The sequence below is a fragment of the Canis aureus genome, chromosome 15, assembly GCF_053574225.1.
Source record: "Canis aureus isolate CA01 chromosome 15, VMU_Caureus_v.1.0, whole genome shotgun sequence".
Taxonomy (NCBI): domain Eukaryota; kingdom Metazoa; phylum Chordata; class Mammalia; order Carnivora; family Canidae; genus Canis; species Canis aureus.
The window spans coordinates 35,361,497-35,625,655 of record NC_135625.1 but is presented as its reverse complement, the minus strand read 5'-3'; the positions used below and the strand labels follow the sequence as shown (position 1 = coordinate 35,625,655).

At 40.5% G+C, this 264,159-nt stretch overlaps 3 protein-coding genes, 2 long non-coding RNA genes, 1 other non-coding gene and 1 pseudogene across 9 annotated transcripts; 3 read left to right on the top strand and 4 right to left on the bottom strand.

The window, feature by feature from the left end:
- Window positions 1–14,558: 14,558 nt before the first annotated feature.
- Window positions 14,559–14,661, bottom strand: LOC144285189 (small nucleolar RNA U13). Its single transcript, XR_013353572.1, has one exon. It is a non-coding gene; the product is annotated as a small nucleolar RNA U13 (small nucleolar RNA).
- A 262-nt stretch (window positions 14,662–14,923) lies between these two features.
- Window positions 14,924–24,380, top strand: TTI2 (TELO2 interacting protein 2). Of its 3 annotated transcripts, XM_077849101.1 has the most exons (9): window positions 14,927–15,137; window positions 15,304–16,069; window positions 17,380–17,566; window positions 18,058–18,150; window positions 19,621–19,808; window positions 19,889–20,032; window positions 20,614–20,776; window positions 21,646–21,809; window positions 23,416–24,380. In XM_077849101.1, the coding sequence occupies exons 2-8, from the start codon at window positions 15,423–15,425 to the stop codon at window positions 21,748–21,750; spliced, it is 1,527 nt and encodes a 508-aa protein (XP_077705227.1). In that variant the 5' UTR covers window positions 14,927–15,137; window positions 15,304–15,422; the 3' UTR covers window positions 21,751–21,809; window positions 23,416–24,380. The 3 variants fall into 3 exon arrangements, with proteins under 3 accessions (XP_077705229.1, XP_077705227.1, XP_077705226.1); XM_077849103.1 differs by having other exon boundaries at window positions 14,924–16,069; window positions 21,646–23,101; window positions 23,139–24,380; XM_077849100.1 differs by having other exon boundaries at window positions 14,927–16,069.
- Window positions 21,099–33,908, bottom strand: MAK16 (MAK16 homolog). Its single transcript, XM_077849106.1, has 10 exons — window positions 33,780–33,908; window positions 31,484–31,533; window positions 31,282–31,391; window positions 31,112–31,176; window positions 30,587–30,738; window positions 29,759–29,813; window positions 24,395–24,469; window positions 23,390–23,497; window positions 22,597–22,662; window positions 21,099–22,439 (listed from the first exon to the last, which is right to left on the bottom strand). The coding sequence occupies exons 1-10, from the start codon at window positions 33,792–33,794 to the stop codon at window positions 22,245–22,247; spliced, it is 891 nt and encodes a 296-aa protein (XP_077705232.1). The 5' UTR covers window positions 33,795–33,908; the 3' UTR covers window positions 21,099–22,244.
- A 5,837-nt stretch (window positions 33,909–39,745) lies between these two features.
- Window positions 39,746–118,540, top strand: POFUT3 (protein O-fucosyltransferase 3). 2 transcript variants are annotated; one of them, XM_077849104.1, is made up of 5 exons: window positions 39,746–40,304; window positions 48,434–48,661; window positions 54,911–55,205; window positions 107,237–108,072; window positions 117,816–118,540. In XM_077849104.1, the coding sequence occupies exons 2-5, from the start codon at window positions 48,515–48,517 to the stop codon at window positions 118,038–118,040; spliced, it is 1,503 nt and encodes a 500-aa protein (XP_077705230.1). In that variant the 5' UTR covers window positions 39,746–40,304; window positions 48,434–48,514; the 3' UTR covers window positions 118,041–118,540. The 2 variants fall into 2 exon arrangements, with proteins under 2 accessions (XP_077705230.1, XP_077705231.1); XM_077849105.1 differs by lacking the exon at window positions 39,746–40,304 and having other exon boundaries at window positions 48,518–48,785.
- Window positions 83,773–84,642, bottom strand: LOC144283999 (chloride intracellular channel protein 1 pseudogene; annotated as a pseudogene).
- On the bottom strand, window positions 106,800–161,081 carry LOC144284506 (uncharacterized). The gene is made up of 2 exons (XR_013352935.1): window positions 160,947–161,081; window positions 106,800–108,334 (listed from the first exon to the last, which is right to left on the bottom strand). It is a non-coding gene; the product is annotated as an uncharacterized LOC144284506 (long non-coding RNA).
- Window positions 161,082–211,256: 50,175 nt separating this feature from the next.
- LOC144283998 (uncharacterized) lies at window positions 211,257–218,442 on the top strand. The gene is made up of 3 exons (XR_013352480.1): window positions 211,257–211,374; window positions 213,077–213,205; window positions 217,498–218,442. It is a non-coding gene; the product is annotated as an uncharacterized LOC144283998 (long non-coding RNA).
- Window positions 218,443–264,159: the final 45,717 nt, after the last annotated feature.

Sequence of the window (264,159 nt, the reverse complement as noted above, 5' to 3'; positions counted from 1 at the left end):
ACTCAAAGTCACCCCGCTGGGGCCCTTACCATTCTCACTAGGGCTTTTTATGCCTGCCTGATTTTGCCATGCCCACCCATCCCCGACCAACAGCCTGTGGCTTCCAGTCTACCACCCTCTGCTTCCTGGGTGTCAGAATAACATGGATGCCCTTGACCGTATCACTCAGTACAGGTGAATCTTTTTCTGTCAAAGCCATAGGCACAGATTCAGAGCAACGGATGGGATCAAACTGGAGACAAGAAGGTCAAATGATTAGTCATCTGGGCTGATACCTAACCAATGCCATTCATGGGAAGAAAATCAGGCTGCTTACCATGCCCCAGACCATAGACCATCAACAGCACTGGATTCCTATTGGTTCTACTTTTTAAAAAATCACGCCTATTCAATTCTTCCTTTAATAAATTACATACTCTGTAAACGGAGGTATGGGAGGGAATATGGCCAGTGTCACCTTTATGCTTTGAAGTGGCTTTATGCTTTATTCATGAGAGACACCCACAGAGAGAGAAAGAGAGGCAGGCTCCACGCAGAGAGCCCATTGTGGGACTCGATTCCAGGACTGTAGGATCACGTGAAGTGGCTTCTGCTTCTGTCCCTATATGACAGTCTTAACAACAAACCAGGGAATGCTCTGCAGAAGGGGAAACTTCTAGCACCAGGAGTACAAGAAAGACATCTTTGGTGTCTCCTACTGCTCTTCAGTCTTCATCGCTCTCCACTGCTGCTATACCTCAGCATATTTTTCTTATCTTCTCTCCTCTTTTGTTCCTTTTTTTCTCCCTCTTTTTTCTTCATCTTAGCCTATTCTCAGATACTACTGAGAGCACCAAAGCCACTGCAGAACCCTCCTGGATGGGCCATGATTGTCACGAGTGGTTCAAAAGATACACCAATCACTAAGAGTTTTTACCCAGATGATGGTGTGAGCTCCCCTGGGGGCCAGCTCTGGATTTCTAAATATTTTAATATTTGTAGCTGCTCATTAGGTCTCAAGAAGGTGGCTGAAATCCTCCAAGACAGGAAGGGAATCCATGATGGCTTTAAAGGCATGATGCAATATGAAAGGGGCCAATAAATCTAAACCCAGCAGAAAGGAAAACCAGGTTTGCTTCAGTTGAGAAAAGCTGATTTGGAAGCAATTGGATGTCAAGTTGGGCATAAGTCAAGAAAAATCCAGACAAATTCAGGGTGCAATAGTGTGACTATACCCAGCCAGGGATTCATCCTCTCTGCCTCCTTCAGTATTCTTCAGTATTGTCCAAATCTCTGCGGCATAATTTTATTCAGATTTTTTACATCTGCAGGAAAAGCTCTGAAAAGCCCTGTGATGAAGGAACTGGAGTATTATAAGTCTGGATGGATAAAGACAAAGGGGCAAGCAATTTAGTGGTGGTTCTCAATATTACTTTGTAAGCATGAACCTTCGTCACAAACTCAGTCACTCCAGAAATAGTTTTCTTGCCTTTGACCCTGAGCCACCAACTTTCTCATCTTCTGTGCACACTGTCTGCCTTATTCTCCAAATTATTCATGAGACTTCGAGTCTTCCACAGATGACTCCTTTCCCTCCATCCTCTGTACACACTATGAAACAACTGATCTATTCTCTGGACCCCAGAGACCCCACATTCATCATCCCTGGTGCCCAGTCTGCAGTATGGGAAGCTTGCTGAGGTCTTAAGTGTCCAGCTCATCCAAGATCCCACACAGCTTCTTCCACAGACACCCTGTTGGGCCGCTATCTGGGAGCTAAGGTGACCATCTGCATTAACCTTGGGATCCACTACCACTTTCCTTTTCAGGTTGAAGAATTAGGTATTCCATAATGAACATCTTGTTGTATTTGTAATGTATTTTTCAAAGCATTTAAAAGCAAACTTCAGATTCTAGCACACTTCTTATATTAAATTTTACAGTTAGCTTCTCTGTTTGCAAGTGAACTGAGAATGACCAGAAATCTGCCTTGAATGTGAAGACATGTACTTGCTGATAGATTTTGAAGGGAAGCTCTGACATCAGGGTGGTTTTAGAAATTACTCAGATATGAAATCATTTAATATTTAAAATGAGGTGAGTAAAGCATTTTTTTTTTTTTATTGCTTCTGGTAACTTAACCTTGCTCAATTTTATGCTGGTGTCAAGGAAAAAAGGAGGGGGAAAGAGAAATGCATGGAGAGTGTAGGACATCCTCTTTACTGCACATATTAACATTTCTTGCACAATTACCCATGGAATATTCTCATTTTGGACTTTTTCCACACCCTAAATTTAGCAAGCTAGAATTATCTTTTAAATACCACTTTAAGCAACCTTTTTGAAAAGAAGAATGCCAAAGGGGGAAATCTGCATTTCTTTGTGGTTAGAACGAAATGGCCTCAGTTTAATTATTCTGCAAAGCAGTAGATTACTCCTTTATTATATGCTGAAGATACAGTAAAGACAGTAATGTAGCAAATTCATTACAGGTCTGAAGATTAGAAATTTATCCATTCAGATTGAGAAACAGGCAATACATTTACAGACATCTCTGCTTTGCATTTTCTGGTAACAGCACATTGAATTGAATAATTACTTTAAATATGTCAGGCAGGTTTCATGATTTAAGGGAATTCTATGTTTGAGTCCTTTTAGGTCTAAAAAGTCTTTAAAATGAGGTCTAAGGACTTTTTCATTTCTTAATTTCTGCACTTTGAAAAACTAAAATCTTCATATAAAATCGTTTTTTCGGGCAGCCCCGGTGGTGTAGCGGTTTGGCGCCGCCTGCGGCCTGGGGTGTGATCCTGGAGACCTGGGATCGAGTCCAGCATCGGGCTCCTGCATGGAGCCTGCTTCTCCCTCTGCCTCACTCTTTCTCTCTCTGTCTCTATGAATAAATAAATAAAATCTTAAAAAAAATAATAAAATAAAATAAAATCGGTTTTTCTTAAAGTGAGACATACCTTTAGAACACAACAGAATTTCCCTAAGCCTGGTTTACAAAGAAATGCATGAAGCTAGCACAAATGTAGAGAGAGAAGTTTTGAATGAAAAAAGTTTCAAATGAATGGTTTTTGTTCATAATTATTAGTTTTACACTGTAGAGAGGGCTCAGTATTTGAGAAGAGGTTTACCGTGAGGAACTGTGGCTTTTTAGATCAGGGGTCCCTTCCTTGCTGCTCCTTCTTTTGAGGCTAATTTGTGCAATGGAATAAACTAAAAATGTGTTTTAAACCCAGCTGTCTCCACTTAGCTGGGAGACCTGGCCATATTCCTTAAGCTAGGTCTCCCCTTTCTCCTCTATAAAATGGAGCTAATGGTAACTGCCTCCAGAGTGTGGTTAAGAAAAGGACATAAGGGGCACCTGGATGGCTATGGCTCAGTGGTGGAGCATCTGCCTTTGGCTCAGGGTGTGATCCCCGGGTCCTGGGATCCGGTCCCCCCACCCCCACCCGCATCGGGCTCCCCAAAGGGAGCCTGCTTCTCCCTCTGCCTATGTGTCTGCCTCTCTCTGTGTCTCTCATGAATAAATAACTTTAAAAAGCTTGAAAGAGAGGGACAAAGATCAAGAGTCAAATGTTCCTTAACAATCAAATAAGAGATGTATCAAAGTGGCTGCTGATTCTGGCAATGAGGGAGCTAAGTGTGGCCCGAAAGGAGTTTTGCTGGAGTGGGGGGAGGGGTTGCCTCTGTTGAAAAGTGAATGAGGGGCAGCCCCGGTGGCTCAGCGGTTTAGCGCCGCCTTCAGCCCAGGGCGTGATTCTGGGGACCCCGGATCGAGTCCCACGTCAGGTTCCCTGTATGGAGCCTGCTTCTCCCTCTGCCTGTGTCTCTGCATCTATCTGTGTGTGTCTCTCATGAATAAATAAATAAAATATTAAAGAAAAAAAAAGTGAATGAGAAGAAAGAAGCCATTTCTAAAAAAACTGAAAACAGACAAAAAATGAATCTAGCAGATCAATTGGTCATAGAGCCATAAACAAAAGAAGTAAACCTTTCAGGTGGCTTGACACATAGCATTTGATTATAACTATTCACCAGTATAGCCTAAAGATGAAAAAGAACGGCAAAGAAAACTACAATCATGTTCAATAATCTTTAGTGATAACACTTCTACTTTGATACCTTTATGTGTACAATTGGGACAAAGTAAAAAAGTAATTGTTAATATTGTGAGAAAAGATTTTTCAGGGAAAGAAGTGTCTCATACTTTAAAAGTATAAGCCTGATAACTTCACTTGGAAATATCAATATAAATTCATGATTTATTTTCTTTTTCTAAAGAACACATATTTCCTAGATGTGACTGCTGAGCCTGGAAACCTAAAAAACAAAAACAAAAAACAAAAAACCTCAGGAGGAATGGCATCCCACTGTTCGGATTATAGCCTTTAAATAGCATTTCCCCTTAGAAGGAGCCAGGCTCCTGAATGGTTGATTCAATCTTGCCATTCTAGAAAGCAAGGAAGAAATCCAAGACTACTGGTCATGTCAGAAAGACACAGGAGCCAAAATGAAAAGACTCTCATTGGACTTGAAAATGTGTGTGGGGAGGTGGGAGGGGGCAGGGAGGGACAAGGAGTATATAGGAAATCTGTGTCTTTCAATATTTAGTGTGAACCTAAAACTGCTCTAAAAATTAGACTGCATTTAAAAAAATTTTTTTGAAGACTCCTTTTGGCAAGAAGCACCTAGGCGGCTCAGTCGGTTGTGTCCAACTCTTGATTTCAGCTCAGGTCATGATTTCAGGATAATGAGATGGAGACTTCAGAGGAGCCCCAAGTCCTGCTTCCTGCTCAGCAGGGAGACTGCTTGCCTCTCTCCCCCTCTCCCTCTGCCCCTCCACTCACTCATGCAAGTGTGCAAGCGTATGCTCTCTCTCTCTCTCTCTCTCTAAAATAAGGAAATCTTGTTTTTTAAGCTTCCCTTTAGTAAGAGGACAAACTGAGTATGAAAAGAATGACAATGGACTAAAATTCAGCAGATCTATAAAATTCCTTGATCAGAGGAAACTAACAAAACAGCAAAATAGCTTTTCACTGAAGGCTACTAAACTTCTAAAACTTGGTAAATAAAGGGAAGAATTAAGCATTTACCCTGCTTTTCCTGTACAGACTGTATTGAAGTGTCAGGGGAAAAACTGTGAGGAACTTTGTATCAGACAGATCTCTCATCAATAAAAGAGAAATCACATGTCTCAAGTGATATAATCCCAAGCGCAGGGCCCTGCCCCCCTCGGCTGATCCTGCATTTAAACCTGCCTCTAGATCTGACGCTCTTTATAGGAAATAGGGAAGATAGAGGGGAAAATTCAGTGACAACAAGAAGCAGCAATCTGCCAAATCCAGAGCTTCAGTCCTTTTATAAGACAAATGGCCTTGTTTCTTCAATGGCATTTTCAAAAAACAGGGGAGTTATGATAGTTTTCAAAAGAGAGAGAACCAGGAGCAATCTTCCCATAATAAAATTCTAAGCAAATGATATAGGTGGGGAGTGAGAGACAACATGGGGAGGGGGTTATTTTGTTTTCGGTTTTAAGACATTTTGCTGGATCACCTCAGTGGTTGAGCATCTGCCTTTGGCTCAAGTCGTGATCCTGGGGTCCCGGGATTGAGTCCCGCATAGGGCTCCTGGCGGGGAGCCTGCTTCTCTCTATGCCTATATCTCTGTTTCTCTGTGTCTCATGAATAAGTAAAATCTTAAAAAAAAAAAAAAAAAAAAAAGACATTTTGCTGAGCAGAGAAACAGGGTCCTCACCGCAGCAAGGAGAACATGTGGAACAGAGTGAGCCGTTTGGGAATGATTAGGAAGGGAATGCTGCTGGAATGAGGTCCTCAAAGAAACACAGTGAGCAGGATCCCAGTCCCTGTGGAAAGAACAGCCCTTGGGTAAGCTGTTCTTAGATCATACACCGTCTTAATAAAAAACACATGTAGTAATATTAAGCTGATGGCTCGGATCTGAAAAAGCAGCTAAGCGAACCTAGACGTCTTAGGAGGGAGAAAGGTATATTGGAGATGCGGTGGATTTATGTGGCCCAGTGAAAGCTGACTTGTTGAATCCAGTTTCCGACATGGCTCAGACTTTCATTATTCTGGTGGATAGTCCATGTTTGCAAGAGCCTTTTGTTTACAGCTCTCTACGCTGTTTCAAAGACTTCTGGTTCATTAAAAGCCATTTGGTGCTGACCCTACAGATCTTCTGAACATGTGAGCCTTCCAAATAATTAGCATACTCTTCCCCCCACACCAGCCTCCATTATGGTCAAATTTTTTTTTTTTTAGCCTCCCAGGCAAAAGGATATAGTGGTCACCTCCTTCTCCACAGGCATTCAGGGGTTGTAAATATTGTACTCTCATTTTTCCATTTGGCCCGTAATCAGAACAGTGGCTCTGCTGCAAGCAGTAATTACCTTCCAGTGTGTTCCCAATCCTATTATTAACCACGCCAAGACCACGTGAACCCTGAAAGACCAAGCTACAAAGCTGTCATGCCCAGAACACATCAGATTTTACTCCTCGGAGAATGAAAGGGAGCAAACATTTGTTTTTTGTTTTTTACTTTCTCTCCTTTTCATTTCTCCTGAGGAAGAAGTCTTCACCTCACATCATCTATCATATGGTCCTGGAAAAACTGAGAGGTACGGCTAAATGGTCAGCCACCAAATCTCTGGAATTTATTGCATTCTTCCATTTCTCCTTAAAGGAAAGTTATAAATTGCATGTCTTTGTACATGAGCACATCTATACATCATTTTACGCAGGTACGCAGGTCACACATGTGCTTTGTAAAAAGGTGCTTAGCAAAGCAAAAGCTCCAACAGCTTCCTGTCTTGCTCCTTTTCCCCACAGGATGGCCCAAGGCCATCTACAGGGAGAGGCTGGGATGCATCCTCCGGTGTTTTCTCCTTTCTCGGTGTTCTTTGAAGCACACATAGGCAGGTATCTACTTCTAAAGGCATGCATTTTTTCAAGCACTGTCTTATAAATGCGCAGTCATGGCATCTCTTTGCATTGTGTGTGTTCACCATCGCACAACACCTTGTGGACACTCCCTCCCAGTCCCCTGCCTTAGATCCACTTCATTCTTTCAGTAAACGTCGGGAGAATTCCTCAGCCTGGAGATGCCATGGATGAGCCTTCACTTTGCGCTCGGGTTTTCACCCAAAGGACCTACCTGTGTATCCTGTGGTCTTGAAGAACCCAGAGCCCTCCCCTCCACAGGGCCGTGTGTATTCGATAGACTCTCAGGGGCACAGCTGCCAGGGAATTCATTTATTCTCTTAAGAGGTGTTGCCAGATTGCTTTTCAAAAACTGGAGGGAAAGAGTCAAGGAGAGGACAGCAAATGTGGATAAAATGCTTACTCTGAAATTAAATTGTGTGGATTGGCTGGGGGGCCAGGTGCTGTGTAATGACCAGTCCAGTGATATTATTATTAGTTGTTCTAAAGACTATAGCCTCCCCAGGTGATGGTCTGGGCCTCCGTGGAGGGGGCCATTCACGAGGTGTGTGGTAAAAGGGACCCTCCACAATTGTGCACCTGGGGTTTCAGAAAGGAAGATGAAGCAGTGAAGAGCACAGGCTTTGGGGGTCAAGTGGACCTTGCTTCAAATCCCCACGTTACCCCTTTCCATTGTGGCACCTTGGGCAGGTTACCCAACTTCTCAGCTTCAATACCCTCATCTGCAGAATGAGAGAATGGTGCCAGCCTCAGAGGCTGGCTGTGAGGGGGAAAGTCTGGAAGGCCCTACCTGAGCAGAGTACCTGACACCTGCCTGACTGCAGGAGACACTGTTTCTCAAACGCCTTCATTAGGGCTTCTTCCCACAACGCCCTCCCAGTGCCCCAGTGCCCCCAGCTGATGGAAGCCCACCAAAGCAGAGATTGTGTCTGATTCATCTTTGCATTTTTACATATTCAGGGAGTATTTTAAAGTGAATCCCAGATGTCCTGTCATGTCAACTGTTAATACTTGTGTGTACTTTTTCTTTCTTTCTTTTTTTTTTTTTAAAAGAGTTTATTTATTCATGAGAGACATAGAGAGGCAGAGACACAGGCAGAGGGAGAAGCAGGCTCCCTGTGGGGAACCTGATGTGGGACTAGATCCCAGGACCCCGGGATCACACCCTGAGCTGAAAGCACACACTCAACCACTGAGCCACCAGGTGTCCCTTGTGTGTACTTCTGATAGTTCTCAAAGTGTAATCTGGAGACCCCTGAAGGTTTTCCTCTCAGGGGGTCTCCCGGGTCAAGATTATCATAATATGAATAGAATGCTTGTTTTTTTCATTCTCATTCTCTCATGGATGTACAGTGGAGTTTTCGGGCACAGACTGAAAGCAGCAGCAGATCTGAGAATCCAGCTTTTTTTTTTTTAATTTATTTATTTATTCATGAGAGACACACAGGCAGAGACACAGGCAGAGGGAGAAGCAGGCTCCATGCAGGGAGCCCGATGTGGGACTCGATCCTGGGTCTTCAGGATTATGCCCAGGGCCAAAGGCAGGTGCTAAACCGCTGAGCCACCCAGGAATCCCAGAATCCAGCTATCTTAAACTAAACCAATATGACACATAGTTGCAAATTTTTACAAATCTTTTCACAAAAATTTAACACAATGCCACACTTTTATTTTTCTGTCTTGGATTATATACTTATTTTTCACAAAAATAACTTTGAAAATGTTTATTTAAACATGTATATTTATCTTGTTTTATTTTAATTTTAAAATATTTTATTGATTTATTTGACAGAGAAAGCACAAAGGGGGGGGGGCGGCAGGGGAGGGGGAGCAGGCTCCCTGCTCAGCAGGGACCCCAGGACTTGGGATCACAACCTGAGCTGAAGGCAGATGCTTAACCGACTGAACTACTCAGGAGCCCCTGTTGTTGCGGTCTTAAAAGAATCAAATGGATATTTAAAAAATTTATCAGTTTTAATTTCTACTATAAAAAAATCTTTTTCACATAAAGAAAATCTCTTGGGAGGGGTCCTCAATATTTTGGTAGTGTTTTGATTGAGATTTAATTCACAGACCACAGGATTCACCTCTTTAAAGTATATAATCCAGTAGGTTGTAGTAGATTTACAAGATTGGCCAACTGTCTCCACTAGCTAATTCCAGAACATTCTTATCACCCTAAAAAAGAAACTCCATATCCATCACCCATCATTTTCATTTTCCCCCCTCCCCCATCCCCTTTCTGACTCTGACTTATTTCTTCTGGACATTTGAAATACTTGGAACCTTTTGTGTCTGGCTTACTTAGCATAAAGTCTTTAAGACTCATCCACACTGTAGCATGTGCCAGAACTTCATTACTTTTTCTACCTGGTATTCCCCTGTATGTAAATGCCGCATTTCATTTATTCGTTCATCAGTTTATGGACTTTTGGATTTTCTCCTTTTTGGCTGTTGTGAATAATGATACTATGAACATTTGTGTCCAAGTTTTTGTATAAATACACATTTTTAGTGCTCTTGGCTCGATACCTAGGAACAGAATTCCTGAGTCTAACTCTGTGTTATTCTATGCTTAACTTTTTTGAGAAACTGTCAAACTGTTTTCCACAGCAGCTGCAGCATTTTACATTTCAGCCACCAATGTATAGGCGTTCCAGTTCTCCACAGCTTTTCCAAAATTTGTTATTTTCACCATTCTTGATGCTAGACATCTCCCAAGGATTGGGAGTATGGCTCGGTAATTTTTAGAAGTGTAAAGAGTTTTGAGACTAAAAGTTTTAAGAATTGCCTTTCTGATATACAGCTTAAAAAAATAAACAGCATTGTCAATGTAAAAATTAATAATTCCACACAGTTGTGCAACACCAGTTTGAGTTTACTGGGACAGACCCAATCTATACCACTGTACCCTTTAATTTTCAACATGCCCTGTTTAGATGACAAATTATATGGACACCCTAATAACGAGTCTAATGTTCAGATTTCTGTCAATTGCCTTCAATATGTCTTTTTCCAGTGTATTGAGAACAAGATCCCACACTGCATTTGGTTGAGGTGGCTTTAAAAACTTTTCATCTCGGGGATCTCTGGGTGGCTCAGCGGTTTAGCGCCGCCTCCAGCCCGGGGTATGATCCTGGAGTCCCCTGATCGAGTCCCACATCGGGCTCCCTGCATGGAGCCTGCTTCTCCGTCTGCCTTTGTCTCTGCCTCTCTTTGTGTGTCTCTCTTGAATAAATAAAATCTCTGAAAAAAATTGTCTTATAAAAAAAAAACTTTTCATCTCTATCAGAACTCCTCATACTCCATTTCTTTCATGCTCATTATTTATTGAAGAAACTGGGTGATTTGTGGAACTTCCTACATCCTTACTCAGCTGATTAAACCATCGTAGTCTCTTTTCATCTGTTTCTTTGTCCTCCCTGCTTCTTGCCATTTGGTAGTTAGATCCAGAAGTCTGATTAGGTGAGGTTTGTGCAAGAATATTTCATAGATGCTGTGTACTTCCTATTGCATTGTAACAGGAGGCATGTGGTATGGCTCACTCAGTGATGTGAAGATAAATCCGTGGGTTCAGGGGCAGCTGGGTGGTTCAGTGGTTGAGCGTCTGCCTTTGGCTCAGGTCGTGATCGGGGGGTCCTGAGATTGAGTCCCACATCGGGCTCCCTGTGGGGAGCCTGCTTCTCCCTCTGCCTATGTCTCTGCCTCTCTTTCTGTCTCTCATAAATTAATTTTAAAAAAATTCTCTGGGTTCAGGATTTTTAGCTTCATCCAACCATTATAAGTTTCCCATGAATGTACTTTTTAAGAATTTTTAAGTAATCTCTGTGCCCAACATGGAGTTTGAAGTCCCCACCCTGAGATCAGGAGTCTTATGTTGTACCCACTCACTGAGCCAGTCAGGTGCCCCCCCACCTCACACTTTTAATAACATGGTTATTGCTGCCATGTCCCAGGGCTTCTTTAGGAGTTGTGAAGACTGACTTTTTAATTCCAACTATTTTGTTGCATTTATTATCCTTACAAACTATTTGGGTAACCTGAAATTATAGCAGAATAAATGTTTGATTTTTTCCTCTTCTTTACCAATTTTCTAAACAAATAGTTCCTTAGATGATACACGAATAAACGATGAAGGATTTTAAAAAAGTATTACTATGCATTCATGGATTTGTATATATTTGATGTTTCAATCAGTCATTCTTTTTTTTTTAAGACTTTATTTATTCATGAGAGACACAGGCAAAGGGAGAAGCAATATAGGGAACCCGATGTGGGACTCAATCCCAGGACCCCAGCATCACACTCCAAGCCAAAGGCAGATGCTCAAATGCTGAGCCACCCAGACACCTCCAGAATCAGTCATTATTCTTTCTTATGCCCAAACTGTTCCATCTTTAGCCAAAGGATGCCCCTTTATCTTTGCTCTTGGCTCTTTTGACATAACTTCAGTAGTATTTGATAGCTACCTTACTTTTTGGCATAACAGAATGTCACAGGCTCATCTTACACAATCCCTCCCCAGTTCTGAAATCGGTCATTTCCTAAAAGGGTCCTGTTCCTTTTAGTGGGCAATGGCATTTCGATGATCAGTTTGGACACTAGGGTTGTTCATAGCCAATGGATTACCTTTGCTTCTTGTCTTTTTCAGTGGACACAGCTAACATATGCAAAGAAACAAAATTTAATCATGATTCATATTACCATTGCCAATTCAAATTTTCCATTATTTACACAACTTATCCCTGGCACCATTGGTTTGATAGTTGTATCTCTTCGTCTCTCACTGAAGACCTTGGTATCTAACGATACTAATTAAATTACTTATTTACTCTTTTATTTACACATATGTGTAAAATACACATGCATGATGGGATGCCCGGGTGGCTCAGTGGTTGGGCATCTGCCTTTGGCTCAGGCATGATCCCGCAGTCCTGGGATCGAGTCCTACATCAGGCTCCCTACATGGAGCCTGCTTCTCCGTCTGCCTTTGTCTCTGCCTCTCTTTCTCTGTGTCTTTCATGAATAAATAAATAAAGTCGTAAAAAAAAAAAAAAAACAACAAATGCATGCAACAGCATAAAAACCCCCCAACAATATCAGTATTATTACTAACATACTATTATTACATGCAGTTTGATTTCTTTGCCAATCTTTTTTCTTTTTTAATCCTGAAGATGTGTCACTAAGGATGTACAGTCAAAATAATGAGTTTTAAAGTCAGTTACTTATTTTTCCAGGTAGTTATGTCAGTAACTCCTGATACTTTAATTTTTTTTCTTTTGAGGGTGAAAATGTTTTATTTTTTTCTTTTTCTTTAAATTTTTATTTATTTATGATAGTCACAGAGAGAGAGAGAGAGAGGCAGAGGGAGAAGCAGGCTCCATGCACAGGGAGCCCGATGTGGGATTCGATCCCGGGTCTCCAGGATCGCGCCCTGGGCCAAAGGCAGGCGCTAAACCGCTGCGCCACCCAGGGATCCCTATTTTTTTCTTTTAAAAAAATAATCATGGAAACCGAAAGTTTACTTTGATTCCAAAGTCCAACTAAAAAAACGCAGTATATGAAGATAAGTCTAGCTTCCACTCCCATTTTTTCTCTCTGGTTTTTTCCTTATATGTAACATTTTTATTGGTTTGTGACTTATAATTCCACTGCCTCTTCTTGCAAATGTAAACAAACACACACATCTTTCTTAGGAGAAGGGCAACATATATGTGCCCCCAGCCTTGCTTTTCCCACTTAATGCATCCTGGAGGGACGCCTGAGTGGCTCAGTGGTTGAGCATCTGCCTTCGGGGTGGTGTCCTGGGATGAGTCCCGCATGGGGGCCCCCACAGGGAGCCTGCTTCTTCCTCTGCCTAAGTCTCTGCCTCTCCCTGTCTCTCACAAATAAATATTTTTAAAAACGCATCCTGGAGTTCTGTGACCTTCCACAGAGGTGGCCTTCATTCTTTTGTAAAGCTGCACAGAACTGCATTGTGCGATGTACCGTGGTTTATTCAGCCAGTCTTCTGTGGATAGCCTTGCGGGTGCCACAAACGTCTCTTGCACGGCTAAGGCTAAATCGTGCCAGGCACTGGGCGTAAAGACATGGTCTGGCCTCGGGGAACTCAGAGCGCAGCGGGGAGCCCTCTGCAGTACAAGCGCTTGCTCACAAGGGAGTGAGACCGCAGATCCACTGGGCACAAAGGCTGCGAGGAGCAGGGAAGACAGGCTCACACACAGGAGGGCACAATCACAGTCTGTGGGCTGGCATCTTGCTCCCCACACCCACTGTAGTGTGGGAGAAGCCCCTCCGGAGGAACTCCTGTGTTTTTAATCGAGGTTTGAAATTGCTTAGAAAATCATGAGTGCCACCAATTGGCCAGAGAAGGCAAGGCCAGATGGAGGAGGCCGAGAGGCAGGTGCCCTCAAAAGAGGAAATGGAAACTAATACCGCTCTAAGCTGCGGACGCATACTTAGCTCCTTTATTTTTCATAACAATCCTAAGAAGTAAAAAAAAAAAAAAAAAAAAACAATCCTAAGAAGTAGGGACTATCATTCCTCGCACGTCACCGTTAAAGACGTTAGGGCGCAGAGGGGCACCTGGGTGGCTCGGCGGCTGAGCGGCTGCCGCGGGCCCAGGGCGCGGGCGTGATCCCGGGGTCCTGGGATCGAGTCCCGCATCGGGCCCCCTGCGGGGAGCCTGCCCCTCTCCGTGCCTCTCAGGAGTCGATGAATAAAGTCTTTAAAAAAAGAGCATAGAAGCCACAGAGAGATTGGGAACTGCTCTCCAAGGGCGCCCTACACGGGGCACACAGCGAGCGAACAAGGGGGGGAGCAAGGGACGCGGAGGGAGGTGGCCCGCAAGCAGCGCCCTCTGCCACGGGGGACGGGGGTGCACGAAGTCTTCTCCGGCCACACAGTCACCCCCTGGGGAGGAGACCGCACCGTGGAGCCCCGCCCCCCAGCGCCCGGGGCGGGAAATCCCTGCAGAGCGCTCTCTGACCGGAGGGGGCGCAGCGTCCCCAGGCCCGCCCGCACATTGGACTGAGCACCAGCCGCAGCTGCGGGGCTCCCCCTACCCCCCGAGGGTCCCCCCTTCCCGGCCACCCCCAGCAGCCCAGCCGGCCCCACGCCCACCTCTTCGCGCTCCCGCCCTCGCTTTGGCACCGGTGAGGTCCGCGCGCGGACGGTGCAGGAGGTCACGGGCGAGGGCACCACCGCCCTCCGCTGGGGGGCCCTGGGCCACCGGACTGAACTCCACTCCCGGGGACCCGCGGCGCGGCGAGGCGAGGCGAGGCGAGGCGAGGCGAGGCGAGGCGACCGGCCGCGGCCACACACGCGCTCGGACAGGCTCCTCCCCCCGCCCGCTTGAACCCGCCGCGGCTCCCGGCTCGCTCGGACCCCGCCCCCGAGGGCGCTGCCCCTCCTCCGCCCCGGGCCAGCCCCCACGGGCCCTGCCCCCGCGCGACGCCGGCCTCCCGCAGCCCGCGGGCCTCCCGAGCGAGAGCTTCGCCCAGCGCCCAGACCCAGGCGGGGAAGGCCGCGCAGCCGCCCGCCCACACCGGAGGCCGACGACGGCCTGACGTTCTGAGGTACGGGAAGAGCGAAAAAGATCCTCCGAGTTCACGTCAGACGGGTAATGTGCCGCGTCGTAACAAGGTTGGAGGGAGGCACATGTCACACAACGGCGTGAACACCCAATCATCACGCTTATGAACTACAAAAGGATCGCGCGGCTGCGCGCGTTAAGGAAACCCGAGTATGTACCACACACTTTTTGAAGAGGGTGACAGACTTAGTCCTTACACGTTCAGTCTTAACAGTAAAATTCTGCATGCTTTTAAGGTATCTTCGATACGCGTCGTGTGTTTCTACCTTAATAAGTGAAGAAGATCTAGAACTAGCGAGAGGATGCGTCTATGCAAATTTTTCTCCCAGACTCCACCTTTCTTGGAGGGGAACCTGGATCTCCGTTGCTTTACGACAGCGGGTCGTGAAATGACGAAGTGTTGCCTGGGCACTGGCGGAAGCTAGCCTGGTGCCTTGCGGCAGCGAGGCGAGCTGGGTCCGGATTCTGATGCGTACGCGGTGCGGGCGGGTTGTGAGGCGCCCGTGGAGGTGTTTGCGTCTCGCCTTAGGGCTTTATTTCTTAGACCTTTAGGGTTGTTTTGTTTCGTTTTGTTTTTAATCTTCAGAAAGGCAAGGGTAAGTCATCTACCGTTGGGAGTCTGAGATCCTCTTACTCCCAGAGACGCTCCGTTCCCTTCCTTCCCTGCATCTTTTCCTTTGCACGGACTGGCCTCTTGTGCAGGTTAGCCTCGCGACCCCGCGCCCGCCCGCCGACGTCTTGCCGTCTTACTTGGTTTTCTAGGTGTTCCTCGGGAGAATTCCAGCCTCCGGGTGGGTGATCTTTGTTGTCGGGCGGGCCGCACCAGCCTCCCATCTCGGCTCCCCGGAGGAGGCCAGCTCGTCGCTGCCGCGGGCTGAGCCATGGAGCCCGAGAGCCCGCGGGAACCGCCCCCGCAGGAAGGCTCCTGCCCGCCGGGAGAGCGGCCTCCCTCCGCCCTCGGGCAGTCCTTGTCTCAGATCGTGCACCGTCTCACCAGCCAGGAGCCCCGACGCGGCAAGGCCAGGAGTGCGGCGCTTGAGGACCTGAGCGCCCTGATAGAAGCCACAGAGTGTGACGAGCTATTGGAGGGGGGCGGCACGTGGCGCCGCGGAATGCCCGAGGTGCTGGGGCAGGTGGCAAGAGCCCTGGAGAAGTATGCAGCCCCGCCCAGGGAGCAGGAGGGCAGACGTCGTGCGGACTGCGAGGTGGCCGAGAAAGCGGCCGCGGTTGGGCTACTATTCCTTAAACTACTGGGGAGAATGGAGGCGGCCAAGTCTTCGTTGGTTGGCCCTACGTGGACTGCAGGCCTGCGTCACTCGGCCGCACCCATCTATGTTTTCGCGCTCACACACAGTCTGGAGCACCCGTGGACCAGCCCGAGGTCCCGTGAGGTTGCTGGAGAGGTGCTCTCCGTACTCCTTCGGGTTACTCCGTGTGCGTCCGTGGCAGGGTTTCTGCACGGAGAACATGAAGACGAGAAAGGGAGATTTACGGCAGTAATGGAGCTTCTCAAACGCGATTTGAATAAGTGAGTATTCTTGCCAAAGGACCACGACCTCTGGGCTTCAGCCTAACATCTTAGAATGTTTAGGGCTCGGAGGACCTGAGTTCCTCCAACGATAAGGTAAAGGGTGGTGTGATATTAGCAGATCTCTTAACGCCCGGGAGGGTTATGATTTGCTATAAGTGGCATTATTAGATTTTGGCGAATTCGACATTAGAGCCCAGGCCTTCAGGCCCCCACTTCCTAGCGCTCTTTCTAGCCCTCCGGAGTTCTGTCCCATGTCTTTACACTCAAGTTTCTTAAGTTAGGTGAGGATGGGGATTTGGAGAGGATTTAAACGTAGGGTTTGATTTTAAACTTAGGGATCTTGAAACTCATCACTAGGTATTAGATACAGTCGATTAGATCTGGAAGCCAGTTTGGGATGAAAGAAAGCCCTTTAGGTTGCTCTCAGCTAAAGTGTTCTTTGTGAGTTCCACTTGATACTTTGTATATTTGTAACGGGAGATGAGGAGAGAAAAATGTACACAACTGTCACTTTACCAGGAACCTGGAGTTTTGAGGTGACCTGGCACTTCATTTTATTGCTTCTGAGTCGGACCATGTCAGAGAGCCTCTTTGAACCTGTTTTTCTCTTTTTTTTTTTGTAATGAAAAGATATTATCTCCTCTTATACAGTTATTCTGAAGGTTGAGTAAAGTGTAATGAAAAACCCTCTTAATAAGCTGTAAATTGCTTTTCTTCAGATATTGATTCACTTGCTCCCCCCCTTTTTAAAAAAAGATTTTATTTATCTATTCTTGAGAGACAGAGATGCAGGCAGAGGGAGAAGCAGGCTCCATGCAGGGAGCCCAACGTGGGACTCCATCCCAGGTCTCCAGGATCAGGCCCTGTGCTGAAGGCGGCACTAAACCGCCGGGCCACCGGGGCTGCCCCACTTGCTCCCTTGTTATAGTGACTAGTACTGAAGGCATTTCCTTTACTCCCCTCTCCCTTCTTAACAAATCTTCGCTGTAACCACCCACCCCATCACCGCAGATTCTTTACAAGCTCGGATTGTAAACAGCTCCTTCTCACTAGATAAGCTTTAGGCCCAGAGCCCTGGGTGATTGTTCAATGTACTTAGTGTCAGGTTACTTTTTGTTTGTTTGTTTTTGTTCTTTTGGTGCAAGTTCTGTAAGTTATTTTGATCTAAATCTTAAACTGTATAATATCAAGAATTTTGTGTGCTATATTCTTTACAAGGACAAGAAAATATTCTTTCACTTGAAGAGGTTGATTTGCTTTGCTAGTTAACATGTCACTACTTAATGTGGTTTCACGTTTCCATTTAGGGAATCCTGGAAGAATAACCCTGCCACCAAACATGTTTTTTCATGGAGTCTACAACAGGTCACCCGACCCTGGCTTAGCCAACATCTGGAAACGGTACTTCCCCCGTCACTGCTCATCTCAGATGACTATCAAACCGAGAACAAAATCCTGGGTGTACGCTGCCTCCATCACATTGTGCTTAATGTGGTAAGCAACCTCTCATCTGTGTTGATGGAACAGATTGAGTCACCAGCATAACACTATTTTAGTGTTGCCTTTTTATACCTCTTATTAGCTTCCTGTTACGCTGTTATGTGACAAAAATCACTTATGTATATTTTTTTCTTTATATTTTCCTTCTGCCAACCTAGTAGATTGTACCTCTTAAGTAACGTATGTAGGACACCTGGGCCATTATCCTGCATGTCAAACTGAATAATCAGACCTTGATTAACAGTTGATTTTCAAGGAGCAAAAAAAATCAGAAACTGAAAAGGATTATGCTCAGTGTGCAAGCTATTATATTACTCAAGGAAACTTTTTTTTTTAAACTGTGTATAATGGAGCTTTAAAAATACACATAGAAGTAGAGAGGGGCATAATGAATCTTATGGTATAATTGTGTATCCATAGTTTCAAAAATTATCAACAATTTGGCAACCTTGGGAAACTTAATTGGGTAATTTTTCTGCTTGCAGCCAGCTGCTGATTTGCTCCAGTATAACAGAGCCCAGGTCGTATATCATGCCCTTTTCAACCACCTGTACACACCAGAGTACAACCTCATTCAGGTAATTTTAAGTTTTGTTTATAACTGCGAATCTAAGTTCTCAAACTTGAGTAGAAGGTGGTATTATGTGAATAAGGATAGTTGAGACACATTTTCCTCTCTTGGAAAGTGAGGGTGATGACCAAGTCATTGCCAACTTGAAAATAAAGTAGCAAATGACTAGTGAAAATGTCTTAATACTAAGCGGGCATTCACATTTCTGAGTCTCCACAGTAAAGCTAGTGTTTGGTCTTCATCTAGGCCAGTTCTCTATCACTTGAGAAAAGCTTTGTCTGAAAAGTTCTATTTTTTTTTTAATTTTTTAAATTTATTTATTATAGTCACACAGAGAGAGAGAGAGAGGGGCAGAGACATAGGCAGAGGGAGAAGCAGGCTCCATGCACCGGGAGCCCGACGTGGGACTCGATCCCGGGTCTCCAGGATCGCGCCCTGGGCCAAAGGCAGGCGCCAAACCGCTGCGCCACCCAGGGATCCCTGAAAAGTTCTATTTTTATGAAATGTCCTTCTCTGTTGCTTTGTATCAACACACTCTTGAAACTCCTTTTATGTTGGATATTACAGTGCTTTCACCCGAGAGATACTGAATACCTACTGTCTGAGGAACCATGTGGGTTCCAAGAGTGAATGGATCAGACAGGGTTTCTGGCTTTAAGAAACCCTTTAGGAAGACATGTAAATAAATGAGTATTTGGGGCACCTGGGTGGCTCAGTTGGCTGACTGCCTTTGGCTCAAGTCATGATCCCGGGGTCCTGGAATCCAGGCCTGTGTCAGGCTCAGGCTCCCTGCTCGGTGGGTAGTCTGCTTCTCCCTCTCCCCCAGTCCCTCCCTCTCTCCTTGTGCTCTCTGGTGCGTGCTCTCTCAAATAAATAATTAAAAATAAATGGACTCAACTTAAAAAAAATAAATGAGTATTTCTACATGTCTACAGCACAGTGTGAAATATGTATTAAGAGGTTTGTGTAGAGTGCAGTGGGTGTCCAGCAAAAGGTGCTAACCAATTTGGTGGTGGTGGGATGGTTTTAGGAGAATTTGGGAAGGAGGTGATCTTGGAAGGATGAACAGTTCTTTAGTAACAGAAAGAACATTCTGAAGACAGAAGAAACAAGTTATATAAAATCAGAGGTAGAAATAACCTTTTTTATGCCTGTCTTCCCTTCTTCTCTCCCCCCTGCCACATTTCTTTTATCAATGTAGGTATTAAGCTGAGAATCCAGGTACTGACAGCCAAAAAGTTTAGGACTCTTTAGATGATGGCTTTAAAACAAAACTAAGAGAAAAAGCAAAGATCCCAGGAGAGCTAGAAGGGAGTGCCTAGACATTGAAACCTCACAGAAGGTGGTCAAACTGGACACAAAGACCATCTCAGACTCTATGGAGGAGTTTTATTGTGAGAACATGTATATAAAGTTGCTAGCCCAATCAGTGAGTGTGAATGCAAATGAACAGGTCTTTTTTATTACTACCTCCCAGGCTGTGCTCCTGTGTCTGCTGGATTTATTCCCCATCCTGGAGAAAGCCCTGCAATGGAAGGGAGGTGCAGCTCGGCCCACCACACACTGTGATGAGGTGCTGCAGTTGATTCTGACCCACATGGAGCCAGAGCACCGCCTTCTCCTACGCAGGACCTATGCCCGAAACCTCCCGGCGTTTGTGAAGAGGTGAGTACCTGGGCCACTGGTCTGGCCTGGCCTACTCTTCAGGTTCATCTCCTCGATGCACATTTCTCTTTGCTTTTTAGGTTGGGGATTCTAACTGTCCGGCACTTAAAGAGACTGGAGCGAATCATCATTGGTTATCTGGAGGTTTATGATGGACCCGAGGAAGAGGCTAGATTGAAGATACTGGAAACCCTAAAACTTCTCATGCAATATGCATGGCCCAGGTAAAACTGCCAAGCAGGCAGGTATGCCCAGAACAATTTTTATCAAGATAAAAACTTTCAGAAAGGCTAATAAGTTGAAGTTAATAGGCTGGGCTTAACTGATGGTAAGCTAGGATCTGGAACTAAATGACAGAAAATTCTAATTGACAGTGAGGTCCCAGAACCCAAGCTTATTTCTCTCTTTAACTTTTAGGCCTAAGACTGTAACAGTTAAGGGACTGTGGACCATTTCCTCTTCTCTGGCCCAAAGTAGAAGTCCCTGGTAAGGGGAGATTCTACTTCTCCCTTTCCAGGAGGGATTATTTCCTTACAATAGAACCACACTTCTGGAGGGGAGTAGGGTATTCCTAGGCAGGCCAGAGTGTTCACGGGTACACACTGTGCTGCAGAAAACAGGGTCTCGAAGTGACTAAATCTGGTGTCTGGTGTCTAGTTCTGCTTCTGGCTCCCTGGTTGTTGAGTCATTTCCCTCAGTTCCTTCATTTAGGAAGGGAGGGCTTTACAACTTTGATGGCCTTTTGAAATCTTTGTTAATATCCTGATTTAGATAGAGTATGAACATAACTTTTTCTTGATTCCAGAGTTCCCTGTAGACTTGTGGTCTTATTGAAGGCGCTCCTGAAACTGATATGTGATGTAGCAAGGGATCCAAACCTTACACCTGAGCCTGTAAAGAGCGCCTTACTAGAGGAGGCCACCGAGTGCCTGATTCTCCTGAACCACTGTTCTCAAGGACAGGTGAAGGTGAGTCTGCAACCTGGGTCTTGAGCAGTTCCTCTGACTACAGTTCACATGCCTCACCTACTCTGTGGGAAAAAACACAGGGTTCAGGGCTCCACTTTGGAGACCACTAGCCCCCAATAAAGGGTGATTAACATCTCATTCTTCTTTTAAAGCTACTCAGCACTATTTAGACCAAAAAGCAAGAGGATCAGGAGAGGTCTCTGGGGTGAGGGTAGAAAATGGGCAAAAGATTGAGTTTATTAAAAAAGTCTGTTTCAGTCTCTGAATTTTTTTTAAATGATGAAATAATGAACTACAAGCCACCAAAAAATAACAACACAGGTAGAGTGATTCAGATCCCAGAAGTGTTTCCAGTTTTTCTGGGCAACTATATTTTTACATACTCTTACTTATTCACATGGAGATTTTTCCTTTAGTTTCATATTCCACAAAGTTAACTTCTCAAAACCAGAGCATATCATAGCTATATGTGTGTATTTATAGACATTTAATAAACCACTGCCTCATTTCTCTTTAGAAATTTTCAATTTAAAGTTAAAAAACAGCATAAAAATATTTAGAAATAGTTTGGGTTTTTTTTATCAGTTTATTCAAATTACTTCGTGTTGGCTCTTTCATCTCAGGCAGTTTTCACGAGCTGGATCCAATCTGATTTGCATTGGCTGGTATTAACGGGCTTCTTACCAGCCATCTTCACCAGCCAGCAGGACATTTCCATGCACACCGACACAGTACACCTGTTCCACAGACTGCTCTCTAATCTCATTTTTTTTTTCTTTTGAGTGTGGTACCAAGAAAGAAATACCAAAGTAAAAGAAAAAGTATCAATTAAAAATAAAACCCAAAGTCTATTTGGTTTCATGTTTCAGGATCTCCTGGTTAAAATTCTCCAAAGCTGTGAAGACAGCAAGGTGGTGAACTGTATCCGAAAAGTGCAGCAGGTTTCTGAAGGCACATCCTACAATGGAACCTAAAACTGGAAGGCTTTTTCTTCTTGTTCCTACTGTGTAAATGGAATTATTTAAGAAAAAAGGTATTTTCACACTAAACATTGTAGCTTAGACCTTTTTGTTTTAGTCCCTTCCATAGAAGTAGGGAAAGGGGAACAAGGCAAAAAAATGAAGATATTTCTAAATAAAGTTGGGGGGGGGGGAGGATGCCAAGGAAACGGGTGGATAGCATTTAAAACTTAGAAATATTTACACCCACAAATTCATCTGTTAAGCTTCTTGGGCTCAAGCTGTTACTTCAAAGCATATGCCAACGCTATAAAAATACTGTGTTCACAACTCAAGGCCTCCTCCGCTCCCTCCCAGATTTCTTGCCCCACAGAAGTAGCATAAATATTAAAAACACAAATATTGTGTTGAATACCATATGAAAGAGCAAAAACTGGAGGTGTTTACATGTTCATGGTACAAGAAAGAGGATGATGAAAATGTTCAGTCCTGCTTATAAATGTCTCAAGTCACATAGTTTTGGCCTTGGCCACAGGCTCTGTCTCCTGCTCATACTCTATCTCTACATAGGCTCGTTTTCTCTGCAAGTGTCCTTTCAAGGGTGTTTTGCCTTTATGTTTTGCATTAAGGACCTTTTCTTCTTCCTCACTGGAGGATTTATCATCCTGATCTTCGTCACTGCTGGCATCCAATTTATCCATATCCTGATATGGGGATGGAAAAAAAAGAAAATTCTAGATTCATCCTCAAACTCCTCTCATTGTCTTCTCAATTTAGAACCAGAGAATTTATCTGGCTCTGTATTCAGAAACCTTCTTTTTCCTGAAGGCCAAGGACAATTTTTCTGCCCATTAATCTCACCTCAAAATCACTTATGTCACTTTCATCCACCTCATCGTCTTCCACAAATTCTCTTTTTCCCACATCCTAAAATAAAAATTGGTACGTTCAAAATACAGAATGAAAATTCAGCTTATGCTTCTTGATGAGTAAGTGTATAAATAACAGATTCACAGTCTACTTACTAGGCTCAACCAAAATCTACTTATTTCTAAGTTTTAATACTTCTAAATTAAAAACATTTTAGGGTTATCAATTTCTTTTAATGAGGTAAAACATCCTTATTTAAAAAAAAATCAGTATACAGATAGGGCTTTACAAACAATTCTGTACATTTAATTAAACCTATTAATTTCAAATATTGAAAAGGGTTACTACTAGGAAAAAGTACCATCTGTATGCCTATGTGAGCATACCATGTGATTAAGCAACTACCTGCTAAATCTGATCTTTTCCTAAAAACACTATAACTCAAGTACCTCCCCTGTATTAATAGTGAAATGAAATCCTGTATAAATTTCAGTAAGTTCCTTAAAAAAAAAAAAAAAAAAATTTTCAGTAAGTTCCTTTAGCTGATGAAGATTCTTCCATTTGTCTCCTTGCAAGAAAAATTTCAGAATCCCAGTAAATACGATTAAATTGTCAGTGTGTAAACAGCTTATTGGCTGAACAGAGCTAACCTCATGATAAAGAAAAACGACCAAAGAATTTTTGGTTAGGGGAATGAAATGATATTGTCTCCCAAGTTCATGTAAAGAGATCTAGTTTTACAAGACTACTGTTTGATGAAGCAAAACGAACAAACAAGGCTTACTTCTTCATCTTCATCTTTTTCCTCAGAATCTGAAGAGTCACTCTCTGCCTCCTGCTGTTCCAGGGCTTTATCAAAGGCATGAATGGGGAAGTTGTAGATGTCGCCATACTGAAGAACACAGATACACACCAGCTTTAATGACCTCTCAATCGTACATGTGAAATCCACTGTCCAATAAGCATATTATTTTTTCCCCAGTGATTAAATGAGAGTACTTGATTTGATAAGTAGTAGTATTTCTGTATTAATATCAAGCCTAGAGCTGACACTATCTTAAAAGCCCATTTTAAATAACCACTGGTTAAAATCAAGTAGCTTCCATGAAGAGTCACTTGAAACTTAGTTTATAAAACCCATGGCTTGGAACAAATGTAAATTCGCTGACAGAAAGAAGTAATAAGGAAAGTTTTATTCATTTTTGTCTTGTAAATGACATTAATTTCTATTTTTTTAAAAGATTTTATTTATTCATGAGACACAGAGGCAGAGACAGGCAGAGGGAGAAGCAGGCTCCATGTAGGGAACCCAACATGGGACTCGATCCTGGGTCTCCAGGATCATACCCTGGGCTGAAGGTGGCGCTAAACCGCTGAGCCACCCAGGCTGCCCAACATTAGTTTTTAAAGTGAATTAAAATCCCATTTTAAAAAGTCTTAGGAAAAAAAAAAAAAAAAGTCTTAGAAGATTAGGGTGCAGGAGGATCAAAACTGCATGCCTTTTATACAGAGATCTGGAACTGTTGTACTGGGGACACAAGTTGGCAATATGGTGCAAAGGGAAAGGTCTCTTACACTAAATGGAGCATCAAGGGTGACCAGAGCACTTTATAGGTTTGTGTCAATGAACTAAAGTGGGGAAGCCAGAGCCTGTATATGTTTTATTTCAGGAACAAAAAGTAAAGATCTTTCCAGCATTTTTGAAAATAAAACACATTTCCCACTAGTTCCTAGCATATTACTGATCTAAAAAATAAAGTTTACATCCCAAAGTTCTTAGCTTTCTTACCGTATCTTGTTTCAATCTCTCCAGCAATTCCTTTTCAATAGCATTATCCAGCTGCGCAGCTATTAATGCCTTTTCCTGTAACGAAAAATGAGTAAACCCATTTATTTCATATTGATACTCATTTTTCAGCCTAGAAGAAGAAACCGTGAGGTTTTTATTTTAAAAAACTACTTTCCCCCTACTCTTGCTATCACTAGAACTTGTGCCTCTCCAGCCAGATATATTTCTGCTTTCTGTCCCAAACCTTGAGAACCTTTTAATTTTTAAAAACTCCAATTGTTTTATAAATAGCATTCTAAATGAAGTTCTAACAAAGCCTTTCATAGATGCACAAAGCATGTAGCTCTACATACATTTAAGTGTCTTAGAAAATGAGCAATTCTGAACTAGATTTTAAAAGCTGAGAAAGGAAAATAGAGACCTTTACTCATACTTCTTCTAAAACCGTTTTAGATTCCATGTGACGGAAAAATAGATTAAAAATTTCTTCCTCCAGTGATCACATCCAAAATGATATATGGAATCAACCTGGACCACCCAAAACCAAAACATAAGAATCTAATCTAAATCTACTTTCTAGCCCAAGACTGCATTCATTTAATAGTGAAGATGATAAAAGATTCTAAAGTCTTACATACTGAAAGTTTGAATAACAGTGTACAAGATAAATCACAGGGAGACTGGGGACACATGATCAGTTAAAAGGCTATCATGCTGTTTTGCACTGTTCTCTAAATTAGGTGCTCGCACCTCAAGGGCAATCCACTGAGATGCAGGCAGAAAATAGTGAAAATTGTTATATATTTCTTCTTTAAAAATTAAATGTTATATTTGAAAAATACTACACAGAGTCTGTAAGTGTGGATCTCACTACTTTATTCAGATGATTACAGCATTTGGCAGTTAATGTTTGCTTAAGTGGATTTATAGAGGCTACTGAATAGTTTGCAATACCATAGGAATGGTTATAAAAGTATGCTATTTAGTGGTTTAGTACTTAAAAAGAGTTGTACGACTTAAAGAATCATGCATTTTTCACAAGAAAAATGTTCCAAATTTTCCAAGATGACAAAGGACTGTCAGTAGTATGTAACAACACAAGTTTAAAAAAATACTCCATTCTTTCAAGAGAAAAGTATTTTAAGAGTTTACAATGTTTTTTGAAAAAAAATTTATTCTGTGAATAGAATGTCTTAAAAAGAAAAGTGTGATTACACCTAAAAAGTAACATTGTGAAAACATGCGTCTCCCGTAAAAGCAGCAATCAGACACTCAAAATATTCTGGAACCACAATTTTCCAACCCATTTAAAGATCTTCCAAATCTACATTTTTCAGAAGGCTTCAAATTTATTTGCTAAAAGCAGAAAAACTTAATTTCCTCTGAAAGGCTTGTAAGACCACCTGTTTAGCTATCAGGGAAAAAGCATACTCACTACCTGTGTCTGAATAAAAACCTCTGCATAACTGCTGATGAAGGATGAAAAATGAAGAGCCACTACTTAATGCAAACAATCAACAATGTACTTCTTCATGTATCTCTGAGGAATCTATCAGTTATGAGAGCAGTCAAAAAGAATTCCTTCTCAGCAAAGACCTAGACCTTCGTTTCATCAATAATAGATATGTCAGTTATAATACACCTATTAGTGCAAGTACACATGAATAGTAAGTAACATAAAAAATATGCTGGGCAGTATATGTTCAAAAATTCCTTTGGTGAGTAAGGGATCACAACAGTTTGTGGAGACCAATGCTGTAATAGATTTGAAGTCTGGAACTCTATGTGATTAATAGGAACAAAGGCACTAAATTATTAAAGCTATTTCTTGATAGGACATGACAAATGATCAGGGAAATGTATGTTGGCAGAAGGGAAGTATGCACAACAGACACCTAGAATAAATGAAAATCCGAACTTGTAGGAAAGCTAATTCCAGGGTCTTGAAAAGCAAAAGAAAAGTCAACTTGAATGAGGTACCAGTGAGATGGACAGGCAGACAGCTCTATTGACAAAGGCTGGAGTTTTCCAACTAGATTTTCCATGGTATTCCCAACACTACCGATTAATCTGGTAACAAAGCTGCCCAGTTTACTTCAAAGAAACAACCCCAATCAATTCCTTATAAGCAATTTTAAAATCAAAAAAACTCAATTTACTGGCCTAATGTGACCTGAAATAACATAAGGCTACTTAAAAAGCTTTTGAAATTCCATGTAGTCTGAACCTTCTTATATTTCACTAGAGAGCTACTAGTGTATCTGATTAGAATGCTCAAACCCTGAGGACCCAAATAAAATTACTAATGAAAGAGGAGAAATAACAACCAACACCACAGAAATACAAACAATGTAACAGAATATTATGAAAATCTATATGCCAACATTTGGACAACTTAGTTCAAATGGATACATTTCTAGAAACATATAACCTACCAAAACTAAAGCAGGAGAAAACAAAATTTGAATAGACCAATAGCCAGCAATGAAATTGAATGAGTAATCAAAATGCTCCCCAAAAACAAAAGTCCAAGAACTTCCACGGCTTCCAAGGCTTCATAGGCTTGTTCTACCAAACATTTAAAGGTTAATACCCATTCTTCTCAAACTATTCCAAAAACACAAGAGGAAGGAAAATTTCCAAATTCATTCTATGAGGTCAGTATTACCTTAATACCAAAACCAGATATAGACACTACAAAAAAAGAGAACTAGAGGCCAATCTCATGAATATAGATGTAAAAATCCTCAACAAAGTATCAGCAAACTGAATCTAACTATATTAAAAAAAAATTACATACCATGATCAAGTGGGATTTATTCTGAGCATGCAAGGGTAGAGTAGTTCAATACTGACAAAACAACATGATACATCACATCATTCAGAGAAAGGATAAAGACCATATAATTATTTCAATACATACAGAATAAGAATTTGACAAAGCACAACATCCATTCTTGATAAGAAACCTTCTGCAAAGTAGGTCTAGAGGGAACATACCTCAACATATATGAAAAACCTACAGCAAACATCTTCCTCAATGGGGAAAACCTGAGGGTTTTCCCCCTAAGATCAGGAACAAGGCAAGGATGTCCACACCACTTTCATTCAACATAGTACTGGAAGTCCTAGTCACAGCAATTAGACAACACAAAGAAATAAAAGACATCCAATGGGTAAGGAAGAAGCAAAATTCTTACTCTATGCAGATGACATGATAATATATATAGAAAACCCTAAAGACTCCACCAGAAAACTGCTAGAATTGATAAATGGATTCAGAAAAGTTGCAAAATCAATGTGCAGAAACCTGCTTCATTCGTAAATAATTAAGCAGCAGAAAGTGAAATAAAACAATCCCATTTTCAACTGCATCAAAAACAAAATATCAAGGATAAACTTAACCAAAGAGGTGAAAGACCTGAATTCTGTAAACTACAAAACAGTGATGAAAGAAATTCAAGACGATTCAAAAAAGTGGAAAGACATTCCATGCTCATGGAAGAGCAAATACTGTTAAAATGCCCATAGTTCCCAAAGCAAGCTACACATTAAATGCAATCTCTATCAAAATACCAAGAGCATTTTTCATACAACTAGAACAAACAATCCTAAAATCTGTAGGGAACCACAAATGACCTCGAGTAGGTAAAACAATCTTGAAAAAGAAAAACAAAACTGGAGGTATCCTGATTTCAAGTTCTACTACTAAGCGGTAGTAATTAAAACAGTATAGTACTAGCATAAAAATAGGTATAAATCAATGGAATAGAACAGAAAACCTAGAAATAAATTCACAATTACATGGTCAATTAATCTTTGACAAGGGAGGAATGAATATACAATGGGAAAAAGCCCAATAAATAATGTTGAGAAAACTGGACAGCCACTGGCAAAAGAATGAAATTGGACTTTCTTTCACCAAACACAAAAATAAATGCAAAATGGATTAAAGACCTAAATATGAGACCCCAAACCATAAAAATCCTTGAGGAGAACACAGGCAGTAATCTGACACTGCCCATAGCAACATTTTTCTAGCTATGTCTCCTGAGGCAATGGAAATAAACTACTGAGACTATAACAAAAAAGAAAGTTTCTGTACAACAAAGGAAACAACTGACAAAACTAAAAGGCAACATACAAAATGGGAGAAAGTATTTGCAAATGATATATCTGATAAAGGATTATTATCTAAGAACTGATATAACTCAACTCCCAAAACACAAATAATCCAATGTAAAAATGGGGAGAAGGCATGAACAGACATTTCTTCAAAGAAGACATCTAGATGGCCACAAGACACATGAAAAGATGCTCAAAATCACTCATCATCAGGGAAATATAAATCAAAACTACAATGAGGTATCACTTCATACCTGTCAGAATGGCTAAAATCAGTAACAGACGAAAACAAACGTGGGTGAGAATGTGAAACAAATGAAACCCTCTTGCATTGTTGGTGACAATGCAAACTGGTGCAGCCACTTCAGAAAACAGTATGAAGATGCCTCAGAAAGTTAAAAATAGAACTACCCTAACTACCCTAAGAGCCAGGCATTGCACTATTGGCTATTTACCCAAAAAAATAACAAAACACTAATCAAAAGTATACACGCACCCCTCTGTTTATTGCAGCATTATTTACAATAGCCAAAATATGTCCACTGATTGATAAATGGATACAGAAGTGGTGTGTGTGTGTGTGTATATATATTTATATATATATAATTACTCATCATTAAAAAAAAAAAAACAAACGAAATCTTGCCATTTGCAAGGACATGGATAGAGCTAGAATGTAACCTGCTAAGTGAAGTAAGTCAGAGAAAGACAAATACCATAGGATTTCACTCATATGTGGAATTTAAGAAACAAAGAACAGAAAAAAAAAATACAAATCAGGAAACAAACTCTTAACTATAGAAAACTGTTACCAGAGTGGTGCTTAGTGGGGAGACGGGAAATAGAGGATGGGAATTAGAGTTTTTACCGTGGGGGTAAAAAAAAAAAAAAGGATGCTCAAACCCTCCTGAATGTAGTATGCAACGTATAAGATCGGCAACAAACCGAAGTTCTGACTTCTGAAACATTTAACATCAAGAATTTCAGACAAGGGATTTCTCTGTTCTCCATTATATACATGCCCAAGAACCCTTATTTTAATCTACTCTGAAAGTCATAATCTTAAAAAAGAGCATCTGATATCTTATACAACTAATACTACTATGCATTAGGGAACCATTACTCAAGGCCCCAACAGTTCATAGACAATGGTGACTGACTCTTTCTCATGATCCTTACCTACACAACCCCAACCTCAATGGAAATACAAAAGCTATGAGTCCCAGAATGGTAAGTTACCTCTCTTCTTTTCTCCCTCCGCTCCACCTTCTTACTCAAGGGAACAAGTTTCCTCCTACGGAAAATAAAAATTATCAGAAAACCCAAGTGCACATTCTGTGTGTTCCTTTTTTAAAAAAAAAAAAAATGAGAAGAAAGAAGGATTGGAGTTGATTTTGTAGGGCTTAGCTCAATATAGCCAAGACTATATACTTGACAATTTCCTAGGTATTTAATGCTACAAAAAGTCAGACATTTTTACACATATTTTAATGTGTATTTTATTTTTTGTTTTCTTAAGGCATTCTGAGACTTCTGAGGGCATTCACTATGCTAAGATTAATGCTTCAGATAACAAAGAAAAGGAATTTTCTGTAAAAGACTGCCATCTTTAGCTTTCTTTGCAGGTCCCAATGAAAAAGTATTAGGACCCATCACTCCTTAGGAAGGTATTCAATTAATTTTGTGGATATCATAACATTTTTAAAAATTAGTTTTCAGTGAACCCAGAGTAAAGTTCTTAAATTTTATTTATTCACATTTTTAAGGTCATTGTCAATACCCTAATTTTAGGATTCTGTCAGGGAGAAAATTTCCTGAAGCTGCTTTTTAGACAGGGAGGAGATCATCAAGTTCTACTCTACTGCTTTTTTAAGTCCTGGAACATCAAAGGGCACAATTTTAACCAGAGGTAAACTTTCTTCTTGTCAGCATCTCATAAAAGGTTACCCAAAATTGGATTTAATAAGAAGCATTACTAAAGGTTTCATAATCTCTCATCTTCCTAATGTGACCCAAGGAAAAAGACTTAAGAAAATAAATATAATAAATGAATGATCGCTTACTTACTGTCGCTTTAGTGTAAGTTTTCTAATTCGAATTAGGTACTGGGTGATCTTGGTGAATCTTTGCTTACACTTGTGTCGAATGAAACGGGGCCAGTAAATTAGATTTTCATCTATTTGTTCCAGTGCTCTCTCATAGTTTTTATGAAGCCGGACCTATCAAACAGAAAAAGAAAGCTTAAAGAGTAAGAGTAAATGACCGGGTCTCCACTCCTATGATACTCATATGCCCTAACGAGGTTGGCTTCAAAACTTTAATACAGGGGCACCTGTGTTGCTCAGTAGGTGAAGCATTTGACTCTTGATTTTGGCCCAAGTCATGATCTCAGGGTCCTGGGATCGAGCCCTGTGTCAGGCTCTGTGCTCAGTGAGGAGTCTGCTTCTCCCTCTGCCTCCCACCTTGTTCTCTCTCTCACAAACAAGTAAACCTTAATTAAAAGTTTACTCCAGCTATGGTCAAAGAAAAGAGAAAAATATGGGCATTTTGCTACTGATTAAGGTCATTGTGATTTTATGTCCTAAGTCTTACCCGTTCCCAGAGACGCCTAGGAAAAGCTGCTCGCTCTATAACCTTCATATACAAGTAGCACTGTCCTGCAAGATAAAGTAAATACCATTAATATTATTTACAGAGAGACTAAAGAACATCCTTTTAAAGCTGTTGACTAGTTCTCATGGAAGTTAAAACTAAGGAGTCACCTTTCTCCTCTTTGATAGTGGCATACTGACTGTTTGCCAGGGGACAAGACGACCGGTTACATAGTCCAGTCAGGCTGTATTCATTTCTGCAAAAACTTTGAGTCTTAGTTCTAGAACAGGAGGAAAAGAGCAAAAGTTGTAAGATGGGTTACCAGGAGGGCAACTGAAGGAATCTTTGCCCACCTTGCAAATCTAGACTCACCTTATTTTGAAAGAACAAAACTGCTTATTTCCTAATGTATCCCAGATAACCTGCAAGACAAAGTAAAATCCATTTCAATTGCTCTGACTCAACAGATGAGAGTATTAACTCAAGAAAACACCCTGGGCAATGCCCTGGTTACTGAAGAAGTCTCCTTGGGTCTTTGAAGAATGAGAAGAGGAAGAAATGCTTTGTAAAAGTCTCATTTTTCTTTTTATGCAGATTCTTGTAGAAAAAAATACAAATTGGCAATAATCATACCCCATTACCCACAGATTTAGAATTTTGTAAATGTTTTCAATTTTCTTCTATGAACGTACATTCCACCAATCACTATGCCTATATTTTTAACAAAAATGAAATGTTATATATATTTTGTAACTTTCATTTATTACTTAATATGTTCATTATCCACTGTAAAAGGCTGCAGAGTACTAGATTGGGGATATAGATAGTATAACTTGGTCTCATCTGGGCAAAAAAAATAATCTACTGCTATCTTCTACTAACTAATGTGTTCCTTACTCTTTCAGCATTGATTGTAGATTTATATTAATACACTAACTCCCTAAGTCATGAGCAGAAGAGGCACTCAAGTGTTAGTTGAATAAAGGAAGGGATAGTGCTTAAACAGTTTTATCTACTTAGAGAGAAGGAAATGTAAACAAAGCAGCAGTCTAAGTGCCACAAAAGAAGTTTTAAGAGCTTTTGAGTGGGCTGCCCTGAGGAACTGGGAAAGGCTTTAAATAAGTCAAAGCCTAAAACGTAAATAAAGGTAAACACATAAAATAACATTTTGGGAATTTTATAGTATGTGTGTTTGGTGGGGGATGACAAGAAGGTTAAGAAGAAATGAAACTCGGACAATAGCTCATTCTGGCTTGTGGCTGTAAGTAGGTGACTCCCACATTGACAACAGGTCAAACTTCTCTCCTGGGCAGACTTGTATTTACAACCAACTGCCGACCTGAAATCTCTACCAGGATGTCAGAAAGGTGTCTCCCACATTAACATATCCATAGGAAGGTCTCGGTTCCACACCTCTCAACATATCTCCACAAAGGAAACCACCACTGAACTATTCAAATCCAAAAACCCTTTGATTTTTCCCTTTCCCTCTTCATTGAGGGGATCATGTAGTCTTTTTGGTCACACAGAAAATACGGACCTCAGATCCACCCACTTCTTTTCTTCTCTGCCATCACTACGTTGGTGGAAACTACTTTCATCATACTCTAGTCTCCCCTGCTTTCATTCTTTCTCTCCTTCAAATAACTAGACAACTTTCCCCAAAATGTCAGAGGTCGTTTCCCATCAGCAGCCCTAGCAACACTCCTTAGAAGCCTCTACATGACCTTGTCCTGCAAGCAAACCCAACTTCATTACCTCTGTTCCCTCAATCCCTAAGGCTAACATCGGTATTCTTTAATATATTCCATCTCTCTTACGTCCAGATCTTTGCACTTCACTGTTCTTACTGCATGGATTTTCCCCCCCTTTTCTGCCCCAAAGCCCCTCAATGAGGGTTCATTCTCCTGTTTCAGATCTCAGCTCAAATATCTTCTATTCAGGGAAACCTTCAGCTGTGTCTGAAGTGGTCTCTAATCACTCTCTGCTTCACCAGCCTAGTTAGGTCCCTCTCTCACACAATCAGCACGCAGTACAACGGCTTTCGGTTCGGTCCCGTGTTTACCCACCGTCTGCCTTCTCCACTAGAGCGCTGCAGGAAAGCAGAGGTCTTCTGTCAGGCTTATTAAAAACTAATAAAAATCTCCAGTGATTACCACAGTACCTGGCACACCGTAAGCACTTTTGTATTTCTCATACACATAACTAAATAAATGAGGATCGAGGATGCTTCCGAAAATTATGACTTGGGCAGGCGGACAATGGAACAGATGTAAAGAAAGACCAAAAGCGGGAAAGGCAGATTTAAAGGCAACACACACGTGGAAGAAAGGGATCCTTACACCTGAGGTCTCAACGCGGCCGTACCCCCCCCCCCGCCCCCAGCCGCCCGTCCCACGTCCAGGGACCCGAGAGGCCAAGCGCTCCCTGGCTGGGCAGCACGGCCGGGCCCAGACGACCCCGAGGGCCGAAGCGCCCGTGCTGCGGGCCCCCACCCCGCTCGGGCCGCCGGCGGGAGAGCCGGGCACACACGTGAGAGCCCCACGTTCGGAAAGCGGCGTCCCGGGCCTCGGATCTGGAGCCACACGAGGCTAACGCGCCAGCTCAGCATGTGGCTCCCGAGTCCTAAAGCAGGAGAACGCGGGTGGCAGGCACGCGGGAGACTCACATCATCGGACTGCATGGCGCCGGCGGCTCAGCGTGCGAAGCCCGGCCAGGTCTCCGCGGCAGCCATGCTCCTTCCGGAAAACCCCCTCCGGAAGCCGAGTCTCGCCTATCGCGAGAGTGCGCACGGGTCGGGCGTGCACAGCGCCCCGCGGTGGCGTGACTCACGCCTGCACCGCCGCCGGCCCCGCGCAGGAGTCGGCCGAGCCGCGGCGCGCGGAGGCCGAGGGCCGTGGGCGCGCCCTGCTCCAGAGCGCGGTCTATGTGCGCCCCTGCGGGGTGCCCTGGCCGCCGACCCCCGCCCCGGCCGGAGCGCGCCGTGGGGGGGAGGGGGCAGCGCCGTCCCCGGCCGGAGCGCCGCCTAGCGGCAGGAGCTGCGCTGGGTCTACTCCGTGGCCCGCGCTCCGCAGCTGCTTCGCCAGAGAGACCCCCGCTCCCGCCCTCACTTCCCCTCGCTTAAACCCCGCCAACCGTTTGCTGTGGCATTGGGTCTTGACCTTTGAAATTCATGGATTTAGATAATAATAAAATACGAAAAAAATGGGAAGGCTAGCAGGTTTTCCCCAATTTTATTTTGAGGGGAAAAAGAAAACCTTTATTAGCTCACACTGTTTTTCTAAAGACCAGTTCGATGCCGAAAGAATAAAAAAAAGGCACACTCTCAGAATAACGGTGGGCACTTAATTTGCATATCACATTATAATAATTATATCATCAGTAATGTCATTTTGCTGCATGCAGGTGGAAACCACTCTGCTGGAGGTATGCCTGGGTGGCTCCCTCAGGCCTTGGCCTTGATTTGACTCAGGTTATTAGGGTCCCGGGATCCAGGCCCTACTTGGGCTCCTTGATCAGTGGGGAGTCTGCTTGAGGATTGCTCTTTTTCTCTCCCTCTGCCCCTCCCCTCTGCTGTCTCTCTCGAAAAAGAAGGAAGGAGAGAAAAGACAATACCCTGCTGGAAACCATTTATTTGGCAGTGGTTTTTGAAGCCAAATTCAGGTTATAAAAGCCAATTGCGGGGCACCTGGGTGGCTCAGTGGTTGAGCATCTACCTTTGGCTCAGGTTGTGATCTCTGGGTCCTGGGATCGAGTCTCTGCAGGGAGCCTGCTTTTCCCTCTACCTATGTCTCTGCCTCAATCTGTGTGTCTCTCATGAATAAATAAATAAAAATCTTTTTAAAACAACACTAAAAACCAATTGCTATTTACTAAGTATCCTTGAGCAAGTCACCCTTTAGCAAACTATCCCATTTGAAAAATGGAGGTAAATGAGGACCAGAGGTGTGTTAAATGCATAGTTTACATTGCTTCATAAAAATTTTTGATTGTTCTCACTCACCTACTTGGTTTCCCTGGTTTAAAGACCTAGAGGGCAGTCATATCACACACACACACATGCTCTTTTATGTTAATAAAATCAAGTTTAAAATAATGTGGGAGAGGAGTGCCTGGTTGGCTCAATAGTGTGGTCAGCCCTACCCTGGATGCAGAGATTACTTAAAAAAATAAATGGAGGAAGCTTCTTAAGAAATAATAATAATGTGGTAGAATCCAAAAGCTAGACAGTACTCACCAGGTATACCACACTGCACTCCCCAAACTGTTTTAAGAAGGGAAAGTGATACATTTTTCAGTTTGATTTAGAACACCACTTCCCTGCTCACCACCAACAGGTAAATCCAATGAATAACTTTTTATTTTTTTAAAAAGATTTTACTTATTTATTTGGGAGAAAGAGAGAGAGACAGATATATTGACAGAAAGCACAAGTGGGGATGAGAGGGAGAAGCAGGCTTCCCGTTGAGCAGGGAGCCTGAGGGGCTCAATCCCTGGACCTCGGGATCATGACCTGAGCCGAAGGCAGATGCCTAACCAGACCCAGGTGTCCCTGAATAATTTTTAAAACTGATTTATAATTGACATATATTAGTTTCAGTAGTACAAAATAATGATTTATATCTGTATATTGCAAGAGGATTACCACAGTAAGTCTAGTTATCCTCTGTCACTATAGAATTAACAATTTTTTTCTAACAAGAATGTTAAAGATCTACTTTCTTAGCAACTTTCAAATATGAAATACATACTTTTATTTTTAACTATAATCACCATGTGCACATTATATCCCTATGACTTTTTTAAAAGAGATTTTATTTATTTATTCATGAGAGATATAGAAAGGCAGAGACATAGGCAGAGGCAGAAGCAAGCTCCTTGCAGGGAGCCTAATGTGGGACTCTATCCCAGGACCCTGGGATCACTGCCTTGAGCCAAAGGCAGATGCTCAACCACTGAGCCACCCAGGCGTCCCTTTGACTTGTTTTTGTTTTTTTTAAGATTTTATTTATTTATTCATGAGAGACACAGAGAGAGAGAGAGAGAGGGAGAGAGAGAGAGAGGCAGGCAGAGACACAAGGCAGAGGGAGCAGCAGGCTCCATGCAGGGAGCCTGACAAGGGACTCCATCCCGGGACTCCAGGATCATGCCCTGGGCTGAAGGTGGCACTAAACCACTGAGTCACCTGGGTTGCCTGCTATGACTTGTTTTTTAAAAGTTTGTTTGTTTGTTTATTTATTTATTTATTTATTTATTTGAGAGAGAGAGAGAGAGGGTGCAAGTGGGGGCAGGGGAAGAGAGAGAGAGAATCTCAAGCAGATGCAGTGCTGAGCAAGAGCCAAGGGCTTAATCTCAGGACCCTGAGATCATGACCTGAGCTGAAATCAAGAGTTGGATGCTTAACAGACTGAGCCTCCTAGGCGCCCCCCCCCCCCATGATATTTTTGTAACTACAGGTTTGTACCTTTTGACTGCTTTCACTCATTTCTCCCCTCCCCCAAACATTCTGTTCTCTGCTTCTATGAGCTCTGTTGCCTTTCTGTTTTAGTTTTTTATTATTTTTAAGATTTATTTATTTGGGGGGGGGGGAGAGAATCTTCAAGCAGATTCCCCACTGAGCATGGAGCCCAATGCAGTGCTTAGTGTGGGCTTTCTATCTTATGACCTATGAGATCATGACTTGAGCAGAAACCAAGATTCAGACACGTAATTGATTAAACCACCCTGGGCCCTTGTTTTTGTTTTTAAGATTTCACATGTAAGTGAGATCATATGATATTTGTCCCTCTCGGCCTTATTTCATTTTGCATAATCCCCTGTAGGTCTATTCCCATTGTCACAAATGGCAAGATTTCATTTTTAAATAATGACTGAATAATATTCCATTTTCATTTCTTCATATATACTTCCTTTTACTAATATATATATATATATATTCTTATTCACTCATCAATTGATAGATATTTAGGTTCTTACCATATCCTTGGGTATTGTAAATAATGCTGCAATGAATGTGGGGATGCATACCATTAACCCTTCAACAACATGGGTTTGAATTGTGAGAATCCACTTATATATGCTTTTTCAATAAATATAGTACTATAAGTGTACTTTCCTCAGGATTTTTAACATTTTTTCTAGTTTAGTTTATAGTAAGAATACAATATATAATACATATACCACATATGTATTGAGGAGGGCTGGCATGCCCCTTGTTCAAGGGTCAACTATATATCTTTTTTGAGTTAGCATTTCATTTTCTTCAGATAAATACTAAGAAGTGGAATTACTGGATCACATGGCAGTTTTATTTTTTAAGTTTTTGAGGAAACTTCATACTGTTTTCAATAGTGGCTGCACCAGTTTGCATTCCCACCAGCAGTGCACAGTGGGTCTTTTTTCTCTACATCCTGACCAACACCTGTCATTTTGTGTCTTTTTGATACTGGCCTTTCTTACTGGTGTGAGGTGATTGTGAGGTGATTGTGGTTTCAGTTTTTATCTCCCTAGTGGTTAGTGACGTTGAACATTTTTTCATGTGTCCAATTTTTTTCATGTTGGCCACTTGGATATCTTAAAATATGTTCTTTTTTAAAAAAATTGTATTTATCTGTTCATGAGAGACACACAGAAAGGGAGAGAGAGAGAGAGAGAGAGAGAGAGGCAGAGGCACAGGCGGAGGGAGAAGCAGGCTCCATGCACGGAGCCTGACATGGGACTCAATCCCAAATCTCCAGGATCAGGCCCTGGGCTAAAGGCGGCGCTAAACCTCTGAGCCACCTGGGCTGCCGGGCCATTTGGATATCTTTTTTGCAAAACTGTCTATTCAGGTACTCTACCCACTTTTTATTTATTTATTATTTATTTTTTAAAAATATTTTTAAAATTTATATATGGTAGAGAGAGGCAGAGACACAGGCAGAGGGAGAAGCAGGCTCCCTGCAAGGAGCCCAACACAGGACTCAATCCCAGGACCCCGGGATCACGACCCAAGCCGAAGGCAGACACTCAACCACTGAGCCACCCAGGTGTCCCTCTCTGCCGACTTTTTAATTGGATTGTTATTTTGGTATTGAGTTGTGTCAGTTCTTTATATATTTTGTATATTAATCCCTTATTGGCATATCATTTGCAAATATCTTCTACATTCACTAGGTTGGCTTTTTGCTTCATTGATGGTTTCCTCTGCTATTAAAAGCTTTTTATTTTGACGTGGTCCCAATTGTTTATTTTCTGCTTTTGTTTCCCTTGCCTCAGGAGACATACCCATAAATATATGTTGCTAAGGGCAATGTCCAAGAGATTGCTGCTTATGTTTTCTTTCAGGAGTTTTATGGTTTTGGGTCTCATATTTAGGTCTTTAATCCATTTTGAGTTTATTTTTGTGTATAGTGTAAGAAAGTGGTCCAGTTTCATTGTTTTGTAGGTAGCTGTCCAGTTTTCCTAACACCATTTATTGTAACAACTTTCATTCATGGGCTCTCTATCCTGTTCCATTCACCTATGTGGCTATTTTTTTTAAATTTATTTATGATAGTCACACAGAGAGAGAGAGAGAGGCAGAGACACAGGCAGAGGGAGAAGCAGGCTCCATGCACCGGGAGCCCGACGTGGGATTCGATCCCAGGTCTTCCGGATGGTGCCCTGGGCCAAAGGCAGGTGCCAAACCGCTGCGCCACCCAGGGATCCCCTATGTGGCTATTTTTATGCTACTACCATACTGTTTTGATTACTCTAGCTTTTATATCTTGAAATCTGGGATTGTAATACCTCCAGTTTTGCTCTTCTCAAGATTACTTTGGCTATTCCAGATCTTTTGTGGTTCCATGCTAATTTTGGGATGGGCAGATGTGTAGTAGTATATAAGTGTTGTGTTAATCTGCATTTCTCTGATGACAAAAGTAGTTAAGCATTTTTTCACATACTTACTGGCTTCAGAGTCTTCCTTGATAAGTCTTGGTAGGTCTTTAGTTCCTTCCTCCCCAGAGGAGATTTTTTTTTAAAGATTTTATTTATTTATTTGAGATACAGAGAAAGAAAGTGAGAGAGAAAGAGGGAGCACAAGCAGGGTGAGGGGTAGAGGGAGAAGCAGACTCCACACTGAGTAGGGAGCCTGATGCAGGACTGGATCCCAGAACTCTAGGATCATCACCTGAGCCCAAAGGCAGATGCTTAACGACTGAGCCCCCCAGGGGAGATTTTTATTAGGTCACTGTTTTGATTCTTTCTTATTGAATTATAGGCATTCTTGGCTACATCCTGGATATAAATTCTTTCTTAGATAAGTCTACGGCAAATATCTTTTACTCTGGATTGTCTTCCTTTCTACCAATAGTGTCTATGATGAACAGAATTTGCCTTCTGTGATGATAACCAATTTATCAAGCTTTTCCTTTGTTTTCGGTGTTTCTTGAAATTGATAATATTATTAAGCAGTTTCTGTAGAGAAGTTAATTGAGGTGCTTGGCGCTGGAACTGAACTCTCAGGGCCAGGGGTACTGTGAGGCAGGCCTAGGGCCGCGATGACTCTAGGTTCCTGCAAGGGTGCCCCGCACTCAGCATGGCCCAGTCAGGTCTCCTACTTTGAGCCCCGGACGCCTCACTTGCCTCACCCTAGCCCTGGCTCGGCCAAGGTCTTGCGTTACCTCCCTACGTTTATCACCTCCCTGCAGGCTGGGTTCTAAATCTAATCCTAGCTGCGTTCTCCGAATTTGGAGTTGGGTTCTCCGATTTTGGAATTCAGTCGCCTGCTGGACATTTTCACGGGCAAATGGCCATCCTGCTCCGTCTACCTAGCGGGGGACCTGATTAAAGGCACCCGGGTCTCTGCTCGCTTACCGTGTTCTCGGCTTTCCTGCACAGGTGACTCGGGAGCGGCCTCGTGCTAGCCGAGTCCGAGAAGCGTCCCACGACCCACTCAGGAGACTGGCAGGAGCGTCCCGGGAGCTCGGCGCAGCCGGCCTGGCCCCAGCGAGGGGAGGCCCGCGGGCTCCCGGGAACCCCGGCCCCCGGCTCCCAGGCCGGCACCGGGGAAAACCCGGATGGAGGATCGCGGGCCCGGGCGGGCGGGCCGTCAGCCCCCCCTTCCCAAGCTCCTCTCCGAGTCTTCGGCCCAGCTCGGGCAGGGCGCGAACTGAAAGTGCAAGTCGGCGGGGCTGCGGGCCGCGGAGCCGGCCTCCTCCCCGAGGCCGAGGTGAGTGGGAGGCGCCGCGTCCCGTCGGGCGGCCCCGGGCCGGGCAGCCGGGCAGCCCCCGCGCGCTCCGCGTCCCCGCCGCTGTGCCCGAGCGAGCGTGTCGGAGGGAAAGACGGGCTTGTGCGCCGGGAAGGGAGCCGGGTCCGTTTCGGGAAGCCCCAGGCGGCGCTCTCGGGGCCGCTGCCCGCGAGGGAAACCTCCTCGGGGCTGAAAAGCGCAGGCGGGAGGCCGGGGCCGCGCAGGAGCCCGGGGAGGCGCGGGGGGGCGCGGGGGGGGGGCGCGGGCGACCCGGCAGGTCAGGCCGCTCCCCTCCGCCGCCCCCGCGCCGCCCGCCGGCCCCGGAGCCGAGCCCCGCCCCGGGGGCTGCGGGTTGCTCCCCCGCCCACGTTCACGGGGAATCACTTGTTGCTGGAGTTGTGTGCTCACGTGGGAGCGGTTCTGACCGCCCAGCCAGAGGAGCGTCGCGGATTGAAAGGAGAAAAATGCCCTGGGGTGTGTGTGTGTGTCCCTGGAGTGTGTGTGTTGGGGTGTACGTGGATGGGTGTGGAGAGCCCCCAGAAGGGCCGGCTTTGGTTATCCATCCGCAATCCATTTCTTCCCTATCCTTGTACCCCATTAGCGCCTCCAGAATAAAACGCATTTTGTAGAAGACGGAGAGATAACACAGATGTCATTTTCATTTCCCGGGCATCTTTTTTTTTTTTTTTTTTTTTTTTTTAAGATTTTATTTATTTATTCATGAGAGACCCAGAGAGAGAGAGAGGCAGAGACACAGGCAGAGGGAGCAGCAGGCTCCGTGCAGGGAGCTCGATGGGGCGGGAGTGGGGGGTGGAGGGACTGACTCATCCCAGGACCCTGGGATCACGCCCTGGGCTGAAGGCAGATGCTCAACCCCTGAGCCACCCAGATATCCCCTCCTGGGAATCTTTTAATGATTCTTTACTATGTAACAAGTGTCATGCAAAATGACTGTTTTCCTTAGCATCACAGCTCCAACAGACTGCCCCCTGGTCACGGCCTCAGCTCCCTCAGATGCGTTGCGGTGACTTGGCTGGTTGACTTCGTTTGCGGAGTGTGCGGGCTCTGGCCTCCTCCAGTGTTCTGTATGGCAAGTTGGTCTTCACGACCTCGTTGACCTCGTTTTCTTTGTACGCCCTTCCTTCCCTCACCTTGAGACAACCCAGGAGCTCATGACCAATCTTGGGCTTGCTAGTGATGTCACCCTACAACTAGGGCATTGTTTCTGTACACCCCGTGGTCCCTCAGAGGGAGGGCTCTCAGGTGGGTCATGGCTATCGCATTGAATAAGCATCCCCGGGTATTTGCACACTAAAGTGGCAGAGTCACCAATCTAGAAGCACTCAATTTCAGAACTTTCTCCTTCCGTCTGCAAGCCACAGGCAATGTCCTGGCGTCAGACGTTCCTTAAGGTCTGCTCCGTTTTTGAAACTGCCGTAGTAACTCTTCCTTTGCTGGCTTCCTGCTAGATGGCAGTGTGTAACAGTGAATTAAATACACAGCCTTAACTATTACTGTGATTATGGCTTATATTTTATTATTCATTTTAAAGAAGTGTATATCCTACAAACAGTATATTTTTAAAAATTCAAACTAGCGTTAAATTTAGAAAATAAAGAACAAGGACATAGTCTGGACAAATAATAATATTATTCATATATGTGAGTATTGCTCAAATGCGGACATTTCCAACCCATGTTTAAGTGCTTTCTAAATGTGGAATATAGAGTGTTGATTTCAGTGGAAATGCAGTACCTAATTCAATTACCAGCACTTCCCAATGAACATTATTAGTGTTACTGAACATGGGTTGTTAAACATTAAAAAAAAGTCTTTATCTACAATGTTTTTCAGATATTCTTTGAGAATAAAATTTGAGTTTTCAAAAGTTAATGCTGAATTACTATAACAGAGAATGAAGATGAAGTAATCCTAAGCTTGTTATATAGAAATATTTCTTTATATTTACAGAAATCTTAGTTTATCATGACTCAAATTGTCTTGGTCATGGTCTCTTTACTTGATCAGTCTTTCTTCTATGGAGAGTTTTTGCTCCTGGACACTATTTGTGGGATCAGAGAGCTTCATTTTGGGATGAGACCTCAGGAGATCACCTGGTTCAGCCCTTTGTCTTTGGACATGTGAAGTCTTAGCCTTACTGTGTTGATATTATTTAACCAGTGCCTCATTCATGATTAGGTAAATGATGAAAGGAAGATAAAGGATTTTTTTTTTCAGATGAAGGATTTTAATTCAAATCTTTTGCCAGGTAGGAAGGTTGTTACATTATAACCAATAAACCCTTCTTGGAGAAAGAACAGTTACTAAGAAGATCTTAAAGGAAAAAGATGAGAAGGTATTGCTCTTCAGGAGCTGGCTAAATTCTTAAATTCTTAGTGCAGGACAAGATCTTCAATATTGTGCCCTCACCTCCATTAAAAAAAATATTCTTTTTGAATGCTTTTATTTGGGGCTTCATATCAGTCTTTTCTGGGTGTTTTTTTTTTTTTTTTTTTTTGGTCTGGGTATGTTTTAATTTAGTTTCTATGTTAAGTAGACCCACTAAATGAGATTGTATTAATTAATACTGCATAATCTGAATGCTTCAGCATGGCCAGAATTTAAGAGTTTAAGAATGGCATCATCTTAAGTTCTATAAGGGAGATGTGAAGGTCTCAGGCTGCAAATTCTATTCCCCTCCCCACCGTTAATCACCAGCCTTGCCTCATGAGATGGCTAGTATTCCTTTATCTCCTTATTCTTTATCTGTCTCACCTGAAAGGTGTGCTTGGTGGAAGAGCATGACCTTCCCAGATAGAAATCTGCAATCTGCAAATCTAAGCACTCTAGTAAAAATAAATGCTTAGCAAGATATGAAGTCTATTTAAAAAGGAGGAAAACGAACACCAATAAATAAAGAAAGAAAATTGGAGGGGGCATATGGGTTGCTCAGTGGTTGAGCATCTGCCTTCAGCTCAGGTCGTGATCCTGGGGTCCTGGAATCCAGTCCCGAATCCGTCGCCTCGCAGGAAGTCTGCTTCTCCCTCTGCCTATGTCTCTGCCTCTCTCTCTGTGTCTCTCATGAATAAATAAATAAAAATTCTTAAAAAAATGAAAAAGAAAATTGTAGGAACATGGAAACTGGAACTACCATGCCATGTTCACCAGGTACCCAAGCAACAGGCACAGACACCAAGGAAGTCTGCAAGTTAACAGAGTACGTCAACTTTTTAACATTCAACAATTGTGTTATATGCATCCAATAAAATGACTTTAGAAAATTTCCTGAACTCTCCCAGCCTCCTGCATTCTTTCCACTGCTGTGATAGAAACAAGCACAATGATAGGGACCTACATCTCCCAACTTGGCATTGGAAGGGGTAAGGCTTGCCAGCACAGGTGGCCTGGACCGTCTAGGAGAATGGCTAGGATAGTGAAAGAGATGTGGTTATAGGTAGGGACTAGAGCACACAACAGGAAGCTACATTCCAGGAATAGTCAGAACAAAAGGTATGTTGTGGTGGAAGCTGGAGAAGTAGGGCAGAGTCCAGGGAGTCTTGTTTTCTAAGCTAATGCATTTGATCTTTATCTTGAAATCTGTGGGAAGCCACTGATGGATTTTAATCAGAGGAAAGAGATCCAGTTTACATTCCAGAAACAACTACAGTCAAATGGAGAGTGCCAGGGGTCAGACTGGTAGGAACACCAGTTGTCAGGGTTTTGAAGAAACCAAATAGGAATGAAAGAGGAGTGTTGGGGCGCCTGGGTGGCTCAGTCGGTTAAGCGGATAAGCGTCTGCTTTTGGCTCAGCTTATGATCCAGGGTCCTGGGATTGAGCCCCACGTCAGGGCTCCCGGCTCAGCTCTGCTGTTCCCCCTGTTTGTACACACTTTCTCTCTCAAATAAATAAATAAAATATATATTTTAAAATCTAAATTCAATTTGCCAACACATAATACCCAGTCAGTGCTCATCTCGTGTTAAATAAAATCTTAAAAAAAAAAAAAAAAAAAGAGGAGTATTGCAGAGGACAAGTAGTTGAAGGGACTGATTAAAAACACCTGGAGAGTTGTCCAAAGGCCCGTAGACCTTCCCACCAGCCTACCATGATCTGTCTTTCTCAGGACAGCCATGTTTGAGGGATAGTGTGAGGATTTATACATTATAAAATGAAAACATATTTTGAAAGAGTCAAACCTACTTGAGAAATTACACCTTAGTGGGTATAATCTAAGCCTGGTAATTAGATACATTCCTTTTAAAGACTCTCCCTGGTATAACCTTAAGCTCTATTTAGACAGTCGGTTGCTTTTTTAACTCAACTGACACACCAATTTCTAGAGGAGAGATGATCAAAGGAGCCTTCTAAGAGCTCCCAGCATCTGCTGCTCGCCTCTTTCCCCCTGCCACGGGGACAGGGAGGAAAGATAGAGACACACAATTTGTCTGGCTCAGAACACCTTGCACATCTCCTAGGGTTGGTTACCTTCTCACTTTATCCTCAAAGATGCAGGGTAGAAATCATCTCCTGAGTCCCATTTCTGAGACCCTTACCCTGTACTTTGGACTGGCACTGCAAGGCTGAAATTGGAAGCTGGCATCCTTAGACTGCTAATTTGCCTTAAGATCTCTCCTCTGTCTGTTTTAATTCAAAACAAAATGGAGAAATTTGAAATTCTTTTAGGGTGAAGGTACTGCCGGTTTTGATAGACTAGTGCTTGCAGGAGTGTGAGGTAGTCACGCTGAGCTTCAGACTCCACTCTGGGCAGCAGATGGCCAGCCCCAGGCAGTGCACACAAGCTGAAAACTGCATTTCAGGAGCTCAGCTCCAGGGTCAAGAAGGTTGGTTAGCGAGCGTCCGTTTCAGATGTTACCTACCATGGTTGTCTGAACAAACACACATTGCTTCACCAGGCAAGGAGGGTTCTGGGGCATCTTCCTGGTGGATTCTGAGATTCACCTTGCAGGAGGTGATGAAACAGGAGGGAGCTGCTTTCCTCCTGGAGTCCCATTGCATGGTGCTTACTGACTTTCACCACGCTCTCCAAGCCCATCTGTCCCACCAGTGCGGGGACTGGTTACTGGATGACAGGCTCCTGGGTAATTGATACCATATATTAGATTGATGTGCTTCAACGTCTGGCTGGTTGCTGCATGCTATAAATTGTAATACCATCTATACTAACTGGCTCTATTCTCTAGGATGGTGGTGGGTATTTAACCACAGCTGGGTCCCTGAGACCTCATTATACCCCTGGCTTTGGGAGTATAAGCTAAATCAAGATTCTTTGGATGAAAGGGAATTTGTAACCTTAAATTATTCTGTTGTAAGCCATGGAAAGACTTAAAAAGGCCCTACTTAGGACAGACTCTAGGAGAGCATTGTGGTAGCTGTAAAAATATCCCAAACTCTGTCTTCCCATTCTCTTCCTATCTTTTGTTTTCCTTTATTACTGACCCTAACAAGAGGTCACTGTTTCCCTCACCTCTTTCCTTTCCTGGGTGCCTGGAGACAGGTGACCTGATCTCTAGACCCACTTTAACCTTTCAAAATTACGATCTTGGGCCTATCACTTAAACTTACAGAGGCTCAGTTTCCTTATTTGTGGGAACCAAGAATAAAACCTACCTTGCTTACTTTACAAAGTGATTTTCCATAAGATTGAGTGGAATGATATATGTTAAAATCTTCTGAAGATGATAGAGTTTTATACCCACTTAAGGTGGTAATATTTCATTACCTAATGCAGAGTACATTAATTATGTCTATAATAAATTGCCTGTGCATATAAAACAGAAATTGGATTGCCTTCCTGTTATGCAAGGCAAAGAAATAATGACAGGTAACGTTTAGTTTTTACTGTGAAGAAACCGAAGCTTAGATTTAGTAACTTGTCCAAACTTGTATTATGTATAAATGGCAGAGCTAGGATTGAAACCCTACGTGCTATCTCCACATTTTAGGTAGTTAATAGCTACTAGCATCAACTGAGTAGACGGGAAGACACTTTTCAGGTTCTTAGAGATTTTTGTTACTTTTTTCTCTGGTATACTGGCTGATGGAGGGTGATTGTATACAGTTTTTTTTCCACTCTGATTAAGATGAATAATCTGTGTTAGTATTATTGGGTGGGAATTTCATAGTCTTAGTGTTAAAAAATATAAAAGGATGCATGAACCTTGGAGTGTGACTAGTTTCTGGTTGTAGTACTTATCGAAATTGTAGTGTTGGATAAGTGACATTATTCAAATTTGGTTTTCTCATCCCTAAAAATGAGGACAATTGCTCCTTCATAGAGTTGTGGGAGGGTCGAATGATCTCATGCATGCTGAGCACTTAGGAAGGGCCTTGCTTACAATAGGTCACTCAACAAATATTAGCGATCTACTTTTCTTTGGCAAAGTGGATGTTTCTCTTTCTGAAGTTCCGGTTTATTGGGCAGCAACATACTTTATATGAATTGAGCTTCAGTTTACACTTAAAAGTATAATTAAAAATTGTAATTAATAATTAAAAATAAGATAGCAAAAGGTTTATTGGACATCTATGCACCACACTCTGAAATAAGTCTTCTAGTATTCTTATCTCATATAAAGCTCAATAACTTCCTGATTAGGCACCCTTGTTGTCTACGTTTTGGAAATTGAGATATTGAGAGGCTAGGTTAAACCAGCTGGGGAGTTGAGATTTGCATCCTAGAGGGCTGACTCGAGAGCCTTTCCTCTTAGTCACTGTGGATTGCAGGAGTTCCGTGGGTAACAGAGGAAAAACACAGCATCAGTGATTTCTGAAAGCAAGAGTCATTTTGTTGCTTGAGGAACTTATCCTGGACTTAGGGAGTAAATCAAGGTAGATGCACTAGAGGGAAGTACACCTATAAGGCCAATGTTTTTAACCAGAATTCTATATCATTTATATACTTCTTTTTTTAAATTAATTAATTTGACAGAGAGCACAAGCAGGGGGAGCAGCAGGTAGAGGGGGAGGAAGAAGCAGGGTCCCCACCAAGCAGGGAGCCTGATGTGGGGGCTTGATCCCAGGACCCCGAGATCATGACCTGAACAGAAGGCAGATGTTTAACTGACTGAGCCATCCAGGTGCCCTCATTTTTATATTTCTAATTATATCTTTATATCTGGGAGATGTTCAATCAGATCTCAGAACCAGGTTTTGGAGTCCTGTAAAGCTGACTCAGGAATGTTGATCCTTGCTGTATTCTGAAACTCCACTGGGTCATTTGACCAAGACATTTGACTGCACAGAACCCTGGGAATAAAAGGCATTCTTAGGAACTCTTTAGTTCATCTTTAAACTTTTTGAAAAGATCATACATTCCAGACAGATGGAAATCTTATTTCAGAACTTACAGAGAATCATATTGCTCACACAACCCACTGCTTTGTTACACTTGCCATAAAAGACTGAACAAATACATCAATAATCAGAATTCCTTATGTTGTGGCTGAAGTTGTTTTCCTTAGGGAAAGTTTGGGTCAGTTGATCATGATCTATTTTCAAACCAAGCCTGAAACTTTTATTTAGTATCTTCCTAATTTTTACAGGAGTGGGTGGATAATCTTGGTAATTTTTTTCAGTTTTGAGAGAGAGAGAGAGAGAGCATGCATGGGGGAGGTAAAGGGAGAGAGAGAATCTTAAGCAGGCTCCCTGCTGAGCGCAGAGCCCAACCCAGAGCTTGGTCTCACAACCCTGAGATCATGACCTCAGCTGAAACCAAGCTAGACGCTTAACCAACTGAGCCACCCAGGAGCCCCAATTGTGGTAATTTCTATTCCACTTTTCTACTCCTTTGAAACCTAGGAAGTGATTCCATGTAAGTGATTTGTGGATGATGGCAGAGAAAATTAAGTGGAAACAGAAATTTAGATTCAGGACCTAATTGTGGACCTGTCATAGTCTTCTCATGTGCTGTGTGACCTTGACCAAGTCACTGTCCCTCTCTGGTTTTGGTTTCATTATCTAGGAGTAAAGTATGTAGGCTCTCAAAGGTTCCTTTTAGTTTTAAAATGTCGGCTGTCTGTGTGACAACCCTGAAAGACCACATTTATTAAATCTTCTGCATTATGGCTAAAAGATTATTCATTTGTTACAGAATTTTTTGACGCCTTCTGGTTTGAAGAATCTCCAGCTGCTCTGATGATAGCTTAAGACGACTGCATGCTGTTCCCTCTCGATGCCAAGCCAGACCCGCGCAGAACCTCGGATCTCAATCCTTCATGGAGACCAGGTCCCAGCAGGAATGACAGTGGAAGAAATTGGCACCCAGATGGTTCCTCTGCGTGAAGTTGTCTTGGGCTGTGGGCCGACTCGAGAACACCTGGTAACCAGGCCTGCCCTCTGTCAGTCACCCAGGGCCGGGCAGCATGGTGTGGATTCAGAGGAGGAGGCTTTTGGCTTCTTGCCTATGCATCACAGCCACAGTCTTTCTGCTTGTCACACTCCAGGTAGCAAGAATTTGGGTTGCTTAGTGTTGATTCCTGACCCATTCCACCCTTCCCACCCTCAACCCCGGCTCCCCTTCTCTTCAAGTACTTTACTTTTGGCTTAATCTCTCAGGATTGGGGATTTTCTGTCTACGGCAGGGGAAGTACTTTTTTTTTGTTAATAGATGAAACTGAGGTTTTAGTGAGTGGGTGTATTGGGTAGAAACAAAATCAATGAGATGGGGAGTCCACTTGTGACTCTTGTAGGGCCCTGGTTCTAAGAGCACAGAAAGTAGAGCTCTGTCCGTCTTGCTGGGTCAAATTTAGATGGCTTGCTCAAAGTCCCCTTTCACGATGACTTCTGAAAGATGGCATTCTTGAAGAAGCCCTGTGTATTTTCTAAGAATAAGATGGTCTGTTCTGCAGAAAACCAGCATCCGCGTTAATACATTTGTCATTCTTGACATATGCTACTTGACCACAGACTGAATGTGAATGTTGGAACTGCAGCATTTTTTAGTCTTCCCATTTATTTCATTTATTTTTAAATTTTTAAAAAAGATTTTGTTTATTTATTCATGAGAGACAAGAGAGGCAGAGACACAGGCAGAAGGAGAAGCAGGCTCCATGCAAGGAGCCCGACGCAGGACTAGATCCCGGGTCTCCAGGATCATGCCCTGGGCCGAAGGCAGTGCTAAACCACTGAGCCACCTGGGCTGCCCTATTTAAAAAAAAATTTTTTTAAGATTTTATTTATTTATTCATGAGAGACACACACAGAGAGACAGAGACATAGACAATGGGAGAAGCAGGCTCCCTATGGGGAGCCTGATGTAGGACTCGATCCCAGGACCCCGGGATCAGGACCTGAGCCAAAGGCAGATGCTCAACCATTGAGCCACCCAGGTGCCCCCACTCCCTGCCATCTATCTCATTTAGTTGGTGATTCTGAAGTTCATTGACTGATTTCAAATTAAAGTAAAAATGACACAGTGCTAGAAAAAGTATAGGTATGAATTCAGATATAGTTTGGATGCGTTCAAACACCAGCTGTCCATTCTGAATTCCAAAAGACTTTTAAAGATTATTTGTGGATATGGGCAGGTCACATGTGGGGCTGATGGAAACAGAGGTATCCTCTGGGCTTTTTCTTATTTTATTTCTTTAATTATTAATTTTATTTATTTTTAATTAAATTTAATTAGTTAACATATAGTTTATTATTAGTTTCAGAGGGGGGAGGGGGTCTGTGATTCATCTGTAATACTTCGTGCTCATTCCATCACATGTCCTCCTGAATACCCGTCACCCAGGTACCCCATCCCATCCCCTGGGCTTTTACTTCTTGATTAAGATTGAATGAGGTAATGCATATAAAAAGACTTTGGCAGACAGTCTGGTGCTGGACTTCTACCACCTTTTGTTACCAGATCAGGATTCTGGTCAGAGGTAATACTTGACTCCTTCCTTGTCTGTCTTGTGGGTGTCCACAACCTGCTTGTACAGGAGCAGCTGGAGTTCTCTACTTTCTGCAGGAAGCTTTGAGAGCTTTGATCTTACCAGACAATTACCTTGGCACTTCCTTGGGTTATGAGGAATGGCTGTGTCTGAGCTAAGAGTGTTTCTGTTGATGTCAGAAGACATTGCCAAGTTTTTGGTATGCATGTCATTTCTAAGCTCCCAGAGTATGAGGGGCAGTATGATCACTGAAGCTAAACTCTCATCTGGATCTTGATTCATTTTGCCACCAGTAGTATGGTTTGGGCTGTTTCCTTGTCCACATGGATGCATTAAATGCTTCAGTGATCAGAGTTTCAGCAGTGTTATATTTTTTTTTTAACACTGTACATGAGAAACTATAATGCCCATACATTTAGAACCATTCCTCTTTCTGGTGGTTTGTTGCCAAGTAGGTACGGTAAAAAAGGATCCAATAAAAAAAAAATCATGCTAGGGCTTCTATAATAGGAGCCACAGATTGAGTGGCTTAAGCAACAGAGGTATATTTTCTCACAGTTCTGGAGGCTAAAGTACAAGATCAAGGTGTCAGCAAGCAGAGTTGTCTCTTCTGAGGCCTCTCTCCTTGGACTTGTGGATGGATGGCTCTTTCCCTGTGTCCTCACCTGGTCTTCTCTCTGTACTTGTGTGTGTCCTAATGTCCTCTTTTGATAAGGGTATCAGTCCTATTGGATTTGGGTTTACTCTGATGACCCCATGTTAACTTAATGACCTCTTTAAAGACCCTATCACCTAGTGTAACTCAGTCTCATTCAGAGGTAGTGGGGGTTAGCACTACAACAAATGAATTTTGGAGGGAATACAGTTCAGCCCAAAGCAGATCTGATAGCATAATTCCTAAATAATCTAACCCTGAAAATGTTATGCTGACCTTCAGCTAAGCTGAAGCATTGTGGTTCCCTGGAGGAAACTGTTCATCTGAAACATTATTTTCCACTTGCGTTTGTATGTACTGTTTGCAAATATATATATATATATATCTTTAGTTTCTTAATTATTTTTTAAAATATATTTTCAATTTTTTTAAGATTTATTTATTTATTCATGATAGATGTAGAGAGAGAAAGAGAGAGGCACAGGCATAGGAGGAGAGAGAAGCAGGTTCCATGCTGGGAGCCCGACGTGGGACTCGATCCCAGGACTCCAGGATCACACCCTGGGCCAAAGGCAGGCGCCAAACTGCTGAGCCACCCAGGGATCTCCTAGTTTCTTAATTTTATTTACTTTTTAGTTGCATAATATTTCATGAATACAGTATGGAATATTTTAAAGCAAATCCAGGACTTTGTATTATTTACCTGGATTTACTTTAAAATGATGCTCTAACATATGGGATCTTTTGAAAGTTTAGTATATCCAAATCACTGTGATTGCACCCAACAAAATAAACAGTAATTAATCCATACCATCCATATACTAGGCCATGTTAAAATTTTCCCAGTTATCTCAAAGAGGTCTTTTGTTGGTTTGAAGCTGGAATACACAAATCCTGCACACTGCATTAAGCTGGTATGTCTCAAATTTTGTGTTTTTTTTTGTTCTTTCTAGTATAAAAGTTTCCTCTGTCCCACCACCTTTCATTCCACGTCCTGGGCTCGTTGAAAACACTGGGTCATTTGTCCTTTTGAATTCCCCAGATTTTGGATTGGCTGATTTTATCCTCATAGTTTTGTTGAATATGTTTCTCTCTCTCACCTATTTCCTATCACCTGGTGGTGATATCTGAGGCTAAATTTTTTTTTAAAGCTCTTTGGCAGAAAAATATCTCTACCTAAAGCAATCCCTATTAGTTGGAAATGAATTTATACTTCACATAGTAGACCTTGATTGGAAATGTGGAGCGAAATCTGCCTTCGAAGTTTTATCCGTGGTTTTCTCAAAGTCTCTTTTTAAAGTTGTTGGTGTGGGACCCAGGAAATTTAACAAAAATTCCCTACCCCTGGACAAGCAGAGCAGGACTGACTCCTTTTTGTGCTGCACCTGCCTTGTGCAGACCTGTTTAGGGCACTGCCCCACCCTAGTCAAGCCCAGGGCACGCCCTAATCGGAAATCGGCTCAGTGATAGGCCAGTTCAAATGGATACTTTAGGGTAAAATGTAATTCAATCGGCCACCTGCGTGTGGACCAACATGACTGTGCAACTCTCTGCGTATCCCATTGACCACTGGCCCCTATAAAGCTGCTACGCCTCTTAGTGTCGGGGTCCAAGTCCCTGCTCCGCTGTGTCCTGTACACTTGGACCCAAGCTCGAGCTTGTAAATAAACCCTCTTGTGTTTGCATCGGTGTGGGCTCCTCGGTGGTTTCTCAGATTCGCAATCTCGGGCACAACAGTTGGTTGTATATTTGCAGGAGGAGGTGGAGTGAAAAGATCCAGAGTTTTTGACTATAAGTCCACTCCATTCCATCAAGCCGTTGGGGAGTAGCCACATTCTGTTATCATGAACATGCTGACACGGTGCCTGAGAGGCTCAGTGGTTGAGCGTCTGCCTTTGGCTCAGGTGGTGATCCTGGGGTCCTGGGAACGAGTCCTACATCAGGCTCTCTGCAGGGAGCCTGCTTCTTCCTCTGCCTGTGTCTCTGCCTCTCTCTTTGTGTCTCTCAGGAATAAATAAATAAAATCTTTAAAAAAAAAAAAACATGCTGACAAAGCTGTTGGTAGGGGCTAGACTTAGATTTTAGTGATTGTTTTACTGTCAAAATGCTGACTTTCGTGTCATAGATGATTCATGGTTTTTTAAAAGCTAATATAATTTCTTGCTATTTTTGGAGTACTACTTGGCTGTCACCAGTGGTTTTTGATTTTTTTTTTTTTGGCCTTGGATCCCTCAGAGAATCTAGTGAACATTATGGACCTTTGCCAGGGAGTTGCAGGCTCTATCAGTGGGCAGTGGCCCTTTTTTTGACACTGGGGCAGCAGGCGCAGAAAGAAGGTATCACCGAGGCTACTGAGAATGGGGCCTGGGGCCACACAGATGTTCTCTGCTGGCTGGGGAAGGAGTTAATACGTTAAAATGTGCCTTCTTTTCACTGCTTTCTTTGGTGCATAGTCTGGCTACTTAACGTTTCAATTATGTATGGAATGGACCAGTTCCTACTTTTAGACTGCTTTCTCTAACATATTTTTATAATGCCATATCAATATCAAACCTTAACGTTTGATGACAAGGCAGCACTGTTGGAGAACAACTGCCCCTCTATTTCTACTCTGCCCCCCTGCCCTCTAGATGCCTGTTACTGATGGCCTGGCTATTCAGTAACCCAGACCATCCCGAATAAATAAACATGGTTTTATTTATTTATTTTTTTAATAAACATGGTTTTACATGGAAGGGAGCCCAGTACTCATGGTATACTTCACTTGATGCCATAGTGGAAATTATTAGAAACATAAGACCCGTGTTAAGACTCATTTAACTGTAATAAAAAGAAACCAATTGGTAATTTATCACTCATTCTCCTTAGAATGTAATCTTGAGTAATAGCCAGATAATGCCCTGACTCTCATGGGTTTCATTAAATGATCAAACTAAAGGCACCTGGATGGCTCAGGGCACCTGCCTCTGGCTCAGGTCATGATCCCGGGGTCCTGGGATCAAGTCCCAAATGGGGCTCTCTGCAGGGAGTCTGCTTCTCCCTCTGCCTATGTCTCTGCCTCTCTCTCCATGTCTCTCATGAATAAATAAATAAAATATTTTTAAAAAGACCAAACTATTTCCAGATACTATATACACCTGTGAGATGGAAAAATGTAGCTGGCATGTGTTTCGTAGAATTAGGCATCTTTCCTGGTAGATATTTTGTCCACACACACCCTAATCTCTGGAATTTGTGGATATGTAAATTTACATGGCAAAAGAAACCTTGCAGATGGGATTAAGATAATACACTCTGAGATGAAGAAATTATCCAGAATTATCAGTGTGGGGCCGATGTCATCACGTGAGTACTTAAAAGCTAAGAGTCTTCCCTGGCTGTGTTCAGACAGAGATTGGACAACAGAATAAGCATCAAAGAGAGACAACATTGCTGGCTTTGAGGATGCAGAAGGGGCAGGAGCCAAGAATGGTGGATGGCTCTAAGAGATAGAAAAGCAAGAAAATGGGTTCTCCAGAGCTTCCAGAGAAGAATTTAGCCCTGCTGACACCTTGCTTTTAGCCTAGTGAGACCGGGTTAGACTTCTTACCTCCAGAACCATGCAACAATAAATGTGTTCTTTCTTTCTTCTTCCTTCCTTTCTTTCTTTCTTTCTTTCTTTCTTTCTTTCTTTCTTTCTTTCTTTCTTTCTTTCTTTCTTTGATTTATTTATCCATTTCAGAGAGACAGCAGGGGGGTGGGGCAGAAGGAGAGAGACTCTCAGGCTGACTCCCCACTGAGCACAGACCCCAGTGCAGGGCCCCATCGCAAGACTCCAACATCACAACCTGAGTGGAAATCAGGAGTCAGATGCTCAACAGAGTGAGCCACACAGACACCTCTATAAATGTGGTATTTTCAATTGCTGATTTTGTGGAAATTTGTTATAAGAAGCAATAGAAAACTAATATGAGGCTCCAACCTCAAGATGAATGGGAGACATGCAAGAGGAAATGAAACGGTCCGACTCTGTAATCCTTGTCTTTTCTCTCAGGTCGTGGTTGAACTGGGAAAATTTGAAAGGAAGAAGTTTAAAAATTCTGATTTGCGAGCTGGACATGCAAAAATGGAAGAGGAGCCTGTACATCTCTATCCACTCCCTGGGAAAGAAACACTGATCTTGAAGCGGAAGAACCAACTGGAAACTGATAGCTATCCCATCATGCTCTGGTGGTCCCCCTTGACTGGGGAAACTGGAAGGTTAGGCCAGTGCGGAGCAGATGAGTGTTTCTTCACCATCAACCGGACCTACCTACATCATCCCATGACCAAAGCATTCCTCTTCTATGGTAAGTAGGGCTTTTGTTTTTATCCCTTTGCTTGCTGACATCATCTTCCAAAGCTAACTTATTTTTACCTCCCCAAGAAGAGATGGTGGTGTTCCCTTTGAAAACACTGTGACATGCCTGATTCTCTTTGCATTTGCTCTGTGTAAGGCCTGAGCATTTAGCAGATACAATAAATAAATAAGCTTGAACAACACAGAGGTGGTTGGCTGGCTGCTTGGTAATTGTGGAAGAGGAGAGATTTCCTCTTGCCTTTTCACAGTTGGATGCTGTGCTTTACTGGATTTAGTATTCAGAGAATTGGATATTGATTCTGTTGCTGATATCAATTCAGAATGTCACCTGTGATAATAGGAGATTTTGATGACCATGACAGATGAATGTTTAATAGGACATTAACTAAGCACAGTGTTCTTTATTTCATTAGTCAGATTCATCAGCCAATGTTTTGCATTGACTTTCAAGAGTAAGTTGGTATTCATCACTTCTGAGGCTGATTGTATGTCCTGCTGGGACCGAGGATGACCAAACCCAGCAAGGGGAAGTTAGCAAGATTTCACAGTGGCAGGAAATACAGAGCTCCTGGGTGCTGAGTGGTGGGGGCAAGGGGGTACAGATGAGCAGACTCGACCAAATATAGCCAAAGTTGATCAGTTAGGAAGTCAATGAAAGCAAATCTGCTTCAGAGTGGTGTGACTGTGTCTCTGTATTTGTGTGTACGTGTTTGTGTATGAGAGAGAGAGAGAAGGAGGGAGACTTGACACTCTTCCTTTAGAGATTGGGCTGGGATCTCTGCCTGCAAGAGAGTCTGGTTTCCGCTTGTTGGAGGTGAGAAGCAGCCATCACATCACTGCTGTACCTCCTTGCCAAGTGTAGCCATTGATTTTATTTTTTAATTTTTATTTTTTGTTTATTTATTTACTGAAGTTCAATTTGCCAGCATATAGTATAACACCCAGTGCTCATCCCGTCAAGTGCCCCCCTCAGTGCCCGTCACACAGTTATCCCATACCCCCGCCCACCTCCCATTCCACTACTCCTTGTTCTTTTCCCAGAGTTGGGAGTCTCTCATGTTCCATCACCCTCTCTGATATTTCCCACTCATTTTCTCTCCTTTCCCCTATAATCCTTTTCACTATTTTTTATATTCCTCAAATGAATGAAACCATATGATGTTTGTCCTTCTCCGATTGACTTACTTCACTCTGCATAATACCCTCCAGTTCTATCCACGTTGAAGCAAATGGTGGGTATTCATTGTTTCTAATGTAGCCATTGATTTTAATAGTGAGACATTTCTTAGACTATCTGATGCTACTCCAGGGCAAACAGGCTGTGGGGGACATGTCACCTTAGCATATGGCATGGCTCACTGTGATGACACAATGACGTAAACACTGAATACTAATCTATCCAACATGGTACAGCTTTTGGGGAAGGCTATGGGGGTCAGAAATTGAGTGGGGTGGGCAGGGATGTGGAAAGAGAGTTAAATATTCTTCTTCCACAGTAAGAATCCATATATACTGTCTAAAACTGAAAAGTCAAGAAGTAAAATCTAAGCGTATTATTTGGGAATGCTGGAGGTCTATGTGCATGTACAACATGTTAAAAGGTTTTGTTTAAAAGGCCGCTACTGTGATATGACCACTCTGGGTAATGACCTGGCAATATCCAGTAGATGTAAATTCATACCAAATCATCCCACACTGCTAGGAAAGAAGTCTCACACATGCACATGGATTGTTTATAGTAGCGTTGTTTGTCCTAAGTATGGTTTTTAAAATAACCTATATGTCCAACACAAGAAAATCAGTCAAATGAAGTGCAATATACATAAATTCAGTGTGACACTATGCAACAGTGAAAATGAGTATTCTGGAGCTATGAGCCTCCAACATTGATAGACTTCAGAAACCATATAAGAGGAAAAGCAAGTTAGAGGGATAAGACAGAAAGGTAACATATCATGTCTCCCGGAGATTCTTGACCTGCTCCATTCTAGAGTGGTTCCCTTTTTGCTGGGTACACAGGTGCTGTCCGGGCTCCCCATTGTTCTGTGGACTTCCTGTGCCTTACTCTTGTGTTGGCTTCCTTGTTTCTTTAAAAAAAAAAAAGATTTATTTATTAGAGAGATAGAGGACATGGGGTGGGGGGTAGAAAGAGAGAGAGAATCCCCAGCAGACTCCCCACTGAGTGGGGAGCTTGACATGGGGCTTGATTTCAGGACCCCAAGACCAGGGCCTAAGCGGAAATCAAGAGTCAGACTCTTAACTGACTGAGCCACCTAGAGGCTCCATCTGTTTCTTTTATGTCTCATTTTTCTCTCTCTTGGTTTATATTTTTGCTTCAGTGTGGTCTGAGAAAGGTCTATGGAAGATAAGTCTTCAGAGACTTTGTATGTATGATAATGTGTTCATCTTACCCTTAACCTTCACTCATGGTTTGGCTCAGCATAGAATTCTAGGTTGGAAACTCTTTTCTTTCTGAATTTGAAAGACGTTTCCCCACTGTCTCCTAGCTTCTAATGTTATTGTTGGGGACTCCAAAGCTATTTTTATTCCCCCTGCTTTGTATTCTGCTCCTGTATCCCTGCTCTGGAAAAATATAGAATATTCTTTTTCATCAGTTTGGAAATTTAGTGATAGGTGCTTTGGTGTCAGCCTATTTCCTTTTATTGAGGTGGGTACTGAAATATTAGGTTGTTAGGAAGCCTATGAAGCAGTTTTTAGCTTAGTGACGTTTCCAGAACTCACAGATCTTCAGGTTCATGTACTTAATTTTATCAGCACACTAAGACTCGATTCTTCTCTCAGGGATGGACTTACCTCTAACCAAATTCCCAGAAGACTGATGCGTTCAACTGGAATTCTTCTGGTTTGAATTTCATATCTCTGGGTTTGTTATTCTCCAGCTCCTGAAACCATCAGTGACTCTCATTAAGAGCTAAATATGTGCCATTTTTATTACCCTGGCATTTAGGACTCTCTGATCTGAACCCAACCTGTCTTCTAAACTTAACCACTGTGATTCTATCAACAAAATCTTAGGTTCAAAAATCAAACCGCAATAGTCCCCATTTTAGGCAGAAGCCACAAATGCACTAATTTAGTGCCACTGTTTATTCAGTTTCTGAGTCCTACATTGTCCTTTTTATATTTGTCCTGTCAAATAATCTACAGAATACCTACCATGTGTTTGGCAAAATGGATGAATAATGTGTCTAATATCAGACAGATTATTATCTTAAGACAAAGACATTACCTTACCGTAATGCAATTCTAAATGGCATCTATACCATGAGAAATGCCAGTAAATCTTGTGGGATTTCAAAGAAGGGAGAGAGAACATATGATTGGAGGAGTCAGGAAAGGCTTTGTAAGACCTCCTTCATAAAACAGGAGAAATCTGAAATGTTGAGAGATAATGGAATTGGATTGTGCTTAGATTGGAAGACATTTCAGGATGAGGGACAGCATGAATGTGGGCAAAGAAGTAGAAAGTTATGGGTGATATCTGAGGTATGGCAAAGCTATAGCATAGTTTTGGGTAAGAGAGAGATGGAGATTGAATGATATATTGGGACCAGAACATGGAGAACCTTGATTGTTGGCTTAAGATTTTGTATCGAGTTGGAGAATGGCATCAGGAAGCCCCCAAAGGTTGAATGGCCTTTTAAACATCAACTCAGATATAACAGCTGTGAGCCATTCTGGATTCCCTTCCATCAGATGCAGCCTCCACTGTGTGCCAGGCACAATGCCAGTCATGAGGAATAAAGAAGATAAATATGATAACTATGGCATTTTTTAAAAGATTTTGTTTATTTATTCATGAGAGACACAGAGAGAGGCAGAGACATAGGCAGTGGGAGAAGCAGACCCCAAGGAGCAGAGAAGCCTGATGCGAAGCTCGATCCCAGGACCCTGAGATTATGACCTGAGCTGAAGACAGATGCTTAACCGACTGAACTACCCAGATGCCCCTTGGTTTTGCTCTGTATTATCTTCTCTTCCTTCATGGAGTGTAAAGTTCTTGATGCTAGGGCAGCATCAGTCCATTTTTATACGTCCACCCCTTATATCTAGCACCTTCTATGTGACAGGTGCTCAGGAAGTATTCATAAAGACCTCAAGTTAGAAAGGATGTGGGAGTCTAACCTTCTCTTCATCAAGGTTGACAAGACTGAAACTCTGGAAAGTGAGAGACACAAAGGAAACAAGCAAACTCAAAAGAAGACAGCACCCCTTTCTGTCTGAGGACTCCAAGTTCTAATTAAGTAGGTCAGTTCCAACTAACTGCACATGGGATTCTGCTGTGGCAGGATTGGAAAAAAAAAAAAAGGCAGGGAAAATGATTCAGGTGTCGAAAGCTGACCTAATTCAGTGAAATGGAAACTCGGAGGATTATATAACCTTGAAGCTATTGTAAACCAGAGTATTTTTGAGTTTGCTTGTTTCCTTTGTAGCCTACTTTCTCGTTTTCTTCTTCCTAGATATGAGTCATTTGCTTAATACGAACACAGTGAAGACTGTGTCTGGTTTGAGCCATTTGAGAAATGCGAGGCTTCAGCTTCATTAACAGTTCTCTGAAACGAAAATATAGCAGGCACAAGCGAATAAAGTAGTTTTTTTTTTTAAGCCAAAAGTCCATGGGTCGGGACGCCTGGGTGGCTCCGTGATTGAGCATCTACCTTCAGCTCAGGGCATGATCCCGGGGTCCTGGGATCCTGGGGGTCCTGGTCTCTGCCCCTCTCTCTCTGTGTCTCTCATGAATAAATCAATAAAATCTTTTTTAAAAGTCCATGGGTCACAGAAGTTTTAGACACTGTCACTGTTGTGATTTCATACAAAACTCTGTGTTTTTAGACCGTTGTCCAGAAAGATGTCTCTCCTGGAGGAGGGGTTGGAGTCACCCTTGACGAAAATGGGCTTAGGCAAAGCAGGCAACTATTTATGTTTTAGGTGAGCTTCTAAATAGAAGTTTTAGTAAACATAGGCACACGTGGAGAGAAAGGAAACAAGGAGGCTCCTGAAATATTTCACCTCCTGAGGAATATGGGAATGAGCACACCTTGCTGAAGTCTGGAGGTTCTGAAGAGGAAGGACATCACGTTGGCCCTCCTCAGGATGCCTGCAGTCCACCCTCTGGGGTTGAGTGTGACTGTGTGCCGGGGGCTCTAGTACCTCCACCCTAGGTACAGGCCCCTGGCTCTCCCTACCGCTTTCTTGAGTGCGATCTCATTGCCTTCTCACAACAGCCTCGTAGGTGGGAATTCTATCTATTTTTGATGAAGAGGGAAGTAAAGCATGGAGTGAAGAGGCTTGTCTTCGGTTACCTGTGTGGGTGGTGAGGAATCAAAACTTTCTCCTAACAGAAAAGCATGAGATAATATAGTCCACGTTCTCTCTCCAACCTCGGAGAAGACTTAGAGTAAAGGAATCATCAGAAATGGGTTGCATCATTTCGGAAGACTTCTTTAAGATCCAGTGTTTCAAGGTAGGTCTTTAGCCGAGTTGTGGAGAGCCCCAGACAGGGAAGTATCATGAGCAAGGCAATGGAAATCAGCATTCTAGCTCACTCTGTGCCCAGCACATTAACGAACAAGGTGTTCTGGTATCGAAAAAGCCTCCTGGGGCCCCAGGTGGCTCAGTGGTTGAGTATCTGCCTTTGGCTCAGGACCCCCCTTGATCCCTGGGGTCCTGGGATCAAGTCCTGGGAGCCTGCTTCTCCCTCTGTCTATGTCTCTGCCTCTCTGTGTCTCTCATGAGTAAATAAATAAATTTTTTTAGAAAATAAAAAAAGAAAAAGTAAAGGCCTCCTGAGTGAGAAATGGAGATGGCTTCTATTATAAGCCATCTACAGCTTACTAGGTCTCAGAGTGTTGTAATGAAATACATTTAGGTTGAATGCTAGCAAACATAGTAGACGCTTTCTTTGTTTCAAAGGGCACTTTTGGATTTCTGGTATCTCAGTGTGATGACCCCTAATTAAAAAGAGAGGGATGTAGGAGTGGCAGCCCAGCTCGGCGGGTAGGGCCTTTGAATTGGTCCTCTGGTGCAATCCTTGTCCCTTGATGTCTACTCATTTTTTTTCAGTTCACCAAGTGTTAATCAGGCTATAATGAAGAGCGATCTAAAGAGGATACTCATGCTTATACCGAAAAGCCGGTTTATTACTGTATATCTTCACAGTCATAGGAGTCCTGCTGTTCATTTTTCAGGGTTTCTCCACCCAGTGATCAAGTTAGCCAGAAAATGATGATGCTTGGTGAGCTTAGAATTATAGGAAACATTTGAATGGTCTTGAGGGACAAGGGAGATAGCCTGATTGGCTTCCTCGGTCCCTAACAGAGTGTAGTAACGATTATTGCCATTTTCAGTGCCCACTCTGCCAGGCACCAGATACTCTCTGTGTGTTCTCTTATTTAAAATCACTACACTGTGCAGTAGCCTAGGCATTATTACCATTTTAGACACGAGGAAACAGGCTCAGAGAATGTGACATGCCTAAGATCACACAGATGGAAAGTACCTAGTCGTGTACCCAAACCTGAATATTTGATTGTGCAACTCCTACTCTGTTTATTAATCTTTTGCTACACCATCTACACCAGAAGCCGTGAGTGTGCGTGCCTGATCCAGCATCTTTCTCCTCTGGGAATGCTAGATCATCAGTGAACTCTGTTACCAGTCACCTCTTCATCTCCCAGGTTTCATGCAAAAGTTTACTCTTTTGTTTATTCATTCTCTGTGAGACATTTTGTCCATTCATTCATTCACGGCCTTCGTGATGACCAAGCATGAGCTCTGGAATGAGAGCAACACACCTGTGTTTCTCACTGTCCTTTAAAACCATACTTATGGGGTTAATTTTTTCTTTCTTTTTTAAAAAATATTTTATTTATTTATTAATGAAAGACACACACACACACACACACACACACACACACACAGAGAGAGAGAGAGGCAGAGGGAGAAGCAGGCTCCATGCAGGGAGCCCGACGCAGGAATTGATCCTGGAACTCTAGGATCACGCCCTGGGCCAAAGGCAGGCGCTAAACCGCTGAGCCACCCAGGGATCCCAATTTTTTCTTTCTTTTAAAAAACACTTTATTTAAATTCAGTTTGCCAACATACAGTATAGCATCCAGTGCTCACCCCATCAAGTGCCCTCCTCAGTGCCCGTCACCCAGTTACCTCATCCCTCACCCGCCTCCCCTTCTGCAACCCTCTGTTTGTTTCCCAGAGTTAGGAGTCTCTCATGGTTTGTCTCCCTCTCTAATTTTTCAGGGAGTTAATTTTCACCATCCCCTAACTGGGAACTCTGGCAGATTCTCCAGCCTTTGTGCTCCCTCATAGGACATGAACAGTTTTAGGTTGCAAGTGTAGTTTCAAACTTAGTCAGTGGCATGTTCAGTCCTGGGTAGACTATCTGAACTCTGAATTCACCTAGTGTGACATTTGTTGTGTTCTCTAGCTTGGAACTCTTTTCATGCCTTGAGCCCACTGCCCTGAGAAAGGCTCTTGTGTTCTTTCTGCTCTTTATTTGCTCCATCACTGGCTGCTTTTTGGAACCTGGTGGAGTTGCAGTGAGGAGAGGAGAGAATTAGGGAGATAGGACATTTCTTACTTGGCTGTGTGTGGCTTCATATCTTCTGAACCAGGCAGATGGTTAGAGCTGGTGTCCTTGAGTGAGTCGGGTGGGAGATAAAGAACACTTTTTCTATTCTGGGGCATTTTCATGGCATTTGGAGTGTGCCTGTTGGACTTTTACAGTTTCCCTTCTCAGGAAGCTGAGTCTCTACTCTGCGTAGTCAGCTTCCCAGATCCTGGCAGAACAACTCCAGCTTCTTTTTGCTGAGGCCTCTTTTGTTCCTTGTAGGGCTCCAGGAACCTGCCTACCTGCTTCCCATGTGTGTCAAGGAAAGTGCTTACCAGCCTCTTGACTTGACTAGCTTTGGGTTCATGGGCAGGTCACATCCCCTCATCCTCTAGATTTTCCTAGTGAGATGGGTTGGGGGAGCCCAATCATGGCCCACAGTCCTCCTGCACCTCCACAGGCATGAGGTCTTCTGTCTCTGTCTCTCAGGTACAAGATCATATTGCATATTTCAGAGTTCTCCAGATAGCGCTGGAGAAGCAGGGGGTTCAGAGCATGGCACAAGTGCTCACCATGGGGACGCTTCAATAATGTCCCCGCAGGCACTTCTCTCTCATCCCTTTCTGTATTCTTGACCTTGTCGTGAAATCCAAAAATCATAAAACGAGTTCTCCTTCATTCCAGGCATAAATTCAGCGAGTGAGGGCAAGTATGGGTTCTGTCTCATAATGACTTTGAATCTTGGTATGTGTCCTGTTGGTTCTATCCCAACAGTAAGCTGTACAGGGTTTCTGCAGAGTGGCACCATTTGCGAGGCCCCTTGCCATGTGCTGGAGAAGCATGGAAAACAAACAAGTTTGGTCTCACATGATTCTATCACAGTTGATGGGCTGACAGCCTCGATAGATTTCCTCACATGGCTATCCCCACTTCATGAGACACATCCATGAACCATGCTCCAGGGTAGAGAGTTCTGCTGATCTCATCCACCACCTGTTAGTTCTTACTAATTTTTGTCTCTGGTGGTTGATCTTCTCTTGGGCCTTGTGCATTGAATTAGTGGGTAATTGTTTTTGTTTTTATTTTTTTGGAAGATTTTATTTATTTATTCATTAGAGACACACAGAGGGAGAGAGGCAGAGACATAGGCAGAGGGAGAAGCAGATTCCATGCAGGGAGCCCGACTGGGACTCGATCCTGGGACTCCAGGATCACACCCTGAGCCAAAGGCAGATGCAGACGCTCAACCGCTGAGCCACCCAGGCATCCCAGTAATTGTTTTTAATAGCATCCCAGATTAAGACTTCTGTAGGAGATGGGAAAGAAATTGGACTTAGTTGGACTTAATTGTGTGGGCAGTAATGAGGTTGAACATGAAAAGAAGCTCATAATAACTAGGTGATTATATACAATATATGTACATATGTATATGTGTTTATATCTGTCTGCATATATATATCTTTGCTGTAATAAAACTTCTCATTTTTTTAAAGATTTTATTTATTTTGAGAAAGAGAGTGCACACATGAGCAGAGGGAGAGGCAGAAAGAGAGGGGGAGAGAGAATCTTAAGCAGACTCCCTGCTGATCATAGAGCTTGTCATAGGGCTCGATCTCATTACCCTGAGTTCATGACCTAAGCTGAAACCAAGAGTTGGGAGCTCACCCTACTGAACCCCCCCAGGCACCCCAAACCTCTTATTTTAAATAGACATTTCATTTTTAGTTACATAATTATTTGTGTGGTACTTTACAGAGGGCAGAGGCAGTGGCACGGCTCTGCTCAGACCCCCAGCAACATCTCATCCGGTTAGAGTTCCAGGTCCTTACTGTGGCCTCTGAGACTACAGGCTCTGCCCTACTCGTTTCTTCAGGCTCCCCATGCTCTCTCCTCTCTACCCCAAGCTGCTCGCAGCACCTCCCCACATGCAAGAAGCCTTGCCAGCCTCAGAACCTGTCACTTGTTCTCTCTCTCTCTGCGCTTCCCTGGCTTGTTCCTTCCCATGTCGGGTGTCTGTGAGTGATGCTTTTCCCCAAAGAGGCCTCTATCCTCACCTCCTCCTGAAGCAGCGCTCCCCTCCCACGCCAGTCTCCGGTGCTATAAGCCCTGGTCCAGCTTTATTTTCTCTTCACAGCACTGGTTACCCCCAAATTTTGCTTACTCATCTGGAGCCAGTTATCAGTTGTCTCCCCCCGCTAGAATCTAAATTCAGGAAGACCAGGACTTTTGCTTTGTTCCCTGCTGTCATCCCACAACCTAGAACAGTGCCTGGCCCCTAGCAGGCTTTAGGGAACATTGTTGAGCAAATAAGCAAGTGAAACTGGCCTGATCTCCTCATGTAGAGATGGGGAAGAAATGAGAATGCTAGTTTTTTGTTTTTTTGTTTTTTTTTTTTTTTTACATTTTTATTTATTTATGATAGTCACAGAGAGAGAGAGAGAGAGAGAGAGAGGCAGAGACACAGGCGGAGGGAGAAGCAGGCTCCATGTACCGGGAGCCTGACGTGGGATTCGATCCCGGATCTCCAGGATCGTGCCCTGGGCCAAAGGCAGGCGCCAAACCTCTGCACCACCCAGGGATCCCTGTTTTTGTTTTTTTAAGATTTATCCATTTATTTTAGAGAGAGAGAGAGAGAGAGAACGCGCGCGCGCACATGCACACACAGGAAGGAGGAAAGGGGCAGAGGGAGAGAATCCTCAAGCAGACTCCCCACCGAGGGCAGAACCAGACCTGAGCAGAATCCAAGAGTCCTGCTCAACCACTTGAGCTACTCAGGTGCCCCAGAGAACTTTGGGATTTTCATCTTCATTGGGTCTTGAGATGTTCTATAACTTATCCACGTGCCTGACATATTTTTTTTGAATATGGTCTTTAGACCCAACGATTAACAGGCTGTTTTATTTAAATAATATTTTATCAAAATTTGTTGTGTGCACAGTTGAATTAGATTTTCTGCTACAAGACGTATTTCGAAGAAAGCGTGAGGGGTTTTTTTAGAGTCTAGAAGCAATCACTTTCAGCTCTTTTTGCTATTTTTTTAAACAACATGTTACTTCCTAATTTTGTAATCAGGGGTGGGGAAGTGGGGAAGAACATTCACCCTGGCTCCCTGCAGACCTGGACACACAGCATGGATGCCACACGCCTGGCACTGTGCTGCAGAAAGCCAGCGTGGTCACTGGGGGGACAGTTGTGCTGTAGCTTTTATTGCATCAGTTGGGTATGATTGATTCTTACTTTAACTAGATAAGATCTGGCAGCCAGCGTTAATAACAGGGGAATAGCTGTCATGAGAACAGAGGCATCCAGTTTTAGTAATGCCCAGTGTTCAGGTGTTGAGGTCGTTGGTTGGAAAGTAAGAGACAAAATCTCAGCTAATACTTGGGCTCTTTCAGTGGGAGTTGTGGTAGGTTTGGGGTTTTTTGTTTTGTTTTGTTTTGTTTTTCCTGATAGTTCATGTAATATAATGTGTGGGTCATTCTTTCACCTCATGTCGGATTTGTTTGCATCTCTAGAAAGTTGTCTTCGTGTAGTGCTGGAATGGTGGAGAACCAAGCAAACCCAAATTCTCTGCCACTGAGATTTCTAAAACTTGAGAGTTTATGACCTTACTTATTTTGCTGTAAATGGGTAGTTTCGAAACCCAGCTCACCCTAGCGTCATGAGTGAACAAACAAACAGAACCCTCTCTCCCTGGGGTTCATGTTAACATATTCAGAATCTCTTGTGCTGAAGACTTGTAATCTGCCAGGTATGTTGTCAGTTTGTCCACATGGGAGATTGGCTTAAGAAGCATTTTGCAGGGCTTTAGGAAGGTGTGGGAAGAGTCGGCCAGAGAGTTGGAAACAAAAGAAAACACATTTTCAAGAAAGAAAATGTAACGATAACACACTGGTTTGGCCTAGCAGTAAAGAACATTTATACCTGTAATAATGAAAGCACTGGATATATACTTAATCAAAAATGGATGAGATGAGTGAGGGGATGGGTTAAGTAGGTGATGAGGATGAAGGAGTGCACTTGTGATGAGCACCCGGTGATGGATGGAAATGTTGAATCACTGTATGGTACACCTGAAACTAGCATTACACTACATGTTAACTGACTGGAATTTGAATAAAAACTTTTAAAAAAATGGCTGAGGAGGGAAGACAAATATGTGGGGGAAGGTGGTCTAGGCGAGTTCAATCTACATTTTCCATAGTGGGAAGACAATATTATCTAAAACTGAAAAACCAAGAAATAGCATATTAGGCATGTTACTTAGATGTTTTTGAAGTGTGAATACAGAACAAACACCTGCAGGTATTGGAGTGGTGACTTCTGGCATGTGGAAAGGGGGTATGGGTGTGGGGCAGGACACTGCTCTCTGGTATTAATGGCCCAATAAAAGGCCAATTTCACTTTTAAAGCTATATGCAGATATTAATTTGGTATAAATAAAAATTTAATTAACAAAGATATTTTGTCTTAGGAGATATACTTAAGTGCAAGGACAGTAAGAACAGTTATTATAAATTACCCAATTCTTAGACTTTCTCGCTTTATCAGGATACCTTTGGGAAGAGTGTTAATTATGTAAAGACATTAATATATCTAGCTAAGGTATTCACTTCCTTCCATGAAAAATTGCATATTAATATCACTTGATGTTCAGTCTCTCCACATAAAAAGATAAATCAACTGAATTATGCTAGATTTAGTTTGGTGTAAGGACAAAGGCTTTAGTGAGCCTCATAATGTTTTAGTTTTAAGGGTTGTCAGGCAGGACTGGAATTCTCTTGGCCTTGTTTCTGACCCAGCCTCCTTTTTTATTTAACCCTCTCTGTTCTTTTGATAGCATGTAGTTATATAAAGATTAAAGGAAGAGCAAAATAGCTGAAAATCTGAAAGCATTTCTCAGGTTAACCTCATGAATCGCGAATGAAGCACAGAAGTAACCAGTGCCAGAAATCTAGCACTTTCCCTCTGGTTGGCATGAGGAGGCAGCGGACGGATTTCATTACTGCAGCTTCAGCAATTTGGGCCAATGGATGGGTTGGCACAGATCCAGTTCTGGGCAGATTCTCTGACACCCAGAAACCCTCTGAGACAAGCTGGCAGCTCCCGTCTTCAGAGCAGACAACTGCAGTGCTCATAGGCATCCAAAATAAAACTGTGCAGCTTTCATTGATGTGTTTTTGCTCTTAAAATTAAAGAACAAGGGGCTCTTGGTTGGCTCAGTTGGTTTAGCTTCTGCCTTCGGCTCAGGTCCTGGTCTTTGGGACCTGGGATCGAGCCCTGTGTCAGGATCCCTCCTCAGTGGGGAGTCTGCTTCTCTCTCTCTCTCTCTCTCTCCCTCTGCCCATCCTCCCTACTTGTTCTCTCTCTCAAATAAATAATACAAAAATTGAAAAGCAAAACAAAACACTTAAACGGAAGAGAGTACAACAGACCCTTTGTTTTCACCAATTTTGCATTCACATTTTGGTCCATCCCATCTAGATAGTTCTAGGGTGCAGATTGAGTGGTCTGGCCCTTGAGAGATGCTAGGGTGCTAGGGAGCATCACATACCTGGATAAGAACAACCAGCATCCATCTCTCAACTGGCTTTATGTCATATACTTGTTGCATATGCTGGAGTTCTCTTGAAATATTAAAAACTTTTGTATTAGTGAAAAAGTGACCTCTCTGAAGGAAGTAAGCTAATAGTATTGATAATGAAAGTGAAGACAAAGCAAATTTTTTTTAAGATTATATTTATTCATGAGAGACACAGAAAGAGGCAGAGACATAGGGAGAGAGAGAAGCAGGCTCCCTGTGGGAAGCCAGGTGCAGGACTCGATCCCAGGACCCCGGGATCATGACCTGAGCCAAAGGCAGCTGCTCAACTACTGAGCCACCCAGGTGCCCCTAAAATGAAGTGTTTTAAGAAGCAATGGTTATCCAGCAGAAGATAGCTGTCTAAAGAGATCAAAGAGTAAAACATTGGACTAATTTATAGTTTGGATCTGTGTAAATAATTCACTTAATTCCATGTTTTGAGGACATTGTATGCTACTGTATTTGTGGTTTGGGGGAACTTGAGAATGTCTCGGGATGTATGCCCTGCTGGTGTCAGGGTCTCCTCCTCATTCATTTATACAACTGACATCTAAGAAACGTTTATTATACTTGTAGCCCTGTGCTGGGTGCCAGGGTTACAGCGTTAAACACAGCAGGCTCTGCCCCGTGGAGCTTACGAAATATGTAAATAGGATGCTACCAGCTACGGATGAGCATTTTGGTTTTATTTTTTTATTTTAGAGATTTTATTTATTTATGAGAGACAGAGAGAGAGAGAGAGAGAGAGAGAGAGAGAGACACAGGCAAAAGGAGAAGGAAGCTCCATGCAGGGAGCCTGACGTGGGACTCGATCCCAGGTTTCCAGAATCACGCCCTGGGCTGAAGGCAGTGCTAAACCGCTGAGCCATCTGGGCTGCCCGCATTTTGGCTTTAGACAGAATAACTGGGGAGGCCTCTATGAGGACATAACATTTGAGCCTGAGACTTGAAAGCTGGGAGGAGACAAACCTGTGTACGAATTGGAGGGAATTCATTTCAGGTCGAGGGAGCAGCTGGTGCGTAGGAAGAGTGGGAAGGAGTTTGATGGCGAGGAGGGTCAGAAGGAAGGTTGGTGTGGCAGGAACACCGGGGATGCAAAGAAGAGTGTAGGAGATGAGATTTGAGTGGCAGATAGAGGCCTGGTGATAAAGGACTCCATAAGACCATCTGAGCACAATGGGAAAATATCATAAGATTTCAAGCAGAATTGCTATGATATGATTTTTGTTCTGTTCTGTTCTGATTTTTGTTTTAAAAAGATCCCCGATGGCTTCTCCATGGAGAACGGATTGGAACATGAAGGTGGAAAGGAGACACAGTTTCCATTAAAGAAGTGGACATGATGGTGCTTTGGATTGGGATGGGAGGTAGCAGAGAAAAAAATGGGTGGCTTTGAGATGTGATCTGAAGATAGAATGGATGACTTGATGTCTCAGTGGTAGCTACTTTCCTACATACAGGTGTCCAAAGAGAAAAACTAACTGTGCTTATTCATTTAACTCTTTGGCCTTTCAGACGCTTAGTTCAACCTCACGTTATCAATTTACCACGACCATGATGCATAAACAACATAAATACAGCTATTCATTCCCTTCCTGATGGGTTAAAACAATATGTCATAAATTATTGATCACTAAATATTTTGCTTCCACAGGCACATAAATATTTAATCCTCAAGGTTATTGACATGTGCATATTTTACTTTCCTGAGTACAAACATCTAAATTTGATACCCAGATCCTTGGTAACTATATTTTTGTACGTGAGGAGCCATGTGCAACCGGTAATCCTCTAATTTCACTGCCAAAAAGTGTTAGCATTTGTTTACTGATAAAGCCTCTCCTGTTTAGTCAGAAAAACCAACAGATAAACATCCGTTTTATATGGGTCATCCCCCACTCTACCCACCCCTGACATCCCGGCCCCCACTCCTCCATCAGTCTTTTGAATCATCTGGAAAAGTTAAAAGGAAAATACAGCATTTTGTTTCTCATTCTAGACCAAATCAACATCTCTGGCAATGAGGACCAGGAATCTGTGTTCTTTATCAAACTTCCCAAGAAGTAATGATGTAGCTAGTCTTGGGGAGGTAGGGGGTATCGGGCACAGCTCTGAGAAGTTCTCTGCGGTGGCTTCCGCCACTAATGTTTTATGACTTAATATAAAATCTCTAAGTTCTATCATGAGAATTTATAGATGCATCCTTGGTTTTATATCTTGTTGTTGCTTATGTATGCCTATGATTTATTTTATGCTTGGTCTTTGGTAACAGAATATCCAATTATAACATTATGCCTTTGGGAAAATAAAATCCTCTTTAAGACATCTGCCTTGTGACAGTTTCCAAGAATGTCTCATGTTGAAATTGGAAAACTGTTCATAATTGGACATGTGAATTTTGATGATTCTTTCACAGGAATTATGCAATTAGGGTATTCTTTTTGCCACATGGGCACAATTTGGTCTTTCAGGAGCACTTGGTTGTTCGACTAATATAGCATCTGGTGATGTCTGAAAGTGTCAGAACCAGGGGCTTCTGCTTAGAGTAAGAGTCTTATTACTAAGCTGATGGTGAGCAAATGCTTGGATCCAGGAGGGATGAGACAAATTCTTTTTCTACTGTCTTTACCCAGCAGCACTCAGACCCAGAATGCACCCTCTCTGGGGGAGACTTGCACATGTTGTCTTAAAACTGTACAAATATGGAAACCAAGAGGGCTTCAGGGTTACTTAACAAAGTTGTCTGCTGCAGTGCACCTGTGCCCAGATGCCTTTCAAACAGTCCCATTAGATTCCTCTCTAGTCAGAGACTGTAAAGCTCCTGGCTTTTCAGTTCTTGATATATGATTGGCTAGGGTGGCTCATATTCTCTTTATTCTCAAGGCAACTAAACTCTGGTTTTTATTTTCATACATGACATTACGTGGTCTGTAAGCTTGCTAGCTCAGTTGTCCCACAGTTTGAAGGCAAATGCTCACACTCTCATTTCCAAAATGGCCCATTTTCAACCTCTAGATACAGTTTTCCAAATATTCTCTGGTTTGGGTCACCAGTATATGGAGAGCAATTGAAAGCATAGAGATGAGGGGCATCTGGGTGGCTTAGTGGTTGAGTGTCTGCCTTTGGCTCAGGTTGTGATCCCAGGATCCTGGGATTGAGCTCCATAGGGAGCCTGCTTCTCCCTCTGCCTATGTCTCTGTCTCTGTTGCTGTGTCTCTCATGAATAAATAAATAAAATATAAAAAAAAGTAGAGATGAAATTAGCATTTTTGATTTTTCGTAGCAGCCAGTTTACTTCTGCTTTTGCTAATCCCATCACTGTGATCCCTTGAGCCAATGCTCTGTCTTCATATTGACATTGGGCAGCTGGACACCATGCTGCTCATACAAGTGGGTGACTTTGTCAGTCACAGTATTGAAATGGTGGTTGGTAACAGTGGTGGTGGTGTAGAGGGTGGTGAGTTTTTGGCACATGGAAAGATTTGCTCAGCTTAAATATGAATTGGGTTATTTCTTTTTCATTGTAGTTAATAAGGTCAAGTGTTTTTCCCCCAAATTGCATGAGAAACTGTGGTATAATGGAAAGACCAGGGGTCAGACAGTGAGTTGGAGCAAGGCTGACTTGTTAGATGTGTGACATTAGCACTGTCTCCAAACCTCATTAAGTTTCTTTTTTCATTTATAATATGAGGATAATTCCAATTTCTGTAGAATGTTTAAGTTTTGAGATAATTCATGTAAAGTGCAAAACATTGCCAGAGGCATTGTCAATGCTTAATAAGTAATGACAGAGAGTTATTAATACTGATAGTATAATGATTAGGTTCATAATATTCCTTTATTATCCTTTTAACATCCATGGGATCTGTGGTGATGTCCCCTTTTCCATTTCTTTTTTCTTTTCTTTTTTTTTTTGGTAGGCAGCAAAGCTTATTGAGTGATAGTAAAGTGATGATAGTACAAAGCTCCCAGAGACAGAGGGGACCCGAGAGAGTTGCCACCAGAGATACCTTTTTCATTTCTGATAAATAATCTGTATATTCTCTCTGCCTTTTTCTTAGTTTAGCTAGAGGCTTATTGATTTTACTGATATTTTCAAAGAACCAGTTTTGTTTCCATTTATTTTTCTCTTTTAGTTTCATTTTTTCAAGTTCATTGATTTCTGCTCTAATTTTTATTATTTCTTTACTTCTGCTTTTTATGGATTTAATTTCCTCTTCTTTCTGTAGTTTCCTAAAGTGGAGATTTATGTTATTGATTTTAGATCTTTCTTCTTTTCGAATATATGCATTCTACACCATAAATTTTCCTCTAAGCACCACTTTCTCTGTATCCCACAAATTTTGAGGAGTTGTATTTCCATTTTCATGTAGTTCAAAAAATTTTAAAGTTCTCATGAGGTTTTTCTTTGATGTGTTACTTAGAAGTGTGATGTTTAGATATTTTCCAGTTACCTTTCTGTTCTTGAGTTCTAGTATAATCACATTGTGGTCTGAGAGCAGACATTATATGATCGATCTTTCTTTCTTTCTTCTTTCTTCTTCCTTTCTTTTCTTTCTTTCTTTCTTTCTTTCTTTCTTTCTTTCTTTCTTTCTTTCTTTCTTTCTTTCTTTTTCTTTCTTTCATGTGTTTTATGGCTGGAATGTGGTCTGTCTTGAGAATGTTCCATGTGAACTTGAGTTTGTATTCTGCTAGTGTTGGATGCAGTAGGGCATGGACGTTAGTTCTATCCAGTTGGTGATTGGTGTTCTTCAGCTCTAGTATGTTGGCTGATTTTCTGGCTGCCAGATCTGTCCATTTCCAACAGAAGGGTATTGAAGTCTCCAACTGTAATAGTGGATTCCTCGTATCCTCCTTGCGATTCTTTCAGTTTTTGCTTCCTGTAGTTTGACAGTCTTTTGATAAGTGTATACATGTTGAAGATTGCGATCATGTTTATATTCAGATGAGCTAGTGTAAAGTTAAGGAACAATGATAATAAGTTGATAATAGAATTAAAAGTAGACAAAGGCTCTTGGGTGGCTCTGTCAGGTAAACATCCGACTCTTGTCTCAGCTCAGGTCTTGATCTAAGGGTTGGGAGTTCAAGCCCCACGTTGGGTTCCATGCTGGGCATGGAGCTTATTCCAAAACAAACAAAACAAAACAAAACAAAAAACAAAAAAAAACCCAATAAAAATAAATAAAAGTAAAAGTAGGCTAACAGAGTTGGCTTGGAGATAAAGAAGTTTTCTTACCTTTTGAGTAGATTACTATCTTCCTTTCTGGTCCAAGGCCTTTTCCTCTTTGAGGAGGGCAGAATTGTTACAGAAGAAAAGCTTCACCCTTGTATGTAACTTCAATGTTCAACTTTTCTTATTTCCTGTTACTTCCTTCCCTTTCTGAAGTCAGACTGCTCTCTTGAGGATTTTCTACATTGCTTTAGTTCCCACTTTAACATAATGAGAACTAAGACCAGAATACTCAGCTGTGAGACTTCTCCTGAGAAGGTACCCCTTCCAGTTGTGAAGCCTTGCTTCTCTGGGAGAAGGAAAGGGAGAAAGCCTTGTGTCTTCTAGCCCTCGGTATTGTGGGACATGAACAAAGAGGGAAAAGTAAAGGGAGGTAGATGCCAATATTTTGTATTTGCCCTCGTCAACCCCAGATCCTGCCTTTGGGTCACATTTTGGAGTGGAGACATTAGAAACACCTTGATAAGTTGAGGAAAACACAAAGACGGGCGGGTCCTGAGCTACAACATGGGGTCCAGCATAGTTAATTAGTCAGACTGGCATGACCAGGTAGGGGCTTCTGGTCTATTCTTCAAAGCTTGTGTGTTCTTGTATTGGATGCTTAGCATCAAGGTGCAGAACGTCCACTGGCCAGGCAAGAGGTGAACCCTGGGCTGAGTGCTGGTAGAGCTTACTCACAGAATCCAATCCCAAACGGTTGTACACCTTGCTTTGCCCAGGACAGCCCTCCGGAGCTGGCATCCTCTCCAGTTAATGCCCTCTGCCACTCTTTTTAAAAAAGATTTTATTTATTTATTCATGCAAGACACACAGAGAGAGGCAGAGACCCAGGCAGAAGGAGAAGCAGGCTCCCTGCAGGAAACCCGACATGGAACCCGATCCCGGGTCTCCAGGATCAGGACCTGGGCTGAAGGTGGCGCTAAACCGCTGAGCCACCCGGGCTGCCCCGCTCTCTGCCACTCTTAAAAGTATCCCAATTGTACCAGAACCAATGTGTTCAGACAGTCATACCCCTGTGAGCAGTGAGTGGGCCTGAGCCTTCAGCGGAGCACCCCAGGCCCTGGCAGGGCCCCCCAGGACCAGACCATACACCTTGCAGATCCTGGCCTCAGCTGCAGAAGCTGCAGGATGTCACTTCTGAGGTCAGAGAAGTCGGAGGATGCCACACAGTCCCAGTACATACTCCCCATTGTCACACGGGTCCTGGAAAAGAGGTGGAGAAACCAGACAGACATTTTTACTGAGAGAATGAATAGCACGTAAGGGACCATTTGTAGGTTTTGCATGAAATTGCATTGCATTATTTGTTTTCCTTTTATGTCCACCAGATGGGGATTCAGGAGAAGCACTGGATTAGTTACACAGAAGATACATTTCATTTCCTCTCTGAAACATCTGAATTGCACTTAATACAAGTAAATTTTGCAACCCAGTCACTGAACCATGAATTACCTTTTCCTACAGCTTCTTCCTATCTTTGCAGGACTTTCTTTTCCAAGATCTCTCAAGCTGCTAAGACAAGATACCTGTCAGCCTTATAGTTAGTGGTTGAAACTTTTCTAAGAATATTTAGCGTCAAACTGGAATAGATAGCCCCCACCTTTTCACTGTGTCACATTTTCCTACTCATTCTGGACTCGCCACAGAAATAGACAGTGCTTCATATGTGCTCACAGCTCACCTTATGTCTGCAATCCCTTTAAATGATCTTCAGGGATACATTGTAATATTTATAATTGGGAAATGCTTATAGGTAGTATGTGTGTGTGTTTAGCTTTTATTTTTATTTATTTCAAGATTTTATTTTTTTATTCATGAGAGACACACGGAGGCAGAGACATAGGCAGAAGGAGGAGGCTTCCCATGGGGAGCCTGATGCAGGACTTGATCCCAGGACCTTGCGATCATGACCTGAGCTGAGGCCAGATGCTCAACCACTGAGCCACCCAAGTACCCCTGTTTTTAACTTTTAAATTAAAACATGAAATTTATACATTTCACTAACCTTAAAATGAATATTGTTATTGTTTGTTTTTTTGGAGAGAAAGAGCGAGCGGGCAGGGAGAGAGAGAATCTTTTTTTTTTTTAATTTTATTTATCCATTCATGAAAGACACACAGAGAGAGGCAGAGACACAGGCAGAGAGAAGCAGACTCCATGCAGGGAGCCCGATGTGGGACTTGATCCCGGGACCCCAGGATCACACCTTGGGCCAAAGGCAGGCTCTAAACTGCTGAGCCACCCAGGGATGCCCCGAGAGAGAGAATCTTAAGCAAGATCCAGGACTGGCATAGAGCCCAACACAGGGCTTGATCTCACAGCCCTGATATCATGACCTGAGCTGAAATCAAGAGTCAAATGTAACTTCTGTGTAACTGACCGAGCCACCCAGGTGCCCCATCTTAAGCCATATTAAGATTATTGATTAGCTTTATAAATCCATAAATTTCTACATAGTGTTTTTAAAAAAATATTTCATTTTATTTATTGATGAGAGACACACAGAGAGAGACAGAGACACAGGCAGAGGTAGAAGCAGGCTCTTCACAGGGAGCCCAATGCAGGACTCGATCCCAGGACCCCAGGATCATGACCTGAGCCAAAGGCAAATGCTCAACCACTGAGCCACCCAGGTGCCCGAATGTGGTTATTCTTTATGTAGAGTCTGCATTGGAGACCTACAGAGAGCATAGACCTGGCTGGCACTCAGTTACCATGATCACTGATGTGATTTTCTGAAATGGTGAGTAGCTCTTGGTAAATACTAAAAAGCAGGCTGCTTTTCCCTTAATTTACGTGGTTCTTACATTCCTGGAAAGTTCCACGTAAAATGGAAACTAGGCAAGAAATACCAGCCCTGGTGTTTATACAGAAGCTGAAGATAATTAAAAACGGGTTGTTCATTTTCATGACATGTGGGACACAGGACCTTTCTTCTCTGTGAACGGTGCTGTGCTTTTTAAGGTGTCTAGCATTTTGGGTCCCCTCCCATCGAGTGGCAGTAGCACTCCCAAATCACCATGAGTCCTCATCTCCTCACCCTGGAAAATTCCAAAAATGCCACTGGGGGTCCTCCTCAGTAGTTGAGAACGACTGCCCTACAGAGTCTCCTCCTTGACCCACGCTGCAGCCCATATGAAGATAGCACCTGCCCTTATGTCTTTACTCAGGACCTCTCTTCTGACCTTTATAGCTAAATACCCCATCATCTGCTTGGTACTTGTTTTACGGGTCCCAAAGTCGCCTCCAAACTCAGGAAATGGCTTCAGTGTCTGTTTATGCAGGTCAGGAGTCTAGGTCTCCTCCCCCTTACCCTCCATGGGTATCCCAGTCATCCTAAAATTCTTTTGATTATATTTCCTAAATACTGAAAATATTTTCTAAATGTTTTTGTTTTGTTTTTTGAATCTCTCCACTCTCCTAGGCTCTACGTTAACATTTTACTCTCAGCTGCCATAACCTCTTTTGTGGCCACCTTATCTGGTTACCTCTTATGTGGCCACCACAGCGTCCACTGCCTCATGCAGCTGCTTCCACTCAGCCTCATCTCTGCTTCCTCCGCTGACACTGATTGCCCGTAGTCCCTTGTAGTTCCTATGCTCCCTCCTACCAGAACACAGGCTGCCTTCCTTCTGGAATGTTCCTCTTCCTTCTTCATTCTGTTTATTCCAGCCAGAGTTCAATCCCAGCCATGTCGCTACCTCCAGAAAGCCTTCCTCGACCTCTCTGACAGGGTCAAGTCCCTTATCATAAGCACTCACTGCATTATATAACACATGTTTGAGTTCTGGCATTACCTTTATTTCTACGATTAATAGAATAATCATTTGATTATTAATTATATTTAATTATAAATGATCGATAATTGATAATCATAAATTAATCAATAAAGTTGATTAATGCTGGCCTTTTTCATTGACCTGTAAGCTTCTTGAGAACAGGGGCATTTTCTGATTTTGCTCTACCTACCACAGCGCCCCGCATGCATGCAGTAGGCCCTCAATTAAACGCTGAGCATCCCTGAAACTTGAAAAGAGGTTTGGTTTGCTTTGGTTTGGTTTTTGGCCAGAGCGCGCCTGTTCCATTTTGTGACGAGAGGGGGCAGCAGAGGGCCGCCAGAGGAGAGGTTTTCAAAAAAATCCAGGTGTCAGACTGGCTGTTTAATCAGGAGTGGGAGGAAAAGGAGAGAAACACGCTCAAGTGGGAACAGAGAAGCAAAAGAACAGGTTTTGCAGAAGGAAAACAGAGCCAGAGAGGGGAATGTGCAGTTAGGTAGAGGGGGTTGGGGGGGGATGTCTGGTGTGACGGGGGCAGCAGTCTTTGGCCTGGCACAGTGCTTCTCCCCAGGCCTGCTGGGGGTGGGAAGACTCCCTCCTGAACACCCCAGAAGCCATCGTGATGCAGCGATGCAGCCGGGGAGCGAAAGACGGGGGGAGCCAGTTTCTTTTGCAGCCACAGCTTAGGTTGGAGGCACAGGGCTCTGCAGGTGGTGACAGTTCTTTCCCTCAAGTGGGGTTTGGGACTGGCCTGGCCGGAGGGGCCTGGGGCAGGGAGGAAGGGGCAGACACTCACATTTCCCCAGCAGCCTCGGTGTCACAGGCACCAAACACTCTGGTAAGGTCAGGATTTTCCTCATCGGAAAGATGAGGGTGCTGTGGCTCAGAGGGTTACAAGAACGGGCTCCAAGCCCTACTCATGTAGCTAAACTAAGTTTTCAGCCCTAACTCCCTTGGCTCAGAAACCCGTGTTCTTCCTCAGACACTCTTGGGCCTTATTAAAGATTTTAGTAATGACTGCTTTTTCAATTTGCTGTTTCTAAAGAGAAGTATATACCCTTTCTGATCATGTGTCATACTGGTTAGATTCAAAACTTACCCTCGGGCATCTGGGTGGCTCAGTCGGTTAAGTGTCCGTCTTCAGCTCCAGTCCTGATCCCAGGGTCCTGGGCCTGAGCAGGAATGTGCTTCTCTGTCTCCTCCATGTCTCATGCTCTCTCTTGCTCTCTATTTTTCTCTCAAATTAATAAATAAAATCTTAAAGAAAAAAAAAAACTCTAGAAACTGTTAGCTCTTTCATGGACGTGGTGGCTCTAGGGAAATGAAATCTACCATAAATATAAAATATATCGCATCTTCAATTGGCAGTTTATAATCTCTAATTGCTAACAAAGACTCAGAATTTGAAAAGTGCAAGTTTTCTATGGCCTGTTTGTTAGGATCAAAAATTGCAAGAATTGTCCGCCTGATTTTATATTGAAGGATACAAACTAATTCTGAGGTTCTCAGGAAGGGAATGCTCATGGAGGAAGTAGGATCCCTGCTCACACATCATGAGCCCCAATTAAAAGGACCTCAGAGCTAGTTCAGGAATTTCTCACCTGAAATATGACTACTAGAGAAGGAAAATTCGGGTGGAAGTTTCTAAGAGAGCACTTCTCAGCAGAAAACAGGCCACATTATCATAGATGTGGATGCCAGCATGAGTTGAGAACTGCCCCCCAGTCCAAGCTTGTCTCTTTGGGATTAGCAAAGCAAGGGTGGTACCGCAGGATGGAAGAGTAACCCTGGAGGGGGACGGGGTCGAAGCCAGGGGATCATGGAGCTGTCTCCCTGTTACTTAGTAGCAGAGGAAAAACATCTTGGAACTGAACGTGAGTCAACATTTTGGTAGGGAGAAATGTGTGATTTTATCAAATAGTAAATAATACTTAAGAAGAAAATACATTCTTCTCATTGCAAAGAAAGGAGTGTGGTGAAAGTGGATTTTTTTTTTTTTCAGGAGGGGATGGAAGGCATTGAGGTGGACCTTTTGTCTTACATTCTATCATCTGCATTGCCTTGTCCATATCCCTTAAATAATTTGGTTCAACCAGTTGTTAGTAACAATGATCACTTTCTTGTGCTACTTTGTCATTTCACATTGTCCATAAACAGCAAGATGAATTCTGAAACCAGTCACTCGCCAGACTTAATGTTTTTTTGAGCATCTATGTGTCCAGCTTCTGTCCAGCAGGATGTTTGACTTTGTAGGCGTATACCCTCAGGGAATCATGGAGATGGCACACAAATGGGTTCTTTTCCTCAACAGAACGAACAGTTGTTTAGAACTTAGAACACATTTCCCTCCTTAGTCATAACCAGGTTCCAAGGCCCTTCCATCAAAATCTTTTGAATCCATAGTGAAGCCAAAGTATAAAACTAATAATCCAAGGCTGAATTCTTGGACATCAAACTGAGAGCCTGACTACCTAGAGAGGCTACAAGGAACAAGAAGAGAGAATGTGACATTTGAAGATGAAAGTGCATTTCTAGTTTACAAAACGAAAGATGCTTTTCCATACGGTGACACTAGAGGGCAGTATATACAGTGAAATCTCAAAGGAGCAGGCCTCTGAATTCTTAGCATTTCCAGTTATGCTTCTTTTTTTTATGTTCAAATATCTCTCCTTAATTCTGTTCATTTCATTACATCAACAAAGGGAGAAAGACACTGAAATTCTATGCCATCATAACAAAAAAAAAATCTTAAGAGGATGAAAAATTTTGTGAATGTCATTTTTTATAAAGTCATGGTTAAACTTAGCTTAAAATATCAAGTAGTATCGCAAGGTTTTTTGTTTTTGTCTTTTTAAATTTGGATTTAAAAATAATCCTCTTTCTCTGTCCTCTATACCTTTCTTTCCTGTAGCTTCTTCTGGAATTCTTTTTTTTTTTTTTTTTTTAAGATTTCATTTATTTATTCATGAGAGGCACACACAGAGAGAGGCAGACACAGGCAGAGGGAGAAGCAGGCTCCATGCAGGGAGCCCGACATGGGACTCCATCCCGAGTCTCCAGGATCACAGGGCTGAAGGCAGGCATTAACCACTGAGCAACCCAGGGATCCCCTTCTTCTGGAATTCTAAATAATACCTACTCACTTGTATTCCTGGAGACAAATGGTTATGAGGTTCTATTTCATAAATTACCCCAAACATTCATATTTACTCTCTTCTCCTGAATCTATCTAACATAGTAGAATTTTATTTCATAAGAAATCATTGTTTTAAAGGACACCTGGGTGGCTCAGTCAGTTAAGCATCTGCCTTTGGCTCAGGTCATGATCTCAGGGTCCTGGTATCGAGCCCTGAGTCAGGCTCCCTGGTCAGCCAAGGAGTCTACTTCTCCTTCTCCCTCCACCCCTCCTCACTCCTTGTGTGCGAGCTCGCTCTCTCTCTCTTTCTCCTGCGAGCTCACTCTCTCTCTGTCAAAGAAATATTTTTAAATATCTTACTTAAGAAATTATTGTTTACTGTGTAATTGTTATAATTGCAAGTTTTCATCATGGCACTTTCACCCAGCTTCCACCACCATCAGCCTTGTCTCCTTTGTGTTTGATTATCTCTCCATTCTTCCTCCCTCTCCTAATTGTCTGAAATAATTTTAAAAATCATATCAGCTTGCCAGCATTGTTTACATTATCGTGAGTATGAAATACTGCTCCACATAGGGCCAGTGATTATATTTCCTTTTCTGATACCTGAGCTAATAGTTGTCTTTAGAAATTGCCTAGTTTTTATTAATGACTTACCATTAACTTTATTTTAGCAGTATTCCATCAGCTGTACCCAATACCTGTGTAAGGATATGGCACTTTTATGTGTAGGTGTATAAAATACATTTAGGTACATGAATAAAGTTTAAGGAAGTGGTCTGATGGATCAAGTAACCTATCGGTTTTATTTTTTATTTTTTTTATTTTTATTTTTTTTAACCTATCGGTTTTATATCTCCCACAGGGGACATTGGTTTGGCTGCCCCCTCCTGCTTTATTTTTTATTTTTATTTTTAAAAGATTTTACTTATTTATTCATGAGAGGCACAGAGACAGAGGCAGAGACATAGGCAGAGGGAGAAGCAGGCTCCCTGTGGGGAGCCCAATGTGGGACTCGATTCCAGGACCCCAGGATCACGACTTGAGCCGAAGGCAGATGCTCAACCACTGAGCCAGCCAGGCAGCCCTGATGCCCACTTTCTATTTCCTAAGGCAGGTACAAGGGTGGTTTGGGATTGGAGGCCTGACATCTTCCCTCCAAATTCTGAAACATTTGCTCCATTGTCTTCTAGAAGTCTGATGTCCTTCTGATTCCTGCTCTTTTGTTAGTGACCCTTGTGACCAGTCATGCAGGCCAGTTTGATGAGGGGACCAGGTGGCCGAGTTAAGTACAGCCTTATGTCTTTGAGGGGAAGCTGCCATAAATACAAATGAAAGAATACTGGCATCTGGAGTTGGCTTCATCTTTATCTCAGGTTATTACTCTTTGTGTCTGGTAGTATTTTGCCTGCCATTCCTTTACAAATAACCAGTTTTCTGTAAATTTTGCTGATGTGACTTGGTGTGGGGACCTTTTCTCTCATGGGACGGGCACTTTGTACCCTCTCAGCCTGGAGGCTTATGTTATTTGGTTCTGAAAACGTATCTCATTTTATTCATCACATCATCTTCTCTGATCTCCATTTTTGAAACTGCCATGAAGTAGACATTGGGTCTCCTAGATTTTGTATGTGTTATTTTTTTCCTCTTTTCTCTCCCTATCTCTTCTGCTTCCGGGAGATTTCTGTTTTATGTTCCAACTACCCCATTACGCTGAAAGGTTTTGTTATATTGGTTTTAATTTAATTTTTTTCTTTCCCTGTCTTTGTTTTCTGGATGCACTAATGTGACATAACTAACTACTCTTGTGGCAGTAGATGTGGGCCTTCTCTCAGGAGCTGCTTGGTTTCTGAAAGGAAGTGTTTGGGTAACGTAAAAGGTGACTGTCCACATTCTGGAAGCTGGTAGAAGTACATCCCCACTGCCCATTTTCCTCAAACCCTCCTGTTTATAGCTCTGGATGCCACTCTGCCCTCTCGTGTGCCTGACATGACCAAGTATGGACACTTTCATTTCAACAATATGGAGAGAATGAGTCTGCGGTGGCCTGGCTGGGGGTGTGTTGATCACAGGCTGCATGTGAGAGAGAGGGAGCCTGGACCTCTGCTGCTCCAGAATTAGATTCTTCAGTTATCTTGTCTTTTTGTCTTTTCATCTACCTCCCACCTTCTCCAGTCCCTTTGGCTTCCCAGTCAGCTCCCCCTACCCCTGCACCCCCACACCCTCCTCCAGGGTCCACTTGCTCCGCATTTCAATCCCTCACCTGGTTCAGCCTTTTCTCCTAATTTTTAGTCCTTGTAGGTTTGAATCTTTTGTTTGTTTGTTTCTGGTTATTTTAGTGAGATTTGAAGATGGGGAAGAGATGACTTTGTGTTTAGCCAAGTAGGAGAGTGTTCACCACAGGGAGCCAGGCCCTGAGCTCCGTTTTGCTAACCCTGCCTGTGAGTTGAGGTGTTGCTAAAGAAATAATCATTCAAGGTGCCTTGGTGGCCTTCGGTTAAGTGTCCGACTCTTGATTCGGCTCAGGTCATGATCTCGGGGTCGTGCTGTGTTGGGCTCTGTGCTCACTGGGAAGTCTGCTTGAGATTCTCTCTCTCCTTCTGCCTTTATCTCTCAAATAAATAAATCTTAAAAAAAGATTATTAATGACACTTTCACTAATGGTGGTAAGGAAGACTTGATTTAAGGGAGGACACACTTTATTCAAGGTGTGGGGACCATGGCAATGGGGTCTTGCAGTATGAGAGAGATTGGGCTCAACTCCAGATATAGCATGAGCGAGTGGGAATGTATAGCTGCGGAGCAGGTGGGATGTCCATGGAGGGAAATGACCAGCATGAAACAGTAGGGTGGGGAGGTTCTGGCTCAGCCGACCTAACAGGATTCTTGCTGAGGGCCCGCCAGGATGACCACACCACCTGGGGAATGGTGGCAGATGAGGAACCCAGTCAGACATCAAAGATGATCCATCTAGAGGATCCTGGCTGAGGGGTTCTTGCTGAAACCAGGTGATGCAGGGACAAACCCAAAAGCACAGAGGTCAGGGCCTGGTTTACAAAGAGCTCAGTAGAACACAATTAGAGTGTGGTCAAGGAGAGACTCTTTTATTTATTTATTTATTTATTTATTTATTTATTTATTTATTTATTTATTTTCCAATCTGTGTTTTATTACTGAAATACACTGTCCTACCCGCACCACCCCACACTAAAAATCTTACCTAGATTCCCCATCATCCCCTCCAGCCCCCCAGCCAGCCCTGTAGAAGCGCTTCAGGATTCTTTGCCCACTGGCCATTTTGAAGTGTGTCCTTTGGGTAGCCACGTGAAAACCAGCTGGTGTCTTTGTGGAGAAAATGGAGAGGAGAGACGGAGCCTCAGGAGGGACTTATTTGAGGGCCTTGGCCACTTGCTCATAAGCCAGCTTGATCTCCTCATCATCAAACTCTTCCCGAGCATAGGCATTACGCAAGTACCGATGCGTTCCGCAGAACACCTCTGGGATGGAGAATCCCCTGTATTTCTTACACACCACCTGTACTATGTGGAGTTTTGGCAAGAGGTTGCAGTCAGCCAGAGTGAGCTCATTGCCATCCAGAAACTTCCTCTGTGAGATGCCCTCATCCTCAGCACTGGTCTCATCCACTTCTTCTGGGAGGGGGGATGTCAAGTAATTGTCTAAAACTTTCAGGGCTTTCAGGAGCCCCTTCTCCAGATTATCATTGAGTGCCGGGTTTGAATTCTTGATGTAAGCAGAAAATTTGGCAAATATGTTCAGCCCAGCCGTGTTGGATTCAGGGTTCAGAGCTGCCAGCTTGGGGTACCTGGGAGGGCACAGCACTGCCTCCAGAAACTCCTCAATCTTGTTGGTGTCTGTGTGCACTTCAGTGCCGTACAGAAGGAATGGGAGCTGCCCTCCTGGGCACAGCTTCTGTACTGTCTTGGTCCGCCTCTTGGTGTCAACAGTGGTTACGTTGAAGGTTACTCCTTTGAGCCAGAGTACCATGAACAGTCTCTGGAGAAGGGGCAGTTTCCAATCTTGGCCCCATCACTGCCGGCCTTCACGAACAGTTCAACCTGAGGTTGTTCTTCAGCCATGGTTGTGATGGGGACCAAGGAGAGACTCTTTTATTGTCCAAGTCAACTTTGGGGGAATTGTTTTTTAAAAGTAAAGAGAGAAAGAAATAAGGCAAGGTGTTGTATGGGAATAAAGAAAGAAGAATACAGTTAAACTAAGGAAGATTTGTTTAATTCTATTTTGATTAAGAGCTACAGAGCTTATGCCCTTTGAAGGAAAGATAATGTCAGGTTATTCCATTTAGCTGATTTTAGAGGATGCAATCTCCTTATGGTATATATACATTGATGGCCTGGGTTACATTGATTGAGTCCGTGTATTAGATTGACGACATTGATTCTGTGTATGAGAACAGGCTTTTTGTGGATGCATGATGCATGGTTCTGGCGGAGGGTACCGATGCCTTCATCCAGCATCACTGGGGCCTCGCTCACTGCAGCCCTCCCTGCCTTGTTTGATGCAATTAGTATGTGTGCCCAAGTGAGCAGGGAAGCACAGAGGTCGTGGTGGAGAAGACAGACATTTGATAGCTTTCCAAAATGGGAGTAAAACTCATGGCCTAGCAAGCTCTGCCGCCACCAGGCCGATGCCTGTGAATCAGGCCCAGGAACTTTCCATCCTGTCTCCCCCCCCACCCCACCCCCACCCCCCCACTGTGTGATTGGACGGAGTTGTCTGACTCACCCTGCGGCTCTAGTTATACAATCGTTGCTGAGGATCAGTCTTTGACGCCTTTTTAAATTCTCATCCTGGCTTACTCTTTATTCCCAGGGCTTCACTTCTGTTTTCTTTGGCTCTGTATTTAATGTCTCTGAAGACATTTTGAGGCCTTATTCAAACAAGTAACATGGTAATCTTCATTTCAAAGGTTGTAAGTTTCACTACTGGTGACGATTTTATTGTCCCACTTCTTTAGACTAAAGATCGTTGGGGGGGGGGGCACCTGGGTGGCTCAGTTGGTTAAGTGTCTGCCTTTGGCTCAGGTCATGATCTTGGAGTCCTCGGATCAAGCCCCACATGGGGCTCCCTGCTCAGGAAGGAGTCTGCTTCTCCCTCTCCCTCTCACTCTGCCCTTGCTCCTTGCTCATGCTTTCTGCCTCTCTCTCAAATAAACAAAATCTTTAAAAAAAAAAAAAAAAAAAGATCTTGAAAATGCATATTAAGTAAGGATGGGCTTTAAATACAATACATTGGGGCAGCCCGGTGGCTCAGCGGTTTAGCGCCTCCTTCAGCCAAGGGCCTGATCCTGGAGACCTGGGGTCAAGTCCCACATTGGGCTCCCTGCATAGAGCCTGCTTCTCCCTCTGCTGCTCTCTCTCTCTCTCTCTCTCTGTGTGTCTCATTAATAAATAAATAAAGTCTTTTAAAAAAATACAATGCATTGCTATTTAGTCAATCTACATAAATCAACTCCATCAAAGTGGGATGTGTGATGTGCACAAAGTTTTTGACTTCTGTTGTCCAACTAGTGAATGAGAACTTAGGAATTGTCACATGTCTGTTCTGAGCTCAGAGGTTGAAAGCCCTGGCAAGTACAATGAAGAGGTTTTCAGATTCAGAGCTCTCTGTTGCTACTCAGTGACATGCACATGTGCTTTATTTAGAGCCAGTCCTGAGATGGTGTTCCAGATTACTCTCTCTTCATGTGGTGTATTGTTTTATTTATTTTTATTTTTATTTTTTAAAGATTTTATTTATTTATTCAGGAGAGACACACAGAGAGAGGTAGAGACACAGGCAGAGGGAGAAGCAGGCTCCACACAGGGAGCCCGACGTGGGACTCGATCCCGGGTCTCCAGGATCACACCCCGGGCTGCAGATGGCGCCAAACCGCTGCGCCACCGGGGCTGCCCTGGTGTATTGTTTTAAATCCAAAATGAAGATTTTTCTTTAAAGATTCCTTTTCTTATTAACTAATGGTATTGTGCAATTTTTCATTTTGAGAAAGAGAGAGAGCGCGCCCTTCAGTAAAGTTGAAACCAGCACATCCTCTTCAGCATATCTACTAGGGAACAGATTAATAGAAAATAAAAATATTACTCTGTGGTTCATTTTGGCCCTACTCCAGCCATGCTGTAGATTAAAACTACTTCAGCATTTCCCTGTCTCGCTCCTTCATCCTGATTCTGTGTTATTCTATCTTAATTTTCTTATGTACCTTGGATCAGTGGATGTGCTATTTTTCTCATTACGTCATTCGCCAATTCTAATCCTCTAATTCCTTTCATGCAAGCTCCGAGGTATCTCTGTGGTGCCATTATTTTTCCTGAGCACTAGCTCCAAGTTACTGTGGGAGGATTTATTTTCAAGCCTTGGCATCTGAATGGCCTGGACCATAATACCCAGCGGCGAGCCCCCGCTCATTATTAGACCGGGGGCCTGGCAGTATGGTGGGAAGCCAGAGTGCAACAGCTATTCCGGGTGGTCATCAGTAACAGGCAGGCTGCTGAAGGATCTGGTTTGGGCAGACGGCACTGCATCAGGTCCGTGCATGCCAGCTCAGCTTTCGAGTTGCAGAAGAAAGAATTGGCTCTGATGCTTCACTGGGCCACGATCTCAGCTATGTACTGGACTTCATCACATACCATCAGATGGGAGAGTCAACCCAATAACTTTCCATTTCCCAATCGGGAAATAATTCTGGGAAGATGTTTGGCTCTGTTGGTGCAGTGCAAGAGCTGCTTTACTGGGCTAACAGGAACCAGCAGACGTTTGGCAAATGGAAATGTACAGGCATGCATACACCCAAACGCTCATGAGTCTTAGTCTTTGCCAAATATGTACCCAGTGGGAGATCCTGGATTTTCACTTGAGAAATTTCCAGCGTTAAGTTCATGGACACTTCCCTATAGGCCTTCTAAAGACTGGACCACTCTCCCTCTCACAGTAACCGCTAGTAGGCAGTACCTCCCCTCCTGTGAGTGCGACACGCCTGCCTGTCTCAGGCCTGCTAAGCAGTAGAGCAGATTCTGTCATTTCCCGCCTCAGATGCCAACTATTTGCAGTGCATACCAATCCTCTGGGCAGTGTTAGAATCACAGAAGGGGCAGGAAACTGAGAAGTGATAGTTTCCTTGGATCAGGGCAAGAAAACACTCAAAAAATAAAATATTCAAGGACTATTTCCCAAAGAAGGATCACTTAATGATGCATTGAAGGACATCTGTTTGGGACCTCTGGTCCCCTCCCGGGTACTTTCATCCTGGAAGTCGGTGCCTCTGTTCTTTAGTATCTAGCCAACCCTCAGACATTTCCTTAAAGTAAGTAAATAAGGCACCAAGGTCAAAACGGAGACTACCTCCTGAACCAAAGCCACTTCACACGTTCTTATTAGATTAGGTTCCCACTGCTGGGATTATCTCTGTACTAGAAGCTGTTTATGCTGGGCTGCTCTGTTGCATTATTTAGAGGCCCTGAAATCCGCACCGCCTCCCTCTCTGCTGACTGTCCTTCTGGTCTTCTGGTCATTTGATGAGTTTACAGTTGTAACAAGAATAAAACATCGTAAGATGGAAGAACGTTAGGGATGCTTTTCTTTTGATATTTCTAGAGAAGGAATCCGTACAGTTTCTTGCGATGGATGGCTGCACACATTCCAAGTGAGTTTTGAATATTTCCCATGAAGGAGCGAGGTGATGTGCTGTGCCCTTAGGATGCTCCAAGTGTTTGCTGAACGTCACCGCAGCACTTGATCTGCTCCATGCCCCCGAAATCCCTCCAATAGCATCCCTAAAACATAGTGCTCCAGTCAGTTCTGCATCTTTTGGGTGATGGAAGATCTATTGTTATTATTTTTTTAAAGATTGATTTATTTATTTTAGAGAGAGCAAGAGAGCACACAAGTGGGAGGGACAGAGGGAGAGGGAGACAGAATCCGAGCAGACCCTCTGCTGAGCGCAGAGCCCGAAGCAGGACTCCATCCCACGACCCTGAGAGCACGACTTGAGCCAAAACCAGAGTCGGACACTTAACCAACTGAGCCACCCAGGTGCCCCTCACTCTTATTTTTAAAACCAACTCCTGAAAGGTGAAGTTTGCGTATCATAAGTGCACACATCTTAAGTCAGCAGTTGGTGAGTTTTGACACATGTAGGAATGGAGATATAGAGCATCCACTCCTCCCAGGAGGTTCCCTGATGCCTCTGTTAGGCAGCGTCCCCCTTGCTCCTCGCACCTCCCCCTGACCCGGGAGACCACTGACTTGATTTCTGTCACCATAGGTTCGTTTTGCTAGTTTAGGGGCTTTATATATTGAATTGTCCACCAAGTACACTCTTTTGTCTGGCTTCTGTCACCCCGCATATTTTTGAGATTTCTCTCTTTTCTAATCAAGAAGAAATGAAACTCTGATTTTTAGCCTCCATCGTACATGACAAGGAATAAGACTTGGTTGGGCATAATTCATGCCTCTTCTGCCCAGGTGGAGGCTATAGAGGGTCTGGGCATTGTTTTCTTTGATAGGAGTGTGGCCCTGAGGTGGGGGGACCAACTGTCCCGCGTTGGCCTGGACTCAAGGAGTTCCTCGAATACAGGATTTTCAGTGGTAAAACCAGACGGGTCCCAGGCAAATTGGGACAAGTTGGTCACCCTAGCCCCCTCTTGTAGGTACTCTAAAGCACTAGTGGTATGAGCTTCTAAACAATAGAGAAAGGGCATGAAAAATGGACACTTTATGTTTCTTCACCTTGAGGCTGTCAGTGACAAGGAGCCCACCTCGGGTGGGGAGGTGTTCCTTCTGGGAGCAGTCCGGCTGTGGGGTGGCTGAGGTTTGCAGCAGTTGGAATCAGTTGATTTCAACTAATGATTTTTTTTTTAATATTTTGGTTACCTAATTTATTAAGGATATATTATGTTTTATGAATATCCTCCTTTCCAGAATACTGTTTAAAGAGCTCTGACACTTAAAAGTTTAAATGTAATCAAGATTACAAAGTATGTATTTGAAAGCACCAAGATTAGCTAGTAATTATTATTGTGTCAAGGTGCATGGTTTGATAGACTCCGGCTTGATTATTTTGATGCACTTAATTTTAAAACTTGAGCCAATTTTTCTTTTTTTAAAGATTTTATTTATTTATTCATGAGAGAGAGACACACACACACACAGAGGCAGAGACATAGGCAGAGGGAAAAGCAGGCTCCCTGTGGGGAGCTGGATATGGGGACTCTATCCCAGGACCCCCAGGATCAGGACCTGAGGCAAAGACAGATGCTCAACCACTGAACCACATAGGCATCCCGTCCAACCAGTTTTTCTTTTTTTTAGATTTTATTTATTTATTCATTCATGAAAGACCCAGAGAGAGAGAGGCAGAGACAGGCAGAGGGAGAAGCAGGCCCCATGCTGGGAGCCCAACGCGGGACTTGATCCTGGGACTCTAGGACCACGCCCGGGCTGAAGGCAGGCGCTAAACCGCTGAGCCACCCCAGGGATCCCCCCAACCAATTTTTCAGCTGAACTGCAATGTATTACTCTAAACTCGCTTCTCTGAGGACGTGTGCTAATGTCTCATTTACATCTGAAATAGTTCATTAGCTGGGTGTTAGCAAAACATATTCACCTGTTGACGTTTAAGTAAATTATAATCTGCTAGCTTTCCTTTTGGGGTGGATGACATGCCTGGCAGTTAACTGTGTTATATAATTTTCCACATAAATTCTGAAATATGATACTCTTACGAGCCTACAGGATTCCAAGGGCAATATTTTCTAAGTAGCAGTGGGGATGTTATGGCAGTTTGGGAGTATATTTGTGAGCTTTTACATATCATACAAAGTCTGTGAAGTTTTTTTATGCTTCTTCTCAGAGAGGTGTCTTGTTTATTCCTTTAATCTTTAAAAATTACACAAGTAAAGGTGCCTGGGTGGTTCAGTCAAGTAAGCATCTGCCCTCGGCTCAGGTCATGATCCCAGAATGCTGGGATCAAGCCCCATGTTTGGGCTGAGCAGGAGAGTCTGCTTCTCTCTCTCCCTCTGCCTCAGCCCTCCACGTATGCTCTCTCTCTCTTTCTCTCTCTCTCAAATAAATACATAAATCTTTAAAAAATGCATAAAAATTACACAAGTAATACATGAATATATCACTAAAAACAGTAAAGAAGTGAAAAATGAAATTTTACCTTTACTTTCTCAGTCTCTGTCCCAGTCAGATTATTGTCTATCATTCCAGAAATTGATGTGTAATTGAATTTAACCTGTAGTTTTTTTTTTTTTTTTAAGATTTTATTTATTTATCCATGAAAGACACACAGAGAAAGGCAGAGACATAGGCAGAGGGAGAAACAGGCTTCCTGCAGGGAAGTCCCAAGTCCCAATATGGGACTTGATTCCGGGACTCCGGGTCAGCTGAAGGCAGATGCTCAACCACTGAGCCCCAGGCATCTCTGTTTTTTTTTTTTTTTTCCTGCATTGAATCATACCATAGATATATATAGGTTTTCCCTCCAAAACATACGTTTAAATTTTTTTTTCAGGTTAGAATATAAAGCGATGTTGACTCAGTAGAATGAAGGTATCTAAATTCATTTAATCATCCCTTGTCCATGGTTATTTAAGTATTGCTATTTTTTTTGTCATGTTACTACAACTTACTTGTATGTCTCTGCTCGTATGTGCTGTTATTTCTCCAAAGATCTAAGAATGGATTTGCTGTGTCAATGGATAAATTAAATTAAAATTTTGGTACCAACTGCCAGATTGGCCTCAAAAAGGTTGTACCATTGCTCCTCAAAGTTTGAATTCTTTTTACATGTAAAAACTTTGAAACAAAACAGAAAAGGATAATTAAATTTTGCAAGCTCAAACAGCAAGTTGGAAATTTGCTCTGCTTTTAATAAAATCTTATTTATTGCTTACTTATACATTTGATTTGTATAAAACTTCTCAAAAAACTTGCCACTCAGTTGTTGATTTAACAGCCAGTTATAATTTCATGGACTTTGTATGAGCTCAGATTTAGAATGAATTTTCATGTTTTCCCATTACTGACCACTGAGAGATTTCCGTATCATGAACACTGATGGAAATGTGGTCCTCATGGAATGGTCAAGATGTTATTACCTCCACCTGCAAGGTCTTCCACACCAAAGCTCGGGTTAAAAGCCTAGTTCTTTTTTTTTTTTTTTTTTTTTTTTTAAGATTTTATTAATTTATTCATGAGAGACAGAGAGAGAATGGCAGAGACACAGGCAGAAAGAGAAGCAGGCTCCATGCAGGGAGCCCGACGTGGAACTAGATCCCATGTCTCCAGGATCAGGCCCTGGGCCAAAGACGGCGCTAAACCGCTGAGCCACCAGGGCTGCCCAAGAGCAGTTCCTTGATATACCTTTTTCCATTTTTAGAAGCCACTAATTCCTTCTCAAATCATCAACTCTGTGAAGAAGAAAAAAAAAAAGTTTGTGCTAAGAATTAATAACCAAAGTGCCAAAGTGTTGCTAAGACTTCACATAACTTTTCTATGAGGTGGTAGTATCACTAACTAATTCTCCATGAGCTGTAATCATAAGTAAGTAAAATAAAATTGCTATACTTATCCAAATAAATGAGGCAGGAGAGTGTTACTGAGATGATGTAGGGGCTTTCTCATCAATTCACTTCATCCGTTTCTCCCTAACTTAATATGTCCCATTATGTTTACAGAAACCTATTGACCTCATTGAGTGGAGATAAAGTCATGAGATCAAACTGCTAGGAATGAGAACTGAAATTCCCAGGTTGTGATAGGACTGAAAAAATTTGCAGATAACACCTGTATGAAGGGCTTTCAATGCTTTAACTTTAAGACTTTTTTAGAGTTCTTGAGTGTTCCACATTTGAGCTCTATCCCTTTGGTACAAACTTCCTGTTAGCACCAATTTCTACTTTTACTTCGTGTTCTTTCTTTACCTCTCTCTTATTGCCAGAGAAGCTAAGGCCTGATTTCTGCCAAATAAGATCTGAAAATGCATTTGTTTAATTTCCAAATATCTTGGAGTATTTACTACATCTCAGGCATTATGTTAGGTTCTGCAGACAAAGATTAACAAGACACGGGTCCTGAAAGATCTCCCTGTCTGGTGGAAGGCGAGGCGGGTGCACACATAATTGCAGCTGAGAACAGTGAATGCTGTCGTTCAGGTCCAGACCAAAAGTCACAAGATAACTGAATGGGGGACAATGAACATGAGGAGGTGGGCAACTTGGAAAGCTTTTCTTTCAAAAGTCTTCACCTCTAGAAGTCCATTGGCTATAGCAATGGAGCCTGTTTTAGGAAAAGAGCAGGAAAGGTCTCATCAAACTACACCGCATCTCAATACGCCAGCATACAGACTTCCCAAACGTCAGGTCACAGACCAATGCCAATGCCATCCAACTGCTTGAGGCTAGAAGTATCAACAACCTGATTAAAAATAGCTTAGCAATCAAGGCATTAATTTATTCAATTAGGATAGGTGGGCCTGTTTTGTGCAGTAGTTCAACATATCACAGAAGACATCCTTCCACTCTGTCATTTTCCCACACGGTCATCTGATGGCTATGGCAGCCCAGAGCTCTGGACCTCACCTGCCTGAGCACGTCCAACCACCCCCAAGCTTTGGATGCTGCTATCCGGCTCCGAGCCACTCTGTTTGTACTCTTTCTTACATCTGCTCACTTCCTGGCTACCTGCTCACATGCATTGCAGCTGTGGAGGGCAGAGATCACTGGGCCATGAGGTAAGGCGCCTTGCCTCTAAGGCTTCCCTTGTTAGGCTTAGTTTCTGATTTTTGGGGCCCATCTGTTCTTTGAGTCATGGTTTCTACAGGATATGGCATTTGGGGACAAATCTCATATTTGAGTATGGGCAATAAAGCATAAATTAGTATCACTATAAAGTCTTTTTTTTTTTACATCAGTAGTGATTGTACTCAAATGTTGTAATACGTATGTTCTTTTTTGAATCTTTCACACACTGACACATGCACATTAATAAACTCAAAACACCCCGATGTTAAACACTGCTTTTCTTTGGGAATATAGGTAATGTTTCTTCTCCTCTTCCATCTCCCCTCTACTCTGCTCATTCTTTTATTGTTTACTTATTTATTTTTGTAAAGATTTTATTTATTTGAGAGAGAGTGAGCATGAGAGAGAGAGAGAGAGGCAGAGACAGAGGGAGAAGCAGACTCTGCTCCATGGGGAGCCCACTGTGGGGCTTGATCCCAGGACTCTGGGAAGGCAGATATTTAACTGACTGAGACACCCAGGCACCCGTGGCACAAGTAGAATTTTTCATATAGAGCATATATTTCCTAGAAGTTTGATGAAAAAATTTAAATGAAATAAAAATTATAGGAAAATGTTTATGTCCTTTCCTTTATGCATTTACTGTTTTACCCTTTATGACTGCAATAGGAGAGATAGGTAGATCTTACTTATTTATAGTATTAAACCTGGGCCTATAGAATATAATTAATACATCATATTATTAAGGACTCCTAATGTAGATCTAAAATTCTTGACCACGTTTGTTGTGTTGTGGTTTCTGTAATGACATGTACATTAGAAAATCAAGCTGGGATTATCAGGCATGATGATCTTTAGAGGGCAAGGCTTTCTTCTGCACTGTTTCTCTCTTGAGGACGGAGAGACTCTACGATGATTAAATGGAGTGGGACACTGGAAGTCTTGAGAATAAGGAGAGTTTATTTCTCCAGGTCCTAGCTTCCCACTAAGTTGAATGTGGCCCAAAGGCTAAGTGGAATAAAGTTATTTGGCAGTCCCATATGTACCAGGCGGATAGACTTGCTTTGGAAAAAGCACTCAGTAGTAGTCTCAATCACTGATTTCAGAGGATGTTATTAGCTTGGAGATTGATTGCTGTATTGAAGATTGATTTATGTAAAATGTCCCTCCAGAAGAGAGTCTAAGGACAGACTCACAGATGGTGTGCACTGAAGTCTTAGCTGCTGGTGAAGATGTCAGAGTATCAAGTGCCTTAGGAAGAAGTGCACCCAACTTACGAAAATAGCTGTTTCACGACCCAATTTTCAGAGTTCAGCCTCTGTCCCATAAAGTGGAACAATGGGGAGAATACTGAAGTGACTAAGTACATACAGTAAATGGAATAATACTATGTGGTCATTAAAAAGAACTGAGCAACTCTGCATTCACTGACGTTGAAATAGCTCCGTGGTAGTTTCATGGTTATTGCTGGGTTCACGTAGTATGTACAGTATGTTTTCATCTATGTAAAAAAAAATTTACTTAGTTCTAAAAAGCACTTTTCCTGTTCAAATTTTAACATCTCTAAAATCACCATGCATTTTGTAGTTAGCCTCCCTTTAATCACCGTCAGCAAAAGCAGGAATGCAGTTGTGACAGCCCTCGTGGCCATGAACTAGGACCAATTGAGGAAAGAATATAGACCAAGTTAATGTCTGAAAACTTTCTTTCTTCTTCTTCTTCTTTTTCTTCTTTGAGAGGGAGAGAGAGGAGGGAGGGAGAAGGAGAGAGAGCCTCTTAAGCAGGCTCCATGCCCAGCTTAGAGCCCAACTCAGACCTTGATCTCATGATCCTTAGATCATTAACTGAGCCAAAATCAAGAGTAGGATGCTTAACTGACTGAGGCACCCAGGTAACTCTGTCTGAAAACTTTCTTTGACTGACACCTTCTGATAATGCCAAGAAAGCACTGGCATCAAAACGTGGGGGTGGTGTCAGTGGTTTGGAAGAAAATCCCAGAGATGATGGTGCTGCATACTTTTAAGCAATGCTGTTTGGCTCACAGCCTTAATGGTGCAGACTGAAACATTGTGTAGAAAACCACAAAGATCAAAGATTCAAAAATGATTCAAAGAGTTGGACTGTGAATCTAAAGACATTTTAGCTATTTTAACTAATTTAACTTATATCTTTCTAAGTATTCCCAAGAGTGATAAATGACAAAAATCTATAAGCAAATCTAAAAGAACTCTTTTAATAAGTATACATAAAAATTCAAGATCGTAGTTTAATTGGAAATACTTTTCTTAGTGATACCAAAAATAATGGTACATCTTACCATTTATTTTTCCTAGATATACTTAAATGTAGTATTTACCTTCCTTCCCTCTCTCCCTTCTTAACTTCCTTCCTTCCTTTTTTCCTTCCATCCATGCATTTTTTTTTTAAAAAATGCAAAAGAAACGCAGAATACATAAGAAACTGTTAATAGAGGGAAGGGACCCAGGTTTCTTGTTCATGGAGAGAGAGACACTTCTATATACTCTTCTGTTTGCTTTCTTTTAGTCTTTATCAAAGCTATACACACCCCAAGTTTAAATAGCAAGTAGTTTGTTCCTCAGGTGACTACTCAAGACTTGTATCCGATGACTTCTTTGGTGTGTTATCTCCAGATCTCTAAATAGTATGGTGGCATTACTATTTAATGGTTTTTCAGTATGAGGCATTATCTACTAACTCTGTCTTGGAAGATGAGGGTTTATGCTTTTACCCTTTCCTACTCAAGCACTCATCTTTTTTTTTTTAAATTAATTTTTAAAATTGTATTTAAATTCTGTTTGCCAACATACAGTATAGCATCCAGTGCTCATTCCATCAAGTGCCCTCCTTAGTGCCTGTCACCCAGTGACCCCATCCCCCCACCCCCCTCCCTTCCACAACACTTTGCTTGTTTCCCAGAGTTAGGAGTCTCTCGTGGTTTGTCACACTGTTTTCCAGAGTGGCTGCACCAGCTTGCATTCCCATCAACTGCAAGACGGTTCCCCTTTCTCCACATCTTCGCCAACATTTATTGTTTTCTGTCTTGTTAATTTTAGCCATTCTCACCTGTGTAAAGTGGTATCTCACTGTAGTTTTGATTTGTATTTCCCTGATGACAAGTGATGTGGAGCATTTTTCACGTGCTTGTTGGCCATGTGTAGGTCTTCTTTGGAGAAATGTCTGTTCATGTCTTCTGCCCATTTCTTGACTGGATTGTTTGTTTTATGGGTGTTGAGCTTGGTAAGTTCTTTATAGATCTTGGCTACTAGCCCTTTATCTGATTTGTCATTTGCAAATACCTTTTCCCATTCTGTAGGTTGCCTTTTAGTTTTGCTGTTTCTTTTCTGTGCAGATGCTTTTTATCTTGATGAAGTCCTAGTAGTTCATTATTGCTTTTGTTTCCCTTGCCTTCATAGATGTGTCTAGCAAGAAGTTGCTGTAGCTGAGGTCAAGGAGGTTGCTGCCTGTGTTCTCTAGGATTTTGATGAATTCTTGTCTCACATTTAGATCCTTCAGTGATTTTGAGTTTATCTTTGTGTATGGTATAAGACAATGGTCCAGTTTTATTCTTCTGCACGTAGCTGTCCAATTTTCCCAGCACCATTTATTGAAGAGACTGTCTTTTTTCCATTGGATATTCTTTCCTGCTTTGTTGAAGATTACTTTGCCATTTCTGGGTTCTCTATTCTGTTGCATTGATCTATGTGTCTGTTTTTGTGCCAGTACCACACTGTCTTGATGATCACAGTTTTTTGTTTTTTGTTTTAGATTTTATTATTTATTCATGAGAGACACACAGAGAGGCAGAGACATAGGCACAGTGAGAAGTGGGCTCCCTGCAGGAAGCCTGATGTGGGACTTAATCCCAGGACCCCGGGATCATGGACCTGAGCCAAAGGCAGATGCTCAACCACTGAGCCACTCAGGTGCCCTGACGATCACAGCTTTGTAATACAACTGGAAGTCAGGCATTGTGGTGTCCCCAGCTTTGGTTTTCTTTGTCAACATTCCTCTATTCAGGGTCTTTTCTTGTTCCATACAAATCTTAGTATTATTCCAACTCTGTGAAGAAAGTTCATGGTATTTTGATGAGGATTGCACTGAGTGAAGCACTCACCCTTCTTGTATCTCTGCTATCCACTTATATTACTGTTTTTGATAGATCAGGATTCACTCTACATTTTTACGGCTATGCAAATGATATTCGTGGATGAACCAGCTAGTTCACTGATTATTTGTTTGCCCTGAGTTAATAATCGAGTCTTATTTATTTCTTTAATTGCTTGTTTTTTAATGTATTGATGATAAGCAGTTCAGCCCCAAACTCTGACCAGTCAGAAATAATTATTCTATTCTTTCTCCTGCCAGGGCTATTTGCATTTCTGTTATTCTACTTTGAATTTCAGCTAATGGCTTAACATTTACATTCATAATCATCAACTCCCTGGAGCTTATTTTGCTCATCTTTGAAGCCTCAGAGTTCCCAGTTTAATGCTTTCCAAATAGTAGAACTCATTAAATCTTGCTTTTTAGGAGTGGCTATGCATCCCTGAGTCAGTGGTTATGTCTCCTGTCTCCAGGTATGTTGGCTGCAATAGAATCAGGTGAGACCCAGAGATGCCCAGATGAGGCTTTTAATAACGAAGAATAAATTCTTCACATACCTTGAGAGAGATCACAAACCCTAATCCACGGTTATATAGCCTTGCCATGAAAGTGTGAAGTAGGGGTGCAGCACAACATTCTAGGACTCTCTGAAGTGGCTTTGTCAACAAGCCCTGGGTGACCTTGCAGCTCTGTCTGGGGAGGCAGGGGAGGAGGTCAGTGCTTTAGGCTGCACTGCAGACTGTCACTCCTGCTCTGGTTCCTTCTTCCTCTTCTCATTCGCTCTAATTATTACCGAGCAGGAACTGGAATTCCCTCTTTTGTTTAGGTTTAGATGCTGTCAGAGGTGCCTTCATTTGCTGTTTAGCTCATTGCAGACAGCAGTAGCAGGGAGGTAGCAATTGTAAATAGCTATCTCAAACACTGGAAGTCGTTTGAGCTTCATGAAGCAAGTGATTTAATCCGACGCAGGAAATGAGAACACACTCTGTGAGGCCACTGTGAGTTTGGCCCAGGCCTAGGCGATTAGCAATACATGCGATTTATGAGCCATCGCCAGCCACTACCATGGTGTTTTGTCCATTGTTTCTTGAGCTTTAATGTCTTTTAGCTACAGAGATTTTCATTTCCAATGGCTTGAGGGCTCCTTGGTAAGATCTTTTAGCAACAGGAAAGTCTTCATCTCTTTCTTACATTGAAGGTCGAAAAACACAGCAGATAGGATTTGGAGTTTATGACAAAACTTAGCATTTGGTTAAATGGGAGTTTTACTGGAGGTCTTTGCCTCTACCTCATCCGTCTTCATAGCTACATTGGTCACCAGTGTTCTGTATGTTATAGTTGGCAACTTGGAGGAGGCATTTACAACAAAGCACCTGCACGAGCCATGTACTTTTGGTTTCAAATAATTTGATGGTTCCTCTCATCAAGGGAGCCTCATTTTTGGATTTTATATGTCCCCTTCTTAAACAAGAGTCTTGCATTTTTTTCTTCTCCTGCCCCATTCTCACCAGATGGACTCAGAGAGAAATAAATAGAGAGGGAGAACTAGAAGCCTGGCATGGTGATAACAAGGGGCTAAGAATCGTGAAGAAACATAGTTTTTTTTAGGAAATCCAAGGAGTTGCAAGAGAAAACCTGCAACAGAACTTGAAATAATAAGTTGCCATCAGATGGAGGTCTCAAGGTTTTGAAGTGGAGTTCTGTATTAATCATAGTTTGATGGGGAAACAGAAATTGTTCTAGGTGTTTCAGACAATGGTAATTGATTTTGGGGACTGGCGACAAAGGCTTTCTAGAGCTAGTGGAGCAAAAAAGGGAGGGCAAGATATGCAGGATGAATCACGGGAGACAGCAACTGTCCCTGGGCTGGGGAATCACAAGGGGAGATCCGTTTACCCAGAGTGCAGGACAGCCAGTCTCTGAGGCCCCAGCATTGGAAGTGAGCGGTAACCTGTGAGCTGGCACTCCCAGGTCATTGCCACAGCCGCTGTGGCTGCCACCACAGTCTACATGGGTAGTGTCTCCATTGTAGCTGATGGGGTCACATTCCCAGGGGCTGCTGCTCACTGTGCCATGGGAGAAGCCTTTAGAAAGAGGCTCCTTCTTGTCCTCCCACTTCCTAGTCCCCCTACAGTGCTCCCATAGGCAGGGCCTAAATGCAAGCTAGTTGGCAAGGGATCCCGAGAAACAAAGTTTGCAGGCTCTCTGCCCCCTTCAGTGCAGAGCTGAACAAGCAAAGAGAGGAATGGAGCAAAGAAACTAACAAGCCAGTGACTAACATAACCTCCTTTTAGAAAAAAGAGTTCAGATCCCTCTGTGGTTTCTGTGTTCTGGTTCCCCTTTGTAGCTGGGAGTACTGTAATCTTGGGCAAAAACCATTGTACTACAAAGCCTAGTGTTTTAATTCCCAAGGAAATGTGTGGTTCATTGGGGGACATTGGTCTATCTGGAAGAAACTAATCTCTGCTGTAAATTCTCAGCTTTCATGGGGTGCCTTGGTTAAGTGTCTCACTCTAGATTTCTGCTCAGGTCATGATCTCACAGTTGTGGGCTCAAGCCCCACTCAGGGCTCCATGCTCGGTGGGCAGTCTGCTTGTCCCTCTCCCTCTCCCCCTCCCCCAACTTGGGCATGCTCTCTCTCCCTCTCTAAAAATAAATAAGTAGAATCCATAAGTTCTCTTCTTTCATGATGGACTTATATAAAGCATGGACTCATGGTCCATGGTGGAAATTTTAAAAATTTTAAAAAGGGTAAAATCTTTCATGTGCACGATATTTTGTTCCCCCATAGTAATTTGTAATTGCTATGTTTCAAGTCACTCCAGGGAAAAAATGCACATAAAAAGCAACTTTGTTTACATACAGTGTTGGTTTAACATGCACAAGTTTTATAGATTGCTCAGATCTCTGGACCATGTGCTCTGAGTGGTATCTCCTTTATACATTCTGGAGTTGTGTGTTGGAGTTAAGAAAATTTCAAACTGGGATCCCTGGGTGGCGCAGCGGTTTGGCGCCTGCCTTTGGCCCAGGGCGCGATCCTGGAGACCCGGGATCGAATCCCACATCGGGCTCCCTGCATGGAGCCTGCTTCTCCCTCTGCCTGTGTCTCTGCCTCTCTCTCTCTCTCTGTGAGACTATCATAAATAGAAAAAAAAAAAAAAAAAAGAAAATTTCAAACTGCTGTGACATAAAATTTCTGTAAGTTTATACTCGGCTCATTGAAGTACGTGTGCCATGTCCCAAAGATTGTGGTTAACCAACCCTGTGATGTATTTTCAAAGGGAAAAAGCAAAGAAAATGTTATACTCAAAGGTGGAGCACCTAGCTTACTCTAAGAGGCTGAAACCAACTTTGGTGGTGATGTCAGTGGGAAAAAAGAAGACACTAAAAGGATTGCTTTAGGGGAAGATGGATGGTATAGTCAGGGCATGGAATTTGTGATTTTTTCTGGGCTATCCAAGTGAATACTTCTAGCATGCTATTAGATATCTGGTTGAAGCTCAGGGGAACATCTGGATAGAGTATAAATTTGGGATCTATCAGTAGGTAGGTTTGCCTAAAACCTGAGTGTGGATGGGACAACAGTCATGTTGGCATATTTTAGAAAAAATCAATGAAAAGGAATCATTTTGGGGGAATGTGCTTAAAGGAAGTAATCATCCCCCCTGCCCCTCCCTTCTCCTGCCCAACCATATTGGATGTCATCATTCATAGATTTTAAATCTGAATTTATGTCCTTGCCCTTGCTATGCTGGAGCGTGAATTCTAACCTCCAAGCAACTGATTGGGCAGGATGATTGGCAACATAAATTTGGATGATGGGCTCTTAGACTCAGCCAAGAGGGATCAACTCTGTCTTCCTCCAGCCATGCCGCTTCACACATGGTGAAGAGTCCATTGACTAAGGTCAGATGCTCGCCTGTGGCCACAGAGCCCTTGCCTCTCCCTTAGACATCACACTCCAAGTACCAGGACCCCAGAACTCCCTGCCCCAAAGGCCAAAGTGGAGCCCACTTCCAGCACCTATAGTGACCACTGCTCTGGTTTATCCTCCCAAGCTGCTAGTACCCATGAGCTTCAAGGTTGGCCAGGGGATGACTGCAAAGGTATAGAAAGTAAAAGAGAAGTTTTATACTTGATACTTGTTAAGGTAGATTTTATTTGAGCTACTGTAGTAGAGGAGAGAGACTTCAGTCTAGAAGTGAACTCAACTCTGCATACGGTAAAGAAAGCTGCGGATGTCTAGCCAACAACAGAGTGAGGGGGTCAGTGAATGGAAGGTTACTAAGAGAATAGCAGGGGTAGGAAGATGTTTGCTAAACTGGCTTTAGGATTCATGCTAGAGGCAGGCCAAGGACTTAGACATCAGGTGTGGGGGATGAGGGACTTGGTCAGATATCACAAGAGGCAGGGGATTATCAGCAAACTAATGTGGTGGGGGTCTTTGCTGAATCTGGGCTCTGCAGGCCAAGGGCAGGGCAGCTGGCCATGGTTGAGGCATAGTGAGAGGAGGGCTCAGAGGAGCCTGGTTAAATTTGGGCAGAGAAGGAGTTTTTGTCAGGCCACAACTTGAACCTGTGGGTTGAGGTGGCTATGTCCATATGATAGGGTCCCTCAATGTGTAGCACAGAGCCAAGGTGGAAGGAAGAGGGGGCCTCTTCCCAGCATTCTAAGATGGGAAGCTGAGCAACCTGAGATTTCTCAGTTTGAACTTGGCCTTCCAGCTGTAGATCCCTTTGCAAGATTCTAAAGGCTGATGCCAGCAGGAATGGGGCAGAGCTAGTATGGCGGGAATTCTCAGCTGAGGAACTCAGGAGCTTTAGAAGGTGCCTGGTTGGTGGGAGCAGGGAGGGGCAAGACCCAGGACAGGCCAGGAGAGAACTTCCACCCTCCTGTGGAGGAAGAAGGGAAAATCGTGTTTCCCCTGGGGTGGTGCTGAGTGAGTGGAAGGGAAGATTTGGGGGGTGAGGTGAGGCTGTCAGCAAGTGAAGAAGAACCTCGCCCTTCTCTTTTCACCCTCTACCAGGCCCCAACGAGAATCAGGACTTAGGACAGAATACTATATGTTCTCCACATTTGGTGTGAACTGTGGTTTTGCACATTTAAAAAAAAATCCATGAATATATATATGTTAAGGCCTAAGAATAAAACGTTCAACGCTTGTTAGATTGATTTACGGCGGTTGAATGTTGAGGCATATGGTGCTCGGGACTCTGTACTCTTGCCTCAGGCCCATCACTGCCAGGAAGGGGCTGCAGAGTTACTGACTGGCCCAGAGCACAGGCCCAGCAAGGGGGCGTGAGAAATGTCCAGGCCTGGGGCGGGAGGCAGGAGGAACGGATGCCTAACTGAATAGGTCTAGTTAAGAGAGGGCTACATGATATATAATTGATTAAGGGGCAGGTGAAAGGACTCATGAAGACAGATGGTAGGAGAAGAGGGGAGAATGCAGACCTCAAAATTAGTATGAGAGCTTTTTGAGTCCAGTGGCCTGCCCAGAGATCCCAATGTGGCTGGAACCAGGCCATCTGCAGATGTGCGTGTATGGCATGCACCTCTACTGCCTTTGGTTAGAATTTAGCCCGGGGTCATCAGGGTATTTCCCAGGTCCCAGCATCATTCCTTCACATTTTTTTAGTTAACCCTCAGAATCTTAGAATAAATGACCTACTTGATGGGGTTGTGTGAGGAAGTCAAGAAAATTCATGTGAAATGGGCTTTCCAAATTGCAGTGAATCATGCAAATTCTGGATGGTAATATACAGCCTAAATTGTTTCTACCCCAAAGTTTTAGTTTCCTCTATTGGGATATTCATGGTGGGGCTGCATTTTGTGGGGCACTCAGTTTTATGGGCAGAGTTCTTTTTAAAAACGGATTACCTCTGGAGGACATTTTGGGGTGGGGGGTATTTTTCTTTTCCTGATTAAGGCATGTGTCTTCCCAAGCAGGCTGGGTTTAAGCTGTGTAATATTTTGGCAGATGTGCCTGGGAGCTTCAGGAGCAGGTCATTCAAAAGAATTAGCATTGTAGTCGGGCCAGTGGTCTTTCTGGTCTTTTAGCATTAGCGGGTCTGAAAATTCTGTTTTCCAGCAGGAGGTTTTAGTTCCAGATAAATGACTCAAACTTTGTTAGTAGAGTGGGGTTAATAATACATGTTGCCTACTGTTTTCACCAGTCTTGATGGGAATAATAAAAAAAGAATATATGCCCTTGCAGGAGAAAAGAAGCACATAAACATATCATAAAATATTGTCATCCTTCTGCTTGTTTGCCACTTCAAAGTCAGTCTCTGTAGTTAGCAATCTGGCATCATTTGCCAGCATTAATTTTATTCCATTTGTATTCCAAGTTGCAATTCCCTTTGCAATGCACTTTAGTGCTTTAGATCTATTTGTCAGCTGTTATTTAAAGGAACAAATGAATTTGTCAAAATTCTGTAAATACAAAATAACCCAGAGAAATGAAAGTTTGAATCCAAAGCTGTTAAATGTAAGAGCCAGTGAAGATGACTGTGTAAAACTAGTGAGCTAACTAATCACCTGCAAGTTAGTCCCATTTTTATGGATTTACTGTAGCTGAATTGACTTGTATTTCTTCAAGTGTTCCAACTCTTGTGACAATGGGAAGTGCCCTGGAGTTGGAAAGAGTGAAATAACTCAGTTGTTTCCTGAGCCATATATAGAAACTGTTCGGTATTGTCATTCATATTCTAGACTATGATCTCTTCAGTGAAATGCAGTTGACCCTTAAACAATGCAGGGGTTGGGGTACCAATCCCCTCATACAGCTAAAAATCTGTGTCTAACTTTGGCCTCCCCCCAAAACTTAACTACTAAATCCTACTATTCACTGGAAGCCTTACTGATAATATAAACAGTTGGTTAACACATATTTTGTATTATATACTGTAGTCTTACAACAAAGTTGGCTAGAAAAAATGTTATAAGAGAAACATAAAAGAAAATGCATTTACTGTATTGTACTGTATTTGTTGAAAAAAATCCACATGTGAGTGGACTCACAAAGTTCAGGTCTGTGTTGTTGTTGAAGGTCAACTGTATTTTAGGTCTGTTATGGTTCTAATTTCAGTATTCTTGAGTGTTGACAATCTGTAGGTGTAGGGGAGGAACTCACTGGGCAAAATGCCGTATTTTTTTTTAAATCTTTTCCAGAGAATTTTAGTTTGGAAGAATCTGATTTTTTTAAAAAACTATTTCAATGTGATTTTGTGTGTATCTGTGTGTGTCGTGCATGTATCTTAGGGAAGTAGCTAGGAAATACTTTTTAAGGTAACAATGGGAAATGCTTCTGGAAACTTAGGTCCTTTTAACTTGGCCTCTCTGTGAAAGAGGCATCCCCCTACTTTTAAAGAGGGCCCCACTTCTACAAACTAAACAGAATTCAGATGGATATACTAGAACCTCACACTCTCATTTTTAAAAAGCTGTGTTCTTTTTTAAAGCCTGAGTATAAATAAATGTTTCTTGCTTAGATTCTGCAGGCTTTTTTTACTACTACAGATTGAATATGCAAGGGAACCCATGCTCTCGTCCCCTTCCTTCCAACATTGAGGTTCCAGTAGCAACGTGGCTAAAGGTATAATGAGCCGGTAAGCCCTCATCTCCTAGTTATAATGAATGAAGAGTTCATAGCTTGTAATTTGTACCAGTTTCAAGTCCCATTCATATTATCAATAGGATCTGAGTGGACCTAGAAACTGGCCACGGAAAGGTCTAGATCTAGCCATTTTTAGTGCATATTACACTTTGCTGATGTGGACAGGTAGAGATGAAACTCAGGCTCTCTCCATTCTCTGAAGCACAGGTGGCAGGTGGTGTGTCTTACTGCTTCCCTGCTCTGCATTTGGGATCTTTGCTGAAACATACCCAGGGTAAGGTAAATAAACAATCACCCATGCGCCACATAGCAGCAGCAGATAGCCATTGGTGTCTGACTAACTCTCTCAAGATACCTGTGCCCCTCTCTCCCTGTCAATTCTAGACCCACTTTTGTTTTAATCATACCCCTCCAATCTCAATTTTCCATCTTAATCCCTACCTCTGACTCCTGTGGATTGGACTCTAGCTCTTCCTCTTCCCAGGCAAATGGCCTGGATTCTTCTTCTGCTTTAGTGGACGTTTACATTCTAACTCAAGTGAATGGGTTCTCATTCCATCGTTGGCCAGTTGACCAGCAACCACTTCATGTGATAAATTGCCTTTCTCCTCAAATTCACTTCTCTTTCACGTCTTAAGGTTTGTCTGTTAACCTTTGCTGACCACCTAACTCTACAGGCCATTGCATTTCCGGTGTGTAGATGAGCATTCTTTTTGATGCTAAAGGTCAAATATAGCAAATGCTAAGTAAACGAATACATATACATTTTTATATGTTAGTCTTTCATTCCTGATTGTTGAGAATAAAAGCCTGGTATCTAGACCATTATACTTTCTTCAGCAGTTTCTGTGTGCTCAGTATATGTCCTCCAAAATAATCTTATTTGATCTTTAATTGTTTAAAAGCCTTTCTTGATGAATTGATTTCTCATTGAAGTACTGTTGGCACCAAAGGGTATGTATTTATTTGCGGAAGTGTGCACCGGCATTAAATAATTAATTGTTACGAATTCTACCAGAGAATATGTTTTTATTCTGCTGGAAGCATTTATTTGGGCCTTTTTTCCCCCAGTGAATGATGGAAGGGGAATTTGTATTTTGCCATTTCCTTATGCTTAAAAACTCAAGTAGGGGCTACAAAATCATCAGTGTCAGGAACACTTTAGAAATTCTGCGTTATGTATTGCAGTATTATCTTAATCCTTTCTCAGTTATAGAAATAACTTCTTCCTGATTGAGTCTCCATCCACGCTGTCAGGAAACAGCGGCTCACCACATCCATCACTTCTGTCTGCACATGATCGTGTTTCAAAGGTTTCCCAATTAATCCTGTGGAAGCCAGAATCACTCATAATTATAATCCTGTTATGCCTTCTTTATTTCTTGATGTGCTTGTTAATTCATGTCCATCCTGCAGCGGTCTGTAGCATAGTGCTATTATCAGCTGTTTTGTCTTTAAAAGCCTCTTGTCTACCATTGTGACTAAGATTGATTCACTGCACTTTGTTGAGATCGATCATTTTGGATGAAAAAAAATCTATCCTGTATATTTATTATGGCGACTTTTTCATGATTTCACTTTTTTTTCAGTTCATCAATCTGCCAAGTTGGTTGCTTTCCCCTCTTTGGCTTCCTTTCTCTTGCTCTTTTCTTTTCTAAGAATTGTCTATTTATTTCTCATGCCCTCTCTTAGACAACACCTGTGGGAAGAAAAGCCAATTGCCAGAGGCGGTGGAATAAATTCTCCCTTTATTTATTTTTTAAAAGATATTATGTATTTATTTGAGACAGAGAGAGAGAGAGAGCACAAGTGGAGATGGGGAGGGGCAGAGGCAGAAGGAGAAGTCGACTCCCCACTAAGAAGGGAGCCCAACACAAGGGCCAAACCCAGGACCCTGGAATCAAGTCCTGAGCCACCCAGGCATCCCGAAATTCTCCCTTTAGAACCAGGCTAGACACTACTCCCATTTCTCTTTTCATAAAATCAGAAAGATTGTCCCTTTCCTTGGTGCTCCTCTCCCTGAGCATTTTTTAGAGTGAAAGCATCATGACTGAATCCCAGGCAAAACGGTCACATGCTTCTTTGTGGCCTCAGACTTCTCTGTATTCTAATCTTACCAGGTGGATTCCAAGCTGAACACTAAAATTCTCTTGCACACACTAATATTTTCTTTTCTTCTTCTAGGCACTGACTTTAATATAGATAGCTTACCTCTGCCTCGGAAAGCCCACCACGACTGGGCCCTTTTTCATGAAGAGTCTCCGAAAAACAATTATAAGCTCTTTCACAAGCCAGTCATCACCTTGTTCAACTACACAGCCACCTTCAGCCGGCATTCCCACTTGCCACTGACCACCCAGTACTTGGAGGGTGTAGAAGTCCTGAAGTCACTCCGATACCTAGTCCCTTTGCGGTCCAAAAACAACCTTCGAAGAAGACTTGCTCCACTGGTATACATCCAGTCAGACTGTGACCCGCCGTCAGACAGGGACAGCTATGTTCGAGAGCTGATGACTTATATCGAGGTCGATTCCTACGGTGAGTGTTTACGAAACAAAGATCTCCCTCAGCAGCTGAAAAATCCAGCCTCTATGGATGCCGATGGCTTTTATAGGATCATTGCACAGTATAAGTTTATCCTGGCCTTTGAGAATGCAGTGTGTGACGACTACATCACCGAGAAGTTCTGGAGACCTCTGAAACTGGGGGTGGTCCCTGTGTATTATGGGTCCCCCAGCATTGCGGACTGGCTCCCAAGTAACAGAAGTGCTATTCTCGTATCAGAATTTGCTCACCCTAGAGAATTGGCAAATTACATCAGACAACTGGATCATGACGACAGGATGTACGAGGCCTACATAGAATGGAAGCTGAAGGGTGAGGTCTCCAATCAGCGACTTCTCACAGCACTCAGGGAACGGAAATGGGGAGTGCAGGATGTCCACCAGGACAACTACATCGATGCGTTTGAGTGTATGGTGTGCACCAAGGTGTGGGATAACATCCGGCTTCAGGAAAAGGTGAGGAAATCGAGATTTGGCAAAGAGGTGCTAAGAGGGCCCTCCTGATGGTGTCTGCCATTTTGTATCCTTCTGTCCCGGCCACTTCATTCCCATTAGGGAGGCCAGGCACAGCAGGGAGGTGAGTATTTCATTACTCTCCTTTGAGGATTGTCATGAAGTTTATGAATCATTTCCTTCCCAAAGACCTTCACGTCCCCTTGATTGTTTCTTCTGGAGGATGTCATGCTGCAGATGCTTGCTGGGTAGTGATAGAAATAGGCTGCAGAGGAAGGAAGAAAGCCAAAAAAATTTAAAAATTAAAAAAATTGGATATTCTATATCTCATCCACAAAAGTCCTTCAATTTTTCCATCACTTCTCTGGTTTCTGCCAGACCTTACATGCTTGCCTCATAGGTGCTGCTTTGAAACTTTTCATTTCATGTATGCAATCAATTAACATCTCTTTCTCTCTCTATCTCTCCTTTTCTCTCTCTCTCTCTCCTTCCCTCCCTCCCTGCCTCTCATTCTTGCTCTTTCTTTCTGGCACACACATGCTTATCAATATAGAGAAAATGTTCAAATGATGATGGATAATCCTCAAAAGATTTGTTTTTCTTAAATTATTCTATAGAAATTTCTGGAGTCCCTGGATGGTTCAGTTGGTTAAGCGTCTGACTCGATCTCTGCTCAGATCTTGATCTCAGGGTCATGAATTCAAGCTCCGTGTTGGAACCTACTTAAAAAAAAATTAAAAAGAAAAGAAATTTCTTAGTACTATCTCCAAATTTCTTGATGCTCTTAACATTTGGTTATTTGATTATTTTACTTATTTTTACAAGGAATGGTCCCACTTAGTATATAACTAGATTTGTTAAAAGGTAATTTACTGAAAGAAAAAGAAAGATTAGTTTTAATTACTTTGAAATTTAAAAAGAAATGAGATTGGCCACATAAACTACTTGGTTATCACCCATTGTTCCCTTACCTGCTCCCATATACACGTAACATTTATCTGAATACTCTGAAGCCAATTTTTGTTAAATATTGAAATGTTTATTTTGGTTAGCATATTAATTTCAGACATAAACCTACACAGTATATGGAATTATTTTTGTGTATTGCATGTATACTATATAAGGCTTTCATATGCTATGTACGTATTTAGATAATTTTAAAATATTTGCAAGATTATTTTCCTCATTTTAATTATTATAGAAATTTAAGTTATTTTATCTGGTTTTGTATAACAAATTTTTACTCTTAAAATCATTTATTGTGAGTGAAGTTTATTGGTCAGCAACACAAACACTAAATATTACATCATTTTTCTCACATCCTGATTTCCAGCGACTTCCTTTTTCACCTAATTTATAAGGTCACATTACAAAAACCAAAATCCACACACTGCAAAAAACATGAAAGTAGAGACCACGTGAATTGCCCATGCTATCCCGATGATTTATTCTAAAAGTCTAACAAAGCAGAAAACAGAACTTCTGAAGGTGATGCTTTGCCCTGCACTACCTATCACAATCCTTACCAAGCTTGGAGATTATAGTTATGGAAAACCAGAGAACTACACATTCCAACTGCTTCTGCATCTCACAGATGCCCTATTGGAGTGATTACTGGGGATTCAAAAAGAGTGTGCAATGACACAGGTAGATAGGTTTTAAAAAAATCATAGGAGAATACATCTATTCCTGCATTTCCAACAGAAATAGCTAACTATGGTGTTTCAGAGTGCCAGAAGGCAGTGTAATTGAATGTCCTTCTCCTTGGGGTCTTCGAAGAAAAAGAGATGGAGTAGCTTGTCCTCTGGCGTGCTCTTATTCTTCCCAGAGGGGTGGTCAGTGAAGATGATTAAAAGGCTTTACTTGCATTTCAATGGTTGTGCTGCAATTCCTAAATGCTAATGTGCTCATTGAAAAGCAGAACAAAATATACCATGAAAGTAAATTAAAGGGTATTAGACCAGTTCTTTTCACTTGCATTTATTCATTTGTTCTACAAGATTGGTTACAGCTTACATATGGCATGCCTTAAAGTAAGTTATTTATATGTTTCTTCACTTTTTCTCTTTCAGCCAAAGAAAAGCTAAAAGAAATAATTGGATTTCCTCTAACTCTGATTATTTTTTATCTTGTGCTTGGTAATAATTCAATCATTGTATTTGTGTGTAGAAAATACTATAAGGATGTCAAATGCATTTCCGTTTCCTCTACTCTGCTCCTCTCCTGCTCCCCTCCACACAGACCTAGTGAATTATCTATTGCTGTGTAAACAATATTGTCACAGACTTAGTGCCTTCAACAACACACATTTGTCATCTCAAGTCTCTGTGGATTAGCTCATGGCTTAGGCGGGTCCCCTGGAAGCCTGCAATCAAAGTATCAGTCAGGGCTGTGTGTTCATTGGGAGGCTCAGCTGGGGAAAGTTCTGCTTCTAAACTCACATGCTTTTGGCAGATTCAGTCTCTTGTGCCTGTGGGACTTTCAATGTCTTGATGGCTGGAGGCTGGGGGGTGCCCTTCATCTTTTAGGGGCCATTCACAGTTCCTAGTCATATGGGCTTTCCCAGCATGGCTGCTTGCTTCCTCAAAGCCAGCAAGGGAGTGAGGAGTCCAGCAAGACCAGTGCTACCACCTGTGTGTATATAATCATGGACACATAATCACATACATTCTTTCACATTTGCCCTATTTTATTGATTAGAAGCAAGTGACAAATAACATGGACACATGAGTGGAAAGGGTTACAAGGGCATGGATACCAGGAGGCAGGATTCCTGGGGGCCATCTGCAGTCTGTCCACCACACCTGTTGAATCTGAGTTGGCTTGTATGCTGTGTTGTATGCATTATTTATGTAAGGGAAAGTCTTTGAATACTGAATTAATTAGTCAGTTAAAAACAATTAGTGGTAAGTGATCCTGTCCTCAAAAAGGCTATAATATAGGTACAACATGGAATCATCACAGATATAACTTTACAGAATTGGGATAAACTTTAAAAAAATAGCTTTGAGATATAATTGATGTACAATGAGCTGCACATATTTAAAGTGTATAGTTTGATTAATTATGACATTTACCTGTGAAACCATCACCACAATCAAGATGACAAACATTTCCAACCTCTTCAAGAGTTTCTTCTTGGCCCTTTTTAATCCATCTGCTTTGATCTCCTACCTCAGGCAACCACAACTCTGCTTTGTGTCACTTTTGACAAAGAAGCTAAGTCAGTTTTTTAGAACTCCATATAAATGGATCATATAATGATTCTCTTTTGTGCCTGGCATCTTTCACTCTATATGGTAATGTTGATATTTATCCACAGCACCATGTATAGCAATAGTTTCTCTTTATTGTTGAAGTTTGCACATACCAAAATGTCCTTATCCATTTACCTGTTGATGGACATTTGAGTTGTTTCCAGTTTCTGGCTGTTACAATAAAGCTGCTATGAACATTCATGTACAAGTCTTTGTACCGACATAGGCTTTCATGTCTCTTCTGTAAGTACCTAAGAGCAGAATGGTTATGTCATATGGTAGATGTATGTTTAACATTTTAAGAAATTACCAAACTATTTTCCAGAGTTGCTCTATCTTACATTCCCACCAACATTGTATGAGAGTTCTATTCATTAACAGTTGGTGTGGTCAGTCTTTTAGTTTTTGCTATTATGGCGAGTGCATAGTGGTATCTTACTAACATCAATACCTTTTCTGGTGATATGTCTCTTCAAATCTTTGCTCATTTAAACAAATTGAGTTGTCTTATTAATCTTGAGTTGTAAGAATCCTTTATATAACAAGGACTTTCTTCCAGTTTTGGGGTTGTTTTTCCATTTTTTTTAACAGTATCTTTTGAAATGTAAAGTTTTTAATTTTGATGAAGTCCAGCTCATCACTTTTTTCTCTTATCGTTTGTGGGTTTTTTGTCCTATTTAAAAATCTTTGTCTAACCCAAGGTGACTAAGATATGCTTCTTCCTGTTTTATTCTAGAAATTTTGTCCAGCAAGACACTTAGGTCTATAGTCCACTTAGAGTTAATTTTTGTAATGCAGCATAGTATAAGAGTTGAGATTTGTTTATTTAGGTATCCAATAGTATTGACACCATTTGTTGGAAAGATTATTTTTTCCTGATTGAATTACCTTGTTTTTTTTTTTTTTTCAGAACTCAATTAGCTGTATATTTGGGTTAATTTCTAGACTGATAAATATGCATATATTTAATTACTACAGCTTCATAATAAGTCTTGAAATCAGATAGTGTCAATCTTTCAATTCGGTTCTTTTTCAAAATTGTTTTCACCATTTTAGGTTTTATGCTCTTCCATATAAATTTTAGAGTCAGTTTGCCAATTTATATGAGAAGGCTTGATAGTATTTGCATTGCGATTGTGTTGAGCGTATGTATTAATTTGGAGAGAACTGACAATATTGAGACATTTAATCCAGAGGAATGATGTATCTTATACATTTATTTAGGTCCTCTTTAATTTATCTAGACATTACTTTGTAGTTCTTTGTGTACAGGTTTTAACTCTTTGGTCAAATTTGTCCCTAAGTAGTTCACATTTTTTGATACTATAGTAAAAGCTATTTTTTTAAAAACTTTATTTTCTGATCATTTGTTGCTAGTAAATAGAAGTAAAATCGATTTTGTATGTTGACTTCATCGACTGCAACTTTGTTAGTTACACTGATTAATTCTATATCTTTTAAACAGATTTCTTAGGATTTTTTTTACATAAATGATCATATTATTTAAAAAAAAAGATGATTCTACTCTGACTTCCGATCTCTATTTGCCTTTTATTCTTTCTCTTTTTCCTCCTTACTGCACTAAGACCTTTATTATAATTTTGAATAGTGCTGCTGGGACCATATGTCTTCACCTTGTTCCCTGTCATAAAAAGAAAACTTTATCATGGTTTATGACATTATCTGTAGGATTTTGGTTGACGCCCTTTATCAAATTGAGAAAGTTTCCTTCTATTCTTACTTAGATGAGAATTTTTATCATAAGTGGATTTGGAATTTGTTAAATGGTTTACTACATCCATTGAGATGATCATATGATTTTTCTTTTTTAGTTTATTTAATAGTGAGTTACAGTGATGATTTTTGGAGGTTAAACTGACCTTGTTTTCTTGAGATAAACTTCACTGGTTATAACACATTATCCTTCTCATTTATTGTTGGATTTGAATTGCTAAAGTTTTTGTTAGGAATTTTTGCATCCATGTTCATGAGGTATACTGTTCCATATTTTTCTCCTATGCCTTGGCTAGTTTTCATATGTGGTAATGCTGGTCTCATGCTCCCTTTTCTTGTGTTTTCTGAGAGGTTGTGTAGAATTGGTATTATTTTTTCCTTACATATTTTCTTTTTTAAGATTTTATTTATTTATTCATGAGAGACACAGAGAGAGGCAGAGACACAGGCAGAGGGAGAAGCAGGCTCCATGCTTTTGTGTGTGTGTGTGTGTGTGTGTGTGAAGGTTTTTAAGTATAAATTGAATTGTTTTTAATAGATATAAAACTATTCCTGTTACTCATTGCATTTTGAGTGAACTTTTGGTAGATTGTGTCTTCTAAGGATTTTTTTTTTCATTTTATCCAACTTGTGAAATTGACCAGCATACCATTATTAGTATTCCTTTATCCTTTTAATGTCTGTAGTCTATATGTCCCCTCTGTCATGTCTGTTATTAATTTATGTCTTTTCTTTTTTTCCATGACTAATCCAAATAGAGGTTTATCCATTTCATTGATCTATTCAAATAATTTTAGCTATTGATTTCTCTGATTATTTTTTTATTTCTTTATATCCTAATGATTTCTGTTCTCTATTATTTTAATTATTTTTAATTTGGACTTAATTTTCTCTCTTTCAAATTTATGGTAGAAACTTGGGCCATTGATTTTAAAGCTTTATACTTTCATAATATACATGTTTAATGCTATAAGTTTCCCTCTAATCCCTGCTTGATCTACCTGCTACAAATTTAGGCTATCATGTTAATGTTAATTCGGTTTAAAATATTTTCAGTCTTCTGTTCTGCTCCAAATCTTCCTCCTGGGCAACTGATGGAGGTCCCTGGGAAAGGGCCCTTTTTTTTTTTTAAGATTTTTGAAAAATTTATTTGTTCATGAGAGACACACAGAGAGAGGAAGAAACATAGGCAAAGGGAGAAGCAGGCACCCCATGGGGAAGCCCAATGCCAGACTCGATCCCAGGACTCTGGGATCATACTCTGAGCCGAAGGCAGGCACTCAACTACTGAGCTAACCCAGGCATCCCGGGAAAGAGCTTTTGAGTGGCTTTGAACTCTTCTTTTGTGTCTGGGGCTTCTATGTATTCCAAACTGTCACTGTAGTCCATACTTCACCTTTAAGAATTTGTTAAAAATTTAACTGATTTCTTATTACCTATTTGTATGAGAGGTAGGTAATAAGAAATCTTTCTCCTGTATTCTGTCAAAGGTTGAACAGATTATGTATCCATCTCTTAGAACATCTTGTTATTATGGAATTCAGTTTACTTGGTTGCTGTGTGGTTTCAGTTCCCTGATGGGCTCAAGAGTAGTTATGAATTTATAGATTGTTTCACGTTGTCCTTATTGTTAGAATGGGAGCTATGTTCTCTTTGGAAGCAAAGTATTTGTTAATCATATGTTAGAAATAGCTTGTTTTTCTGCCCAGAACCCCAGCTGGAAAGTCAATTTGGGATGCTGAAATTTAGTTACTTCTAAAATGTCATAACTATTTCATCAAACACACTCCCTTCAGGTCATACTGTGAAATATTTCTACAAGAACACTAACTTATAAGAGTCCATTTCATAAAATTCTTTTCTTTGTAATAATATCACCTCAGATGCAACTTTGTTCTACACTTTTGAATGGACTCTTTTGTGAGCAGGCAAGGAAACAGTATTATTACGGGCTTTCTTATATAAACAGTTATGCAAGGTCAGGGTTGGGAAGGCCATCCAACGGTAAGTGGTCAATATGGCTACCAGCTGACTGGTGATTCAAGGATAATGAACAACTCATTTGCTAATGATCTTGGAACATTTCTGGTGTTGGTGATTTCATTATTTTTTAAGGTAGTCCATTTAATCTTTTGTTATTTTTGACAGTTATATTTTTCTTTGTTTTGAACCCACACTTTCCCTTCTATAGTCCATTCTTAGCTACTTGTTTCTCACTCTTTAATTCATTGGGCTATATAGCCTTGCATCTGGACCTATTAGTCAATAAATGTGAGCAGTGGCTTCTCAAAAGTTGTTTCATGGTAATCATTTTGAGTCCTTTTTACTTGATTCTGTTCTACTCTTCCTCCAAATACAGTCTCTACTTAGCCATGAACTCTGGCTAAAGTAACCCCAATTTTGAGCCTATTTCTGGTCTTTTGAAAAAAAATTGGTATTATTTTATATTGGTGTTTAGACCTCCCAGATTTTAAGTCTTAGCATTTCCTAATAGTGGTTTGCTATTTGGATTTGTGTTCTGGTTCTCTGTGCTCAGTGTTGTCTTGGTAAAGAAACTGCTCTAATTCCAGACCTTTGAAGCCAAGCTCCATGATCATTTGTCAGCGGTCCCCAAGAGCAGGGAGGATTTGGGCTACTGTATCCTTGGCCCTCTTCCAAACACATTAATTCCATCTTCTACTTAGAGTCCCTTCAGATGCTTGAAAGCTTTATATGCATTCTAGATCATCTCTTTTACAGGCTGCACCCTAGTATCTTCTAATATGCTTCCTAGCATAGTAGAGGTTCAACAAAGAGAATGTGTTGATCCAACCATAGGTAGGTACCCAAATTGTCACATTTCCAAATTGATTTTTCTACTCTGCTTTCTAAATTTCTGATGGATGAAGATTCTAATTAATACAAATTCAACACATTATAAACCCTACTATCTTCACATTAAAAATTTTAGAAAAAGATACCTATGGACACAGCTTAAACTATTAAATAGTTCTGCAAAGTTAAAAAAGAGAGCAGTCTTTTACTTTCCCCCTTCCTTTCTCCCCAGTAGCACTCTGTTACCACCACAATCACTATTTTGATATTTACTCATTGTTTCTAAAGAACATGCTTATACACTCACTTTCTTTTGATGTTCAGTGTTTATGTGATCATGACTATGTACCTGCTATTCTGAAATGAACCATGTAGTGTACTGTGATTTGTATCCCTGGCCTGGACAAGCTTCTTTTTTCCTTCTTGTTTGCCTCTTGCTGGATTATTTTTCTATGTACGTATCACTCATTCAATCCTTGTTGATTGTTTAACTCTCCTTTGAAGATGTTCAGAAGTACCAGGAATCTACATTTCATCTTGTTGGAGAAATAGCTCACAGAGCCTTCTGACCCTCCTCAGTGTGTGGGCTGCCCTCTACCAGCTCATGGAGCACGAGTCAGAGCTCTCTTCCCCAGCACTTGGGGATTTTCCTTTCTTATCTTTTTCTGACACATCTCTTTTATGTTTTTCTCCCTTTTCCTTAGTTTGCTTTTTTGTTTGATCCTACCCTCGTACACCTTTCCGAGAAGGGATATGTGAGGATGTCTAAAATGACTTCATTCTACTCGAACATTTAAGCAATAGCTTAGCTGAGTGTAAACTATCCATTTTTCTTAGAATTTGGAGGCATTTTGCATCACCTTTTAAAAGACTTTTAATTTTGAAATGATTTTAGATTGACAGTAGAGTTACAAAGATAGTACAGAGTTCCTGTACACTCTGTATCTGGCTTGCCCTGTTGTTAACATTGTACATCACCATGGTACATTTGTCAATACTTCAGAAATTAGTGTTGGCCCACTGCTATTAACTGACCTGCAGACTTTTGTCATATTTCACCAGTTTTTCCACTAACATCCTTTTGTTATCCTTTGTTCCAGGATCAAATCCAAGATATCATGTCGAAATTAGCTCTCATGTCTCCTTAGTCTCCACCAAACTATGATCAGTTGTTCAGTTTTGTGATTTTTAAGAGCTTTGAAACTGTGGAGGAGCACTGGTCAGTATTTTTGTAGACCGGCCCTCCATGGATTTGTCTGATGTCGTCTCATGTTAAAATGCTGGTTACAGATTTGAGGGACTATCACTGCAGTGGTGAAAGAACCCTTCATACCATATCAGGGGATACACCATATCAAAGTGAACTATTACTGGCAATGTTAACTTTGATCACTTGGTTAAGGTGGTATCTGCTAGGTTTTTCTCTGTGAGTTTACTAGTTTTCCCTTGCCATTAGGCAAGTCACTAAGTCCACGCCGTGCTCAAAGGGAGAGAAATTAAGTTCCACCTCCTTGGGAGAGAAATGCCAGACAATTTGTGGACCTCAGTCAAAACCACTGTGATAACAAATAAATATTTGAAGGGGGAGGTATTTTGAGCTATGCAAGTATTCTTTTTCTCCTTAAAGTTTTCCCCACTAATGTTAGCAATCATCAGTTATCTCACCATTGCTTTTTAACTTCCAGTGTTACTGTCGGTAGAGCCTAACAGCTGGTCCTCAGAATTAGACTTTTCCTTGCAAGGAGGTTGTAGCATCTCTTCCTTCTTTCCTGTGTCCTGGAATTTCATAAAAATGTTTGGCAAGAGACTATTTGTATTGCCACGGTGTGAAGATATCTGCTTTAAAGGAAAAGTATATATTGGGTTCTGTTATTTTGAGATAGGAACACAGGACTTGTACTTTCTTATATTTTTAATTCTTCTTTCCTTTCTCTCACACAGGGCTTACCACCCAAGAGATGGAAGGCAGACGTTAGCCATCTGAGTTGCCCGGAGCCTGCCGTGTTTGCTTTCTCACCTCTGGCTCCACGTTGGAGCTCTTTGCGGGAGATGTGGATTCCAAGCTTTGAGCAATCCAAGAAAGAAGCCCAGGCACTGAGGTGGCTGGTTGATAGGAATAAAAATTTTTCAGCTCAAGAGTTTTGGGCCCTAGTATTCAAGGACTAATTTCTAAAAGTATCAGAATGATATAGACTAGAGATATCTTGAGGTATATTTTCTAGGTTGCCTTAATATATGAATATCATAGCTACTTTGTTGACTATCCCTTAGGATAAGGATTAAGTGCCACAGTACTCATAATGAGTGCTCTCAGATCATGGCTGTGAATTACCCTTAGGGGTCACCTCTATATTTTTTATACTAAAAAAGTAAATATTTCTTATGGACACTGGTCACCTTCAGTTTACATATCTGTACTGATGTACCTGCTGCCTTTTGTGGAAATTCAGCTAATGTGGAGCGAGTACTCCCCTCACTCAAGGGAGGCAGAGGGTGGAGCTGTGGAATCTTGATACTCACCTCACTGTCTGCAGTTTATTAGTAATTTGGCAAGCCCAGTGTCCTGATGCTGAGCATGAACATGAAATGCATTAGAACTTGGCAATGAGAGATTCCATCTGTTGGTTTTCAGGGACGAATGAGTAATAAAAGCTGTGTGAATTTTATCCGCTTTTTCTCTTCGAGTCAGAAGAACGTATACATCTACCTTCTGCTTACTCTTACTACCTCTCTTCCTTCTTTTCATCTTGCCCTGCATCCTGTCCCACTTTCCTCCCAAAGTGGAATGTCTTATGAAGATGTGCCTCCTCCTTGTGTGTTTTGAAAGGTGAGATGTTCTCAATTGTCCCTCATACTGCAGAGCAGAATAATAATCGTATGTTCCAGGCTGGATACCCTGTACTTTTCGATCAATATAAGAGTGGAAGTGAGTGCCCTCAGGAACTCCAGTTGTTTTGAAAGTGATTTTTCCTTTCCTTTATTTTTTTTTTTTTAAGATTTTATTTATTTATTCAAGAGAGACAGAGAGAGAGAGAGAGAGGCAGAGACACAGGCAGAGGGAGAAGCAGGCTCCATGCGGGGAGCCTGACGTGGTACTCGATCCTGGATCTCCAGGATCACGTCCCGGGCCAAAGGCGGCGCTGAACCACTGGGCCACCAGGGCTGCCTTCTTTTCTTTTCTTTTTTCTTTACTTTTCTTTTCTTTTCTTTTCTTTTCTTTTCTTTTCTTTTCTTTTCTTTTTCTTTTTCTTTTTTTTTCTTTTTTCTTTTCTTTTCTTTTTTCTTTAAAAGATTTTATGTATTTATTCATGAGAGACACAGAGAAAAAGGGAGAAACATAGGCAGAGGGAAAAGCAAGCTCCCTACTGTGGGACTCCATCCCAGGACTCCAGGATCATGCCCTGAGCCAAAGGCAGATGCTCAACCACTGAGCCACTCAGGTGCCCCTGATTTGTCTTTTCTTAGGATGATATACAGCCTGTAATAGTGGTCAGCCCACTCTAGTTGGTGAGCATTCCCTGTCATTTCTGATCCTGTCAGAGAGAAGGTTTGGCCGTCTTGTTGAGAGCATCCACTGGAGCTCCATGGAAGAACAGCAGAAGAGAGTGGCTCACATTTTCTTCCCATGTGAGGGGGGGAGGCTTTTAGAGGATACTAAAACCTCTTGCCACCAGACGAGTCATGTCTTTGGTGCTGTTTATTGTGGAAAGATGTAAGCACCAAAGGACAGGGAGAGTCCTTAATTCTCATGTCCCCCCTTTACCCAGGCCAGTGGCTTTATGTGCCAGCATGAGCAATATCTTTCATGGGTAGTGCTCTCTCTGGCTGTGCTGGAGGAATGAGGATAGAAACCAGCACCTTCTCTTAGAAGCAGGAAAGGTCACATTGCTGGGTGGGAGAAGGTTCTATGACTGGGTTTTTCTCAATCCCAGCACTGCCATTAAGTGAATGTGATTTGGTACCAATCTCTGAACCTCCCTGAACTTTAGTTTTTATACCTAAGAAGAAGTGATTGGGCTGGTCATTGTTCTTTTCTGTGTAATGTTCTTTATCAAAATTAAGAAGTTTGATTTTGTAGATGTTTTTACTTAGGCAGTTCACAAGTCATTTAGAACCACTGCATAGTTTTCAAAGGAAGAAAGCTCTTTGGAGGGAGAAGTATACTTCTTGGGTAGTATTAGGAATAGAAAGTAGGTTATCTCTGCCATTTTTTTCTGATATTATCCAAAAGGAAAGCATTGGAAAGAGGTATTGCTTGTTACAGACCAGATTTTAAATTGTATATTGAGTGATTTTTGTTGTTGTACTCTTCAGAGAAAGCCCAGGATGTGCATCTGGTAAGGTATTATCCGAAATCTCCAGTTGTCCATAAATGCCTTAAAACAGATACCCAGTGCTCATATGCTGCACGTATGTTTTAAACCTCAACATTGCATGTAGTTTTGTTCTCTCTTGGTTCTTCATCAAGACTCCATAGATAAAACTCTCCCTAAACTTTTCTCAAGTACGTACCCCTGAACACATTTAGTGAAATGAAATAATCGGTCATTTAATGTGGAATAAACATCTTGTGGGAGAAGAGGTCGGAAGAGAGGGAGTTCCATAAGATTGAAAATGTTTCAACGAAAATAAATTAGGAATTTTTTTGGGACTCTATGAGTATCTGTAGATTTGAGACTTTATCATTATTATTACTTTTTTGTTTAACACATGCATCTTCTATAATAGGATTTTCATTAATAAGATGGTACCTGCATGTACGATAATTGCTATCATGGAGTGAGGGGCATGGCCCCACTGTAGCAGGATTCTTATCTTCAAATAGGGAGCTGTGTGTTTTTGAGTTCCTTGTCAGTGACATTGTATTTGTTGATCCCATGAGACCACACCTTTCTTTTGACTTTACTGTCTCCATTTGTGAACTCTGATTAACAGAGTCCTGTCTCACAGGGCGACTATGAGGAATGGCTCATGGCTGTGAAGGTAGATAGAAACCTTTTCAGAAATGTTGAAGGAAGTGCTCACTAATGCTAGTCAGCAGTCTTCACATCTTCATCTGAAAATGAGGTAACTTTGACCTTTGACCATGGAGCAATTTTAAAATTTCAGAACCTGATTGTGGACTGGCTAATTTGTTGCTATAAAGAACTAGAGTGTAGTAACTAGAGTATCAATTGAATTGTTGTCATTATTAGTACAGACTGAATACATATAGTGTTGTACCCACTACTAGGAAGTAGAAGACATAAGCAAAAATGAACATCATTGCTCTGAGTCACATACTGTAAATTACACAAAAGAGAGCAAGCCTAATCTCTATAGAACACTGTACAAATCCAAGCACAGTGCAGATCTGAAGTTGCAATGTCCAGCATAATACTGTGCATTTAAAAAAATCATTAGTGTCACTCGTAATTCCTGCTAAAGATGACATGGCATTAGGGGAATCCAATGTAGAGTTAATTTTCAGTTAATTTTCAGTTAATTTTCAGTGATATTATCTAAAGCATCATGGATATAACTCTACATAAATGACATTTGTCTTTCTTGGAATCTTCAAAATATAAATGTAGAAGTTCACAGGCTGAGAATAATGGTGGTTAGTTTGTATTTCAAATAACTTTGCAATCCCGAATGTTCTGTAAAGAACTTTCTTACCCTTCTTTAGGGAATTTCTTTGCTTTGTTTTCACTTTTGTTGTTGTTGTTAGTGATACTGTTTTTACTGCATAATTCTAATATCAACGTATATCTTTAATTTCTTCTGGTTACAGAAATAAAAATGCTTACAAAACTTGGAAAATTGAATTATGAATATATCATCTAAAGATGATATCTTGGGGGCACCTGGGTGGCTCCATCGGTTAAGTGTCTGATTCTTGATTTTATCTCAGCTCATGATATCAAGGTCATGGGATTAAACCCCAATTTGGGCTCTGCACTCAGCAGGGAGTCTGGTGGAGATTCTCCTTCTCCCTCTCTCTCCGCCCCTCCCACTCATGCTCTCTCTCTCTCTCTCTCTCTCAAATAAATTAATAAATCTTTAAACAAAAAGAAAGATGGTAACTTGGCCAAGTTATTTGGCTGTTCTAAGCTTCAGTTTGCTCACCAGGAAAAGCTTATTAAGTGTCCAACTGCTCTATGAGGTTGTGAAGTGTAAAAAGCCAGTATTCAGACTTCATTCCATAAATGCTAGCTGTAGCTCTTAACGGCTCTCTGTGGTTGTCACCCTTTGTTTGTGATGACCTTGATTGAGATTTACACAGAACAAAGGAATGGCTAATCATAGTACCAGCGATGATGGTACCCTTATAAATGGTACTAAATAAACTAAATGTTCTCCATTTAGTTATCTGATACATATTGCTATGAGATAGGCATTGTGCTTTGCATGTTAGCAGATGCAGATCAGACATGGGAGAGGGCTATGAAGGGTTCTGGGTAAGGCTTTGTGATATTATGATTGTATTAAAGCCAGGGACCTAGGAATGCTCAAATCGTACTGTCTCTCCCCTTCATGGGATTTCTGATGGAGTTTTACACTAAGCTCCTAATAGAGTAATGGAAATCAAACAACTTTTTAGAGTAGCTGTGCAAACCCAGCTAATCCCAGTGCAGTGATCTCTGGCAAAGGCTTTTCAATTTTGCCATTCTCAATCTTGGGAGGAGCCTACTGTGCCCATAACAGGAGAGAGGAAAGGGGTGACCAGGTCAGGAGGTCCTGCTCCTTCTAAGTAATACATTTTACTTGTTAACTGAAAAGAAAAAAAAAAAAAAAAGAGAAGCCTGCTCAGGACTTCTGCTGGGAGACAAGCCCCATTTTACTCTTTATATTTATTGATGCAAGAATATGAGTGCAATGCGTGGGAGCCCACCTTTAAGTCATAGTAACCTCACTGGCTAATAAAATACGGCCTATCAATATCTTGAGCCTAACCCATTAAATTAGCGACCCCATTGGTGCTGGTGGTGCATATTATTAAGGAGATGGACACGAGGCAGGGTGTGGGGAGGAGCAGGAGTGACCTTCCATGATTTTTGTCTTCTCAACTCATTGGGCTTAACAGCCAAGCTGTGGTCAGTTGGAGATGGAGCTGTTTCCCTAAGGGGTGTGACCAGTCATGATACACAGAGACTCCTTTCACCTTCCTGAGGTTTCTTCCCAGATATTTATCCTTGCTCCTTTGGGTCCCCCTGGAACCACTGACATGAGCAGTTGAGCGATTGTCTCTGAATCTTCTGAAATGAATCAAAATTGCACACCGATTAATACCTCCAAGCATGTTTTGAGCATTAGGTCAAAATTTGATTTATCATGTGAACCATGGATCACGTCATCCAACCTAGCTCACCAGAGGAGGTTGTACAACCAGCCCAAATAGTCTATTATGGATATTTTGAATTTTACTATCACAGACTGCTTAATTTAAAAAAACCTGATTGAGTAGGTAAATAAACTTAAAGACCATCAGGGTGGGTAGGGGGTTGTTATTAAGGGTTTTGAGGCAGGGGCATTATCTTTCCCAGGAGCCTGTGAAAGCAGCCTAACATAACTTACTTCTTACAGAGTAAACATGACTATGGGCACTCATCTAGTGAATCATACGGGAAAAAAAGCAGGTTTTATTTTAAAATGTCCTTGATGAAGCAATAAAAATGATTGATTTTATTAAACCTTGATCTTTTGAGTACATGTCTTTTTAATATTCTGTGTGACAAAATGGGGAGTGTACATAAGTCACTTCTACGTACCAAAGCACAACAGAAATTGCAAGGAAAAACACTTGTGTGATTGAGTTGTGAGCTAATCTAGCAGCTTTTTCATGTAATATCATTTTTACTCAAAAGAGCACCTAGCAAACTATGGATATTCAGGCTTAAATTTTTGTCAGTCATTTCCATGAAAACAAAATGAGATGTGACAGCACTTTACGAAAACTGGTAGAAGCTGTTGCCCATGATAACATTTCAGCTTTTGAATAAACACGTTTTGGAAAACTAATTTCTACCACTTTGAGCTTGACAGCTTCCTGATACTTAGAAACTTTCCTGATGCAATTGGTGGTGATATTAGCAACTGCTGCTTTTGACATTGAAAGAAAACAGAGAAGATGATGTGTAAGAGCATTTTTAGTTTATTAGTTTGTTTTTATAATTCAAAGAAAGGAAAAGAGGGTATCAAATACTGGAGAGAGAGCAATTTTTTACAAATTAAAATAATTTTTTTAGTTGAAGAGTTCCATAAGTGAAAATGGAATTTCTAGTGGGAGATTTTTTTAAATTATTGATTACCTCCTGGAAAATTAAGGTAAGATAAAAAGTAATGAGAGCTTTTCTTGAAGGAAAAGTAGCCTTTGTTTTTTAATTGGGAAGTAAAAAAAATATATTAAGGAACAAGAAAAATATTTTTAAAACATGTCAAAATTAACATTATTTGGATGACTCAGAATGTCAGGCTGCCTGGATTTTATTAATGTACTTAATAAATTTTTATTGAGTACTTTATGTGCCGGGAATTATTCTGGACCATGGGATACAGCAGTGAATGGAACTGACAAAGTTACCATAGGGGTACCAGCTGACATTCTGATTCTAGTAGGGGAATGAAAATGGAAATGCGTTAGTAGAATATATACCACTTCCTGGAAGCTTTATTACTTTATTTTATAAAAGCCCCATGGGATGGAATTTACCTCCTGACTTCCTACCACCACATTTGAAACATGAGATGTAATATAAATGGATTATATTGATAGAGTGTATTAAACATGCGATATTGACAAGATATGTTAAAAGTACTAAGAGTTCAAATTTAAAATAAGTTGGTATCCTTTTTCTATTCTTTTCATTTTTTGCTCCCTGGTCTTATTCTTGTCCCTCAGAAGAGGAGGCATTTCTTCTGTCTACATTGGGTGATTTCTGATAAGAATAAGAACTCTTGACTTGGGGGTTAGCAAGAAAGATGGTGGACCCACTGGGCAAGCAGATCTTCTCTGTCTAAACTGCATCTGTTCATCTTAAGTCCAGGGGCTGGGGCCAGTTAGCATTTACTTAGTCATAGTGCCTGGAAGAGTTTTATCTTACAAGCTGTATTCAGTCATCATGTGTATAGTTTACACACCATTAATAAGAAGACTTGTTTCACCACTGAAATAATATTATCTGCTGGTCTGAGAGAACACAGGTCACTTTGATGAGCATCTTTAAGCAGTGAAGTATAACCACAGGTGTCTTCTATTTCCTGTTTTCATGGTCTAAAATCCCAGCCTCACTGTGTAGTCAGCCTGGGGGTGATGGAACAGGAACAATGAAAAGGAAGCCTCTGTGATGTCCCCTCCTTGTTTTTTGTTTGTTTGTTGATTTTTGCTGTAGTTCTAGGGACACCATTGAAAATACTTTTTGGTAATTTTTATCCAGAAAGATGATGCCACTTTCTATGCCTTTCAGCAGCATATATATTCTGGAAAGACTGTGACAATAGGTTGATGGCTTTATGATTTATTGTCCAAACTGGGATACTTTTGAGAGTGTAAGGGGGAGCTATTAATTAAGCCAGGACAATCAACATGCCACATCATGGCAAGTTGTGGTCATCTTGGCATAGAGAATGTAGGTGGCAACAGGGCATTTTAGCATCACTGTGTTCCAAAACACTCTCAGAGCATGGGGTGCTCGGATGAGGAAATCGTTTCTAGTATTTTTTTAAGGGTGGGCTCTGCTGGATACTGTCCTGTGTAATGGCACTTAGTTGTTAACAATAACCATTTGAGGTAGAAAGTTTCCTCTCCTGCTTTTTAATATAAAATACAATAAAACTCCAGTTAACCATGGTGAGACGACATTTTAAACATGTTTAAACTGACAGAGGCCATTGTTTAACCTTTGCCAATAGCTTCTTTAGTGGTAGAGATCTCCATGTCTCCTGAGTAGAGGAGATCTGTGCTCCAGCAAGAACCGTTTGATCATTTGGTTTACATGCAGCAAGGTAAGGTGATTGGGTCCCCTTTATTCTGGAGGAAGGAACGAAATTGTGTGCTTGGAAAAGGTAGCAACTTCAAATACCTTAGTTATGGAAAAATAAAAAAACACTTCTAGGAAGAAGTGGAAATTTGAATAGAATAGGCACTGTGGACTCTCAAAAATCACTGAGACTTGGAGACTCTCATCTTATAGAACTTGTTTTCCCATACATCTTATTTTGACAAAGTTTTAGAACTGTAGAAGAGTGGTAAGAATAATATAATTAATATTTGACATTTCTTCAGTTAGATTCACCAGCTCATATATTTTGCCACATTTGCTTTACCTCTTTTTCTTTTAATTTTTTGCCTTTTGAAAGTACTTTGTGAACTAAAAGTCGTCCAAACTGGTAAGGAAGAAGTAAAACATTCACTATCTGCACATGACATGAAAACACTAAAGGCTCTTCCAAAATAACTACCTGAATTGATAAATGAATTCGATAGTCACAGGATACAAAGCCAATGTCCAGAAATCTGTTGAATTTGTATACACTAATGAAGCAATAGAAAGAATATAATCTTAAGTAGAAAGTAGAACGAATGGGAAACAATCCCATTTACAATTTCACTAAAAATAATAAGATACCTAGCAATGCAGCTTGTCATCCAAAGAGGTGAAAGACCTCTACTCTGCAAATTATACAACATTGATGAAAGAAATTGAGGATGACACAAAGCAATGGAAGAAAATTCCATGCTCATGGATTGGAAGAACAAATATTATTAAAATATCTATACTACCTAAAGCAATCTACAGATTTAATGCAATCCCTATCAAAATACCAACAGCATTTTTCACAGAACTAGAATTAAAAATCCTAAAATTTATATGGAATTCAAAAGACTCTGAGTTGCCAAAGCAATTTTGAAGAAGAATAGCAAAACTGGAGGTATCACAATTCCAGACTTCGAGTCATATTACAGAACTATAGTAATCAAAACAGTATGGTCCTGGCACAAAAATAGACACATAGATCAATGGAAAAGAGAAGAAACCCAGAAATAAACTCACAAATATATGACCCGTTAGTCTTCAACAAAGTAGGAAATATAACTACCTCATGATCCAGTGATTGAGTTACAGGGTAATTACCCCCAAAATACAAAAACACTAATTCAAAGGGTTATATGCACCTCAATGTTCATAGCAGCATTATTTACAACAGCCAAACTATGGAGGTAGCCCAAGTGTATATCGATGAATGGACAGATACAGAAGATGCAATATATATATATATACACACACACACACACACACAATGGAATATTATTCAGCCATAAAAATGAAATCTTGCCATTTGCAATGACATGGATGGAGTGAGAGAGTATAATTCTAAGTGAAATAATTCAGTCAAAAAAAGACAAATACCATATGATTTCACTCATTTAGATTTTAGAATCAAAACAAATGAGTAAGGAGGGGGAATAGAGAGAGAGAGAGAGAGAGAGAGAGAGACAACCCAAGTACCAAATTACTGAGAACAAACTGATAGCAGACGGGAGGTGGATAAGGAGACAGTAAAATAGGTGGTGGGGATTAAGGAGTGCACTTTTTTTAAAAAAAGATTTTATTTATTCATGAGAGACACAGAGAGAGAAAGGCAGAGACACAGGCAGTGGGAAAAGCAAGCTCCCTGTGGAGAGCCCGATGCAGAACTTGATCCTGAGACTGGGATCACGTCCTGAGCCAAAGGCAGATGCTCAACTGCTGAGCCACCCAGGTGTCCCAAGGAGTGCAGTTGTGATGAACACCAGCATAGAATTCTTGAATCACTATATTGCACACCTGAAACTAGTTTTATACTGTATGTTAACTGCACCAGAATTACATTTTTTTTTTTAAAAAAGAAAATAAATTGCAAACATAACCCCCTACTTTCAATGAAGGACATTCTTCTAAACAACCACAGTCCCATGATCAAATCCAGGAAATCAAACACTGATACAATAATATTATTTAATACACAGTTCACATTCCCAGTTTCCCAGCTGCACAAATGATGAGTTATTACAGCTGTTTCTTTTTGCTATTCAATCCAAGATCCAATTGAGAATCATATATGGTCTTTCTTATATATCTTTAATCTCTTTTAACCAAGAAGAGTTGTCTTGTTTGACCTTGTTTTGTTTTGCTTTGCTTTTGGTCATTTGTGACATTGACATTTTTGAAGGGTCAGGATCATTTGTCTTATAGAATCTTCTGCAATCTGGATCTATCTGATTGCTTTCTCATGATTAGATTTATGGACTCCTTCTCTTTTGAAGTTTGACATCATTAGAACATCTCTGATGCACTGAAGAGACCCTAACTAAGGCCCCCTATCAGAGAAGACACCAATACCTCCCTCCCCACGTAGAGATTCCCTATTTGAGAAAAGGGGACCTGGGGCAGTGACTCAAGCTTGACACCCAGGTCTAGAGGATGGTTAGTGTTTTGTAGCGAGGGGTGTGTGTGTGCATGAGCGTGCGTGCATGTTCACACACACACACGTGCAGGCCCATGTGTATGATGAATATCTGAGGTTCAGAGAATGAAGAAATAGAGGAGGGAGAAGATAAGAAAACTAACAAGATATTTACTTATTTTTAGTTATTTTTAAGTTTTTATTTAAAGAGAGGGAGTGAGCAAGAGAGAGAAGGAATAGGGGTAGAGGCAGAGGGAGAAAGAAAAGCAGAGTCCTTGCTAAGCAAGGAGCCTGACATAGGGCTCGGTCCCAGGACTCTGGGATCATGAGCTGAACTGAGGGCAGATGCTTAAGTGACTGAGCCACTGAGGCGCCCCAACTAATAAGGTATTTAAAGAGAAAAATATATATGGTAACAAGAGCAATCATGGTGGAAGAGAATGGAGCCTTATAGTGTACAAATTAATTTTTCCAGTTTTTTCTCTTTAAGACCATTATAAATAAGAACAACTCCTTGGGATAATAGCCCCTTAAAATTCCAAGATTTATTAAATTAATTAGAAAAGGAGATAAGGGCAGCCCCGGTGGCCCGGCGGTTTAGCGCCGCCTGCAGCCCGGGGTGTGATCCTGGAGACCTAGGATCGAGTCCCATATCGGGCTTCCTGCGGGGAGCATGCTTCTCCCTCTGCCTGTGTCTCTGCCTCTCTCTTTGCTCTCTCTGAATGAATAAATAAATAAATCTTTAAAAAAAAAAAAAAGAAAGAAAAGGAGATAAAATTCTTCCTGAGATAGAAAGATGAAACTCGCATTTAAAAGATACATGATTTTATTTTATTACCTAAGATAGTGAAGCAGGAGATATCATACTATACATAGCTTATCCAATGCCATATAAATAATAAATGACAGAACTAAATTTCAAACCCAAAATTATTTTGTTTGCTCATGTTCTCTCTATCATACTCCATTTCCCCAGTGGGATGGATAGGTTGTTGTGATTCTTTGCAGTACCCTGGAAAAAAAATAAATGTCTTTCCTGCTGGTATGGAAAAAATCCAGTTGTACCTTGATAGACTTTAAAATAAATATGAAATTCTTTATTAGTGAAAAGGAGCCTGTGTCCACACTTACAGGTCAATTTGTTTCTTTTTTTTTAAGATTATTTTTTAGAGAGAGAGCACACTCGTGCATGTGCAGGGTGGGAGAGGCAGAGAGAGAGGGAAAGAGACTCTCAAGCAGACCCCCTGCTGAGCCCAGAGCTTGATGCCACAACCTTGAGATCAGGACCTGAGCCAAAATCAAGAGACTGTCACTTAACAAACTGAGCCACCCAGGCACCCTGCAAGCCCATCTATCTCTTCTTCAAAAACTTTCATGTGGGATCCCTGGGTGGCGCAGCGCTTTGGCGCCTGCCTTTGGCCCAGGGCGCGATCCTGGAGACCTGGGATCGAATCCCACATCGGGCTCCCAGGGCATGGAGCCTGCTTCTCCCTCTGCCTGTGTCTCTGCCTCTCTCTCTCTCTCTCTCTGTGACTATCATAAATAAATAAAAATTAAAAAAAAAAACTTTCATGTGACTTTGGAATTATAGTTTGTTTTGAAGGTAATAAACACTTGGGAAAGTCCATGGCAGCTGTGTTCACCCTGAAAGACACTCCCATCTTTGGGAAGGCCTAGATTTGGTGGCATGTCACCCATCTTGTTTACAGGGTGCTCTGTACTTGTGTATATGCACATCTGTCCACTTCCCTATTGTGAGCACTGGCAGACTGAAGCTTACAGAGGACCATGAAGTAATGATGACATATTTGTGCAAACAATGGAAACTCAGAAACAATGATGTTGGCGGTTTTGGAAGTGATACTGTAGTAAAGCATGATTACAGTTATGGAAAACCAGCTTTAACATTCAAAGTACACAGCATAAAATGTCATTTTCTGTGTCCTACTATTATGCCACAACCCCCCTACAAGGCCCAGATCTAAGACATGAAGATACTACTCACTGATCAAGTCTGGGATTCTTTCTGATTTGATACTTTTCCAAAGTTTCCTCCAGTTTTTTGCAGCTATAGAGGATAATGTAGCTCTCCAAAAGTCATATACTGCCCTCTCTTTTGAAGATGCAACACCTCCAGATAAACTTTATAATAAGAGGCTCTTACATTTTCAAAATGTTAGAGACAGTGGCAATGACAAGGGGCAGAGGTATGGGCAATGAAGGGACAAATACACTTTGCGAGGAGATGGAAAACAGTGTTAGGTTGGTGAGGCCAGGTTATACGAGGAGGCTGATGTGCACGGCCATAGTTCCAGAAAAAAGACTCACTGTGGGTTTTCTTACAGAGGCCAATATCTCAGTTTCAGTTTCAGGAAATCCCAAAACAGGAAATAAGATGTTGCAAGCGTTGGGCTTTGGGGACAGACTCATGAGACAGAGAACTTTCAACAACCTTAAAATTGCTCAGTGACTTCTTGGCTTGAGAGGACATGTAGCCGAGCCAAGGTGAAGCCACCCTTCCTCCCTCCATCTGCAGCTGGCTCAAGTGCCCATGGTCTTCATCAACACAATCACATTCCTCAGCTGTGGGCGGGAACTCCCCTCAAGTCACACAATCCCTTAGCAATCTAAGGGTCATTCGTAAAGGGCATGGAAAACAAGGAGAAAACACCCCCAATCTGTGTGGAATAGAAAGAATCTGTTTTGGTAGGAATGGGAAAGGGACTGGGGTCAAGCTCAAGGTTTAAACAGTCTGATCTCAGCATTGGCAGCCTCTACAATGACCTTGGGAAAGACCTTGCGTCAACGGAGTCAGAACCTCCAGACAAAATATGTTGAGTTCAGCCAATTCAGTTTGAATGTTTGTGTTTATTTATGTATTTATTTATTTATGAGAGACACCCAGAGAGAGGCAGAGACATAGGCAGAGGGAGAAGCAGGGTTCCTGCAGGGAGCTGGATGCAGGACTTGCTCCCAGGACCTGGGGATAACGACCTGAGCCAAAGGCAGATGCTCAACCACTGAGCAACCCAGGTGCCCAACATGTTTCTGAGAGTTGCCTGTTTGCCATCCTATAGGGACAGTCTTCACTGCACTGGGCTTAAATGGGACTCGGAAAGGAGAGCCCTCCCCATCCCCAATCCCACCTTTCCCAGCACCCCACAGATTATGGGGGAACATTGGATAGTGCAGATATACTGAACTATTGTATGACTCACATATCACCTAGAATACGGTGGAGTTGGATCTAGATGAATTTGGGGTGACTAGAGGGTGACACTAGAGACTGGGAACCTGATTTACAAATCTTTTAAAATGTTCTTCTCCTCATGTGTGCTTGATGCTTCCCAATTAGGCAGAGAACTTGGTGTCAGGCTGTGCACAGCGTCTCCCATGTTTACACATGTCACGCATTTCTTCAGGGCAGTGCCCAGTGGGATTATTGATTAATCTGAGGTAGTCATTAATTGTTTGATGTCTGCTATATAGAAAGACTGGATGGTCTCAGGGCAAATATAATTTGAGAATAGGCAGGGGTAAGTGATGGCTTAGCTCTCCTCTCATCTCCCACTGACTCCAGACATTCAAAGTGAGCTTGGCAATTATCTAAGAAAGAAAGGAGTGACATGTGGTTTTTCCCAACGGGAGATTTCATTGTCCACTTGGGTCCCTTTGTTTACTGCATCTTAAAGAAACCATGACAACCATATTTGTCTCTATTTCCTTTCCCCACGATGCTTCTGTTTCCATCTGTTCGATATTCACCAATGAAGTCAACTTTCCATCGCTTATTTTTTTTCATTATAAGTGGAAGCATGCTTATGTGAGTTCTTTTTTTTTTTTTAAGGAAAAGAAAATAAAAATTGAAAGGTGGTGCTGGACTTGATAAATTGTTAAGTACCTTCTCTACGCTTCCTCTTTCCTAATTTTCACTAGCATGTGACACGTTCATTTATTTGACTTGCCAGAAAGCACTGGCGCAATGTACAGAGATGTGCCATGCCAGGAAAACAAAGTAAAATAACCTCCCAGCCCCCCGCTTTGTAGGTGTATGGTTGTGGGATGAAAAATACCTCCTCTATTTTAGTCATAGTGGTGTACATCTACATCTAAACTTGTCCCTTTCTACTAACAAAATCCCAGGCAATGGCAGCCAGGAACACCTCTCTCCTTCCTCAGAAATTGGTTTTGTCTTCTTTTTAAGGCTTTTACAGCTTATAGGGTCATATGTGGCTCTTTGATGGGTGGGGAACACAGAAAGTAATAACTGAGAGAAAGAAATACAGGGGCCGACTTATTGGAACACCAAAGGGACTTCTTTTGTGCCACAGGGTGAACTTTAACAATTGTAAAAGTCCCCCTTTTACAATTGCATAGTCCAAGACAGAACCATCCCAGGCTCGAGACTCCTGGCTGTGTCTAGCTTTGCCTTTGCTATTAACAACCTTTGTGACCTTGAGCAAAGCATTTTATCTCATTATGAACTCCAATTCCTTCATATGTAAAGTGAAGTAGTATTAGATGACATATAAGCCTCCAAAGAGCCTTCAGTGATACTGTTCTGTTTCATGGCTAAACCGTAACACTGACTAATCTTGCTAGTTTTCCCCTCATACCCCTTATATACAATTCTAAATTTAGCCCTCTTCAAATCTCACTCTATAGCTTCTCTCATCTATCCTGTCCACTTCACATTCACAACTATCATTAATATACTGACTTAAAACTTTAAAAAATTTTCTGCATAACTGTGTAAAATATAGTGCACCCATTTCAAGGTCAATGAGTTATTTTCAATATATAGATAGCTGTGTATCCACCACCACAATCAAGATACAGAACATTTATATCGCCATAGTAAATCCCCTAGTTCTCCTTTGCATTTGGTCCTCCCCCCATTCCTGGCCCTACAACATCACTAATCTGCTTTCTGACACCCAACTTTTTTTCTTCCTTAAAGCCGTGCTTCTAATCATGATCAAATATGCATGTTCAGCTTCCGCTGGGAAATGTGACTTAGATGCATCACAGGGCCCTTGACCTTTCCAAAATGGAAATCAAGATCTTTCCCCATAAATCTGTCTAATCACCAAAATTATACATCTGAGAATCAGCTATATTCCTCCCTTGGCTTCTCTTTCTGATTTAGTCCATCCCATTTGTAAACTACTCCCTTAATGTATTCACATCTATGCCTTCCTTCTGTCACATTTCCGGTTAAGACCTCACCACCCACAGTCTAGTCCCACCAAGTTCAGAAGCTTCATGGTTCTCTTCCAAGGTCATACCCTGCATCCTTCTAACACCTGGCTCAGATGACCTTTGTACAACCTTTCCCCAACATATTTATATGGTGTGAACTTTATATTCCACTCACTTTAGGGCCTGTCTCTCAAGAAAACTTTTCTCTTGCAAATCAGATATTCCCTAACTTAATATCCTTTAATAGCCACTCATCCCTTTTGGGATGAAGACTCTGGTATAACCATTACCTGACTTTCCAGGCTCACCTTTTACTCCCCACTGTCATTACCATGCCCTGTGCTCTGCTAAAGCAAACTAATTATATGTTGCCTGAACATTCCACGTTTTCTTCATACTTATGCATTTTTGTATACACTGTTTTATTTCCTTTGCCTGGAATATCAGCTTGATGAATTCCCATTTATCCTTCAAGACTCAGTCCAAATTATTTCCTTGGTGAAGCCTTCTTTAATACTCTCAAAGGCTATTAGTTACACTCTCCTCTTTCATTACACATTGCATATTTCTCCTTTATAAGCACCAAGATTATTCTTTAATGTGCAGAAGAAGGGGGTAGTACAACCCATTCCCTGGAGTCATCTTACCAGGCTGATGGGTTGAGCTCATGTGAACATACTCACATGTGTGCATCTACACACACCGATAGGGAATGAGGAAGATTTTTTTTTTAAGATTGAATTATTTATTTCAGAGAGAGAGAGAGAGAGAACATGAGTAGGGGGAGAGAAAAAGGGGAAACAGATTCCCTGCTGAGCACAGAGCCCAACATAGGGCTCTACTTCCCCACTGGGAGATCACAACCTGAGCTGAATCCAAGAGTCAGATGCTTAACCTCCTGAGCCAACTAGATGCCTCAAGGAAGAACACTTGATAGTCTTTGACTTTTGGTTCAAGTTCTACGTTCTAGCTCAGGAAGAGTTTTTTTTTTTTTTTTGTTTGTTTTTTTATGATAGTCACAGAGAGAGAGAGAGAGAGAGAGGCAGAGACATAGGCAGAGGGAGAAGCAGGCTCCATGCACCGGGAGCCTGATGTGGGATTCGATCCCGGGTCTCCAGGATCGCGCCCTGGGCCAAAGGCAGGCGCCAAACCGCTGCGCCACCCAGGGATCCCCTCAGGAAGAGTTTTAATGAGGAGTTGTAGCTTTGTGAGTGACTTTTCTCCACATTCATTAGGTTTTTCTCCAGTTTCTTTGACTGGTCTGGGACTTGGTATGTGCATTGTCTTCTACCCCCCCGCTCAGGGTCCTCCTGCTTCCTCTCTGCAGGTATATGTCCAGAGCACTGTGTCAAGTCCTCTGCTGGATGCCACCCAAGGTGGAGAGAAAGAGGCATCACCAATGTTCTGGGTTATGTATATGTAGCATCTGCAATCCCATAGGCATGGTCTGCCAATTGTCTTGCTAAAATATCATCTGTCTCCTGTTACCCTCTCTTACCCTAATCTGTGGGCTCCTGACATCATGAGGAGAAAATCGAGATGAGAAAAATCTCTCCTGCAATGTCTGTAACAGGACTTCTTATATTGTAATTTTTATGATCTATTCACATGTTTGCCTCTTACAGGCTGAGTTTCCTGGAGACCAGATACTGTTTTTTTTCTCTAGTGTCCAGCAAAATCAAGGACTAAATGAATCTTATGATGAACTTGAATCCTGCTTATATTTCTGTTAATGAATTTACGTTAAATAGAATGTTCTACATTAACAAATATCTGCATGTGAGTAAATGAAAATGTTTGAATATCTCTAACTATGTTTGAATTTGAAATCTTTCTATTTAAAGTTAGCAACAAGCATAGGAAATATTTTCATGGGCTGATACCTCTAATTCAATGCATTCTATTTTAAAAATAGAAATTAAAGCCAAGCATGGATAATTAAATTGCCAAGTCTTATGGCTGATGGTAGACATCTCTCTTTCTCTCTCTCTCTCTCTCTCTCTGACCATATATATATATATGGTCAAGCAGTATTTGAAGAACTTAGGGTACATTGAAAGAAAAGAAAATAAACAATCAGAGAAAATGCAACCAAGCAATATACACTTTTTTCTTTAGCCTGTTCAAAAGAGGAAGCTAAGTGTCAGATCAGAGTGCTGATTGCAGAGATCAAGGTAGGACTGCTTGTTTTCCTCAGAAAACAAGTGTAAGAGCCGGGATGGGTTCTTTTGTTTTTTCTGTGCAGGTGACAGGCCTAGGAGAAGGAACACCTGGAAATCAGCTGGCTTTTGATAAATGTTTGTTGAAAAATAGATTGTGTTGTTAAGTGTCAGAAAGTCCACTGGAGATAACTATGCCTTCAAAATGCCTATAAGTGTACTGTAATTTCAGATCTTTATGGAGAGATCATACTCCCTTGTTGGGCTAAAATATCTTGGAAATTTTCTCTGACTAACCTACCTCATGATGGCTCTTTGCTTGCTTTGAGTAACTGTAACCCTTACATGGGCTGTCTAATATTCTCTCGGTTTGTAGGATGTATGACTACATGATACCTTAAGGTAATTCCCAAATTGCATTTAACCTACTAGATTATCTCGTCTTAGGGCTTCATGTCCTTTCTTTGCATTCTCTATAACTCAATATATATCTACTATGTTCTAAACATTTTTACATATGGCTATGATGTGATTTGAGTGTCAAAACAACTTTGTAAAGTGAAAATATTGTTTTGATTTTTGCAGGTGGGAAAACAGATGTAGAGTGTCAAGGAATTTATACAAATTTGCATAGCAAGTAAGTGGAAAAGTCCAGATTTAGATCAAAGTTCATGATCATTCCTCAGTATACTCTTTTAAAGAACAGAATTATTCCCCAAAACATACTGAGCAGTCCTTTAGCTGACAAAATAAAATAAACAGGCAGTGTTTTTTTTTTGGTCATGGAATTGGTATCTTTCATGTTATCTGAATATTATGTCTATTCCATGTTGGTCATTCATGGAGTGTGTAATCCAAAGTACTGCTTTGAACTAGTGCTTAATAGATAGAGATGGGTTTGTTGGCTGACATGAACCAAATCCTCAGATGTTAGACCATGATGGTCATCTGTTGATCTAGTTTAGTCAAAACAATAAGGTAAATATACCAAAAAGGAAATGTAACTCACAAGTAAGGATGTGAGTGCCTCTCACAGAGTTTTCTCTTTTCCTTTCCCTTGCACTGAGGGGTGGGCTATCATTTTTTAAAAATATAATAAATACCAAGTTCTATGACTGCTAATTATTATCATCTTTCCTCTTTTCGTTCTGCACTGCTCCCCCCTGCCATCTTGATGACATCTCCTTCAGGCACTCACAAATTTCATCCTTTGAAAATGGAATATAAAAACCTATTAAAATACATTACATATGGCAATTAATTGCCAGAAGAAAACCTCCCAGAACCTTGATCTCAGACCTATCTTTTAAATGATGTAAATCTAATTTATCTTACTCTTAAGCTTCTTTGAATTTTAGTGTCTCAATCACCCTATGGGAGCATTGGTCCCTTCTTCGGGGTAATTTAATAAAAAGATGGAATTTTCCCGTATACATTTTTAATTGCATCTCTTTAGAGAAAATAGGTTGATATCAGAAGAGTCTTCTTTCCTGAACCAATTGCAAATGTGTTTTTAATACAAACTTTATCAGTCCATAAGAAATCTACTGAAGCAACAAAATGCTCAGGAAAAATAGTCCCTGTTGGCTAAGTCATAAGTCCCAATTGCATTAGGCAATTTCACATTAAATCGTTATTTTGATGCTTTTTAGTATTCAGTCCTTTTTATTCCTGGGACCCATAAGGGGGTGTCACAGTTATCAAAATATCATAAAACAAGGCCATAAATGGAATTATCTTTGGTTACAAAGTGACTTATCCATGTATGAAGGTAAGCTGTAAGGTAAATTGCTAACTTTTACTGAGCAAGGGATTTGCAGATTGTCTCTGGGGTAATTTAGAAACTGCTATCTTGGGTTGTTTTCTGTCCTTTTGACTTGTGTCTATACTCTCTAAAGCTCCTTAGATTTTAGTTGGAACATCCACTCCCGTGGCTCTGAAGCAGAGCTAATCTGCTTTTCTGCATCACAACCTTCCTCTGTGTTTTTGTTTTGCCTCAGCAAGTGAAGGGAAAGGATCAGGGCATTAATCTCTCACTCCATTAGAAGGATGCATTTCCACTTTCATCCAATTAGCTGCTGTAATTTGAAGCTTTGGGGGCCTGCTGATAAGGTGGGCGGCTGGCAACAGCAAGGCCCACAGAAAGCTTTCAGAGGCACACAGTGAGCTGTTATCATGAGTTTCACTGAAAAGATCAAGTATCAGGCCTGCTCACCCCAGCCTGATCCTCAAATCCTTATATATTCATTAACCGTCGATATGTGGTTACTTGGGGAGGTTACACGAGGCTTCACACAGAGGTTCTGTAAGGTCTGAAGGCACATGGAATCAAAGCAGCCAGTAATGAGTCCAAATTTCTAGCATCGCTTGTTCTCAGGGGTCAAAGGTTTAAGCAGCTGTCTTCTTTCCCTCTTTTAAAATATGACAGTATCCTGGAGCTTTTAATCTGACTCCTTTCATTCATTTTTACTGATCTCTTTGATATTAACAGGGCAAAGGAACTAATAGGGACAATGGAACGTGTTATTTCTGGAAGTCTGAAGAGACTCCTGTAAATTCCCAGCACAGTGAGATGGTGATTTGTATAGGCAAAAGGACCTGGAGGTCCTAACACCCCATTTTTATGGCTCTCAACCACTTCTTGCAATAGGAGTGTTCTTCACTCTAGAAATGATGTACTTAAATGATGCCAGATAGTTTCTGAAAACTTTAGCCTGATCATGAAGATGATGCACATGAAAGGGATCCTGCTCTAAATTTTGGGGTTGGACATTTTCTCTTCTAGAATGATCTCCCATTTTTCTTGGGACAATTCCAGCATCAAACTGTGAGCAAATAACTGCACAAGAAAAATTCTTTCCACAAAGAGAAAACTCATGCACTTGGAATATCTAATTAATTATTTCTGAGAGCAAGGATGGACTTGGCAAAATGGAGAGGTATATTAATAGATTTGGGGTCTGGATCTCTCTTATTTTACTTCTGTAGATTCCTCATCAGTAAAATAGAAGGGTTGTATACTTGAAAATTGCTAATACCTCTTCTGGTTTTTGTATTCTATGGCTGGTGAGGCAGCATATTTCAATTTAGGATTGACAAATATTAAGCTTGTATATTGCCATTCTTGGTGGTTATATTGATTGCACATACCTCTAATTAATTGTGAAAACTATTCCTGCTGACCTTGGAATTCCAAGACCTTAAGATTCTTCTCAACACAGAGCTTCAAGCAGCCATTGTCCATCAGATGTATACAAAACTTAAATGCCATTCCAGATATAATGAACAGAGATATGTGACAAGACAAAGGAATGGACAGAGATCTGGCCTTGTGTCTGGTTTTACACTTCTGTGTAACCCTTGAGAAGTCAATTAAATATTTTAAAATTAAATTTGATATAGCTTTTGCATGAAAATAAGTTTTCATTTCTGTGGAATAAGTACCCAGAAGTGCAATTACTGGGTCATATGGTAGTTGCATGTTTCATTTTCCAAGAATTTTTCAGAGTGGGTGCAACATTACCACCAAATACATATGAGCCATCCATTTTTTTTTTCCTGCATCTTCACCAGCATTTAGTGTTCTATTTTAAATTTTAACTATCCTGATAGGTGTGTAGTCACATCTCATGGTGGCTTTATTTTTATTTATTTATTTGTTTGTTTATTTGTTTATTATTTATTTATTTATAAAGGTTTTGTTTATTTATTCATGAAAGACACAGAGAGAGAGGCAGAGACATAGGCAGAGGGAGAACCAGGCTTCTTGCGGAGAGCTCTATGTGGGACTCAATCCTGGGACCCGGGAACCATGCCCTGAGCCAAAGGCAGAAGCTCAACCACTGAGCCACCCAGGTGTCCTTCATGAAGGTTATAATTTGCATTTCCCTAATGGCTAATAAAGGTGAAGATCTTGTCATAGTCTTTTTTGCCTTCTGTATATTTTCTATGAAATGTCTCTTCATGTCTTTAGCCCATATTCTATTTGGAGTCCCCCTCCCTTTTTTTAAAGATTGTACTTATTTGAGAGGGTATGCACACACACAAGCAGGGGGAGGGGTAGAAGGAGAGGAAGAAGCAGATTCCATGCTGAGCAAGGAGCCCTGGGATCATGACCTGAGCCTAGGCAGATGCTTAACCAACGGAGTCACCCAGGTGCCCCAGTTTTGTTTTGTTTTTTTCCTTTTTTACTATTGAATTTTGATAGTTGTTTACATATTCTAGATACTTGTCCTTCGTTGGATAAGTAGTTTGCCAAAATTTTCTCCTACTCTGTAGCATGTCTTTTCATCCTTTTAACAGGGGCTTTTGCAAAGCAAAAGTTTTTTATTTTGAATTTATCATTTTATGACTTTATTTTTATTTATTTGAAAAACACATTTTTAAAAGTGAAGCATAGCTGACATACAATATTATATGAATTTTAGGTGTATAATATAGTGATTTGATATTTATGTACATTTCTAAATAATCATAAGTAGTTACCATCTGTCACAATGCAAAGTTATTACAACATTATTGATTCTATTACTTATGCTATAGTTCATATCCTTGCGACTTATTTCTTTTATAACTGGAAGTTTGTACCTCTTAATTCCTTCACCTATTTCAACATCTCCCTCCCTGTCCCCTCTGGCAACCACCAATTTGTTCTTTGTATTTGGGAATCCGTTTCTGTTTTATTTTGTTGGTTCATTTGGTTTTTGTTTGTTTTTTGTTTTTTTTAAAGATCTTTTATTATTTTTAAGAAATTTCAACACCCAACATGGGATTCAAACTTGCAACCTGGAGATCAAGAGTCATATGTTCTACTGACTGAGCCAACCAGGAGCCCCTGTGTTGTCTCCTTAGATTCTCTGTATAAGTGAAATCATACGGTATTTGCCCTACTGACATTTCACTTAGCATCATGCCCTCTCGGTCCATCCATGTTGTCACAAATGGCAAGATTTCATTTCTTATGGCTGATATATATATATATATATATATATATATATATATATATATATATCACTCACATCTTCTTTATCCATTCATCATCAATGGAAACTTAGGTTGCTTCCATATCTTGTCTATTGTACAAGCAAACCTCAGAAATACCGTGGATTTGGTTCCAGACTATTGCAATAAAGTGAATATCACAATAAAGTGAGTCAAATGAATTTTTTTGTTTCCCAGTGCATATCAAAGTTATGTTTACACTATACTCCGGTCTATTAAATGTGCAAGAGAATTATGTCTAAAAAACAATGTAATATATCTTAATTAAAAAATATTTTATTGCTAAAAAGTGCTAACCATCATCTGAGCTTTTGGTGAGTTAAAATCTTTTTGTTGGTGGAGTCTTGCCTTTATGCTAATGGCTGCTGACTGATTAGGGTGGTGGTGGCTGAAGGTTGGAGTGGCCGTGGTAATGTCTTAAAATAAGACAACAATGAAGGGTGCCACATCAATTGGCTTTTATGAACAATTTCTCTGTAGCATGTGATGTTGTCTGATGGCATGTTACCCAAAGTAGAACTTTCAAAATTAGAGGCATTCCTCTATAACCCTTCCACTGCTTTCTCAACTAAGTTTATGTGATATCCTAAATTCTTTGTTGTCATTTCAATAATCTTCACAGCATCTTCACCAGGAATGCATTCCAACCTCAAGAAACCATTTCTTTGCTCATCTATAAGATGCAACTCCTCGGGGCATCTGGGTGGCTCAGTTAAGGGTCTGACTTCAGCTCAGGTCATGATCTCAGGGTCCTGAGATCGAGCTCACATCAGGCTTCCTGCTCAGTAGGGAGTCTTCTTGTCCATCCGGCTGCCCCTCCCCCTGCTTGTGCTTGCTCTCTCTCTCTTACATAAATAATTAAGATCTTAAAAAAAAAAAGATGCAATTCCTCATTCATGAAAATTTTTTCATGAGATTCCAAGAATTCAGTCTCATCTTTAGCCTCCACTTCTAATTCTAGTTCCCTTGCAGGTACTTCCTTCATGGAAGTCTTCAATTCCTCCAAGTCATCCACAAGGGTTGGAATCAACTTCTTTCTAACTCCTGTTATTGTTAATATTTTGACCTCTTCCCATGAATCACAAATGTTCTTAATTGACATCTAGAATGATGAACCCATTCCAGAACATATTCACTTTATGTTGCTCAGATTCATCACAGGAATCACTATGTGTGGCAGCTATAGTCTTACAAAAAGTATTTCTTAAATAATGAGACTTGAAAGTTGAAATTACTACTTGATCTATGGGCTACAGAATGGGTGTTAGATATATACCCAGAAGTGAAATTTCTGGATCATATGGTAATTTTATGTTTAATTTTTTGAGGAACCATAATACCATCTTCCATAATGGCTATAACCATTTTACATTCCTATCAGCAGTTCTCAAAGACCCCAATTTCTCCACTCCCTTAACTGATAGTTGTTTGTTTTTGAGAATAGTCATCCTAATGATGTGGAGTTATACTCATTGTGGTTTTGATTTGCATTTCCCTAATGATTGGTGATTTAACATCATTTCATGTGCTTCTGTGTCATCTATATATCTTCTTTGAAGAAATATCTAAGTCCTTTATCAATTTTAAGGTTGAGTTGCTTGTTTTTTATTGTTAAGTTGTTGGACTTTTAAAAATAAATTCTGGATATTAATTCCTTATCACATATATGATTTGCATCTATGATTTTCTCTCATTCTGTGAGTTGCCCTTTCATTCTGTCAATAGTGTTTTTCAATGATGTCCACCTTATCTATTTATTGTTGTTGCTTGTGCTTGGTGTCATAATGAAGAAGTTATTGCCAAATCCAATGTCATGAAGCTTTTTCCGTGTTTTATTCCAGGAGTTTTATAGTTTTGGGTCTTATATTTTAGTTGTTAATCCATTTGGAGTTAATTTTTAAATATAATGTAAGTATACAATTTCATCCTTTTGCTTGTGGATATCCAGTTTTCCCAGCACCATTTGTTGACAAGACTGTTCTTTCTCTATGGCATCCTTGTTGAAAATTATTTGACCATATATGAATGAGTTGAATGACTTTATTTTGGGGCTCTCACTTCTGTTCCATGGGTCTGTGTGTCTGTTTTCATACTAGTGCGACACTCTTGATTGGTGTAGCTTTGTAGTACGTTTTGAAGTCAGGTGGTATGAGAACTCCAACTTTGTTCTTTTTTCAAGATTGTTTTGGGTCCTTTGAGATTCCATATGAATTTTAGGATGGATTTTTCTATTTCTGTAAAAAGTATCACTTGAATTTCTATAGGTACTTTTTCTATAGGGATTCTATAAAACCTGTAGCTAGATTTGGGTAGTACTGATATCTTAATATTATTAAGTCTTCCAATCTGTGAACAGAGGATATATTTCTACTTATTTGTGTTTTCACTTTCTTTCAGTAGCGTTTTGTGGCTTTCAGTGCATAAGTCTTTCATCTCCTTTGTTAAATTTTTACTAAGTACTTTATTATTTTTGATATTTTAAATGGAGTTGTTTTCTTAGTTGCCTTCTTAAATTGTCCATTGTTAGTGTTTACAAGTAGAACTGATTTTTGCATGTTGATTTTGTATCTTGTGCCCTTACTAGATTTATTACTGAATTCTTTTTTTTTAAGATTTTATTTATTTATTCATGAGAGACACAGAGAGAGAGAGGCAGAGACACAGGCAGAGGGAGAAGCAGGCTCCATGCAGGGAGCTCAACGTGGGACTCGATCCCGGGTCTCCAGGATCACACCCTGGGCAGAAGGCAGGTGCCAAACCGCTGAGCCACCCAGGGATCCCCTATTACTGAATTCTAACAATTTTTCTATTTGTGAAATATTTAGGGTTCTCTACAATAAGGTCATGTTATCTTTGAACAGAGATAATTTTACTTCTTCCTTTCCAGTTTGGATGCCTTTGTTTCTTTTTCTTGTCTAACTGCTCTAAAAAAACAACAACTAGAATTTCCAATGTTATGTTGAATAGAAGTGGCAAATGTGGGCACCCTTGTCTTGTTTCTTTTTTTTTTTAATTTTATTTATTTATTTATGATAGTCACACAGAGAGAGAGAGAGAGAAAGAGAGAGAGAGAGGCAGAGGGAGAAGCAGGCTCCATGTAGGGAGCCCGACGTGGGATTCGATCCCGTGTCTCCAGGATCGCGCCCTGAGCCAAAGGCAGGCACCAAACCGCTGCGCCACCCAGGGATCCCCCTTGTCTTGTTTCTGATCTTACAGAAATAGTTTTCAGTCCCTTGCCATTGAGTTTGATGTTAGCTGTGGATTTTTCATATGTGTTTTTTATTATGTTGAGGTGATTCCCTTCTATTTCTAACCTGCTGAGTGTGTTGTTTTTAATAATGAAAGGATGTTGAATTTTTTGCCTCAATTGAGATTTTTTTATCTTCATAATTCTGGTAAAGATATTATTTTGTTTGATGTTTATATATTGAGTCATCTTTGTATTCCAGGAAAAAAATCACTTTTGGTCACAGTATATAATCCTTTCAATGTGGTGTTGCATTCTGTTTTCTAGTATTTTGTTGGGGATTTTTACATCAATATTCATCAGAGATACTGGCCTTTAGTTTTCTTTAAAAAAATTTTTTTTAAAGATTTTATTTATTTATTCATGAGAGAGAGACAGAGAGAGAGAGAGAGGCAGAGACACAGGCAGAGGGAGAAGCAGGCTCCATGCAGGGAGCCCGATGCGGGACTTGATCCCGGGACTCCAGAATCACGCCCTGGGCTGAAGGCAGGCTCTAAACCGCTGAGCCACCCAGGGATCCCTAGTTTTCTTTTTTAAAAGATTATATTTATTTATTTGAGAGAGAGAGCACAAGCAGGAGGGAGGGGCAGCAGGAGAGGTAGAAACAGACTCCCCGACTGAGCAGAAAGCCTGATGCAGGGCTCAATCCCAGGACCCTGGGACCATGACCTGGGCCGAAGGCAGACGCTGAAATAACTGAGCTACCCAGGCACCCCTAGTTTTCTTTTCTTGTTGTATCTTTGTCTGGCTTGGTATCTGGGTAAGGCTCGCCTTATAGAATCAGTCTGGAAGTGTTCCCTCCTCTTCAATTTTCAGAAGAGTTTAAAAAATGCTAGTCTTAATTAAAAAAAAAAATATTTGGTAGAATTTACCAAAGAAGCCCTCTGGTCTAGGGCCTTTCTTTTCTTCTTCTTTTTTTTTTTTTTTTCTTTCTTTTCTTCTTGAGAGAAGAAAGAAATCCTCTTCTTAGTCATAAACTACTATGGGCTGAATTGTGTCCCTGTGAAAGTCATATGTTGAAGCCCTAACACCCAATACCTGGGAATATGACTGTATTTGAGAGATGGGCCTTTTGTGTAGTAATTAAGTTAAAATAGGGTTATCAGTGAGTAATATGACTGTTGTCTTTATAATAAGAGATTAGGGCACCCACAAATACACCACATGCATGTGTACACAAAGGAAAGAGCACATGTGAGACCCACACTGTGAGAAAATACCTGGTCTATGATATTTTGTTACGGCAGCCCTAGCAAAGTAAGCCTTGGATCTGTTCAGATTTTCTATTTCTTCATGATTCAATGTTAGTAGGTTGTATTTCTGGGAATTCATCCATTTTATCTAGGATACCCAGTTTGTTGGTATATAATTGTTCATAGTACTCTCTTTTACTCCTTTTATTTCTGTAAAATTGATAATAATATCCTCTTTCATTTCTGATTTTAGTCTCTCTGGTTTTTGACTAGAGAGAAGTATTATTGTCTAACAGTATTATGTCTTGCTAGGCTATCCCTTTTCTGGTCCTTTGATATTTTCTAGTTGTCTGTTTCTTCAGCTCCAAGTCTGGTGTACATTAGGAAAAAAAGGTAGCCCATGGAACTCACCGTAGTGTCATTTCTTGGGTACCAAGTTCCCTAGTAGATCCACCTTCTCTCCATTTTTCAGTCTTTTTTCGTTTTTTAAGAGCTCCACACTTTGACTTCTTCAAAGTCTTTTAATGTCTTTTGTTTTAATAATGAGAAGGGTTTTTAGGTGTACTTTTCAGGAGTATGGGAAAGTACTTCAACTCCATCTTCCTGGATACAAAAGTCTCTGTTTTTATAGCCACTTGTGAAATATGAAGATTGGACTAGGTTATGTCTAAAATCCCTCCCCAGCCTTTTAATTTTCAGACAGATTTTCCGATTTTAAAATGACTAAGTCTTAAGTAAGCAAACATAGTCATTCTTTCTTTTACGTGAAGAGAATATAGATTAGGACTCATTGCTCACATCAAAACACAGGCAGAGCCTTCATCATTCCACTCTGCCTTTGGAGAAACTTTAGATTGCCCTAAAGCTTTCCATAGGAAAAGCTTTTTTGTTTTTTGTTTTTTGCTTTTGTTTTTGTTAAGACTGGAGTTTAAGGGTTAACTTTTTCCTGTTCTCTCTCACTGTTGGCAAACATGCTTTGGGAGCTGAGTATTTTTGCTAGCCTTCTAACATTCTAGCTACCCTATTGCCAAACAGGGGCCTAACCACTGGCATCAAGGGTTCTGGAGAGAGCAGCCCTCTCCTGCCCCCCAGGAGTTTGTCTTCTCCACCTTCCTTTCCCCCTTGGCAACCCTGTCACTGCCTCAGCCCCTGCCTTTGTTTCTTCCATGTCCCGGCTAAGGTCCACTGTTGAGGAGGACAACTTGTTTAACTCTTGTCTCATATCAGTTGTTCAGCTATATTACATTGTGATTGCATGAATTCACCTACCAGTATTTGTTGACATGGTCAAGAGTTGGCATAGACCTTCTTTAGTTCTAATCTCTAGAGTATCCTCTCAGAGTTCTTTCTATGTTATCCTCAAACCTCCCCATCCCATAGTCCCAGTGGTGTGTTAGAGCTGGTGCTCACTGGCACATAGGAGCAAACTGTTACATTTTTAGGCATGTTGTGAGCTGGCTGTTAAAAACAGTCACTATTAAAAATTATGTTAACTCATAATAATTTCTTTGTTTTTGCTTTGGTTTTTATTTTGATCAGTGAAACAATGCTTCCTTATGCGTAATAAATGCATTTTAAAGCAAATTTCAAAAACATACTTTGTCGCTTTTTAATTCTCTTACTACAGTTTTTTATTACCTCTACTCATGCATTTATTTACATCTATTTTGCCTTTATGGCAGAAATACTACAGAATGGCATCCTACTGCGTGTGTTCCCAACTTCATAGGCAGTGATATCACACTGGTAGTTTGAAACAGGTCGTTGTAGGAGTATTATAACATGGAATTTGGAAAATGCCACAAATCAGGGCTGGATGTGGGTTTTTTTTTTTAAGATTTTATTTATTTATTCATAAGAGACAGAGAGAGAGAGAGAGAGAGAGAGGCAGAGACACAGTCAAAGGGAGAAGCAGGCTCCATGCAGGAAGCCCGATGTGGGACTCGATCCCAGGACTCCAGGATCACGCCCTAGGCCGAAGGCCGGCGCCAAACTGGATCACCCAGGGATCCCCAAGGATTTATTGTTTTGTTTACTGTGTAGACTTAAGAAAACAATGGAGAAATGTTCCTAATGCAGATTAAACTCATGTCTGTAGTTGTTACATTATAAATAGTCCAAAAATTGAAAATGTCTTATCTTCAAAACTGTCATCCACCAAGAAGGGATCTTCATGTCATTGACAAGTGAGTGGAGTGCTAACATATGTTTATGTTGTCTCACTATTTTATTCATTAATGTAAACAAAAATATCAACCAGTGTTCACGCCAGAGCTACATTCATACCATCAATGATATGAATGGCTTTTTGCTAAATTGCATACTCAACAAGCATTTCTTCATAGGCTGTTTCTGTCAAAACATGGTTGGACTGCAATTATAGGTTAGCAACTGATACAGGCATGTGGTAAAAACAAGCAAAAAGATTCTGTGAGAATCAAATTATATATAGAATTCACAATAAAATCCATTGTAAATTTTATTATTTATAAATCACGTGCTGCACATCTTATATTTATATTTACATATATGCATTATATATGTGTGTGTGTATATATCTATATCTATATATACATTTTTTAACCTAGAGAGCCAGCTGTTAAACATTTATACTCATACCACTGTACAAATTCTATATTTTTTCAAAGGACTTCGGACATCTTATTTTAAAGTTCCTTTCACAGCCAGAAGCACATTAGGCCAAGTTATAAGTGAAAATTTTCTTCACTGGACTCAATTGTTCTCAAAGCCTCCATTGTAATCCATCAATTTTCCAGCAGGTGCCACTGTGGTGTAGGGTCACAATCTGAAGGGCTCCAGGTCTGAGCTTCCTTAGAGGGGTGTTGTTGGAGTTGGATTGCTTGTAGTTAAGTTACACAGGGAGTTATCTCCTAAAGTCTCTTTATGGAAATGTAAGTCACATCCAAGGTCTGTGAAAACAGGCATCACAGTAATGGAGGCATAATCTGCTAGTTCTGTTTGTTGGCTTGTTGTGTATTTTTAACTCAGCTGCTCTGTATATGTTCTGAAGACCTAATACTTCTGTTTATCTCTAGAACTACATGCAACCTCACTATTCAAAGTGTGGTTAGTGAACCAGCATCACAGGCATTCCCTGGGAGCACATTAGAAATGCAGATGCTCAGGCCTTCCCCAGACCTACTGAATAAGAATCTGCATTTTACTAAGGTCTCCAAGGGATCTCTGTGCACATTCAGGGGAGTCTGGAAGCACCAGTGTTAAGTGGCCCATATATTGACAGTTCCCACCAGGCTGAGAACAAGATAGAAAAATACCTTCCAGCCTCATTGGTCAAGACAATGAAGTCAGTGGGATAGAGAGGGACACTTCTCCAGGGAGATGTCTGATACTCGCCTTCGTGCATGTGTGGCTGCCTCACCTTTTTCCTTTTTTATTCTGGAAAGAACTTTCCTGGGTCTTTTCCCACATAACCTGACCCAGCTAACTTCTCCCATGTTATTTCTTGCCATATCCCTTTCATACTCTCTATTGCAGTCACACTAACTTACCTCCCAATGTGACCTTCTTAAAGCTCCAATCTGATAGTGTCACTCCACTGCCTACAGTGGCTTCTCCAGCTCTTGGAACACAGACCAGGGTCTCTGCCATGTTTTACAAGGGCTTCTAGGACTCAGTCCTGACTCGCTTGCCATCTTCCTCTCCAGACCCTCTCCAACGCTTAGCTCCAACGCTTGGCTCCACTGGGCGTTTTGCCCCAGATACACTCCACTCCCACACAATTTCGGCCCTTGGCCCACTCTGTTTCCTCTCCTTTGAACGTTCTACTCCAACTCATCTATTGCCAGACTGATACTTTCTTTAAAGAATTGGGGAAGTCTATTCTACCCACACTCCCCCAGATGCCTTCAAGTCCTGTATTATATGATCCTCTCCTACTTGCATTGTCATTTCATATGCTACTCATGTTTGCTATGACTCCTTTTCAGATGTCTCTTTTCTCTGGCAGACCCTTCTCTATGAAGGAGGGGAGTATGTCTACCCTGTGTATCCAAACAGCTTGCCAGGGCCTCCAACACCCTGCAAGATCTGGTCACCATCTTCCCCCACTTGTCCTTGATCTTTCTTTCTTCTTTCTTTCTTTCTTTCTTTCTTTCTTCTTTCTTTCTTTCTTTCTTTCTTTCTTTCTTTCTTTCTTTCTTTCTTCCTCTTTCTTTTTTAAGATTTTATTTATTTATTCATGAGAGACACAGACAGAGAGGCAGAGACACAGGCAGAGGGGGAAGCAGGCTCCCTGTAAGGACCTCCACATGGGGCTGGATCCCAGGACCCCAAGATCATGTCCTGAGCCAAAGGCAGAGGCTCAACTGTTAAGCCACTCAGGCATTCCAATGTCTCTGCTTTTACCACCTCCTGGCACTCTTGCCGCCTCCCCTTCCCTTGTTCTCCAGTTCCTCAATATACCAAGCACTTCCTGCATGGGTCTTTGTACTGGCTGACCTTTTGGTTCCAGCCCTTTCTCACTGTTTTCAGGTCTTGGAGTCTTGTGGCTATACCCTAGCTATCCTTCTAGAGGCTGACTGAATGGGAGGCGTGGTCACTTGCTTTGGTTTCAGCCTTGTACCACATCTACCTTTTGGTAGATGATTTTGTGGTCTGCCGACACACACAAAATAGCTGACCCATCTTGTGTATATTTGACAAAGGTGTAACTCTGGGCCAAATTCCTTCCTTCTGGAACACCAGGTCACTAAGGTTCACTTCTACACAAGCTCAGACCTGAAGATGTAGAAGAGAATAGAGAAAAGGTCACCCTTACCTTTGGAAAATAAAGAACAAAGAAGACTTGGAAAGTGGGGGCAGTTAATGGTAGGGAGCATTGTTATTTTTTGGCCTCTCTGTCTAGGAGAAGTGGCTAAGGGCCCTTCCTTCTTCATTACTCACGAGTTTACAAAAATCATATTAGGGGAGAAGCTAAAATGAAGCCAAACAATCCAAGCTGTGCTTTCCCTTAGCGTGACAACAGAATCGTTGCTTAGAGAATAAATGTGTGTCTCCGTTCTTTCCTTCATTCAGCTCCCTGCTTACAGAACACTCACTCTACACAATGTCTTGCTTTTGGGCTCATAATCTTCTTTTTCTTAAGCCAACTACAACACTTAACCACTCCAAATCTTGATCCCCTGATGAATTCATCCTTCAAAGCTTTCAAGTCAAACTGTCTGCTCCTCCGGGAAACCTTCCATGATTCATTCCCTACGAAGAATTCCTCACTCTCCCTATGTTGATGTGTACAGTTTTATTCACACTATTTAGTTTAATATGTAGTTAATTCAATTGAACAAATATTTGCGAAGTGTCTAAAGTGTTCCGGGAAGTATGTGAGCTGTTGGAATTATAAATGTGAAAAAAACCACAGCACCTCCTCCCAAAGGGTTTGAAACTGGTCTGGGAAGTCCACTTTAGATGGACAAGAGAGAATGAAAGTCACAGACGGAGAGATGTGCAATGTCACAATGTGTCCGGGAAAGCAGTCCCTGGTTTGGAATGAACGGAGAACAGATTTGAGGAAGGGTTGGAAGAGGGAGCATGGTGGGAGATGGAGGGAGAATAGGCGACAACAATAATGTTAACGTTAATATTAATATTAACTACAGGGGCATCCAGGTGGCTCAGTCAGGCTAAGCGTCTGCCTTCAGCTCAGGTCATGATCTCAGGGTCGTGGGATTGAGCCTTGTGTCAACTCCCTGATCAGCGGACAGTTTACTCTCCCCCTCCCTCCCTAAGCACCCTAGCCCCCAGCTTGTGCTCTCTCTTTCACTCTCTTTCTCTCAAATGAATAAATTAGACCTTTAAAAAATATTAACTACAACTGCGTTTGTCAGGCACCAAGCCAAGTAGTTCACAGTAGCACAGAGATGTTAAGTAATCTGCACAACACCACACAGTTTGTTAGTAGTAAAGCCAGAATATGATGTGCAGTGTGAGAATGTGAATCTTTTTGTAGGTAAATTATCAGGCCCACAAGCATTTATTAGACACCTTTAATATATGAGATACCCTTCTAAGTTAACATGTTTGTCTGTCTTCCCTATTGGTTTGTGATTCCTCTGTGGGATGGAAATTATTATATTTATCCTTGTCAATCCCCTATACCGGAGAGATCTTGGAATGAGGCAGCCATAATGAAATTGTGGTTCCTTGTCCCTTTGCATCCTCACCTTACAGAAAGCAGTGCCTTTCTCTCTAGGCTCAGAGCCCTCTGTCATCATCACTAAACCCCAGGGTCTTCCCTTCAGTGCTAAGTCTTTACTACTGAGGCAATTTATAAGGTAGAAATGATTGTTTTTCTTTTTTTACTTCCTTAGGTCATGCTTTTGCATAAGTGAATCTTTGGACAGAAAGCAACTCAAATGTTCTTTGAAGAGTAAAGACCCATTTATAAGAAATACCAAAGGCTTAGTGTTATATCGATGGCAGACTAGAAATGTTAAATCTTGCAAGAACACCTCATTATGAACACTCATAATTCTTGGCTGCCTACATTTACTTAAGAGTAAAATGGAAATGAGGGGGGTTGTAGCACTGGGGACTCCAAGTCACATCATGTGATGAACAGGACAATCAGCCTCAGGTTCCCTTTGCAGTGTCAAGCAGTTGTGTTATAGATATAATGGTTGTGGGTCCAGTAGCAGAATAAGAACAAGAAGTATTAAGGAAAGAAAGTTCCCAACTTTCCTGATTCTACATAAAGATAAGTGCCTTTTAATAGACTTTCTGGGAATTAGATGTTGTCTAAGAAAGTTCTACTGTTGTTTTGCTTTCTGAAAACCTGCTTCTAAAAATTACTTGTAGGCCTTCTAAGTGTCCTGTGTTTCGAATTTTCCTATGGATAAGTATGACTGATCGATAGCAATACATCTTCCCCACCATTTTCATTCTGAGATACTTACTTATTTCCAAATTTTTTCTCCACATGATTCCTAGAGATGAAAAAGGAAAGGAATTGACTGGCAAAAATAAGATAATTGACACAGAAATTTGAGATGTGGTACACTGCTGGAAAAGCACAGACAGATGTCAGCGTGTGCAATTGCTGGAGATTGTGTGCACAGCCTTATGGTCTTTGGAAAAGTCTAATATATTTTAATTTTCTGTCCAGTAGGCATTACACAAAATACCTAAATGTTAGGCAAAATATCAAAATTCTTAGTAAAATGTCAATGAGCAAGTTTAACAAAATAAATTTAAAAATTTAAAAGGGTTTTTACTGATGTATAGGTGCCTGCACAGCATCCCTTCCTCAGGGGAGTACCCCTCTCTTACTCCCCAAGTCTCTGTGGGTGCTCCTCTGCCATTTATCAGGTGACATTTTCTTTCTCTTGACAGATTTGGGTGTGGGTACACAATACAGAATAGCCAATCAGTGGTCTAGTCTCCCTGGCAATGGTAATTGGTTCATGTTTGGGCAAAGCACTCACCAGAGACAAAAGGTTGTGGCTTCTATTTCTTTGCCAAAAAGGCTGGGGAGGCAGATTTTTAGATCAGGCCTTAGCCAGTGCCTGAAGGTGAGCAAAACAGATAGGTAGCTCTGATGAGGGCTGCTTGCTCATGGATTGCCCCCTCCAAAGGATCTGTGCCCAGAGACCACTCTTATGGCCAACTCAACGTTCCCCTAAAGAACCACCTACGTGTGGAAGATTATGGCCGCAGCAGCAGGCTTCTTCTTCCCACCTCTCTCCCTTTGCACCCTATTCAGAGATTTCTGAATAAGTCAGTGGCTTTGTTGTGCTTACAGACAAAGGAGAAGAAAGCCCTCCCTGGATAACTTCTCAGGTTCCAACCACTTCATGCTTTCATAGTTGGGGTTAAGTGTGGGCACAACTAGGGGCCCAGAGGAAATCTTGTATCAGCTCTGAATCACTCTGAGTCTATGAGATGCCACTGGAGGGGCTGGCCCTTCTCAGGCAGGCTGCCCTGGAAATTCTGATTCACCAGGACACATTCAAGCTGTCTTGAATGAGTTTATCAGCTTCGGATCCACTTGAGAGATAGGAAAACAAAACTGCTACTCTTCCCAGAAAAGAGTTAAATGGGTAAATGAGAAGAGTGATTTATACTTTGGGCTGGCACCTTCAGCGTGCAGTTCAGACCGCCCTATTGAATGGTCTCTGCTTATTAACAGAAGGAGCAAAGAAAGAAAAATGGAGTTAATGTTACAATAGATACATGACAGAGCCTCTGGCTTCCAGGACCGGCTTGAAATGAATTAAAGCCAAATTATACCAACAAATCTGTCACACTGCCCTGAAAACAGGAAGTCTAGGTTGGGCCAACAGGAATTAGTCACGGCACACACTGGCAAACCTACTAGACCAGGAATGAAAAATGTGCTTCGTCTGCAAAAATTAACTTTTGGAATTTGTACAGGGTTTTCCATTACCCACTTTCTTTTCTCCAAAGGCTAGTCATCAAATAATGCTTGGCTTACTCAGGCTTCTGCTGCACCATGAAGTGTGTGTATCTGTAGGTGAAGTGGGATCCCAACTAGATGTGTACCTTGAGATAAGTGATCTCATCTCTCTGGACCTGCGTTTTATCTTCTGAGAAACAAAATGAGGTTGGCATCTCACGGTTCTGGGACTTTAATTTTTGGAGGGATTAGGAAATAATGTATTGGACATTTGTTGTACACCCAAAAGTGTTCAGTGCTATGCTGACAAATGGTGAAACAAAATGAAGATTCGGTCTTTTAAAGAATTTCCCATGCCTACAGGGAGATGTATGTTTAGGAAAATGTATTATAAAAACAGTGATAAGGCCAACAGAAGTGTATATATATATATATATATATATATATTTATAGCACTTAAGAGTGTGTCAAAACTTTTTTTTCCCAGCCCCAGAATTGTAGCCAAGGCCTAAATCTGGACAAAGGCCCTACAAGCATCACATTCCAAAGAAACTCTTGAGTTAGAGAGGCCAGCACTGCTTCCCTGGGGTTTTTTGGAGGGGCCAGAGTAATGCCGGCCCTACCTCTACCTACCCTTGTGGGGGAGAGGGGAACAGGGATGTAGACGTCTTGTCTGAGTGAACAGTGCAGTGTTCCAGGTGAAAGACTATTGTCTTCCAGCCCTAAAGCCAATAGAGTGGGGTTCTAACAGAATTTCTTGTAAAGATTGGAAGTAACTTCAAGAGATGGAAGTTGCCATCTCATTCCTTGGCTGAGTGTGTGCTGAACTGTCAGCCTTCTGGAAGCACCCTGATGCTCCTGTATACAGTGAATGTCTTAAGGGTTATTGGAGGAGTGTGCTGAAGTTCTAGGGCACAGACATACATTGTCTTTTTCAGTCCCAGAATCTCACATGTACACTGAGGTTTGCAGACATACTTAAACCAAGAGGCTTTAGATATAGAGATTTCTGAGGATGAAAGGCCTTTTGAAATGGGCTGTCCTAAAAGGCTTAAACAGATCATAGTATCAGGTGGTTGGGAAAAAGATGGGGCCAGCTGTGTCTCATCCTGGTTTTTCATAGGCTGTAAAGGGTATAGGAGGGGATTCCAACAACCAGAGGACTTCAGAGTCCTGGTGGCTCTACGTGAAGAGTACCAGGTTTAATTGAGAAGCAGCACTGTAGGCTGGCCTAGTAAGCCTCTGTACCAAACAATACATTGTTGTACCTGGAGATGCAGCTGGGGTGTGTGGAGATGGTGGCACTCTTCTGGGAGAAGTCCTCAGTGATGGAGGGTGCTGGCGTAAAGCTAATCTTTTTCTAAGAATACCACCATGCCCGTGACTTAGAAGCCACCAGCACTGGGTGGAACTAGATTGAACCAGAGTGAGTCTGAGGAGAGTCCCTTACCATGCAAGGGGATTCTGCCTCCACTAACCCTTCTTCCTTCTCTCAACACCAGAGGAACATTAGGCTAGAAAAAGTGGAACAGGAATCTCTTGAATCAAATCAAGAGATTTTTTGGTATCTAACTGGTAATAAAAATTCACCGAATCTGCTTCATGTTGTTAAAGGAGCTACTGCCCAGTGGGGAAGAAGGAATCAAGGTAGCCTTGTTGAAGGTTTTTTACTGGTGTAAAACTATTATTTTTTTAATTTACTGGAGTAAAAACAAAACAGCTCCATATTTATACCCCAGTAAGCTGAGAAACTTTAAAAATTAAGTTAAAACATCATGATGGTGCGACTAAGTATGCTTGGGAACATTCAAGGACTCATCATCAACTGGAGGAGATGGGTTCCATTAACTTTAGGACAAATCATAACTGGTAGGTGAGAGAGGTACAGATAAGATGTGGGAGGGAAATGGAAGTGGACCAGATGAATTCTGGTTGGATGTGGACTGCTACTCCGATAAGGTGATATTTGAGTTGGAGGTGAGAAACTTGAGAGAAGGACAAAAAGGTGGGCTTTTTAGATCCAAGGACCAGAACAAAGAGACACAAATTGAAGCATGTGAGTAGTAGGTGATGGCTGAATGAGGAAGGGAGAGGAGGAGTGTGAGAACTGGAATAGAACTCAAGGCCTTCCCAATATGGCTCAGTCCTCCTTTTCAGCTTTTTTTTTTAAGATTTATTTTATTATTAATTTTTAAAGATTTTATATATTTACTCAAGTGAAAGAGAGAGAATGAGGAGGGGGAGAAGATAGGCATACTCTATGCTAAGCATGGAGCCCGAAGTGGAGCTTGATCTCATGACCCTGAGATCACCACCTGAACTGAAACCAAGAATCAGATGCTTAACCGACTCCTTTGCAGGTGCCCCCCTCCTTTTCAGCTTTAAGGATTATAGACTTCATACTTGCAGACAAATAAAAGCCATTGAATATGTTTGATAACATATTTTGGAATACTTTAATGATATGACTCTGGCAATATTACAGAGTCAGAGTCAGAGGACAAATTGATCAGAGAAAGCATGGGCATTCGCCATACTTCTCTACAGAAGCAACACGTGTCTGAGAGAGTGTGACAATGAGGAGGAAGACCAGACAGCAGCCTGGAATTATCTGAATGTGACTGGAAGGTGGTAAGAGCCTTGTGAGAAAGAGCAGTGCCGTGTGACTTCCACCTTGGCCTATTAACATAGGTGACCCTGCTGTGAATCATGGAATGGGAAAGAGATTTGTTGATGAGGAAAAATAATGATAATCGACTCTTAATAAGTATCCAGTATGTACTGGCACTTTTCTGAGTGGTTTATGCACACTGGGTCATTTAATCCTAACCACAACCTTAGGAATAGATACTATTTTACAGAAGAGATAAATTTGGTTTCATGCATGTCACATTGGAGGTGCTTATTTGACAATCAGATAGATGTACAGTACGGGTTTGGGAATCTCTTTCTTGAATTTAGGAGGTGCATTGTGACACTTGAGAGAATCCCATAGATAGTAATCCTTGCATCCTGAAAGCATATCCTTTTATAGCAGTGCGACAGACCCTGTGAAACTGGGAAATCCACCTCTAAAAGAACAGGGAGGAAAGGAATATGGCAGAGACAGCTAGCTGCTCACATAATCCATGTCTTCTTCGGGAGCACCCAGCTAGGTGACATTTCCCAGCCTCCCTTGCAGCTAGGTGTGGGTGACTTCTAGCCAGAGGAATGCAGGAGCAGAATCACTGTGGCAACCCTTCATATGGGTTTTCCCCTGCTCCTTTCCCCTTCCAGTTGATTGGGAATGGAGACATCCAGAGAGACTGTGGACATCATATGTATTTGACAAAGCCTCCATCAGCCTAGTTTTCTGAGTGACCATGTAGTGTCACTCAGAGACACTCACTGTCATCACCAGCCCTGATCACTTGAAATTGCCTGGGCTGCTAGGTGAGAAAGAAATATGTGTCTATTTGTACTTGAGTCATTACATATTCCAGAGTCTCCTTGTTACAGTGGTTACTACCCTAACCAAAGCAGAGGTGTGCAAAAGTGACTACGAAACACTAAAGAGGGACGAGCACTTTACTATGCTGTAGCATCTTAAGTAAAATTCATGCTTCTTTCCCAAGGGAGCATATGCTTAGATTAGATTTGTAGAATAAGCCAATAAAGTGACTTCATTTTTAATAACATTCTCACAAAACTTAGTGAAGACCTAAGTTCCAGGGTGACTTTTTATAAAAAAAAAACTGTTTTCCCCAAATCCATCCCCAGACTTCTGATTTGGTCTGCTTTGAAGTAGGTGCAAGCCTGCAATGAAACCTTACATCACATGCTGCAGGAACCAGCTCTTTGCTTACTTCAAGGCATCTGACTTGCACATGCTCTGCTCTGTACAATATATGAGGTTTCCCTTTCTTTGCAGGCACAGCACAAAGGGAAGGTCAATCAGCACATAATTGTAGGAACATTGCTGTGTTGAAAGCAGACTTCATTACCCTTTGTGAATGCTACCTGATATTGACTGAGGAATCATAAGGAGGAAAAAATTTAATGCGTCCTGCATATTTTGTAAAGCAATGTGCTGTGATTACCGTGAAGGATGTATTAGAACTCTGGTTGACAATGAAGCACTTTTCCAACAGCATTTTACACAGGAATATTGTAATAAGAATTACAGACACAAAGTACACTGTCCAAATCATCAGGACACACATTTTAGGCATATTCTAGGACCAGCTACTAAGACACGATTCAGACGCATGACTTACTGCAAATTACATCTCAATCTACTGCAACTTTTAACTCTCTGAGTTTGTGTGTGCATGTGCGCATGCACTACCTTGTGAGCAGAAGGCCCGCAGAGACTGGACAGGGAAATGAAATGCCTAAAGGGGCCACTAAATAGGCCTCACCCACTTGTAAAATCGGCATCCTCTGCATTAAGATAAGATTGGGTGGCAAAATGCTTAATTGTCATTTAAACAAAACAGAGCCTCACATATCAGGAAAATGCACCTTGGAAATAAAGACTTAAGTCACAGTGAGCTCCAAAGGAGAAAAGGAGGAACTTAATGCACCCCCATCATCAAGCATATCTGAGAGACAGCCAGTCTCGTAAATTTCACATCAACTTAGTTTGGCCTCTAAACCAAATCTGACTTAATGCTATTTGTAGATATAGATTGCTGTCTTTTTCATTACCGTTATCAAATGATGCATTTGCGGCTCAGCTCCGAGCTCCTTGACCCATTAAGTGGATTAGATTGCCTGTTGCCTTTGTCTTTTTGGCTTTTGCTTTATCCTCAAATATTCTACTCTCCTATACTACGTGTATAACATACACACATTATTATGTATGACATGCACAGACACATGCCTGCAATCCCAATTAGCCCGGCGACCCCAGCGCTTCTGTTTTTTAAGAGGGCTGTGTTCAAATCTCTTATCAGAGTCATCAATCCTTTCCCGTAGCAGCAGCAGCAGCAGCCACAGCAGCTGAAATCCTCTGAGAAATGGAATGTCACAAGCCCAGCTCAGGGCTCCTTGTAGAGCTACACTCAGCAAATTGCAGATTATGCTCCCTATTAAGCTCCTGGCTGGGGCATCATGGTAGATTCCTTTTCAGGAGGAGCTTATGCCTGCCCCCACCCTGTCTCTGTCTCATGCATGATAATCACAAACCCATAAGGACTGCAGCAGTAAAAAAAGAAATGGCTCTGGAGAAGTCCTGATGGGGTTTTTACCATGAAAATAGATGCTCTTGTACATATGGGGAAAAGTCAAAGGCGGAAAAAATAAAAGAGGGAGACAAAGACCAAGGATTTGTTCCTGACTCTTGGAGCCAAAGTATACTTCTAGCAAAGTTTGCTGTAGACACAGTCAACTTCCATGATTGGCTGAACACTGAGGTTCTGCCACGTGTGATATATACTGCTGGGTACTGCAGATGCAGCTCTGAGCAAGACAGGTGCTCTCAGCAGCAGCTGGTTCAAGGGGACACATAGTTAAACAAGTAATCTTAGTAAAATATGGCAGCAATTTCTGTGATACATGTTCTTAAATGAGCATTCAGAAGGGGTTCCTACTGTGTTCTAAGGAAATGGGGGTTCTGAGCCCAGTTCCAATGTAGTGGTGGCACTGGGGGAGTTTCCCACACACTACCAAGCAATTATTGGACACCAGGTGAGTGCCCTACAATTCAACTCAATTCCCACACTATTTTTACCTAGAGAGAGAGCATCAAGAACCCACAGCATCAGTCCTATGAGACTACTCCCCCTTTTATCAGATGCCAATCACAAGTCCAGGTTGTCATCTGTGCTTCTGACTGATCGGGTCTAGATTGGGAGTTCCAAACCTCCTCCTTGGGTTTGATATATTTGCTAGAGGATTTCAAGGAGCACAGAGAAACATTTTACTTACTAGGTTACTGGTTTATTATTAACAGATATAACTCAGAACAGCCAGATGGAAGAGATGCATAGGGCAAGGTATGGGGAAGGGGCATGGGGTTCCATGCCATCCCTGGGCCCTGCCACTCCCCCAACAGCTCTACACATTAACCAACCTGGGAACTTTCTGAAACTGTTTTTTGTTTGTTTGTTTATTTTTTATGGAGGCTTTGTTACATTGGCATGATTGATTAAATCACTGGACATTGGTGTTTTATTCAACCTCTAATTACTCTCCTTTCCCCAGAGGTCAGGGGGTAGGAATGAATGTTCTACCTTCTAACTGCATGGTTGACTATGGTGGCAACCAACCCCATCTTTAGGTATGGTCCCAAAGTCACGACATTAGTGTAACAAAAGCAACTCTATCCCTCTCATCAGGAAATTCCAAGGATTTCTGTGTCAGAAACAGGTCAAAGACCAAACATATACTTCTTTTTTTCTCCAGTTTTATTGAGAAATACGGATATACATCACTGTATATATTGTGAAATCATCACCACGTAGGTTCAGCTAACATCTATCTTCTCATACAGATACAATTAAAAAGAAAAGGAAGAAGAAAAGGATCAAGGAAAAAAGATTTTACTCCTTGTGATAAAAACTGTTAGGATTTATTCTCTTAACAATTTCCCTATATATCTTACAGCAGTGTTAGCTGTAGTCACCATGTTGTGCATTATATCTTTAGTACTTATTTATCTTATAACTGGAGGTCAAACCTTTTGACCACCTTTCTCCAATTTCTCATCCCCAACCTCCTTCTTCTGGTAACCACAAGTCTGATTTTTTTTTTTTCCTCTGAGTTTATTTTTTTGTTTGTTTGTTTTGCCTTATTTTTTTAGATTCCACATATGAGTGAGATCATACAGTATTTGTCTTTCTTTATCTGATTATTTCACTCAGCATAATGCCTTCAAGATCCACCATGTTGTCACAAATGGTAAGATTTCCTTGTTCTTTTTTTAATGGCCAAATAAAATTCCATTGTATACATGTATATCACAACTTCTTTTTTTTTTTTTTTTTTATTTATTTATGATAGCCACAGAGAGAGAGAGAGAGAGAGGCAGAGACATAGGCAGAGGGAGAAGCAGGCTCCATGCACCGGGAGCCTGACGTGGGATTCGATCCCGGGTCTCCAGGATCGCGCCCTGGGCCAAAGGCAGGCGCCAAACCGCTGCGCCACCCAGGGATCCCTATCACAACTTCTTTATTCATTCACGCATTGATAGACACTTAGGTTGTTTTCATACCTTGGCTGCCATAAATAATGCCTTCTGTCACAATCAGAGTCTCAATGGTCAAACCCCACAGATTCCCCTGCAATCCGTTTGGTAAGAGATTTGTAGGGGCTTCCACAAAGTGGCCCATATTACTGGAGGTGGTGCTTGCTGTTCCTTCTGGGTTCCCTTTTCCCACTAGAGGAATCAGAGGCTTAGGAGAGACCTCTCATGGTACTACACTGGCCTGGGGAAAGGTAATGTGATCAACATGTAGTGGCTTTTCTTACCCTTCTAATGCATGTGTCTTGGTCTCTGAGGTGCAGGAGGGGTGCTTCACCCTCATCTCTGTCTTAGAATTCTCCCAGTGCTGTCTTGTTCTTGAGTACCTGTCAGTTGTTCTTTGTGACAGTGAGTAAAGTCAGGAATGACCTATGCTGCCATCTTGATGATGTCACTCCTATATTGTGAATCATAATATTACATAGGGGAATCAAGGAAAGCTGCTTGAGAAACTGACATTTGGGCTGAGGCATGCAGAACAGAAAATCTATTTCCCGAGGAGACTTCCCTGTCTTTGGGTAAATAATAAGGGATACTTGTAGCTTGTCTCCAAAGTGGCCACTGTCAATTCCTTTCCTCCCTCACAGACTTGCATTTCTTCATTGAGAAGTGGAATCTGTTTCTTAAGAAATAATTAAAAAAAAAAATCTGGGCTAGTCTTAGTGACTTGGACAGATACTGTAATATTGCAAAAGAGATGTTATAGAAGTTTCAATAACATCTTTGGAGAAATCCAGTGACCAAGTAAGAAGTCCAGCTATCCTGAGGCCACCATGCAGTGAGATGCTATAGTGGTATGCAGATGTCTTAGAGGTGAGGTTGATATGTCATTGAGATGGAGATGAGAGAGAGAGAAGAGACCAGGTAGCATCATGGCTCTAGATATGTGTGTGAAGAAGCCATTTTGGAGGTGATTCACCATTCCCAGTTGCTCTAGCTTATGCCTAACATATGAGCTTATTGTTTCTATAGCTTCCTATCCTTGAGTCTAGGCTGATCCTGTCACTCATTTTTGGCCAATAATATGTGGTAGAACTGAACTGAGAAGCCTTGAATCTTTTGCCTGGGCCTCTTGTAATGCTTACTTGTCTTACTCTCCCTCTTGAAATCCAGGTGCCATGATATAGGAAGCCCAAACCCTAGGGAAGCCATGTGCAGGCACTCTGGCCACTCTGGCTTAAAGGCCCAGGTGAGCTTCTAGCTGAAAGCCAGCACCAACTGCCAGCCACATGAATGAGCCATGTTGGTCTTTAGCCTAGTCAAATCTCAGATGGCTACATAACCCATCTGATATGATAGATGCCAAGTGACAATTGTCTAATTCTAATTATCATTGACCATGATCTTATTTTGCTCTACGTCAACTTTGAGTGATATCTTCCTCTTAAATCATTTTGAGAAGTGAAGATATTGAAGTTGCAGTGTAAGGAGGGGTATAATTCTAACACTAGACCAAAAAAATGTACATCAAGCGCCTCTTCTATATGTGTTAGTAATCAAAGCATCAGTCAATCCACCAACAAATAAGTTAAATGACACTTTATATATGACATATATATGGCATAATCCCTATTCTTAGGTTCCCCAAGCATTTCCTAATAAAGTCTTTCTAGGCAATGGGTGGGAAAACACAAAGTCCTGAGCAGGAGGAAACTGTATAGTCTATCACAGTGTCTGGCACATGGTAGTTCTTTACTAATTCTGTGAATGAATCATGTGGGAACTCAGTGCCAAACACTGGTCACCAATTCAAGTCCAGGTGTGGCCTTACCTTCTGCAGCTCTTAAAGATGATACATGCCTCAAGGGCCTGCCTATAAGTCAGAAAGTTCTTCAAACAGTGTCAGGATCAGGGAGGTCAGGATTGAGAATATTTTATATATGTGTGTGTGGACACACATATATAATATAATTTATATAATTTATATAATTTATATAATTTATATAATTATATAATAATTTATATAATTATACATTTATACACAAATATAAACATGTATGTGTATATATAAATATAAATATAAAAAATATATATGTATAAAACCTTGTCTGCTTCTTGCTCTTCTTTCTTTTTGTGCAAGGTAATGTGTTAGACATTATAGGATTTATATAAATGTCTGTTTCTAGTCTCCTAGCCTGAAGTCTTGAGAGTACCCAAGATTCCGATTTACTCAATCCTCCCTTTTTTAAAAGGTTGAGAGAAATAGTATACTATGGAGTAGTTTAAACTTTAGAAGGAAAGATCTTCAATAAATACAAAACAGCACGAAGTAAAATAAGCCTAAGTACTTTACTGCACTATGGAATTCTTACATGGAAACTAAGACATAGAGAAATAGGGACTGTCCCCGAAAATAGGTAAAGGGGTGATTTATGCCCAGATCATCAAAAGATCCAGCTCCCCAACTCTTCTGATACTTTGCCTGGAATTTCACCATTAGAGGCATTTTGTTGGAATTAGCATTTAATTCATCAGATGTTCACAAATACATTATACAAAAGTAGTAATGTAACCATTGGGAAATCAGCAGAGTAATGTCATGAATACAAGGGAGGTGACTGAAGTGAGGATCAAGAATGGAGAGGTGAGGGGAGCCTGGGTGGCTCAGATGGTTAAGTGTCCACCTCTTGATTTTGACTTAAGTCATGATCTCAGGGTTGTGAGATTGAGCCGAGTTGGACTCCAACTAAGTGTGGAGCCTGCTTGGGATTCTTTCTCTCCCTCTTGCTCTGCCCCTTCCCCCTGCCTTCCATCTCTCTCTCTCTCTCTCAAAAAAGAAAAAAGAAAAAAGGAGCAGTGAGGCTGCAAGCATTGGGGTCTGTTGGGGAAAATGAAGATTCTACCTAGGAACTCCAGTCTGGGACGGTGGGTACTAGGGCAGCATGATGGGAAGAGGGAGAAGATATTGAGCATTTGCTACATATATTTGCTCCAAAGTTGCCTTCAAATGGAGAATCAGCCAGAATAATTACAGTGAATCCCTCAAGATAGGAATATAGGACAGGGGAATGGAATGGTGCAAGATACAGGGATAGAAAAGACTCACTGATCTACTTTAATCTGTATCACCATTTCTCACATTCACCAATGTGCCTAAGTTTTTATTTAATAAGATGTTTTTTAAAATTTGCTCGACTGTTTTATATTATTTTCATTTGCTGACCACAGCTGTAACCTCAGAGAGGAGATGCTTCCCCTTCATAGCCAGTTTTTTTGTGCTTTCCAATGTAGAAAAGACAGAAACTTGTCTTGCAAAGAGAATCTTAGAAAGCTCTCCTGACCCCACCCATCATTGCCACCAGCTTCATAGGAGTAGCAAAGCAGCTTCTCAAGACCCTCTCTAATCTCCGTAGTGACCCATTTCCCCCAATAAATAGTAGATTGGTGACAGGAGATTTAGGATGAACAGCCTGCCCTCCAAGCATCACTGCCACATTAGCACTGGCTTCTGCCTCCAGGTAGATCTGCGTGTTCTTGACATTTGGCAGACAGGAAAATAATCCACCTCCGTCTACATAATTAGACAGTATCAGGAAAACCCAAAGTTGCATGAAAACTAAGAACCTTGGGCGGCCCGGGTGGCTCAGCACCGCCTTCAGCCCATGGTGTGATCCTGGTGACCTGGGATCGAGTCCCACGTCAGGCTCCCTGCATGGAGCCTGCTTCTGGCTCTGCCTGTGTCTCTGCCTCTCTCTCTCTCTCTCTCTTTCTCTCATGAATAAATAAATAAAATCTTAAAAAAAAAAGAAAACTAGGAACCTCATCTCTATCTAACTATAGCACATATGTTACTTTAAAGAAAAAATAGGAGATGTCCCTGGACTTAAATGATTCACCATAAAAGCAGTGTTAAAGGAAAGAATTAAATATATTTCTTAGGATTTTGGCAGGTGGGGAGGGTTGCAGGGACAGGTTCTTAATTAGCTCAATGTAAAAAGGGAACTTATTCTTCAAATGCCAGAGATCTCATGGAATCCAAGATCAGGATTGGAGATGGGTCCCAGCAACAAATGGAACGAACAGCAAAACTCATCACAACCATCTCTATCTTTTCATTTATTCCTCTCAGTTTCTTGTTTTTCTTTCTTCAAATTGGCTGCCTCTATCTCTCCTGAATACAAGGTGGAAACGTAGTCATGGAGTACACAACTTTAAAGCATATGCTACAGGTAATGGAAGTCTACCAGCTTTAAGCTCCAGCCTTAAGTCCAAAAATGGTGGAAGAGCCTTTGATTGGCTTGCCTCAGGTCAGGGGTCATGGCCACAATCACCCTGGAGCTAGAGTCACACAGGATAGATGGGGTGTCCCTGAGGTAACTGTATGCATGATGACCATGAGGGTGGGAGTGAGGGAACAGGAGTTAAGCCACTAGAAAAACTAAAGAGCCAGGCAGGCAAACAATGTAGCCAATACAGAAACCTAAAGGCAGCACAGCAGACCATGACCATTATGAGACTACTTCTCTAAGAAATGCGTGCTCCCCAGTTCTGTTTAAGGATCCTTCCATTTAAAGGAACAGAGATACTTGTTTAATCATGACCGAGACTTCTCCTAACTCCTTACTGATGATACTGAAGTAGCAGATTTTTCTCTCTTACATCCCATACTTCATAGCCTCTCCTGCTCTCAGAATGACTCTTAGGGGGGGAATGACAACACTGTCCCCTTACCTTCAGATTTCCCCTTTCAACCATCATGGCTCTCTTGGCTTCTCATCTGTCATTCCCGTGATTGAGGGGAGACATGTGGGAGTAGGTGGCATAGAGAACCACCTTTGGTATCACCAAGTGTTGTAGATTTGCCGGGATGTTTCATTACCCATGGAGCCCACTCATTTAAGCAATTAGGGATTTGGGTCTTGGGCATTTCTAGGGATTAATGGCCAGTAGCAAAAACTCACTGCTTACAGTCTTGTCAAGGGCTGTTTATCAACTGGAAATGACCTGCTTTAAGGTGACTGATTATGTTTAGTTGGCAAATTAGATGAACAAGAGCATATATTCATTTTGAGTGAGTCAAGGAAGACAGTAGAGTGAAAAGTTTACTTGGGCAAGACTAGCTTCTCGGTTGGCCATTTGAAGCATTTGCCCTTGGTTTTAGACACAGAGGTCCTCTCTGTAAATGTTCTTTTCTTTTAGAGGACCATAAAATACTGAAATAAGAAAATGAGAAAAATATCTGCATCACTGTTGTGTAGGTATTTAATCCTAAAGCTCAGCAGAGATAAGAAGTTGTGTGATGCAGTGGAAAGAATAATAGTTCAAAAGCTGGGACCAGAATTCTAGACCTGACTGCCATTCCTTACCCTTGTGACCATGATAAAGTCATCTCACTTCTAAGTTTATTCATGTCCCAAATAAGGCATGTGGAAGCAGTGCTGTAGAAGGGACTCTAGCTCTGCCATTTTGTAAGTATAGCTATAGACTATCATCATCAAGTTACCTAGAGAAGATCTGATACAGTCAGCAATACGATGTTATTTAATGCCTTTTTTTTTCCTAAGGCAGTGAAGGAATTCCTTACGCACTGGTCATGTGGGCTATTCAGCGACTTTATTTTGGAGACTGAGTCAGTCGCCTGTGAAATGCCACACTTCCTGTTCTTGCCATTCCTGTTTCAGCACCTGATGTGCCCACCCTCTTAATGCTCTTCAACTGGTCTTGTTCATAGAAAGCCCTTACCACTAAGCCCATAAGCCCACCACACTGGGAAAGTTTTATTTCATGGCTGCCAGATTTGGAAGAGGGTTCTGAAAATGGGGTGGGCTGTTGACAAAAGGAATTGACCTTGGTTAAGGTATCAGAGTATGGAGCCTCAGCAAGCTCACAGAGCTGGAAGGGAAAGATGTGTCACTGGGACCTTCATGCTTAGGTCACAATGAAAACTGGATAGCCAGGACAAGGGAAAAATAGTTCCTTGTTGGAAAGGCAAGTCAGGACCTATGGTGTCATTGTGGCATTCAGATGATGAAATTCTCTTCTTCAGAGAACAATCTTTTCCCAACCAAAAATGCACAATGCATTTTGTGCATCCAAAGCCATAATTCTAATAGGCATTTTATGGAACAGCTATGAACACTTAACTCACCTGGATCCCACAGTAGCTCTGTGAAGCAATGAGAAAGTTGAGGCTTATCTAGGATAAATAATGTTCCCAAAGTCATGCAGCTGAACTCAGATACTCTTTCTTGACTGTCTGATTCCAGAAACTGTTATACCACACTGTTTATCTAGGGGGAAGCAGAGCAGGTAATTTGCCTCCAGACAATTGGGATTAAATGATGAATTTATGTATTTAATGGAAGCTAACACTTAAGTGGTGTTCACTGTGTGCCAGCGACTTTTTCTATGCTTTCCACATATGAACTGATTTAATGCTTACTATGTGCCTTGGACATAGTTACTATCACTAATTTCATTTTATGGAGTGAAAGGGAGCCACAGAGCAATTGAGTAACTAATCCAAGATTCCACAGCCAGCAATTGGTGGATTTTATATTTGTGCCTCTTTTGATGATTTGTCCCTGTTGATTTTGGAAGGCAAGAAATTAAAAAGAACATCTTGGAATTGGATGTAAGACAGTTTAACCTCCATACCACACAGTTTAATTTTCATAAGACAGGGCAGGCCAGTGAAAAGAGAATATGAGTTTTCTCTGTGATCCCACCTTCAGCTGAAGAGGCTGCAGGACAGGCACACAGCCTGCTCTCACTCTGAAACAGTGGGATTCACCTCTGGCAAGGGAAGCAAAGGACAGAAACATAAGCTGCCATCAATTGATTTCTTTTTAAACATTAGAGGGGAAAAAAATAGGCAGATGATAACTCAGCACTTTAAAGCTTTGCAGATTGGGATGGTGTTAATGAAATCTCTAGGAAAAAGTAGGCAGAGTTAGATGGAGCAGAAGAGGATATCTAGAGGTCATTACATGCTGTGAGTCCTGACTGTCACAGCTACTGCCCTAACTCGTTAAATTTTCCCCAAAGGTAATTAAATCAAGAGGAAGGAGACTCCACAGAGTTGAAAAAGCCTGGGGCTGAAGACATAACAATTTCTTAGCAATCTTACTGACTTTAGGTTCTATATGAATCAATAGGGCAATACGAGAAGAGTGGGCACAATTGTGTTTTCCTCATCAGATATAAAGTACACAGAATAGGGAATATCAGAGGTGATGGTCCCATTTTATTCTGTGTTGGTTAGAGCCCACCTGAAATAGAGTGTAGTAGGTTTGGGCATCATATTTAGAGACAGTGTAGCTGGGGCAGAGCCACCAGAATGCCTATAACCATTAGCCCCCCAAAGAAGGGAGGATTATGACTGGGGAAGGGCTAAGGTTGGAAAAGAAGCTGTCCCAGAGAGATGACAGAAAAGATGTGCATCTTGGGCACTGGGGGATGACACTTCCTAGAAAATCAAAAGGAAAAACCTACCACGATTCAGAAAAACAAACAGTTGTGCAACCAAGTACTCCTGTTTGTTGCATTTTGCTATAATAACCAGAAGTTGATTTTCCCCGACTACCCTTTTCCTTTGTTTCTTTTTTTCTTTTAAAGATTTTATTTGTTTATTTGACAGAGAGAGAGCATAAGCAGGGGGAGCAGCAAACTGCCAGAGAGGGAGAAGTGAGCTCTGCTCTGCAGGGAGCCTGATACAGGGCTAGGTCCCAGGACCCTGAGATCATGAGCTGAGCTGAAGGCAGACGCTTAACCAACTGAGCCACCCAAGTGCCCCCAACTACCCTTTTATTTATTTATTTATTTTTTTTTTGTTTTGTTTTGTTTTTTCCCCATGCCTGGATTTTATTTTATTTTTTTTTTTAATTTATTTTTTTATTGGTGTTCAATTTACTAACATACAGAATAACACCCAGTGCCCGTCACCCATTCACTCCCACCCCCCGCCCTCCTCCCCTTCTACCACCCCTAGTTCGTTTCCCAGAGTTAGCAGTCTTTATGTTCTGTCTCCCTTTCTGATATTTCCCACACATTTCTTCTCCCTTCCCTTATTTTCCCTTTCACTATTATTTATATTCCCCAAATGAATGAGAACATATAATGTTTGTCCTTCTCTGACTGACTTACTTCACTCAGCATAATACCCTCCAGTCCCATCCACGTTGAAGCAAATGGTGGGTATTTGTCATTTCTAATAGCTGAGTAATATTCCATTGTATACATAAACCACATCTTCTTTATCCATTCATCTTTCGTTGGACACCGAGGCTCCTTCCACAGTTTGGCTATCGTGGCCATTGCTGCTAGAAACATCGGGGTGCAGGTGTCCCGGCGTTTCATTGCATTTGTATCTTTGGGGTAAATCCCCAACAGTGCAATTGCTGGGTCGTAGGGCAGGTATATTTTTAACTGTTTGAGGAACCTCCACACAGTTTTCCAGAGTGGCTGCACCAGTTCACATTCCCACCAACAGTGTAAGAGGGTTCTCTTTTCTCCGCATCCTCTCCAACATTTGTTGTTTCCTGCCTTGTTAATTTTCCCCATTCTCACTGGTGTGAGGTGGTATCTCATTGTAGTTTTCATTTGTATTTCCCTGATGGCAAGTGATGCAGAGCATTTTCTCATATGCATGTTGGCCATGTCTATGTCTTCCTCTGTGAGATTTCTGTTCATGTCTTTTGCCCATTTCATGATTGGATTGTTTGTTTCTTTGGTGTTGAGTTTAATAAGTTCTTTATAGATCTTGGAAACTAGCCCTTTATCCGATATGTCATTTGCAAATATCTTCTCCCATTCTGTAGGTTGTCTTTGAGTTTTGTTGACTGTATCCTTTGCTGTGCAAAAGCTTCTTATCTTGATGAAGTCCCAATAGTTCATTTTTGCTTTTGTTTCTTTTGCCTTCGTGGATGTATCTTGCAAGAAGTTACTATGGCCGAGTTCAAAAAGGGTGTTGCCTGTGTTCTTCTCTAGGATTTTGATGGAATCTTGTCTCACATTTAGATCTTTCATCCATTTTGAGTTTATCTTTGTGTATGGTGAAAGAGAGTGGTCTAGTTTCATTCTTCTGCATGTGGATGTCCAATTTTCCCAGCACCATTTATTGAAGAGACTGTCTTTCTTCCAATGGATAGTCTTTCCTCCTTTATCGAATATTAGTTGCCCATAAAGTTCAGGGTCCACTTCTGGATTCTCTATTCTGTTCCACTGATCTATGTGTCTGTTTTTGTGCCAGTACCACACTGTCTTGATGACCACAGCTTTGTAGTACAACCTGAAATCTGGCATTGTGATGCCCCCAGATATGGTTTTCTTTTTTAAAATTCCCCTGGCTATTCGGGGTCTTTTCTGATTCCACACAAATCTTAAAATAATTTGTTCTAACTCTCTGAAGAAAGTCCATGGTATTTTGATAGGGATTGCATTAAACGTGTATATTGCCCTGGGTAACATTGACATTTTCACAATATTAATTCTGCCAATCCATGAGCATGGAATATTTTTCCATCTCTTTGTGTCTTCCTCAATTTCTTTCAGAAGTGTTCTATAGTTTTGAGGGTATAGATCCTTTACCTCTTTGGTGAGGTTTATTCCTAGGTATCTTATGCTTTTGGGTGCAATTGTAAATGGGATTGACTCCTTAATTTCTCTTTCTTCAGTCTCATTGTTAGTGTATAGAAATGCCACTGACTTCTGGGCATTGATTTTGTATCCTGCCACGCTACCGAATTGCTGTATGAGTTCTAGCAATCTTGGGGTGGAGACTTTTGGGTTTTCTATGTACAGTATCATGTCATCGGCGAAGAGGGAGAGTTTGACTTCTTCTTTGCCAATTTGAATGCCTTTAATGTCTTTTTGTTGTCTGATTGCTGAGGCTAGGACTTCCAGTACTATGTTGAATAGCAGTGGTGAGAGTGGACATCCCTGTCTTGTTCCTGATCTTAGGGGAAAGGCTCCCAGTGCTTCCCCATTGAGAATGATATTTGCTGTGGGCTTTTCGTAGATGGCTTTTAAGATGTCGAGGAATGTTCCCTCTATCCCTACACTCTGAAGAGTTTTGATCAGGAATGGATGCTGTATTTTGTCAAATGCTTTCTCTGCATCCAATGAGAGGATCATATGGTTCTTGGTTTTTCTCTTGCTGATATGATGAATCACATTGATTGTTTTACGGGTGTTGAACCAGCCTTGTGTCCCAGGGATAAATCCTACTTGGTCATGGTGAATAATTTTCTTAATGTACTGTTGGATCCTATTGGCCAGTATCTTGTTGAGAATTTTTGCATCCATGTTCATCAGGGATATTGGTCTGTAATTCTCCTTTTTGGCGGGGTCTTTGTCTGGCTTTGGAATTAAGGTGATGCTGGCTTCATAGAACGAATTTGGAAGTACTCTATCTCTTTCTATCTTTCCAAACAGCTTTAGGAGAATAGGTATGATTTCTTCTTTAAACGTTTGATAAAATTCTCCTGGGAAGCCATCTGGCCCTGGACTCTTGTGTCTTGGGAGGTTTTTGATGACTGCTTCAATTTCCTCCCTGGTTATTGGCCTGTTCAGGTTTTCTATTTCTTCTTGTTCCAGTTTTGGTAGTTTGTGGCTTTCCAGGAATGCGTCCATTTCTTCTAGATTGCTTAATTTATTGGCGTATAGCTGTTCATAATATGTTTTTAAAATCGTTTGTATTTCCTTGGTGTTGGTAGTGATCTCTCCTTTCTCATTCATGATTTTATTAATTTGAGTCTTCTCTCTCTTCTTTTTAATAAGGCTGGCTAATGGTTTATCTATCTTATTAATTCTTTCAAAGAACCAACTCCTGGTTCTGTTGATCTGTTCCACAGTTCTTCTGGTCTCGATTTCGTTGAGTTCTGCTCGAATCTTTATTAACTCCCTTCTTCTCTTGGGTGTAGGATCTATTTGCTGTTTTTTCTCTAGCTCCTTTATGTGTAAGGTTAGCTTTTGTATTTGAGTTCTTTCCAGTTTTTGAATGGATGCTTGTATTGCGATGTATTTCCCCCTTAGGACTGCTTTTGCTGCATCCCAAAGATTTTGAACGGTTGTATCTTCATTCTCATTAGTTTCCATGAATCTTTTTAATTCTTCCTTAATTTCCTGGTTGACCCTTTTATCTTTTAGCAGGATGGTCCTTAACCTCCATGTGTTTGAGGTCCTTCCAAACTTCTTGTTGTGATTTAGTTCTAATTTCAAGGCATTATGGTCCGAGAATATGCAGGGGACAATCCCAATCTTTTGGTATCGGTTCAGACCCGATTTGTGACCCAATATGTGGTCTATTCTGGAGAAAGTTCCATGTGCGCTTGAGAAGAATGTGTATTCGGTTGAGTTTGGATGTAAAGTTCTGTAGATATCTGTGAAATCCATCTGGTCCAGTGTATCATTTAAAGCTCTCGTTTCTTTGGAGATGTTTTGCTTAGAAGACCTATCGAGTATAGAAAGAGCTAGATTGAAGTCACCAAGTATAAGTGTATTATTATCTAAGTATTTCTTCACTTTGGTTAATAATTGATTTATATATTTGGCAGCTCCCACATTCGGAGCATATATATTGAGGATTGTTAAGTCCTCTTGTTGAATAGATCCTTTAAGTATGATATAGTGTCCCTCTTCATCTCTCACTACAGTCTTTGGGGTAAATTTTAGTTTATCTGATATAAGGATGGCTACCCCTGCTTTCTTTTGAGGACCATTCGAATGGTAAATGGTTCTCCAACCTTTTATTTTCAGGCTGTAGGTGTCCTTCTGTCTAAAATGAGTCTCTTGTAGACAGCAAATAGATGGGTCCTGCTTTTTTATCCAGTCTGAAACCCTGCGCCTTTTGATGGGGTCATTAAGCCCGTTCACATTCAGAGTTACTATTGAGAGATATGAGTTTAGTGTCATCATGATATCTATTCAGTCTTTGTTTTTGTGGACTGTTCCACTGAACTTCTTCTTAAAGGGGAATTTTAAGAGTCCCCCTTAAAATTTCTTGCAGAGCTGGTTTGGAGGTCACATATTCTTTTAGTTGCTGCCTGTCTTGGAAGCTCTTTATCTCTCCTTCCATTTTGAATGAGAGCCTTGCTGGATAAAGTATTCTTGGTTGCATGTTCTTCTCCTTTAGGACCCTGAATATATCCTGCCAGCCCTTTCTGGCCTGCCAGGTCTCTGTGGAGAGGTCTGCTGTTACCCTAATACTCCTCCCCATAAAAGTCAGGGATTTCTTGTCTCTTGCTGCTTTAAGGATCTTCTCCTTATCTTTGGAATTTGCAAGCTTCACAATTAAATGTCGAGGTGTTGAACGGTTTTTATTGATTTTAGGGGGGGATCTCTCTATTTCCTGGATCTGAATGCCTGTTTCCCTTCCCAGATTAGGAAAGTTTTCAGCTAGAATTTGTTCAAATACATATTCTGGCCCTCTGTCCCTTTCGGCGCCCTCGGGAACCCCAATTAAACGTAGGTTTTTCTTCCTCAGGCTGTCGTTTATTTCCCTTAATCTATCTTCATGGTCTTTTAATTGTTTGTCTCTTTTTTCCTCAGTTTCCCTCTTTGCTATCAACTTGTCTTCTATGTCACTCACTCGTTCTTCCACCTCGTTAACCCTCGTCGTTAGGACTTCTAGTTTGGATTGCATCTCATTCAATTGATTTTTAATTTCTGCCTGATTAGCTCTAAATTCTGCAGTCATGAAGTCTCTTGAGTCCTTTATACTTTTTTCTAGAGCCACCAGTAGCTGTATAATAGTGCTTCTGAATTGGCTTTCTGACATTGAATTGTAATCCAGATTTTGTAACTCTGTGGGAGAGAGGACTGTTTCTGATTCTTTCTTTTGAGGTGAGGTTTTCCTTCTAGTCATTTTGCTCAGTGCAGAGTGGCCAAAAGCAAATTGTATTGGGAAAAAGAGAAAAAGAGAGGAGAGAAAGAAGGAAAGAAAAGAGAAAGAGAAAAAAAAAGGGAAGAAAAGAAAAAAAAACGAGAAAAAAAAGAAGAAAAAGAGAAAGAAAAAGAAAGGAGAAAAAAAGGGGGTGGGGGAAGGAAACAAATCAAAAAGCAAAACAAAACAAAAACAAAAACAAAAACAAAACAAAACAGAAAAAAAAAGAACCACCGGGGAGTATCTTCTGATTCTGTGTACTTTAAGTCCCTTGGCTTCTCCTGGAAGTTGTCCGTCTAGCTGGTCTTCTGGGGGAGGGGCCTGTTGTGCTGATTTTCAGGTGTTAGCAGTTGGGGGAGCTGCTGTGCCCCTGCCTGGTGCAGGGCTCGGTGGGGGTTGTTTACCCCGTGAGGCCGCAGGAGGAACAGCCCCAGTGGCGGGGCAGCTCTGGAAACCTGGATTCGGCTCCGGCAGGAACTCCGTCTGCAGGGCCTGGAGGCTCCGGGGCGGGGCCGCTGATCTGCTCAGCTGGGGCAGGAGCGTCCTTGCTGTCCTGGGCCCTCCCGGCCTCTGCCTGTCCCGGGGGAGGCGGGATCCTGGGCTGTGTCCCGGCGCCCTGTGCTCCGGAGCCTGCGCTGGTGGATTCGCGCTCCCGGGCCGCGCAGCCCCCTCCGCGGAGCCGCCCCCGAGCCCCTCCGAGCTGCTCCTGGAACCGCGCAGCCCCCTCCGCACGGAGCCTCTTCCTCTGCCCGAGCCCCTCCGAGCTGCTCCCGGGGCCCCGCAGCCCCCTCCGCGGAGCCGCCGCCCGAGCCCCCCGAGCTGCTCCTGGTCCCGCCGGGTCCCGCCGTGCGCGCTGCAGCCCTTAGGGAGCTCGGCGCACTCTCCTGGGCGCGCAGTTGCTCTGTTAGTGTCCCCGGGAGCCCGAGGGCATCCTCGCCCTCCTGGGTCCTGCTCCAACTCCCTGCGAGCCCCTTTCCCCCGGGAAGGTCGGTGCAGCTCCTGCGTCTCCGGGACGGGGCTCTCCTGTCCTGGGGACACTCGCCCCGGCCTCAGCCCGGCTCCTCGCGGGGCCCCTCCCCCTTGGAGGCCTTTGTTCCTTTATTTCTTTTTCCCCGTCTTCCTACCTTGATAGATGCGCGAACTCTTCTCACTGTTGCATTCCAGCTGGTCTCTCTTTAAATCTCAGGCCGAATTCATAGATTTTCAGGATAATTTGAAGGATTTCTAGGTAGTTTGGTGGAGACTGGTGATTTGGAGACCCTACTCCTCCGCCATCTTGCTCCTCTCCCCCCAACTACCCTTTTAAATTGGATTTCTGCCGCCCCTTTTTCTATCCATGTTCCTACTTGATTTTTCTCTGTAGTCTTTATCAACACGTGACATGCTTTATTCATTTACTTATCTATGATCTCCCTCTATTAGCAGTTACATTCACAAGGACATTCATTGTCCATTTTCCCCTGCTGTATTTCCAGTGCCTACAATTGTGCCTGAGAGAATAGGTGCTCAGCAGATAGGAATTGAATGGATGAATAAACAAATGAATGAATGAATAAGGTAGCAGCAGCAGAAAAGTGAGATACTGAAGATACAGGATAGTACATATGTCTCACTACCCACCTGCTGGAAGCACAGATGACTCTGACCATGGGAGATTGTGATGCCTTGTCAGGTGGAGGCTGAATTTAGATGATCATTTCTAGACTGACAGTTTTATGAAATTTCAGGAATATGAAGGGTAAAGGTGAAAATAGCTTTCTGCGAATTTGATATACAGCATGGCTTCAGCTAATACCACAAACTGGACAAAACAAACTCTAAAATGATACCGAAAGTTTTCAACAGTGGAATAGCAAACAATCTGGGTGGAAAATGAGTTCTCCAGACTATTATAAATTTTTTTAGTTTTGGTGTCTTTCGTGCCAGGAGAGATTTTGAGAAACTTTATTTGGAACATGAAAACCCATGTAGCTGTTAGTAGAACTAACCCATCACAGCTGAAGGCTAAAGATAGAGAAAAGCAGGTGGTAGAGAAGATAAAGCTCATGTTCTCTGAAGGCTGTAGGGGAGAATCCTTCTTTTCTTCTCAGAGAGGTTGCCAGCAATCCTTGACCTTCTTGGGCCTCAAGATGCCTCAGTCCATCTCTGCCTCTGTCGTCACAGGGCTTTCTCCTGTGTGTCTTCTGCTTCTCTGTCCAAATTTCCCACTTCTTATAAGGATACCTGTCATTGGATCAGGGCCCACCTTAATCCAGTATGAGTTCTTAACCAGAGTATACCTACAAAGATCCTGCTTCCAGATAAGTTCACAGGTTCACAGGTTCTGGGCATTTTGGGGAAGGTGGGGGTAGAGAGCACAATTCTGCTCACAAGAGTATGGTGAAAACACGAAGTTGGGCATCTGAGGCCTGAATGAACCAATTTTACCTGGATGGTCAAACCTTGCCTCCCACCCTGCCTTTTAGGGATTGTGTGTGTGACACAAACAGGGATCCTCCTCCAACTCCTTTCTGTGTTCAGAAGTTGCAGGAGAGTACTCTATTCCACACTCTGACCTTGAAAGGAAAGTAAACATAAATGAAAATAAAAACAATTTAATTTCAAAGTTTTTGCTTGGGTCTTTGAGTAGCTAAAGTAAGGCTCCCCAAGGGCAGGTTTCTCTAATAATGAGATTGTAGCTAATATTATTGTTGCTTCCCTTTGGATGAGAAACTAATGATGGCATTCCCTTTTCTTTACCAGTGATTAGTTCAGATTTTAAGACAATTTGGGCCAATATGATTTATTTATTCTTCATTCATTCAACAGATATCTATCGTGTTTCTTTTTTTTCTTTTTAAGATTTTATTTATTTATTCATGAGAGACCCACAGAGAGAGGCAGAGATATAGGCAGAGGGAGAAGCAGGATCCCTGCAGGGACCCCCTGTGGGACCCAATCCCAGGACCCTGGGATTATAACCTGAGATGAAGGCAGATGCTCAACCACTGAGCCACCCAGGTGCCCCTACTGAGTTTCTGTTACTCACCCGATACCTCTGAAATATGGCTAAAAATGCTCTATGCATAAGATGTGACCTTTGTTAGTGACTTCTGAAGTTTATCAATGTTAACAATGGTGTCTAAAAGAACATAAAGAAAAATAATCGTTTGTCTGGAAAATAGTAATATGCAAATAACTTTCAACTGGCATGCAGAAGGTCTTCACGGCTACTCTGAAAATGCTGAGGATGGGCAGCCCCGGTGGCTCAGCAGTTTAGCGCCACCTTCGGTCCAGGTCGGGATCCTGGAGACCCGGATCAAGTCCTATGGTGGGCTCCCTGCGTGGAGCCTCCTTCTGCATCTGCCTGTGTCTCTGCCTCTCTCTCTATGTCTCTCATGAATAAATAAGATCTTTAAAAAACAACAACCAAAAAGAAAATGCTGAGGATATAGTAGCAGATAAGGCAAGATAGAGAATAGGCTTGTTTGAAGTTTCCTCAAAGAAAAGCCAGGGTCACTCTCCCATTGGGAATGAACAAGAACATATTGCTGTCATATATAAGCTTGAGGGTATAAGCCCCAAGATAAACTAATGCTTTGTTCAACGGAACAGAAAGAGGGAAAGAGCTCAAATCTATTTGATTGTTGAGTAACTGAACTAACCAAATCTTATATTAGGGTATTCTGTATTAGAAAATAAATTATGAAAATAAACACTGGATTGGGTTTGGACTGAGTTCTGATTTCTTGCATGCTAAAGGTATCACTGCATAGGCATTATTTCATTTGTCTTAATTTCTGCACAGTCTGAGAGTCATAGGAGAACAAAGGGGAGTATTCCCCTTTGCTTAACAATATTGTTTTTCACTATGGTTGTTTTAGGATATTTTAACCATTGTGTTTTGAAAAAGGAGACAGTTGGTGAGAAGGGCGTACATTTATGGACTGGGAAGCAAGGCTAGGAATTGAGTTCTGTGTTCAAGGAGACTGCATGTCAAATGCTTATCTTTTTTTTTTTTTTTTAAAGCTCTTTCTCTAAAGCACACAGCTTGAAAACGTCTTCCTTTTTTGTATAGTATGGTAGTTCCCACCTTATCTATGGGAAATATATTTCAAGATCCTCACTGGATGCCTGACACCTTGGATAGTACTATGGATAGTTTCAAATACACTGTTTTCCCCTGTATATACAGAGGACCAAAATATAATTTATAAATTAGGCACAATAAGAGATTAACAATAATAGAACAATTACAACAATATACTATTAATAAGGGGCACCTGGGTGGCTCAGTGGTTGAGTGTCCGTCTTCGGCTCAGGTCGTAATCCCAGGGTCCTGGGATTGGGTTCCACATGGGGCTCCCCGCGGGAAGCCTGCTTCTCCCTCTGCCTCTCTCTGTGTATCTCTTATGAATAAATAGATAAAATCTTTTAAAAATACTGTAATAAAAGTTATGTAAATGTACTCTCTCTTAGAATATCTTACTGTCCTGCATTCATCCTTCTCCTTGTGATATGAGCTGACAAAAATGCCTATGCAATGAGACCAAGCGAGGTGAATGACAGGCTTGAGGTTACTGTTGACCATCTGACCATCTGTCAGGAGAGTCATCTGCTTGGACATTGGTTGACCGAGGATGACTGAAACCATGGAGAGAGAAATCAATAAGGAAAAGGTGGGGTGGGGGCCTGCTGCTGTAATCCTTTTCAGTTACCTTTAATTTAGTAAAATCTCAAGAGCCTTGAGCCATGTGGTGGAATCCTGGCGAGTGGGAAGAGGAGGCTGTAAGAAGTATAGCTTGCTCCCATACATCACTGGCAAGTGCTCACGAGGAGATGGCACCCCAGGAGTTCCCGTTGGTGAGCAGAGGCTCATGATGAGTGGAGGTAACACAGCTGTTCATTCTTGGAGACCCATGAAGAGCAGAGTACTGTGGAAAAGCAACTGCAAGATGGAACTAGCTTAGAGAAGAAATGAAACAAGTGCACCTTCCCTAAGATATATTAGAGAGTATTCACCTTTGAGGGTGAGAGAAATGCTGACATTTGCATTATATTTACCAAGAATTTAAATAACAAAATTAATTATAGCTCACACATCTTACATTACGAAAATAAGAATGTCCCTGTTAATTGGCACCGATCATTTTTTTGTTCTCTGTGCACTTTTCAGGACCTCCTGTTTGAGCAATTAACTAGATTGCATGCAAATATGTATTGCTTTGCAACGTGTGTAAGAGGCAGCTCTGCATTTATATGAGTGTGAGTATTGAGCGCTATAAGCAAATGTTCAAAGCCTTTAAGAATTTATATTTTGAGAAGTTGACTCCTGCCTCCTATCCCACCCTCCATCTGCCCCTTTTAAAACTGTCTCAGATCCCTTCCCCCAGTTATCACCAGCATGTGCTTCCAGATCTGGGATGTGCTGTCTCTTGTCTTTTTTATTTTGTTAAGTTTTAATTTAAATGTTTTCACTTTTCTGCCATCTGCTTTTTTACTCCCTTTCTTTTTCATTCCCATCTCTTCATTCCACACTTTTCTATTTATCCCTAATAAGAACAATATACACTTTAAGTAATAGACTTAGACTGTCATTGCCATTTTTTTGTTGCCAAAAGATACACAGAAGCAAATACCCACACACTAGAATTTTCATCAGGAGAATCTGTTGTTGGACAGGGATTATCGTAAGGAAGAAAGAAATATGGGGCCTTGCTTGGATTTATTTAGTTGTTTATTCTTTTTCACACCTTTATTCTTTTTCTTTTCCCTCTGCTTTCTTGCTTCTTGTTTCTTGATTCAGATATTGTTGCTCTTCCAGATTTTGTTCTATGTCTCTTAGTACCACTTTCTCAAAATATTTGGGTATTGCATCGGTTTGCTGGGACTGCTGTAACAAAGTACCAGACACTGAGTGGTTTAAACACAGAAATGTATTTTATTTTTTTAAAGATTTTATTTATTTATTCATGAGAGACCCAGAGAGAGGCAGAGACACAGGTAGAGGGAGAAGCAGATCCTTGCAGAGAGCCTGATGTGGGACTCGATCCCAGAACCCCGGGATCATGACCTGAGCCAAAAGCAGACGCTCAGCCACGGAGCCACCCAGATGCCCCAGAACAGAAATGTATTGTTTCACAGCTCTAGAAGCTAGAAGTCCAAGATCAAGGGGTTGATGTTGTTGGTTCTGTCATGGAACAGGGAGAAATCTGTTCCATGCTTTTCTCCTAGTTTTTACCAGCTTTTCTGGCAATCGTTGTTGTTCTTTGGCTAGTAGACCCATGGCCCCCATGTCTACTGTTATTTTCACATGGTGTTCTCCCTGTGTGCATATCTGTGTCTACATTTCCCCTATTTTTTTCTAAAAAAATAAGGATATCGGGGTGCCTGGGTGACTCAGTCAGTTAAGTGTCTGACTCTTGGTTTGGGCTCAGGTCATGATCTCAGTAAGGGTTGTGAAATGGAGCCCACATCGGGCTCTGTACTCACTGCATAGTCTGCTTGTCTCTCTCCTTCTCTTCCTCCTTCTCTCTGTCTCTCACTCTCTCTTGCTTACTTGCTCTCTCAAATAAATAAATAAATAAATAAAACTTCTTTAAAAAAATAAAATAAGGACATCAATTATATTGGATTAGGGCCCACTCTAATGATTTCATCTTAACTTGATCATATGCAAACATCCTATGCCCAAATAAGGTCACACTCTCAGGTACTACGGGTTAGGATATTGACATCTTTTGGAGGGGACACAATTCAACCCCTAACAAGTATCTTCTGATTGGTCATATAACCAGTCTTCCATGAGTACCCAAATACTGCTGAATATTGTGATTTCTTCTTTACATGTCAGCAATACATGGAAAGGATACATGTCAGGGATCTTTTAGGAACCACTGAACTCACAAATTCTATGTTTCTATTTGTCAGATATAGGACTCAGATCAAGTCTTGAATCTGATGGACAGACCCACATTAAAGTAATGTTTCTCAAGTGGTTACAGAATTTTGGTTTTGGGATAAAACTTCCCTCATTCCTTCCTATTTTTAATCCACTCAGGTATAGAGAAGGCATTAATCATATGCATATATCATGCAGAGTATTTAGAAGGAGAGTTGGGTCTTGAACACTTCCCTTAATACTCAGCATTGTTTGTGAGTAGTCCTGATGTAAAGAAGGAAGCATTGCCTTAGGTAATCTCAATTTTCTCCTACTAAGTAGCTAATTGGCTCCATTTACAAGTAGAACTTGGCTAAAATATTTTTATCCACAATCACCTAAAGGATAATATAATTTCAAAACTGTGATCAGAGTTCATGTGACAGATTTTAATTTACTTCCACTAGCTACTGACTAAGGGCCTGGGAAAAACTGAGGATGATACTTAAAATCTGATATGGAAATGTTGGAAGGGACAAGGACCCAAGGATGCATCAGTCACCTGACTTCACAAATTAGAGTCCTGAAATCTAGAGGCTGTAGTCATTAGAGTGCTCAGTGAAAGAGAAGACCTGGGTCCAGGTCTCTTGGCTCCCAGTCCAATCATCCTTTCAGAGGGAAATTCCAAAGGGATTTCTCTCAGCCTCTCTCATGCCTCCAACAAGCACTCATCTCAAAGATCTCAGGTGTTGTTCTTCTGGCAGAGAGATCAGAGGCTCTAAAAGGTTAGTGCTTAGCGGAGCCTCGTAGACCATCTAGTGTCTAGAATAGACTCTAGGCCAAACCCCTCATTTTATAGAGCCAGAAACTGGGATCCAGAGAGAGAAGCTGATTGGGTTCCTGCCATTAGCCATAGACAGAGCTGTGACTAAAACAGACGTCTCCTGGTGAAGCGCAGGAGAAATTCTTATAATCCCATTTATCTCCTTTGTTGGTTTACTAGCTATAACCCTTTGTTTTGCCTTAATATTTAGTCATTTATTTAAGGTTTATAGTATCTATATCTTATCACAGTCTGTGTTCGAGTCATATTATACCACCACTTCACACATAAGAATTTTCTTTCCAATGTGACAATCCCTATGCTATTATCACATTTTACTTACGTAAATGCTATAAACCCCCAAATACATTGCTATTATTCTGTTTGAATTGACAACTGTATTTTAAAGAGATTAATTAATAAGAAAAAGCACATATATTTATTCGTGGTCTTTCTGTTTCCTGTGATCTCATGTTTAGTGTGGATCCATATGCCCAGTTGGTATCATTTTCCTTCAGTGATACATTTTTTTCAGCTTTTATTTTTTAAAATATTTTATTTATTTATTCATGAGAGAGAGAGAGAGAGGCAGAGACATAGGCAGATGGAGAAGCAGGCTCCCTGTGGGGTACTCGATGCAGGACTCAATCCCAGGACCCCAGGATCACAACCTGAGTGAAAGGCAGATATGCTAAACCACTGAACCACCCAGGTGCTCCCATTTTTTTCAGCTTTTATAGGTCTGACGAAGTCTTTATTTCACCTTCATTTTTGAAATATAGTTATTGCTATGTTGACAAACTCTGGCTGTCTTGTTCTCTTCAATTAAAGGAGTCTGTTTAGCTCTTCCTGGGTCTCCCTCCTGGAGCTGCAGCTGGAAACTTTCTCAAGGCAGCAAGCTGGAATAACCAGAGGGCTCATCTCTTCTGTTTTTCACTTCTTAGAGATCACTGTCCTTTATTACCTGATACTCAGTGTCTTAAAAACCATTGTTTCATATAATTTGTCTGTTTTTTGGAGGGGGAGGGAGTGGTTTCAGATAGAAGAGTAAATTTGGGCCCTGCTAATCCATCTTAGCTCAGTGCAGAAGGCCAGAATGATAAATTTAATCTTAGAGAATTTGGAGGATTTCCCACTCCTTCAGGGTTTTCTCAAGGGTTGGGGCACTTCCTGTAGTACCCAGACATGGAGTATTGGCAGGAGCCCATCTGGTCCTTGACTACTGATTTCTGTAAGTGGCTGCTGCAACATCTTTTGTCTCCATGATCCTTCAGTTCTGATAGCTCTGCTGCTTCTGGGCTGTGCTGGATATTCAGGAGTCTTTGTGAATCTGTGCGGCCCTGCTATCCCTAGACCCAGCACCAAGTAGCCATCTTCTCTCTTCCTGCGTTCACCTTCCCAGGCCTTTGCTGGGGATGATGTGCACCTTCTTCTCCAAAGAATACATTGATTTCTTGGCTCTTACCACCTCTCTTTCTTCACCTCTTTCTCTTCCTGCCCTTGTCTCTCCTTAGCTTTGGGGAAATCTATTTCTTATCTGGAATGGCAGTAGACACTGGGGTCTTCTCTATAAGCAAATCCAAATTCCCCAAGAACCTGGGGCTTTGGGAACACAGAACACAGTGTCTCAGGCCATTTGTGCTTTGTGCCTCTCACATCCTTCTCTGTAGACAATGCAGAGAATTGATCATTTGCCTGAAGAGAGGAGCTAGGAAAAGGGGAAATGCCATGATAAAAAAGAACTTTTCCAAAGTAATTATATCAAAGTAATAAGAAGTATCTTCATTTTGCTGGGAAATTTACTTTTTGAACATATTCCATTTGTAGTGATTTAAAAGTAACAAAGTATTTTTTTTTAAGGAAGGGTGTGCTAAACAGAGGCTTAACTTCTTTAATCTTTTTTAGTATTACTATATTGGTATGGTAAATGTAAGCTAGATTTGGGATATATAATTACTTGGCTGTATTCAACCGTAATGTTCAGCATGGCACACAAAGCTGTTATTTTTAGCATCTTAAATAAAGATGCTTTCTCTTCTTAGCTCTTGCCTTCCTTGCCACATCCATTCAAATTAACCTTGATACATTATTGATGTATCCTCAATACTCAGTTTCTATACAGAATTTTTAACCAATAAATATTTTTTAAAAATCTAAGATGCTTTGGGACACCTAGGTGGCTCAGTGGTTTGGCATCTGCCTTCGGCTCAGGGCATGATCCTGGAGTGCCAGAATTGAGTCTCACATCGGGCTCCCAGCATGGAGCCTGCTTCTCTCTTTGCCTATGTCTCTGCCTCTCTCTTTCTTTGTCTCTCATAAATAAATAAATAAATAAATAAATAAATAAATAAATATCTTTAATAAAAAAACTAAGATGCTAATTTCATAACCAGTGAACTTTGAGGTATTTAGCGTGGCCTGGCTTCCACATAGCTATGGGCACAGGATCTCAAAACAGCCCCATGCCTGTCTCTAGGACTAATTCTGACCTCAAAATAGGTTAAACTTATGGTCCTTGTGCACACACTGGGAGGTGAATTTCCAAGTGGCTTTTGGGTTGCCCTGACCTTGTGCTTCAAGCTCACAAACTAGGCTTTTGATGTGCTTTTGAGCCACAGACCCACTGAGTCCCAAACCTGGTGCTCAAACCCCTCTCCACAGCAGATCCTGTATTGGTCTTCTTCCAGGACTGGGTCATTGAATTCTGGCAGAAAGAATGGGCCTTTCTATCTTCAGATAGTCTTCTCCAGGGTTGATTGAGCACCCACACATCTAGATTTCTCTGTCTCCTATTCTCAGATCCCCTAGGTTGGAGCTCTATTTACTGAACACTATGGTAGTCAGAGGCCTTTTCTAGCATGCTTTCCCCTATGACACACACTGTTTAAAGCAATGTTGTTTCTTAAGGACTCCTATTGTAGCTTATATAGCAAATCCTTTGCCTTAATAAGCAGACCTATATAATCAGTGCCCAGTACCAAATATTTCAGCTGTGTGAGATATGTGTCCTCCCTGAATCTATTAGAAGGCAGTTGGAGAGACTCCTAACTCTGGGAAATGAACAAGGAGTGGTAGAAAGGGAGGTGGGCAGGGGGTGGGGGTGACTGGGTGATGGGCACTGAGGGGGACACTTGATGGGATGAGCACTGGGTGTTATTCTATATGTTGGCAAATTGAACACCAATAAAATAAATAAATAAATAAATAAATAAATAAATAAATAAATAAATAAATAAATAAATGAAGGTAGTTTGGCCTTATGTCTCCACATTATAGCCTAGCCCAGAGTTAGATGTTATATGTGTATGTGTATTGCACACACCGGCATAGCTAGTTAGGGTAGCCCTGGAATTAGATGTGGAGTCTTTTATAGTCTCTCAGCTATACTGAGACCCCTTTTGGAAAATTGGGAGTCTTTTATAGTCTCTCAGCTATACTGAGACCCCTTTTGGAAAATTGGGTTTCTTCCAAAGGACTCTATTCCTTCACTTGAAAAAAAGAGAATTATAGCTGTCCTTTCAAGGGTGTTATGGACAGAAAAGACGGCTGTAAAAAGATATTCCTCAAACTGTTAAAATGGTTGCTTCTGAAGTGTGGAACTGTGTGTATATTGAGGGGAGATCATTTTCAATTTTATTATTCTATTTGGTTAAATTATACACAATAACAATTATTACTTTCATTATCATCATTGACATCATCATGGTAAGAAAGCAGAGAAAAATGAAATTGAAAGAATAAATCAGGCCAAAAGCTAGAGTCTCTTGCTTCCAAATGCTTGGGCAATTTTAAGGGCTCTCTGATATTTATTGTAGTAGAGCTGATTTCTGATCTTCTTTGGCAATATTTCAACTATGCAGTAGGTCCTCTATAGGAGTATCACTATACTGGGAAAAACAGACAGCTTAACAGAAAGAGGGCATTCTGTAAAGGACTGTAGAGTCTGAGTAGGAGAACATGGTCAGAATTGCTAGGCTGAGATCTGCCAGAAACAACAGCTTAGACCTTTTGATCAGAGGTCCTCCCATGAGCTGTTTAACTTCTCTATCCTCTTATGCTTCTGCTACTCCAAATCCTGTACCTTTCTGGTGGAATATCTGTCCATTCTAGGGAAGGACAACCACATGCTCTCAACATCCATTATGTATCATCCAAGTAGTTATATTACTACTCTCAAGATCAGCATGGGTCCTATGGTTGAAGGGGGCTTTCTCACCATCTGTAAGAATACTAGCTGCCATCTTCCATCTGTCATTACAGATTTCAGGGTGCTTGACTATAGGCACAGAGCCATCAACACTGGAATCATTAGACTTGTATTCAAATATTAGCTTTGCAACTTACAGGCTGAATATTCATGGGCAAGATATCAAATCAATCTATGCATCATTTTTCTTTACCTATAAAGTAGATATAATCATAGTCCCAACTCTATGTGATTTTTATGATCACTAAATGAGATTATGCATGTAAAGGATTTAGCAGAGTGACTGTCATATTGTAAATCCTCATGAAAAGTGAGTTTTTGCTGTTGTTGTCATTGTTGTTGTGTTCCTAAGGGACAAATATTTAGTGGCTGAATAAAAGGGTAGTAATATCCCTTATCTTCATTACTTCCTTATTAGAATACCCATATGGCCTATGGCTATACCCCCCTGAACATACCCTGTCTCTTCAGAATACCCATGTGTGGTGCTTTTTTCTCAGATTTGATGGTTTCTTGTTTAAGAAGATTTCTTGTTGTCTTTAAAGATAGGATTCTTTCAGAACTATGTCTCTTTAGTCTTCAAGGTGCTCTGTTTGGGGTATGAATTATGCCACTGGATATTTTCTCCACAGCTAGTGACCATCACACCAGAGTCAACTATGCCTTGCTGAACCATCACTCTTGCTGGCAGTTTTCCAACAATGGTGTTCTTCCCAGGCAAATAGAGCTTCCAGGTGCCACCTCTTTAGCAAACATTTCCCATTTTCATAATGGTTCAGGTTGAAAATTAAAGGAAATGATGAAATAACTTAGTCCAGAGAAATAATTTGTATGTCAAGGAACTATGTCATATATTTAGGATTTGTGAGTTGAGAATTTAATATGTACTGGGCACTGTACTGGAGGTTGGGTGTAGAGAGGTGAATGAAATAGTCATGATGTCTGCCCTTCATGGAGCTCACTGTTTGGGTGGATACGGGAATGAGGCCTGTAGGCCAATAAGTAGGTAAGCAAATGCATAAATATGTAATTATAAAATGAAGACATCTAACACAAGGAACAATGGAATAGGTCTCAAAGAAAGCCTATTTTAATCAGTAATATTTAACATGCAGGTATGAGGACAAGGAGATGCCACTAAAGAGCATTCCAGACAAAGAAAATGGCAAAACAATGGCTCCAAGCAGTGATCATCTCAGCTTGTCCTAAGAATTAAAAAGAGATAGTTTGTTAGAATGTAGTGAGGGGGAAAGCGTGAGTCAAGAAGGTAGACAGTATAAACAGTGGGCAACATCACACATGGTCTTGTGGGCTGCAGTATTGTGTGTGAGCATTTCCAAAAAAGAAATGATGAATAAATTAAAGGAAAGCCAAGGAGGAAGGAGGAAACATTCCTCTTCTTTTCCTTTTCCCTTTCTCTTTCTTCTTTCTTTCTCTTTTTCTCTTTCTCTTTCTCTTTCTCTTTCCTTCCTTCCTCCCTTCCTTCCTTTTCTAAATATTTGGCAAGTGTTTACTATCTGTTGGTATAATTCTAGTTACTGGAGGTACCGAGTTAAATGAAGAGATACAAACTTAGCTCTGGCATTTCAAAAATTGTTTTCAGGAAGCTCTTGCTGTAGTCCAGCAGAGAGGGGCGGGGGCCAGATGAAGGAGTGGCAGTGAAGATGGACAGAAGTAGAAGAGTTTTAATCCCTCCTTTCATCAGTGCCAGTGTCTCACCTAGCTCCTGACTCGGGTATCATAGAAAACCATTCCTTTATCTCTCTTGCCTGACCTCTCCCCCACCTCACTGTCATCTGACTCCATGTCTCATTTCCAGAAAATGATGATGATGAGAAAAGCAAAAGAAAGAGCCTGAAAGTACAAATCAATATATGAATTAGAACATGAATCAAATGAACAGAAGGAAATGTTTGGGGAGAATGAATGATGGCAAAATGCCAGCATAAATGTGCCCACTGCAAGAAGAATGGATCATGTCTTGGGGAAAGGATGGGTTAACCTGGTCCATTTGGAGAAATTGGTATAGAATTTTATAAACTCAAGTTCTCAATCAATTTTCTGGTCCTGATACTGAGTGAGAGCTGAATCTTGGGGCCTTTACCCTAGTCTTTTTTTTTTTTTTTTTTTGAGGGAGAGAGAGCACTAGGGGAGGAGCAGAGGGAGAGACACAAGCAGACTCCACACTCAGTGCCAAACCCAAAGTGGGGTTCCGCCTCACGACCCTGAGATCACGACCTGAGCCTAAGTCAAGAGTCGGTCCCTAACCAACTGAACCACCCAGGTGCTGTTACCTTAGTTAGCTTTTTCTTTTTTAAAGATTTTATTTATTTATTTGAGAGACAAAGAGAGAGCACAAGCAAGGGGAGGGGCAGAGAGAGAGGGAGAAGCAGACGGCCTGATGAGCAGGGAGCCAGAAGTAGGGCTGGATCCTAGGACCCTGGGATCATGGCTTAACTGACTGGGCCACTCAGGCACCCCTCCTCTACCTTAGTTTTAAAGAAAATAGTATGCATTTTAATAAGCCATTGTAACCTAAAATCTAGGTTTTAGAAAGACAGAAAAGGGGCATTTCCCCATAGATTTCTCTGTTACAGCTACTAGTGGCTCTTGAGCATTTAATATTATGTCTAATTTGGTTTGACATGTTCTATATGTGTAAAATACTCATTGGATTTTGATGACTTAGTACAAAAACAAGACTATAAAATCTCTTGTTTAAAAATCTTTATATTAAAAAAATCTTTATATTGATTATATGTTGAAATATTTTAGAAATTGGGGTAAGTAAAATATGAAAATTATCTGTTCCCATTTGCCATTTTAAAATATGAATACTAAATTTTTAAATTGTATACGCAGCTCCCATTATGTTTCTCTTGGATAGTATTGTTTTAGATAATAATAGTAACTAACACATTGGCATCCAGTGTGTTCCAGATAATGTTCTTTTTTTGGAAAAATTTTAAAAATTTAGTAGCCAAACTTTATTTTTATTTATTTTTATTTTATTTATTTATTTATTAAAGATTATTTATTTATTTATTCAGAGAGAGAGAGAGAGAGAGGCAGAGAGACACAGGCAGAGGGAGAAGCAGGCTCCATGCAGGGAGCCCAACGCGGGACTCGATCCTGGGTCTCCAGGATCACACTCTGGGCTGCAGGAGGTGCCAAACCGCTGTGCCATCGGGGCTGCCCCAAACTTTTATTTTTAAATCAGTTTAAGGTTACAGAAAAATTGAGCAGAAAGTACAGATAGTTCTCATATACCACCACCTCCATTCTCTTATTATTAATATCACACATTGGTGTGGTACATTTGTTACAATTGATGAACCAATATTGATACATAATTACTCACTAAAGTCCATAGTTTACATTAGGGCTACTTTTCATGTTATTCAATACTACAGGTCTTAATAAAAGCATAATGTCATGCAACATCTATGAGAGTATCTTATAGAACACTTTCACTACCCTGAAAATTCCCTGCTCTCCACTCATTCATTCTCATACTATACCCCAAATCCTGACAGTGACTGATCATTTTATTGTCTCTATCATTTTGGCTTACTGTTGTTGTTCCTCCTGGGACCTCACAGGATAAACAACCCCCACTGAGCCTCACAGTGGCCTCATAGGATAAACGGGTTAAGCAACCTTCACCAAACCCTGCACCAGGCTGGGAGCTGAGCAGCTCCCCCAAGTGCTAACACCTGAAAATCAGCACAGCAGGCCCCTCCCCCAGAAGATCAGCTAGACGGACAGGGGAAAAACAAATTATTGACCAAGCAGCACTGGAAAGTTCCAGGGGAAGTCGAGGGATTTACAGTATACAGAATCACAGGATACTCCCCCTTGTTTTTTGTTTTTTGATTTGTTTGCTTCCCCCCGCCTTTTTTTTCCTCCTTTTTTGTTTTTTTTTTTTTCCTTCTTTCTCTTCTTTCTTTTTCTCCTTTTCCCAATGCAACCTGTTTTTGGCCACTCTGCACTGAGCAAAATGACTAGAAGAAAAACTCCCCTCAAAAGAAAGAATCAGAAACAGTCCTCTCTCCCACAGAGTTACAAAATTTGGATGACAATTCAATGTCAGAAAGCCAATTCAGAAGCACAATTATAAAGCTACTGGTGGCTCTAGAAAAAAGCATAAAGGACTATCATTTTGGCTTTTCCAGAATATCATATAGTTGCTATCAAATAGTATGGTGTTTTTTTAGATTGACCTCTCTCATTTAACAATATGCATTTAAGACTTTGCCATGTTTTTTCATTGTTTGATAGTTCATTTTCTTTTTTTAAAATTATATTCAATTAATTAACTTATAATGTGTTAGTTTCAGAGGTAGAGTTCAGTGATTTATCAGTCTTATATAACACCAGTGCTCATTACATCCCATGCCCTCTTTAATGTCCATCATCCAGCTACCCCAACCCCCCCACCTAGCAACACTCAATTTGTTTCCCATGACTAAGAGTCTTCTATGGTTGTTTGTTCTAAGCATATTACATGTGATTTATAATTTTAATCCTCACAACAAATTTAAAGGTACATACTAAATAAAGATAGTCCCTCTTTTACAAATAAAGAAAATGAGGAATAGACAGATTAAGTAAGTACTCTATGCTCCTACAAGGGGATAGTGGCAGAACTGGGACTCAGACCCAGCCAGGCTGGCTCCTGAGCTCACATTCATTCACCCCATTACCCTACATCTTGGTGTTGAGTTGAGAGTCATTTCAGAATCTTACACAGAACAAAGAGGTTATAAGGAGGCCAACAAGGACTTCATGTTTTTGTGTACTAACTAGTAGTTCTAGGCTGTAATAAACAAAGATCCACTCAAGTTGCTTGAGTTGACAGGGACTTATTATAAGGATGGAGAAGTAAGCAAAGAGTCCTACCAATGTCAACATTAGGTTTCATGGGGAACTGGAAAGTTATTCAGGATATCACAGTGATTCCAGTGTAAGACACAACTCCCAGATTATCATTCTTGGGCTGTGGCTTCTCTCTGCCTCTGTCAGAATCTATTACTGACTCACTGTCTCATAACTTCTATTTACTTAAGACTACTACCTGCCTTTTCTTAACATACTTTTAATTTGCTTCTACACATCTTTGTTGTCTCTAAGATTTGCATTCTGAATTGCAGTCTGTAGGAAACCAGACTGGCTGGATTGGACATTTCCTAATGCAGACTGGTTCTAGCAAGCAGAATTTTCTGCCAGGCTCCCTCAGGTCACTGGCTTTCATTATGTTTAGCTATATTTGGGACAGCAGCCATCATCAATTGGCTACAGACAGCATTACAAGATCATACGACCCATGTAATGATGTAATAACAGAGTTTATTGGTTATGTCACTAAGTTCACTTACCTCCATTCATTCATTCACTAAATATTCACTGAGCGTCTGCTATGTGCAAGTACCATTCACGAATTTTGGGATTCATCAGTGGAAAAATGGGCAAAGATCCCTGCTCTCATGGAGCTTATATTCTAGCTGAAGGAGACCAACAGTACCTAAGAAGCATAATAAGTAAAGTACAATGTTTGTTAGAATGTGATAAGGACTATGGAGAAGAAAGTAGCATAGGATAAAGACTGTTGCCAAAGGGGAAACAGCTTGCATTGTGTGATTAGGGAAGTCCTCAATGAGAAGGTGAGCTATGCACAAAGCCATGAAGGAGAGGAAATTAGCTAAGAAGGAACTGGAGGAAGAGTATTCAGGCAGGTGGAACAGTTAAAACAAAAGCCCAAAGCCTGGCATGTTTGAGGAAGAAGGAGGTTAGACTGGCTGGAGCAGAATGAGGAGGAGGAAGGAAGTAGGGGATGCAGTCAGAGAGGTCAGATCAGATTGCAGTTTGTATGCCTTTGCAAGGATTATGGCTTTTACTCCAGAGAAACAGGAACCATCATCATAGATTTTGGCAGAGGAGTGCCATGATCTGACCTACCTTCTAAGAATACTCTGGATGCTGGATTGCCAGTAGAATATCAGGAAGAAAGCATGAAAGTGGGGCTTCTGTTAGTAGATTATTGCAATATTCTAAACAAGAAATCGTGGCTATTTGTGCCTTGGTGATAGGAATAGAGGCAGTAAAAAGTGGCTAATTCTGGATATATTTTAAGCTAGAACCAAAGGATTTGCTCACAGATTGGATGTATGGCATGAAAGAAAGTTTCAAGTCAAAGATATAAGGTTTTGGATCCAAGCAATTGGTACAATGGAGTTACCATTGACAAAGATGAGGAAGGCTAGAGGTACAACAGATATTGGGACGTAGGAAAGATCACGTTCAGTTTGGCCACACTGAGTTTGGTATAAGTATAAGCAAGCATTCAAGTGTACATTCTGAGAAGCAGTCGGATAAGTGAGTTTGGCATTTGCAAGGGACTTCTGGGTTTATGATATATATTTGAGAGATTTTGGAATGTAAATAATCTTTAAGGCCATGAGACTCGATTAGCTCATCAAATGAGTAAAGGTACATAGAACACAGAAAAGGGCCATGGACTGAAACCTGGGGTATTTCAACATTAAGAGCTTGTTTAGAACAAAATCCCACAAAGGACGCAGAAGTCACTGGTGACTTAGAAGAAAAATGGAGAGTGTGGAATTCCTGGGAGCCAACTGAAGAGAATGGGTTAAGAAGGAAACAATGCGAAACTGTTAACAGCTGAAATGAAAAGACAGAGAACTGACCATTGGATTACCAATGTAGAGGTCATTTTTGCCTTGGAAAGGAGCAGTTTTTGTGGAGTGGGGTGGTGGTGGATGCTGACCAGGGTGGGTTTAAGAGATAAAGAGAAGAGAGGAATGAGAGATGGAAATATAGATAACTTTCAAGGGTATCTTCTACAAAAAGGGAGCAAAAGAATCTGGTGTAAGTTGGTGGGGGAGGTAGAGTCACGAGGTTTTACTTTGTCTTCTCTTTTCTAAAGTGAGAGAAGGGCTTATGTGTTAGTATACTAATGGGAGTAATTCAGTGGAGAGTGAAAAATGATGATATAGAAGAGAAAGAAGAATTTAAGACAAGACCCAGAGCAGATGGCAGCAATGGGATCTGGGACCCAGGTGGAGGGTGTGATTTTAGATAGCAATTTAAGAAGTTGATCCATAATAGGTGAGATGGTGGGAGATAAGCCAGGAGTCTTTGAAAGGTTGCTTCTGAGTGGACTAGAGGAAGTAGGAGGTAATGTTGTGAGCTGACATTGAGGATAGTGGAGTTGTGGATTTTAGGAGATAAGAAAGGTTTGGGATAATCTAGGAAAATGGGAAAGTGAATGGATTCTAGACAGCAGTGGGATTCTGTAGGCAGCAAAGCCAGACCTTTATGGACAATACATGACTGTTTCCTGTTTTTGTTTTTTGTTTTTGTTTTTGTTTTTTGGGGAATGAAATTTGCCATTTACATGGTTAAAATGAGTCAAGGATGGGGGCTGGGTGGTTCAGTCAGTTAAATGTCCAACTCTTGATTTCAGCCCAGGTTATGATCTCAGGGTTGTGAGATGGAGCCCCATGTCGGGCTCCGTGCTGAATATGGAGAACCTGCTTGAGATTATCTCTATCCTACAGCCCCTCCCTATTTGCACTTCTCTCTCTCTCTCTTAAAAAAAATAAGTCAAATGCTGGCCAGGTGGGGCTGTTGGCAAAGGAGAAGAAAAAAGATAGTTTTTCAAAAGCTGAGCCAGAGCTGGGCATCAGTGATTAAAATGAGCAGGTAATTCATCTCCTTTATTACATGTCTGGTAAACGCTTAACTAGCTCTGAAAGACAGAATGACATACAGCCATATCAAAATTTGGAGACCAGGAAAGATGTCATTCTGCAGGACTGAGCATCCTGGCTGTGGCTCGGTGGATTATAGAAATAGATGAACAGCTCCCTAACTTATTACAGTGTGAAATGAAAAAGCTCTCCAAGTGTTCCGCCTGCAGGTCTGTCACATTAAACTTTATTTCCAAGCTTGGAATCTCCATAGCCTCTAAATAAGAGAGGAAAAAAATTAAAAAGAAAACAGAGCCAGGGTGAAAAGTGATGAGGAGAGCATCGTGAGGATAGGATGTTTGCTGTCTGCCTTTCTTGGCAGTAAACCTGATAAACCAGAACCTCTCCACTACGATTTCCAGAGGGCTTGACTATGAATATAAGACTATCAGAGGACTGGATGTTATCAGAAAAACCCACTCTAATTCTCTCTAGAGAAAATAGATGTGATTATCAAATTCTGTTTACTTTTGGGACTTAGTGAAATCATACAGCAGGCTCCTGTAATGTAGTCTTTGGCATAATTCTGAAGCTGAATGCATCATTACATATCTCACACCTTAGTCTTTTAGATTTTTTTTAAAAAACCCATTTGTTAAAAGGAATGAAAATGGATGACTCAGGGAATAAGTTCTTTAGTCTCCTTACTCCTGCTCCTATAATCTGGTGTTTAGACCCAAAAATGAGAAACCAAGAACCCCTTCTGGGCTGTAAGGCTCTTCACCTAGGCCTGGCTCTTACCTGCTGAACACCCTGCTCTGTAGGGCTTAGAAGAGCATCTGATTTTCCTTCTTTCAGAGCAAAGTTACAGGCCAACCTACGTGGATTGGAGATTGCATCTGTGTTATCTGCTCTAAATCAAAAGCAAGGAAACTGTCAGCTAATTAACAGAATAGAGTATTTACCAGTCAGGAACTTGTTAGTGACCTCAGATTTGATCTGCCCATCATACTGAGCCGATCAAAGGCCCAGTGAAACAAAGGGTAAAGTAGAAGGACATTCCATTCTTTAAACATTCTTATACTGCTGAGATTTATCAAAAACTCAAATTAGAAAGAAGGAGACACAAGGAAGATATATAGTTTCCTATTTTTAACCCCAAGTATCCACCTTTCACTTTAGCTGTTATTTATTGAGCACCCACTATGCACCAAGTACTGTTTCTTTAGTTCGATCTGGCTTTTAGGCAAGGGCTAATGAAAGGACCATCTATTTCATGTTGGTAGGTTTAACATGGTTTAGAGGATTGCCTTCCAGGACTGGAAAGAAATTGACAATTGACATTTAAACATTGATTAACATTCTCTACCCATAAATTGAACAGGTGGTGACAGAAAAAGCCACAAATCTTCCAGAATTACTTACCCAGGAACTAAAATTTCCACTATTAAGAAAAGAAAACGTCCACATACTTGAGCTAACTGTCCATGAATCCTTCTAAAGTCTAAATGTCTTTAGGAGAATAGATAACTCTGTTTTCACCATTTAGAGTTTGGTGATAGATGAGTTTCTCAGATAATTTGTTATTGTTCTGGAAAGTGAAGAGGGATCATGAAGGAGTGGAACCCTACACTGCTAGGACACCATGGGTTGACTAAGGGGTGGCTTCACAGCAGAAGGGTTGGGGAAGTCACCTGGCTGCACTGAGGTTGCTTAGGTCAGAGAAAGAGCAAGTGAAAGCAATGAGGAAGTGTGTGAGTGGACAGATTTTATATGCCCTAATGATCGATTTTTGATTACTCAACAATTTTACCTAGGGCTATTCCTGGCCTCAAATCTGTTTAGTTCCTTCCAACAGACTTTAGGATTGTCAGAGCAACATTTAACACTTAGCTTAATGTTGTGTAAAGATTAGTGACTTGGGACCTTAGAAATCAGTGTCAAGTTCAAGCTTTATCTTTACTATTTAATCCCTACCTTTAGGTAAATCATTAACTTCATGAAGCCTCAGGTCCCGGCCTATCAAAAGAGACAGTACAACAAATCCTTGACATTGAAGCAGAATGCCTCATGAGCTTTCATAAATTATCACATTTGGAAATAATGTTCTATCATATCTTTACTTCTTAAATTTCAGCAAATTGGAATAAATACGTTTAATGGACAGATTTTCAATATTTAACTAATATATAATATAATTTGGTAAGTTTTGTTATACATATACACCTGTGAAGTCATCACTAGCATCACAACCAAGATAATAAACATATCCATTACCCTCCAAAGTTTTCTTTCTAATTTTGCCTCCCATCCTCAACCCCACCCACGTATCATTAAAATTTAAGTTACCCTTCAGATCAAAAGAGCCCATTTTGGCATCAAGTAGACAAGGTGCATCAGGATATGGATCGTGAGCAATTGGGCAAATTCACTGAGTTTTAAAGAACTTTGCCACATTACATTGTCATAGCACAAACAATGAAAATATATAACTGCAAAATTCAAAACTAACCTATGTGATATATTTTCAGTGCTGCTTGTGATTGACTAAATCCAGACATGCTGAAGGCCTATCTATTATTCACTTCATGGGCTATTTTCAGGACAAATGGAATAATATATGTGAAAGTTCCTCATAAACTATGTGCTATACTTACAAAAGGTATAATTTTTATTGTGAAGGTCACTGTTATTCGCCTATGGCCCCAGAACTGCCATGCATATGAATCTTTTGATAGCACGCAGGGCTTATCTGGGTCCAGTATTAATTATTAATTAGACATCCTTGTAAGGGCTCTACAATATTTATTGATATGATGGGACCAGTTTGCAATGGCTTTGCAAAAACAAAACCAAAATGACCATGGATGAATCTTTTAAAGATTTTGGGACAGAGTATAGTGTGCAAAATCCATAATTTCTGCACTTATAATACCAGATGAGAATACATGGTAAACAAAATCAACCATGAACATTTCCCTAGTCTATTCTGTCTCTGTTAATCCTTAGGTAATACATGCTGACTTAAAAAGCCTTCTGTCTCTATGATACCTGTGTGGAGAGATGGTGGGCTAAGGGCAATAGCATGAACTGAGTACAGTGAAGACATCGTGAGTTTTATCAGCCTCAGTTAAATATCATCTAGGTATCTGTCAGTGTCTGTACTTTCATAGAGTAAAGTATTCTACATCTTGGGAGTAAGACAAAGTCCGTCTACAACATTAATTGTATTTCAAGGCTTTCTCCCCGATATAAGGAAGTAATACCTATGAAGTACAGAAATCCCTCCCTAACCCAGAGAGTTTGTATACTGAAACCTCTTGTAGTAGGATAAATCATGGTTGAAGAACCAAGGGGAAAAAAGATTGGGAGCCTGAAAATTTACCTGAGGGCAGATAGGAGAATGCCAAAGAACTTAAAACAGTAGTAAGATAGCTTAGCTTTAAAAATAGTAATAAGAGGGCAGCCCCGGTGGCCCAGAGGTTTAGTGCCACCTTCAGCCCGGGGTGTGATCCTGGAGACCCAGGATCGAGTCCCACATCGGGCTCCCTGCACGGAGCCTGTTTCTCCCTCTGCTTGTGTCTCTGCCTCTCTCTCTGTGTCTCTCATGAATAAATAAAGTCTTAAAAAATAGTAATAACAAATACTGTACATTTCAATGAAGCTTTCACGTAGAGATGACTTTCCAAGAAGATGCAGGGGTGAGATAAGGGATGGTAGGTAAACTATAAAGGAATGAGGAGTCATGGGCACCTTCCTCCTCCATGTGCTGGATGTTCATACTCCAAAGTCTGTTCTGGAAGGTGAATTCCATACTTGTCGCTTTAGCAGGAGCCCTGTGGCTCTCCACAAGTGGGAATGGTGCTGTATGAAGGGCTTTAGGCTCCTTGAGTGAACTTTCCCCTGCTTTGTGAAGCAAATGTATTGGGGCATGCTGAGTAGTCTTTCTTTTTTTAAAGGAGCTCTTTGCTCCTTGTTATCAGTTGAGGTCAATTCCTTAAACTCATTCCTTTTGGGTTTTGCTTTTACATGTGTTCAAAGAGGAGTCTTTAAGTGCTGGGTTTTAATCAATTGATTTCTTTGAAAGGTGTTTTTTCTTCAGAAGGTTTTTCTAGTATTCTCTGAGAAATACTGCCAGACTGCTTTGCTAGTCACTGGGAAGGGCTGAGTGATGGGCAGACATCTCTCTAATATGAGGGCTTCCTCCTCACTGTCTCTATATTGTTACTCAAAGTTAACAGGTTGAGGTGACAAAGGAGGGAATTTAAAGTCCCTTTGTCAGAAAGAGTCACTTCCAGTACTTATAATAATGGAGCTTTTTCCCAGCATTTCCTATGTACCAAGCCCTCTTCTAAATGTTTTCATGCATTATCTCTCTCTCTCTTTTTAAAATATATATTTTTTTTATTTTAGAGACAGAGAGAGAGCACAGGGAGGAGCAGAGAGAGACACGGACAAGCAGACTCTGCACTGAGCACAGAGCCCGACATGGAGCTTGATCTCACCATCCTGAGATCATGACCTGCCAAAATCAAGAGTCAGATGCTTAACCGTCTGAGCCACCAGGGTGCCCCTTGCATTATCTTTTTTAATACTTATATCTTCTGAATGAGACTGTTATGATTTTCAATTTTACATATGAAGAAGGGAAATGGCAGAGGAGAAAAGTAACTTGCCCAGGATTATATGCTAAGTGGCAAGGCAGGAGTATGTAACCAGCATTGTGATTCCAGATACTTCATTCCTAACCCCTTTATCAGGCTTCCTTCTCAGGTATCATTTATTCAACACCTCTCCTTACCATCACACACCCAATCCTTTTTTTTTTTTTTAATATTTTAGTCTCTATTATATATTTTTTTAATTTTTATTTATTTATGATAGTCACAGAGAGAGAGAGAGAGAGAGAGAGAGAGAGGCAGAGACATAGGCAGAAGGAGAAGCAGGCTCCATGCACCGGGAGCCCGACGTGGGATTCGATCCCGCGTCTCTAGGATCGCGCCCTGGGCCAAAGGCAGGCTCTAAACCGCTGCCCCACCCAGGGATCCCCACACACCCAATCCTGATCTTACTCCCCAACCTTGCCTGGTAGCAACATCTCACAAAACTACCAAGGCACCATGAAGTATTACACAACGTTCCCTGTATTCATGAGAGAGCGCAAGAATAATCTATGGTCATGGAAGAGCAAGAGTAGAGGTGACAGCCCTATAGACCTATCTGGTTTCATAATATTCTTTCATAAAACAACTTTACATTGACTTAGAGTGACTTTTGTGAGATATTCCACAATTCAAGTGGTTGTAGAAAAAGCATACAGAAGTAAGTCAGCAAAAAAATCCTAAATTCCTTTAAATGAACTGCAGACTATTTTCTTCATCTGTTACTTTTAGGGACTGCCCCCATTTGTAACTGCTGATTATTTTAAGAGAAGGAGCACCAGTCAAATAATCTAATGTAGGATCTGCCACTTTTTGCAGTTGACCTTGGGCCCACTTAGCCCTGTCCAAGGTCACAGAGCAATAAGAATAATAGCTTTATTCTTGGCTTCACATCCCATCTGTCCTTGTTTTATTTCTTTTGTCTTACTTTTTTTTCTTACTAACCTTGTCGTACTTTACATTCCATACTAAGCCTCTGGAACCTATTCCTTAACAAGGTGAGTGAATAAATAAGCTTTCTGTTTCATAGCTCTCCTGGAGAGTAAATGAGATAATAAGAAAATGGTTTTGAAACAGTAAAATGCTATATAAGTGCAGTTTACTGTCATACTTCCCTTTCTGAATGTCCCTTCAACTTATGCTTAACACATTTTCTTTCTGTGATAGTTGTTCGGGTTCTGGTAACCACCAATTTTCTGAGCATACATATTGTCTGCTGTATGATACAAATTATTTGGTTTTGTTTGTGTGTGTCCATGTGCATGTTTCCTTGACCTCCTCCATTATTATAGTGATTTTTTTCTAGGTGTTCTTCATTTCTTAGCCCCTAATCTTCTCCTTATTCTCTGGCTACAGAATCTGTAGGCCTATCATTTTGCTTTCATAAAAGGAGAAAGATAAGCACAGGTTGATGATACTTTAACCATTTTATCTCCTTTCATTTATAGGAAAGGAACCATTACTTATTTTCTATGATCAGAATATAATCAGATTTTCACCCTTTGGCAATTCAATATTGGGCATCATTCTGTCGATGGGTCCTTCACAGGGGAATGCACCTCCCTCAGTGCAATATTTTGAGAAAAGAAACTCACAGCACAACATAGGTTGAGAAAGTACACTCACTGGCACACTTTGCTCTTTATCATTCATGAATTTCCAGGGTGAAGTAGCATATTGTACCGTTTAAGTCTCAAAGGATATGAACAAAAGGGTAATTCCTTACACAGGCTAGGAAATTGAGATTATTCTATTATATCCTTTGTAGTAAAATGATGAAGAATGATGAAAATTTTTATAATTTTATTTTGCATTTTCTTAATAAACTTGAGCATTCTTCTTATACAGTATCCTAAGAACTTGAATGTGGGGAGAGATAGATACAAGTAAACAGTAATAAAACACAGTGTTAATGAAACAATGTACTTAAATTTAGTAAGAAAACCCAACTGAGGAGTTTCTAAATGAAATTGTAAACTATCTATGAATTTATCCCCTTGCAATGATTCAAACCTAATAAGAAAATATGCAAACGGGAAAGAACAATGCTGGGAAAATATTCAAGGTTGTGATCATGGATGTCCCCCCCAAATTACCTGAACTGCCCTACTAGTTGACAATTTCAAGACAGGGTCTGTGCCTTTTTGTCAAGACTGCAGTCAATATGTTGGCATAAATCTCTTTTTAATGGGATGATAGAAATCTGGTTCTTAAGGGTTTAAGAGGATTCACTTCTATCACGTGTTCATATTCACCTAGGTTAATTAATGTTTAGACAAAGCAAATCTCATTAATAGGATTGTTCCAGTCTGTGTAACAAGAGGACACTGAAGACGTGTAATGTAGAACACTGTGAAGTTTGAACAGCCTCACCAGAATGCATTGGTTTTGGGGGGTGTTCATTACAGAGAGGTATACTTGCTCCACCTTGCCCCCTCCCCCCTTTATATTCTCTTTCTTCTTAGATGGTCCTGTGAATGGCAAGGCTCACAGGCAGGAACTGAGGACACATCCACCACCAGTAGATGACATGCCAGAGGCACAATGGGAGCCTGCCCCTTCTGGTCTGTCCACCCTTTCAGGATGTCGGAGGATGACACCCGCAAAGGAGGCACGGACATAGGGTTTGGTTCATGTTGCCGCCAATTTGGTGGATCAAACTTGGTATAAACTGAGGAGGAAGAGAGGCACCCTTACAGAGGGCACAGAGTGGAACTGGAGGCCCTCCCTCCTACTGGCTCTGCGACCCTGCAGGAACTTGATCTTTGAATTCTCATTTCCTCCTCTATACAGTGCAGATACAAACGAAACTAACTCCTAGGGTTGCAGTGAGGAGTAATCGAAAGAATTAACTAAGACCCTTAGCGCCGTGGTAGGGAGCCTGGTATTCAGAAAAAAATCACAAATAGACGTTGTTGTTGTTACTATTATTATTATTATTATTATTATTATTATTATTATATACTTTGACCATTCTGTCTTTTTTGCCTCTCTCGGTGTGAGGCCCTGCCCAGTGATGAACACTATCCCAGGGGTCTGACCTTTCTTGTTGGAGAGTGTGAGTCCAAGAGGGAGAAAAGGCTGGCTGGAGAGTCAAAACTTGGAAATGAATGAAGTCGGCTCCCTGCTTCCAGGGCCTCCCAGGGCTGGGGGCATCAGTCAGGCAAAGGGCTCTGTGCCTTTGGTGGGGCCTGGGGAAGAGCTCAAGGGGATGGGTCTCTTTCTGTTCAGTGATGTGATCCCAAATCTCTTGGGTGTTTCTCGGCAAGGACACAATTACCACCACCCCCCTTATCCAAAGTTCTTTGCTGAATTATATGCTATAACCATTATAATCATATTAAGTATTTTACTTGTGAGACTATGCTATTGTACATATTATAATAATAATAAATCTGGCTTAACGTTTATTATGCCCACAGGGTACCTAATGCCTTAGTAAACCTCTCCTTTTCTGTTGTACTTTCTGTTTTGTCCTTTTCTAATTTTTGAAGCATGGTGGCTATATCAAGGACTCCGGTATTTGTTAGAAATTTAATTTTTTTTAACGCATTCAGAAGATTACAACTGATGACACTTAGTGAATAATTTTTTTTCCCTGAAAATTCAATACTAGCCATGGAATTGAGTAATTGATAAAGATTGAGATATTCATAATAAATGCAGTAGAAACCTCTGGGCAGGGCGGGGGGGGGTGGGGTAGGGTCTAAGTGAATTAATGATCGCTTCTTTTTTGCTCACTGCCTTCCCAAATGAAGAACTCCATTTCCCGTTTTGTAAAACATGAAACTGACCCCTAAGCCATTGGGCTGTTCCAGGTTGGAACAGGAGTGAGCCCCTGAGCTGGGATGCAAGGGAGATTTAGTCTCTCCTGGGGCTGACTCACAGAAGAGCATTGGTATGCTAGAAAGGTGAACGATGCTGGTAAGAAGAGAATGACACAGGCATAAAAATGAGACCAAGGATGGGGGTGAGGAAGGGGGCGGGAAGCATCAAGACATCTTCCTAGTTCCTGGTTCTCATTTCTTTCTAAATCTGGCAGCATTCAAATCTGCTCTGAGGTTTTGTGATATACTGCTTAGTTCCTTTCTTTCTTCTTCTTCTTTTTTTTTTTTTTTTGCTTAAGCTACCTTGAATTATTAATTTTATTTCTGTTATTTGCTTATTTGCTGGCAGAGCTGCCTTGATGACTTGAGTAAATATTCCAGGTAAACTTCCATGACCACTGGTGGGAGTGAGGGTAGGCTGTGTGGTGAACAGATCTCTGCTGCCCCCTTTCAGGCTTGTCCCACATGCCTTACACTCTGTGCTTCAAAACTGTGTTTCCCTTGAAGGGGCTCTGGAGAAGAAAATACTTTGACCTTGAGTTCCCCTAAGGAATCAGCCCTGAGCTATGTGAAACCTAAGAAAAACAACAGCTTTCTTTTCAAAATGTCAACATATCCTTGTGTTGTGAGAGCTGGAGGCTTGATTGTGCCTCTGGGGCTGACAGTTCTTTTGTTTTGGAAAAACATCCTACAGGTTTTGCAAAATTAAAGCCCAGATCCTCTGCTGGAAAGGGGAACAATGAGAAGCTGAATTGCTCTGCATTGTTATGTCAAAGGTTGTCTTCCTCAAGGGTACAATAGCATCTCTGAGATTATGTGTGAGAACAGGCTGGCTTGTGAGACAGGGGAAGGAAAAACTTGCTCTACTTTTTGTGCTTTTCCCTACTGCGGGTGGTGGCTGAGGCCAGAGCCTCTGACGCCAGCCTGCCTGGGCTGAAGCTCAGCTCTGCTTCTGAATCAGTCAGAACCCAGTCAGGAGGCAGAACCACAACAGTTCCTTGAATAAGAGAATTTAATAGAAAGAATTATTAATGAGGCAATGAGGTGTTAACTAGGTGACTAAAAAGTATCACAGAGGTAGCAACTAAAAGCAGCAGCTATCACACCTAGGGCTGAAGGAACAAACAGGAGACACTGGAATAGTTAAAATTTAAGTTATTGAAGAAGGAGCCCCATGGAGATGAAGCACAGACTTCTGAGGAGTGGCCGCTGATTGGCTGGTGCTGGGGTGTCTGAGTTGGAAGGAGGGGCCCGTGGGACCCACGTCTCCCAAGAGGATGGTGATGGTTGCCTAGTTCTGGTATCTTGGGAGGTGGGCAGAAGAAGGAGGTGTTTCTGTAAGATGCATGAGAGGGTGCATGGGCATGTTGTAGGTCCCCATGTCTTCACCCAGCTTTCAGCCAAAGCTTATTGTGTGGTGACAACCTGGTCTCACCTTTATTTTGTGAATTGATGGCTGAACCCATGTCCTGAGCTTAGGGCAACACATGATGGAGATCCAAAGTCATCTGAGAAGGCTGGTTTTGAGATGGCTAGAAGTAAACCGTAGAGGTGAGCTACTGAGAGCCACATGCAGACCACGCAGATAAGGGACAGATGGGATCCATTTGTGGAAAACAAAAGCATACCACAGGGACTCCCAGAAATATGGTGGGGAGAATTCGGTCAAATGGAAATGGGTGGAAGTGTGGTGTTTTTCTCCATTGGATGGGAACCCCCAAATGTAGGACGACAATCCCATTGAAGCCAGTGGTGTGGGTGGTAAAAAGATTTATCCAAGAGAGAACAAGAGATATAAGTTCATTGAAAATACTACAAGGAAGGGCACCTGGGTGGCTCAGTGGTTGAGTGTCTGCCTTTGGCTCAGGGCATGATCCCGGGGTCCTGGGATCGAGTCCGCATCGGTGTCACCACCGCATCTGTGACACCACCACCGCATTGGTGTCACAGAGGGAGAAGCACCACCTGCTTCTCCCTCTGCCTGTGTCTCTACCTCTCTCTGTGTCTCTTGTGAATAAATAAATAAATAAAACCGTAAGGAAAAAAAAAGAAAAGAAAATACTGCTAAGAAGGGTGGGCAGGACAGCAGAGTAGAGACTGTCTGCATTGAGGCAGTGGATGGAGGCTGTTTTTAAAGGAGGAAGGTGAGGCAGTAGGTAGGACTATGTATGGGATTTACCCTTTTCTGGTAGCTGTGCCTAATTGATCAGTTAGGGCTTATGGATATTTTGAGATGGGTCTTCCTTGATGGGACTGTGTGTATTCATCCAGCTGGTCCCTTCCAGCCCTTTTGCCTTGCTCAAGATTCCATTGCTCAAGCCTGTTGTCTAAAAGCGGTCTCTACAGGGAGGACTTAGGCTTTTGTCATTATGAAGTAACTCATTAGCTAATGATAGAGTCTGTGAGATATTATGATTACTTTGAAGAACACTTAGGAAACTTGGGTGTTTATGCACAATTTAATGAAAAAATACTAGAGTGAGATTGCAGAGTTAAAATGAATCTGTTTGATTTTCAATGAGCAATAAATCTTTGGGATTATCTTTTCCACTAGACAGAAATTATTTGCATTTCTAACCATCAAAAATAAAAAAAATTAATAATCTGGAAATTTTAATCTATAGTGAAAAATGAGATGAGCTAAATATATTCTCCTAGACAATCCTTGGGTGTCCTTTGCCTCCACATGATATTGAAAGGATATGTCACCCATGATTTTGCCTTAATCTAAAGCCTTGGATAAATTTCCTGACATTATTTAGGCATAAAATAATGGTATGATTTTGAAAGCTTCTCTAGAAGATTCACATAATTCTGCATGGAAGCTATATTAGAGTCCATCTAAGGCTTTGTTCTGTCTTGGGTTCTAGGGCACCTTTTTTGTATTGGCTACTCTCTTAGTCTTGAGCATTTCCAGTTGCTTGGATTCTATGTGGTGTACCAATACTTGGTTCCTGCTGTATGCCTAGATTATTTGACTATCTTGACAAGGACTGGTTATCCTGGCTTTGAACTTAAATAAACTGATCGGTAATGTTTTAAAATCATTGCCTTTGAGCACAATGTAGTTTCCAAACCACTTCTCCATTTATTATTTATAAATATAATATGTATGACATATGTGGTAACATGTTATACGGTGTGTGTGTGTGTGTGTGTGTGTGTGTGTGTGTAGTTGTGCGTCCAGATAAAAAGTTAATAGGGCAGCCCCAGTGGCCCAGCCCTGGAGACCCAGGATCGAGTTCCATGTCAGGCTCCCTGCATGGAACCTGCTTCTCCCTCTGCCTGTGTCTCTGCTTCTCTCTCAGTGTGTGTTTCTTATGGATAAATAAATAAAATCTTACAAAAAAAAGTTAATAAGAGCAAAAGCCTGGATATATAAACCAGTTTTTTGTCACTGAAATAAGACCTACAATGGTACAGAAAATGCCATTAGACAACCTAATGGCCGTCTCAGCACCATTTCCCTTGCTGCTCCCAACTATTTGCATATTGTTGTTACCTGCTTAGTTTCCACACACATTTCTTTAACCCTTATAAAAAGTCTAAAAGTCCTTTTTAATAAATTCGATTAGTACATACTCTTTCATAAATTTTCTGCCAAATGAGCTAGAATGGATTTTGGTTTTTTAATCAAGAATGCTGATTGGGGAGGGGGGGCTTGGGTGGCTCAGTCAGTCAATCATATCTGCTCAGATCATGATTTCAGGGTCATGATTTAAGGGTTGTGAGACTGAGCTCCAATGTTGGCTCCTAGCTAATTGTGGTGCCTGTTTAAGATTCTCTCTCTTCCTCTGCCCCTCCCCTACCACTCATGCATGACCTCTCTCTCCAACTCTCTAAAATAAATTAATTAAATATTAAAAAAGAATGCTGATTGCTCTAAAAGATAATGAAAGGATTATATAACTACTCTTACTAATCTTAGAGAAAAATTAGAAAGCAGGAGATGTGCCAGAAAAATAAACAAAAGGAAGAAAAAGAAAGATTTCAGAAGACATGAACAAGGGAAAAAATTTATCCAACAGGATATTAAATAAATGGTGTATAACACTTGGAAAAGAAAATAGTCCTCTTGAGGAGTCCCTATGGATTCATTCAAGTGTCATGTTAAATGAATCTTCTTGCTTTTATTTATGTACCTCTAACTGTTATTCTTAACTCTTCAGGTTTATTTTTGGCTTCAATAACAAAACTAGGTATGAGGACTTAAAAGTGGTTAACAAGTTGATCATAATGAAAATAAAACACTTTTTTATAAATTTCTATCAGGACACCTTTGTGCGCATGGTAGAAAAAATTAAAATAGGGTAACTGTTGCAATTAGGGAATTTCAAAGCCTGCTTTAATGAAGAATTTGAAGTCACAACAAAAGATATCTACAGTAGCAATAGGACTGGAGAAAGGGTTAAAAGAGCCTAATACTCACCATGGAGGCTGTTTTTGTCTTGACTATATGTTAGTTTGGGTTCCCTTTAATAATGACAAATTTGAAGCAATTTTGCTAATGACATGGGAAAATGCTAAAATAACGTTATACCAAAAACGGGTATACAAAATTGCATGTATAGTTTGATCTCACTTGGGTAAAAATTATCTAGAAGAAAACTTGAGAGGTATATATTAAAATCTTAAAATGAACTTTGGATCACAGAATTATATATATATATATATATATATACATATATATACATATATACATATATATACACACACATATATATGCCTATATTATTTGTATAATTAGAGTCAAAAAGGAAAGAGAAGAGAGGCTTTGGGCATTCTGGAAGCAGAGAAAATATGAAATGTAATAACATACACCGTTTTGATAAGATTGTGAAAGAGAAGGCATTTTTCCTGCAATCAAATTCTTTGGGAATTTTTTCATATGGAGTTTCATAAGAGGGAAATAAATATCTTTTCTGATGCCTCCTCATGTACAAAATTTATACTTATATTAGAAGTAAAATAATTAACAGCATTAGAAGAATTAGAATAAGAACAATTTATGTTATTGTTTCTTGAAATGGCCTTTCATAAAAACCAAGGGCATAACATTAAAAGCAAAGTCAGTGAAGGTTAACTCTGGAAGGAACCACATTGTAATAAATAGATAGATTGTGAGGGGCTAACCTAGTCCAAGAATAGATCCTAGGAAATAATTGACTTAACCAAGGTCACAGAATATGTTAATGATAGAGCCAGAATTAGACCTTATGACTTAATTTTTCAGTCTGACAATGCTACCTTCCCTCTGCCTGGCCCCAAAGAAGAAATGTGGAGACTGGTTCCTATGACCGCCATCTATCATTGACTTGAATCCTTTACCCCAAAGTGTATACATACCCACCTTCCCCTCCGCTTACATTAAACTACTTTTAATTTCAAATCCTATCTTAGATGACTGTGTTTGTGTGTATGTGTGCATGTGTACTCATCTGCGTGTTTGTATATGTGAATGTCCTAGATTGACAAAGGCCTGAGGAGACTAGGACATATCCTACATCCAGATTTTAGCCACAACAGATTAAATGCTTGCCCTTCAATGATTAATGGAGAGAAATTAAGGTATAACTGATGGGAAATTTACAAGATGCTTTTAATATAATTAAAAATAATGTCTCTGTTGGCTCTTAACTCTTCTCCAAGCCTAGTATTGGCTTCTTTCCAGAACTAATACATTTCATCCAGCAATTGGAGAGCACATTTTAGGAAAAAAAGTATTTCCATATTTGAATTCATACTTTACTGACTGAGGTGTAGTTTGTGAAATGTAATATTATGTTACTATATTATGAAAGAGTTACCAGGTTGCTGCTAATAACATTTTCAGGAAATCATGGAATGTTTTTAAGAGCAGGAAGAAATATACAGGTTTATCTAAACTTGTTTCACTTTACAATTGAGGAAATTGAATAGTAACCATGAATCTGTGATTTTCCTCTCTTCATTCTTTCATTTGAAAAATAATTTTTGAGCATCCTTTATGTGTCAGATCATGCAGTAGCTCTTAGAGAATTAAAAATCAAAGGCCTTGATTCATAGCCTTAAGAAATAACATACTAGGAGAGGTGCAGCATGCATTAATAAACATTAATCTATCAGAGCATATGTTACATTGCATTATAGTTATATTCCTACAGTTACAAGGATAAGGGAATAGTGCAGTTTGCCTGGGTGGCCAGGAAGGCTTCTCCAGAGTGCATAATGTTTTATTTGGGCCTTGAAAAATGAGCAGAAATACACCAGCTTCAGAAACAAGGGAAGAGTATTCAAGAAAAAGGGAAATGAGTGGCATAGGATAGAAGCATACAGGTACTATGCTTCTAAGAATTGGCCTAATGCTTAGGGAGTGATTGAAGTTAAGATTGCCCAAGTAGGCTCTGATCCTAACTTTGATAAACCTTATTCTACAGGTAATGGGAAGCTATTGCATAATGTTAAGCAGGGAAATGACATTTTATACTTTCACTTGGGTCTCTATTTGAGAGAAATAACTGGTTGCATCGTGGAGGATGGGCTGGAAGGAGACAAGTTCAGATGAAAATGATGAGATAATGGACAAGACCAATGAGAATGCACCTAACAAAGAAGGAAAGGTTATTTATGAGGTTAGAATTGGCAAGACCTTATGGCCGTGAGGGATAAGAGATAGGGAGGAGCCATGGGGAAAAGTGAAGTTTCTGGTTTTGAAGAAAAGTCCTGGTGATGCCATACAAATAGGCTGTGAAATACATGAAGTATGGTAGGAACAAAGTTTTCAGGTGGTGTTAGAAATATTCAGCTTACCCATGATGGAACATTTAAAGGGAAGATAGATACATGGGGAATAATTGAAAATTGTGTCTTACACTCAGAAGAAAAGTCTGGACTGGTGTTACTGATTTTGGAGTTGTTAAAGTAGGTAAAAATTGTAGCAAGGAAGAGGAATAGAGATGGTAGAGAGGTCTAAGAGCAGAATGCTGGGGCATACTATATTAAAGGGATGGTTGGGAGAGAGGAACTAGTATAAGACATGGTTAGAAAGAATTATTTATGTGATAAGAAGAGAATGTACAGAACAGTGTTGTGAGAATTGTGTTAGTAATAATGCTTTCAGCTACAATTAACAGTCAAACTCAAAATGACTATGACTATGATGTTAGAGTGATTTATCTGCTCATGTAACAACAACAATAATGATAACAATAAAACCTCCAGAGGTAACTAGAACAGACAGAGAACAGGTGTCTTAATCACAAATCCAGCTTCATTTCTTTCTGATTTTCTCAGAAATACCCGTCTCTGGGTGTTCGGTTCATCCCTAAATGCTAGGAAGATGGCTAGAGTAGTTTTGGACTTCTCATCCACACGCAAAAAAGGACTTTCTTCCAGTGGTTTTTATCTCAATCTTGCTCTTTCATTTTATTTGTTTGACAAACCTACTCTTGAACCAATCCCTCAGACCAGTAGAATTCCATATGCTGGTTGCATTAGGCTTGGGTTTCTGAAATTATCACTAGCATAGAAAGTAGAGATTGGAGACTCATTGATCCCTCTGTTGTCTCACAAAGTGCAAGACTACTAATCAAAGAAGGTGAGGCAGGATGGGTGTTATGTAGGGGGGATATCTGTTACGAAAGCCTAGAGAGGATAGAGTTTCAGAATGAAGGGGTAAAGCCTTCATATAAATAGTTGCAGATCAACTAGGATAGGTATTATAGGGAGATCATTAAATCTGTCAATTCATGGTCATTGGTGTCCTCTTGTGAGACCTTTTTGAGAAGTGCTGGGGCTGCTCTTGCAGAATACTCTGAAGGAGTGTGACAGCAAAGAGGAGAGAGATGGGGAATGCTAATGTTAAATCAATTGCAATTCAATGAAGCATATAAATTCCTTTGGAAATATTATTCTATTTCATTGATAAATTTACATCAGCTCACTCCTTTCCATGTCGAAAGGAGGAAATCAATCCTGTCATTTGGAAAGACTGCAGCAAGTCTGTGAACAAAAGGAAGAAGATACACAAAGAGAGTGATAAATATATATGGGCCGATGAAAGGTGGCCACTTAAAATTTGAGAGATGAGCTTTACATAAACATTTCATTGGAATCAGAATCATGACATATCATCAGATTGTTTTTAGTTGGTTTCTTTGCTGCAAATAAAAAAAAATGCTTACGTTTCATTTACAAAGTCAGCCTTAGCAATATTATATGCACTTTGTAATTGCACTGTAATTACATTAAGAGGGGGAGGCAATTTTCTTCCAGTGTGGCCAACCACTCTGAAGATTGGTATAGAAAACCAATATGGCATGGTTAGTCAATGTCAAGGCATAGAGTTTCTAGATTTCTAAAGCTCGAGGTATACAATAAGTTTTCAAACTCTAAGGTCACCAAGAATTTAATATTAATTCTGTGAATATAATAATAATAATATTGAAGTTATCCTCATGTGGCTGAGAGGTGTGTTATTTCTTAGAGAAAATAATTCTAGTAATAATATCAGTTTCATTTTCATAGCATTTTTCACAATTTATACCGTTTTCTTCCCAAGTCATAGTCAGCTTGGGAATTAAGAATAGATCATGATATCCTCATTTTCAAATATGAAAACAGAGTCCTAAAGAGTTGCTTAATGATTAGCTGAAAATGACCAGTTATCTTGAATGGTGACTTAGCTTCTGGGTTGCAGCTATTCCACAGTGAATGGAGACATATCAAGACATGAAGAAAGGGATTCCAGGGAATATGTGAAGACCGTGATGAAATGGGGAGAGGTGCCTTTCTCTCTGATTGGACCAAGTGAGGGTGAAGGTGAGACTTCCAAGATAAATAGCTGGACTTGATACAGTCTCAGGCCAAAGGATGAAGACGGACAGGAAGTTCACTTAATAGAGAATTAAATTTGGAAATGACTTTAAAGAGCATTCTAATATGCCCTGTCCTTTTAGCACAAGGATGTCAAGGCTCAGACAATTCTGAGCTGGGTAACAGGTGAATTCTTCCCCACTAGCCCTGTGACTCCTAGCCTACTGCTCCCTCCACTTCCCTAAGTCACAAGTTGGAGACCTCAAGAGAAGGAGCATAAGCCTGATGGAGAAGCAAATATAGAGACAGGTGGTGTGGTTCAGAGGTTCATCACTAGCAAAATTCAGAGAATAGGGGAAGTGTCATTTCCTTAGTGCCAAGGGAACAATTGGTCTAGTCAAGTAACTGTGTGAAGGTTTCTAAAGGGGAGTGTAAGAGATTCAAAGTCAGAAGGAGGAGCTCTCCAAGTGTTACCTGCGATGAACATGTCCTGATAAATTATGAAGCTGGCATTGGGACATATCCCACATTCTCTGCAAAGATACTGAAATATTTAGAAACTTTCTATAGTGTTGTAATTTGTCTTGATTTGGGGAGAGGAAGTTGAATTTTTAAAACTGCAGATACTTTCCAGTAATAGATAACTCTCTTTTGGGGGATAAAGGTAGAGCGGGGAATGCAATTTCTGTCTGATTTATTTCCCTTAGAGCAAGAAACAAATAGCCTTGTTTATTATTAGTCATAGTTATTACACTATTCATAATCTGTTTTCCCATAAGTATAGTGCTGCAATGATGAATGACAACATATGTATAGAACAAAATAAATTTATTGCAGGATGTATTTCCAGTGACATGAACCAGAAATTATGTCTGCAATATGTTTAAGCTGTGCTGGGTAACTCTAATTTTGCCCAAGAACTCACCTTGGATAAGGATGAAGAAGAAAGGGTAAGATGAGCAGACACATTCCTAACTGGTATTTGATTGCAAGATCCCCTCTCTGAACACAGGGTCATGTCTTGGTCATTTTTTTTTTTTATTATGCAGAGTCTTATTCATAGTACACAAGGAAATAAATGTAGAGTAGGATATATTGAAACAAAGTGACTTTTTTATTATGATTTTCCCTCCATCACAATGATTAACATATATTGAGTGCTTACTCTATGTTAGAAACTGTTTTAAGTGCTTTATATGTTTTAATTTACTCAGTCCTCATAACAACCCTGTAAGGTAAATATAATTATCACTTCCTCTGAATAAAATAAGGAAAACTAGGCACAAAGAGATTGTGCAATTTTCAAGATTAAATAACACAGCTAAATCAATTAGATCTGGGATTTAATCTCGGACTTGCTGACTATAGATGCTCCTTTCTTAATCACTACACTCTCCTGCTTTGTCTGTGGTGTGTGTGTGTATGTGCGTGTGTGTGTGGTGTGAGAATATATTTGCCTCCAAATTGCTATTGATTTATACCGCTATAATTTATTTTATGATCTTCCCTTTCCTCACTGAATTATGTTGCAAATATTAAAGCCTTACTTTTATGTTTTATTCAATTGATGTTTATCTATTCTTGTGTCAGTACCATGCTGTAATTCCATAACATCCTTTAATATCTGTTTGGCCTACCTCTTATTTTTCAAAATTGTTGCTGTTTCTCCACATTACTCTATCTTACCTTTCTTGTGTTCAACGTGTTTTCCTGACTTAGGAAAAACTCTTCCTCCAGAGTGAGGAGATGTTAGGCCAGGAGCATTTCTTTCTAATGAAGGAGAAAACAGAGCTTAAAATGGACTCTGAGACAAATAAAAAAAAATAACCTTAGGATGGGGGTAGAGGCAGGGGGTTGGGCACTCTGGCCTTGCCCTTTTTTAGAGGAAGGTATGTGTGCGTGCATATGTCCATTTATAAACATATATGTTTTCATTTTTTTCTGGGCTTCAGTTGACATCTTTTTTGGATCCAGGAACGGTGAAGGATTTGGGAAAGCAATTGTTTTAGTTCGCAAAATAGCAACTCTGGGTGGAGGGGACCTGAATTTTTTCTAGGCCAATGTATCTTTGAAAAGATGGTTGCAAATAAGAAGAAGCCAGTGGAATGGTAGAAAAATGATTCAGAATGCTTCAATTATCTTTCTTTTGGGATAAGTCTTGGTGATATTCAGCAAAGAATCATCAGCAGTTATGCGCTAGGTGATATTTATCTCTTATTTGATCTCTTTGTGTCCACTCAATTCTATAAAGTAGGTGGCATGATGAAGAAGCAGAGGATCAGATCAGTGGGGTGACATAACTCATCAGGATAACACAGACCTGAGTTAAAATCTTTGGCATGGTTTACAGGCCCTTCACTATCTGGCCTCTGCCTATTAGACCCCTCTCATAACATCTAAATTCAATCACACAGGAGTTTTCTCCCAGTTCCTTAAATCTGTCTTGTTTGCTGTGGCAGAGGCATTGCCCTGTATTCCCTAGAACATCTTCTTTACTTCCCAAGCATGCAGAAAACTTGCTTTATCAGCCTTCTCTGGATTTTGGTGGGACCATATGACTAATAGGCATGAGAGTGATATATAATATTCTTAGACCTGGCCCCTAAAGCACTTCACATCCTTGAATATGTTTTCTGTTCCCCATCTACATAGCTGAATGTGCAAGACCCTTGGAGAGCAGATGGCAGGGGCTCAAGATAGTGCCCCTGTTTCACTACTCAGACAAGAGCTACCCAGTTCAGCTGCTCACAGAGCTGTGATCTGAGGAAAAACTTTTATCACGTAAGTATCTAAGATTTTGGAGTGGTTTGTTACAGCATCTAGTATTACCAACCATGACTAAAATCACTTACTCTAGACTAAAGGTTGACAATTTTTTTTTGAAGGCTCTGTCAAAAATATCTTAGGTTTTGCAGGCCATGCAGTCTCTTCTGCAACTCCTCAACTCTAGTACTATAGTATGAAAATGGCCTTAGGTCATATATGTGCGTGAACAGGAGGCATGGCTGGGTTCCAATAAAACTTTACTTAAAAAAACAGAGGCAGGATTGATTTGGCCTATAGGCCTATATGCTGACCACTGTACTAACCTAAAGGACTAGAAGAACATACTGTCTAGTCTTTCTCCATCTTTGGAGACTTTTCTGTCTTTCTCCATCACTCCTAGACTCAATCTACCTTTTGCCTGGCTGAACTGTGACTTACTCTTCATACCTCAACTACAACTTGAGTTCTATCCAAAGATGTTTCCTATCTCCCCCTGACCCTTTCTCTGCCTTCCCCTTTCAACTAGGTCACGACCTATGTCATATATTCCTTTAGTAGCCACCTACACTTCCTTTTTCATAATTAGCCTCCAATTTATAATTTGTTCTATGTTTTTCTTTCTCACTATTCTGGTCCCTTCATAAGAAAAAGACATTATGTCTACTTCATTCACTGTTTTATCTCTAGAACCTAATATAGGACCTGGCACAGAGTAGATGTTATAAATACATGTTGATTCAATGGGTAACTATAAGGCATATATTATTAACCACTGCTTCAATATATAGAATCTGTGGAAACTCATCTTCCTTCCCCTTCCCTCTCCTCTTCCTCCTTGTCCTTTGGTTCTTGAGCTCAATATAGCCAAAAAGGAAGCCAAACCCACAATTATGGTATCATTGTCACACTCTTGAATGGAGAAAATACCACAGAGATATATATATTCAGGCACATTTCTTTGGTGTAAATACTGACCTTGTCTTCACCTCAGTCAATATTTTTTCTTTAAGACTATAAATCATGGGATGTCTTCTCATAAAAGCCAATCCGTGTCCCAGCTCTGAAAACTAATTCCATCTTGAGCCCCATAAATGAGAAGAAGCTATTTCTGAAGTTCTGTCATCATACTGCTCTAACACCTATAAATCTGAAAAGCTTTCCAATTTTCTTCAATATTGTACATATTAAGTTAGTGGACCATTCCAAACGGTCGAAGATAGTTCTGCCATATACAAATAGAGAAGGTAGAAGAAAATGAATTCTATTTTCAGGATAAAGAACAAATACAAGAAATAATGGCGGTTTAGAATAGGAACAGAAAGATCCATAAAGACTCTAACAGGGCAACCAACATAGACAGTCCATGGAGGGGATCCCTGGGTGGCGCAGTGGTTTGGCGCCTGCCTTTGGCCCAGGGCGTGATCCTGGAGACCCGGGATCGAATCCCACGTCAGGCTCCCGGTGCATGGAGCCTGCTTCTCCCTCTGCCTGAGTCTCTGCCTCTCTCTCTCTGTCTCTGTGTGTGCGTGACTATCATAAATAAATAAATAATTAATTAATTAAAAAAAAAAAAAGACAGTCCATGGAGATGAACCTGTAGTTCTGTTAAGTGTTGGGTTTGATCTGATAAAATGTGGGGGTGGAGAACTCAAATGCTTCCTATGCAAATTCACAGTGCAGCTAAAATTACTGGGGCTACTAGCTGAGGGGTGAGAGGTGTTTTTGAGTTCCTCATGCGTTTCCCAGTGACATCTGAACCTAAGGCAGGAGTGGCAAACTCCATCTGGGAAGGGCCCAAAGGCATTTTCCTCAGAGGCAGCAGCAGCTTGCCTCTTCCCTTGTTGTGCAGTCATGAAGAGTCAGTAGGAGTTTGTGCAGGTCTGTTAAAGAAGGGGCCAGGGTGTTGATTCCTAAGTAACTGCCATGTCAGTCACGGTGCCATTTACATCCTTCAGTCTAAGACATAGCCTAAGAAGTACCTTAAATATGATATACTTTGGGGAATAAAAGTAAATTACTAATTTTTTGTCATATAAGAAAGCCTCACAGATCCCAGATTGGGAGTTCATAAAATAATAACTGGCCCCAGGATACCTGGGTGGCTCAATGGTTGAGCATTTGCTTTCAGCTCAGGGCATGATCCCGGGGTCCCAGTATCAAGTCCTCATCAAGTTCCCACAGGATGCCTGCTTCTGCCTCTTTGTATCTGTATCTTTCTTTAATAAATAAATAAAATCTTAAAAAAAAAGAATAGCCGGCCCTGATTCATTTACAGAAATGAATCAGCACCCCAAATCTGGTTTCTTGATAATAGCTGGAATCTTCATCTCTGACAAGGCAGAGAAAAGCCTAACTGGACTGTCATCCTTCTGTCCCTAGAACCCCACTCATTGGATTATGTCATAAATATTTGCTGAATTTATAAATGAATGATGCAATTGACTGGATGGATGGATGGATGCATGAGACAAAAAGAAGAAAGAAGAGAAAGAAAGAAAGAAAGAAAGAAAGAAAGAAAGAAAGAAAGAAAGAAGAAAGAAAAAGAAAGAAAGAAAGAAAAAGAAGAAAGAAAGAAAGAAAGAAAGAAAGAAAGAAAGAAAGAAAGAAAGAAAGAAAGAAAGAAAGAGACAGCAGTTCAAAGAGAGTCTAGTTAACATTTGGTCCGAAGTCCATCCATTTCCTCATTTTCTGATACTCTTTCTCACTTCCATAATGATCATTGGTCAAGGGGCTTTATCATAACAACACAACAACTAATCTGTATGTGGTACTTTTACGTACCTTTTTATACCTAATATAAAGCATTCAGCCTCCCTTTTCTGTGTGCATTTCATTTGCTCACGTCAGATGTCAATGAATAAGCAATCACCACTTTCAGCTTCATGTGAGCAGGGCACCTGTGTGACAGGTGTTCTGCTCAGCACTCAACAGACAGGACATGTTGTCATTCTCAACATAGATTACTGGGTTAAGAGACCTCGGTCAGTTACATTTAAAATGCAAGGCTTCAAATTATGCCTTCTGAGGGAATTCAGTGTGATCATTAGGATAAGTAAACACATCAGGCATTCAATATATATGCTGAGCCAAATGTAATAAAGGAAGAAAGAAACTTTTTTTCTTCACTGTGTCATTTTGTTTTGCAACTCTAAGCGTTACTGCATGCTATAATTCTCCAGAATGATGCTTAATTCTTCAGCTAAAATGCTGTATCAGAGATATTTCAAGCTAATTATTTGGCATTATAAGATTGTATTCTGTTCTCTAATAGCTTTGCAACATACTTTTTCATGAGAGCATTAGTGACTTTCAAAGATTAAAAAAAATGATTAAAGACAAATAACGATTATCTGGCTGGGTTGCCCGGGCTCATTGTTGTGTGGGGCTGAACCTCCGCTTTGGGAAAGTCATTTTATGCCCTGCTGCCTGGATGCTGGATTCTCCTGCTAATTAAACAGCCATATTATTTTCTTTCTCGCTTGCTTTTTTAAAACAAAGTCTATTATTTTTCTATTAGGGTAAATTTAGAGAACATAAAACAGCAAATATAAGAAGCAAAGTCACTCTTCTCTCTCCTTTTCTCTACATCCCCCCCCATTTATCCATCTGTAAATATTGAGCCCCGATTATGTGTCAGGCACTGTTCTAGGTACTGATATTGTCGTGACTTGCTAAATACCCATTTCAATGGAGATTAAGGTCTGTGAGTAAAATGTCCTGCAATGTAAGTGCAGCTAGTGAGATTTGTCTTTATTTCTTTGTCCCTTTATCTTTCAATCCTTCCATAACTCCCTTCACTGCCTTTTAGAAATTCCCTTCCCAGCATGTTAGGACTCAGGGGGTCCTTTGGTCTTCTTTATGCTGACATAAAACTTGCCTTCAAGAATGGTGCTGATAAGAGTTCATGACTAAAAAGCTAAAAAAGAATTCATGACTCCTGGTACCTTATAGCAGTCTGGGGTTTCTGGATTTCTTGGGCTCGATAAAGACAGTTTTTAAAACCAAAAGATAAAAGAGAGTCTATGTTTACCTGTGATAATGCTACATGAGCTAGACAAAACAGAAGACTTGCTTGGAATTTCTATCAATCTTTGATGTATAGAAGGAGAAAAAATATTACTAAAGTATAGCTTGACAAACAAAATCTTTGACAACAATATAACCAAGGGTAAAAATAAAAGCTCATCCTCTTTACTGGTGACATTTACAGAACTGAAGGCAGGTGTGGGCAAAGCCTGGTAGGCAGGTTCCTACTGCTGTTTAGGGGAAATACTGGCCTTGCCTAAATATTTCATATTTTCCTGCAGTAGGAAGAGAGAGGAGCAAGTGGAGTGCGGCAAGGGGAACTGCTAGTAGTCTGCTTTCCTGGAAACTGCCTGGTCCTCTGAGAACATGGAAGCCTCTTTAATGGATGCCATCTCATCTTGCTAAAGATGACCTGAAAGGGTGCCTGTTATATAGCTCAAGAGCCTCTTTGGGTACTGGAGTCCTGCATTACTCAGAGATCAAAGAGAAGAGCCCTTCCTCCAGATTTTGAATATCAAGATTTTTCTCTAAAGAGATTTTTCTTCTATGCTTCTCTGGGCTGCTATGAATTTGCAGCCCAACTGAGTGGGCTAACAATGTCTTTTGAAAACATACCAACTTGTGGTCATCAGAACACTGGTGACATTCAGTCACAAAAGAAAACCAGGGAGAGAGGGATCTCAAAGTGGCCTTGGTGACAAAAGGGACTTCCGCATTGAAACATGTATCTCAGGCAAGGGTGTCACACAATGAGCAGACTGTGACCAGCTGACATTTCATCAGTGAGTCGCTGCTCAAGTATTTGGAAGGGATGCATTGATCCCACTCTCCTGGAAAACCCCAAAAGCTCTCATAAAATGCCTGCTTTCATTTAGCTGTTGTTAAAACAACTAAAATTCCCTTCTCATAATTGTTGGGACATCTCAACAATATAGTCCTTTCTCTCCCAGCTTGCAACTCAAACAAATATTGTTTCATTTATTTCTTGCGGGTTCCCCAGTCTCATACCCATGTAAACAACTTTTCATGTTGAAAGGCATTTTCCAGGACTCCCTGAGGGTGGCAGTATTGTTCACACGTGAGTGACTAATACAAGAAATTAGGCACCTGTTAGGGAAATGATTTAAGGAGCATGGATTTACACTATCAAAATGAGCAAAGAATATAGTGAGGAGTGAGAATTCCTTTGGGCCTAGAGTATAACTAATGCCCCCAAAGCCATTTGTTCCAACGTGCATACGAAGTGCAAAAATAAAAGATGAAACCTAAAATGCTCATGTCAACAGAAATAGATGAATAAAAGTGGCAATGCAAACACTATTTCAAATAGGCTCAATTCCAGATAATTACTTAATACAAGCTTACTACCCACAATGCCGTAGGGTCTATGAGTTAGCCACAGACAGCTGGCTGGGCAGATTTAGATGATGTCAATTCACCAGGAATTTTCCAGGAGGAGACAGGCTGCTATTGCTCTCATCCAACTTAACTCTCCAAGAATTTGCAATTCTTATTAGTAAACACCCTATTGTCCTTTGAGTTAAGTCATTTGGAGGTCATGTAGTAAGACTGGTCTAACAAGATATTTCACACTTATGCTTACATGAAAACAGCTTCTCAGAATACTCCACAGTGGAATTGAGCAGCTAAAATTGAGTGAAATTCATTGGTAATTTTAAATGGGAAAAAGAAATCATTATCCATAGTATTGATTGGTAAAGGGATGTCTATTTCTAGGCACAGTCAAATCAATCACTTCCTGTAATCACTGTGTCATTGGGCATACCTGATGATGATGTCATAGTGTCACCTAGGAACTTGGTAAATAATTGATGTTAGACTCTGAGTGGAAATTTTTTTTTAAGATTTATTCATGTACTTTTCAGAGAGAGAGAGAGAGAGAGCACAAGAGAGAACATGTGTGCAAGCATGTGTGAGTGGGGACAGGGGCAGAGGGAAAGGAAGAGAGACAGTTCTCAAGCAGACACCTTGTTGAATGCAGAGCCCTACATGGGGCTCAATCCTTAGACCCTGAGATCCTTACCTGAGCAGAAATCAAGAGTCGAGTCGGACACTCAACCAACTGAGTCACCCAGGCGCCACCCCCCCACCCCAGTAGAAATTTCAAAAGGATACATCAAGCAGATGAAAAGGCAAAGCTGCCATTTAGTTTCTACAAACAAGTCAGGGATGTAAGGAAAGCCCCTGAATATGGAAAGCTGGGAATATCCAGGTCTTCCCAGAAGACTTCAGATTGAGACTTCCTCAATTTCTAGTTGAATCACTTCTACCTTTTATCGTTTGTGGTTAGTGGGGTTTTCCAGTTTCTAGGATTCTTAGAGAGAAGGCACAGATATCTGTATCCATATTAAAGGGACAAAAATAAGGCAGTGTAATTTTCCACTCTGCATTGCTTGATGTGGCAGTGAGCTGCCTGATATTGTATCCCACATCAGTGTAAAGGGAAAAAGAATAATATCTTTTTTACTTAGAAGACAACGTTGGAAGTCCTACATCTCGCAATGACCAGCTGATTTAATGGCAGTCACCCCAGTGGCTCAACTCCAACAATGAACCCAAAGCTTTGCCTGCCAAGTAGCCACAGCTGCTGCTTCTGCCATTATTGGAGCCTCTACACTCCCAACAGAGTTTCCCCTACCAGATTTCTGCTTTCTTCCCACAAATGAGACCTGGAAGATATACATGTGCCCAACTGTAGACCAAATAGTTGGATGGGTTATTCTTTAAAGGAGAGGAATAAGGAAATATGTGCCAGCCAACTGACATGTAAACTACAAAAGAGATGCCTTCTGTCTCTGTTGAAGAGAGATCCCAGCACAGCTCAGTAGTGAACTCCCTGAGTGCTGTCATCTCTGTGGTGTCCCGTGATTACTAGTCTGCCATTTACCCTTCAAGGGCCAATCCTTTTTTTTTTTTTTTTCAAGGGCCAATCCTGAAGTCAATGTTGGTGCTATGCCAACAGAGATTCCAACTCGTTTTTTTTTTAGTTAAATTAGTTATTTTGCAGTAACTGTGGAATTAGGGGACTCTCACTTAAAATCATTCCAGTTTCCCAGTCTAGACATGGAATATGCAATTTTAAGAAAGTAGAGACAAGGAGCAGGGAAGAAATCAGATTTTAGTAGGGCTTCAGACAGTAGGTATAATCTGCAACAGGGTTCTGCTACTACAACTATTTTTGGTATCACAAGTATGCAGAGGCTGTACCAGGGAGTTAATTTTATAAATTAATAATAAAAAAAAACCCCACAAAGGACCTACATTGGCATTTCTCATACTAGCACTTGCATAGGAAACACCTGGGAAATTTACTACAAATTCAAATCTCTGAGTGCCACCTGTTGAATCAGAGCCCTGGTCCCTTAGCATACAGGCAAAAATTAGGAGAGCTGATTTACAATTTAAATGGAGCTATGGTTCTCAAAATGTATGTAGTTCTCAGACTAATAGTATGAGTACCACCAGGGAACTTGTTAGAAATATACATTCTTGAGTCTTACCTTAGACCTACAGATCAGAAATGGAGTGGGCCCAACAAGCTGCGTTTAATAAGCCCTCTTGGTGATTTTGATACATGTAAAGTTTGGGAACCACTGGAAAAGAGAGTTCTCTATAGGCCTATAATGACATGAATTAGCTGTTGAATCAGAAATATGTGGGGGTGGGGCTCTGAGATCTGTATTTTTATTGTGCTTCCCTGGTGATTCTGCTGTACACTTGTTTGAGAGCAATCGATCTAGAAGAACAAAAGTTTTCTTTTCTTTTACCGAGGTATTGCCTGTTACCTCCAAGGCTAAGAACCAGATCATTCCTCTAGTTACTAAAAGCTCACCTACTTGGGCGAAGGGCAGGATAGAAACATAGATGTGTATATCCTTTACCAGCTTAGTGTAGATTCGTGTAAGTGAGCATGTGTATGTAAATATTCAAAATAATGATCAACTCTGCCCAAAAGACTGTTACTGTACTATGTCTAAAAATTAACCAGTTCTTCCTTCACTTTACTACATTGCTTGAAACTTTACCAATTAGAGATATATTTAGGTTAACAAACATTTAAAAAATTCAAATATAAGAGTAAGAGATTTCACAAAAATAGAATGAACATTCCTAAAATTTGAATAGAATACAAAGGACCCTGGGACAGCTGAATGGCTCAGCAGTTAAGCTCTGCTTTCGGCTCTGGTTGTGATCCTGGAGTTCAGGGATCAACGTCCCACATCAGACTCCTTGAGGGGAGCCTGCTTCTCCCTTGCCTTTGTTTCTGCCTCTCTCTCTTTTCTGTGTCTCTCATGAATTAAAAAAAAAAAAAAAAAAGAATACAAAAGACCCTGAATAGACAAAATATTCTTGGGAAAGAAAAATGAAACTGGAGGCCTCCTGATTTTGAATTACATTACAAAACTCTAGCAGTTAAAACAGTAAGGTATTGGCATACCTTATAGACACATAGATAAGTGGAACAGAATAGGAAGCCCAGAAATAAATTCATGTGGATGTGGCCAATTAACTTACAACAAGGGAGCCAAGAATATACAATTGGGAAAAGATGGTCTCTTCAATAAATGATGTTGGAAAAACTGGACAGCCACATGCAAAAGAATGAAACTGGATCCCTGTCTTCCACTGTACACAAAAATTTACCCTGAGTGGATTAAATACTTGACTGTAAGACTTGAAGCCATAAATCTCCTAGAAGAAAACATAGGTACTAAGCTCCTTGACAGAGGTTTCAGCAATTACATCAAAAGCAAAAGCTACAAAAAAAAAAAAAAAAAAAAGCAAAAATAAGCAAGTGGGACTATATTAAATGAAAAACCTTTGCACAGCTAAGGAAACCAACAAAATGAAAAGGCAACCTACTGAATGGGAGAAATCATATATCCGACGAGGGGCTAATACCCAAAATATATAAAGAATTCATAAAAAATCCCAAACAATTTAATTAAAAATTGGGCAGAAGAACTGAATAGACATTTTCCAAAGAATATGGCCAACAGGCACATGAAAAGATACTCAACATCAATCATCATCAGGGGAAGGCAAATAAAAACCACAATCAGATATCACCTCACACCTGTTGGAATGGCTGGCATCAAAAACACAAGAAACAACAAGGGTTGGCAAGGGTGTGGAGAAAAGGAACCCTTGTACATTGTTGGTGGGAATGTAAATTAGTGTAGCCTCTGTGGAAAACAGTGTGGAGGTCCTCAAAAAATTAAAAATAGAATACCCTATGATCTAGAGTTTCGACTTCTGGATTTTAATCCAAAGAAAATGAAAGCACTAAGTTGAAAAGATATATGCTGTATGATATATGAAAAGATATATCATGTTCATCACATGATATTATCCATATTCTAAGATAGGGAAACAATCTAAGTGTATATTGATGGATGAATGGATCAAGAAATTGTGACGTATACATATAGAGTAGTAGTATTCAGCCATAAAAAAGTATGAAATCTTGCCATTTGTGACAACATGGATGAACCCTGAGAGCATTATGCTAAGTGAAATAGGTCAGATAGAAAAAGACAAATACCATATGATCTCTCTTATATGTGGAATAAGCTAATAGACACATAGAACAGATTAGTAGTTCCCAGAGGCAGGGTAGGGGCGTGGGGGTAGGAGAAATGGGTGAACTTTTTTTTTTTAATTTTGAAAAATTTTTTAAATTTAAATTCATTTCCCAGAGTTAGGAGTCTCTCATGTTCTGTCTCCCTTTCTGATATTTCCCACTCATTTTTTCTCCTTTCCCTTTTATTCCCTTTCACTATTTTATATTCCCCAAATGAATGAATGACATAACATGAAAGACTCCTAACTCTGGGAAACGAACAAGGGGTGGTGGAAAGGGAGGTGGGCAGGGGGTGGGGGTGATTGAGTGACGGGCAATGAGGGGGGGCACTTGATGGGATGAGTACTGGGTGTTATGCTATATGTTGGCAAATTGAACTCCAATAAAAAAAAATAGTAACAAAAAAATAAAATAACAAATAAAATTTAAATTAATTAGGCAATATATAGTACATCATTAGTTTTAGATGTAGTGTTCAATAATTCGAGTTGCATATAACACCCAGTGCTCATCACATCATATGCCCTCCTGTTTTTTAGTTTAAATAAACTGAAGTTTTTTAAAAAAGAAAGCAAATGCATAAATAAGTGTTAATATTAGAAGAACATTTAGAGATCACTAATGTTATATATTTCTTGTATATAATAATACCTGTTCAGTACCTTTTCTCCAAGTGACATTTGTATCTGCAAATAAATTTCTCCCAGATGATAAGGTAGGCACTGCCCACTACCCCTTGCAATTCTATGCAGGAAGGTAGGGAAATAGACTACCACGACCAGCTCCAGCAAGATACTGTTGGAAGCCAACAGCCCTTCGTTATAGCTCTTTAGGTTGAATAAACAGGTCTATCTCATGGGGCCGGTTTTTAAAGAACATACAAACTGCCCAGAAGACCCACAGATCTAATCTCTCTGAATGAAGGGTTAGTGTGTCTCTCAGACATCACTTGGTATATTTTGACAGAGCCAGCCATTTTCCTCATAATCACCTGAGATACTAGGTATGTTCATCATGGCTGGACACCACCCAGACTGCCGGCAAGGTGCAGTTAATCTCCCAATGCAGTCTGTCCATTGCCAGGAAGAGGAGGAGAGTGTTCTGCATCCCTACAGAAAAAACACTGATATTCCAGTCAAGCACAAAAATTATGGAGTTTCTGGCAAGTTCTGAGGATCATATTTGGTTTGGTAGGTCCAGATGCTTACACAAACCAAGGTCATATCTATGTATGAGCCCTGCTGATAGAGCAGCCTCTGTCGGGTGAGGAACAGACTACTTCTGCTGAATTGTGCATGGAGAACATGAAAAAGTCTACTGCTGTTTTTTACTATCCATATTTTTCCTAGTCTTTGTTCTTTTCTGTCTGGAACGAAGACCTCTTTCTAAGCAAGACCCCGGCTACCCACCAAACCTCAGAATCCTACCACTGTCTCTGTCTCTGTCAACCTGCTTCAGGAGACCTCTCTTCTGCTTTGATCCATCACCTCTTTCTCAGGCAATCCAGATTGGCCATCTAGGGGCAGATGTTTTCTTGCTAGGAAGAGGTAGAGGTACAGCTGTGTGAGAGTTTAGTAACTGACATTTGCATTCCCGAAAAGCATATGTACTCCTTTTCTGTACTCTAAACAAAGCCCTCTATAAATAATACATCTTAAACATGTGGCACTGCTACCTTCTCTTGCTGCTTCCCATTAGTTTAGTACCTCTTGATGATGAACGGCTCTTAATGAAGTTGTTGCTTTTAGATATCCTAAAAGCAACAGGCTCATAAAGATCAATCGGAATGTTGAGTAGAAAGCAACCTTCCAGAAGTAGAAACAAAGAGTAATGCTCTTCAATTTGTGCTGTACTCTTATATCTTCCTGTGAAACTGGTGAATCTGATCCTACATGACCTCTTGGATAGAGAGATCCTTCATCTGCTTGGACATCATATTAAATCATTCCTTGAACAAACACTGAAGCTTGCATAGATAGCATTCTCCCTGGGAAAATCCCAAGGAATGTGAGTTTGGAAGCCCATAGATATGACACTGTGTATAATAGGAAATGTAACTTCCTGAAATTAGGTAAGATGTTAGTGATTTTGCTATAAGACTCACCCTCTAGAATAATCAAAGATGGCCAGAAGCTATTGGTGATTGACTGATTGGTTGATTTAAAGATTTTGTTTATTTATTCATAAAAGATACAGAGAGAATCAGAGACACAGGCAGAGGAAGAAGCAGGCTTCTTGCGGGGAGCCTGATGAGGGATCAATCTCCAGACCCCAGGATCCGGAGATTGGACCCCAGGATCCGGAGCCAGAGGCAGACACTCAACCACAGAGCCACCCAGTGCCCTGCTATTGGTGATTTATGCCCCAAGTTTTGGAGTTTATGTTATACTTTCAATAGACTTGATAACTAATTTAAAGAAAAACACAAGAAATATATTTGTTCTACACAGCTATGATCTTTCTGAAGCTAAAGGTGTTGTTCACTTCTGACTCTGGCCTGCATTACCCAGACCTAGACAATACTCACACCAGTTACACTGAAAGGGATCATAGTCTACTGGGCAGAGCTTTTTGCAGCAATCTTAGGATCTGAGCCTACCATTCTTGGCCCCTCTCAATCAAATTAATTGTAGTCTGCGGTGTAGGAATGGGAGTTAATAGTCAATAAATTGTTCTCTGGTAAATTGTGGGGACATTACATTGAGATCTTCATACCTTGAAGAAGTCCTGAGACTATGACAGCTTAAAGCCATTGGAATATGATCAGATTAATCTATTCCAGACCAGCCTGGCCTCCTTCTTCATATAATTAGACCTCATCAAACATGTGCCAAGCAGCTACAGTTGGAGGACCGATGTTCTCTCCTGGAAATGCATAGGTCCAAAGGTGGTTTTCCTCAGGAAAATCTCCCTACTGAGAACTTTGTCCCTTTTAAAGACACATGACCATTTCCATTTGAGTGACAGGGACACTACATAAAAATCTACTATGGATATTAGTACAGTGATTCCTCATTCTTTCACACTTGTCTCCCTTCACCCTATGTGTTCACTGTCATCCTCTTTGTTCATTGCTTGTCTGGCTTCTCTCATTTTCAAACTCATTCTTGGTTTCTACTTTCCTTTTGGCTACTTGAATTTGGCTACTTCTCTGCTTATTGTTTTTGTTGTTCTTTTGCCAAAATATTCTGGATTGGAAATTGATTCTCTCTTGGGACAAGACTTCAAAAATTTTCTCATCTGTTCCATATGCTGAAACTATGGATAACAAGCTCCCTGCTCTCCTCTCACTTGAGGGTCTGGAGGTTGGGTTGATTAATATTTTTATTTTTAGTCCCTTAAAATGCACAGGGCATATCCAGGAGTATGGCCAGAGGCATTGTGTCATCTGGTGGTACTAAAATCTCTCTGATTTGCCTCATCTTCCCTATCACTCCTATTTTCTGACTGTTTTGCCATCCCTTGCTCATTGGCTTTCATGTTCTCTCTGATTACTTTGGCTTTGTGCCTTGGTTCTACCATCTTACTTTAAAAAAAAAATTGCAACCTAGGACTTTGCAAACTTAAAAAAAAAATATCTGTGCCGGCTCTAATAGTGATCATTTTTGAGATTATTCCATTTTGGCTCTGGGTCTCACTCAGCACTAGCTTTTCCTAGCCCCACTGGTTACATGCATGTTAGGCCATGTTGAGGGAACAATAGTGTTGATCCTTTTTCTGTAAGTTCAGCTTTCAGGGGTTTGAAGGCAATGGTGTCCCTGCAATTCTAGTTCCTTTATCTACGCATGTGACCTAATTGTTATGTCTCTTTACTGCCCTGAACCTTCTCTACCAGATACATCCGAGTTTGTTCATACCCTTCCTGGTGTGTGGTTCTCAGAACAAGACAAATCAGCATCACACTTAAGGTACCATCATGCCATCTGTTCCATGCACTAAGGTATTCCTTTAACAGAGCCTAAGTTCATATTTGAAACTTTGGCATCTCTTTTACAACACTAACGTTCATGTTTAACATTTGGTTAGTGAAAATCCGGACACTTTTCTATACTGTTTGGATATACCTTGTCCTTTCTATAACTGTACACTTCTCATCCTTCGAAATTCTTCCAAAGCCTTCATTCTAAAAAAAAAGAAATAAATAAACAACTTGACACTAAGTACACTACAATGCTTTTCAGACTACACTTCAGTTTAACCTGGAATTCTTCAGACTACACTTCTAAAATTAATCCATGTGCTTGCTTATCAATTCCCAGAATAAATTAAATTTAAAGAATTTTTTCAAGATTTAGCATATTTTTTCAACACATTTACATCTTATGCCACCTGTCTAGTAGTGCTCAACTGTGCAAGTAAAATAGTTATATTAGTTTTTTTTATAAAAAGCAGTATTACTTCCAGTACTTCTGCCTTAAAACAATTTTTTGCTTCTGCCATTTGATGTATTACAATGTATCCCTCCTCTTTTATGTAATTCACTATCTGATCAGAATGGTACCATTTGTTATTAATTAAACTGCTGACAAGGCCTCCCCAATGCAAATAAAATGCACTAATTTGAACTCATAGGGTAAGGTAGGTCAGTGAGTCTGAAATGTCTCTCTCTAGACATTTCGATTTCTTCTATAAGGACATCATAAGACCTTGCCAAAGTCTTTCCTACAATTCAGATTCAGCCAAAGCATTCATTTCATCAACTAATTGTGTGTGTGTATGTGTGTGTGTGTGTGTGTGTGTGTGTGTAATCGGTTGAGCACAATTTGTTCTTGATGGATCTTATAGTATCTTTTGGTATTCTCCACATCTCATTTATGTGCTCACAATTCAACTTATACCAGAATTTTTATTAATATTCTATCCCAGAAATTTGCCTGGATTTCATGTCAGGCTTACAAGTCCATAAATGACAAGCTCCATCTGCATCATTTTTTTTTTTTTTTTAGATAAGAGGGAACACCTTTACCCAATTGCCATAATTCCACAAAGTACTACAAATTCTTGAGGAACACTACACCACAATATGTGTTTTTTACAGTTACAGAACCAAACCACTTCAGAGATGCCAGGTGCTCTTTTATCCTACCTTCTCCATCTATCAATATTTCTCCTATCTCTTCCAGAATAAAAGTCAAGCTTGCTGACAAAAAGGTCTAATGCAAAGTTCAAACTGAGTTCCTTTCTATCTCATTGTCATCTATTAACACTACATCAGTAACCCAGGCAGCTGATAAATACATTTCTTTTTACACTATTTACTTTTAATATGACAAAAAATGTTTGTTCGCCTTCTTAGCAATTTCTTAGCTATCTGAAAGTTTTCAGTATTTTAATAGCATTTTTAGAGATTCAAACCAATTCCTTTTCTTTTTTTTCCTTTGTACAGTATCTCCCTCAATCCCTCTCTTTTGCATATGCCTACAGAAATGTGTTTCTAGAGACTTCACTATAAAAGGGAATTGGTCTCTTTAGCTATGCCCTCTCTTTGTTTCTTATTGGGATCATTTATAATTTTATTGTCAGGATACAATTAAAAAAAATCTGCCCACTCTCATGAATCGTCTTCAGGTTTATCATGTCAGATATGAATTAAGGTGGAGGGAAGAGCTTAGAGGTTTCTTCTTCATTCAGCTTGTTTTCTCAGATGCATGGGAACGAGGTTGGTTAGGAAGTGTATATCCTTCCACGCAAAAAATAAGAAAAATAAATAGTAGAAATGAGGCTTTAAAGTCCTCCCACAAATTGTTTGGTTGACAAAAAATAACCAATGGCATTTAAATTCAGTTGTAAGGAAAATCTTCTGAAAATATCAGATTTCAGAAACCACCTGGTTCCATGGTATTAGTCCCCAATCCTACTTTGCTGCCACAGTAATAACCTGACTCCTGATTCTCTTGTCTCCAGGACATTTTGTTTCTTCTCATTCCAGCTCCAGTTCCTTATTGGGACTGTAGCCAATTCCTGATGTACCTGCACATAATTCCTGAAACTTCCTTTCTGCACTGGATCTGTCTCCCAACCTCTCTTACATTGACCCAAAGGATTTGCTTTGTTTACAGTCTTGCTCCCTGCCCCATGACAGTCTTTAGATAATCTTGATGTCTTTAGACATCAATCTAGATTTATCTGTAGTTCACTATGATCAAAGATGGTGGATATTCCAATGTTAGCCTGTGTCAGGCTCATTACTGAGTTCTCAGAATGCATGGAGTTTCAGAAAGAGGGAACATTTACTCTTCTCTGGAATCAATATAAAACCAATTTTCTAAAGAAGTTTAAATGAAATCCATGACTATATTCAGATTCTAGACATTTGACAGAAGTTATAGTTTGGAATTGAAAAACATTTTGAAATGTGAAGTGTATACTTGGCTACATGAAAAAATATAGTAAAATAACACAAAAATTCCTTATTTGGTTGATAAAAGATCAAATATACAGTTTGGGGGAAATTTTAGTCTTGCTGAACATGTTAAATTCAGTGCCAAATGTCATTTGAATGTCTCAGGAACTATACCTATATTTAAAATTTTCAAGACAATCCATTATTTCCATTTTAGAGGGGAGGAATCAGAAGTTCGGGGAAGTAATCTGAATGATGTTTTTCAGCTCGTAACTTCTAGAACTAGCTAGATGACCAACCATCCCAGTTTGCTGAGATTGCCCTGGATTTAGCACTCAAAATCCTTGATCCTGAGAAAGCCCTCAATTCCATGCAAACCAGGACACCTGGTCACCCTACTAGTGAGCCCAAATTTGGAAAATTCTGAAGCCCATGGTTTTGCCCTTTAATTGCCCAGCTTTTATCTGCTCTTATGAGTTCTGGAATATTCCTATAAAACACTTCTGTTGAATATTAAAATACTGATAATCATCTGCTGGAAAGAGAAACAGCCTTTTAGCCCCTTCAAGATCTACCAGTGATTTTTTAAGACCTCTTACTTTTGACATACCAGAACTTTTTCATAACTCACTGATTTCTTCTTTGTCCAACTTCCAGTTGAGTCGAAACAATCTCCCTAAAATACCCCTTTGATATTAGTGACCTTATACTGACAGGACTTGCTTTCTTGTTAGAGCTTGTTTGAATTTGACTTACAAATATAGCAAAAGTATTGACATCCTGAAAAGAGGGAAAAAATCATGGTAGTAAGTCTCATGACTACATTTCTAACTGTCTTAGCATTTCTTTGGTGAAATCAGTTTGATTAAAGGAATTTGCCTTTTAAAATTTTTAGTTATAAAAGAAATAAGTCATGAAGATGTAATGTACAGCATTGACTATAGTCAATAATACTGTATTATATGCTTGAAAATTTCTAAGAGATACATCTTTAAAGTTCTCATCACAAGAAAAAAAATTTTTGTAACTATATGGTAGTAAAAGTTAACTAGAGGGCTTTAAAAATTCTTCAGTGTGGATTTTGATATTTCACATTTCATTAACTCAACATGAAAGACGGGAAGAAACATTTCCTAATTAGATTCATAAATCATAAACTGGAATTAGCATCACTACAAAATTTTAATGAATTCAGAAGAAAATGCTGCATTTCCAAGTACAAGATAAAACTTTTCCATTTCAAAGAGGGGGGAAAAAAGTAGGATGGTCCTGTGAAGAATGCAGCTTAATGCTCATGTTAAATCTTCCCAACTTCTTCTAGCTAGTAGCAAACGTCTCCATCTTTGCTCAGCATAGAGATGTTCAAATTTCATAACACCAGCTATTATTTGATTCAGTGTCAGGCTCTACGTTACAATGTGGAGACTCCTAGCTGGGTTTATCCCTCCAACATGCTAAGTGTCCTGTTTTTGCTGCTCAGCAACTTCCCCTCATCACTAGGACATTTTATCATCTCATGTCATCACAACAACAAGAAGGGTGAGTGCAGCTCAGTAAGATAATTTGAGAGAGAGATCCCATTCCTATAACTTTTATTATACAGTATTATAGTAATTGTTCCATTTTATAATAATTGTTAATATCATACTGTGCCTACTTTATAGTTAAACTTTATCATAGGTATGTATGTGTGGGGGAAAATTCGTATTATCCAAGGTTTCAGCCATCCACTTGGGGTCTTGGAATGTGTTCTCCATGGATGATGGAGGTGCTCTTCAGCCCTTCTCTCCTCTCAGGGGTCTTCTCAACTAGAGAAGTGTTTCTATGCTAGGAAGTCATACTAATTACCAAGACGGATTATTAAACACCTACGAGGTGTCAGGCACCTTACTAGGCATTGTGGATACAGAGGTACATATGAAACGGTCATTGTGCTCAGGGACTACTCAAAGCATAATGGTGAGAATCAGCATAATACATAGATAATTACTGGAGAGGGTGGGAAGTGTTAATATGGGGAAAGAAGAGAGTGCTGCAGAAGACAAGGGAGTAGTGTGATTTGGGCAATTATATGTGATATGGACAAGATCAGAAAAGAGAGCTGGCAGTTGGAAGAGAGATTGAGAAAGTGGTTAAGTGGTTTTCCAGTGTCCAAACCAGCTCTGGCCAGATCCTGGGGAAGACTGCTGCCCTGGGCAGCCTTCCCTCTTGTGGGCACTACCTCATAGCAAGTTCCATACATCTGTCTGCCTGTGATTGGTTCCTGCCCCCACTGAACTATGAGTTTTAGGGTCAAATTCCTCACTCAAAAATTCATTAATCTCATCCAGTGGCTGCTTATATTTTTTTCAGTCCTCAGCCCCCTGAGCAAGAATACCTAAAGTTTGTTCAGTTGTCACTCGCTATTCTTTTGCCTAACATGTACCCAATGTGGGTTTCCCTTCTTTGTCTTAGGGGCCTTGTCTGAAGTTACATTAACTCTATGGGCATACTGCAAAGCCTGGAACCAGGAGTTCATATCCCAAGAAGGCTCCCCTCACAGACTTCACATTAGGGAAGCCAAGATAAGAGCTTGGTGCATGAATGACAGCTATATGACAGCCTTTTTCCTTTCCCTATGAGGACAGGGCTGCTGGGATGGAGATGGGAAGGGTGCTGATCAACTATTAAGCTTTTTGAGTTATGAGACATTGTGAAGCAAGAAATATGTGCAATGTGCATTAATTTGCATCCTACTGGTACTGAATGCTTTCCATATAGGCATTCCCAGGTACATTTCAAGAAGATGACAAAAACAGCGAAAAGTTGACCCCATTACCAATACCTTCTTGAACAGTGAAAGGCATGCAAATCCCACATTCCCAAGTTTTTTCAACAGGGTTATGTTCACCTGTTCAGATGATCAAAGGACATCGATTTGTCCATTACTCCTCTAAAATAGTGTCATGTTAACTGGGATCATCAGAAAGGAGGGAGCCTGAGAGTATTTCTATTTGGGTGTCTGAGTTACTAAGGGAGACAACACTACCAGCAGAATGCAAAATACTTAGAATCTTAAAAATGTTAAAAATAAAGCAAGGGCATATGGAAGCAACAGCAGGACTTGTGCTCAGACTCTGAATCTGTGCAGAGCATGGGGTGTCTGGACTTAGAAGTCTCTTGCAGCTCCGCTAGTCTACCCTCTGCTCTCCACGGCAGTGAGAGGGGTGGGAGGCCCCCATAGTGTCATTGAGACAAAGGCAGCAGAGAATAGCTTTAATTAAACAATTAAAAATTTTTGTTGAATCCCACTATTCTAACCCAACAATTGCTTTTTGTTTTTCCAGTTTAATTCATAGCTTTATTCCCATAGGGAAATTTTTTTTTTTAATGTTGCTGCCATATTGCATATGTAACTGTATGACTTGTCTTTAGGAAAGGAAACCTCAGGAACATTGATTTCAGGGACATTTTCCATGTTGTTTCAAAGGCTTTATGTTTATCATGTTTAATGACTGAATAATACTCCACTGACTGGACGCTTCATAATTTATATACCAATTCCCTCGTTGTTGGACATTTAGGAAGGCTATTGTTTTTGGCAGACTTCCGCTGCTGCAGAATTCCCAGCTGTGTGGGCTGAGATGGAAAAAGGAAAGATCATTCCAGGGCAAGCCAAGATTAGATGCTGGGGAGCATGTGGACAAGATGCCAAAATTTAATCCATGGAGCAGAAGTGGAGTGGGAGTGGATTAGGGTTAGAATCCAGGCTAATACAGAAGAGCTTATCCCCCACCCTTTCTTGTTTTAGTTATTTTTTTATTTACCTTTTATCTCCATTCCCCAATCCTATTCCTCTAATTCTTCCATAAATAACCATTCCAAAGTGTTTTCCAGAAGTGGCTATCCAGAGGTTATTTGTAATTCCAGTGAGGGTCATGTGGGCAGGCTTTCTGCTGGGCTCCTGCCAGCATGAGGGTGAGGGGTGGGAAGGGCAGGTCGGGTGGAGGGAACCCTAGTCAGAAATGCTGGGTGGATAGGGCTGCTTGATGCTGGAATTTACCTGTGCATAGATAAAAGACAGTCTTTAAAATCAGCTTCTCATTAGTTAAGGTAGGCTCAGGTATATTTATAGGAGCCATCAAACATTTAGGGACCAAAGGACAAGTGGTATTTTTGTCTCCTAACTGCACAAGATTGAGGTTCAGGTCAGTGGGATGGAAGTTCTCCATGCAGTCATTCTATCCCGCTTTCTTCAACATGTGCCTTTGAGGATCTCCCTGAGTATCTCCATTCCTGCCCACAAGAAAGGCCAAGAGAATGAAGGAGCATGAGTGGGAAGTCATATGGAGCTGGGATTCAAGTAGAGATACCACATCTGTTCACATGCCATTGTAGAGAACAGAGCCATGGGGGGGATGTGATCTAACAACATGAGAGCCTGGGAAAGGTGGTCCCAAAGAGAAAGAAGAAACTTGGGGGTATGGTGGGGGAGGGCAACTAGTGGTATCTGCACAACCAGTGACAGTACATGTGACATTTTGGCCTCCCATCTGCCTTTCTCCTTTGCCTTTTTTCTCAGTTGGTTCAGAATTTTTGCAAACAAGGGCACTATTTGAGAACTCCTTAAAAGACTCCAACAAAAAATATTTTGGCAACACATTGATATTACCGATATGAGTATACTCTCTCAGTGACACCTGAGGGAGTGGAGGAGGGAGGTTGGGGAATGTTTGAGAAAAAGAGAGGTAGAAAATACTTCTGTGCAATGGGGTCTGTATAAAAATCCTAAGTTCACACCCACTGTGGGGCCATATTCACTGTTTTTAAGGTTACAACTTTATCGTTATTGACAACTCATAGGCAGACATTTCAATTGCACGGGCCAGCATCTATTCTTTAGCTAGTAATTTTAAACTCAGACTTCCCTACACCTTTATATGCCTCATCTTTGTTCACTGAATCAACAGTTACTAGGTTCATGAAACAGCTCCTATTCTAGTGCTACTAGTACATATAAAACATCAAAGGCTATCAAAGTTTCAAAACAAACTGAATTTGAAATTGTTTGAATCAAAGATAAACTATGAGTTATACAATGCTTTTAGGATAGGAGAAGTGATATAAAAAATGACAAGGTAAAATTTGATTTATAAAAAAGCTGAAACAGCATTTGATATCTAAAAATAGGTTAGACAACTGAATGGAAAAAAAATAAGCCTTTTCTTCTTAAAAAGCATTTCACTAATCGTGAGCCAGAGAGAAACCATCAGGTGGAGCATCCTCTATGAATTCAAGAAGGTGTTTGCCAATAGCAGTTTTTACAAGGGCAAGGAGAGAAGAAACTCTTTTCTGTATTTCTCTAATCTGTGCTAAGCTGCTTCCTTACCATAGCCCCGTTCTAAGCCCCTCATGCCTAGTAAGCAGCAATAAGTAGACCCCCTGGGCTCAAACTTGGCAGCTCCATTTGGACTGTGTGACCCCACATTCCACTGGCTTTTAGGAGTTCTGGGGTATGAACAGGAATCCCCACAAGGGCCCCCTCTCATTGTGTGCTTACTGTGTGCCCACTACTGGGTGAGCCACTCTATGTGCTGTGTTACATTCAGTTCTCATAGCCTTCCTGAGAGGGAGGCACTATCATTTTTTGCACATTGCATATCAATAAAACTCGGGCTTCGGATATCAAGCTTCCCTGAGGTTACATGGTGAATTAGGGGCAGGAATCTGGGATAAAAAGCCAGGGCCATTAATACCTGAACTTGAGTATAAACCATTATACTATGCCACTTGTCCTTGGAACCACAGAGCATGTGCAGGCACCACATTCTCAAGTTACAATATGCACACCCTTATTATTGTTTTTTTTTTTTTATATATATAAAAATACTGTCTTTGTTTACAATATCCTCTTCTCCATGACCCTAAAACTGAAACAAAATCGTTTGTAAGTATCTCAGAAGATACTTATTGGCTAAAGTGTTTAAGAGGAAGAGGTGTGTGATTTGAATAAGGCACCTAATTTTTTCACACTAGAAAATGAGGGTACCTACCTCATAGAGGTCTTTTCCATTTTAAAAGAAATGAGGTGTAAGGAAATCTCTGTAAACTAAACAATTAAATACAGATGATTATTGTAATTGCTATGTGGACAAATCTAGAAACATACGAACGTGTTATGGAATATCTTATGATAAAAAAAAACAACAACAACTAGTACTTTGGTGAGGAAATGCTTCCAAAAACCTTATAGGTCCTCCCCAGTTTTTTCCCAATCAATCTATGCATTTTTGTTTTGGTACTTTTTCTGAGACTTCCTTGTCCACCGTCTCTCATCTGAGCCTCTGGGATTGTGTACAATCCAACAGAGAGTGAATTGCAGTAGACGACCAGCGATAAGATTTTGTGGTTTGGGTTCAGAGACTCTTCAAGAGAGATGGAATATTAACGCTCTGCAAATGAAAGGCTGTTAATTGGCTGGCAGGGAATTAGACTGGTCTTATTTTTCATTGAGACTTAACTCCTCTAACGGCCCTATTGTACTCTTAGACTGAAACAGATCACTGTGTTAAAATAAACACCCTCCTCCTATTATCTGAAGTGTTTTAGCTCAGTAATTTTTAAACAGGATGCTTGTCATTTTAAAAGTTCAAGGACTCTTTTGGTCTCAGGAAGGATTTGTGGATCCTCTTCTGAAAAGGTGAAACGGAAGCCATTCATTACGTGTCATTATTAACCAAACAATCTTGATGAGTATTTAGATCTACTGAGTGAAATATATGCAGATATTCCTCAGAAAGAAAATAACCAAACGTTGTTAGAAACAACTGAGAGCCTGAGAAATCACAGTTCCGTCTACCTCCAAATCCTTCCAGGCTCCTGTGCCTCGACACAAATGAGGAGTGGCAGTTTCTTCTTAAATCGAACAAACTGTATTCTTGAGTCTGGCCCTGAAGTGATACTTAATGGTGAAAGAATAGCCAACTCTCTAACTAGCTATCCCTTTCCAGGGCTCTCCATTTCCTTGTCTTCCCATGCAAATCGGTTGCCAAACGAGGCGTCTGCTTTGCTTCCCACTTACTTTTGCTGGATATTTGTGTGTGAGATGTTGTTGGGGTGTCAGGCGTACCTCCGTCTCCTGCCAATTCAGCAGTGTTCCCATGGAGATTGTTGACTGAGCAGCAGAGAGTGCGAATCAAATCACCCAGTCATCCCCAGAGCTTGCTGTGCTCCTGCTGCTGTGGGCTTGGTGGTCTGTACCCAGCCCATCACTAGTTCACTAAGCCCCTTGACCGACAAGGCGTTAATAACCAACGTTTTCCTGACTGCCTGGAATACTGTAAGAGCCCCTAACCCGGTTGGGGCTCCTGATTCCATGTCCCTCTACCATCTATTTTCTGCTCAGCAGCTCGAATGATCCTTCAAAAATGCAAAATCCAGTAGTGTAATATGGTGCAGTTACTGGGGAAATGCTATGGTGGCTCCTCAAAAAATTTAAAAATAGAATCACCGTATGAAAATAACATAAGGTCGTATTACCCCTTATGAGACTTTTCTGAGCCACTCTGTCTAAATTGGCACCCTTGTCCCTCTGTTGTCTCATTCTAGGTTTGTTTTCCTTCACAGTACTTACTCCCTGATAATGTCTTGTATGTATATTTGTTTGCCTATAATTTGTCTATCTGTCCAACTAGAGCATTAGCTCAATGAGATGGAGGATGCTATCTGTCCTGTTTATCGCTGTACTTCCAGGGCTTGGTCCCAGTAACTATTGTTGAATGAATGAATGAATGAGTGAATGAATGAATCAGTGAATCAGTGCTCCAAGGAGGGTGCAGTGAAGGGGTTGGAGAGTCTAAAGCAGAGGTGACTGTGTCTGGGCTAGGTGGGTAAGGCTCCTTATACAACGAGGTCCGACTTCCCCCTCCTCTCATATAATAGAGCTTACGGCCACCCTGGGTGCTGGGGAGACTGAGGGAGGAGGACTATTATCACCTTCTCCTGTTGCCTGTAATGCCTGACATTCTTCAGTTAACACTTTCCTGTTTCCATGTCTTGTCTGGATCTCTGCCTCTCAACTTGGGTTTCAGGGAATTAAAATCTGTGAGTCTGCCCTCTGCATTATAACAAAGGCAGGCCAGAGTTGCTTATGGGTGATGCGGTTACCACCACCTCCAGCAGAGGTGCCAGCCACTTTAATGAATTTTGTTCAGACAGTGGAGGAAAATGCATTTCTATTCCTTCCGTTTGGGGCTCCAGTGTTCGATAAAATGTTTGCCTCTTCTCCTGTCTTGAACTTTGGAGAACCAAACATGTTCTTAATTCAAACCTTAACCTAAGCTTTGACCCTTCACCTCTCCCTCCCAGGCCCAAGTGACTCTTTATGTGCAGCAGGATTATTTTCTAATACCTATTTAATACTCCAGAGCTATTCCTATAGTAATAGTCCCTATCACCTAGGGTAATCTGCCCGCATCCACACCAGAACAGCTGTGATGACCTGTCAGCTCTCCTGGGGGTCACTTTAACTTTGTTTTGGTTGTGACATGGGATCAGGGCCTGGGAGTCCTCACTGGGGTCCAGGCTGATATCCAGCCCAGATACATTTGCACTTGGAAAGCCGATCATACACATATGGCTGAGTGGTTTTTTTTTTTTCCCCCTCAGATGTTTTCATTTTATTCATTAAAGCTGAAATCAAGCCTGGGATGCATATTTTGGGCTCTTACTAACATGTTAGGCAAGTTATCAGATGTATAGATTAGAAACCCATAAAATTCTGTTTCTAAACTTGAAGGTTGTCAGGCCTCATTTTTGTCCAAACTAGTATGGCTTCCTCAAGGAAAAAAGGTCTAAGGTGAGAGCAGAGGAGGAGGAGGTCTCCTCTGAGCAGAAGATGGGGGAGGAGGGGATGCAGCGGAGAAGAGAGAAAACAAGGTGTGTTAGGGAAGCTGCAGGTAGCTCAGCAGTCCTTCGGTGGGGTAGGTTCTGTGGGCAAGAGCTGAGAGGGGAGAGCAGAGACCAGGCCATGGATGGCTTGATAACTCAGAATGCTAAGGATTCAGAATTCTACTCTGAAGGCAGTGGGGAAGAATGGAAGTACTTAAAGCTAAAGAGAGGACATTTTTTTTTTTTTAACTGAAAAAAAAAAAATCTTCCTTGGTGTGTCTGGCTGGCTCAGTGGGAAAAGTGTATGATTTTGATCTCGAGATTATAAATTCGAGCCCCACATTGGGTGTAGAGATCTCTTAAAAATAAAAATCTTAAAAAAAAACCACTTCCTTTTGCTACTGAATGAACTATGAATCATAGGGGAGATTTGAAGGTTGGGTGGAGGTTATAATAGTACAGAGGCAAAAGTTGGAGGTAGCTTGAACAAAAGTATGGAAATTGCAGTGGAGAAAAGTGGAGAGATTTTTAAGATAGGCTTTATCTTATCTATTAATCATTATTTTTTTAAATAGACTTTATTTTTGAGAGTGGTTTTAGATCTCCAAAAAAATTGTACAGAGTCCCAAACACCAGCCTCTTCTAGGCCCCCCTCTTATTATTTACATCTTACCAGTAGAGTGGCACATTTGTTACAATGGATAAGCTTATTGTTAAAAGATTATTACCTAAAGTCCATTGTTTGCATTAGGTTTTATTCTTTGTGTCATACAGTTCTATAAGTTTTAACAAATGCATAATATCATGCATTTACTGCTAAGACATTGTACAGAATAGTTTCGCTGCCCTAAATATCCCTTATGCTCCATCTATACATCTCTTCCTTCTCCTCCTAAAACTACAGAAACCAATGATCTGTATACTGTCTTACAGTTTTCCTGAATGTAATATGTTGGAATCATACAGTACATACAATTTTTTCAGCTGGCTTCTTTCACTTAAGGTTTTCCTGTGTCTTTTTCTGGCTTGTATTTTTTTTTTTTTTTTTTCAATCACTGAATAACATTGCATTGTATGGATGTACCACATTTTATCTATTCACATACTGAAGAACATCTTAGTGACTTCTAATTTTTTGCAATTATGAATAGATCTGATATAAATATACATGTGTGGGTATTTGTGTGACATAAGTTCTCAGTTCTTTTGAGTAAATACAAGTAGTGTGAGTGCTGGATTATATAGTAAGAGTATGTTTAATTTTGTGAGAAACTAGCAAACTGTTATCCAAAGTGGCTGTACCATTTTGTGTTCCCACCAGCAATAAATGAGAGTTCTCATTGCTCCAAGCCTTGTCAACATTTGGTGTTATTGGTGTTTTGGGTTTCAGCCATTCTAATAGGTGTGCAGTAGTATTTTGTTGTATCAGTTTATAATTCCCTTTACAATTAACATCTTTTCATATGCTTTTTTGCCATCTATATCTTCTTTGGTGAGGTATCTGTTGAGATATTTTGCCCATTTTAAAGTTAGATAGTTTATTACTATTGTTTCAAAAATTCTTTTTATTGTAGATTGTAATACTTCACCAGATGTGTGTTTTCAAAGATTTTCTCCCAGGCTGTGGATTGTGTTTTCATTCTCCTGATACTGCCTTTGCAGAGTAGTATTTATTTTAATGAAGTCTAGCTTGCCATTTTTTTTTTTTTCTTTAATGGATTATGCTTTTAGTGCTCTATCTAAAAGGTCATCACCATACCCAAGGTTACCTAGATTTTCTGCTGCATTATCTTTGAGGAGCTTTACAATTTTGTGTTTTACATTTAGGTCATTTATCAACTTCAAGTTAATTTGTTATGAAAGATATGAGGTCTTGTTTAAATTCATTTTCTTGCATGTAGATGTCCAGTTGTTTCAGCACTGTTTGTTAAAAAGACAATTCTTTCTCTATTGAATTGCATTTGCTCCTTTGTCAACAATCCGTTGAGTATATTTGTGCAGGCATATTTCTGGGCTCTCTCTTCTGTTTCGTTGATCTTTTTTCTCTTCTTTCACCAAAATTATAAGGTCTTGATTACTATAGTTTTACAATATTTTGGGTAATATCAGGCCTCTGACTGTTCTCCTTCAGTATTATGTTGGCTACTCTGGGTCTTTTGCCTTTCTACGAAAACCTTAGTCAGTTTGTCAATATCCACAAAATAACTTGCTGGGATTTTGATTGATATTGCATTGAATCTACAGACCACATTGGGAAGAGCTGATATCTTAAAAATATTTAGTTTTGGGATGCCTGGGTGGCTCAGAGATCGAGCATCTGCCTTTGGCTCAGGGCGTGATCCTGGAGTCCTGGGATCGAGTCCCAGGTCAGGCTCCCTGCGAGCCTGCTTCTCCCTCTGCCTGTGTCTCTGCCTCTCTATCTCTCAGTGTCTCTCATGAATAAATAAATAAAATCTTAAAAAAAAAAGAATATTTAGTTTTCCTATCCACAAACATGGAATATCTCTTCATTTCTTTAGATTTTCTTTGTATCCTTCCACAGAATTTTATAGTTTTTCTTATCTTATATATATTTTGTTAGACTTATGCCTAAATATTTTATTTTGTGGAGTGCTAATGTGAATCGTGTTACATTTTAAATTTCACATTCTAATTATTCGTTACTGGCATTTAGAGAAGCAATTAACTTCTGTATGTGAAACATTAGGTTTATATGTTAGCTGTAGGGTTTTTGTATGTTTTTTTTTTTTTAAATCAAATTGAGGAAACTACTGTATTCAAAATTTGCTGAAAGTTTTGTCAGAAATGTGGTTGGATTTTGCCAAATATTTTTTCAGTATCTATTGATAACATCATGTGACATGATTTTTCTTCTTTAGCCTGTCAGTGTGATGATGGATTACATTTACTGTTTTTCAAATGCTATACCAGTCTTCACATCTGGGATAAATTTTATTTGGTCATGGTATATACTCTTTTTATGCAATGTTGTATTTGATTTGCTAATATTTTCTTGAGGATTTTTGCATCTATGTTTATGAGGGAGATTGGTCTGTAATTTTCCTTGTTTGCAATGTCTTTGTCTGGTTTTGGTATCAGAGTAATTTTGGCCTCATAACTTGAATTAAAACGTGTTCCCTCTGCTTCTATTTTCTGGAACAGATTGCAGACAACCATTAATTTCTTCTTTAAATATTTGGTAGAATTTAACAGTGAAACCATCTGAGTCTGGGGCTTTCTATTTTGAAATTTATTATTGATTCAATTTCTCCAATAGATAGAGGCCTATTGAATTTATCTATTTCTCCTTATATGAATTTTGGTAGACTGTACCTTTCAGGAAATTGGTCGATTTCATCTAGATTATCAAATTTATGGGAATATAGTTGTACATAATATCTTTTATTTCTTTCCTTTTTTTTTTTTTTTGGTAAGCTCTATGCCCAATGTGGGGTTTGAACTCGACCTGGAGATCAAGAGTCACATACTCCACTGACTGAGCCACCCAGCACTTCTCTTTTATTACCTTTTTAAAAAAAACTTTAGGTGTACCATGGTGGCTCAGTGGGTTCAGCATCTGCCTTTGGCTTGGGTCATGATCCCGGGGTCCTGGGATCAAGCCTCGTGTAGGGCTCCCTGCTCAGTGGGGAGTCTGCTTCTCCCTCTCCCTCTGCCCCTCCCCTGCTTGTGTGCTCTCTTTCTTACTCTCTATCTCAAATAAATAAAATCTTAAAAAAAATTTTTTAATTAAAAAGTATTTATTTATTTATTTGAGAGAGAAAGAAAGAGAGAGAACACACATAAGTGCATGAGCAGGAAAAGGGGCAGAGTGGGAGGGAGAGGGAAAGAATCTCAAGCAGACTCACTCTGAGCTAGGAGCCCAGTGTAGGGTTCCATCTCAGGACTCTGAGATCATGATCTGAGCTGAAACCGAGAATGGGAAGCTTAACTGACTGAGCCACCGAGATGTCCCATTATCTTTTCAAAAGCCTGTGGGATCAATAATGATGGCTCCCTTTCCATTTTTGATAATAGTAATTTGTGTCATCTATCTTTATTTTTAGTTAGATTAAATAGAGATTTATCCATTTTATTGGTCTTTCCAAAGACCTACCTTTAGGTTTCATTGGATTTCCCTGTTAATTTCTTGCTTTTAACTTCATTGGGTTTTTTTTTTTTTTCTGTTTTTTTTTTTTTATTATTTTATTCTGTTTAATTTGGATTTAATTTGCTTTTTCTTTCTTTTTTTAATGTATTTCATTCATTTTTTAAAAGATTTTATTTATTCATTCATGATAGACATAGAGAGAGAGAGGCAGAGACACAGGCAGAAGAAGAAGCAGGCTCCATGCCATTACTCCAGGATTGCACCCTGGGCCAAAGGCAGGCGCCAAACTGCTGAGCCACCCAGGGATCCCCTTTGCTTTTTTTTCTAGTCTCCCACAGTAGAGTTTAGATTTGTCTTCTTTTCTACTACATGCATTCAATACCATACATTTTCCTCTAAGCACTGCTTTTGCTGCATTCCACAAATTTTAGCATTTTATTTTCATTTTCAATCAACTCAAAGTATTTTTAGATTTCTCTTGAAGATTTTTCTTTGACCTATGTGTTATTTAAATGTATATTATTTAATTTCCAAATATTTTGGGATTTTCCAGATGTCTTCTTGTCATTGATTTCCAGTTAATTCTAATGTGGTCTGAGAGCATAATTTGTACGATTTATATTCTTTTAAAATTGTTGAGATGTATTTTATTGCCTGAATATGGTCTACTTTGGTAAATATTCCCTGTAAGCTTGGCAGGAATGTGTATTCTAATGTTGTTGGATGAAGTATTTTAAAATATATCAATTAGATTTAGTTAATCAATGTTGCTATTCTGTTCAACTGTAACCTTATTGATTTTCTGTCTGTCAGATCTGTTAATTACTGACCATAAAAGGATAGATTTTTTAAAATGTATGACCTTTTGGGTTTTAGCCATTCCAACAGGTGTGTAGTATCATCTCGTTGTTGTTGTTGTTTTAAAGATTTTATTTATTTATTCATGAGAGACAGAGAGAGAGGCAGAGACACAGGCAGAGGGAGAAGCAGGCTCCATGCAGGGACCCCAATGTGGGACTCGATTCCAGGTCTCCAGGATCACACCCTGGTCTAAAGGCGGCACTAAACTGCTGGGCCACGTGGGCTGCCCTTATTGTTGTTTTAATTTGTTTTACTTTCATCTTGAAATTAGCTTACAGAAAAGTTCCAAATATAGTACAAATAATTTTTTCTGTTTTTAACTACTTGAAAGTAAGTTGCACCATCCTTGAACACTTTAGGGTGTATTTCCTATAACAAGAACAATTTTCTATATGAACACAATATAATCATTAAATCATGCTCCCAGATCCTCTTAGTCAACAGTACTGAGGAATAGACATATATACATACGTATATATGTGTGTATGTGTGTGTGTGTATATATATATTGCATTTACTTTTTTTACATATCTCTCTCTCTAAAAAAAAATCCTAAATTCACACCTTTTTCTCCTAATCCAACATGTTAGGAGTTCAATCTAGTTTTCTCCCTCTCCATGCTGGTAACTCCCTGTTGTTCTCATCCCACTCCTGCTCTGGCACCATGGGCCACTGCAGCTTTCTGCCACCCTCACATAGTGATGTCGAGGCATACCTTTCCTGTCCCTACCAGGCTTTTGTACTGAACATTCAGGAAAGGAAGGGAAGAGAAGAGCAGGGTGAGAAGTAGAGGAGCAAATGAATAAATCTGAGAGAGGTTAGGAAGTAGAATATATAGAATTTGATGATTCACCATATGTGGAGGTGAAGGAGGAATAGGAGTGAAAGATGATACCCAGGCATGATTCAGGTAGAGAACAGAACAGGAACAGGTTTGGTGAATGTGTGGGAATGAGATAGAAATGGTGGAAATGCAGCCCAAGAGACAACTATGACTTAGAAACAAGTCTTTGTATTCATTAGATTATATGTAACATTTAAAGACATAGAAATGGTGGAAATGCAGCCCAAGAGACAACTATGACTTAGAAACAAGTCTTTGTATTCATTAGATTATATGTAACATTTAAAGACATAGAAATGGTGGAAATGCAGCCCAAGAGACAACTATGACTTAGAAACAAGTCTTTGTATTCATTAGATTATATGTAACATTTAAAGACATAGACATTTCCCCCAATAATTTCTAAAATAAAAGAGAAGAAATTTTAGAGAAGAAATCTGTAGAGTACTCTAATTGAACAGATGAGCTGAGAATAGGAATTGGCTATCCTGTCAGAGAGGTCCAGGGAAGGCAGTCAACTGAATCAAATGCTACTAATGCCTCAAGTAATGTAAGGACAGGAACATGCCTCCTGGATTCAGCAATAAGGTGATTAGTGACCTTCAAAATGGTTGAAGTAGGTAGTGATGTTGGTAGTGGGGACAGTGATTGAAAAGGGATGTTAGTTTAGAAAGTGTAGAAAGTAAGAAAATGTTTCAAGAAACATTTCTGTGAAACAGAAGAGAAAAATGAGTCTAAGTGGGTAGGGGGGTAGACAACCAAAACTGATGAGAGAACTATGCCAGTTTAAATGTTGATGGGAGCTGTTGAAGACCTAGGGATGAGGAGAAATAAATATTGTAGGCCTCTGATGAGGGGAGAGGTCAGTCATTCTCATACTTAAGAGAAATTTCACCTAAAAATTTAAAAAATGCCTAATTCTTTGATGCCAAATCTAGAGATGCTAATTCTAAGGTCTGGACTGATGCTCGTCAAGCCCCCAAGATGATAATGAAGTTGGTGGTACAGATGATACTTTGCAAAATAATAGAAGTTCCAGGTATATAGACCACAACGACAAGATTCTCTGGGGACAGAAAAAGGGATATTTAATCCTTTTATGACAGCACCAGATGTAGGCATATGTGTTGGTTGGGAATAGAAAGTTTAGTGGTTCTTGTCTGGTGTGTTCTGTTTTCTCTATGAAATAGGAGGTGAATATTCTCCCTGAGAGTGAGAGGTCAAGATGTTTGAAGAGAGCAGCAAAGATCAGAAATAGCTATGAGGGAGAATGGGAGAGAGTGTGTGCTAATAAAATAAAAAAGGCTTTCAGAGAAGTCTGGGAACCTAGCTGAAATATATAAATCATGAACTTACAGGAGCCACTGTCTGCATTGTTTTTTCAAGGGTCTCTCACTGAGCCTGACCATCCCAATGTTGGCACCGAGAAAATGGTCAGTTGGGTTGGTCTAGGCTTTGTGTTTTTGAGGTATGAAAGATAGAAAGATAATAGAAGAAAAGAGTTGCATTTGGTGGCAAAAAATTTTTGAGATGATCAAATCCAAAAGGAAAAAGAAGTAAAGGCAGGAGGGATCTAATTAGATGAAGAAAAATGAGTCATGGAGCAGAGGTCCCAGGGAAACCCAGAGTGGAAGGACAGAGCTTTGTGGTCATTGGAGGAATATTTAATCGGAAGATTTCAGAGTTCCAGTGGTCCTGGGTGAAGCTCTACTGTGTAAGATGTGGTCATGGGAGGGGAATAATAAAGTGGAGTTGAGATGAAGATCACTAGAGATGAAACGGGTAGAGAAAGGTAGATGTCAGGGCCTTTGGAGGGTTGTGTTCAATAGCTTTCCATCTCTAACATACAGGAAATAGGAAGTGCCAAACTATGCATGTGATGATACTTTTACTCTGAATATGAATGTAAATAAATGTATTACGTCTTTAGAGAAAGAGACTCTTCAGTGTAACCTCCAATAACAGAATGACTATGTCACCTCAAGGAACCCAGAGGCCCAGAAATCAGATCACTTAGATCAGCTTTCTTTGCTTAAGGTAAGAAGAGCTTAGATAAAAGTACTCACACAATATCATTATTTTCCTCATTGTGAGTAACTTAAAAATTGCTCTATAACAGTATTTTATAGGTATGTTCTTCAGACTACCTGCATAAAAATCACTTGGGGATGACAGCTAAAAATGTATATTCCTGGAATCAACCCTAGACCCATTAATAAAGTTAAACAGAGTGGGAGACAGAGATGGGTGCAGGTAGAATTTGTATTTTAACTAGATCTTGAAAACATTTTCATTCACATACTACACACAGACTATATATACACACCTGTGTGTGAGTGCTTTCTATGTGTGAGGAGCACGTAAGTCCATGTTGCTTATGCATGGGATTCATGCACAGACCCACATTCTCTGAAATGTGCCCTCTGTGTGCTTCAATGATGCACATTGCCATTCTAGAAACTCTAGCTCCCTTTCTTAAATAAATGCTAAAATAGCTGAATACAGAGAGCAATAAACTGACTTCCTGCTTATTACTCTGAGGGATACAGAATAATCTCCAAGGGATTTTAGGCAAATATTTTTACATATATTACCTTTGGTTGAATTACTGAGCTTGATTCCATGATATCTACCCCCAGAGAGGGCATAATCTTTAAACCCTAAAAAATAAATATTATCTTCACTGGTTTTGCTCTTTAAACAGAGGAGTATATTAGTCAAGGGTGAACTGGTAGAGAAGAATTTCAGGTTTCCAAATGTCAAGAAAGAGACAACACTGGAGCCTACTTTAAGAAGAAACTACCTGTTCTAATTAACATTTTTATCTTTGACATTTCCTGACTGCCTTTATGTGTCCTTGGGGCTATTATTGTAATTTAAATTTAAAAATACAAATCCAATATTCATTCTTACCCCCATTTTTGTAGTTCAGTTAATCCCACCTAAACTCATCTGCTTTGTGGATTTACATTGCTAATGCCAGTTATGGAAGGCAATCAAGGATGCTTACAACATTTTACTGGTTTAGTTTAATGCTACAGTCATCCGAAATAAAAGTATCAGTTATTCTGTTCCAATAGTGAACTCAACAAATTTTTTTTCTATGGGGTTAATGTGTTCTCTTGTTTCCATTTTTCTTCCTCCCTTTCCCTTTATTTCCAAAAACCATTGCATTTATTCCCATGCTTCATTTCCTATTCAGCATTTGGATGTGGCCATTGACACTTATCAGGTTCTCAATAACTTACTTGAAAGTTCTCCAGCTCTCCCAGCCCCTGCTATTTTTCAAAGGATTCATAGAAAAACCTGAAAAGGCAAGGTTGTAGCCAGTTTATATTTAGCAGCTTCTTTGGACTTCGTAAAACAAGTAGTGGTGTGATATTAAAAGTAAAGGAAGGTGGAATAAATAAAATGGTCATTTATTGAACAATACCTGATGCTAGAATATGTGCTAAATATACTATATTGTATTGCATTTAATATTTACCAAAATTTTTGCAGTTGGGATTATGATTACAATTTCTGCAGATTAAGAAACAGATGTGGAGCCAAGAGGTAAAGCAATGTATTTAAGCTCTCCTTTTTCATCAAAGATCTCCAAAACCACATATTTTCAATATCCGTATCTTTTCAGCTTCCTTCTTTTATTATATAAACATGTTAAAAAAAAATCTCAGAACCTAAAAAAACAAATCTTCCTTTGACTGGAATTCTCTACCACTTGATTTCGTCACAACCAGCATCTTGTAGGAGCGGTCTCCAGTCTGCTACAAGGTCTTCTTTGTTTTTGCTTCTTTACTACCCGGAGTTCACTCTAAATGGACAGCAATCTGGCTTCAACTGTACCCTTCCAACGGCTAAGACTACATTAGCACAAAACCATAGGCCACTCTGGTCCTCATCTTGCTGACCATACCCTCATTAAAGAGCTTGACTCACTACCAGGGTTGTTATCAAGATTAAAACACTTAATTAAAGAAGTTCAGAAGTGTTCATGGTATGTTGGAATATATATATATATATATATATATATATATATATATATATATATATATTATTTCTGCATGTTATCCTGTTTTGACATCTTAATAAAGAAACCTTTCTAGCTGGGGAGAGACTGCCCCTCCCTAGACTAACCAATTCTTGGAGGTAACTGAAGGCTCAGTTAACAGGGTAGCCTTGATGTATAAACCAATCCAGAAAAATAAAAAAAATAAAAAAAATAAAAAAAATAAAAAAATAAACCAATCCAGAGCCATGCCTCCTCTATCTGGTCCCTGCACTCAGGAGGCAATATTCCTCTACCTTAATTATTCCAAAGCCAGGTACCAGGTAACTAGACACCACCCCTATTGCCTCAAGCCCTTTAAAATGATTCAAATCGGCCAGTTCTGAACTATTTACCATTCTTTGCCTTTCCTGCAGAAACCCCAATAGGGCCATGGCCCACGTGCTCCCCACTTCCTGTCTTCTGCCTCTTGATGACTATGGTGTTTTTTCTATGTGGTACTGGTGGTGTGCTGTGTCTCCTGTCTGTAGGACCTGTGAATATAGTAAACTCTGTCTTCCTGAGCCTCTCTTCTGTCTCTTCTTGTGGCTGTGTTTGACTGACCATCTCAAAAACAAATATAAAACAGAAACCCTCATTAAATGTTGTTGATGTGTCATGGTGGTTGCCATTCTTAGGCTTCTATGAACATGGTGATCAGAGTCTCTAGTCACTCTACAAATTATACATTTTTAGTGTTTTTTTTTTTTTTTTTTTTTTTACCAGTTTTTGTTTTCATTACTGCCCTCAGACTTGGGAAGAGGGATCTTTGCTTGGCTTCACTTGCACATTTTAAAATATCAGTTATATTGGGATATAATACATGTACAAAAAATTCATTACTGATCAGAGTACAATTTGATAACTTTTGACAGATATATAGAGCCATGTAACCACCATGATCATGACATAGAACATTTCCATCAAAAAAAAAAAAAAAAAAAAGAAAGAAAAAAAAAAACATTTCCATCATGCCCAAAATGTCCTGTACCTCTTTGGAATCAATCTTCTCCCCCTTCTCTTGGTCCTTGGCAACCATTAAACTTTCTATCATTACAGTTCTGTCTTTTTAAGTTGTGTGTAAATGGAAACTACACATTATTGAGGCAAAAGATTGTGTCTGGCTTCTTTCACTCAGCACAGTGGTTTTGAGATTCATCTATCTTGTTTCCCATCAGTTTGTTATATTTTACAGCTGAGTAGGATAAGGTTATTTTTATTCAAATACCAGGCAATGGACATTTATGCTATTTCCAGTTTTGAGCTGTTATGAACAAATGCTGTAAACATTTGAGCACAAGTCCTTGTGTGGACATATTTTTTTTGTTTCTCTGGAGTAAATATTTGAAAGTAGGATATTTAAATCTAATGGTGAGTGGATGTTTATAAGAAAATGATAAACTGTTTTCCAAAGTGGTTGATACTGTCTTGCATTCGCAAGCAATCTCTGAGAGCTTCCATAGCCCCATATTTCTTGTGAGCACTTAGTACTCAGTCTTTTTGATTTTAGCCATTCTAGTGAAAGTGTCATAGTAACTCTGTGGTTTTACTTAGCATTTCCTTGATGACTAATGAAGTTGAGTACCCTCTTACGTGCATGCTCATCATTCTTCTTTGCTGATGTACCTGTTCAAATCTTTTGCCCATTTAAAAAAGTGGGTTGTTGTCTTGGTTTTATTAGTTTACAAGAGCTCTTAAACATTCTAGATATAAGATTTCTCCTACATTTTTTTCTAGAAGTTTTGTAGTTTTTGGTCTAACATTTAAATCTATGGTTTATTTCAATGAGAGTTGAAGATCACAGAAAAATATATAATGGATATATGGATATCCAATTGTTCTACCTCTATCTGGTAAAAAGTCCATCCTTTCTAAGTTGAACTACCTTGGCCCCTTTGTCAAAAATCAATTAACCAAAAATAATGTGGGTTTATTTCTGGCATCTTTTCTGTTTCATCAAACTACTTTTTTCTAGTTTTTTTTTTATTTTTTATTTTTTATTTTTTTATTTTTTATTTTTTTAGTTTTTTTTTTAAATGGAATCTTATATTATTGTTTTGACACATATTCTTTTCTAATATAAACATTTAATGCTAAAATTCTTTCTAAATGCTATTTTAGCTGTATTTCATAAATTTTTTATATTTTCATTTTTATTCAGTTTAAAATATTTCCTAATTTCTCTTGTTTTTTTTTTTTCTTGGTCCATGTGTTATTTAGATATATATTACTCAATTTCCATGTTATTTGAATTTTTCCAGATATATTTTTGTTAGTCATCTTTAGTTTAATTCTGTTATAGTCAGAGGACATACTTTGTGTGGTTTTAATCCCTTTAAATGTTTCATCTATTTGTTTATCAGTTTCTAATGGAGGGGTGTTGCAATTGACTACTGCGATACTGATTTTGTTCATTTCCCTTTGAGTTTTATAATTGTGGATTTGTTTTTCTTTTTAGTTCTGCCAATTTTGTCTTTTATATTTTGAAGCTCTATTAGTAGATGCATTAAGTTTAGGATCATGATGTCCTCTGGGCAAATTAGTGTCTTTATTTTTATGAAATATTTCTCATTATTCCTGACAACATTCTTTTGGGTTTGAAATCTTTTTCTGATATTAACATAACTGCTCTACCTTTTTGTAGATTAGTGTTTTGGTGGTATATCTTTAATGTAGATTTGTGTTTTCATGGTATATTTTTTAAATAGTCACATTTCAGAGAGAGCTAAAAATGAGAAAAATATATTTTATATTTTCCCCATATTTATTATTTCTGACATTCTCCATTCTTTTGTGTACTTCTAAATTGTCACCTGGTGTCTTCCTATGCCTGAAGAACCTCCTTTAACATTATTTGTAATTCAAGCCTCTTGCCAGAAGCAGGAGAATAAATCCAATCCCTATTACTCTTTTGTGGTTAGAGGGAAAATCAGGGATTTCAGTTCTACTCTTCAGAGTCTTACTCTGGCACTTCTATGACTGTACCCTTCCCCACAGTGTGAAGATTCATTGGGTCCAAGAGAACGTACTCAGAACTATGCTCCTCCTCTACCTAGACCATATTCTGGATACTCAGGACCCAGGAATTTTCTATTTAAAGCTGATTTTCAGCCTAAACCTCTACTTCTGGATCATCCTTTTGATGGACACAGGGGTGGGTATTTGCTGTGGTAGTATGGACAAAACTAAAAAATGTGCATGCTAGGGTATGCAACTGTGTGCTCAAGTGGCTCCTTGTAGTATAGGATGGATTCAGGGGTGAGATAAGAAAGTAGGGCACTGGTGCTCTCCAAGGCATAATATTCTGGCATGGAATTCTAAATCCAAAAATTCTAAATTCAATCTGGCATTCTAGGATGCTATGATAATATATTTTTCAAGGTTGGAGGATGAAATATATTTTATTTAACATTGTGTCGGCTTAATTTATAACTTTTAAGTTTTAGACATGTAATGTGGGCCTTTGTTTGTACTCTTGCCCATAGGCCAGACAAATGTTAGGCGTGGGCTGCTTTTTTCTCCTTATTACCCTTTAAATGAATGTGTTTTTTGTATTTGCCCTTTATCCCCTTCTTTTGTCACTCTATAGACTTGATGATAATCTCTGTTCTTGAAATGTCCACTAACACAGGTGTATGACAGTATAGAATTGCATTAAGACTAGATTCTAAAGAATCAGTGGAAACAAATGGACAAACAAGACTGAAAATGGCTCTCTGGGTCAGGGAGGGGAAGAGAGACTATGCGATTAGGCAATAGTGTATTAAACTAATTACGTGAGAAGTTTAAGAATAAATCTGTAAGGGCTGAATAGTATAATGGATGAGTCTATGTGCTAGAACCAGGCTGCTTGAATCAAATTCTGTTCCTGCTGCTTACTAGCTATGAGGTCTTGGATAAGTTTCCTAATCCATTTGTGCCTCAGTTTTTTCATCTATACAATGGGTATAATAATATTACCATCTCACAGGATTATTTTAAGAACTAATGATTTAATAACTATAAAACAGTTGGAAGAATGTAGATTCTCAATGCATTTTAGCTAATATGTTAAGGAGTATATTTTCAGGGTTTGAGTTGTGCTTTTTTTTTTTTAAAGATTTTATTTATTTATTCATGAGAGACACAGAGAGGGAGAGAGAGAAAGAGAGGCAGAGACACAGGCAGAGGGAGAAGCAGCTCCATGCAGGGAGCCTTATGTGGGACTCGATCCCGGGACTCCAGGATTACGCCCTGGACTGAAGGTAGGTGCTAAACCGCTGAGCCACCCAGGGATCTCCAATGAGTTGTGTTTTCTATATGCCTCTGTTGCATATTTTAGGGTTGGATAATATTCACTTGCCAATATTAGGATAATATGTGGCTTTAGGTGCACATATTTCAAAACTGGCTACTGCTCACCAATCCTGTTATTTCTTCCTGGGCACGTGGTAAGTTGATGTTATTTCTCAGCTTTCTTTGATGTTATGTTGGGGCTATGTGACAGAGTTCTGGAAAAAGAAATGTGTACAGAATTTATGTATATTTATTGTTAGGCATGGTCATAAATCCTCTGGTTACACTCCTCTCTCTTCTTCCATTTACTGACTAGATTATTCAAGGATTACCTTGAACCTGTAAAATGGCAAAGCCATAAGATAGAAGCACTTGGATTACTAAATCATAGCTTGCAGGGGAATCACACAAAAGAACCACCCAACCAAGAATATTCACAGTGGACTTAAAAAATATTTTTATTACATTAAGCCAATAAGATTTTGAGTCATTTGCTACAGCAGTTAGCCTATTCAAATATAAATGTTTATATGTTAAAGTGGGGTTCTTTTATAACAAAAATTTGAAATATATGTTATTGGCTTAGCATTTGGCTATGGTCAGTAAGAAAACTGAAATTGGCAGCTGGAAAAATGGTAATCTTATTATGCAGTGGCAAGACATTTTGTAAAATTTTTCCCTGTGAATACTTGGAAGGTAGAACACGTGCCTATTGAAATCGAACTCTAGGAGAAGAAATGAGAAACATAACTCTAGTGTGTGTGGTTTTTATTGGCTGTGTTTGGCCAAGAAAAAACTTGAGAAAGAAATGTCTAGTTTGTAAGCATAAATGAAAGGGAATAGAGTGAGTCTGGGAAATTCAGTTCTGCAAAGTTGAGAAGTCAGCTGTTTGTAGAATCTGAACTCTGGGAAATGGAATTTAAAAGAAAAAAAAAAAACGCTAAGCACTCACAATGAAGTATATCTTTCCAGGTGAATCAAATGGTTCATGAAAAAGATCAATTTAAGGATAGGATATTCTCTATTCAAAAGTTATAGCCTTGGGACTTCTAGGTGACTCAGTGGTTGAGTGTCTGTTTCCAGCTCAGGGCATGATCCTGGAGTCCTGGGATCGAGTCCCATATCAGGGTCCTTGAATGGAGCCTGTTTCTCCCTCTGCCTGTGTCTCTGCTTTTCTCTTTCTGTGTCTCTCATGAGTGAATAAATGAAATCTTAAAAAAAAAAGTTATAGCCTCAAGGTAGTCTATTATTAAATTGAGAGAGATTAGTATGGTGGCAAGAAGCAGAGAGATAAAACATATTTGAGAATTATGTCTAGGAGAAATCTTTGAAGGTGGTTCCTGGCACATAAAACTGCTGGGAAGCAAATTGATCAGAAGCCTATTAAGCTTTTAAGGAATTTTTAATTTCCAAATAAACCACAAACTAAACAAACAAAAACACCAGTTTTGAACATTTCAGACTTCAAACAACCATTGGAACTCTATATTTCCATAAATTTTAGGTTAACTTCCAAGGCTTCCAAATTGCATGCTCCCTCTTTCCCACTTCATATGTGGCCAAAGAGAATAATGGACAAGGAAGAGCTCACAAAGGATGAGAACAGAGCCACAGAGAAAGATGGACAGGGACATTTTTTCCCTTATCTGCTGACTGAAGATGTCAGGGGTACCTTGAAGCTACAAGATGGAAGCAGCCTGGGTTTCTGAAATGCTGCCTGCAGAAGAGCTGCCAGGAGAACCACCTGATCAGGGATGTCCACTTTGGAATTTATTTAAGCAATACTTGGTAACAGAGTTTTGAGGTGTGTTTGTTCTAGTGGTTAGCATATCCTGAGTAATACACCACATCATATATTGTGGAAAGTAATAATGGAAAGTATGACAGAGAGTAATCACTTAACATAGAAATCACTTAACATAGTATCTTTGTTAGAAATGGAATGAAAGCAGTTTCTTATTCTGATCTCCAGAATAACCTTGAACCTTGCATAGGTTCAAAATATTGAGTCAGATGTTTAGAAGGATAAATGTTTACAGGATAAATACTGGTGGTGTTCTGGGAGCTTATGTTAGCGGTGGATAGCTGAAGGGTGTACGTGAAAATAATCAATGAATTTACCACCTCTAATTTCTGTGTTTTAGAAAATAAATATTGTTTAGAAGAAGAAGGGAGTAGTTTGACACATCTGTCAGAATTGCTAGGTTCAAGGATATTCTATTTTTTCTCAAAGTTTAAAAGAGTTATTCTTGTGTGGTCCTGAAATCTGATTTGTTTAGGGTGAATATTGTTTAGGGTAGAGCGTGTATGTTTCCTCAGGCTGTGCTATGCTCATGGCAGAGATATCTTTGAATATGGGCTGGGATGGTCCATAGAAATGTTGTAAGACTAAAATTGAGAAAGCAGAAGCAACTGTTGAAGAGCTTGGACAAGTATTTGTTGTAGCACATGTTCTGTAAGTTACTTTCTTTTCATCACTGTACAGCATTCCCTAAGGGCCCAGATAATAGCTTGAGGAGTTTGGAAACCATAGAAAATCTTTACATCAGACATAAGATTATTAACTATTTTAGGGCAAAAAAGATCTTCAGCCACGAACAGATACTGAAGATAACATTGAGAGACGTATGTTTAGGTATGCTTAAAGAATCAGTGCTTTGAGAATACCTGAAGCATATCAATCTGTTCCAAGAAATCAGGTGAATTTTATTTTACTTTTAAAAATTTTAATTAATTTATTTGAGGGAGAGAGAGTGAGCCAGTGAAAGAGAAAGAGAGAGAGAGAGAAAGAGAGTGGGAGAGAGTGGGAGAGAGAGAATGAGCTGGGGGAGGAGCAGAGGAGAGGGAGAAGCAGACTCCTCACTGAGCAGGGAGCCTGATGTGGGGCTCCATCCCAGGACTCCAGGATCATGACCTGAGCCCAAGGCAGGCTCTAACTGACTGAGTCACCCAGGCATCTCAAGAAATCAGGTGAATTTTAGAAGAGACTATTTTGGAAAGTCCAACCAAATAGCACGAATTAATTCCCTGCTGTCACTGATTTTGGTCTTGAACCCATTGCAATTAGACTTTTACTCCTGTCTTCCCACCGAAATAACTTTTCATAATAACACCAATGACCTCATGTTGCCAATCCAAAGGTTACTTTTCAGTCATTTTATTTGGTTTTTCAGTTGTATTTGACAGACTATTTATTATCTTTTCTTTGGAATAGCTTCTCCATTTGGATTCCAGGACATCTCATTCACCTGGGTTTTCTTTAATCTCTCTTGTTTTAAGTTCTTATTTTCCTTTGCTGGCTCCTGCTCATCTCTCTGACACCTACATAAATGTTAGCATTCCCCAGACTTACTCTTTAGATCTTTTTTCTTTTCTATCAACACTCATACATTTGGTGACCTCACCTACTTTCTTGGTTTTAAATGCCATCCATATGCTCATGATTTCCAAATCGTTATCTCCTGACTGTACCTCCTCTCTGAACTCCAGAATCATATACCAAAATGCCTCTTGGATATCCACTCTTATTCTTTTAGCAGCCACTATAAAATTTACTCCTAATAATCTCCTGCCAACCCTTCTTCTCAAGTGCTCTTTCCATAACCATAACCTACAATTAAGTTCTGCTTGTAGTTCAGTATAACACTTAATTCACCTCTCATGCCTTATCTAATATGAAAGAGCAAGTCTTTTGTTTTTGCCTTTAGTATATATCCAGAATACAACTACTTTTCATTATCTTGGACTTCTGCTTATGATGAATGAGCTTATAGCCAACAATCTTCTTCAGAGAACAACTAGAAAACCTGGATAGAACACAGAAGAAAATCAATTTGAAGGCATCAAACAGCTATTAATGTACCTAGGACTTGAGCGGCTGAAATCTCAGAGAGAAGAGAGTATACTGAGGCAAGACCAAAATTTTGTAACATTATTCCTACATTATTTGTTGATTCATAAACTGAATAGTAATAAAAGCAATGAAGCTTAGGAAGGTGTAGCTAAAGGTAAGGAAGATGAGTAGAACTTTCTCAGTTTCATGAGACAGAGAGACATATATTGGAGTTTTGATATTACAAGGGTTTGATGACCCAAGACTCCAGAGTGAAGAGAAACACAGGAGAGTGAACTTCATATTCTGCATTTCTCATTGCTTTTTCACACCAAAGCATTTGTCTTTCCATAAGAGGTAAAGGGCTAAGGGACCATGAAACCAAGCAGTTATTTTTTACAGTCTCATAGTGCTAGGGAGATAATATTTAGAATTCAGAGCCCTTGTAAACATATCAAGCTTTTAGCTAAAACTCTTGCATGTCTACATCTTAGGAGTAATGGTAAAGCAAAATTAGATAAGACTTTTCAAGGACTGAAATCCAACTTAAGTATGTTCAATTCCTGATCAGATCAAGATGAACTGCTCCTACTCTAACTTTTTGCCCAAAGTTAACATAAATTCTCTCTGGAAGAAGATAATACCCTCAATAGTCTTTGCAGTTTTTCATGATACAAGGCCATTTACTAAAATGTGACCAATAATGTACATTCAATAAAAAAGTACTTAGCAAACCAAGAGACAACTAAAATCAAAGCACATAATATAAACAGACTTAAAATTATTACAGTTATCAGATATGGATTTTAAGAATATAGATGGCAAATTGAAGACTTTAGCAGAGGGGCACCTGGGTGGCTCAGTGGTTGAGCCTGCCTTTGGCTTGGGTCATAATCCCAGGATCCTGGGATCAAGTCTTACATCAGGCTCTCCATAGAGAGGCTTCTCCCTCTGCCTATGTTGCTGCCTCTCTCTATGTCTCTCATGCATAAATAAATAAAATCTTAAAAAAAAAAAGAATTTTAGCAGAGAACAGGAATCAATAAAGAATCTTCAATTGAGGGCAGACCGGGTGACTCAGCAGTTTAGTGCCACCTTCAGCCTAGGGTGTGATCCTGGAGACCTGGGATCAAGTCCCACATCAGGCTTCCTGTGTGAAGCCTGCTTCTCCCTCTGCCCGTGTCTGTCTGTCTCTCTCTCTCTCTCTCTGTGTCTCTCATGAATAAATAAATAAAATCTTAAAAAAAAAGAATATTCAATTGACATAAAATTGAAAAACACAATAACAGAAGTTAAAGACTTAATGGGTTTAATATCAGATTAGGTAGGGTCATAGAGTGAGTTAATAAACTGGAGGAAAGATCAGAAGGAAAATATCCAGGCTAAAACATACAGAAAAAACATTGAAAATTACAAAAAGTGCTTAAGTAAAATGTGGGCAGTAAAACAATCTGACACAAGTATAATTGGAGTCACATGTGGGGAGGAGAAAAAAAATGGGACAGAAGCAATATTTGAAAAGATAATGGCTGAGAATTTTCCAAAACCACCAGAAGAAGTTAAGCCATAGATTCAAGAAGTACTTTGAATTACCACAGGATAAATACTAAGAAAACCACACAGAGGTACATCGTAGTAAGGCTGTTGAAATAATCACAAAGAGAAATCCTTAAAAGTAGCTACAGAAAGAAATAGCACTTTAAAAGAATCAATAGTTGCCTGTCAGCTGATATCTTAGAAGAAATGATACACAAGAGATTAAAAAAAAAAAAAAAAAAGGAATTCCATCTCTAAAACACTGCAAGAAAAGTATAGTCTATCACACAACAAGCACCCAAGCAAAGATAATCTCTCCTAAAGACAGTGTGGAGATAGTGTGATAAGAGATTTTGGTAAACATCAGACTTAGTCTATATCATCAGATAATATCAGAGAGTTGCAGTCTCCTTATAAAGCATGAAGTAATTAGAAGCAGAGCCAGTTATTGAATTCTTGCCTCATCCCAATCTACTCCCCTCCACCTTCAGGAAGTGATTACAAAGGCTTCTTTACCAAAGGGCTTTGTAGGAGGGAAAGGAATGGTGTGGAACTCTCTCAGCAAGATAATGATGGAAAAGTGAGAGGAACCTAGGAGTTATAAGCCTAGCCAGTAGCTAATCATCAGAATCTAACAATCCTGAACTTGAGGCCTCAATCAGTGGCTCTAGAATGGCCACTTAAGCTAATTCCTCTGAGGAAAATTGGAGGTAACATAGAGTTAGAGAGAAGCCAGATCTGACTGAATTATGATACATCTGGACAATGAGTAATGATTTTACCCAGCTACTTAAGAGTGCCAGCTGGCACTGAGCAGAGTGTGGCAACCTAGGGAGGATTGTGAAGAACAGATGGGATGTTTGGGAAGAAATCACTTTATTTGAATGTACTGAGCTGGGCTTCTTATTGTCTTGTGTTTATGGATAGGATGGATTTTTTTTTTTTTTTAAATTAGAGAAAGGACTCGTTAGGGAGAGTGGCCCAAAGAATATTGTAAATGCATTTCTGGGGGGCAAAAGGGACTATGCAATAGTGTTCTGGAATCAATTTCTATTGACTGATGAGAACCAATTGTGCACATCACTTTTCAATCTTATGTTCAGTGATGTGTTTGCTAGCTTGAAATCTTCCATGGTGGGGGATTTACAACACAAAAATTTGACAAGTGCTACAAATTAGGGCTTCCCCACCCCCACCCCTGAGATCCAATTGATACATTTGCTAGTACACATTGGAGCTATGTCATATGGCAATATTTCATAGCATGAATATATTGGGACAATCTGAACAGATGATGACATTACATATTTTAAATACTGATCTCTCCCATTGTATAACTCAAGCTCAGACATTTCTCTTAAGATCCAATTCCATTTTTTCTCATACCTTCTGGACCTTACCCCCAGTTTTACAGTAAATACTTCAAATTTAACTTGTCGAAAATTATCTTCTCTTCCAAACTAGTTTTTCTTCTGGCATTCTTTACTGTATTTCTTGACAAGAACTTAATCCAGGGACCCAAATCAGAAACTTAGATGCCTCTCTCATCATTATTTTCCAATGATCACTGGGTTTTGACAAGTCAACCTAATTAGCATGTGATATATTTATCACCTCATTTCCTCTATCAATCCTGTAGTCTCACATCAGACCCTCATACTCTTTTGCCTTACTCAGTGCCCTCAAACACATAATCACTAGAATCACATGAATACTAACTAAAATACAGATTTCCTGACCTCTTTTCTAGAGATTTGGGTTTGGTTATGAGAAGAAAACTAGAATCTATATTTTTACCAGGTGATCCAGAATTCAGATGATTCTAATTCTTAACTAAGTTTGGGAAATACTCAGGTATAGGATAAAAATTAATATGTTTAATCTTGGAATACAAGCCCAAACATAATCAGCCCTGTGCCTGTTTCTCTACCTTTATTACCCACCACTTTTCAACATATCTTTTACTACCTATATTTTTTCACCACAGTTAGTCCTGTAACTGTATCAGGCTCTGTCTTGTCAAACAAGTTGTTTGTTCTCACAAAGGTTATGTATAAATAAGCCAGATTTGACTGTTTTGGGGTCACTGAGTATACATTATTCCTAGGTGTGTGTTTAAACTTTTGTTTTTTATGTTGCTTTGGTCTGGGTGCTTTTTCTTTCAGCTTCCTTCTCTGATTACCTTTTTGTTTGTGCCACGGTTGTTACTAGTTCATTCCTCAATCATATAAGGTTGATTTCCTTGTCTATCTCTCTTACCAAACTGCTGGCTCCTTACAGGCAGAGCCTTTCAAACTCTGGAGTCTAGACCAATAATCAATATAAAATAGTCCCCAAACATTTACTGAATGAATATTACTCAACTAGTAAGTAGCAGAATAGAGATTTGAGTTTAGGAATATCTGATTCCAAAGTCATACCTTTTTAACTATACTATACTCTGTCAACAAAGTATGGCTCACTTCATCAGAAGAGTCATTCTTTAATCATGTAAAGAGAATCAAATGATGCTTGAAGACAGAACTACCACCTGTCCAAAGGGAGATGTGCCAGATAACCACTTTAGTTGATCAATATCCAGTTCAGATTGGAAAATTCATGCCAAAGAGTGTTCTTTGAGATTTATTAAACTAACAAAAGAAGAAGACAAAAATCTCCTCTTGTCTTGGCTTAATATAGATAACTTAAACCTGCATACACCTTTACCCTTGCTAGGGAAGGTGACAGGCTAAGACCAGGTGATGGTATTTTCTAATACCAATCTAACCAATTAGTCTTGAACTCATTTCTAAACATAGGTCAAGCATAGTACTTGGCACACAAAATTCCTCAGAAACATTTTCAGAAATATTGGGTTAGGTGAGGACACTCATATGATTTGGCGGAAAATGAACATAACTCTCGATCAATTTAAGCATCCACTTTATTGAGGAAATTAATGCAACTCATATGATTATTATTCTTTAGCATAAAGAATTGGGGCAGCAAAAGATAATGGATAAAATTTAGAGTGTCTGTTCTGTCATCTGATTTGGGAAATGTGTGCTGACTCTGCTAGTTCTATTAAAGATGCTGTCCATAAAATACACTTGCACTAGCTTGGTACAAGTTATTTTAGAGCTGTGAGAAGGACTATTATTAATAAAAACTCTCCTTATAATTAATTCATGGATTGCCACCAGAGTGTTCTTCCTATATCATAAATTTGATTATGTCACCCCCCCTGCTGAAAAGCTTTTGATGACTCCACACTTCCTGTAAGAAAATGTGAAATTCCTTAGTTCAACGTGTAAGATTTCTACACCTGATCACCATCTATCTTCCTATTCATCATTCATTTTTCTCTTCTCTCAATTCCAAATACATATTACATTCTTCAATTATCCCAGATTGCTCACCCATAAATGTCTCTTGATTTCCGTTCTTTATGTTCTTGATCAAGCTATTTTATCTGTCTTCATGCCTTTCCTCCGTGTTTTATGGCAAACTCCTGCTATCACACTCCTATTCCTCACAGTCCCTTGAGAATTATCCATTGTTTTCTCTCCTATATTCACACATAATTTATACACGCATGTATGGGTCAAACCGCACATGTTCTGAGAAGCACAAGTATAATTAAGGGGACAGATTAATCAAAATGGTTCAGGAAATTTTAGGTGTATGGTTGCCATACTTAAGATAGTTATCACTAGTATCTTGAGCCAAGCATTATATTGTATGAATTTATCAATAATTCCTTTCCTATCATTCATTTATTTTTCCAACAAATATTGTCAAGGGCCTATCCCTGTCATAGGCAATGAGAATACAGAAGAGAAAAGGAGAAATTTTCTCTTTTCCTGGAAATTATGTTGAAAGAGACAGACAAGAAACAAATAAAATAAATTGAAACAGTGGTAATGACTATGGAGGAAAAAAATCAGTATGACAGAGTGACTTGCAAGGTAGGAGTGAGCAACATTAGATACAGGACAATTCTATAATATGGAGCTTTTTAAAAGAGTGTCAAAAAACAAACAAACAATGTAATAGAAAAAAGCAGAGAGGATTAGAAAGAAAAAAAATGACAGGAAAACAAACATAATGGCCAACAAAGATAATGAAAAGATGCTCAAATCTATGTTTTGTAAAAGAAATTCAAATGAAAATAAAGATGAAATATCGCTTTATGTCCATTAAATTGGCAAAATCAAAAAGAGCTATAAGATCCATGCTGTGTAGGGTTATATGGACAAGGGTTCTGTTATGTGCTGTTTGTACATAGTCTTTCTAGAAGGCAGCAGAGCAACATCTATTAAAACTTAAAATGCACTTGTCCTTCAACTCAGAAATTCCACTCCTTGGTGTCCACCTCATTCATTCTAAACATGAGGACCATTGACTCTTTAAGAGCCACAGGTCAATATTCCATAAATCCATATCTACACTAAGCCTTGCAGGTAGAGTGAATAAATAGTATGCCTCATGAACATATGTGCTACCCTATTTCAAATAAATATAGATGATATTGAGATTGATAAAATGTGAATTTGTTTAAAACCTAATAAAATCCAAAATGTCTTTTGGTCATCATACATTTTCTTAATCAACAGATTAATAAAAGTATAAAATTCATCATGTAGGATGTCCAAATTTGGAAATTCCTTCCAATCATCTGGGAAGGTTGCACTTTATTCTTTTTGCTGGTCACATAATACTCCTTGATATACTGCAATTTGATCAGCCATTTCTATATTGATAAGGTTTCTCTTTGGCCATTTGACCAAATTTCCCTTGGCTACAAACAATGGTATATAAACATCCCCCAACATATAGGTACCTACAAATAGGTAGGAGCCATAGGAAGAACACGTATTATACAGAGTTGAGTGGCAGTAAATATCTTAACTCTCCACAAGTGTTTGCATTTTAAGACATGACACTTACTCATCTGATTACATCTTTGGTGTCTTTTTTGGCTGGTGCCAAAGGTGGGTGAATGGTGAAAGAAAAGAGAGAAAGAAGCTTCTCCATGGTACTGTCAATCACAATGCATGTAAAATCTGTCCCTGGTATCCAGAGTGTAAAATTATAGCAGATGATATTTACTGTTCTACTTCTCAAGCAACACATAAAAACAAATTCAGGAAAACCTTATGTGTTTTTTTTTTTTTATAATAAAATATTCAAACATAAAAGGAAAATGGAGGAAAATGTAACAAATACCTAAATGCCTGACACTGAGAACAAATAATGCTAAAGTTTCATCCTATCAGACTTTTTTTTTTTTTTTTTTGGAGTCTTAGCCATTTTTTGTATAGCAATAGGTTCACCCTTTTATATTAGTAGACAAAAGACATATTAGCTGCCTTTGAAAAGTAGTCTTATAGAAAGACATTCACTGGCAAACAAGCCTCAGATACCAGGTATGTCATAATTTTTCCAAATCCAGACCATTTTTTCAGGCCAATTTTAGTGGACAAATGAAATTGCACAAATGGCAATATATTAGTGATAGATGAATGTTTTTAAAAACACATGCTGACAAGAAGAAGATTTATTATGCCAAATATATTATAACTTCCTTCCTCTTCCTACCTCATTACAGTTTCCTCTTAGAAATGTCCCATAAGTGTCTAGGATAAAAATGCATGACCAGGTGATGGTTACACAACACTATTATCATAATGATGGCATTAAATTGTATACTTAAAGATTGTTGCACTAGTAAATGCTCTCTATACTTTAGCACAACTTTTAAAAATGGACTACTGGTTGCAGAAGTAATAGATTCCAATGTAAGAATAGATTATGTAACAATGATATACCATACACCAACCAAAAATTTCACAGTGTTTCAAAGGAGCCCCTCATCTAAAATATTACTCTTCCATAGGCATGTAGCAATTCAAGGATCCAGATTAACTGAAAACAAAACAAAACAAAGAAACAACCAACTAGATGAGTGGGAATGGGCAGACGTAGCTGATAAACGAGCTGGTTGTAGAGAAAGAAAAACATTTGATATTTTCTCTCATTTCTCTACTTCTCATGATCTATCAGACTTTTTAAAAGACACATGTTACAGAAAATGTTGAGGTCACCTTCACATCCCTTTCCAGTCTCTGCTCTATTTTAACCACTTAGATGGCATTCTAATAAATTCTAGCAATAGTTTATGTTCCCAGAATGTGGAGGATCCATCACACTTCCTCACAGGCACAGAATAGCAAGAGCAGAGCCATCATACTTCAAAGCAAGGGTGGATCGTTATGCTGCATTTTTCTTAGTCCCTCTTACAGAGAAGAAAGGGAACTTCCCTGCTCAAATCAAAGGACAATGGTATGCATTTTCTCCACTCACTTTGTAGTGTAGCAAAAAGCAAATAACTTCTGTGGTATGTAGATATTGCAGGGCTTTCATTAGCATTACACATGTGGGCCTTTTTGTTTTTATGCTCTTGGTAAATAGGGGGAAGAATAAATCAAATACTCAAACCAGGTCTACATTACATCATCACAGCCAGCTGAAATGCTGAATGTTTATTTAATCATCTGGTTAGTAAATTATTCAGCTGGCTTTCAAAATATTTTAGTATGGAAAATTTCAAATATATAAAAAAATATGGGCAGTAGTACAAT

Excerpts from the sequence above, each read along its gene's own strand:
- TTI2 (XM_077849103.1), top strand. The coding sequence starts at position 15,423 with ATGGAGCCCGAGAGCCCGCGGGAACCGCCCCCGCAGGAAGGCTCCTGC. Across the intron at positions 18,151-19,620 it reads CAGAGTACAACCTCATTCAG|GCTGTGCTCCTGTGTCTGCT; the intron begins GTAATTTTAAGT and ends ACTACCTCCCAG. Across the intron at positions 20,033-20,613 it reads ATGCAATATGCATGGCCCAG|AGTTCCCTGTAGACTTGTGG; the intron begins GTAAAACTGCCA and ends TCTTGATTCCAG.
- MAK16 (XM_077849106.1), bottom strand. Across the intron at positions 24,470-29,758 it reads GGAGGGAGAAAAGAAGAGAG|GAAAAGGCATTAATAGCTGC; the intron begins GTAACTTACCAT and ends TTTTCGTTACAG. Across the intron at positions 22,440-22,596 it reads GTGACATAAGTGATTTTGAG|GATATGGATAAATTGGATGC; the intron begins GTGAGATTAATG and ends TCCCCATATCAG.
- POFUT3 (XM_077849104.1), top strand. The coding sequence starts at position 48,515 with ATGCCAAGCCAGACCCGCGCAGAACCTCGGATCTCAATCCTTCATGGA. Across the intron at positions 48,662-54,910 it reads GGCCGACTCGAGAACACCTG|GTCGTGGTTGAACTGGGAAA; the intron begins GTAACCAGGCCT and ends CTTTTCTCTCAG. Across the intron at positions 108,073-117,815 it reads ACATCCGGCTTCAGGAAAAG|GGCTTACCACCCAAGAGATG; the intron begins GTGAGGAAATCG and ends TCTCTCACACAG.